At 39.5% G+C, this 288,358-nt stretch overlaps 2 protein-coding genes and 1 long non-coding RNA gene across 5 annotated transcripts; 2 read left to right on the top strand and 1 right to left on the bottom strand.

Annotated features, from left to right (window-relative positions):
* Positions 1 to 6,863: 6,863 nt before the first annotated feature.
* Positions 6,864 to 14,610, top strand: CALCB (calcitonin related polypeptide beta). Of its 3 annotated transcripts, XM_081938329.1 has the most exons (5): positions 6,874 to 6,931; positions 8,361 to 8,466; positions 9,184 to 9,315; positions 12,736 to 12,920; positions 14,113 to 14,610. In XM_081938329.1, exons 2-4 carry the CDS (start codon positions 8,381 to 8,383, stop codon positions 12,893 to 12,895), a joined length of 378 nt encoding a protein of 125 aa, XP_081794455.1. In that variant the 5' UTR covers positions 6,874 to 6,931; positions 8,361 to 8,380; the 3' UTR covers positions 12,896 to 12,920; positions 14,113 to 14,610. The 3 variants fall into 3 exon arrangements, with proteins under 3 accessions (XP_081794454.1, XP_081794455.1, XP_081794453.1); XM_081938328.1 differs by lacking the exon at positions 14,113 to 14,610 and having other exon boundaries at positions 6,864 to 6,931; positions 8,365 to 8,466; positions 10,508 to 12,878; XM_081938327.1 differs by lacking the exon at positions 14,113 to 14,610 and having other exon boundaries at positions 10,508 to 12,878.
* LOC309384617 lies at positions 7,809 to 8,730 on the bottom strand. Its single transcript, XR_014174084.1, has 3 exons — positions 8,490 to 8,730; positions 8,199 to 8,347; positions 7,809 to 8,051 (listed from the first exon to the last, which is right to left on the bottom strand). It is a non-coding gene; the product is annotated as an uncharacterized lncRNA (long non-coding RNA).
* Positions 14,611 to 41,060: 26,450 nt separating the features above from the next.
* INSC (INSC spindle orientation adaptor protein) lies at positions 41,061 to 174,796 on the top strand (the record flags this gene model as incomplete). Its single annotated transcript, XM_081938319.1, has 13 exons — positions 41,061 to 41,212; positions 80,282 to 80,352; positions 105,127 to 105,475; positions 107,150 to 107,202; positions 107,658 to 107,781; positions 110,191 to 110,304; positions 117,894 to 118,019; positions 151,977 to 152,148; positions 157,356 to 157,534; positions 167,048 to 167,114; positions 168,245 to 168,400; positions 169,226 to 169,302; positions 174,668 to 174,796. Exons 2-13 carry the CDS (start codon positions 80,324 to 80,326, stop codon positions 174,794 to 174,796), a joined length of 1,575 nt encoding a protein of 524 aa, XP_081794445.1. The 5' UTR covers positions 41,061 to 41,212; positions 80,282 to 80,323.
* Between the last annotated feature and the right edge of the window lie 113,562 nt (positions 174,797 to 288,358).

A 288,358-nucleotide genomic window follows, 5' to 3' on the forward strand; every position in this document is an offset into this window, starting at 1 on the left:
TGCATCTTGGTTTAATGCAGTGCTTCTCAATTATTTTCTGTCATGCCCCCCCTAGGAAGAAGAAAACATTTCGCGCCCCCCGCGCGACTGTAAATAGTATCATTTGTCTATAAAATTGTTATAAGTACACCTCTGCATAACACTGTATCCTTATTAACGTATAAGAGAATAAAAAAAGAAAGAAATGTGGATCAATTTACAACAAAGAATAGCTTTATTAACTGTAGCAGAAAAGATTTAAAGGAGCACAGGATTTAAAGGAACACAATATTAAAAAAAAACTTTAACCCGCAAAACAAAAATATATAAAATAATTTGAGCTGAGCCACCCTTTACGGAGCCTCACGCCCCCCCCCTGGGGGGCCCGCCCCACTATTTGAGAAGCACTGGTTTAATGAATGCTCCAGTTTCTTTCAGCATCAGGCTGACTAGTTATTATGAAATCTACCTGACTTTCTCTTCCCTTCCTGGCTCTCCTTTAATGATTTAATTATGAAGAGATGTAAACTCTTTCCAGGAGTCTAACCTTCCATGAAAGTTATCCCACTTTCTGGATTTACTGGAAATTCTTATTATCTATTCATTATTTATTTATATATTTATGCCCCACCTTCATTATTTTTTATAAATAACTCAAGGTGACAAACATACTTAATACTCCTTTCTCCTCCTATTTTCCCCACAACAATAACCCTGTGAGATGAATTGGGCTGAGAGAGAATGACTGGCTCAAAGTCACCGGGCCCGCTTTCATGCCTAAAGTGGGACTAGAACTCACAGTCTCCTGGTTTCTAGACTGGGGCCTTAACCATTAAATTGGTTCGCATATTAGATTATGAGTTACAGTCACTTCAATAGTGAGATGGGCAACATAAAAATTAAATAAATAAATATTATATTACAATACACAATATATAATAGTTTACCTATTAGATGATATCGATATAGGTATGGATATATAGATATATTAAATATATTGCATGTGCTGCTAGACACTTTCTGTAACACAAAGAAAACAAAATAGCATTGAGTCCTTTCCATTTGATGTCCTTTTAAATGAACAATCAACATTTGAAATTCTGTAGTATACCTGGACAGCTGCCATCTGACCAGATAAGCACTTCTATTCTGGACATTGATAAAATCATCGGGCAAGTGCTGTGACAATGTAAAAGATACTTCATTACTGATATATTACTATAGTGCTGGCAGGATCATTTCCTACACTGCGGTGAGTTTTGATCTAAGTTTCAGTGGCACTAGAACAGTTTAGGAGAGGAATATGACATATGGTTTTAAAAGTTCCTTAAATTCTACCATGACTATCCTGAGTTTCCATAAATTCACCTGCAAGAATATGCCACAAAAAATTAGCATCTCTCTATCTCTGTCTTTGTTTCTGCCTCTGCCTCTTCTCTCTCACACACAGTCTCTGTCTGTCTGTCTGTCTGTCCGTCCATCCATCCATCCACCCACCCACACCCACCCACCCACCCACCCATCTACCTACCTACCTATCATCCAGTTGTCATGCCATCCATCCATCCATCCATCCATCCATCCATCCATCCCTATCTATCTATCTATCTATCATCTATCTATCTATCTATCTATCTATCTATCTATCTATCTATCTATCTATCTATCTATCTATCTATCTATCTATCTATCTATCTATCATCTACCCACCCACCCACCCACCCACCTAGCTACCTACCTACCTACCTACCATCCACTTGTCGTATCATTCATCCATCCATCCATTCTCTTCGTCTGTCTATTCATCAAATGAATTCAGCTAAGGAATTCTCTTGCTCTCCTCCCACCCCCTGGTGGGCTTTTGCAACTTCAAGAAACACATTCGTCTGTGAAATATCTTAACTAGCTGCTTTCTTATTTGTGATTTTAAAAGCACAATCATGTTGCCTTTCTAGAAATTGCCCAGGTGAAAATACCTGGCTCTGCCTTACTGTTCCTCTCCGAACCTTTAGTATCGGTATTTGCTTGTTGAATGTATATTCCACGTTTCCTTCATCTACTCAGGGTAGCTTCCATTGGAGAAGCCCTTTGAGGGAAATTGGGCTGAGAGCAGCCCTACCTGGCCAACTACATCAGTGATTTAGTTGATTCCCAGTGATTTTCCCTGGATCTGTGACAACGGATTTTTGTAAATATGCGTCGTCTGATTTCATTTTAACCATTTAAAGCCTTAGCCGTACAGATGCACTCCGTCCTATGCATATTTATTCAAAGGTAACTTTGTTTAATCGGAACTGTTATTTATAATTCATTTAAATTTATTACAGGCGTCCAATTCCATTAGGCTCTTTGGGAGACTACGCCTCGGATTAGGCAGTGTGATTTTAGAAGCAACTTGTCTATGATCCAATGCAATTTACTTTCAAATATAGTGTATTGGCACTTGTCAAACGCAGTCGCAACTCGGCAAGTCAGAAGTTGCCAGAGAATTCCGGCTGCATCGAATGGGGTTTTTCCAGAGTAAATACGACTAAGGCATTGGAACCTAACGCGCAATGCCTGCTTGTTCCAAATTAAGTTCTATATGTTGAAGGAGGCAGGCTGCCAGGGCACTGGAGAACGGCAGAGCGCCTCGCCATTCCTCTCGCGGCGTGAAACCACTTAGCTAATTACTTCCCTTCCCTTGTTAGCTCAGCTGAGGCTCTGGCCGTTTCAGACGGGGCCAGATCCAGAAGCCCATCAAAGGAGTGCCTTCGAGCTGGCGGCATAAAACCCCTTCGCCTCTGCACTCAATTAAGGGGGAAAGAAAACAGGGCAGCGTTTTCCCTCCCCGAGGGAGCCTGCCCACCCAGTCCGCCTGTCGCTCGGGAAGCAGCCGTGGTGTGTGGGGTGTGTGTGTGTGTGGGGGACTATTAGAGGCATCTCTCCCATCTCCCATCTCCCGCCCTCTGGGCTGCTCACAGAAGATCCTCCAAAATCTTCCACCTTCCGGGGTTTCCCCACTTTGTAATGTGGCGGAGGGGGGGACCTGTATATGGTAGCATCTATGCGTTTTCCTTTTCCGACAAACCGAGCTGTGTGATAAAAGAAGTAGAAGTTAAGTTTTCGCTTAGGGCTCTAGACCCAAAGGTTTGTGTAGAAGCAAAGAACCTGCTGGGTTTATTTTCTTCCCGCCTGAGACCATTTTCTCTAAAGTCTACACCTCCTCGCCATCACCTGCCCGCTCCTCAGATTTCTCCTCTGTCCAGTGGAGCAGAGGAAGCCTGGCTGTAAGTCTTAGAAAGTGGCGGAGACTTTGACCCCGACTCTTGCCAGGGTAATTGTAAAAAACAAACAAACCATGACTCCAGCTAGCGAGCATCTTTTAATCTTGCACCAGCCACCCAATCTTCCTTCCAAGGGAACCGCCAATTTTCATGTTCTTGGCAAAGAAGAGAAGATGCCTCAACTCAGCTTCGTGTGTGTGTGTGTGTGTGTGTGTGTGTGTGTGTGTGTGAGAGAGAGAGAGAGAGAGAGAGAGAGAGAGAGAGAGAGAGAGAGAGAGAGAGAGAGAGAGAGAGAGAGAGAGAGAGAGAGAGAGAGAGAGAGAGAGAGAGAGAGAGAGAGAGAGAGAGAGAGAGAGAGAGAGAGAGAGAGAGAGAGAGAGAGAGAGAGAGAGAGAGAGAGAGAACAAGTCCTTGGGTTGGGCAGGCACAAACACCCGCTTACAGGCGAAACAGAGCGATTTCCGGAGTCAACACCTCTTATGGAAGCGCATACCTTCCCAAAGTTCTTCTACCTTTAATTAATATCCTTCAAAAAAAAATTTTTTTGTCCTGGCGGGAGCCCGAAGATACTCTTATGACCAGCGTGGATAGCAAATCCAAACATCCTGGATGGAGCAGGTGTCCGAGCGCCAGTCACGACTCGCAGCTGCTAGATAATGACTAAGAGCCCTTTAAAGAGTGATGGATTGGGCCCTTGTAGCTCTCCACGAGATGTTTTTCCACCTCCTCGGCGGATTTTCGCTCCGAATGCCAGGGACTTATCGAAGCAGCTGGAGACCTGCCGGATGGAACGCGACCACTTCAACTCAGGAACAGAAGAGAGGAAGGGAAGGGGAGGGCAGATCTGGGGGGCCGGCCGGAGGGCAGGGGAAGAACCTGCTCGGGACTCCTGTAGCAGAGACTCCAAGAGAGAGCGAGAGGAAGAGCGAGCGAGCAAACGCTGCTGCCTAGCCCAGCCTAGCCCAGCCCAGCCCCTGCCAATGCAATTCCCCATTAAGACAATCGATTCAGCCGTGGCGCTTGGCACCGAAAAGTGAATTACACTCAATCCCAGACATGCAGCCGTGACTGTCCAGGCTCTCCCAATTCCAGAGCTTTAGACGGGGACAGGACGGGGAAAGCCCCCAATCAATCTCCTGTGGGAGCACCAGGATTCTTATGTCACTTTCCCAGCTAGGATGAAGGCATACTTCGCTCTCCGTTTTGCACTCCATCATCATCAGACGACGGGTTGAGGCTACCCCGTTGAATCGGTTGAGAATGGGTCCCCCTCTCCTCCAGACAAGCCTTTCAAAAAAGAGAGCATGCTGAATAGCTTCCCTTCCCAAAGCAAGGATGGGTCCAAAAATCAAACTTGCTGGAAAAGAATCGGAATCCTGGCTTTGGGACGCTTTGAGAAGACTTGGCAAGAAACGTCGGGGCATTTCTTGATGGGTTACAGTAGCTTTTCCCCCAACCCGGCACGTTTCAGATATTTCATTTATTTTTGTATTAGGTGACTCTTGGCGGCTTACACACACACACACAAAAAAAAAAACCAATACATCATTGAAACAATTAATACTCATATTAATCACACTATTTTGGATTATCTCTGTAATTCCCCCTGGCCACAAGGATTGTAAACTTTAGGGATGAGTGGATGAGAGCAATCCGATATATCTTGAGGGCACCTAGTTGGGGAGATTGCTTCTGTCTGTCTGTCTGTCTGTCTGTCTGTCTGTCTGTCTGTCTGTCTGTCTGTCTGTCTGTCTGTCTGTCTGTCTGTCTCTGTCTCTGTCTCTCTCTCTCTCTATCTATCTATCACTCATGTACAAGATAACAGAAATATGAATAAGCATGAATAAGAAGATAGGAAATGGGTACAAATAAACGGGGACATTAGGACAGGGACCTTAGGCACGCTGGTGCACTTATGCACGCCCCTACTGACCTCTTAGGAATGGGGTGAGGTTAAAAATAAGCTTTTGCTTTTCACCTCCTTGTTCCCCTCCTATTGCCGTTTGGTTGTGGCCGGATCTCAAATAAATATTTACTGGCAGGAAAGAAGTCATCAATTGCACATTTATTTCTCCTGCGTTGCCTTCCCGGTGTGTCGGTCTCCCGATCTGACGGATGCTGTGCGGGGGGTGGGGGATGTCCGTGGAGGCTTGGAAGCACTTTGGGTGTTGGTGATTTCGAACCCAGGTTCTCCAAAGGGATCGACTGAACGGGGTTACGAAACCCATGGCCTCCGATTTTCCGCGTTTGGTGCTTGGACGCGTTTGCACACAACATCGAGCCCCTGGCATCCGCTTGAATAGGCTTGAGAAGACGCTGCTTTCTCTGCGGCAAGGGGTTAAATGAGGAGCGGACAATTCCGCTGAGCTGAATTAAGCCTCTCCCACTTATCCGCACGCTTTGCAAGGGACCGTCTCTAGGTCCAAGTGCGGAAGTTCTCGAGCCACCCAACCTTCTGCACTGCCTCCAAAATCCAGTGTTAGCAAATGAGGCCTCGCAACAAAATGTGTCCAAGCAGACCGAGCCTACGTCTCCTTAACTCGGTCAGTCCTCGCTGAAACCTTCCCTATTTCCGAAAGGAGTTGCTGTCGGGCTAGCTGCCTTTTTTGTTTTTTTTAAAGATAGTTAGATTCCGGAACTGGAGAAGGGATACCTGCCAGACAGAGCCCACTCTTTCAGCAACTCTCACCGCAAACCAGCTTTCCCCATCCCAGGGCTTTCACATATCATGCTGGTTCCCATCCTGGTTCATTTTGGCTGGAACTGTTGGGAGTCTGTGATCTGACACATCGGAAGGAGATGTGATTGGCCAGGCTCTTCTAAACAGACATCACCCCTTTTCCTCCATGCCACGATGGTAGTAGGAACCTTAAGCATCCTTACCTGGGCATTGAATTCCATTAGTCCCAATTCCGACTAATTAGGAGAAAGTTTAAGCTACCCAGCATAGTAAAGGTAGGAACCTATCAAGGCAGGTGAATTTAATATTAATCCCCACCCCCAAGACTCTGTGCGGAGAGGAAACAGTGCGTCTCTCTGACTCTGAAACCAATAATTAAGGCTCAAAAAGGGATTGTCGCCTTGCCCAGCTGGGGTCAATGCAAAGTTGAGAAAGCATGTATGCCAACCAAAGTTCTTTTTTTCTGCAATGCAGCACTTTTTGCAGTAGATGTCGCCTCTAATAAGTAAATATCCTGCCCTTTTGAGTTTATTCATCAAAAAAAGATTCGGGAAATCTTGGAGGGATAAAAGACAACGGGGGAGGTCTAAATATTATTAATGATTTGGGACGATCTCCCTTACATTTCATTAATCGTTTTCTATGTCTCTTCCTGCCCCCCCCCCGTCTCCCCACCCCACCCCCAGTCGTTCAGTGACCTAAATGCAAATAAACCTATCGGATGTGTCTAAATGACTGGCAATTTTTTTGTGAATGGAATACCCAGTGACTGGGAATGACGTAATTCGGGAGTTGGGAGTTTTGTGGTCAGTCGTGGATTGGTTTTATAGTGATAAAGGAGATGCTGATTGGCGAGTCAGTGTTCGTTGAACGCCTACACATTTCTGTCCTGGTGATATGTATAAAAAGGGGTCGTTGACCATTGAAGACCACCACGACTCTGAAAATCACTCCGAGGAAACCTCCACTACGTTTCACTCTTCCTTAAGGCGGCTCACATTTGAAGGTAAGCCCTTTTTACTACAGCAACCTCACAGCAATCATACAACTCTAGGAGCAGAAATCCTGCCCATGCTTTCTTTAATGTCTTACTGAATCTAGGATGATTTACTCCCAGACCTGTAGAGAGTGTCGCATCAGCTTGAAAGCTGTGGGTGTCCTGTATTCCTCAGTTTTACATTTCAAGGGTGCTAGCCTTCTTGTCTGGTTTTTGTAATAGACAGCGTAATTAATCCTTTCTGGATTTTTTAAAATAAGAATTAGCAGTTGAAGATGTTAGTGAATAAGAGGAAAAGGTTCATCCTGCAAATGTTAAACAAAATTTCTTTGCAAGCAAGAAAGCTTTTATTTTGCTGGAGAAAACTCCTAAAAGATGCATTTAATTTCAGTGTGTGACTTACTTCATTTTTTTTAAAAAAATGCAAGGGTTATCTTAAAGATTGCTCTAATCAAGGTAATATATATATATTAATTTAAAATACCTTTTAAAGCATCTTTCTGTCTCCATGCCCTCCTCCCCGCTCCCTGAGACAGTAGTATCTCATAGCATCCGAAACTTCCTTATGGATTTCTTTGCAAGAAAAAAGTCTAAATGAGGAAGAATTTAAGAACAACCCCTGGGAGTGTTATGTATGTCAGGCTTATACAGAGGCTTTGAGGTCAGGCATGCACTGTCAAAAAGTCTGGACATAGGAAAATTCAAGAGGGTCAGAAATACATATTTATGGAGATGCTATATATTCAACATTTTTAAAATGTTGACTAAATGAAAATGCTTGAACTGAAGGGGAGGACAAAGAAACCATATGTGGAAAAACAGCTTATAATTGTGTGCATGATTATTTCTGTATTTTAGAAAATAAATAAGGTATTTATTTCCCAGTACATAAATGAGTCAAACTCCGATTACAGCACTGCCTTACCACGTTTTCAGAGGTCCACTTGTTTTAGCTTTTTATTTTTGCTTCAAAACGAGGCATCTCTCATTTAATCTCGCCACTTTGACTCGTTTTCTTTAAGAAAGGTTCTATTTTTGGTTCTCCTCTTTTGGCACCGATGTTCTGAGTTGCTTCTGCCCAGTTGCGATAGTCCATATAGATAAAACGCTGCCGAAGCCCTCAGAATTCCTAAGTGGATATTAAGAGACCGCTAAATCCTCTGCAAATACTTCTTTACCCGCATAATTAACTAATTAATTTATTACCCTCAGAGAATCCCCACCTTAAGCCAGCCTGGTCATAACATTTTGCCCGGGAAGGACTTCTTGGACTTACCACAGCCAGCTATATGCTTTCTCCTTTAGAAGGGAATCCTATTCGCGTCAGTTGGGGTGCTGGTCGATGGGGTCGCATCCTAAATAGGCAGAGGGGAAACAGGCAGGGCCCGCAGAGGCTGCAAAGTGGCTCCTCGGTTGAAACTGAGCCTTTCTTGCAGAGAGAGAGAGAGAGAAGAGACCATGGCTGTGCTGAAGATCTCCTCGCTCCTCGCCGTTTACGCTTTGGTGGCCTGCCAGATGGAGAACGGCCAGGCCGTCCCGCTCAGGTAAGAAGCGGCAGCGGACTTACCTGCAGGCTCTCGGGAGGAGAGTCTCCAAGTTCCCTCCCGGCGGAGGCGCGGAGCGAAGCAAGTCCTCCGACGGGAAGGCGCTTGGTTAGGAGAGGGCAAAAGAAGAAGGGCTTAGGGCGCTCGGCAGGCGCAGATTTGGCTCCGTGTGGGGACCATTCGGCCGGATTACCAACCAGCTTTTAGAGCATTGGTGCTCCCCGGCTTCCTTTTTAATTGCAAAAGCATCAGCTCGATCGCGACTTGCCTGCAGGCTCTCGGGAGGAGAGTCTCCAAGTTCCCTCCCGGCGGAGGCGCGGAGCTCCGGGGCTGCGAGGCCGAAATTAGAAAGCGGAGTAGAAATTGCGCAAGCATGTAAGCAGAAAGCAAGCAAAAGCACAATCCGTTGGCCGCCTTGTGATTTTCTTCCATTAGCCAAACAAACCGAGGGCTCGCCCAGCCTTCCCCTTTCCGAAGCCCCTCCAGATACACCGGGCAGCAGTATTCGTAACCCCCCCTCCCCAGTCTTGGTTGGGAGAGAGGCACTCCACGCTAACCTCGGGGGAGGAGGAGGGATGGCTGACGGGCGCTGGCTGGAAAAGCCGCTCCCTCCCGCCCCTGATCCCACCCAGGCTACCTGGGGGGGGGGGGGGGGGAGAGGAGAAGCGCTGCTCCCGGGAAAGCTGCTGCTTTCAGGGCACACTTGTCTTCATGCAGAGGGGGCTTCGAGCCCGTCACCGACCGAGGCGCCCTGGGGGACTACGAAGCTCGGAGGTTACTCAATGCCCTGGTGAAGGAATACGTCCAGATGACAGCGGAAGACCCGGATCAGGGCAGCGAAGGCAGTAGGTAAGCAGCTTCCAAAGCACCGTTGCCTTCTTCCCACGTCTCCCTCTCGGACGCCAAGCTGGAGGTGGGGGTGTACCTCCGAGCGCCTCCGTGGTGGGCATCGAAGCAGGTGGGCGTCGTTTGCTCCTCGAGGATGCCCTTCCTCTATAACCGGGCGGGCGCCTTGCAACCACCTGGGGCGGGCTATCCGAGTAGTGGGCCTCGCTTCACCCGCTCATTTTGCTCGCCAACTTTACTGAAGTATATCCATTTATCCATTGGCTGACTATGGGTATGCAATACTTACGTATCTATTATGTATATATACACACACATACACGCGTATATGCAGACACATGCACAAGGAAGGCTTTGAAGTGCAAAGAGGCGGGATGTTGATAAAATGGGAGAGCAAGAAGGTAGGTCTTGGATGTCTTCCCTTTTGTCCCGTCATCCCACCTCCCCTATCCCGCTTCCTTAAGAACCGAGCCCGCCGGACTCAGACTTAGTGCCGGGGGGGGGGGGGGAGACAGACAGACAGACAGACAGAGAGAGAGAGAGAGAGAGACAGAGAGAGAGAGAGACAGACAAAGAGACACACACAGAGAGAAAGAGACAGACAGACAGACAGACAGACAGACAGACAGACACACACACACACACACACACACAAAGATAGACAGGCAGAGGCAGAGAGAGACAGAGACAGGCGGCAGAGAGCGTGAAGGCCCTTTGACTTGGAGAAGGAAAGCGATTCTTTGCACGTAGCGCCCCCTTCCCTAACCAGCCCAGGCTTCCAACTGCACCTGCGGTTTCCCACTGAACTCCCCTGGTGAAGCATGAGGAATGGTTGAGCCCCAGCGACGCATGCAATGCCCTCCCCACCCCGGAATTGCTAACAGTCGCAACGCCCCCCCCCCCATCCCTCCCCTAACTCGTTTGCTTGACCGGGCAATGGCTCACTTGCGCCTCCTACCCGCTGCTCCGATGGTTCTTCCGATTGACATTGCATGGGGCTTGCGCCTCAAGGCACGGCATCGAGATGGGCTTGTATTGAATAAAAGGCTCGGGAGGAGTTCTTTTTGGGGTGGTGGTGGAGTGGGACGTGGGGAAGGGGGAGGGGATAAGGCATGACGACGCACGTGTTTTCTTCTTGCTTTCCTTTTTCTCCCTCCCCCGGTTACTTTGTTCGGCATGTTTTTCCCCTTTGCAGCTTGGATAGACCCATTGCCAAACGTTGTGCCAACCTGAGCACTTGTGTGCTGGGCAAACTGTCTCAAGAATTGCACAAGTTGCAAACGTACCCTCGCACTGACGTCGGGGCTGGGACGCCTGGCAAGAAAAGGAATGTGTTGAGTGAGCTGGAAAATGAACGCTATGCAAACTACTGAGGAAGCCCTCGGAAGCAACTAGATGGGCTCAGATCCCTCTTTGGTTTTATTTTTTCCCCTCTTTTGTTTTCCTTCTTTTATTTCACTTGATGCATGATGTGGATCTAACCTTCACTGCTAACTTTGCTGTGTTCTTTTAGATCTGAAGTGCTTGGAGTAGTAGAGCAAAGTCCAAGTTAGGAAATTAAGGACAAAATGCCCCCCCCGCGCACGCGCGCGCGCACGCACACACGCACTGTTGTAGGGAGCTGGGGAAAAGCAGAAACCAAATTCAGAGTAGATCAGAATAAAACATTGCCTTGAATTTTCAACTGATTTTTTTAAGATTCTTATTTTATGAATAATAAGGAAGCATCATTTTTTTATTTGAGGCTACTCATTGTAAAAAAAATGAAATAAATAAATGTTTCTTTCATGCCCAATCATGCAACTGTTCAATAAACCTATTTTTCTATAAGGAATAGGTCTATGTCCTGATTACAAATTATTTATACCATTTTTAAAATGTGGGGTTTGTAACAAAATTTGAAGAGTTTTCATCAAGCTATAAGGAGGTCAGCATGGATGTTTGCATTTTTTTCTTAATTAAGAATATTTTGAAAGAGCTTCGCATCTGATTAGTATTGGATGAATCCCAAAGGTGATAACTTTCATACAGTGAAGTAAGTGAAAAGGTTCACACTGAGTTTGGTAGTATGAACTTTACAAATCTGTTCAGAAGTGTAGAAACACAACAACTGGTTTCCAAATGTGAACAATGTTCAGTTATAAAAAGTTTTATTCTGTTTGACTTCCTCCAGGTAAGAATTTTAATCTTATATTTCTATGTATGTATTTGTTCATGAAGAAGTTACTTATTTTGATTGACTTATCAGCCTGAAGATAATTTAAGGCAAGAGAATCCAAAACTGCCTGTAATTCAAACACTGACTTGTATTCGTTGTGGGAACAATGTAGGCTAATTTAAGCATTCAAATGGATGAGATTTTAAAAGCCTGATTTTTTTGTGTGTGTCAGAGATGAGCAACAGAGAAACAAAGTTGGATGACACACACGGTCAATCTGATATCAGATAAATATATCATATATCTTTTAGACCATCCTGGTAGCTTATATACCCAGACATGGCATTATATGAGGAAATGTAGACCCAGAAGATGAAGGCAACAGTTCACATATGCAGTGGCCTTGGTCAACCATGTTACTACAGGACTGTGATCCTTGGAAATCCAGGTGTCCTCCCCACAGGTTGGGGAAGAATGTGCAATGATTTGGTTTTTCTATACTCTGGGGTATGTTCAAAGAGTATACTGTATTTTTTTGGACTATAAGATGCACCGTTGTATAGCATGCACCAAGAGTTTGAAGACGTAAGTAAGGAAAAAAAGTTTTGTTCTCCCCGGCCCCCAGGAGCACTCTGCAGGCTTCAGCAGGGCTGGGGGAAGGCAAAAAGACCACAGTTTTTGTGAAAAATGGGGCGTTTTCTGCAAAAATGGAGGTATTTTTCCTTTCCTCAGCCCTACTGAAGCCTGCAGAGTGCTGCTGGGAGCTGGGGAAAGGCAAAAACGCCCCCATTTTTGCGAAAAACACCTCAGTTTTCACAAAAATGAGATATGGGGTGGGGGTTTCGGGAGGCCAAAATGGCTGTATTCAGTGTATAAGATGCACCAACATTTGCATGTTCTTTTAGGGGGGGGGGGGGAAGGTGCGTCTTATACTCCGAAAAATACAGCAAGTCTTTTCTACGATTAGCACTTGATGATGTTATCCAGTTTGCTAATGAATCGTCTGCAAAAAAAACAAGCAAGCATAGAGAGCACCAAGGACCCTTTAGAAGTATTTTCCATTCACCATCAAATAAAATTGCTCCTCCTCCTAAAGGTTGGCATTCTTGAGATTTTGCCAACAAGAGGTTGAGGGAAAACCAGGATTAAACAGCAGGCAGCATCATGCTTTCTTTGATAAAATAAGGTGAGGTTCAAATCAGAAGCTTGCATCCAAGACCTTAATTTTAATTTCTTTCTTTTTTTGAAAAAACAAAACAAAACAGCATCACAGCACAAAAGAGAGCGTGTAACACGTCAACTTGTGTGACCCATCGTTTGGCAGATTTCCTGAACAGATCAGGAGGTGTGGGAAAGAGCACATTTGTACCTACCAATGTCGGAGCCCATGCTTTTGGTAGGCGAAGAAGAAACGTACACATCTAATTTGCCGAATGAGTTCTGGGATATGGTAAGTGTTAAATGATGTTGGAATTCTATTTCCTCGGTGAATATGTTAAGTCTTAGAAGGATATTTAGTGTAGAGAGAAAAGAGTAATGAGATTTTTTCCCCCAAAAAAATATAACCTTTAGTTCAGACTTTCTAAACCTGATGTCCTCTCAGTGTACTGAACCTCAACTCCGTAATTTCATTTCTGAGCGCTGAAATCCAATTTTCGTGAGTTCTGGCATAGGGAAAGCTCTTTTAGTGGTATTACCAGAGTGGAATTACTCCTTTTAAATAATTGAAAATGAGGGTTATGAAAACCAGCTATTCATTGTTGGACTAGGCTTTCTTCCTTATAATTGGATTTGGGATTGGAATCCATTTTTTTTTTCACTTGGAAAAAAGAATGAATATTGTATTAGTAAATATGTCACTCCTAAACTAGCATTATTTTGATACAGAGATCTTCCGCTTGCATAGCTTAAACATGTATGCAGCCTTGTAACGCCGCCATTTTGTAATTTGATTTCTAGTCCCCGCATTAATTTTATTGCCATTTTAAAATTTAGCAAATGGCTTATGCAACTTCAGCAATGAGGATGTTTTGTTTATAGAGGCATTTCCTTTTTTTCTATGAGCTCTGGAGTGCAGAAATGATTTTTGAGAAGCTGTCACTTCATTCCCGTTTTAAGTCCAGGTGGAGCAGAGAGCATGGTGGACGTGACGGAAGCTGTAATGCAGTGGTGGGAACTGCAGAAGTGGGATGAAATGTCCTCTTTGCCAAATTTGGCAGAAGTGAGCCTACTTGCTTTTGTAGATATCTGCAGTTGGTCTGTTCTATGACCATTCAGACTGCAAGACTGAAACAGTCTCACTTAAATGTGGAAAATCTTTTGTAATTGTGCAATCCTATCTACTATAACTGCCAAATTATACTGTTTGGGAAGATGCCTTCTTAAGAGAAACTGCTTATAGGGAATAGAGCCAAACATTAATTTCTGACCCTTTTTAAAAACTTATTTAAAACATATTAACTTTGCAAAACCTATGCCATCCTTATCCCATAACAAGCTGATCCAGCTCCTTTTTATTCAGTGGATTGTCCTATTTTAACTCTGGAGCATAATTAAAGAAGAGCGCCATAAATCTAATGACCTGATAATTGCAAAGAAAAGAAAAATGCATCTTTAAGCGTGGATTTGTTTGTGTTTTTCAGATGCCATGAAACCGAGCAACAAAAACCTTTTAATTTGTCTTGAAAGCAACTTCTTTTCATCATTCAGTATGGCTGAATAAATTATTCATTTTCGCATCCTTCCACTATTGAAGAAATGTTTTGTTTTAAAGTTAAATTAACTTAGGTTATATAATATATCTATATCTATATCAAATAATTATTCAATTATTGTATATTCTTTTGATAAGCAATTCTATTTCAAATAAAATGTGATAGCATCTATTTATTTATTTATCTTGTAGCATATCTGTGAAATTGATCCATATTATTTATCTTGGCAATACTGTTTTGCCAAATCTCGGGGATTACACTAAATTGCTGCCTTTCAAGGTATATACAGTATGTGTAAGAGGCGGTGTGCTATGCCTTGATGTAAAACATTTAACTGACATGAGTGTATAATATGTTTAAAATACATTTACAATATTGTATTTATTTGTGAATTTATGCAAGATTAAAAAAAGTATTTTAGATACACATAGATTGAGAAATTGATCTTTTATTTAAACCTTTCTTTAAAGTGTATTCTGAAGCTTTAGTTGGACCTGAGTTCAAAAGAATTGAGATAAAGTCTAGTACGGAATTTGGGTTTTTCTATGAATTTGCTGGTGCTATAGAAAGGTAATAGACTAGCGTTTGACACACTTGAGTTTGACACACTCAAGGCCTGGGAGCCTGATCCCGCCCATGGGGTGCTTAGATCTGACCCGTGGGACCATCCTGGAAATAGCAAAGGACCGGCCTACAGTGCTTCTGCCAGCAAAAACGGAGCTCGGGAGGGCCACCCGCAGCTTTCCCGAGCTCTGTTTTCATTGGCAGAGTGTTGCAGGAGACCGTTGCAGCCGAAAATGGAGCTCGGGAGCCCATTATTGCTGTCAGAACGCTCGGCAGTGGTGAAATGCAATTTTTTTTTACTACCGGTTCTGTCGGTGTGGAAGGTTATTGCAAAATCTCCATTTCCACCTCACTCTGGGGTCAGTCAGAGGTTGTATTTGCCGGTTCTCCTAACTACTCAAAATTTCTGCTACCGGTTCTCCAGAACTTGTCAGAACCTGCTGAATTTCATTCCTGGTGCTCAGGCCTACAACACAAGTAACATCGAGCTGACCATGCCAACCTCAGACCCCCAAGGTCAAACACAATCCTGATGCGGACCTCAATGAAATCGAGTTTTACACCGCTGCAATAGACTATAACATTTGAATATACAGAATGAATGAATATACTTTTTAAAAGTTCCATACATGAAGCCAGATTTTGATTCCATGACTTCTCAGCCTAAGTCTCTTAAGTCTGCATAGACTGTATTTTTTGGATTATAAGAGGCACCGGAGTAGAAGGCGCACCATGATTTAAAAGAGGTAAATTTAAAAAAAAGGGTTTTGCACTCTGCAGGCCCCCCAAAGCGTCTGCACGCCTCGTTTTTTGCAAAACCAAAAAAAAAAAAAACCCCCAAAATCAAAAGGGCATGCAGTGCTTTGGGAGGATTGTAGAGTGCTCCTGGGTGCTGCCCCCCCAAAAATGAGCGAAAAACTGCCCTTCCCAGCCCTCAGGAGCACTTTGCAAGCCACCAAAACACTCTGCGGTGCGTCTTATACTCCGAAAAATATGGTAACTATTATGTGCCACCCTAAGACAAAGTATTCTACAGTGATATAATATAGAGAAACCCGTAGTGTTTATCTTCAGTATTGTGAGCATAGATTAACAAAGAGCAGCCTGTGAAATATTGAAGGAAAATGCAGGCTTCTGTGATAATCTCTTACCTAAAATTCTACTGTATATGCATTTATCTTAGGATCAAACTATGAAGTATTTTAATAATAAACTACATAGTAACTCCGGGACTTTACATTTGTATAAAAATGTGCAGGTTGGTTGGTGCAAACATTTTCCCTACTGGCCTCTTGATTTGCAATGTCCCACTTCTTCCATATTGGAATTAATGAAAGAAAAAGCTTCCTTCCCAAGTTAATTTTCATCATATTAATTTCAGTGAGAAATTTAATATAAACAAAGATTCCTTGCAGGTGAAGTCCCTGCAGCAGCTCTAGGATCAAGGGCTTTGCAAAATGGGTGGATTATCCACCACATCATAGTTTCTCAGTTTAGAATTGTTCTGTTAATAAAACACCTATTCCTTCTCTTCTTCCTATGTGCTCACAGCAATAATCTCTGAGGTTACTGCCTCATTAATGGTTTAAAGCTCCATTCATTCCTTTTCAGGTCAGGAAAACAGCAATAGCACTTAAGCTTATATACCTCTTCACAGTACTTTATAGCCCTCTCTAAGTGGTTTTACAGAGTCCGTCTATTGTCCCCAACAATCTGGGTCCTCATTTTACCCACCTCGGAAGGATGGAAGGCTGAGTCACCCTTGAGCCAGGAAGACTCCAACTGTTGAACTGCTGGCAGCTGGCAGTCAACAGAAGTGGCCTGCAGTACTGTATTCGAACCACTGTGCCATCACTGATAGTAAAATCCTTTTTATCATAAACGAGGTAGTCCCAATTATCTACTGTACCCTGATTTTGCAGTCTCTGTAAGAGCTTGGGGCTAATTTACACAGTCCTCATCAGTGATTGTGAAAATACATCCCTATCTCTTTTCCTCTCCTATGTTGCCTTTTTTCTTTGTCAATATCATCTGCGGGCAGGAAATTTGCACCAATCAGGGCACTGTCAGGAAGAGAAAATTCTTTTTTAATTCACCATTTCAGTTTTGAACCATTTCAGCTTTATGTAAATCACAAATCACTCCTTTTTTATTAGTAGTATTTCTTAATCCTGATTGGAAGCCAAAAAAGAAAAGAAAAACCGAACCAAGAATATTTTAAATTGCATTAAGACAAGTGACTGAAACTAAGAATTTTTGGATATATAGAAATGTTTAGTTTTTCTTTTCAGGTTGCCTTAATTCTATGGCTCATTGCTTCTCTAAAGTTTATCTCTCTTCTGGAGAATATTGTAATGGACTATTCCCCATTTGTGCACAGTAATTAATATTTTCTGGGAACAGGAAAAAGGTAGTTTGGTATTAGTGAAGGTGTCTATGAGAAGCTAAATATTGTAGTTGTTTGATAGATGGGTAGGTAAGAAAAGCTCATGAGATGCAATACTAACAGAGGGCAAACACTGGAAGAGAAATGATTGTTGTTCACACCAGTTCATGATCAGAAGAAAGCAGTATCTCCACACTCAGACTTGTGCTCCCAAATATCTGCAAAGAGGCATAGATATTAGACATTTTATCCTGCAGCAGAACTGCGATGAATTATAAAACAAATGAATAAAAGCAAATACAAATGAAAAAAGTATAAACAGAAAAAATGTGTTGAAAGAAAGGAAAAATGAAACAGAAAAAGTAACTTCTTGCTTCACCTCCCTCTGATTAATTTTAATAGCTTATCACCATCTCTAAATAGAATATAATCTATATTCCCCCATGGTTCATCCCTTAAGTGAAAAACACTAATCCATAGTGTTTTTCTCAAACATTTATTGTTAGCAAAAGTCCAGTAAGGGAAAGCAGATATACCTATTAGTCATAATCTGATGACAGAGACACTGTTTATATTCTGGGCTGGGAATTAGATTTAATTGATTGTGTGCTGTTAGAGAGAAATAGTGGATTGTCAGATCATACCAATACCAATTTAAGCAACAAATATAGAAAGGATGAAATAGGTAACATAGGAAAAGAAAAGAGGGTGAAAAAGAAGAGTAGCAAAAAATTAAAAAAAAATATGGAAGTCCCACTATTTTGGTAACAGAAAGAAAGTTTCTGGGGAATAAAACTAAGATCTGGCAAGCCATTGCAACAAAAATCCTTCCTTCCTTCCTTCCTTCCTTCCTTCCTTCCTTCCTTCCTTCCTTCCTTCCTTCCTTCCTTCCTTCCTTCCTTCCTTCCTTCCTTTCCTCCCTCCCTCCCTCCCTCCCTCCCTCCTTCCCTCCCCTTCCTGTGGCTCACAAGTATCTCTAAAGTTGTAAACTACATTAGATAAACTCCTGTCCTAGTTGTGTTGAAGAATCACATCCATTCTCTGAAGGGAAAGTCTTCCAAGTATCAACAAATCCTATTTCTAACAGTTCCACTGATTAAAAAAGAAATTTACACTAACCTGAGTATACTGTGCTCTGAGCAGGTGAAAACAGTCACAAACGACACCATTTTCCTTTCCTAATTAAAGAGATTGTTTTGTTATAAACAAAGTAGTTGAACAGAAGAACTAAAGAAAGTATCTGGTCCTGGAAAAGGATTTCCCTGCCATATTTAGGAGTATAGGTTCTTCTAGAAATTGGGTAGTTATCAACATTATCATTCATCCAGTGTTTCTCAAATTATGTAGAGACCCATGTATTATTTGGGCCTCATGAAATCTGGTCATTTTATATAACATAGATTTAACTTACTCTGCCAATTTACAGTCACCAAAGAGTGGAATCCTGAAAGACCCCAACATACCACAACTCCAAGACCTTGGTGGCTGAAGATGATGATGATGATGATGATGATGATGATGATGAATATTAGAAATCATTGAACATTTCTAAAATTATTTGTTATCCAGTCTGTTTATTGGGTGGCTTATAATAAAATATCTGGATCTAATTCAGATTATTAACATAACTTTTGATCTTCCCAAATATGAATTCTGATGAATTTTGGAAGAAAGTTAAAATAACTCTGTGATTCATTAATGAATTATGATCATGCATACAACTGAACATAATATAAACACCATGAAGCCTTGCTGATTTAGGAATGTATTCAGTGCTACAATTTTATGCATTTTTATTTAATATTGTAATTAATTTCACTGAGTTCAGTAGCACATTTCAAAATTAGCATCCACAGGCTGTAATACATTCTAAATAAAATCAGTTTGACATAATTCATCAGTGATTCATTCAAAGGCTCAGATTTATTCAAAGAGTTAAATGACAATCAAGTAGTTTAATAAATATACAGACATATGATAAACATTAATAAATAAGGTTAGAAGAAATTCTCCATCATTTCTGCATCTGGCGAATATTTATTTATTTATTTATAAAATGTATATGGTTGCCCAACTCACTTTTGGTGACTCTGGTGGCTTTTATTATAATAAATTGCTAAAAGGACATCTAATTGATTGAGTTTGTTTATTGATGAAAGCATTTTTATGTTTCTCTTTTACTGAAACAGTAACTGAATAGCCGAGTTAACAGTAACGGTTTATTCTGCTCAAGATACAATGTAACAAACTTAACGACTCTCCGTCTGACAGCCCTTTTATAGCTGAGCTGTCAGACAGTTAACCAATAGGCTTGTTTAATGTTCCCCTCGAGCCTGCACGGATGCAGGAGCCAATCACTGGACACAACACTCCTTCCCCCCGGACTGCACATGCATAGTCCTGCAAATATGCTGGTCTTCTCCGCCTTCTCCGAGATCGGCGTAAGCCAGCATCAGGAGCCCCAGGGCACGGAACATCGCCTCTCTCTGGCCCCTGTGCCGGTGGTGCTAACAATACAGATACTTGTCCATGCAACCCGGGTTCTTCTTCAACAGGTAACTCATCAACTGGTAACGGAACTTAACTGAATAGCCGAGTTAACAGTAATGGTTTATTCTGCTCAAGATACAATGTAACGAACTTAACGACTCTCTGTCTGACAGCCCTTTTATAGCTGAGCTGTCAGACAGTTAACCAATAGGCTTGTTTAACGTTCCCCTCGAGCCTGCACGGACGCAGGAGCCAATCACTAGACACAACAAGCATAATCCTTAAAGCTCTTATATTTAGCACGATAGGCTTGTTTACAACTGCCCAACCGTTGATAGAGACATCACTGTAGGAACAGAAAAGAGTAGACACTAGTGAATAATTTCAGTTATTGGATTTTCACTGCTGAAAATTGTATCAGAATTTCATACATAACAGGTTTTATAAGAATAAATCCCTCCAGCCATTATGCTTTACCTGTCTGCACACCTTCTTTATCAGTGGTGGGATTCAACATTTTTTACTACCGGTTCTGTGGGCGTGGATTGGTGGCCATGGCAGGTGAAGGATATTGTAAAATCTCCATTCCCTCCCCACTCCAGGAGAAGGTTACTGCAAAATCCCCATTCCCTTCCGATCAGCTGGGACTCGGGAGGCAGAGAATAGATGTGGGTGAGGCCAGTCAGAGGTGGTATTTACTGGTTCTCCAAACTACTCAAAATTTCCGCTACCGGTTCTCCAGAACTGGTTAGAACCTGCTGAATACCACCTCTGTTCTTTATGCTGTCAGGTTGATTGCATTTTCTCCTGTTTTTGTAATTCTTGTTAACAAAGAAAGAAAATGAAGATAGTTGAGAAGAAAAACACCACAAGAACAGAGAATTTGAATAATTAGAGAAGAGCATTTTGAAAGAATATACATTCATAGTTCCTTTCCTTGTGTGAATTCTGGCCAAAAGGCTAGAAAAGGTGAATTTAAGCTTGTTAAAACAGTCCTGATGAATCAGACTAAAGTTCAGCATGGGTTCAGCATACCAGATGCCTCTAAAGGAGGACAGAAGGACTAATATCATTTTTTTCTATTTGGCAACTGTTATTAAGAAGAAGCACATTACCTCTGCTTTTGTTCAAAGCCTACAACCAGTAGCCAGACTGAACCTTCAGGAAAGTTCTGAAAATTTACATTATACTTAATCAGTGTTGCAACTGGACAAAATTCTGAGCCGGCATGTATCCACAAATATATAAAGAACAACAATGAGGAAGCAATACAGAATACAGAATAACAGAGTTGGAAGGATTTTGGAGGTCATCTAGTCCAATCCCTTCCTCAAGCAGGAGACCCTGCACCGTTTCTGACAGATGGCAGTCCAGTGTCTTCTCGAAAGCTTTCAGTCTGGCCTTGCTTGCTACTGTCTCTCTTCATCCTTCATGTTCTTAGCAGAAAACCTGAAAGAAAACTACATTCATGTTGAATGTGAGTAAAATTATTTGGGTGATTTGAAAGCCAAACCATCAATATCCCATGCCAATCCAAGCTCACATTCAAGCTCAAATATTTCCTTTCAGACCTTGTGGAGAAAAGTGAGGATGAGGCTACATTCTTATCCTCTGCTCATTTTAAGTTTGCAGCACTTTTGATGACAGCTTAAACAGGACTTGTTTCTGAATCTGAAGCAGCATGTAGCACCTGTCTGGCTTTGGTTGGACTTGGGTGCTAGTTGAAGTGGAGACCATCAGAAAATCTCTGGGTTGTAGGCTAGACCGAAAAGTAAAACAAAACAAAACCAACAACAGAAAACAGCGAAGTACCACATTCCTGGAAGGAGACAGTGGCATAGCACTTTTCCACTGATGTCAAGGTTGGATGTAAGGTTGGGTTCCTGAAGTCAGCAGTAGGGAGTCTTTTCTTTTTTATGGCTTAGAAGATGAAAAAAAAGGCAATTTCCCAATTGCACAAATTCTACAGAACTTCCCCATCATTTCCAAGTCAATAATTGCAGACATACATACTGTATGTCACTAGGCCAGTGGTCGGCAAGCCGCGGCTCGCGAGCCACAAGCGGCTCTTTACACATTTTAATGCGGCTCTTCTGTGTGCCGGATTATTATCCTCCCTAATCATTGTGGATCGAAAAGAAAAAAGGGAAAGGGGCGCTTGTTTTGAAGCGCCCGCTCCCCTCCCTCCTCTCGGGCACTTCAAAACAAGCGCCTCTTTCCCTTTTTTCTTTTCGATCCACAATGATTAGGGAGGATCCTGAAGTCGGGCGGGGACGAGAAGCGAGGAGGCAGAAAAAGAAACGCAGGCTAAGGAGCTTCCCCCCGCCCCCTCCCAGCAAAAATCTAACCGGGGAGCCGGGCGGGCAGTAGCAAATTAGCCGATCATGCCGCGTGATCAGCTAATTTGCTACTGCCCGCCGGCTCCCTGATAAGATTTTTGCGGGGGGGGGGGAGAAGCTCCTTGCCTCCGTCTCTTTTTCTCCCTCCTCGCTTCCTGGGGCTCCACCAATGGGGGAGCAAGGCCCGCCCAGCGCCAGGCTTTGGGCTAACACAGAGGTCTGCAAAGTTGCTGTTTTGAGACTGGTGGACTTCAATTCTCAGAATTCTGGGAGTTGAAGTCCACCAGTCTTAAGAGCCAATTTTGCAGATCCCTGCCTGGGCTAATATGATTGATGCCCTTGGTGGACTTCAACTCTCAGAATTCTGGGAGTTGAAGTCCACCAGTCTTAAGAGCCAATTTTGCAGATCCCTGGGCTAATATGATTGATGCCCTTGGTGGACTTCAATTCTCAGAATTCTGGGAGTTGAAGTCCATAAGTCTTCAAGCTGTCAGGTTTGAAGACCCCTTGGGGTTTTTTTCCTAAGGGTTAGGGATGCAAGGATCTTGTAACTTGACAGCTTTAAGACTTGCGTGCTTCAAATGCCAGAGTTTATTGAAACTAAAAACAGTGTACCATCCTATGTATTTTCGGTTTTAAAAGTGTGGCTCTCAAAATAAATTTCAATCGTGGTTTTGGCGAGATTTGGCTCAGTTGAAAAAAAAGGTTGCCCACCACTGCACTAGGCCATACAAGAAGCAGAGAAAACATCCTACCTTCTATTTATGAATGGGTGACTCAGTGGTTTAGCAGAAGCGAGCATTATGCACTTGGTCCTGCAATTCTTATTATTACTCTCCTTTGTTTATCTCTTAATGGGGCAATGGAATCAAAGTTAACACTGTGAAAGCTTCCACATTTTTTCCTCCTGTCTCTCTGGACAGAAATGAACATGGGTGTTACGTAAATACGGACGTTGTTAAATTTACATGTTTTCACATGCTCACCGGCGATTGGTTGCCCAAACTCCGGAAAGTTAAAACAACTGTCATTGGCTGGCTGGGCTGCTGGAGCTCCTTAATTTACATGTTTTCACATGCTAATCGGGGATTGGTTGCCCCAACCCCGGGAAGTTTAAACTACTGTCATTGGCCAGCTGGTTTGCCAGAGCGCCTTAAAAGGCAAGCTCCAGCAGCCCAGCCGGCAGAGCGCAGTCACTTACTCTTGCAATAAAAAGTGCTGAAACTCACTCGTGCCTTTCGCTTGCTGCTTCTCGCGGATCTAACAATGGGGAGTACAGCTGCTTCTTTCACAGAACCTTGTCCAAACCAGAATCCAACAGGCACCAGTAATATTTAGGATTTATTACTTAGTTCAGAACTACCATGCACGATTAGCAGTTGAAATGGTTCCACAAAGAGTGCAATTTTGAAAACTGGTTACATAATGTAAGGCCATGCATACTTTTATTATTTCCTGGATGAAATCAGATAATTATATCACTGCCATAAGTTGAAAATTGCACCACACCGAAATAAATGAAAATGGGGCTATTGCCTTAATGGGGTCAGGATTTCACTCAGTACTCCTATCTCACAGCATGGTAGGTAAATTTTTGTTAAGGATGTATTTGCTGTCCTAGATTTCAGAAAGGCAGATCTCCAACAATACATAGTTGCTTCAGTCTGAGTACTTATGCAAACAGTAATTATCTCTCCATTTTAACATAAGAAGGCATTCACTGGATACGTGGGGAAGAGGGACTCTTGCATTACTTCATCTAGTTAACATGAAATTGCAAAGCTCCCATTTATACAATCCGTGCCTCTTCTTGATACTTTTATCTGTGGGTCCCTAATCAGTTCAGTGAGAATATATTTGAAAGCTACAGAATATATGCAATGAATGCTGCTATCAGGCTCATAGCCTTGTTCTGTAAATCAGGGGTCCCCAACAGGTGTGGTTTTCACTTTCCCTACTGCTTCATAAATGTGAACGTGTTCGCTTTCCTAGCATGCACCACCTCCGTGCATGTGCTCAGCCTTCCGCGCATGCACTTTTTGCTAAAAAGAGCCTAAATGGGATGCCATAGCAGGTGGGTGGAGCCACCCACAATTTCCGCTATCAGTTTGGGTGAACTGGTCGGAGCTGGTAGAATGCCACCTCTGGTCCCCAACACCTGGTCTGGTAACTGGTACTGGTCCATAGCCCATTGGGAACATGTGGCAGGTGAGCGTGTGAAGCTTCATTTGCACATGCGCATGAGGTAGATTGAGTGGTGAACACCCCCCGCCCCATGTCGCTTCCATTGCTGCTGCTTCCAGTTTGTAGTGCCAGAAAGGTTGAAGACCTCAGCTATAAAGCATAAATAATTACACTAGAAACTCAAAGAACTGGCTGATTAGTTCAACTCACTATTCTCCACTCTTTTCCTTAAGTATAATTTACTAATTCTGGTGATCTATTTTCTTAATGTGTTACCTAGTTTGTATGTTACTTTCGCTCACTTCCCTATCCTTTGACAGCTCTATTCTAGTCTTCAGCAACTGGAAGATGCCTGCAATTTGTCTCCCTCAGTAAAGTTGTGTGTGTGTGTGTGTGTGAGAGAGAGAGAGAGAGAGAGAAGGATGGATTAGCATAAATGTCTCAACCAACAAAACTAAACAATGAAATATGGAAGTAACTCATTCATCAGGCCACCCCAGAGACTATGCTTGCATTTGTAGATCTGCCTCTCCTTAAGAACATCTGCCTGCCCTACCACATGCCTTCCCTTAAATGTTGGTGTCTTATAGGAACAAAGAAACATGCCTTTTCTGTGGCAGTCCCTGCCCTGTGGAACATTCTTCCCCCTGAGATCTGGTAGGATCTCACCCTTTACATTTTCTGAAAAACACTTAAGACCTGACTCTTCCTTCAAGAGCTGGGATATAGAGTGAGATTGGCATGAGAAAAAATTGTGGTCTGCATAGTTTATGCAAGGACTTTTTTGTTGTTGCTTTTATATTTTTATTTCATTGTTGATAATGTATATGTTGTTGTTATTTTTGGATTACAAGATGCCAAGAGCTTATTTATTTATTTATTTATTTATTATTTATTATTTATTTATTTATTTATTTATTTATTTATTTATTTATTTATTTATTTATTTATTTATTTATATTTCACAGTTATGAACTCCCCATCTCCCTCAAAGAGGGACTCTGGGTGGTGTACAATACAACACCAAAAAACAAGCAGTATATAAAAATTAAAATGTTAGAGTTAAAAATTTAGAATTTTTTTTAAATGTAAATATTTTTAAGGAGGCAGGAATAATTAAAACCTGTTAAAAATAGATGACAGAGGCAAAGGGAGAGCTCTTACAGCACCAACTGGGAAACTGTGAGCATCCTAGATCAAGCCAAGTCTAAAATAGTACAGAATTCCTGGCGGCCAGGCATACTGACAAATCAGCCATCAACATGCACATAGACATAAACAACATCTACACACAAGTCAAAAGAGACAATCAAAAAGCCAAAAAGGGGACAACAAGACCAGAACACCTCCTCACCAGCAATTAACACCAGATGAGCAGATTAATATCAAGGTTAACATTAGACCAACAATCAAGAAATAACAATCCCCCAATCAAGGAATTATCAAACAAGCTAACAATAAACAGCCGAACCAAAGAACTAGCAAAACAACTCCCACCAGTATTGACAAGCCAGTATAAAATGAGAGTCAACCCCATTCTATACTAGCACTAATGATGTTACCTAGTTAGCGTAATGATGTGTCTGCAAGAAAACAGCCAAGTGAGAGAGCACCAAGGACCCATCATTTCAACCTGGGCTACATATATTCTCCTCTATTAATATTCTCTTGGTATAAATACTTCCTAGGGCAGGAATGTCCATCAGTTCAGTAGTGGAATTCAAATTTTTTTACTGCCGGTTCTGTGGGTGTGGCTTGGTGGGCATTGCATGGCTTGGTGGGCATGGCTTGGTGGGTGTGTCAGGGGAAGGATATTGTAAAATCTCCATTCCCTCTCCACTCCAGGGGAAGATTACTGCAAAATCCCCATTTCCTCCCGATCAGCTGGGACTCAGGAGACAGAGAATAGATAGGGGTGGGGCCAGTCAGACGTGGTATTTACCGGTTCTCTGAACTACTCAAAATTTCCACTACTGGTCTCCAGAACTGATCAGAACCTGCTGAATACCACCTCTGATCAGTTCCTAAGGCAACCTATTCCACTGTTGATCAGCCCTTCGAACTGGGATATTTTTTGTGATATCCAATTCAAATATATTTCTTTATCATTTAATTAATTGTTTCTTATCTTTTGAACAAAACTAAATGTGCCTGCTTGATCGTCTAAAGGAGAATCTTTCAGATACTTTGAAACAACTATCATCTCATCCTAGTGTCTTGTTTTTTCATCTGATTTTGATCTGATCTGAGTTCATCAGATCTGATCTCATCTCATCTCCAGAGTATCCAACCATTTCTCATATGATTTCCCTTCCAGGCCCTTTATCCTCTTCTGGATGCACTCCGGCCTGTTAGTGTCCCTTTTTAAAACGTAGTGGCTAAAATTTTGTGAAATATTCCTGGAGTTCCTATGGCCAAAGCTAAAAACAAAGAAACAGAAACAGTAACTTGTCTAGAATTTAGCTCAATACTCTTATCAATGGGACCTAGGATTGTTTTTTGTTAGAGCTACCTTGGTTTATTTCTAGCTTGAATCGATGCCATGGGCACCCAGATACTATTTGTAGATATTGTGCTGCTTCCCTAATATGTTTTCCCCAAATTATACTTTACCTTTGGCTTTGAATCTGAGTTTTCAATGTGAGATGACTTTGAATGCTTTGGGAAACATCTTGGGATCTTCTTAGTCTTGAAACACAACTGTGATGCATTTTTGTTAAGGTTCTCTCTAGCTTGGAAATGCTGGTTTTCATGTTGCTACCATCATACCTTCCTCCGCCCAACATTTTAAAAAATTCTTCATGATGTTCTTTGCCACTTCAGAGTATTTTTTTTTTCATTTTTCTATGTCTCTGGGTGTTTGTGAAAAGGAAGTGCTGAATTGCAATCACCTGTCATTTTATTTTTATGAGTGCCTCTGGGGAATAGAGGCATTTATGGCAATCCTCCTAATGTATGATGGTGTAAACGTTGAAGTCAGTGAAGTGGGAATCTCTGATGCTCATGCCAGACAAAGCCATTTCATAATGCAGTTCTTACAACCCTCTTGTCTTAGAGCACAAGACAGAAGTGCTCAATTTTCTTGAATTGAGGCATGGCCAGAGTAGGTAGGACCCTATTGAACAAAAAACCCTCATATAATTATTTAACTGTGTAAAGTTTAATACCCAGACAAACATTTCATATGAGCCCAGTTCCCTCACTTCTAGTCGATAGGCACATTCCTCCCCTATTCTTCTGTCTTTCGTCCACACGTATCTGATAGGCAGAGGAAGAGGCAGGATAAGGCAGGGAGAAGTAAAGACGGGCAAGAGATTGTTACTCTTAGGCCATCAAATTTGGGTGGATACCTGTCATCCTAATGAGCTGGTGTTCCCATGACAGTTACTGTAAGCAAACAATCTCTCATTTATGCTAGTAGGTTGTTTTCCCTCTTCTTATTCTTCTTATTCTTGTATGTCTGTCATATCTGGTCAATAGAGCGGCCTCTAGTTATCCATAGTGGATTAGGGGGACTTGTGGAGCTTCAGGATTCAGGAGAACTTAATCTATTAACAGGATTGAGGCTGTTGGCAGAAGGCCCCCATTGGATGTCATGTATAAAAAGCACCAGCAAGCCACCATAATTAAATGAACTCATTAAATGAATCAAAACACCAAAGACAATTGTGTCTGTCTACTTTACCTGATCCTCTTGTGCCACACAGCTCTTCTCTTAACTCTGTGTCAAAGCAGTCCATTCACAACCATGAAATCAGGGTGAGCTACGGCTTTCTTGGGACAATTTAGTGATGCAAAAGAAACACTAGCAACATTATGCTCCCAATCTGTTTTGTGAAAGTTGCTTCCAAACAATTCAAATAACATCTTGGAATGAATTTCTGTCTCCTAAAATATTAACTTTGCTATCCTTGGCGTGAGAGGGGGGCCGGGCTAAGAGACCCCATGTTTCTGCACCACAGAGGACATTTCCTCATTTCTACAAATTTCACATCCCAATTCAATCAAAATCCCATTCTCCATTTATTGGCTGGTTGTAGTTGCTAAACTTAAAAGAAAAAGAAAAGAAACATAAGCAGTTTCTACCAGGAGACACTTTCATGGAGCACTTGACAGCCGAACCTGGATGGGGAAGCCTTAGCTGAAGCTGGGTGTCAGACAAGGCAAGCTGCCAATCAAAAAATTGGCAGCCCAAAAGCAATGCAAGTGGAAAAATAATTTTGCGTACCTGAAATAAAGGTGCTCAGATCTTAAAAATGGACAACAGCATGAAAACACACAAGTGTGACAGTTTCTCGAGCAGCATAAAGATCATATCTCCAAGAATATAGACGCTTAATAGTTTTTCATGGGAAAAGAGATTTACAAAGTGTATGAATATGAAATATTGCTTAATGTATATGATGTGATGTCTGCTTTACTGGTATTTAATATACTTTACAGATTTAAGATACTATCCCCAAAATTACCTTCCCTAGCTTTGTGCCTTCCGTACGTGTTGGACTTCAACTTCTTTTATTGTTTGCTATCTCAATTGTTTGATAGGTTGCCCTAATAGAGTCACATCTTCTACTGACTAATCTAACTGCATTGATCAAGTTTCCATATTTCCTTTTATCTCAATGCTTTTTATTGTTTTCAAGCTGTTAAAAACATTGAAAGTGTGAGGCAGAGCCAATTAAAAATTCTAATTTGTTTTTTTTGACTAGGTCAATCTGTTATCATTAGTTGCCTTGATATTCTCTCTCTCTCTCTCTCTCTCTCTCTCTCTCTCTCTCTCTGTGTGTATGTGTGTGCGTGCGCGCGCATGTGTGTAAAGAACAGCAGAATAGATCATCTTCAGTCATGCAAGGTGCTGAAATATGACAGAGGATTTCTCTGAGAACTAAACAATTATATGGAAAAAGTATTAGACAACCTGATTGTTCTTCAAACTTTTTGAACCCAAGGAGGCATTAATCTGAAGGGATAATTCTATATTTCAGTTTAATTTTGTTACATCTATAAATTATGATCACCCCCCAAAATAGCATCTGCTATTTTAGAGTCTATTGCAGATATGTCCAGCTGGCCAGGATTAAAAAAGAACAGCGTGCATATGTGGTCATAGGTGACCCACGGACTAGGGATTGCCAGCACTCTCTTGATCCAAATCATGGCATCAGATTGGCTTTCCTCTTACTGAATGTATTATCCAGTTCTGTTTTATTACATGCACTCATTACGAAATTTAAAAAGCTCCAGATTTTACACATGCTAAGAATTGGGAAATGCAGGTTCTTAAAGCTAGAGGGCATAGGAGGCACAGAATGTTTGAGAGCTATTAAACAAATTGAGAACGCTCCTTATGAGTCTTTTCTGATTTTATTCAGCACATCGTGCAATAGATTATACTACAGCTAAGACATTCTATTTTCCAGAGAAAAATGCACTGAATCGTTTCCTGGAATTTTAAACTAGCTTATCCTACGCAGTAAAAAAAAGTCAACATCCTATGTTGCATTGAGTTTTTCTATGTAGTCCTATGTTCTGTGTAACCCTAAATTCTATGAAATCCTATGTAGTCCAAAAGTAAAAAACAGAAGCATGGTTGCTTGACTGTATTTGATCGGAAAAAATTCTGGACTACAATTACAGGCCAGGAACACTTTATAAAAAGGGTTAGAAAGAAAAAAAATGGAGGAAGGAGATATTAAATTTTCCCCAGGGTGAAACTCTTCTGCCATATAAATCTTGATTAATTGGAAAGCTCTGGGTACAGGGATCCGGAGACTGAAGATACTGCCAAGTCTTTCCCCCACCTTTTTGAATCAATAGAAATACAGAGATCTAAAGCTATTTCATACAAAGATTAACACATATCAATTTTTGAGTCATGTAAGAGTATTTCTGATTTAAGGAGTTTTTAGCACCACTATAATATACAGGGGGTAAAGAGGAACACATAATCATGGGGTTGGCTAGTCCCTTGAGAGCCCTCAGACTGCCGGTAATAATCCAATGTTAAATGGCCATCTTTAATTGTCTTTATTGCATAATTTTTTAAAAAAAATATTAACCCCAATTTAAATTTAATTTTTCTACGTTTTACTCATCAGTTCTCTTATTTGTACACACCCAGAGCACACGTCTAACCCTCTTTGAGGGAGATGGGTTGTTTAGAAATACGAAAGATAAATGAATAAATAGTATGCTACATATCTGACGGAATGTATGGTGTGTCAATACTATACATTTGTTATTTTGTGAGGAATTTTGATCTAGGTGTCACGAAGTTGACTCTGATGTATTTTTTCCTCCCCATATGAATCCTTTCACATGATAACACAGTAATATTGGTGTTTTGCAAACTTGGTAAACTTTAAGAGAAGTGGACTTCAGCTTGCAGAATTCTGATTGGGACCTTCCTGGAACACACATCTTAAAATTGCCAAATTTGAAAAGTACTTCTCTATCCCTAAGATTTTTTTTAAAAAATAATTCAAATCTGTATCATCTTTATACAATGCTAAACTCTTCAAGCACAGTTACATAGCACTAAGGGTATCAGACATCTGACAAATAGACCACTGTATAGTTACAGAATCTTTGACCATGCTTTCCTTTCTCTTTCTTTTATATCCCACAAAGTAGGACGGGGGAGGGTTGCCGGAGTCTTTTTCATGACTTCCCACCTCTCTGGAGAGGTTCCTTCTGCATCTGATGCTTCCCTAATTGTCTCTGGATTCCTTTTTCCAGTCATCTCCTGAGCTCCTTAGCTGATCTTGTGTGGTTTTGGAAGCTAAATGGGATTGGGCCTGGATAGGATGTCGATTGGAGACTACTGTAACAGTGCAGAGTAATCCAGGAAGCCAAAGGCAGCGGCAATCTACTTCTGAAATATTACCAATTATGGAACTTTCTAGGACATCACTAGAAACTGAGCTTGACAAAGAAGACTATACTAAGACAGAACTAGGAACTTTTTATTTCTTACCTACTCTCTCTCTCCCTCTCTCCCCTTCCTTCCTTCCTTCCTTCCTTCCTTCCTTCCTTCCTTCCTTCCCAATGGTTTTCTCTATAATCATTAATAAGTGATAGGCCTTATTAAATGCAAGCCTTCAAAAGCTTTATCTCCTGCTTTGTAAGAATCAGATATAGTTGAAGTTATCAGAGCAGGTTAAGGCTTTCATTTAGTCAGCTACTAGGTATACATAACATTTATTTAAGTATTCCTGCAATACATTCATTCTCTCTCTTTCTCTTTCTCATATATATATATATGTGTGTGTGTGTGTGTGTGTGTGTGTGTGTGTGTGTGTGTGTGTAAAGATTTGGTGTACGAACAATAGGAATGTATTCCTCAGAAAATGCTTAAACCGATTTTATTCACAAGCTCTGCAGATAATGGAAACTTTTCTCACTATGTTACATGCCTGATGCCTTCAGAGTTACTCCAAGAATAATCACAGGGTTTGAAAAGTAAATAATTCACGATAACGTAAAACAGATCTTTATATTCTGTGACACATCCATATTGAGACACATATATGAAAAGGCCTGGGAAGCATCACTAGTGCATCAGACCAGAAGCTACAAACACAAATACCTTCAGCAAAGATTGAAAGGAAACTCAATTATTATGGTATCGTTTCTATTTCTTGTTCCTCTCCAATTCTTACAGTATAACACTATGAAATAGACTCTGTAGTTTCAGAAGGCAGGCAGTGTAATAGTAGAATCTGTTTCTTTTTATATTTATTCTTTTATTGCTTTTAAAATAATGACAGAGAAATAAAAAAAAACCTCACAAAGACAAATACATGGATTATCATAGAAAAGAAATGGGTTTATTTTAATGAAAAAATACAAGAAAAGAAAAAAGGGTGAAATACAGTATATCAATTTAGCTGTAAATAGCTGCAATTCTATGCATAATTATATAATGCAATTATTACTCAAGTATGTTACTCATTACTTACTATCAAAGTATTACTTTTATGTTATATTACATTACTTATTACATATCTCTATTTCTCTATCTATCTATCTATCTATCTATCTATCTATCTATCTATCATCTATCATCTATCTATCTATCTATCTATCTATCTATCTATCTATCTATCTATCTATCTATCTATCTATCTATCATCTCTATATCTATTTTAACCTACTGTATTTTATATAAATGAATCCCATGTTTCAATATATTTGTCCATGCAAACTCTACATCTGTAGCCAATCCACTCACAAGTAATAAGTACAACAGGTCTTTGATCCATTGGTGAAAGGGGCCATACATTTGCACACTTTTCCTCAAAGAATAGATTTTAATGACTTCAATCTATTGATATTTGAATAAGCCTCTCTCTATTTTTAAAATTTACATTATATTTTATAATAGAAGCATTTAACTTATAAAATTAATACATGCCATAACCTCTTATGCAAGACTACAAAGATTTCAAGCAGTGGTGGGTTTCAGATCCTGCTGCAATCGGTATGGTTGCAATGGGGCCAGGTGTCCTCCACATGAATGCGTACAGCGCACGCATGCGTCTTACCCTCCAGCGATGCCTCAGTGAGCCTCCGTGCGCTCCAGGTGCTCAGCAGAGAGTTGCACAGGCACTGTACACTCCGTGTGCATGCACAGAAGCGCCAAATAGTTTAAAGACAGGTAAGGACGATGGGTGGGCGAGTGGGCCCTCCGGAGCACCGTACCGGAACAGTACCCTGTGCTCCGGGCAGGCTCCAGTACGCCCGTACTGGGGCGTGCTGCCTGCAACCCACCACTGATTTCAAGATAAGAGTGTTAAGGTTATTCCAGATTATAGGGTCCAAAGAAATGAAATGAAAATGGAAATTTAACTTCTCATGGAAAAATCTGTGTTAATGCATACAGTTAATTTAAACACTTCCTATCCAAAAGTTTATTTATTTAATTGACAGATTTTTGTTTTGCTCATCCTAAGCAGAGAACTAACACAGTGGCTAACAAAGTCATAAATGCAAAAGCAAAAATATAAAAAATGATAAATTTTTTTAAAAAAAATCAGGTAAAAATACTCAGTCAATGGAAGACAAACTGAACTCCACACACATACCATCTCTAAAGCAATTGAATTGAATTTGAATTTATTAGATTTGTTAGCCGCTCCCTCTCCACAAAGGGACTCGGGGCGGCGTACAATAAATAAAAACACATATTATACAATTAAAACATTTCACGGAGGAGGTATCAAAATCGCATAGTACAATACTTAAGAATAGTCATAATAAAATTAAAATTAAAATACCCCAATATAAAATTACAAATTTAAAAGATTGCCAGGAGGATAAAGATGGAACTATAATTGAGCCAGGCCGGCTAGTTGAAAAAGGTGGGTCTTGAGTTTTGAACGGAAGGAGCGGAGGTCGGTAGTAATCCTAATGTCGGGGGGGAGGTCATTCCAGAGGGCTGGGCCCATCACAGGGAAGGCCCTGCCCCTGGGCGCCGCCCTCTGGCACTGCTTAGTGCACGGCACCCAGAGAAGTCCCTCTCTGTGAGAGCGAATTGGTCGTAGGGATGTATGGGGCAGGATGCGATCCCGCAAGTAGCTAGGTCCTGTGCCATGGAGCGCTTTAAAGATGGTAATCAACACCTTGAAACGCACCCGATAGACCACAGGGAGCCAGTGCAGCTCGCGCAGGAGAGGTGTTATATGGGAGTATCTAGTACTCCCCATAATCACCTGCGCAGCCGCATTCTGGACCAACTGTAGTCTTCGGGTGCATCTCAAGGGGAGCCCCATGTAGAGAGCATTGCAGTAGTCTAGGCGGGACGTCACCAGCGCGTGAGTGACTGTGCGAAGGGCATCCCGGTCCAATAGGAGCTTGAGAGAACAGGCAAAATTTTAAGATGCAAATTTAAGATTGAGATTTCTTATATCAGTATGATCAGTATGATTAAAATATTGGACTAGGGTTAGGAAGACTCAGATTCGAGTTCCCATTTGACCATGGTGTTTTTCTTCTTGGCTTTTTCATTCCACTATCTTTCAGAAGGCTCTTCCTGCATGATTAAAATAACAGGAGGCCTCCATGTTGAGGCGGAGGATTGCAAGCTTAACTTATGCATATAAAGCAGGGATGAAATCAACTTGCCTTTGGTACCGATTCACAAATACCTTTCACGCATGCGCAGAGCATCAAAAATGGGATGTGATGATGACTGGGAGGGTGGGCGGAGCCTCCCACTGCCACCTGTTTGCCCGAACCGGATAGAACCAGCTGAATTGCACCACTGATATAAAGGGAACTTTTTGGGTAGACCTTGAGATACTCTGTTTGGAGCTCATGGGACTCCTCGCCATGTCTATGTTCTTGTCTATAAGGATCACTTCCATATTCCATGCCATTTGCAGAAGATACGTTATTCATTATATGACACTCCACTCAGTGTGATCCCAGTATTAGGGAAAGTGAGGCAGTTACTCCAAGGAGCAGATATTGATTGGCAGTTGTGAAATGAGTGCGAATGAAACTGAGTGTGAATTGGACATTCATTTTCTGACTCGAATACTGACTTTTGTGCAGTGATAAGATGGTTTCACTGTTATTGTGGAAATAAGATGGTCCTGTCTACTGTTACCATGAAAATGGTTATATACGAAGAAGTTTTAAAATACAGAGGAAAGTTGTGAAATGCATCCAGATTTTGTTTTGTTCTTGCATTCATGCCTTGTGCTTCTGACAAATAAAATGACTTTAGCCCAAGCCTATAATTTTACTAGGCTAACATCTTGTAGAGAGACAGTTTATTTTTCAAGGGACAATTACTAAGCTAAGAAAAGAAAATGCTGTTCGATGCATTTATATTGGCTTCTCTAATTATATACATAGTGCTTTTCTTTTTTTTTCTTTTTCTGGAAACTGGGCTTTTCACTTCTTAAAAAATACCATTGGGTGTGTCCCTGTCTGCCTTTATGCTGGAAACCTAGAATTTCCACATGTGGTATCATTTACTTGTTTCAAAAGTTACAAAAACAAATATGCTGTGGAATATGCTTGAAAAGAAATGTAGATAAAGCTGAAAGGGCCATACCTCTGCAGTACAGTATGTGAGTCTTGGCTTCTGAGTTGTTGCTTTCCATGGATGTTTGAGATACTTTCTACAGGGATTTCCTTTACCTTACTTTTAAGAGAAAGAAAAGAAGAAGGCTCAAGGAGTGAGAGGTGAAAAAGATATATGGCCCAGATGACCAAGAGCTTCTGATCCTTTGCCCATTCAGAGTGGCTTTCTGAAACCTAATGTCTTCAATCACCACTTTGGCCTTGGTGGGTATAGCTGATGTAAGTTCTGATAGCATTCCAGCGAAAGCCAGATTTATAATGGGGGCCTAAGGAAAGTTTTAGCAGTAATTGCTAAGCTATTAGGAAATATTCCAGCGGAATATGAAGGAACAAGGAAAGTAATTGCTTCAAAGGAAGCAGTTACAGAAGTTGCCGTGAAGTGTTTAGAGGCAGTGTAACCTAAATGTTGGTGGATAAGGGAAAAGAGGGTGTGTAAATCCATTCTCTGAGTTGAGGTAAGTGCTAGAGTTTTATTTAAAACAAAAATCATAGAGCAAAAAAGCCCATTCCATTGAGAGTTACCAAATATCTGAACAGGTAAAGACACTGGACACAATAAATATTTAGCTTTCTTGGCATCTACAACAAAAATTATGGTGAAAAAAAACCCTGCAAAAAATTACTCAGGCCTATATATATATATGAAAGTATTCTTTCCAGGATCACATGTATTGTTTTTTAAATCACAATATTTCTCCAACAAATTTTTATTTCCAAGAACCTATGCTAACAAAAGTATAGGATTGGTGATGATGTACTTTTCAAATGTCACCATACAAATGTATCTACAGATAGAATGACCAGAGATTTGAAGGGGCTGATTTGAAGCCGATTGCTGGAATCAGGAAATAAATTTGAATACTGTAACCTAAAAAAAATAGTTTGTCATGTCTGTTGATGGTCCAGGTAAAGAAAGAAGCAGACAATTTAGAAGGACACAATATACAAACTTGGAATGGCTATTGTAAAAACAGTCTAACCTGTTCCACCCCTCCCTTCCCCAACAAAACCCCTTCCACACCAACCAAACAAAAAGCCCTGAACACTACAAAAGCCAGACAATATTTGATTTGACGATTATGTCTGCTGGGTAGATAAATGGATCAAAAGGAGGACATGTTCAACAACAATAATACATGAGCAAACAATAGATACAAACTCAAGGTAAACTGCTCCAAACTCAATTGCAGAACATATGACTTCAGCAACAGTGTGGCCAATGCCTGGAATGCACTACCTGACCCTGTTGTTACATCCTCAAACCCCTATAATGTTAACCTTAGACTGTCTACTATTGACCTCACCCCATTCCTAAGAGGTCTGTAAGGGGTGTGCATAAGCGCACCAGCCTACTGTCCTACTGTCTCCATTTATTTGTACCCATTTACTGTGTTCATACTTATGTTTATACTTATAGCTGTTATCTTTTATATGTTTGACAAACTAAACAAACAACCAACAAACAAACATGTTTTCCTTTTGGCTGAGTAACTGGTAACCCTTATTTCACTAACTTTTCTATGTATTGTTTCTTCTGTCTAACAATTCTTTTTTCTCTTTCTTCCCCCACCTCCCTCCCTCCATTTGAAGAAATTGTTCATTGTATGAAGAGATTGAAAAACTTGAAATCACTCTTGGCACCATGCTTTGCTGATTAATTGTACTGAATCAAAGGAAAAATATTGATCCAGAACCTTATTTAAAGGGGTTGGGGCTCTAGGGTCTCTATCTAGAACCTGGGAGAGTTCCCCAAAAAGTCTTTATGAATTCTTTTTATTCCACTAAATGTTACCTTGGAATTAATTCAAACTCAGCCTAAAGTTTGGGGAAAGCAAGGATAGTATCTAAAGTCAATCTCTGTTCTTCTGATAGGAAGCAGAATACAGCCCAAATTAGACAGAGGTTTAAACTGCAAAACAGATAAGAAAAATTAGTACCTCTGAGGTTTCTCTCAAGGAGAGGAAAGGGAAAGATGGAAGTACTCTATTCTTCTCATAGGAAGCATAGATGGTCTGCTAAATACTGATTTATGTAAATGAGCTGGAGAATTACAACCAGGATTATCTCAGAACATTATCTCCTTCCTTCCTTCCTTCCTTCCTTCCTTCCTTCCTTCCTTCCTTCTTCCTTCCTTCCTTCCTCCCTCCCTCCCTCCCTCCCTCCCTCCCTCCCTCATGAGAAGTAGAACTCAGTGATGTGGATTTTCTATTATAGCATGTACAGTATATGGTATTCCTCAGTAAACTTTACTTGCCCTTTAAACATCTAGCTTCTAGATCCACTTAATAGCTGTGTTTCAGTTTATAGAAAAATATTCTGCTAAATATGGACTTCAGTGACAGGGTTGATGGATTCTAATCAGAGTTATCTCAACATTTTCTCTATACAAGTAAGAATGGGATTGAGGGTGAAAAATAAATTAGTCAAAATTATGAATCAAACGAGAATGAACTTTTAGCACTTGTGACACAAATCATGACCCAGGTGTCAACAGCAAATGCAAGGGATGGTGAAAACTTTTAATCTCCCCATTTGTTCAAAAGGCTGGGCCAACCAATAGTGTTTTAAAACAAACACAACTTTGCATTTAAGGCTAACCTGTAAATCATTTAATTGACTATATCTCTTTCCCCTCCTCCTCTTCTTTATTCTCCTCCTCCTTTCCTCCTCCTCCCCCCCAAAAGCATTTTTCTTAATGAAGCACCATTTATTCATTAATTAAAAATTCCCATCACATAACTGCTGTGGCATGGTTCTTTGGAAATGAATGGAGTGACATATCAGGACTTGGTTCTTCTTGGACATTTCTTAATTCAGAAAACTGTTTTAGAGGCTCTGCTTCATTTGCAGCAAGTAACAGTTTCTCTAATTTGCTCTTGGGCAGTAAACCAGAACATACACTTGGAGAAGGGGGAGAATATCTGCACTGATTTAGGACTTACCTTGAGCTGAAGCTATCTAAGCTCTAGTCAGAACTTGGATGAAGCTCTGGGTTCCCAATATGCAGAGTGACATTCAGCCTTCTTACTTCATTATGTGAAAAAGTTTGAATTGGAGTCATTGCTTATTTGGTCAAATGGGTTAGAAAGAGTGACCATAAGTCTTCTGAGACAAGGATTATGTTGTTAGCCAGCCAAATCCTATCACCAATAAAAATTGACTCATCTGACTCACCTGTTTGCTACATACATGAAGTAAACAGCCTTGTTTCAATTATATGCTATTGGTAAAGTGATTGCCATTAAAGCGGTGGTTATTCTACAGAAACAGCATGAAGGGCAAGTAATTAATTCTCTATTTTTCAGTTCTTGAGGTGTAAAACAGGATCTGTAATGAAGATAAGTAAAAGGCTGGCATTTCCTTTTCTTCAAACTGTAGATTACTGGACAGGGATTAAAAAAAGAAGTAATATTATTTTCCAAGTATATATTCCTAGGCACAAAGTTCTGGTGGAGACAGGATGGGGCCCAACAAGCAGGGCAATAATTCAGTTATGTTATTTCCTTGGATGTCAGACAGGAAATATAAGCATGGAAATAAGTGAAAAGTTGGGAAAAATGAATTGTGGGTCAAGCATGGTGTTGATGGAAAGTACTATCTTTTTTAAAAAAATAAACTGTGTTTATTTGCTCTGCCCTAGGTAGTCTTTTGTTGACTTGAAATCCAAGAAGACATCATTTTTTGCTGAAGCCATAGTAAGAAAAATGTAATTATCCTGCAAGAAATTCTCATTGCTGCCGGACATCTATATCAGAATCCATGGACAAGCATTTATAAGGCCTGTGCATATACCAATCCAGTCTGAGACTGAATTTTTATAAATATATAAACTCCCAAGAGTGGGAATGAGGACTAAAAAAAGAAAGAAAATTAACTTCTTTCCCCCAATGCAAAAGCACTCAGCAGAGTTGAAACAGAGACTAGAGAAGATTTGTTTTCAGGCTAGAAAAGAGGAAATATAAAAAATTCTGTTCTTATAAAAATAAGAACAGAAATAACTATGCTGAATTGAGTAAAAGTATCTTGTTTCCCACTGTTGGCAACTAAGATATGCATGGAAAAACCACACAGGACTTGAGGACAAGAACTTTCACAGGCTGTCGTTCCTTAGCAACTACATATTGCTTTTGATCCAAAATGCACTATATTATGGCCATAACTAGTAATTGTCGGTGGAGACAACTGCTGCTTAGAAAACAAAGGCTCTTTCAGTTACTGCTAGAACTTGACAAAGAGAGCTGCCTTGCTTTGGTTGTTTATCCTAGTTTGCTAAGGGATGAACCATGAATGATGAATACAATCTTATGATTGAGTTGCAGGTCATTTCAGAAAAATCAGTCAAAAGACACAATTGATGACCTATAATTTCCTTTAAAGTTAGGAGATAGATCTAGGAGTCACCTCATGAGGACAATCCATGTGTAACATACATAGTTCAGAATGAGTATCATACTGGTATTTGAAATATCTGTTTTCACTATGTTCTCTGCGAAGCTTCAGTCACCAGCACAAGCCAAGGCTGTTGTTATCAACAAGCAATGGACACATTTGCATCAAGCAGAACTGTAAGATGTATGGATCTTATCAAACAGTTAGAAGATCCACCCTGGATCTTGCAACATTATCCTGGGATACGTATATTTGCCTTCATTTGTAAGGGAACTTTAAAATTTATTTTAAGCAATGTCAAGTATCTTTGCAGACAAATTAATTTACCTCTGAGCGTCCTATAATAATAACTATTTATGGTAGAGGTAATGAATTAGTCCTATACTATTTGTTAGGACTCACTAAAAATGCAAAGTCCTTTTGTAGACAAAACATCATGAAAGAGTGGAAGGATCTAAGACAGATAATCAGAGCTTCCAAAATTCTGCCACTTGGCACTGGCCCAGATGTGTAGGTCATTTGGTGGACATTTGTTTTTTTGGGGGACCTTAATTGTCAAGTGATGTTCAACTGGAAAAATGTAGCTCGATTTACTTGATGAACATATTTTGGAGGACTAGAAAAGAATCAGGGAATTACAGTCCGATAAATTAAAGTGTCACTTTTTCTGTCATATAAGAATATAAAAGGTGATAATATCAACAGAAGAAGCATTCCTGCATATTTGCATTTTATTTTCCAAGTGCAGGAATTTAGTACACTGGACAAATGGTAATGGAGAAACTACTACTGATCAGATTCTATTTCATTCATTCCGAACGTCGTTTCCCAATGCCTTTTTCCCATGCAAAATATATTGCAAAGATAGAAAGATTTTAATGTTTTAAAGGCAGGTATTAAAAAAGGACAAAATAATATAAATGTTTATAAAGACTCACCTATAACATGATCTTTTACTCTGTGTATGTAAGTCTGCCAAGAATATAATTTTAAACAAATTGAAATTTAAGATTTATGTGACAGATTTATAAATCTTGGGATTATAGCTGCAATAACAGATTATACAAGTATCTCATAACAGACTTTTCTCCCCTTAGTAACGAAGTCCATATTTTCTATTGGCTATTGCAAAGAATCTGCATTTTTACTTATCTTGCTCTTTAAAAGTATGTTCTGTCCTTTTTTCCCTGGGTTGGTTTAACCTTACCAGATCTTTTAATTACATTTCTCCTCCTCTAACTGACCACCCTAAAAATCTAAGCCTTTGCAACAAATCTGTAAAAAATGTTTCCACTGCAATGGGAGACAAAAATAGAACGATTCCACGTCTTTTTGGATTCATGCCTCGGAGAAACTATGCAGTGTTTGATTGACAGGAGGATGTAGCCCTTACTGAAAGCCATTTCTTTTAAAATACCCTGCATTTAGTCTTCAAGAATCTTCAAGCAAGTGTCTGAAGAAGGGGTCTATCCTGCCTCGTAGCTGCTTTCATCTGTTGCTTCTGCTTGAGTTTTTCTGACTTATCATTCGATTGTTTTGGCTTTCCGGTACTCGTGGAACACACCAGCAGTTTCTTAGTTGGGTGAGCATTTTCTTATTTGGTTTTCTTTAAAAAAATGTAAAGCTGGAAAATTTACAAACATCCTTTAGTAATTTGGCTGCAAAATTGCAATTCTGGATTACTGCCTCTTTTCTAAAAGTGTATCTTTCTACTGTCCCCCAGCTTTGTCAATAGCATTCTCTTAAGCAGAGCCAAAGAGCAGAAATTAGTTTTAAGTCTTGCTATGAAAAGTTTTGAGTAAGGATTCTACTTTACAACTGCTCTGAACACTCTCAATATCTGCCTGGGCTCCAGTGGCATAAAAAGCCTCATAAAGCTAATTGAGTCATTAGGAAGGCAAAGAAAACACAGCTTTTCCAGATGAGCTGCAGAATAATTAAAGAATGGATTAAAAGAAAGGGAGAAGGATCAGCAGCAGCTGTGTTTTGCTGTTGTAAGAATTTAATGCAAACTTCTTGGTAAAAATTCACAAATGTAGTAACAAGTTCGCTTAATGCTAACCATCTTTTCAAAATGCTGATAATATTACAAACCACTGCTGCCCCTTTCTGCCCTTCTAAATACTCATCAGTATTAGACTAGATTGTCATATTACAAATTTGTAATTTGATTTTTTTCTGTATTTTGGGGTGGTAGTGTTTGTCTTTTTGATAAAGGCATTTAAATCTCCTTGCTTTTACATGTGTTTATTTCATTATAACTTTATTGACAACAAGAAAAAAATTGGTTTTGAAATACTGTATGTGGTAAATTCTTATGAAGGGGCCAAAGAATGAAACAGCAGTATGCTTTATTTTTTTTAAGTAAACAAATAACTCTCAAAGTCATCTTACTCACATGAACAGAACTGAGTTTATATTCTGACCAATTGAAGATAATGCAGAAATGTGAATGTGTGCACAGGATATGTGTTAAGTCGGAAATGCCACCATGTGTATGGTGACAGTTTTGAATGTGTATGTGTGAAAATAAGATAGGCATGTGCTGAAAGCAAAAGAAATATTCCATACAATTCACATCTATATATTTTATTCAGCCATGGATTTATCTCTTTGCTGTGCCTCATTTTTCTAAAGCAAAATTTAGTTGCACACCAGATGATCAGAAAACTAAGCAGGGTCATTTGAGTTTAACTATTGTTTGATAATAGTTTGACACTATTTCTCTAAGAAATCCTTAACTGAGAAGAAGCTGATTATAATCAAGCACCTGTTTTTTCCCAAATAAGTGTTTAAAATTCCATGCAGCTAATCCCTTAAAAAAGAGGAAATTAAAAATGCTGGGTGTGGGGGTTACATTTTCAGAACCTCAGAGAACACATCCAGTTCTTTTCTTTTCTAGTTCTATTCAGATAGTCATTCTGAATATGGGGGAGCAATATATTAGCAGAGGGCAGAGCAAACAGGTTCTCTGTGGCCAAGATTTCTTTGTATTCCAGAGCCTAATCCTTCAGTGAGATATCAGAAAGGTCAGCCCCAAGCACCAAACTACACTGACTTCATTTCTTGAGTCTAGCGAAGTGTTTTTAAAGAAGGAAAATGAGAAAATACTTCATACAAGTCCTGACCAAAATGCTGAATGTCCATTTTGTTTTAATTTTTTCTTTGTTCAGCCTTTCTGTTTTAAATCCTCCCCAGATAATTTACCCCTCTGTTGTTTGAGTGAAAGGGGGGGAAAAACCTCTTCCATTCTTCCCATCCAAGATAATTATTTCATTCAATCCTTCTTTTCTCTCCTTTATTCGCCTAGTGGTGCTATCTGCTCAAAAACACTTTGTAAAGATGGCAAGGGCTTGGTTTTGGTGAGGAATAGCAGAAAACCTGGTAGCAGATTTTCAGATGAGTGGGTAGCAGACAATCAATCTTGGCTAGAGTGCCCAGCTGATGGTAAGATCTCCATAGTCCTAATTTGGATACTTCTAGAGTATGGGGAAGAACTGTGCAGTAGCAAAGGGTACTGAAGAAGAAATATGCATGTGTCATCATGTCTTATCTTCCACTTGAAGCAAGGCTCAGTATCATTTGGGATTTCAACTAAGCTACCTGTAATACATGTAAGAAGGTATGAATCACAGTAAAAATGTTTCTTTTAAAAGTGTGGCAAAAACCAATTATGTAGAGCTTCAAAGATTGTCTTGAACGGTCAGGCTCAAGTGCAGAGAAGACACAGTGAGATCTAGCTGAGTCCAATCCTCTATTTGCTTGTGCCTAATGGACATAATCTTGCCAAACTAAAGCTCACACTTTCTAAACTGCTAGTTATATCTGCAAAGGTTCTAAGGTGTGGCTGCCGTGATCCTCTTCTCTCTCCTCTATTCAGCTTGGGGTTCCAAAGTTGCTTGAATGGGGCCTCTTTCTGGGAAAGCTCTGAGTTGGCAAAATCCTCTCCCTTGCTGCTGCAGGTGCACATTCCATCACATGAACTGTGCCTGGAAAATAACTGGCAGCTCTTTGTGATTTTTTTCAATATATTCCAGTGATCATGTGGTAAGCTAGCGGATCAACATCAGTTGAAACTTTATGAATTCTCTTGAAAGGTTATTTCAAATAAAGCACTTTGCACTAGTCTGATCATGCCATTAAGCTATAGACATGCAGTATGTTGTTAGGTTCGCCTTGCTTCTTAATGCTTGCAGCAACAGTTTTGGGAAGTTCAAAAGTAGCTGAACTTCAGAAGGCACTGCCCTTTTTTTCCACTAGAAGTGAAACCCTAATGTAGAATAAGGTAAAACTGGTCTGGCTTCTTACTGACCAACATTATTCCCACATGAGCTAGATGCAATGTAAGCTTGCATATGCTCATTATCAAACTTAATCTCTAACTGTGGTATGCAACTAGATGCAGTGGTGTAGCGTGGGGGGTGCAGGGGGGGCTGGCCGCACCGGGCGCAACACCTGGGGGGGCGCCCTGACTCACCCTACGCCGCCCTTTGCCGGACTGTGGCCGTCTCTTTCCACGCCCGGCTCGGCCCGCGAACTAAGCTCCCCGGCCCCGGCCCGCCCAGGCCCCTCCTGTGCACCGCCTACCTCCCAGCAGACCCGCCGCGCCGCCCCCGCGGGAGCCGAAGGAGAGCGGCGCTGCGCTCTGTCTGCCCGCCGCTGCAACGCCACCGTGTCCTCCCGCTCCGCCTGGAGCGCCCGGGAAGCCAGCGCCTTCCCGAAGCCCCCGGTGCGCCTCCCACCCCCGCGGCACCTGCTTCCCTTCAGTCGAGCCTTTTCCCGCTGCCCTTCGAGCTCCTCCTCGGGAGGAAGGCAGGAGGCCAGCATGGAGAGCCTCACTTGACTGATGCCGACCCAGGGGCAGCTGCAGTCGGGCCGCCCTCGCTTTAGGGGGCGCAAATTACTTGCCTTGCCCCGGGTGCTGACAACCCACGCTACGCCACTGACTAGATGGCAAAAACGGTATAGAACCAAATGTTATAAGCATACCAGTGACATCACACTCTAGATAATTTGCCCTAATGCTTCTTGAACATTATTGGTGGAAATTCTTTTTAGGCCAAATAGTGAAGCTTTTTAGGTTTCACTATTTCAAAAAATTAAAACCAAACTTGGGGTTTTCTCCCCATTTGGGAGGTGTGGAGTGTTTTAAAAAACCAAGTAAATTTAAAGTTAAAAAGCAAATTAAATAACATTGTTCTTTTCCTACAAAAAACATAGAAAATTAGCCCATAAAGGTAATGTCTTTTTTTACATGACCATTGCTAAATTTTGACAATATAATGTTGCACGCTCTGGGAACTGGAAAAGAGGAAGAGGGGGGTATGTGTGGATTGTAGTCCAGGATGATCAATGGCATTGGAAGTGACAATGAGATATTGGAGAATTAATAGGGCTACACCATTTCGTTTCTAAATACAGGTCACCTAACATCCAGTCTCAATTCTACATGCTGGCTGAAAGCCCAGTTGAAATGGATCCAGATAAGTGGTGTTTTCCAAATACACCCTCTTGTTCACTTCAACCCTGATCATTCATTCTGGAAATTGATTTGGTTTTATGACTTTTTTTTGCCAGTATTGCAATTGCTGCTAGGGGTATAATTTGCCCTCCCCCCCAAACTATAATCTATTAGAAGCTTAAAAGTACAACTAAATTATACTAAACAAATATGCTCTGGCATTAATCTTATCTATATTATTCTGCTTTTTACCAATACATTGAGAGTGAGTGGTATTAATCCATCAGCTTTATGATAAAATTCAAAATATCCCATTAAAATATCCCAGTCTTTTCTTCGGGCTGCTAGTATAAATTTTGTTTGCATCTGTCTTGATTGCGTAATTTGGTTTCTTACTAGACAGCGACATAATTTTACGAGGAACACTTGCTATATTGTTTGAGTTCTCGAGAGTAGGATGTACAACACTGGCAATGAATCACGCTATGAAATTTTCAAATTTGATGCAGATGAAAGACAGTTGAGCCTTTTAGATTTTGAAATGTGCAGATGTTGGTAACAAAAGTAGAATTGAGATTTCACTTATTTGAGATTGAGGAAAAACATTCCATTGTAGGTTTCCATAGCTACATACGGTAACCTGCACAATAACAGCCTATGTCCATGGATATAGGCTGTCCTCTGTTCAGAGAAATTCTTTTTTTTTTCATAATTACAACAGGAAGCATAGTGAAACACATAACAAATATAGAATGATTCTAATAGCTTGGCTTTACTTGATGGCTTAGCAGATAATAACTTGAGGATATCTATCTATAGTATGTGAGAACTCAGGTTGTTCATATATGACTTTTTGAATTTATCTGTAAGAAGAGCAGTAAATGGAGCTCATATCCATTGCTGGTGCAATGTAACACAAGTTACACAGACATTTTTTTCTGCCTCTGATTTGAAAGATTGACAGGTACTAGAAGTCCTGACACAGAAATTGGAGATGACATCATCACTGGTTGCAGATGACATACATGGCAACTGAGATGGGCAGGTTGCAACATGCTCTTTCCCGAGCATCAAGAACTAAGCATTCATAGCCCTTTCTGAAGTGCTTTCCAGTTGTGCAATTTAAGGAAAGACATGCAGCTAGAAAGAGATGCAGTAGCTATTGATGGCTTTCCTCTTTCCCTCTGGAAGTTGAAGGTCAGGAAAGAAATAGTTGAAACATTAATTATCCAATTATTTAACAGTGATTAATAATGACTGATTGATGAAAATGTCTTGCTATAATCGAGAGAATGTCCCCCCAAAATCAATGCTCTGCTTTTAAAGAATGCATTGTGCACTGTGATAAACAACACCAAACATCTCTAAAATGGAAAACACCCAATTCTTAAGTGTAATTAACATGAGATAGGAATATAATTAGTATTATTAAATAAGGTAGCAAAATAAAAAAGTGGGAATGGAAGGTTAGGGTAATGGACTCAAATGTGATGGAATGCAGTCAGAGAAATAGATAATCACACATCAGGTTGTGTCTTCACTGTCTCTCCCACTCTTCCACCAGCCTCATCTGTTTCAGAGAGTGTGAATCTCAGGACTGAGATCTGAATGTGGCCTTGAAAACAGAATAAGCTTGTTCACTTGGAGCCCTCTGGCTGTTTGAGTTGGTGACTCCCACAATCCTTGTGTCTCAGAGGCAGAAAAGGGCAGTGGTCTAAACATCTGGAAGATCCCAGGCTGCTGCCCTTGCCCTACAGCCTTTAACCAAGATTAAGATGTAAACAGCAGATTTTCTAACAAAAAGGGCATTTATTGCTAAAATAATCAATTTTATCAGAATATTGGGAAGAAGTTGACAAAATGCTTTAAAAAGAAGTGCATAAAATAATTGCAGGATTGTTTAGCCTATAATCTCTTTTCAAGTTTAGTTAGCAAAACCCAATATGTGAAATATTTTAAATGTGCATACTTTTTAAAAAATCATTAACTGCTTTCACTTCTGCTTTTTGTAGAAATATGACATGTAAATATAATAACTGTTAGGTCAAACCTTAGTATTAATGTGGCTTCCGCAAAAGCAGTTCTTATCAAGCTTTTAAAGGTTATTATTGAAATCCTTCCATAAACATCTCCAAAGCAAATAAGGTATTCCTATGTGTGTAGGTGTTTATTAACATGTTTATTTCTAAGCAGTAAGGTGTCTATCAATCTTCCAAAGGAGATCTGGGTATACATTATAGATATAGACTAGGGAAACTCTTGACAATATACCTTATGATGGCTTCAGAGCTAACACAGCTATTAAAGAAGTTACCAGGCTGTTTTACAGGAATAAATAGGAGACGACAGTCAATTCGGGGCTTTTACATAATATCAATAATTCACATAACCCCAAGCAGTTTCAAAAGGTTTCCAAACGGTGTGGATGAAAGGAGACAGAGAGGGAGAGAAAGAGATCTTCAGGATCCATTTCAACCCTAAAAAATAGTACATATTGGTTAAAACATTCTTCTAATTTATGTTGGTAGGAGGTTCAGAAAGGGTGAACCTGCAGCCAATTACCCAATGAAACTGTTATATTTTAAACAGATAAAATATTAGGAAAGAAAGAAATAAGAAACCCTCATATTTTATCTTGGCAAGTCTAGCAGACGTGGCTATTAAAACCCTTCTTTTCATCTCTTTCCTCTCTCATCATTTACTTCCCTAGTTTTTCTGACCCGCTCCTTTTGTGACTTGTTCATTGGAATCCTCTAGGGAGGATCACTATCAGGTATAATCAGCTTGCTGTTACTTTACACCAAGCAGAGAGCAAATGTTTCATCTTGTTAAACTGGCAAATAGAAAACATTTTTGCCTTATCCTCTTTATTCTTCTGATGAGAAGATGGCTTTCACTCACTTGTGACTGGACAGCAGATAAAATGGATTTGATGTCTTGGATTGGAATACCCTGAAATTACGACGTGTTCATGTAAGATTTTTCTCACTTCTTATTTAGTGGCCTATACTGCCATATGATTAGAGGAATACTCATGCATAGTCCGATTGCAATGCATGATGTAAGCCCTGATGCTTGTAAAGCTGCAAGGCTTTGTCTGTACCATGTAAGAAGATTGTTCTGGAAGAAAATATTAGATTAGCAGCTGTGCTAGACTTCCAGGGTGTTTGGTGGGGATGCAGTTTTCTCAGGGGTTTCTTCTTCATTGAGTGCTGGCAGACATAGGTCTATAATTTTGAAGTATCAGGGCCCCCTCCCCCACTTTGTTACATCCTCAAACCCTCACAGCTTCAGTCTTAAACTGTCTACTGTGGATCTTACCCCATTCCTAAGAGGTCTGTAAAGAGGGTGTGCATAAGCACACCAGCATGCCTAATGTCCCTATCCTACTGTACCTATCTATTTGTATTCATTTAGAATAGAATAGAATAACAGAGTTGGAAGGGACCTTGGAGGTCTTCTAGTCCAACCCCTTGCCTAGGCAGGGAACTCTATACCATTTTAGACAAATGGTTATCCAACATCTTCTTAAAAACTTCCAGTATTGGAGCATTCACAACTTCTGGAGGCAAGTTGTTCCACTGATTAATTGATCTAACTGTCAGGAAATTTCTCCTCAGTTCTAAGTTTCTTCTCTCCTTGATTAGTTTCCACCCATTGCTTCTTGTTCTTCCCTCAGGTGCTTTGGAGAATAGCTTGACTCCCTCTTCTTTGTAGCAACACCTGAGATATTGGAACACTGCTATCATATCTCCCCTAGTCCTTCATTAAACTAGACATACCCAGTTCCTGCAACCGTTCTTCATATGTTTTAGCCGCCAGTCCCCTAATCGTCTTTGTTGCTCTTCTCTGCACTCTTTCTAGAGTCTCCACATCTTTTTTACATCGTGGCGATTAAAACTGAATGCAGTATTCCAGGTGTGCCTTACCAAGGCATTATAAAGTGGTATTAACACTTCACATGATCTTGATTCTGTCCCTCTGTTTATGCATCCTAGAACTGCTTTGGCTTTTTTGGCACACTGCTGGCTCATATTTAAATGGTTTTTCACTAGGATTCCAAGAACCCTCTCATAGTTCCTTACATTTCTTTGGTTTATATCCATGTTTCTATTTATACCTGCTATCTTATACATGTTTGACAAACTAATAAATGCTAATACTTTATTTACACTTCCATTTCTTTCCTATGGCAATGGCATGTTTTCTTTTCACTTTAATCAAAAAAGCTACAGAATGTAGTAAGATTCTTTTTCATGTACTGATCAGAAGTACCATTTTAAGGCTTAATTAGAGTAAACATGATTCCTATGTGCATGCAAGGTTCCAAGGCCTGGTTTTATTCTTTTCCAGAAGAAACTGTGGTTGTATGTATTGATACAATCATGTGATGCCATTATTTTCTTTCTCCCCCTAACACAAGGCCCTGTTTTCACTGTTTTCTGAAGCCCCTCTCAGGTAGGGAACCTGTTGAAGGAAGATAAATTTTTCCCTTGTCCCATTGGGTGCTAATCGAGGAAGGGGATTGTATTTCCACATTGCAATGCTTCTAAACATCATTAGGGATCATGATAGAGCTCTTTTCTGTGATGTTTTAAAGGGAAGGAATAAATAGCATGGTAAAAATAATATTGTGATGAATTCCATGTAGCTCTCAAACATAAACCATTTAAAAATAGATTTTTAAAACAATAACAACAAGAAATAAGTGAAAAGTGGTTGGATGAATGAATGAATGAATGAATGAATGAATGAATGTATGTATGTATGTATGTATGTATGTATGTATGTATGTATGTATGTATGTATGAATAAGAGCATCCTTCCTGAAGTCCAGATAGCCCTACTCGTTTCAGAGGACCTGAAAGATCCAATTTTCCACAGCTGCTAGGCTGGATCAATAGAGAACCTGCTAAATGGTGTGTATTTGGATTTTTCTTGGTCTCCAACATGGTTCCATGGATTGTTGTAATACTTATTTTTCATATCCTTTCTTATAAACCTTCTGTAAGCCAGTCGGAATCACTTGGCAATTGGGTGGTCTTAAAAAGTCCTCTATACCATTCATGACAGAGAATTAAGGTGATTCCAGATTGAAAGGATGAACCAGTGACATCGCTGTTGCCTGAGAGAGTCATTGGGGGCTCCTTTCATGACCTCATCAAGGAGCTGGTGCAAGAGACAGGCGCTCACCTCACTACGCAGCAGCACTTGGGTCTCAAACACAGGCTTGCTAACCTCCAATCCAATGTCCTAACCATATTAACCACTGTGGCCTTTATTGGAGAGAAGTGATAGACTGCAAGAGGGCTAAGCATTCCTTCTCCCCTGTATGATCTTTTTACAATCTTTGTTTTTATAGCATTTGCAATGGTTTTGTTGATTTTACACTTTGGAAAGATGGATGGGTAAAATGTCTATGCTACTCTTGTCACAGGCTTTGAGGAAATTTGGTATGCATTCTTTACATTGTTGTATCTCATGAGCCACATTATTGTCCTAAAACAATTATTTTAAAGAAATTAACAATTTAAGTAAATTGAATTGATTAAATAAATAAAAATAATTAATTAACTTTCCATTAGTCAATTTTAAAATAATTTGTTAGCCTATGTACCTCTAAAATTAATATTTATCCAGCTAGTATAACAACATTGTTTTCATGCTTTTTAATCTTGTTTTTCTTTATCTAAAACTGTTTCCTTCCAATCTTTCTTCTAAGTGATACCAATAGTGATAATAGTTTTCTTATTGCAATAAGAAAATTGTTTGGTGCAATTACAGCTACTACTTAAAAGCCACAAAAATAATTGCAAATGGAATAACAGCAATGTAATTATTAGCCCGTACCATTAATTGATGTAATATTCAGCTGAATGTACTTGAAGATATAAACACTAGCTGTATTTAGTCTAATCTCATGGAAAGCGTTTAAGGCAATTATTTTATGAATAAAATTGTTTCCTCTAGGAATAATTTTGCATAGTGGATTTTAGTACCATTTATACAACTGTGTGCCAAAAAAGGCTCCATAACTCTTATACTTTGAAGACTCATTTTTTCCCATAATTCCATTTTCATATTTACTAAACGTTTTCAGAAATAAGTCAGAATAAATCATCCCACTTCTATTTTTGACAGCTAATATGGTTTTTGGAAAAATGAATATGATTTAGAAGTGCATTCAAGAAAAATTAATAATATAATGTAGTGTAACAAACATTTATATTCATATCATATCATGACCTTTATCATCATCATCATCATCATCATCATCATCATCATCATCATCATCATCATTTTAGTCATAACTACTGCAGGATGGCTTCTTCTGCATGTTTCTAACCAATGTGGTCCTTTTCTTTTGCCAATTGGGCCTACAATACTTGCTGAATAATCTTTATATGAATAGGATAATTGCAATTCTTTCACTATGATTAAAATATTTTTTTCACACAATCAAAAAGACTCTCTTGGAATAGCCCAAATAATGCTGTAAACGATGTCATTTGCATTTGCTCTATTATATACCAAGGCCAATATGCTTCTAAGGTCTATCTTGATCTTGAATTGCATGCTTAATACTTTGGATTTAACAATAATGCTACATATATTTGGAATTCTGGGTTGGACTCTCCTTATTGTAATTGTCTTGTATTTTGATGCTCTTGACTTGTATGACCATGCACTTTTGCTCAGAAGTCCTGAGATAAGACATGCTAGGGTGAGTCATGCTCTGCTTATGGGCTTTTGTCTGGTGGGACACAATGTCTGGTAGAACACCAGAATGGACTTTCTTACATTTTATTGTTTTGAAGATGTGGTTAAGAGGCAAGCGCTGCAGATGACATTACTCTGTCTGGACCCCTTTCTGTTAGATACAACTTCCACCTGGATCATTTGGAACATTTTTTCTTAATCCTTTTGTCAATCTCTATAAATAATAATTCTCCAAATGGAACTCAGATACTCACTAATTGGATGTTTAAATAACTAGCGAGCAAATAGCATTAAGCATGCAGTGAAATGAAAATGCCAGATGACCTGGGATCTGTAAAATACAATGAGACCATATGCTAACAGCTTTTTACAAGACCTCACTGGCTCTGTCAAATGGCTAAATCATGATTCATTTCTCGTGATGATACCAGGCAGAACTGTGGAACAGATGGTGTTGAGCACTGATGAAAGAATGCATTGCTTGGCAGAAGCAAGCATGGGTTTATCAAGAGTAAGATATACGCAATCAGTCTGATCAAGGGACCAGTTTAGTTGGACATTGGAATATGGTACTCATACTATGCTTTGATATCAGTAAAGCATTCAATAAAACCTTCCATTAGAACTAGTTTTCTCCACTTTCCCTGGTAACATGCAGGCTGGGCCATGCAACCACCAGATAGATGCACCACTGATTTAATCTAAAGCAATGGCCAGATATTATTTTAAGTGGGAAAATGCAAAGTCCTCCAGGTGAGGAGACAATGCTGCTTATGGAAAAACACAATATGAATCAGTTGTAGTAAAGGGGCTAATATTGCACGACCAAAGTCTGAGGCTACTCAAGCATACTGACAATATTTTATACAGTCTGGAGGCTCTCTTGCAACAAGGCATAACTGTTCACAGACCTAGGAGAAAGATGAACTCAGGGCACACTAAGGTTACTCTAAGAAGCCATCATGTAGAACTATTTTATACACTAAAAACCAAAGACATTCTGCATATCAAACCATTATTATAATCATTGAAATATCGATAATAAAAGCAGTAGCAGATCTTGACAAAAAGCTACAGAAATGTAAGGAGGGAAAATTTAAAACTAGCTGCCGTGTCTGCAAATATGTACATTTTGATGCTTCAACTTTATACAGTATATATACATTTAATGTAATTTTGCATACATATATTTTATGGATGCCTACCACAATTATACATCTACACATCTCCAGACCTGCCAGAGAGAGGAAGTGAGTGTGTGTCTTTATTTCTAGAAAGATCCTTGCCTAGAAAGTTGGGGGGAACATTGCAGCATGCAATTGTCTCAGTCAGGGGCCATAGAAGCTGGTAGTCTTGATATTTGCCAACATGCTGTCAAAGCATCCCAGTCTGGACAAAATGTTTGTAAAAGTCCAACTGGCATCAACAAGAGCGAGAAGCAACTCAATGGTATTAAGTCTCCAAATTGTCAGCAAGGAGCCTCAATTGTCTTCAACAGATGCAGAAAGTGTACTATTCCAACTGAACAACCAATGCTTTAAAAACTGTTTAAACATAAGCTTTCACTTTTCTGCTTGCTTTTCTAGGGTGCCAGGCTTGGCATGGCACTGAAAAAAAAGTCCATTCATTTGCTGCCATTGAAACTAGATTTTCTTGATGCCAGGAGGTTGGCAGGATTGGCACCTCTTGGGAAAGACCCATTCATTGTGGTAGAACTCAGCTGCCAGGGTTGTAGTGTGCTGGCAATCTTTGATGTTTGTTCCTTTGCTTAGTTAGCAGAAGCAATAGAAGCATGCTGGCCCAGTGGGTCAGAGACAGACAGGCCACAAGAAAAAAACACTAATCTGGGTTTGTCGAGACTGCAAAATCCAGATGGTCATTAGCTTGCAGCAACTATACATTATATACATTATAACTATAAAAATAAAAAAACACACACATATCCTTTACATTCTATATAATTGAGTTGAAAACCCATAATAATAGGCTTTCTTCAGAGTACTGAGCAACAGTGAATGGCATCAGTGGGCTGCAAAAATTCAGACAACCATCAATGTGCAGCAAAGAGGAAAGGAACATTATGTATGTTCACCACCTTGAGTTACCTACAAAGTAATACTGGCAGGATAAAAAAAAATTCAACCAACCAACCAAACAAATAATATTTGATTTCCTGGAGGAAGATGGCTTTTTGCTAAAATAAAGTTGCCTTTTTTGAAGATATTTTGGCTTTACGAACAAATCATCTTGGGTATGAGCAGAGGGCTGGACTAGAAGACCTCCAAGGTCCCTTCCAGCTCTATTCTGATTGATTGAAGTTTATATGAATGGGGCTTTATACACACACACACACACACACATACATACATATATACACACACATACATATATACACACACATGTATTGTACAGTAACAGTACATATATTCCACTTGATAATATAGATTTGTAGGATTCAGGGATGCTGTAGTATTTGTCTTCTCAGTGCAATCATGATACTATTGTATTGTTCACATTTTTGTTCTTTAAAATCAGCAGCTGAGCTTGTCACACAAAACTATTTAAATCCCTGAAAGTGCTAGGCAAAAACAGAAAAATGTTTAGACTGAAGTTGGATTTTTTAAAATATCAAGCATCAGATTGACCAATAACTTTCTTTCTTAATTTAGCAATGGATTTTTGTAAATACGTTTTAATTTGAAGTATTGATTAAGGAGATTTCTTCAGCCTTGGATAAATGACTTTTACTGCTGTTCTGGAATTTGAAATGATATTAGAGTTTGTGCAATTACAGTAAATATGTGGATCTATATTTTATTTAGTTTTCTTTGCTCTGTTTCAGAAAAAAAATATACTTCAATTTTAAATTGAACACTCTAGGCTATGCAACAAATTACAACATAGAAATCTGGAATGCAACTCATGGTTACTTAATAATTTTCACTCTCCTCTACCAAATTCTGGGTTCTAACTTCTAATTGTAATTTTTAACTCTTAGGGTTAACCCTGATTAAGTGGGTGTGATGAAATAACCCCATTTAATTCATTTAATTCATTTATTCATTTAATTTTTAATTGTATGTGTTCCAGTGATTGTGTGTAACATTTGTACCTGTGTTTCTTTCCTTCAACTAGGAATTTGGATTGTATCTTGGTCAAGAGAGTCACTGACCTTTTGCCTGATATAAGCAGATTTTCAATAGTAATTTAATTGTTTTAAACTGCTTTCATAGTATAGCTATTTTTAGTTTATATTCCCTGTTTATTGCCTGTATGTATGAGTAGCTCTTAAGTAACCTGTACTACTGATATATCAAGTTATACAAATTATATCTATACTTAAGTATTTCTGAGATCCTATCTAGTGTATTATATAATAAAGGACTTAGTGTTTTATTTATGCATGTTGAAATGGAAGAGAAATGTTGACTTACATGGGCTTATGACATTCGTATAAAACTGACCATCAAGTTTCTGGGATGTGAGATCCTGTGCTATTTCCAAAGGGCAATCCTACAGATTTAGTTGAAGAGGCAAGTTTAATATACCGAAGAGTAATCTGTTGCCTTCCAGACCTCTTCTAGACTGATATGAAATTAGCTAGAGATTTCTGAAAAGCAGCAGGGTAAATCTGTTCAAGGTGGTAATAAGTGAGTAAGTATTATCTGGATCTTAAGTGCTAATGGAGAACTCCTGGACATGCTACACAACTTCTTTTTACAACCATAACGCTCACAACACTTAAAAACTTGAGGTCTTTCAGAAATTCTAAAGTGCTTCACAAATGGTTATAGTTGCCTACAGTGATCAATATTTTAAAGAACAATAATGACACATTTTCTAATATCATGTCCTATTGTCACTATGGAAGCACTTCAACTAGGCCAGACTTCTAATAAATTATTCATTGCTGTTTATATTCTGTTTATGTCACTAAATGTGAAAGGTATAATTGGATCAGGAAGGAAGAATGGAAGGAAGAAATTGGGAGAGGTTTTATGGAATCAGAAGTACCATTTTGTGCATTAGTTACAAATAATTGCTGGACACCATAATTGGGCTGTGTTTAGGGCATCAGCTGATCTTTATCCTGAGTCCGGAATGCAATGGCTTAAGCGGTTAGGTGCACATTATGTAAATGCAACACCTATTCAAAGACCTGTATTGGTTATCACTTTGCTTCAAAGTGCAAATCAAGGAGCTGGTTGTCTTCTTTAGAGTCATGACTGCCTTTGGGATCTCCTCCTTCCAATTGTTTCTGCCTGTACAATGAGAGCAGGTGAAATGGCTCCCTTCCAGACACTTAGATTGTGACACCTCCAGGGATTTCAACTGTTCTCAACTGTTGTCTCCTTCTTTGAAGCTGCATTCCAAATCTATTGGGCTTTTGAAATGGAATTAACTCCTGGCTTTTCCAGCAGATCTCGAGAACATATTATGAACCGTTGCCTTTGGAACAGGGCATTCAGTTTTGACTTATTTCTTGGCTTGGCAAAACATTGGAATCTGTCAGGCTCCAAAGACCAAAAAGACATGTGGTGATTCTTCCAAGCAGGTTTCTTTATTGTTGAAGACTCCGCTGTCTGCATTGATCATATACTCTGAGAACTATTAGGGAGGGGCTGTCTTCATCCTCTTTCTCACACACAAACTATCTGTGCCATCTCTTACTCCTCTGGAATGCACCTCCTCTTTTCTGAGAATCCACACTACATTTCATTATAGAATCTCTGTTTCTAGTTTGTTTTTTCTGTATTTTTTAAATCTGGTTTTACAGAACAAGGTATCTAACTCTTAGAGTTAGTTATGATTGGAGGGGTACAGTATATGAACTTAATAAAAGACAAGAAAAGTGTCTGTCATTTTGCCATGCTACATTGCTTTTTAAGTTACATGATTAGAATAGAGTAGGTACATATCTTTCTTTCCCTTAAAAACTTTCCTTCAATATATCTGAGCTTCCTTGCACAACAGTATTCATCAAAGTTTATTTTTGTCCATATTTATTGCTCTTTTATACTTGGGAAATTCATTGTTTATGCTACTGGCTATGGAAGTTTCTTAAGCAGATACATTGTTCAAGTATTTATGTTGTTTCTATTTCTTTCCAAAAATGAAGAAAAGAAAGGGAATATAATTATAGCACACTTCACACATACTTACATACATACATACACTCATTTATATATACATGATCCACAACACATACACTTACTTTCCTCTTTTTTTAAAAAAGCAGACTGGACATGATGATTTCTTGAAGTCTGGAAAACCCATATCTCATGCATTCTGTCAACTAAACCTCTCATCCAGAAAATTTATATTAATGAAGACCTTTACTCATCCTGAATAAATTAGTCAACAGAATTACATCATCTGGTTATGATGTTTTCATTTTGACAGCTATGGTGATATACTTTTTTGGTGCTGAGGTATTGGGCCAAAAATGCTGACATGCAAATTTGCTCAGAAAATATTCTCTTAGCAGTTTGTTTTTTGTCCACTGGCTTTAGTTTCTATTAGAAGAGTCCACAATAATTTGGCATCATAGTTTGTCAGAATAAAAGGATGCGTACCATACATTAAGTCATTATGTAGTCTGATTTTAGCTCAGTTCCTATGATTGGTAAACCACTTATGACTTAATGTGGCAACCCAACCAATGTGATTTATTTGATAAACCATGTTTAAACAAATCAGGACAATATAATGTATAAATCCAACTGAGGTCCAATAAATAGTATAAGTATTTGATTAACAACCTTACTCCTCTGACTGTAATGCAGTACATTTCAGAAACTCTCTGTGTTTTCCCCAAAATAAGACAGGGTCTTATTTTCTATTGACCTGAAATAAGCGCTTGGCTTTATTTTCGGGGAGGTCTTATTATCTTTGAAGTGCAGGAGGCAACAAGTATGGTCATCTCATGGCTGCTGCTGTGTTGCAATATTTTCAGGGACGGCTTATTTTCGGGAGAGGGCTTATTTTAGCGCATGCACTCAAAAGCCCGATTGGGCTTATTATCCAGGGAGGTCTTATTTTCAGGGAAACAGGTAAGAGCGGAAGCTTGCTTAGAGTGCCTAGATCTAGGCTGTAAAACCCTGGGCAACCATCGGATGGCAACAACGAGATACAAAAAGCTCTGACTCATTTGGTACCCTTTGTAGAGGCAGTATGAGTAGATTTATTTATTTATTTAGTGTATGGCATATCCTACATGGGCGTTCAATATATATTAACATTACACCTCGATTAAAATAAAATAAAATAAAATACGAGGATTAAAGAAGATCTATATTCAGATACCACTGTTTAGGCCATCTAACTCATTTACTCATCTAATGAGTAGATGAGTTAGCCCAAAGGGCATGGATGCAACTTTTTCTTGATACATTCAGAGAATGTGTGATCATACTTTCTGGATGGAGCTTTATTCAGTGTATAATGATCTTGGAGCCCCACTCCCTAGAATTGGACACAGTTGGACAGGGGAAACTTTACCTTTATCTTTAATGGTCCTTTGTACCAAGCAACAGGGACATATTAGCTTAGGTTCATCCTTCTCATCTCCAATATTTGGAGGTCTAGCAATGGTAGAATTCTGTGATCACCTTCACTGGGGATTTTCATCACACGGCAAAATTCTTCAAGCAGGGTAATTGAGCATAGACATTTAACTATACAGTTTTGCTTTCAACAAGTTTTCTGTTATCCAGTTATCACCAGAATTTGTGCAGCTGAGACTGACAGCCTACACTTGCTAAATTTCTTCTTTGTACTGGGGGTGGGGTGGGGAATTATATAATAAGCTGGCAACCCTACTTATGCTTTAGGGTCCAAAAGATGAGATTTAAAAATAATATAAAAATGAACCATGTGAATATTGAAGTTTTGCTTCTAATCTGCTAGAATTTCCTTTCTATCTAATAACACCTTCCTAAGATTAGAATATAATGGGACAAATAAATGGAACTATTTAGTATAAGGAAGTGGTTTCCTTGGTAATGGTAACCATATGAAAGCTTTCATAACTTCCCTGCTTTGTAATATTATTTGGATAAGATTTGGATATCAAAAAGCACTATTTAAACTAATGGATGTGAACATAAGTCAAAGACAGATTGTATTTTCCAATTGGTGATTTGCAAGATGTTGGCTGAAATGTTTGATTGTAAGGAACCACATATCCTAATATTTAAAATGAAGTAGCCAATTTTGCTAAAATCCCCATCCCTGCAACTTCCTTGAACATGAGGGTTTAAATATTGACACTGGCACATAATGCAAAATTAGGCATTGCCCTGAGTGAATAAGCTTGGGGGTAAAAGATGGACTTCCCTGTTTCCAGCTGTCCTATGGTACAGGTTTTCTCTCTTCCATTCCCAATTGGACAACAGGCCATGGTTTGTCGTGCTATCCAAACCAGTGAACTCTTCTGTGCAGAGATTTGATACTGGAGGCAAAAATGCTGGCTTAGGTGCCATGTCAAGCTATGGGTTGTGCTAGAGCAGGAAATAACAAAACAGGCAAAGAATAGAAGGAAGAGGAAAGGGAGGGGTGAACGAGGGGTGTGGGTACAAGCCTGTGTTCATTCCATTGTTTGCCCAGTAATGAACCATGTCTCGCATAAATGTCCTTGTGCCCAGTCGTTCAGGCAAGGATCACAAAAGAAAAATAAAAAGCAAAACATAGGAGATTAAACTGAATAAATTTGATGTCTGCAAGTAATATGATTAGAATTCCCCTCCTCCTCATATTTTTTGGGTGCATGATTGCTTCATTGGCAGAAATTAACCTTATAAATCAGAGGTGGGGAACTATGGCCCTTTTATGACTTGCACTTCAACTCCCAGAATTCCTGAGCCAGCCATGAGTCATGCTGGCTGAGGAATTCTGGGAGTTGAGGTCCATAAGTCACAAAGGAGCCATAGTTCCCCACCTCTGTTATAAGTAATGATTATTGATAGTTTTCTTCCTTTGCTTAAAAAAAAAAGAAAAGAAACTGGCACAAAGCAGAAGCAGTACTCAAAATCCAACTTTCTGTCCTGACAATGGACGTACTTCTGAGTAGAAATGCCTACTGCTTGTTTCTACTTCTCATTTTCCCACTCTACCTTTACTTCAATAGTGCAAGATAAAACTTCTTTATTTATGTATCAAATTTAGAAACTGTCCATTGACTTTGGGCAGCTAACCAGCTTAACCAGGTGTCTCCTGTTATAATTATTCCAACACTTTTTCCACCACTTGCCATATCATGGGAGGACATGTATACAGGTAATCCACAATTTTCAATAGTTCGTTTAGTGACCTTTTGAAGTTACAATAGCACTGAAAAAAAGGGATATGACTATTTTTTACGCTTATGATCATTGCAGCATCCCCATGGTCACACGATTAAAATTTAGAGTCTTGGCAACTGGCTAACATTTACGATGGATGGTCCTGGGATCATGAGATCACCTTCTTGAGACCTTCTAGCAAGTAAAGTCAATGGGGAAGTCAGATTCACTTAACAACCGTGTTATTAGCTTAACAACTGCAGTGATTCTCTTAACAATTGTGGCAAGAAAGGTAGTAAAATGGGACAAAACTCACTTAGCAACAGAAATTTTGGACTCAATTGTGATCATGTTGACGGCTACCTGTATATGGTGCCCCAGCCATCAAAAATATTACTCAAGTTTTGTTTGATTGCCAATTATATGCCCTTCATAGACTCAGCTATTTATCAGCCCTATTGGAAACAACAGTCACTGGGATCACTGGGATCTGAACTGTAGATTACCTTATTTCCTCCTGAGCTCTAATATATGTATAATGTAAGCAGAACTGCTGAGTTTATAAACAAAGCAGTTAAGCTAAAGTCCCTATATTTTGAGGGACTCCCTATCTTCTGCAATATTAATAAAATATATCTAATAAATAATAGAAAAAATATACTCAGTTTTAGAAAGAGAAAAGGTTTGTTAGGAATATGTGATATGTACATTTCTTGTGTTAATGTTGAATATTGACCACTAATTATGATAGTCTTATTTCTGAGCTAAGAGAACAACTGGCATGTATGAAATAATATGGGACACTTTTGCATATACTCATGTAGTAAAATACTAGAGGAGATTAATTAAAAATTTGCACTGGTAAGTGCTTCTTTGAAATGAGTACGTCTTCTGCATAAGTTCCTGTAGGGTTTTTTTTGGTAGCATTATAGTCTACTCTTCTTTTTCTAGTTTTTTTTTTAAATCTACTTTGGGATTTCTAAATGATCAATTAATTTTTTAAAGCTTAGTCCAGGCCTGCTAAATTCTGCCACTTGCTCTGAATACATTTTTGGAGAGATATTGGTTGCTGGAACATTAGAAGAAGGTTTGTAGCTGAGCTGCATTTAAGCAGTGATGTCTATGTTACATCCTCTATTTCTTCTTGGTAATTATATCATTCCATTCATGTAGCAGCCTATTTTCTTTTGAGGATCACATTCTCTCAAAGTAATCTAGTGAAGGTCACATAGGATGGGTGCAACCAAAGCCCAGTGAAGTCTGGAGCTGATGGAGGGCAGGGAAAGAGTTCAGAAGTAAGTGGGACTACATTATCTCTTTGTCTGTCTCTCATTCTCATGCATTTCATACCCTCTCAGAAAGTAGACTGCTAGGGGTCTGAGTTTACTGTTTACAGGGAATTTTGAAATTAGGTAGCATGGGTACAAATTACTGGCTTACTTTAAAAAAATTGTAAGTGGCAGTATCTGCATTTAGTCATTTTATTTTGCTGCTGTCAATCTGTCACACTAAATCTGGCAGAGGCTTTATATGGTCATGATTGGTGTATGATACAAATGGGACACAGGGAAATTTTAGAGGCGACTTGATTAACGCAGATGATAATCATACTCAAGTCCTGTTTTATTGAATAGCCATTGAAATAAGCTAATTCTCACTTTCTGTAGATTCTGCATTTCATTTCCACTGTTTATAGTCTCCTCCATCAACCAGCTTTAGGGACCTATCTACTCTTACCTCAGGGTGACAGTTGAAGTATCTGATGAAATAGATTGAGTCCACAAAAGCTTCCCCCATAATACATTTGTTTTTCTCTAAACAGCCACTAGACTCTTCACTGCTGAATGTAGCAAATGAAATTAATGCAGAACTTCTAAGGGAAGAAGTTATAGTGGCTCTCTGAAGATAGTTGAGGACAGATTGCAGCCTTGCAAATGAATTGGATCAACACCCTTGTGGTGGTAGAACATATACGTTTATTTATTGATTTGTTTGTCTGTATTACAATTTTTATAGCTCATCCAACTCAAAATAGACTATCTTGTATGGAAAATATCAATTTGTGAAAAAGTATGACTTTACCGTAACTGCGGTTAATTTGATAGACTCATTCAGCCCTCTTTGGAAAAAAAAATCCAGAACAAAAGAACAAATAATATGCAAATAACTAAGCACTTTGCTTTGGAGGCCTTCTGGCTTGGTTCCCATAAAACCTTAGTGGCCAAAAGACCCTGGTTCTTCATCTCATGTTCCCATTTATTCGTTTTTACCATGACAAAAAGTCCTGGCCATTCCTCACTGTTTCTGACCTGAATGTTGAAACTCTTCGATTTGAACAAATGCTAGTCTGGGTAAATGTGTCCAGATTGCTTTACAGACCAAGACATTGTTGTTAGGTCCTTCCAAACAGGGGCTCCTATTGGCCCAGCTATTCTCTCTCAACCTTCTCTACTTTGTTGTTCTTGTTTTGAAAGACTTCCCCTGGAGGGCAGTGTTGAAGGATGCAAGTCACACAAGCAGACAAATAATAACACTACCCTGTTGCATGTATCAAGCGGATAGTTAATATTTTTCTATTTAATGCATTTATTTTTAAAAAGGAGGGGGGAAGCAGGAAATGGGAGTGTTACAGTGGTGGGATTCAGCTAGTTCGCACCTATTTGGGAGAACTGGTTGTTAACTTTCTAAGCAGTTTGGAGAACTGGTTGTTGGAAGAAATCTCACTTTGGTTTTTTTTCACTTTACAAGGCTAATCCTGTAAGGAAGGCAGGAAGGAAACATTTTGGTGCTGTTTCTAGCCTAATCTTTATTGCCCTTCTTACAGAAACTGCCTCTCCATTTAACCCTTATCACATTGTAACAGCTAAGGCCCATCGACCTGAGTAATGTTGAGTTGGCCACGCCTTTCCTAAGCCTTTTCCTGTGGCTGTTAAACAGCTGTGGTCTCTTCCACAGTTGTTCCACCCTTATTACATTATAACAGCTAAGGCAAAGTGCCCGTCGACCTGAGTGATGTTGAGTTGGCCACGCCCACACGGTCACATGACTACTGAGTGATGCCTACCTAGCTGGTCATTAGGATAGAGAACTGGTTGTTTAATTATTTGAATCCCACCACTGGAGTGTTACTATCAACCTCCAAGTTAAATCAGACATGGAACTTGACCAAATCAGTTAATTCTATTTTATTATAAGGCTGTGATAACAGAATCTTGCAAGTCTGAAAATACAGCCCTCCTGCAGTCACTTTTTACAGCCTTACCAATTAAGACAGGTCTTTCCTAAGCTTTTTCCTGTGGCTGTTAAACAACTGTGGTCTCTTCCACCGCTTTTCTGAACATTCCATGGGCAGCATCTCTTCACTTTGACTCTCAAAATCATTTTCATTATAGTTACAACTACTATGCTCCCCATAAAATCCTATGAACAAGTGTGAGTTCATGATAAAAACCTTTTTGGGTCATTTGTTGAACAGAGTAGAACAAGATGTTTCATCCAATGATTTCCTACCAAGATGATTCTCCTAGTACAGTGGTCGGCAAGCCGCAGCTCGCGAGCCACACGCGGCTCTTTACACATTTTAATGCGGCTCTTCTGTGTGCCGGGCGCCCGCTCCCCTCCCTCCTCTCGGGCACTTCAAAACAAGCGCCCCTTTCCCTTTTTTCGACTCACAATGATTAGGGAGGATCCTGAAGTCGGGAGGGGATGAGAAGCGAGGAGGCAGAAAAAGAAACGGAGGCTAAGGAGCTTCCCCCCGCCCCCTCCCAGCAAAAATCTAACCGGGGAGCCGGGCGGGCAGTATCGGTTAATTTGCTACTGCCCGCCCAGCTCCCCGGTTAGATTTTTGCTGGGAGGGGGCAGGGGGAAGCTCCTTAGCCTCCGTTTCTTTTTCTGCCTCCTCGCTTCTCGTCCCCGCCCGACTTCAGGATCCTCCCTAATCAGGAAATCAGGAAAACTAGTACTGACCTTGTCAGTATTGTTTGGAATGGAGCTGAGCACAAGAGAGTCTTTAGAATAGAACAGAGCTGGAAGGGACTTTGGAGGTTTTCTAATTCAGCCGCCTGCTCAAGGAGAACCTATACCAGCTCAATAAATTGTGTATACATTGATGGCATTTTTTTAAAAAAAGGCTTAGTCTGTAAAATGTTTCAAAAACTAAAGACAGCATGGCATAAATGAGTGGGATAAATAAATCAGCCCACTTTGTGAAATAAGTGGGAAACAGAATTAACACACAGCCTTGACCTTTTAATTGTTTGGATGCCTGGAGTTTCTTGCCTTTCTATCCTATTTTAAGAAGAAATTACAATTGGAGTATGGCTGGCTGGGGAATTCTGGGAATTGGAGTCCACACCCCTTAAAGTTGTCAAGGTTCAGAAACAGGCTCACCTTCAGCTTTATGATTTTTAATTTGTGTGTTTGTGTGTGTGCCATTCCAGTCAGTCTTGACTACTTTATGATTGGGTATATGTGGAAATGGGTGAGTTAATTTGGTGGCCATGGGATTTGGTAACAAAGTTGTGGGAAGGGAACCTTAATCCGGGTGCGCTCAAAAGGCTTTCAAGGAAGTTGCAATCACAAATTGGTTTAGCATTCTTGGACAGTTCAGCATTACAAACGTTAAGTCATTTGGGATCCTTCCATGTTGCTGGTTTTTGTTCACAACGTCCTTCCAAGCGTTGATACGTTTTGAGGTTAATTTGCTACTGCCCACCCGGCTCCCAGGTTAGATTTTTGCTGGGAGGGGGCGGGGGGGAAGCTCCTTGGCCTCCGTCTCTTTTTCTCCCTCCTCGCTTCTTGGGGCTCCACCAATGGGGGAGCAAGGCCCGCCCAGCGCCAGGCTTTGGGCTAACACAGAGGTCTGCAAAGTTGGCTGTTTTAAGACTGGTAGATTTCAATTCTCAGAATTTTGGGAGTTGAAGTCCACCAGTCTTAAGAGCCAATTTTGCAGATCCCTGGGCTAATATGATTGATGCCCTTGGTGGACTTCAATTCTCAGAATTCTGGGAGTTGAAGTCCACAAGTCTTCAAGCTGTCAGGTTTGAAGACCCTGGGTTTTTTTTTCTAAAGGGTTGGGGGTGCGAGAGTCTTGCAACTTGACAGCTTTAAGACTTGCATGCTTCAATGCCAGAGTTCCTGAGCCAACATGACTGGAGGAGGAATTCTGGGAATTGAAGTCCACAAGTCTTAAAGCTGTCAGGTTTGAAGACCCCTGTTTTTTTTTCTAAAGGGTTAGGGGTGCAAGGGTCTTGCAACTTGACAGCTTTAAGACTTGCATGCTTCAATGCCAGAGTTCCTGAGCCAACATGACTGGAGGAGGAATTCTGGGAGTTGGAGTCCACAAGTCTTAAAGCTGTCAGGTTTGAAGACCCCTTGGGGTTTTTTCCCTAAAGGGTTAGGGATGCAAGGATCTTGTAACTTGACAGCTTTAAAACTTGCGTGCTTCAAATGCCAGAGTTTATTGAAACTAAAAACAGTGTACCATCCTATGTATTTTCGGTTTTAAAAATGTGGCTCTCAAAATAAATTTCAATCGTGGTTTTGGCGAGATTTGGCTCAGTTGAAAAAAAAGGTTGCCCACCACTGTCCTAGTATTTTGTAGGCTCAGATGCAGATCTCATATTTAGCAGTGTTAGTCAGCTGTGGCAACTTTGATATATTGACTTCAACACCCAGTATTCTCCAGGTTGGCTGGTGAATGTTGGGTGTTGAAGTCCATACTTTTTAAAGGTTGAGAAAATATGAGAAACATTGAGAAACTCTGATGTACAGGACAGTCAATTTGCAAAGAATCATTTATCTAGCAAAAAATGTGACTTTCACCCGAAAGTAATTATTATTTGGTTCACCCGAATCAGTAGTGGAAATCGCGGGTGGCCCTGCCCATTTGCCCTGGCTGTATGGCATCTCATTTAGGCCCTTTTTTTGCCAAAAGCACATGCACAGAGATGGTGCGTGCACTCACATTTGTGAACCAGTAGGGAAGGTAAGTCAATACCACCCCTGATTCTAATGTTCCAGTTCTTTTCACATCTTGTCTTTTCTATTAATCTGATTTGGTCTGTTTTTATTGGTATTCAGACTGTAAGAACTAGTCAATTAGCAAATTAGACTGAGGACCTCACTGGAAAATGTCACTGTGATGGGCAGAGCAAAGGAGTGAACACTGATTAGGAAGCAATAGGAACCCTGCCATGTTTGCCCTTAATTTCACTAGTAAATAATAATTTGTTAAATAAAACAGAATTTTAAAGGATATTTATTAAAAGCATTCTGCATTGCATTAATTTTCTCCCATCTGAAAATGTTTCTTCAACTCTGTAAACTTAAACATAATAAATAAAATATAAAAAATAATAATGCCTGACAGTGCATCTGTAATTCATGATAAATATGAACACTAATATAAATAAATAGAAATGTTTTAAAAACATATCACTGTGGATCTATGGCTCAGATGTCCAGTTTTTATTTAAATTAATCCCACTAGGAATTATAACTTGCTAATATAAAACATAGGATTGCTAGTTACATTCAGTCATTTTGGTGAGATTGCCTCATCTGAAAATTAGATTCTTTGGGAGAACATTACTAGATATATTTAAAGCATCAATAAAGAGTAAGGGAAAATCTAAGAATCCCCTTAACAGCTTGAAATATATGTAGCCCCGTTTTGTGCATCTTGCAATTTTTGTTTCCACCAAAAATGTGGCTAGCAGCTTGATTCCTCAAAGTTGAAAAAAAAAGATTTCCAAAGATAAAAGTATAATGTATTGCTTTTACAAGTGCTCTACGGGCTTTCAAATAATGCTGTGGAAAGAAAATGTTTTGTGTTACCTAATTTTTGCGTACACAATGCAGTCTTACGTGCGTTCTGTCAGGGCCAAAAGATGTTCTCTTGATATCTGGCTGAATGCCAAATATTATTTACCTAATTGAACAGGGAAGCTAGAGGTAACCCTTCTCTTGCTGGCAAAATCAAAGCCAAATCTGTTGTATCTCAGGTGTCAATCAGTGCAGTAACAGAGCTCTCATTGGTCATGACACTCTGAGCTTGCTGGTGGAGGAATTACGAGTTCTAATTGGTTGCTGGTTTGACAGCTGCCTTATAAAAAGCTGTCAAACTGGAGTTGTTTGTTCTGTTCCTTCTGAGTTGTAATAAACACTTCTGCTTGACTTGCCTCTCGCCTCAGCCTGTGATTCCTTGTTCCGGAGTACACAAAACTGGCGACGAGGGTGGGATTCTAATTTCCCTCAGTTCCGCAGCTACCGATACAATTCCAGCTTCAGAATGGAGACTATGCCTACTTTTGCGCCATTTAGCGGAGATAGAGAATCGTGGGAGGCCTTCCTAGAATGGTTCGAATGCTTCCTAATGGCTAATGAACTGGCTGAAGTGAATAGTGATAGAAAGCAAGGATATTTCCTTAGTGCCTGTGGGCCGGAAATGTTTGGGACAGCGCGAGCCCTGTCAGCACCAATGTCAGTCAATACAGTGCCATGGGAGCTGCTCTTGACTAAATTAAAAAATCACTACGCTCCGGCCCCGTCAAAGATCACCAGAAGACATGCTTTCAGACAGTGTCTCCAACAAGAGGTAGAATCGATAAGCCAGTATATGGCCACACTTCATAGAGAAGTGATCATTTGTGAGTTTCCTGTGTTAGATGACGCGCTTCTGGAGCAATTTGTGTGTAGAGTTAGGGACTTGCAACTACAACGGAGGTTGTTGGCTCATTCTGAAATCACTCTCCAGATAGCGGTCGATGAGGCTAAAGCTGCCAAAATGGCCGAGAGATCGTCAGTCCAAATTCAGCGCTACTTGGTGACAGCCTCTTTGGGACTGAAATCGGCTGCAGTCAACCAACAGGAAAGCCTGAGGGAGAGGGAGATGAGGACTATGAGGGAATCGACCACCTCAAGACATGACCCGCCAAATGACCGCAGGAAGGTTGCCTCAGTTGCGGAGGCAACCACTACAGATCAAATTGCCGTTTTAAATCAGCCATTTGCAGACACTGCGGCAGGAAGGGCCATTTGGCCAGCATATGCCGCTCTACCATGCCTGCACCCAGCAGGCAGGGGTCAGCTACGGGGGAAAGAAGACTGCTAGGCAACCCGGGAGGCCCAAAATGTCCTGCTCCGCTATAGATGACGACCCACCACAAGAAGAATGGGATGTGCGATCTGCAGGAGAGAGTGCTTCTAAAGGGAATTTTTTTTCCTCACTGTGCTAATTGAGGGATCCCCATGCAAAATGGAGATCGATACTGGGTTGGCCAAATCGATCATCTCCTGGCAAACCCTGAAACACATAATGCCTAATCTTTCTAAAGACTCTCTTTCTCATTGCAGTTGCTGTCTCTGAGATTATCAGGGGAACTCTATTCCACTGCTGGGCAAAATGTCGGTGTTGGTTGAGTGCCTGGGCTTTAAAGGACATTTGCCACTCATTTTAGTTGCCAATCCACTGGCTACTCTGTTGGGTATTGATTAGTTTGAGCCCCTGGGCCTGACTGTTGCCGGCATTCACGCATCTACCATTTCTGATGACTTTGAAGACCTAGCTAAAGAATTCGTGGATGTCTTTGATGGGACAGTGGGTAATTATAAGGGCACCCCCCCTGTGAAGGCTGACGGGTCCATTAGGATCTGTGTGGATTATAAAAATACTTTGAATAAAGCCTTACAGTCCAATCTGTATCCTGTTCCAGTGGTGCAACACTTATTGCACACTTTGGGACAGGGACGGATCTTTGCTAAATTGGACATGGCGCAAGCTTATCAACAGCTGTCTGTTGGCGAAGCCCCGGCCAATGCCCAAACAATTGTGACACAAAAGGGGGCCTTCCGATGCCGCAGGCTCCAATTCGGAGTCTGCGTGGCTTCAGGTATTTTTAAATGTTTAATGGAACAGCTTCTCCAGGGGCTTGATGGAGTGGTCCCTATTTTGATGATATCTTACTGGCTGCAAAGCACTGGGCAGACCTCATACACAAATTACGGGCTGTTTTACAGTGGTTTAAGAATGCCGGGCTACGTTTAAAAAAGAGTAAATGCCAACTGGGAGTGCCCTCGGTAGACTTCTTAGGGTTCCTAATTGATGCTGAGGGGATCTACCCTACCAAGTCCAAGGTGGACGCCATCCACAATGCCCCTACCCCTAAATCAAAGAGTTAACTCCAAGCATTCTTAGGACTGCTTAATTTTTATGCGGTTTTCCTCCCGCATAAGGCGTCAGTGGTGGAGCCACTCCACTGACTACTTGATGGGTCGGCGGTGTGGCATTGGGGCGCTAGGGAAGCAAAGGCTTTTGCAGCAGTAAAGGCCCTTCTCACGTCATCAGCAGTCCTCATACAGTATAACGAGCGACTTCCCTTGACCCTCACTTGTGATGCATCACCTTAAGGCATTGGCGCTGTCCTAGCCCTAACGGACATGAGGCACCTATTGCCTACTTCTCGTGCACCTTATCGACAACTGAACGTAATTATGGTCAAGTCGATAAGGAGGCGCTGGTGGCCGTGGCTGGGGTAAAAAGACTCCACGATTACTTGTATGGCTGCCGGTTCCTATTAGTCACAGACCATAAGCCCCTACTGGGCATTCTGGCTGGCGACCGACAGACTCCGCAGATACTCTCACCGCATATGTTGCACTGGTCAGAGTTCCTAGCTTCTTATTCATACCGTCTGGAGCATCGGCCTGGGAAGAGCCTGGGGCATGCTGACACATTAAGTCGATGCCCGTTGCCAATCCCAGTGCAGGACCCCGCTCCTACATCCACTGTTCTAGCCATGGAGGACATTAACTTACCACTTATGGCTACTGATATTGCAGCATGCTCTCGCACTGAAAAAATACTGTCCCTAGTCCTTGACTATGTGCTCAGAGGATGGCCTACATATTCCATAACACAGGATTACCTACCCTATTATCGCAGGCGGATGGAATTGTTGGCTTTTAAAGGGTGCTTGCTATGGGGCAACCGAGGTGTGGTGCCAATAACCCTGCAGACCCAAATATTGAGGAGATTACATGTGGGTCACCCGGGCACAGCACATATGAAACCCTGGCCCGCAGTGCAGTCTGGTGGCCATGAATGGATGAGGCCATTCAAGCGTGGGTTGGCCAGTGTCCGACGTGTCAAATTTCCTGCACCGCACCACAAATAGCCAAGGTTAGGGAATGGGAGACCCCACCATGCCCATGGTCCAGGTTACATCTGGATTTTGCTGGCCCAATCAAGGGGGGTATGATTTTAGTAGCAGTAGATGCTTTTTCCAAATGGGTTGAGGTTGTGCCCATGGGCTCTACCATGGTGGACTCTATGATTAGGGTGCTATAGAAGTTGTTTGCATGCCATGGGTTGCCGGACATTGTGGTCACTGATAATGGATCACAATGGATGGCTGCCATATTCCAAACATTTTTAGCCTCCCTGGGTATTCGGCAGGCACTGATGGCCCCGTTCCATCCAGCTAGCAATGGCTGAGCGGAACGAGTGGTCCGCTCGGCCAAGGAAGCGGTGGGATGGATGGGGGTAGGTAATTTATAGGACAAAATATTGCACTATTTGTTACTGCAACATACAACCCCTTGTCCTTTGACTAACAAAATGCCAGCGGAGCTTGTGATGGGCAGGAGACTCCGCACAACTCTGGATTGCATACATCCCAATTATGTCACCAGTCAAGGACCTCTTAGAGAGTACAACATGCAGGGGTTTGCTATCGGGGATTGGGTGTTTGCCCAAAATGTTGCAGGAACTCCAAAATGGGTGCCAGGGGAAATCATGGAAATAATAGGACCCTGCTCTTACAGGGTCCTACTGAGAGATGGTCAGGTATGGTGGTGGCATATAGATCAACTGCACCATTGAGAGGCATCATGGGCTTGGCTGCCCCTGAACACCCAGACTCCATTGAATTGGCACCCGCAGGCCCTACCACCGCAGACTACCACGGAAGCAGCGAACCTCAGAACGCCGCCTACCGGCCAAGTTCCTCACCCCTGATCACTAGGCTGACCACAACCGCCAACACCGCGAAAGACAACTCACCTGCTAAACCCGTGTTTCCATCAGAATCTCCCAGAGGGCCGGGTGAGTGTCGCCGTTCAGCCCTGACTGCGAACCCAACTTCTCCTACTGCGGGGCCGACGCCAAGCCTCAGTCTATGATGTTCAGAAAGGATCCAGCGCCAGCTGGCCTACCTTTCAGACTACGCATGCGCGGTCCGGGGGGAAAGTGGTGTTGTATCTCAGGTGTCAATCAGTGCAGTAACAGAGCTCTCATTGGTCAAGACGCACTGAGCTTGCTGGTGGGGGAATTACGAGTTCTAATTGGTTGCCAGTTTGACAGCTGCCTTATATAAAGCTGTCAAACCAGAGTTGTTTGTTCTGTTCCTTCTGAGTTGCAATAAACACTTCTGGTTGACTTGCCTCTTGCCTCAGCCTGTGATTCCTTGTTCCGGAATACACAAAAAAATCCTTCCCTACTAATGTGTGTGGTGCAACATTAAAGGGAAAAAAGTACAGACTGAACTTCTTCCATAAGTGTCCTAGTTGTGAGAGAAAAATGTGATTCTCATAGCACTGGAAAGGAAGAAGAAAACTCTCCCATTCTTGTGCATGGCATTCTTCCCTATAGGAAGAGCCACCCATTCATCTCACCTCACCTTGTGACCCCCAGCTGCATAGGATTGCCTCCGGCCAAGTGGTGGGTTCCTACTGGTTCGGACCAGTTTGGCCGAACCGGTAATGGTTTGGTGGCCTGGGTTGCTGGAACCGGCAGTGACCCAGGTGTGCCACGCCCCCAAACCGATTTTGTGGCCAGTACTGTATGGGCGCCGCCATCTTGTTTTTTGCAATTTTTATTGCACTGCACGTGTGCACGTGCGCACAAAGTGCCCATGAGAGAACTGGAAGTATTGACTGCTGGAATCCACCCCTGCTCCATCCCCCCCCCCCCAAGGATTGACAAAGTCTCATTTTGGTCAGTGTTGCTTTGTTCCTAGTAACTGTGACTTGGACTGGAGAGTCGCTATAAAACACTTTCTTTGTTTGATGCTTGCTAATTGCTGCCTTCAAAATGTATTCAACAATATGAAAGCTGCCTCTGTTGGCACCGCACAAGACAATTTAATCTGACTGTGGAAGTATGACAACAGTCCTATAACAGTTAATGCAAGAATAAACTTGAGAAAATTTCAAATGAGGAAAAAATGGTAAAATTATTAATTTTTTATTTATTAAATTTATATGCCACCCAAGGAATGCAAGGAATGGAAACATTGAAATAAAAATTGATGGTGAAGGGATAGAATGAATGGGAAAATTCACTTTCTTAGGGCCGCAGATCACTCAAAGTGGTAAATGCAGCCTAGAAATAAAACGTGAGATTGCACTGGATTGCACAACAATGATGGATATAAGCCAAATATGGAAAAGCAAGGACATCAGCCTAACAAACAAATGTAGGTTAGTCTGCTCTATTATGTTCCCCATAGCTATTTATGGTTGTGAAAGCTGGACCTTAAATAAGCAAGACAGGAAGAAAACCAACTCATTTGAGCTGTGTGCTGGAGAAGGCTCCTGAATATTTATTGTGACCAACAAGCAAGTTAAGTACTGGAGTGCATAACACCAGACATGTCACTAGAAGAAGAAAAAAAAACCACAAAACTGCATCTCACTTATTTCGGCCATGTCACTGGAGAAAGCAATTATGTTGGGAACAGTTAGTGGTAGAAGGAAACCAGGCCACCAAAGAACACGATGGTTAGACACCATCAAAGCTGTCACCAGCCAGGGGGTTTGACTTTCAGGGATTTTGCTGGGCTAGTTTAAGTATGATTCTCTCTGGTTCCATGGCTGTGCATTAAATTCTGAAGTTTTCATTGGAAGCTGTTGAATAGTAGTCATCAAAAGAGGATGATTTTTGGTGCTTAAATCCTCTCTTTCTTCGATTTATATTCTTGCCAGCTCCCTAAAAACATACTGTGATTGACTGGTCATTTCAAAGTCATTTTAAATAACGCTTGTCCCAAACAAATTATACCAGATCTTTGCTTCGGAAAAAAAAACACAATTTGTTTTCTACTACATACTTTTGTATTTTATGTCACTTTCATTATGGCATTTTAAAATGTGTTTATAATTCTGTAATGGCCAGTGAATGGGATGGGGATCTGTTTATTTTGTTAGCCATAACAAGAGAAGGAAGTTATATAGCCTGTGGTTAGCATTAAATTGCAAATAAACTTCAGCGCCCCCCACCCTCTTTGCTATGGTAATTGGATGCTGACATCCACACGTGGGAGTATATTTATTTACTCTCGGGTTGTAGATTAAACAATTGATTCTGTAAGATTAAAATGCCCCACCTGCATACTTGCACACTTCTGTTTTTGCTACGTCAAACAATATAAAACGAACACAGCACTTCTCTCTCTAGCTAATTGAATAATTTACTGTAAATAGCTGTCATTTACTTTCAGAGGAATAGGGTATCATTAGCCAAATGGATGTGAGTAAGTCATGGCTTTAATGCGTTCAAGGGTCTAAAATGGAATAATCTTAATGGGACCATCAATACAGCAAGCTGAATAAAGCCCATAAGCACTTAAAGCTCAAAGTCCCCTTTCTTGTAAATTACATAATCAGTCTGTAAAAAAGAAAAGAAAATATCACCTAAATGTGGCATTTTCTTCCCCCTACCTGCTTTGTTTATAATGAATACAATAATGGTGTTTATAACTGTACCTGGGTTTTGGATCACCTTAATTTAATTATCTCCCTCCACCCTGATGTGTCTACAGCCAGAGTTTGTGCTGATCAATAAAGGCTAAATTTTCTGGATCAGAGAGAAGCAAGGTAGTTAAACAGCCTGGACATCTGGCCTTGTGAATTATCCATTTTAAGCCTTTATGTATAACTGCCTTGATCTTTCAACATTGTAAGTTCACGAGCAATGAAATTTCTTAAATGTTGGGTTTTCTTCTTCTTCTTCTTCTTCTTCTTCTTCTTCTTCTTCTTCTTCTTCTTCTTCTTCTTCTTCTTCTTCTTCTTCTTCTTCTTCTTCTTCTTCTTCTTCTTCTTCTTCTTCTTCTCCTCCTCCTCCTCCTCCTCCTCCCCTCCCCCTCCCCTCCCCCTCCCCCTCCTAAATTCATTAGATCCATTAGCAGTAGATAGAGAATCTTGAAAGAAATGCAGCTTAACATGCCTGCTAAAACCTTTCAAAAAGTTTTTGGGAAAGTATGGCTGGAAGGCGACATGGCAAAAATGCATCTGAACTTTTTTTTAATGAGATTGGATTGTTTTTGTCAATCATAGAGGTTTTTTTTTTTTGATCCTCCAACCATTGAAAGATTTACAGTCACCAGTCAGCCTGGCTATTGCTCAATTAGGAAGGATGAAAGAGTTGTACTCTACTTTCTCACCACATTTGTTAAGTGAATCCCTGCAGTTCTTACATTTGTAACACAATTGTTAAATGAATCTGAGCTCCCTATTGACTTTGCCCAGGAGAAGGTTACAAAAGGGGATGACATGATTCTAGGACACTGAATGTGAGTTGGGTTACCAACCATCTGAATATACATCATGTGACTATGGGGATGCTGCAACGGTCATATGTGTGAAAAATGGTCATAAGTCACTTTTTTCAGTGCTGTTGTCACTTCAAACAGTCTCTAAACAAGCTGTCATAAGTCAAGGACTACCTGTAGTTCTTTTATTTTCCAGTTATACATTTTAAATTTTAGTAAAGAACCATTACTTTTGCCCCCTGTTGGAACTCTCTTTCTCCTATTAACATGCAACCATGAATAGTCTTTTAATGATGTTGTTTCTTCCCTGTGTCCTTTTATTTTATTTTCTCCTTCCGTCTTTTACACTGAGGAAAAAAGCATGGGAAAATTAAAAGTAGTATTTTTGGAATAATATTTCTGGATAAAAAACATCCTGTTTATTCTCTCGAGAGACATAATCTCTAAGACTTTTCCATGTATCTGTCTTGTTGTGCTACGTATTTCCAGAGTACCAGTATTTTCCTATAAGGCCAATGCTGGCTTTGAAGTTCTGGGCAATGTCAAAAGCAGTAATCTGGTTTAATCAATTGAAAGATGAGGAATAGTTGTGACAGGTTGAAAATAATATGAAATGCCACCATTGTTTATCAGGTCATGCTCTCAGATCCCTCCGGTAATTGCAATCTGGGCTTGGAATTAAACCAGTATTTTTCATCTTTTTAAAACCCTAAATAAACTATCCCAACTATGAGATTTTTGAGGCTACAGATGATAAAATCCACAAAACCTTTGACAAATTTGCTAATCTTTAAGTTGATTCTTTGTTATTATTATTGTAGCTTTATTGATTAGCCTATAGGTCATATCAAAGCACATATTTCAAACACATATCGCAAATAAAATTCTATACAAACAATTTAAAATAAGAGTAGGGTAATATAACTTTATGTCTTTGTTGTTTATTCTTCCATCTCTTCAAATGTGTGTTATGTTTGTGTGCGCATTTCTCTCTCTCTCTCTGTATGTGTGTGAAAGAGAGAAAGAAGGAGGGAGGGAGGGAGGGAGGGAGGGAGAGCTTGGTCTAAAATTCCTTTTTTGGGTGAAGGGCACATTTGAAATCTTGAGAGCACATTGTGGGTACTATAGGATGGCTGCCAGGATAAGTGTTGCTGTTTACAACATAATCACTTCCAAGAAAGCAAACTGAGAGATTACTCTTCAGCGTCTCTTTTAATTTTCCCAGATGCCCTTTATCACTTCATTTGATCTGTTCTTTTTCCTGAAGATTTCAAGCTGAGCCTTGGGATACGATCAGAACTTCTAGCCAGAAGTCAGTCCTATGCTTTTGTATAACATCTAATGGTGGTGTACTGTATGGTTGATCAAGTAAAGCAGGATCTTGGATATAACAAAGACAGAAACCAAATGTTTCTTTCTACTTCACAAAACATTTTCATAACTCTGAGCAAAAGCATTACAGTGACAACTACTATGTAATTTAAACCTGCAACACCTATTCTTTAAGTTTCTTCAAACCTGTAATCTGATGAAGACAAAATTAACAATATGTTATTGCAGCTCTCTAGTAATTTATTATCAACTGACCGTTTGCCAATGTCCATTACAAATATAGACTTCTATTCCACCAGAAAGTTAAAAGTTAAAACTCATACAATAGTAAAATGTTTTCAATTTATTTTACTCAAATTACTCAAGGTGGTTAAGAACATTCTGACACCTCCTGTCAGAATATTCATGAACTGGAATAGCACATAGCAACAGGTCAGCCATTGGGGACTGACTGGAAAAGGACATGGTAACAAGGTCAGCCAATGTATAGGCATGGCAACTGGGTCAGCCAATGGGAACTATTTGTTGACTGAAAGCCATGTCAGATGGCTGAGAGCCTGGGCGTGGCTTACCTATGTAGTTATGAGTCTGTGCAAGAGAACTAATTTAATCTGTATTAAGCTTTGAACTCTGAACTGAAATCAATCTCTCCTCTGCTTGTGTTTTGCATGTAACTACTACCACATTGAAGAAACCACTATTGGTATTGTACATTTACTCATGTGTTATGTATATAAAGAAGTTAATGAATCCTGCTGAATCAGCTACCTGTGTGTGTTTTCTGGATGGGAGTTTTGCAACAAACTCTGGCACCTTCCTCCTATTTTCTCCACAAGAACAGCTATGTGAGGTGGGTTAGACTGAGAGAATGTAAATGGCCCAAAGTCCCAGCTGGCTTTCATGACCAAGCCAAGGCTTGAACTCATACTCTCTTGCTTTCAAGTCTGGTGCTTTAACCACTAGACAAAATTGGCTACTGGTTACTTAGAAAATGCTGCCTGTAATCCAAGGCATCATATTATTGAACACATTCATTTGAAACTTGAAAAGACAATAGGCAGTGTAGTGCATTGATTGATTATAATCTGCTAATGCATTCCATAACCCTAATTCTGATGGTTACACCAGAAAATTTGCAAGATTGGCATGTACCTCATTCTCCTGTGTTCATGGTACCCAAAACTCTATTTAATTTTATATAATCATGTAGTGGTTCAGTATTGTAGTGCAGAATTAAGAGAACATTTATTTTAGTTATTAAAGAGTTATCCAGTGGTTGTAACTTTCCCCTGCCTTGTCCTGTTTGCTAAGTGCTGTGAAGATATGATATGCATAATAAGATGCATAAGGATTCTTGTTCCTTTCTTAAATTTTATGTCAGATTTATTTTTTACATTTGATTTCAAAACTATTTCTAGATTGCAGTTCTAGATTATTACATCCAAAATGTGGGTTTCTCTCTACATAAACCTTTCAGATTTAAGGTAAAGATTACCCTCACAATGTATGCTAGTAGTTCCCGACTCTAGGGGGTGGTGCTCATCTCCGTTTCAAAGCCAAAGAGCCAGCGCTGTCCGAAGATGTCTCCTTGGTCATGTGACTGGCATGACTAAACACCAAAAGTGCACAGAACACTGTTACCTTCCCACCAAAGGTGGTCTCTATTTTTCTACTTGCATTTTTATGTGCTTTCAAACTGCTAAGTTGACAGTAGCTGGGACAAGTAACGGGAGCTCATTCCATTATGTGGCGCTAGGGATTCGAACCACTGAACTGCTGAATTTTTTGATCGAGAAGCTCAGCATCTTAGCCACTGAGCCACCCTCTCCCTTTTTCAGATTTAAAGGATCTCTTTAAATCAGAACAAACTTCTAGTAGTGCCAGAGGAGCAGGAGACAACACAGCTTAGATAGCATGTACAAGAAAAAGAGGATGAAGACTGGAAACTCTTAGGGCAGGGGTGTCCAAACTTGGGAACTTTAAGACTTGTGGACTTCAACTCCCAGAATTCCCCAGCCAGGCTGGGGAATTCTGGGAGTTGAAGTCCATAAGTCTTAAAGTTCCCAAGTTTGGACACCCCTGTCTTAGGGAATTCATAACCAATGACAAAACCAGGTCTTGAGAGACTTCCAGAACATTATCAGGATTCTTGTTCCTGCGTGGTCTCTTATCCAGCATATACTGTACAAGCCGGTTTTATATCTGTGCAGCATCTTCTTGTATATGTAAGAGTCTTTCCAGAATATTTTTGTTACATTTGATCATTTTAAAGAGGGTCTACATTTACAAATACAAAGTATATGAAAACAGTATTTTGAAAAACTAATTATTTGAAAAAAAACAATGATTTTTTTTGTATGTGATTTGTGATTGGTTTTAAAAACAAAATCCAAGTATTACGTTTTCTTCAGGAGAAAGGAAAGCTGTAGATGTGAAAAAATATGTTTTTGTTTTCCAATTCAAAGTATTACTTTATCAAAATGGTTTATCTGGAAAATCTTAATTACATTTTATAAAAATGTCCAGCTGCATTATGAAGTGGGACTGGCAAAGTGTTTACTAATGTGAATTTAAACCACAAGAGCCGCTTAGGTTCAGTTGGCACCATTACATTCAATTTCTAATATTCCTGTTGTCGCTGCTGCAGTTGTTGTTGTTAGAAATAAATATCTTAATAAAGAAGCCAAAAGTGTTGTCCAAACTACTTAGTCATTTCACTTATAATTCACAAAATAATATTTATTTGGAAATGCTCTTTCCTGGAAGTAATGGATTTATTTCCAGGAAAGCACATTTCCAAACAAATGTTATTTTGTGAGTTATAAGAGAAATGACTAAGTAGCTTGGACAACACTTTTAGCTTCTTACCTGTAGATTTTGGAACAAAGCAAGGAAAATGTTTGTAAGAACTCTCTCCCAAGATTTGTGTTAGGACATTTTTGTAGACGTTAATATATATTTGTTGTAACTAGGTTATAAGACGGAAAGCTATATAAATGTGTCAAATAAAAAAAATAAACAAATAAATACATTTCTAATTTTTTAGCACTTGCCAGTTGTTATTTTTCCAAATATAAAACTAGTATTTTCTATTTTAACCTCTACAGCAGCTCTATCTGTCCTTTCTCGGATCAAGTTTCAAAGTGGAGGTGATTTTCATGACATTGGAAGCATTTCAAGTCCAATTTTAAAAACGCAGCCAGACCCCATACCTACCACTATTGTAGGTATCTAGTCTATTGGAGTAAAAACAAGACAATCACTTGGTTTGTTAAGGCAACCTTTCCCAACTTGATCCCTTCCAGATTTATTAAGACACTTCCAGGTGACCAATCTTTCTGTCTTCCTATTCTTCTCATTCTAGTATAAAAGGTGCCTGAAATTAATCCAGGCTGTTACAACTGCTAGTAGATCTATTTCCCATCTCCCCATCCTGATCTGAATTCTGGAGCTGGTTTCTTTCAAATAAGATAAAAAGAAAAGCTCTGGCTGCAAATTTCCAAAATGCAAAGAAGCACCCACCTTCCTTCCTTCTTTCCTCCCCTCCCCTCTCCTCCCCTCCTCCTTCCTGCCTTCCTTCCTTCTTTCCTGCCTTCCTTCCTTTTCTCAATTTCAATGAGAGAAACAGCTTTGAAATAGACTTTAGCTACCTCCAGAAACAATGGAGGCATATTGCAAAGCTGGACATGATATCATTTATTCATTGCAAAGTTCATTTCCCACCAAAAACTAGAGCTATAAGTTTCTTCTATAAACAGACATTACTCACCTGTGATGAATGGCTGGACAATGATAGAAGTAACATCACCTGAAGGCTATCAGGTTAGAATATATTTTTCCTTATGAAAAATAAATCAAAGAATTTATGGAATACTTCCATCAAGTGTTTGTTGGTTCTAATCCACTTGTCAGTCAAATCTTGCCTCTCCAGATATTTTAATCCCTTCATTAAGAATAGGCTTATTGGGCAAAAGGCCAACAGATACAACTCAGTATGATTCATCTTTTTATTGCAGACAAGAATGATGCCATATACAGAAGACTGTCTACAGAAATCAAAGCCCTTATATAGGCTTGTGATGCAGGGTTTAAATTTTAGGGAATTTCTTCCTACCTAGTCAATGGGTACTTGGTGTTTCTTTGATGGGCTTTGAAGACACCTGGTCTATACTGTTCTATAATTCTCTGTCACCTAGGAACTCTGGTTCTTGCCTTGTCAAGTTCATTCCTTAAAAAACAAGCAAAATAAAACCATCCTCTAGTCAACATTTCAGAATTATAATTTTAATAGTTCCTTTGCTTTTCAGGCTTTGGACTGTGAGGATGCATGCAAAAAAGCTGAGATAATCATGGCTTTCCTTGCTTTGGCAGTTCAACGGTAAGTGTTACAGATAAATACCCCGCATTCCCCATTTCTGAGATGTATGTTTATTCATAATCTTAAAATGCACAACAGTGAACCTATACAAAGTGCAGGTGATGGAAGAAATATGGACAAAATATGCATTAAGGAAAATCTGTCTGCTCAAAATGGTTACTGTTACAAAACTGCAAATAGAAAGGCAATCAAGTAGGAGAAATCAACGTAAACATATGAATGGATTTTCATATAGAATGTTCTTTGCTGAATTAAAAACCCTGTTGTAGAAATTGGAAATCAAACTCCTGCTCAGTTAAAGGGGAAATTGACCAAAAGGAAAATTGAGCGGATAGTCCATCCATTCTGCCTACTTTAGGTTTTTATACCCTGATGAGTAACGTCTTCCTGGGATTCAGATAGAATCTTTCCTGAATTGCACCTACTTGGCATTCTATATAGGAAACATCCTCTCTGCTCCTGAAAAGATCCTCTTCCAAAGTTTGATGCATTTTCTTCAAATAAAGCACTAGAGACTAATTCTCAATTCTTGTGGGGCTTTATAGACTGCGGCTCATTCTTAATTCCTTATGTTTCTCATTCCAAGTATAATGATTCATTTATTGCATGTATAGTAATAAATCCCACTGCAATCTGTTCACTCTTGGCTCAAATAATTATTGTGTCTAATGCCTTTGTTGCCAAAACTACAAAATATAATTTGCATCTAACAAACAAACAAACAGATGAAACCAACCCCTTGTAATAAAATCTAATATACTGGACTTATACAGTGACAATATGAGCAGACAATAAATTGTTTGGAAATGAAAGTGTAGATGAATGCCTTTAAAAAAAAAAGAAAATACTGGACTAATTGCATATGATTTTATTCAGAATGAAAAAAATGTATTTTTCCAGAGGGGGAAAAAACCTCTGTGAAAGGTTATAGTTAGAAAGTAGAACAGAGCTGTTGGTGTCTATATTGATCACTCACAAGCATCACACACAACCCCTTTTGTGTAAGTAGTATAATTAGGAAAACAAAGGTATTATTTGCTACTTGGGTGAAGGAAAATGAACGAAATGTATGAGCAGCATCAAAATTGGGCTACACGGGAAAGAGATGCATTCTGTATATTAAAAAAATCTTGGTAACAGCCGTTTGAATAATAGGAATTCCATTATGTATGCTGAGCTTATGAACACATAATTTCATTACGCTTCCAATGTTTAGCCCTACAACCTGATTGCAAGGAACAATGAGATCACCAAGCTCTCTTGTAAAATCTCATTTACTCTTGAAATTCCTTGGTATGGACAAAGAAAAGAAAGAAAATGAAAAAGAAAAGTCTGATTATTCCACTATTATAGTGAAACCACTTAATATCAAATCAGTGGTTTGATGAAAAAACATTTCTATATAATAGGAGTTGAGCACAAGTGGAATGCCAAGATTTCCTTCTCTTGTAGACATTTTATCCCATGAAGTGGCTGTTTCTTATCTTTTGAACTTTCTGTTTAGGTCAGGCTACTGTCTTTAGACACCTCCCTGGGCTCCTTTTCTGAAGAGCAATATAAAAATTATTTCGAAATTATTCTGTTACTTGTTCAGCCATTTAGTCAGTTATTCAATCAGGCTTTTGATGGATGGGCTGGTTTGTTCAGTGGCCTTGTTTTGTTTCATAGATACATTTCATTGTTTTAATGCATTTTATAAAATGTTACTTTTATTTTTGAGTGCTTTTTGTGTCAGTCACCAGGGAAAAGATGAGCTGCCTATTAAATAAACAGATAATATATCTTAGCGATGAAGTGCAATTATTTCTTCCTCTGAATTTTAATTTTTTAAAAGTTAAACCATATTGGCTGGAAGTGAATTTTTAAAAAAGCAAATGTTTAATCTATGTGATGGTGCTTATTTTTATTTAGTTATTGAATAGATCTGTATGTATGTTTTATAAAAATGTGCATTTCTTTATGGAAAGCTGTAAGTGGATAACTCTTTCCCTAAGTGCTGTGATAAGATGAAGTTGGAATTGGAAGACAAAACTGTTGACAGACACAAGAAGTTGAATTGTGGTGCCAGTTTCTTTGTTTCCATTTTATCCTTGGCTTTTATTTTCTGTATGATGTCAGTTTTATATAATTGTAGGGATGTGTTGTGGTTTTAAGATGGGCTGTTATACAAGTCTTGTAAACAAACATAGATTGTGTATAGTGCTAGGAATTTGCTTTAAAAAGTCATAACGTTTGATGTTTAAAGAGAGGGTTAAGATTGCAGGCTGACCTTTTTGTACTATTTTTTGGCAATTCTTTTTTTTTTTTTTGTAAAATGAATTGGCACATAGTATTTCCTGAGGATCTGAAGAGGAATCGTGAATTCTCTCCTTATGCTATATAGAACACTCTGAATCTTTATGATTTAGAAAGCAATATTTGGACATTCAATAGATTATACATGCCACAGAGACAGGTCTAGGTAAGATTGAGTAAAAAAGAAAAAGAAGTCACTGCAGAAATTAAATGAGAAATTTGGGAAAAGTGAAATTCTTAAATTGACACCAGAATAACATAAAAGATGCAGTAAGAAGTGTACTATCACTGAAAACATCAGGAAGGAACCAAGAGAAGTGACTCATTATTTGATTTGTCTAATTTGAGCTGCGAGTGGTGTTACTCCAGTTCAAAATACGTGGCTCTTTGTGAACTGGAGGAAAATATAGGGCAAGTAAGAAATGCATTCAAATTTCCTCCTTCTCTATATAGCGCACTAAACTTACTATAATCTTTCCTCCCTTTGTCCTGCTGTTTTCCCTTCCTTTGTTAGTTTCAAAGCTTGGACAAAGCCCTGAAAAAGAACAATCTGCTTGAGGTCAGCTCATGCATATTTATAGCCTCAAATAGTTTTCCAGTTTGCTTGAAAGATAATTTATAAGAAAGCTGTTTAAATCTATTGTCCCATACATTAGTATATGTTTGACCTCTGGCACTAAGAACACTGTCTTAGAATGGCTTCCATTTTTTTTATTAATGCATCACTGTACTGAAGGATGTGTATATTTGTGTGACATCTGCAAACAGCGAAGAACTGGCCTACAATGCTTCTGCCATTGAAAATGGAGTTTGGAAGGGCTGCATGTGGCCCTCCTGAGCTCGGTTTTCACTCTGTTGGCAGAGGGTTGCAGGAGGCTGTCGCAGCCGAAATGGAGCTTGGGAGCCTGTTTTCACTGGCTGGGCACTCGGGCCACCACAGGTACCCCTGACACGAGTGATGTCAAGCTGGCCATGAGTGATGTCAAGCTGGCCACCCAGCTACACCCACCCTGGCCCCCAAGATCAAACACAACCCTGATGCGGCCTTCAATAAAATCAAGTTTGACAATTTTTAGCATAATTAAGAAAAATAGGTGTTAAGAAGACCTATGTTGCATTTAGAGGATTGCCAATGGGACCTACACAGGGGTGGGTTTCAACCGGTACAGCCGTATTGGATGGTGAAATTTAGCGTGCCTTCCTGTACTCGTTGGCCCCATATGGGAATGCCCCCTCCCCTCTTTTGCTCTTTCACTCGCCATGCCAATCCTCACCATGCTTCTTCTGTTCTCAGAAGAAGAACCAGAAGAAGAAAGAACTAGTGAGTGGCTGGGGTGGGTGGATGTTGGGGAAGAGGGAAGAGGCAGAGAGGCTGCTAGAAGAGTGTGTGCGTGTGCACAGGCTGTGGGTCTTAAAAACGTCTGAGTGAATTCAGGAAGAGGGAAGAGGCAGAGGGACTGGAAGTGTGTGTGTAAGGTGGTCAGTAATGTTGAAGACCGGCAAGGACAGCCATACTTCCCCTGTAAGTAGCTGTTTTATTATTTTGTGTACTTATTTTATTCTTATTTAAGTAGTAAGTGCACAAAATAATAAATTTCCTTTTTTAATATCTTCTTTTTGTAGGTCATTCTTTGGGACAAAGAATTCAGTGATATCGACTTGGCCACTCCCACTCAGTCACATGACTGCCAAGCTACTCCCACCTGTCACATGATAAACAAGCCACTCCCACACGGTCACATGGTCACCAAGCCACTCCCACAAAACAGGCCACACCTACAGAATAGGTTCTAAAAATTTTTGAAACCCATCACTGTACCTACATTATATCTCCATGAGATAGCAGTAATGAAATTATTTAATTTTTTAGCAGTAATGAAATTATTTAATTTTTAAAACCCTTATTTATAGTATTTTAAACTTTTCAGTTGGAACCTCAATTTCCAGAAGACTTTTCATTTTATGTAAAAAACAGAATCCAGAGATAGCAAAAGATCACTATGCTGTCATCTCAGGATCTTGACAACTGCTGTTATTTTTTTAAAATAATGCTATTGCAGAATTGTGAGGCTGAAGCTCAGTTTTGAGATACTGAAAATATTGCTCAAAATCCTACCAATAATCTCTTGGGAAACAATAGCAATAGCACTTAGCAATAGCATGGACTTATATACCGCTTTATGGTGCTTTACAGCTCTCTCTGAGTAGTTTACATAGTCAGCATATTGCCCTCAACAATTTGGGTCCTCATTTTACCCACCTTGAAAGGATGGAAGGCTGAGTCAACCTTGAGCCTGGTAAGATTTGAGCCTGGTGAGATTTGAACTGCCAAATTGCAGGCAGCCGGCAGTCAGCAGAAGTAGCCTACAATACTACACTCTAACCACTGCGCCACCGCGGCTCATATAGGTGATGAAGCAATAGTAAAAATGTCTTCCAGTTGAGCTGACCATGAAGGCATCAGAGATAGCATCGACAGTCCATACTATATGGTGACATGGGTATTTTGAGTCCAGGGGAGCTGATATACCAGCAACAGGACTCCTCCTTCTTATTCTTCTTCAGTTATTTATATTATTTTATTGCTTTTTACTTTAAAAATAGGTAATTCCTTCCACAATAAGCGCTATTAAAAATCTGCCAGGAATCTGCCAGGCAAGTGGGCAACATTAAAAATTGAAATTAAAAATAATGAGCTTGGCCATCAACAGGCATGCATAAATCTGTAAGCTAATTAATACAGGATCTAAACTGTCTACCTATGCTGGTGTCCAGTTCTGACTTGATGTTGAACAAACCTTCATAGGATAAAGCAATGGAAGAGCAACTTCTGCTTGCTACTCCATCTGTATAGTTGTAGGCATGGGCTCTGGAGGAAGGAGCAATTTAATATGTGGTTGTTTTTAATATAATGGGGGCAGTGAAGTCTTTCAATGCATGCTGTCCACCCATCCAATATGGAATTCACAAAGGCATCAACGTCCCTTAGAATATCCCTATAATATCATATTGTATTGTTGTTTTGATATTGAACCCACAATGTCTGAAGCAAGATACTGGCATGCCAATAATGAACAATGGCTGATTGAGAGATTTGGAGAGAAGTCATATTCATTGTGTTGTACATTATATCAACTTAATCATTTTATTAAGCTTAGTTTTTAATGGAACTTCTACAGAAGGAAGTGGGGAGAAACAAAAGCTTGCCTTCTCTTGAGAAATAAGAAAGTCATCTTGTGTCTATTGATTTTAATATTTATTTAGGTGCTTCTTGTATGTTGGGCAAATGTATATCTGGGGCAGGAGAAATGGTGTGACATTGCTGAAGGGAAACTTGCTCTGTTTCTGATCTGCCATAAATAGAATATAAAATAATTCATACCCCTCTCGGTTTGTGAAAGCACTTCCTTTAGCACAAATCCTTCCAGATGCTTTAGCTATCAACACCGACTACCTGTAGTCTGAGAAATTGCATTTGTATGTGATTTGTATGTCAGATTACAGAAATCCTATACCTCTGACCATCCAAATGGAAAGGAGAGGGAAAATGGGGCTGCATTGTGAAGCCATATATTTATCAGGTTACATTCTATGGTGGAATGAACTTTAAAATAATATTATATGAGAACATTATATGAATTAAGCGAAAGTGCCATAGCTTCTAGGTTTAAATTGGGATTTTCCCCCATTAAAAAAGGTGGGGGAGGTGGGGAGAGAGAAAATGGTTGTAGTTTCTAGCAGGCTTTCTGGCAGCCGCAACAGCACTGAAGAGCAGGCAACAAGCCCACGTACCAGACTGAAGGGGTGGTTCCACAATAGGCTGGTTGTGCTAATTTGTTGGTATAATTAACAGAGCCAACTTCTGATGATAACTCTAGGAATTTGTTACAGTCATAAATCTTGAACTGGATTAACAAACATATTGCCAGCTGCAATCTTTCATTTAGAGAATGAGCATATGAAAGCTTTTTCAAATACTTTAGAGAAAAATGATCCAAGAATGGTGAGATTTCAGGCTCAGCCAAGTACTCTATGAAATTCAAGCTGTTGATTATCACCTTTAAACCCCTGCATGACATGGGTCTAGGCTACCTGAAGAAACACAATAGGATTGACCCTCCCCTCTCATCCCAGGAGAAGGGACATCAGTCCCCATTGATCAAGGCAATTTGGCAGGGTGCAGGAGAAGAGCATTTGTCTCTCATCTTCTAGAGTCTAGTCTAGAATCTAGACTATCATGCCACACAAGGTGAGATCCACAAAAGGTGAGATCCTCTTGGCCTTCTGAAAGAGCTCCAAAACCTGGCTCTGTCATTTGCCCTGGTTTTTTTTTGGGGGGGGGGGGTCCATGCTGAAATAAGGGATGCAGTAGCTCAGTGGCTAAGACGCTGAGCTTGTCGATCAAAAGGTCTGCAGTTTGGCAGTTCAAATCCCTAGCGCCACGTAATGGAGTGAGCTCCCGTTACTTGTCCCAGCTTCTACCAACCTAGCAGTTTGAAAGTACATAAAAATACAAGTAGAAAAATAGGAACCACCTTTGGTGGGAAGGTAATAGAATTGTGCACCTTTGGCATTTAGTCATGCCAGCCACATGACCATGGAGACGTCTTCGGACAGCGCTGGCTCTTTGGCTTTGAAACAGAAATGAGCACCATCCCCTAGAGTCGGGAATGACTAGCACATATGTGCAAGGAGAACCTTTACCTTTCCATGCTGGAAGTAGTTAGTGAACTAGGAGGAAGATCCCACCTCCTCCCTATTATATTTTGGGTTTTTACTTATTTAACCTGCTAATTTTAATACTTAAATCTTTTAATCTTTTAACATTTTGTACTTGTTTTTACAATGTTGGAAACCATCAAGAATTGCTTGACAGTGAGATGGGTAGCATATAAATTTCATAAATCAATCAATCAATCAAAAGCAGCGTACTGATAGAGATGCAGGCAGCTAAGGGGGTAGAAAGAGCTAGTTAAACTATTATTACATTTATACGGTCCTGACATCCAAATGAGCTAATTTGCCAATTCATGCTTCTTTCATTCAAGTAGACTGATTGACTTTGTTTGCTCTTTCCTTTTTAACTTGTGAGATATTGCTGGGCTGATTCACGTATCAGCTGTCTTGCATTTCTTCCATGTGTTTTGTTCCGCTAATTTTTATGGTGCAGAATGAGACTAAATGGCCAAGCTCTTTAGCTTGTTGAAGATGGGGCAGTCTGACAACTCAGATTGATTTCCAGCACCGTTGTATCTCAATAAACTACCATATTTTTGGAGTACAAAATGCACCGGAGTATAAGGCGCACCAAGGTTTTAAAGAGGCAAATTAAAAAAAGTTTTTGCACTCTGCAAACCTCCCAAAAACGGCCTGTTTTTCGCAAAAATTGGCTCTTTTTTTCAAAAAAGGGTATGAATAGCCCTTAGGAGGCTTATAGAACACTCCGGGGGGGGGGGGGGAAACGAGCAAAAATGGCCCATTTTTCGCAAAAACAAGCCGTTTTTTTTGTCAAAAAAAAGGTCATTAGGAAACTTATAGAGTGCTCCTGGCGGCTGGGGGGGGGAGAGCAACGGGCTGTTTTTTGCTCATTTCAGAGGAGCTCTCTGAAAGCCTCCTACAAGCTATGCACGGCCATTTTGGTGAAGGGGGCGGGGTTTCAGGAGACAAAAAATGCTGTATTCAGTGTATAAGACGCACCCAGATTTCCAGCCTTTTTTTGAGGGAAAAAGGTGCATCTTATACTCCGAAAAATACAGTACTTCCCTGACCACATTGCCTCTTTGCATCATGGATTGTCCAGGTGAGAGTCTATGTTCTGTTTTCTCAGAAAAACACACACATTACTTTCATATTAGAGCAGGGGTGTCAAACTCGATTTCATTGAGGGCCGTATCAGGGGCCAGAGTGGGTGTGGCCAGTGTGGGAATGGCCAGCTCGATGTCACTCATGTCGGTGGTACCTGTGGTGGCCCAAGCAATCTGCCAGAGAAAATGGGCTCTCGAGCTCCATTTTTGGCTGTGACAGCCTCCTGCAACCTTCTGCCAGTGAAAACAGAGCCCCCTTGAACTCAATTTTCACTGGCAGAGGCACCACAGTCCTTTGCTGTTTCCAGGGTGGACCAGCAGGCCAGATCTAAACAACCCTTGGGCCAGATCCGGCTCCCAGGCCTTGAGTTTGATACCTCTGTATTAGACCATCTGAGAGGAACTGATAAGTAATCTTCTGGATAAGCCTACTAAGAGCTTGCAAGAACCATTAATACATATAAACTGTATTTCTTTTCTTTAAAGAAAACTGATCAGCACAGGAGCTGATGTCGCAATGACATGACGTGCGATCTCAGAGCTCCGAGATCGCAGTCGATACTTTTGCCGCTGGACAGTCCTTTTGGACCTAAACCGTCCCGAAGAGACGGTGACAGGGAAGAGTATGTCTTGCTGATCTCAGGGATACCACAAAGTCCCTGATTGAATCTCTTCTTGCCGGCAACAGAAGTGCAGCCAAAAGCTGCTGAAGTTGGGACAGCTCCAGAACGGGAGGAAAGCGGAAAGAGAAAGTGTGTCTTTTTCTTTATTTTTATAATACTGGTTTGGATGGGGTTTTTTTTCTATTTTGATTCACTTTAGAATTTTGTTTCTTTTAAGCCTGGAATATAAAGAAGATATAAAAGGAATACAAAGAGGTTGTTATCAGAGGAAAAGGAAGTAACACTGCCACTTGGAGGCTGGAGGCTGGAAACATTGCCCTTTCTTTTTTCGCTTTGATCATTTTGACTTTGCGCTTCAAGGTTCTTCAGCTTGTTTATAGAGAGTGATAAGGAGAAGAGCATGGGTTGTTTATACAGGTGCTCTTTGGAAGCTTCATTGGCAGCTGGAGAGAAGTGAAAACAAAGCCTTGTTTTGAAAGATTATAAATGAACTTGCTTCAAATCTAATAAAAAGTTTTGAATGCTAGAGTGGTAGTGTTTACCAGTTGGAAGAATGGCACAACATCAAAAAGAAACCTTAACATTGCAAAAGATTATGTTTGAAATTAAAAAATTATTAGAAGTAACAGAGGAAGCGGAGACTTAGGGGGTTTTTAGTGAAACGTTTTTTAAATTCTTTTAGGGGTTTAGGGGCTGGGGGGTGGGTGGGCCAGAGCAGGAGCGATGACGGAGCCAGGTCACTAGGCGGGGTCTTGAGCAGAAGGAGCAGAGAGGAGGAGGGGGGAGAGGATATCATTCCTATACAGGGCTTCTTGATCCCAACAGTCGTAGGGAGGGGCAGATACGAGGACAAATCAACAACCCGTAGTCGGTTGGGAGACCGTGGGTGCTGGTTACACCCGGTCGCTTGTACCAACCCCCGCGTTCTAGGTGGTCAGGATCTGCAGGCCCAGGGCCTGAGGCTGTTGTTATGCAATGCGAGGTCCGTTGTCAATAAGGCCCCCCTCATTCACGATCTGATTTTGGAGGGGGAGCCGGACCTCGCGGGAATAACGGAAACCTGGTTGGGCCACGAGGGAGGGTTACCCCTCGTGGAAATGTGCCCACCAGGTTACCAAGCATTTCACCAGCCCCGGGCCCGGGGAAGGGGCGGTGGGGTAGCAGTGATTATCCGGGAGGATTTAGAGCCGAGGGAGTCCACTGTGCTACAGACGTCCGGATGTGAATCCCTGGTTGTGAAATGGGGCCCTAGGAGGCAGATGGGTTTGCTGATAGTATACCTGGCTCCCCGCCATACATCAGCGACCCTGCCTGAGCTCCTCGAGCTGATCTCATCGGTGGCGGTTGAGACCCCCAAACTTTTAGTGATGGGGGATTTTAACCTGCCGTCGGTGGGAGAAGCATCAGAGGGGGCTCGGGAGTTCATGGCCTCCATGATAGCCATGGACCTGACTCAAATGATTCAGGGCCCGACACACGAGGGAGGTCACACCTTGGACCTTGTTTTTGTCTCTCGCCAGTGGTTGAGTGATCTGGGAGGAGTGAATTTAACCATCACTCCTCTGTCATGGTCAGATCACTCACTCCTCCGTCTTGACTTCCCTGGTGCTACTCCTCGCTGCGGGGAGGCGGAACCGGAGAACACTAGATGGTTCCGCCCCAGGCGCTTGATGGAACCAGACAGGTTCCAGACGGAGCTTGGGCCACCTCCTGCAGCCCTGACCCGCCCTCGGGTAGAGGACCTGGTGGCCGCGTGGAATAATGCGACTACCGGGGCCTTGAACCGGGTGGCGCCTTTGCGGCCTCTCCTGCGGCAACGATCCACCCTGGCCCCTTGGTTTACCGAGGAGCTAAGGGTGATGAAGCGCCGCAAGAGATGCCTAGAGAGTCGTTGGAGATCCTCCCGATCCGAACTTGACCGAGCACAGGTACGAGCCCATTTAAGGACGTACCTAGTGGCATTGAGAACGGCCAAACGTCAATATTGTGCCGCTCTCATTGCATCCGCAGAGAACCGCCCTGCCGCCCTGTTTCGGGTGTCCCGCTCTCTTCTGTTTCAGAGGCCACGGGAGGCCCCTTTACAGGGTAGGGCAGAGGAGTTTGGGAAATATCTGCAGGATAAAGTCGCTCAAATCCGGAAGGATTGGGTCCCCTTCAGTGGCCCAGTCGAGACGCCAGTGGCGAGTCTTGAGAAACCTTTTTGGGAGGAGTTTGACTTGGTTGTCATCGAGGATTTGGACAGATTGCGTGGGCGACTGCGACCTACCACATGTTTACTGGACCCGTGTCCCTCCTGGCTTGTACTGGCATCCTGGGAGGTTACACGCGACTGGCTCCTGGACCTAGTGAACGCTTCGTTGGGTGAGGGGTCTCTCCCGGCCGCCTTGAAAGAGGCGGTGGTGAGACCCTTGCTCAAGAAGCCTTCCCTGGACCCTATGGAGCTGGTCAATTATCGTCCTGTCTCCAACCTTCCCTTTTTGGCGAAGGTTGTGGAGAGTGTGGTGGTTTCTCAGTTTCCACGACATCTGGAGGAGAATGATTATCTAGACCCGCGCCAGTCCGGCTTTCGCCCTGGGCACAGCACAGAGACGGCCTTGGTCGCGTTGGTGGATGATCTCTGGAGGGCCAGAGATAGGGGTTGTTCCTCTATCCTGGTCCTATTAGACCTCTCGGCGGCTTTTGATACCATCGACCATGGTATCCTGTTGCACCGACTGGAGGGGTTGGGGATCCGGGGCACCGTCTTGCGGTGGTTCGGCTCCTACCTCTCCGGCAGGACGCAACGTGTGTTGGCAGGAGAGCAGAGGTCGACCCTAAGCCCCCTTATCTGTGGGGTGCCACAGGGGTCGGTCCTCTCGCCACTCCTGTTCAACACATACATGAAGCCGCTGGGCGAGATCATCCGTGGTTTTGGGGTGGGATACCATCTGTACGCTGATGATACTCAGCTGTACATTTCCACCCCGAACCACCCCAACGAGGCCGTCGAAGTGATGTCCCGGTGTGTGGAAGCCGTACGGGTCTGGATGGATGACAACCGACTCAGGCTCAACCCTTCCAAGACGGAGTGGCTGTGGGTTCCGGCTCCCCGGTTCAACCAGATAATTCCATCTCTGGCCATTGGGGGCATTCAACTCGCCCCCGTGGAGCGGGCGCGCAATTTGGGCGTCCTCCTGGATGCCAGGCTGTCCATGGATGAACATGTGACAGCCGTGGCCAGGGGGGCGTTCCATCAGGTTCGCCTGGTGCGCCAATTGCGCCCCCTATTGGACCGGGACGCCCTACGCACAGTCACCCATGCGCTGGTGACGTCTCGCCTGGACTACTGCAACGCTCTCTACATGGGGCTTCCCTTGAAATGCACTCGGAGACTACAGTTGGTCCAGAATGCGGCCGCGCGGGTGATTATGGGGAGCACCAGGTACTCCCATGTGACACCACACCTGCGCGAGCTGCACTGGCTTCCTGTGGTCTATCGAGTGCGTTTCAAGGTTTTGATCACGATCTTTAAAGCGCTCCATGGCTCAGGACCTAGTTACCTGCTGGACCGTATTCTGCCCCACACATCCCTACGACCTATTCGCTCGCACAGAGAGGGACTTCTCCAGGTGCCGTCCACTAGACAATGCCATGGGGCGGCGCCTAGGAGCAGAGCCTTCTCTGTGGCGGGCCCAGCCCTGTGGAATGACCTCCCCCCGGATATTAGGACCACTACAGACCTCCGCTCCTTCCGTGTTAAACTCAAGACCCACCTTTTCCAAATATCTGGCCTGGCTCAACCATAACTTCGTTACGCTCCTGAGGGGTTTTTAATTTAGCAATTTTATTTAAGGGGATTTTAAACTGTGTTTTAATTGTGTTTTTTAGCTGTGTTTATTGTCCTTCACTTACAAGTCTACCCTCCTTCATGCACAAATGTAATTGTCCTTGTTTTTTCGTATGTATGTGTGTCCTATGTGTATTTTATCCTTTTGATTGTACGCCGCCCCGAGTCCTTCGGGAGAGGGTTGCGGCTAATCAAATAAAATTTATTATTATTTATTATTATTATTAACAGAGAAAATTGAGAAGAGATTGGAAAACATAGATTGTAAAACAGTAAAATGTGATGGAAAAATTGAAGATGTTCATCAAATGGAAAAAGTGGAGGTTAGAGTCCTAAAAACTGAAGGGAAAAATGAACAAAGAAACAAGATAATTGTTGATACCAACAGTAAAGTGAGCATGGTTGGAAAAGAAAAGAGTGGAATATGGAAAGGGGAGATAGATGAGCTCTACAGGAGCTCTACCCCAGATTTCAAGGTATAGAAGCAGAAAAAGAGAAGAATTGATGGATCTAAGGAGAGAAATTTTGTCAGAAGTACTATTGATAACCAAAGATAATCTGATTAAAGAAGCAGATGGAGGGTTTCGAGATTATATAAGATATGCAACAAGCAACAAGTTGCAAAGAGAAGTCCATACAAATCTTATTAAGGAAACAACCAGAAGACTAATCCCACAAATGGCAAACGACATAAGACTGCACTATTACTGGAAAGACACAGGTTGAGATATGAAAGCTTATAATAAAAAATTAGTCAAATTTAGTTAAATTTAGAGCTGCTGTCCCTTTAAAGATTTTTTGAATTGCAAAATGCATGTATGGCACATGTTAAGCATACAGCAGGTATTTATAAATTTATGAAGTTTATAGTTTTGTACACTCTGGACACTTTTCTTCCTGGCTAAATAGGCAGGAAGAGGGACACACACAGCAAAGAAGTTGAACAATAAAATAAATTGTAGATAAATTTGCACAGGACAGATGATAATCAAATAGAGGAATTTGAGACACAGACAGGCCTGGTTGTGGGAATAAAAGGTAAGAGAGAGAAACACAGCAAACGGCTTTAAGAAGACAGTCCTAATTGACAAATGAGCATAGCAAAAAAACAGAAAAGAAGATAGACCAGTGTACCCAGGTTGTAATATAATGTTTCTACTGATGTTTAGTGAGTAGGCTAAAATTTCCCAGTCCCAGTGGAAGATAAATGCTTGCAGGAATAAACTCTTGCTTGTGTTTGTCTTTCCATTTAAAAAAATCTAATTTACTTTTGAAAATATATTGGACACTTGGGCCTCTTGGCTTTTCTTTTCACAGCAAAAGCATGCTACGTGCTTTTGTAAGGGCCGATCTCCCCCCCTCCGCTACACTTTCTGGAATGAAACACCACTCTGAGTTGGCAAATGTATGTTCACTTTTCAAGAAAAATAATAAAGAAGCTTCCAGGAACAGAAATCTGTTCCACAGAGCACATATTAAAATACACTGGATTTTTACTGATCTTCTCATTCCTACATAGCAGGGATAAATTGAGGTTGGCTACACCTGGTCTCATATCATGTTAAGCCAGAGTTCGAAAGAATGCTGGTTTGTTGTGAACAAGCTCAAGTTTTCCTTCTTGGTTTATCCTGTCAGGGTAATGTTGGGAGGAATCTAAATGAACTTTGGAAATAAATAAATTTCCCCATTTGCACACAATGCTAAACAAACCAGAGGAACCAAGTGAGACTGATGGAGCAGCAATGTTACTATATATGCTCTCCAGAATAAAGTTAGCCCACATACAGTATTTTGAAGCACTTTAGATAGAGGAATCTTTGCATTTTGGCAAATAACACATATTAGTAATTTATCCTTTGACTCATACCTGCAGTAGCTGGTTCACATAAAAACCAATTTATAAATATAAACATGCAAAAAAAATAGTCACATGCAAATGACTTTTTTTGGAAATTTGCTTACAGGAGTTGTGATTGAATTGATTCTACTGTATGGGCATCCTTGGGTGTTGGGTGAAACATTCAATGATTAGAAAAGGAAAAATGTTTATTCAATAAGCCAACTCTGCAGTATTGTTTGTTAATTTAATTTCATTTATTTGAATGTATTATAGCCACCCAACCCCAATGGACTTGATACTACTTAATATGGATAATGTAAATCAATTTAGATTAATTATGTGCCATCAAGTCAATGCTGACTCACAACCATGTAGCTAGGTTTTTCTCTCTGTGACAATCTGTTCCTAACCTGGTTCTACAGGACTTCCAATGGTACACTCAGAAAGAGTCTATCCATCTTGCGGTGGCGCAGTGGTTAGAATGCAGTACTGCAGGCTACTTCTGCTGACTGCTGGCTGCCTGCAATTTGGCAGTTCATTTCTCACCAAGCTCAAGGTTGACTCAGCCTTCCATCCTTTTAAGGTTGGTAAATGAGGATCCAGATTGTTAGGGGCAGTATGCTGACTCTGTAAATGGCTTAGAGAGGGCTGCAAAGCACTGTGAAGTGGTATATAAGTCTAAGTGCTATTGCTATTGCTGCTGGTCATTCTCTTCTCTCCTTTCTTAGCAATAGACTCTTCTCCAGAGAGCTACATGTTTACATAATATATTTGAAGTAGGATAATTTGAGCCTGGTTACTCTGGGTTGATTTGTTTGATGACCCATTTGTTTGTTTTCTTATCTGTCCATGGAATACTTAAGTGTCTTCTCCAATAACTCCAAATAAATAATGTGCATCCAGGGGCTTTGAGTATGGTGACACTGAAAGACAAATGGGATAGTGTATCCGAAAGATACATTAATGGCTGTGGAGAAGCTTCTTTTCTTGGTCTGAAATCACAATTGCAATAGTGCCAAAGTCATACTGGATATCTGGGAGAACTTTTGCAGTACTAGGTTAAAATTAAAGGACAATTTTACAATGATCAAACAAGGATAATGGCAATAATTTAAGATACCTGCCGGTTATGTTTTATTGCCTTCTTATATTGTAAGTGTAAAGATCTTTTGAGGTTGAACTCCACCATAATAATGTGGTGGAAATAACTTACTCAAGAAATGCCAGCAAATAGAGAAAATCCAACATAATTTTTCTATTTCCAAAGCTAGCAGGATATATTGAGTGTGTTTTATCTCTTGCAGGAGAAGGAAAAAAGGGGCATTAGCGAATATAACCACTTCCACTCATTCCAGACTCTAAAGCCATCTATTCTCTTCCTACCACACGGCCCTGAATAAATTAACCTTGAAGAAATGGAGCTCTCATTCAGCAAAGTCCACAGAAAGGGTAAAAATATGAAAAAAATGGTGGGCACATAACAAGCAGAATTATATGGGGATGCTATGCCTGTCTCTTGCAAATTTGGATACTCCCTGCCCATGAGGACTCTGGTCTCAATGCACAAATACATTGTCAACCATTAATCTGGTTTTTTTTTAAATATGAGAAATAGGCTGCAAGTAATTCATATTCACCTTTTAGTGTTGCAGATCTAGTAGGAAAGGCAAACCACTTCCTAAAAACCTTGCCTAGAAAACTGAGGGACTTGTCCAAAACTGACTAAAAGGCACTTGTGTATGTGCTTGCAGGCACACACACAAACACACAAGGAATGTTGTATGTGCTTATAACTAATAGAAAATCAGTACAATATTTTAATTCTGCTTAAAATTCACTGAGTATTTATCAGTAAACTTTGGATTCCTTTTTTGAAGGAAAATATATAAGGCCTCTAAATCCTAGGTTCCATTTTTAAGTAAATTGTAATATTTTTCTACTTTGATGAAAAATCTCTTATGCTACTCATTCTTTTGCCCCTGTTAATGTTTTAGACTAACATATACGTTAATCTGTTTTATATGATACTGTAGCTGTAGTTCTAAACACTAATTTCAGCCTCTTTAAACAAATGCTATTTGTTTACCATTTTAAAATTGCTTTCTCTCAAAGTTCAAAATTTGTAACCAATTTTTTAAAGTGAGGTCCTGGGGATGAAATGGCTTCAGGAGGTGTGGCTTTCACAAGAATTTCTCTTTTCCTGAACAAGTTAATCATAGGTGGTATTCAGCAATTTCTGATCAATTCTGGAGAATTGGTAGCGGAAATTTTGAGTAGTTTGGAGAGCTGGTAAATACCATCTCTGACTGGCCCCATCTATTCTCTGCTTCTGTTCTCTATTCTCTGATTCCCAGCTGATCAAATGGGGATTTTGCAGTAACCTTCCCCTGGAGTGAGGAGGGAATGGAGATTTTACAGTATCCTTCCCTTGCCACGCCCACCAATCCATGCCCACCAAGCTATGCCATGCCCACCAAACCATGTCCACAGAACCAGTAGTAAAAAAAATTGAATCCCACCACTGAAGTGCATCTTGTTCACTTCAATGTTTGCTTGTCTTCATGAAAAAACTTGGGAATAATTGTTCCCTCTTTTCTTCAGGGGAAGAATGGACCCCCACTCAGCATTCCTATAGAAAGAGTTTGAGTTCTGTGCTTGTTATCTCTGATCAGTAGTTGACCAGGAAATAATTTTACCTCTAGAAAGAGAGCCCATTAGCACTAAGTAATGAACCATCTTTGGTGTTGGGGGCGGGGGATAAATCTTAAGGAAGAGCAGCCAAGAATAAGAGACAGGATTTGCAGGGAGAGTCAGAAACAAAGGCAAACAAAACCCTAGCTAATTGCAGCAAAAATCCAGGCGTCTATCAACCAAAATATTCAAATTACCTGTAAACAAGCAACATGAACATAATCACATTAGGATCTCATCTGACTTGAGATAGTTGGCATCCAGAATAGATGACTGCAGCATTATTTTCTTCTGATTTAAAAAAAAATCAGGGTTAGGTGGCTAGGCATGTATAGTAATTACAGATAATTATATAATAACTTTTTAAAATTTCCTCCTAAAATGGTCATATCTCAAGTGAAAGACTGTATGTAGTCATTTAAAAACTCATCCTGTTGTCTCATGAGTAAATTTACTGCTAGTAGATCAGATGGAGAATATGTCATTAGCTGTATTTGAACTTTGATCCAGCTTTTCCACTCTTGATGTAAGGAAATTAATACTGTATGGGAATTACAGTAGATTAAGGGATAAATGTCTACAAGATTTTGGAGCAGTGTAAGTACTTTAACCAGATTACCCATGTTGTCTCTAGCTCAGATAAGAAAGAAGGATTCTGAAAAGCCATAGACTACCAAGTGATAAATGGTATACATTCCAAGTTATATTCCAGAAATGTCATGTGGGCTGATTTCAGGATAACAATTGGAGATTGTCTTTCTTTCCCTCCCAGTCAGCACCATTCATCAGAAGAGGTTGGATGGCCCTTTGTCTGAAATGGTATAGGGTAGGGGTATCAAACTCAATTTCATTAAGTGCCATATCAGAGTTGTGTTTGACTTTGGGGGGATGGGGTGGGGTGGGTGTGGCCAGGGTGGGCATGGCCAGCTCAATGTCACTCCTTTCGGGGGTGCCTGTGGTGGCTTAAGTGCTCTGCCAGTGAAAACAGGCTCCAGAGCTCCGTTTTCAGCTTCCATGGCCTCCTGAAACCCTCTACAAGTGAAAAGGGAGTTCTCCCGAGCTTCCTTTCCACTCGCAGAGGGTTGCAGGGGGCCATGGAAGCTGAAAATGGAGTTCTGGATCCTGTTTTTGCTGGAAGAAGCACAACAGGCAGTTCCTTCTCTGTTTCCAGGGCAGCCCGCAGGCCAGATCTAAGTACCCCACAGGCTAGGTCCAGCCTACAGGCCTTGAATTTGACATCCCAGTATAGGGTTGTCTGCTTTAGCAGGAGGTTGGACTAGAAGATCTCCAAGGTCCCTTCCAACTCTGCTATTCTGTGTTCAGTGGGAAAAACGGCTATCTGTTCTCTCCTGAAGGTGAAGTAGGCAAGATTGGATTAATTAACTCTTTATTGGTTTATTGATTTATTTACTTATTTCCCTTTAAATCCTATATAATCTCAAGAATCTATGTGACTGTACTGAAAACTAATTTATCAAGTGAGGATTTTCCTGATTTCCTATTGAACTTGGTCTTCTCAGTTTGAAATGCTGGAGGCATCTCCAACAAAAGCATGTTCTAGTGGATCAATATGGGTCAAATGCTTTGTAGAATTACATGGATATGAAGAATATTATGGCTGTCAAAGCACAAAGTATTGCATAAATCATAGTTAACAAATGTAAGGTAATTTTGTTAATGGTTTAAACTGGCCATATTAAGTAGTGGATTTGGATTGAAATACTTGAGTTCAGATTTACATGCAACCATGAGCTCTCTTGGTGACCTTGAAACAGCCACAATTTTTCAACATATCTTATCACATGGAGTTATTACGAAGAAAGAATTAGAGCTGGATATGACATTGAATTCCTCGAAGGGAAGATGATCATTCTCTCTTTCTATCACTCGCACACCGTAATGGAAATGCTTTTTTACTTTTTCTATTTCTTAAGATGCACACAGAGTAAATCGAATATATGAAAAATGGCACATGTATAGTTGGCATGTTTTGTAAATGAGCGTAGTTTCAAGCTTTTAATATTTACTGCAGCTTTGAAAAATCTTTTTCATTGGCTTCACTTGTGCGCCGTACGCATTGCAAGAAGGTTCCGTGAAAGCATGAGACTTTGTCACTTAAATATTTGTGAGTTTAAAACTGTCAAGCATATCAAAACATAAATGAAAAAGCTGAATAAATGAATAACTAGGAAGTGATGTTCTAGCATCTTGGATTTGTGCAAATAAAAGCTCACAGCACAAATTGTATGACTACAGGGGGGAAAAAAACCTCTGACCATTTAATTGGCAGGATCTGTTAGTGATCCATTAAAAATAATGGGAATAAGAGTTAGAGGAAGCAATAGCATTATACCAGGGAGAAAAGATATTATTACTGCCTCATATATCTGCCTATTTCTCTGGCTCTGCACTTTTTATATGTTTAATCAGTAAATTCCATTGAATTCTGCTCCCAGAAAAGTCAATGTAGCACTGCAGTCTATGTGATTTAAAGCATAAACTAAACACCAGTTAAAACTGAGCCATTACTCATAACCCAATTTCGTACTGCTGTCTTTAATGAAAAGTTCAGGTTTAATTAATAAGATAATAGATTATGATGTTTTCAGCAGTCCAACTATTATATACATACATATCAGTCATGCATTCCTACTGGTTCGGACAGGTTCAGCTGAACCGGTAGTGGTTTGGTGGCCTGGGTCACTGGCACTGGCAGTGACCCAGGCCCGCCATACCTCTGAACTAGTTCCCCAGTTGGCACCGTTGGCGCCGCCATCTTGTTTTTCAGTTCTGCACATACGCAGAACAATTTTAATTGCACTGCGCATGCCTGCGGCCAAAGGGCACAGATGAGCGAACCAGCTGTAGTGCCGACTGGAACCCACCCCTTGTATATATATCATACTTTCATGTGATATAACTGGATTAAAGGTGGAAACCTAAAATTGGGCTTAAGACCTAACCATTTTATCTTTACTTTAAAACTACAGCTATTTTTAAAATAAATAAATAAATAAATTGCATTATATTCTTAAAATGAACAACTAGAAAATTAGTCTAGTAGCCTCCTCATATTTAAATAAAATAAGTCTTTAGATAATTTATTTCAATCCATTTCTTTAACTTAATTTGAATTTCATGCTATGTATTTTAAAAGATATTTATATTTTTTATGTTCAGAGTGGTAATCTAAATAATTATGGAAGGACAATACGTAGGAACTCTTTACAGCCTAAAGCAATAATACTTTAATTCAACTAGAAATCTGACTCCCTTTGTTTAGACATATAATTTACTTGGTTAACTAAAATGTTTTGGAATGAATTGCTTGGCACACAATAGAAATGTTAAAATTTTGAAGACTGTTCAACAGCATAATACATATGGATCTGAAGATTGGCTAGGAAAGTTATATTTTAATGTATCTCGGCATCTGTCAATGGAAACTGAACATATTCTTGCTTATATGCACTTTGGAATTACATCCAAATCAAGCTTACCTCAAAATATCAGCTTTGTTATAAATCATGGGTGTCCAAACTTGGGAACTTTAAGACTTGTGGACTTCAACTCCCAGAATTCCACAGCCAGCATGGCTGGCTGGGGAATTCAGGAAGTTGAAGTCCACAAGTCTTAAAGTTCCCAAGTTTGGACACCCCTGTTATAAATGAAAGGGAAGATTGAATATTATTATTTTATTGTTGTTGCTGCTGCTGTTGTTATTACATTGTTTTATTATTAAAATGTACCCTTCCTATATCTAAAGATCTGAGATTAACCAAGTTAAAGTTGGTTTATCAAAAGTTGTATTTAGGGTGTATTCGACTCTCCAAAGAATGCATTTGAAATAATGGACATCAGCTTTTCTATATTGAAGAGGTAAAAAATGTGACGATTCGCTGCCTCATATGTTGTGGTCATGTAAAATGACAAGAAATCATAATCAATTTTTAAAATTTAAGGTGTAAATCCATCAATAACGTACCAGCAATATTTTGTAAGAAGATTGAATCTCTCTCCCTTTCTCTCTCTCTTTCTCTCTCTCTTTCTCTCTCTCTTTCTCTCCTTCCTTCTCTCCCCTCCCTCCCTCCCTCTCTCTCTTTCTTCCCATTCTGTTTTTAAATACTTTCAGCTTTGCTTAATGAAACCTAATTAGGTTCTCAGTCCAGAGCACACTGAGGGGAACAATAATGTTAGTGCTCTTTTTACTGCTGTCAGATTGGGCTCAGAATGATTGCCAGCATAACACTTCTAACAATCATAGCTATTCTACCGTTGTAAGCTTTCTGACTGCTAGTTCACATATTGATTTTAATTTTAAGGAAGTAATATAAAATATACTTAAGCCTTAAGCTATGAACTTGTAGCTTTTTTTTTAAAAAAAAGACTTTTTTTAATGGCGTGTGCTCTGAATAGCATAATTCTAAAAGTGCTTAAGATTCCAACTGGCAGTATGAATTACATCTAGGGAAACTGTATTATACATGGGTAATATAAGTTTACTTTTGAATTTCAGCCTTTATTTTGGGCATCTGCGTTCTTCCTCCCTCTCTTACACAAACCTACACCCAAAATTCAAGCTAGATGTGGGTGAAACACTAACCTGTTAGAGGAGCTGGGAAGGCATTATTCACCAACTCCTTTTCCTTGTAGGCCCGTGTTCATTCCTCAAATCTGCTCTGGGGATTTGAGAAAACAAATTATTGGGATTGTAGGATTTAAGAAATATGACCGTCTATCAGCTTCTCCCAGCTAGAGCTCTATTGGATCTTCTTCCATCACCAGATCTGGATTCAAATATATGATGTGCATGTGTTAAGAAGTATTTGAATGCACCTTAAACCATGTATCAGTATTTGTGTACAACTCATCTTATTTAGATTCTAAGTATCTAGAATACTTAGAAACATAATCCACTAAATTGATAGTGATGCATTCCTAGGTCAACCCATTTGGAGGCCAAACAAGAGCATTTTATAAAAGTAAAACAAACCCACCAATATTTTGACAGAGCAAGAATAGAGGTAAACCTTTTCAAGCGTGTTGTAAAAGCTATACAGTAAGTAGGAAAATTGCATGTACAACGCTATGGTTGCTGTGTAGTCGGTGCAGGGCAAGAAAGGATTTTAAAAAAAAGATTAGTTAAACTGAAGGATGAAGAAAATGGGGTCTATGGAGATGACAAGCAAATAAAGAAACAGAATTTGAGGAGAGAGAGTGTGGAATCTTTACCTAGACCTGTTGCCTTCTGGTTATAGTTTAACTGGTCCCTAAAGATAGTGGGGGACTGAACTGAGCAAAACAAAGGTAGCCCAGGAAGGATACAGGGTACTAGGTCATAAGGCTCCAAATATGGGTGTGGCAAGGGAGAGAGGAAAAGAAGAAAGAGGTTTGGATGCAGGATCCGTTGGCAGAAAGAATACTCCTGAGGAAAAGGTAAAGAAAGAAGGCACAAAACTTTCTGCAAAGGATTCTGGACCATTGGTAGTCTGTTCAGCTCAGGGAGAGGTTGGAAATTTCATTTCTGAGAGAATAGGCCAGAGGATTTGGCTGGGAAGGGCCAAGAGGAAGAGAAGCTGAGAGAAACTGACTAGAGACCTACCTAAAAGGAAGGAGCCTGGAAGAGAGGGAGGGAATAACAGAGTTGGAAGGGATCTTGGAGGTCTTCTAGTCCAACCCTCTGCTCAGGCAGGAAACAGTATACAATTTCAGAGAAATGGTTATCCAATCTCTTCTTAAAAAACTCAAGTGTTGGTTGGACTGCTATATTAATCTTTTTGTCAAGGCAAATTACAGTGAGGGTATTTGACAAGGGATAAGGGAGAGTGGGATGGTTTAAACAAGATACTGAGGGAATCATTCCCCTTGAGATCAATAGCTTCACACGTCTGTTGATATCATTCTACCTTTGTTATATTATCCATACTATATCTGTATATCATTTCCTAATGATATAAGTTAAAGCTGTAAAAAGATTACAATTGGGGAGGTATTTTCCCCCCCTTATTTGATATCCCTGGAGAAAGGAAAGGAAAGGATATCGCTCCATAGAGTTCCCCCTGCTGGTGAAAGATTTGATATTTGTTTGATGAGAATAAATTCAGGAAGAGATTCTGCTTTGAAAATTCCTGGGAGAGGGGAACCAATTCCCCTATTCAAGAGTAGCACTTGTGCTTTAGCAGGGGCTACTTAGAATGTGCTGGGGGGGATTAGGAATTTTGTGGATGCTTTTGATCACATTGTCTCATTTGATTCAGACAAATGTCAAATTATATCCATAGAATGTATTGCATGCTATAGTCATCTGCCATAACCACTATGTGGTTATAGTTCAGCAAAAGTCTAATTCTTTTTTTAGCAGATAGTTTCATCATCTCCAAACTGGAAAAAGTCCTAATTTCCATTTATAATCATTTCATTCCTTGCATTTCATAGCAGCATACAAGAAATATTTCAATAGCTTCCCTTTTTTAAAAAAAACAGGGGAAGAAATGGTCTTGCAAAATTATTACCTCCCTCCCTCCTTCCCAGTAACATGACTAATGTCTTCAGTCAGCTTACAGAATCACAGCATTAAATGACCTTTAATCATGTTAGCTAATAATAAACTGGACTATGGCTGAATTCAATTTTCTGTGCTGCTCTAAGTAAATCAGTAGATTGGCTGGGCAGAAATACAACTTTTTGTTATTTGTTTATCTTAAGCTTTATGTTGAAAGGTAAGAGAATAGTTTTTTTCTCCTTAAAATGGGTTATCAGGATTTCAAAATCCAGTGGCTCCATTCCTATTACTCTGGGGATAGTGACAGATGAGGGTGAATGCTACGATGAAGCAGAAATGAAGAATTATATTATAAATATAATTTTACTGAAAGTTTAAGAGTAAAAATGAATACAAACAAAAATAGAATAAAAAAAATCTACATGTTAACTCATTGTAATATATACTCACTTCTGTTCAGCAAATTGAATAGAACAGTCCTCAAACATTCGGGGACTAAATGATCTGGAATGAAACTGTGAGATTCACTCACTACTATATTTATGTCCTACTAGCTGATAATCCGATGCTGCCCAGGTATTTATTTATCCCAACCCTCCTTCCATGAACTTCGCTGCAATTTCTAATGTTGGATTTCCCCCCTTTATCAGAGGGAGCTCCCTTGTGGAATACTGTGAAGCTGCTACCAGAGCACTCCATTGCGCTGCACAGTAGAAGCCATTTTACGGCAGTACAGTAGAAACCATTTTAAGACACAACCGGCTGTATCTTAACAGAACACACACTCTGAGGGGTTTTAGAGGTGTTTTACCCCCCACAGTATTTGTTTCCAGAAGGTAAGTTATCTTGTACCAAGTTTGGTTGAAATTCCAGAGTTATGTGCTCAAAAGAGAGTTGCCCTGGAACTTTCTGGAACTTTGTATCCATGCATATGAAAATCAACTCAAGGCTTTCTGCACATGCTTTCATAATTATTGCTGGAATAGATTGTACCAAATATCGACCCAATTGATTTCAATCGGTAGGTAACCAGATGTCGTATCTGAAACACAAATACAGTAGATTTAGTATGAAGAACCATACCATGCTGCTCTTTCCCTCAAATACAATATAACAGAAATATAATTGGTCAAATAGTATTTGCTAAATATTATTTTGCTAAAAGTTTTTCTTTTCTTTTTTCCCCCTTTTAGTATGCATTTAATTCAGATGGACTCAGTCCAACGCTGGATGGAAGACTTGAAGCTCATGACTGATAGTGAATGCATGTGTATTCTTCAGTCTAAGCCAATCAGTCTAGAAGAAGATGCGCACGGTGAATTTCCTATTTCATCAGCACAACATAGTGCCTGTGACAACTTGCAGTTGTTGCTGAAAAGAGCTTGGATTATAAGTACTGAGCTGACCAAGATTGTTCAAAAGCTGGAGAAGAATAGATGGCAGAGGGTGCACAGCATGACAGTACGAGTCAATTGTCATGTCCGATCAATGATCAATGAATATAATATACTCACAAGGAATTCTTGGGAAGAAATGCACCAGGTAAAGGCAATGTAGGAAGTAGTAGTATTAGGAAACTATTACTTAACAGTGCAGATAAACATAAAAAACCTACTTTTAAAAACAAGGAAGTCTAGAACTCCATGGAACTGGAAATAATGTATTGGTGTTTATTGGATGCATAATGTACAATATATAATAATGTCAGAACCATTATTTTGATAGGAAGCTTCTGAAGCAGCTTTCTACCAGGTCAGATTCTATGAACATAAGAACTATTGCAGTTTGTATCTGGCATGGTGCTTTTATTGCTAGAGAATTTTGAGTTCTTTCCTTATACTGATGACCTTAATCTTCTTGTAAATCACTCAGAGTAAGTTGGTGAGGGTGAGGTCTTAGAAATGAAATCAAATTAGATTTTTTTAAAAAAGCTAGCTCAGTTTGCATGCTTTGATGCTTTGTCATCTACTCATCAGGAACTCGGTTCAAAGGACTTTACCATAATCTGTTGTTTGAACCATTCAGCTGGAGATGCCAAGAAATAAACCTGGAATTTTCTATATGTAAATCATAGTCTTTTATATTGGGTCTACAGCCTTCCTCTTTATGCTACAATTCCTTTTTGCTTTAACTCTGGATGCAAAGTTTGCAAAGTATAAAATGTGTTATTCTGCCATAACACATCCTACTTTTTTTACATGGTTGCTAATCCTTTATGTTCTAAAGTAAGATTGCCAAATATAAGAACAGGAAACCCCAATTCAGCCTTTGCTATTTTTCCACTTACCTGCTCATTTCAATAAGATTACTCAGTAGAATTTCAGAATGAAAAAGTGCAGGGCATTGAGTGTGTGATTTTTTAAAAAGAAATATGATTAGCTGGGATCCCAATCCAGATCAAGCTCCTATGTTTATAGGAGTATGGATATCAGGAATACTAGAATACTAGAAAAAATAGCATCTTGTATTTACATAACAGTGTGATTCTAATATTGAAAAAGGAGTTGTGTGTGCTGTGATCCAGAACATCAGGTTGGAGATCCTAAACTATTCTGGATTTCAAATGAGTATCTTAAATCTTGTTTTTAATGAATTTTGGTTTTGTTTATTTTAATTAGCTGCTTTGAGTACTTTTCAGAAGAATGGGTATTTCATGAATTTAGCAATCAGGTAATTCCTCTCTAACTACCTGCAAAAAAAAAAAAGAAAGAAAGAAAAGAAAGAAAGAAAAAGAAAAAATTCTCCGCTCAGTTCTCTATAGGCGTAATTTCCAGGTGCAATTAATGCTTCTGAATATCGGAACTTTGATTTTAGAGACCACAAACAAGTTAAACCCCCCTCCCATCCTCACCTCAATCAATATTCTAAAACAGAATTAGATGTGGGAGAATGAAAGACAGCCCACACAATTCATTCCTCATCGTTATTTGATATCAAAAGGGAAGGGAAAAATAAAACCTCACATAGAATGAACCTGGAGGGCATTTATGTTTCTTCAGAGCCTTTGATATCTCCGTCCCCCCTCCCAGAATAAAACATCTATCCTCCATTCTGAGCCCATCCTGCCATTGGCTGTATTTCTTAAGATTTATATTTTGCTTATCCATGTTATTCCCATGAACTGGGGTTGAGTTAATCATGTGTATCTGAAAATAAAGCTCATACTTTGATTCTTTTTCAAATAAGTTAATGCAGTTCTATTCCTATCTTTTTCAGTATGAAAAAATGCTAGTGGAAAAATGCTCAGAACTTACAACAGTTACTGAAAGGTAATATTAAACATTATTAATTGTTGTACTTTCGTCTTAGCAAACCTATATTAAAATTATGGACATCCTTAAAGGGTCGAAGAGCAATAATATTATGATAGATTTGAAACCAGTAGGCCTCTTCCACTTGCAGAGAAAACCTGACTTCTACCAGGTCTAATTAACATAAGTCTCCTCTTTGGATTAATACCTAATGTTGTGGTAGGGATTCAATATCTATTTTGCAGAAAAGTATGTATTTAATAGAAAAGACTGGGGAATCCCTAGGCTACAGATTGATACATCGGTAATTCATAAACTGAAGCAATAAAATTAATTATGAATTTTAATTTGCATTTATATTGATGCTATAGAGCTGTTCTTTGATGTGGAATCTTGAATAGATCTTGGATTACAAAATTACAGGGGCCACTGGACTGATACTTTGGCATCTTGTTTTACACATTTCCTTCCAGGTGCATACAGATTGAAGATGAACAAATATTAAAATCAATGAAATCTTGTATTAATGATGCGCTAACCACAGTGGCACAGTATTTTGCCCAATTGATAGAACTAGCTCTAACACATGAAATAAAGGTTAGTAATTTTTTCTTTTTCGTAGTAAAAACATATTTTGGCAGTACTTCTCTTTATATCTCTTTATATCTCTTAAGATATCCTGAAGTATTTTGTTGTCTCTAGAGACGTAGCTAATGTCTTTCATACTCGGAGAACACTAAGACTGGGAATATAAACATTCTGGTGCATTAATCTCAATCATGCCATGCTTGTCTTCCTAACAGAAGCCTACTCTACAGTGTCAATAGAAAACTGTTCTGTAAGTCAAATGTTAGAGTAAATACAGGAGCACAGAAAATGTTTTAGTTAAACTGTCACATAAAAGTAAAATCTCCTTTTCATCCAGGTTAACTCCTAGTGACAATATGAATACAGCCATGCTATTTTCTTGGCAACAATTCTGAATAATAATAATAGCACTTAGCAATAGCACTTATATATCACTTCATAGTGCTTTGCAGCACTCTTTAAGTGAAGTGTCAGGATATTGCCCCCAACAATCTAGCTCCTCATTTTACCAACCTTGAAAGAATGGAAGGTTGAGTCAACCTTGAGCTGGTTAGGATCGAACTCCTGGCTGCGGGCAGAGTCAACCTGTAATACTGCATCCTAACCACTACACCACCATAGCTCTTAGAGGAGAATATTTGTAACTCAGGGTTTAAATGAGGGGTTCTTGGTGCTCTTTGAGCTTGATTATTCTCTTGCAGATATTTTATTATACAATCTTTTAACATGGAGGGGTCCTTGGTGCTCTCTTAGCTTGGTTGGGATTCCCCCCCCCAAAAATGTTTCATTATCCAAAGTAAGTAACACATAATCAGTGCTAGTAAGGAGTGAGGTTTGCTCACTCCTCACATGCTGAACAATTCCAAAATGATTTTCTCCCCCCTTCTTTTTGTTCTGACTTTGTTGGAGTCTGGTTGGGGCCACAAAAGTCTCTTCTTCAGGTCTTACACAGTCTTCAGGTAGATAGAAAAAAGAAGGGACCTGACACTTGTAACTCAAAAGGCATAATAGTCATGGCTGTCTAGAAATCAGCTGGCCCGGCACTTTCTTAGTTTTACCTCCAGGGGATTTATTTTAATTGGGTTTGGGTTTTTAATCGGGGATGTTTTTAGGGTTTTAGAATATATTTATTTCTTGTACAGCCTATCTCCTCCATCCAAATGTATTTAATTGTTTTATGATTGTATTTTTATCTGCATTGACTGTACACCGCCCCGAGTCCCTTTTTGGGAGAGGGGGCGGTCTAGAAATCCAAGAAATAAATAAATAAATAAATAAAAAGTGAGGGTTGTGAGAGAGGAAGGAAAAGTCTGTTAGAAGAAGGCAAGAAAGAAACAAAAGGAGCAAGAACCGCAAAGTTATAAGATGGCGAGGCAACAAGTAGTTTTATCCCAGACTGTCCTTTGAAATATCCCAGTCATTGAATTGTCTTGGGAACCAGTACAGAGAGCATTGATGGGGAACCATAGAGGATGAGGAAGCTCAGCAATATTTTAAGAGAAAGAAGGACTAGGGGAGACATGATAGCAGTGTTCCAATATCTCAGGGGTTTCCACAAAGAAGAGGGAATCCAACTATTCTCATAGCACCTGAGGGTAGAACAAGAAGCAATGGGTGGAAACTAATCAAGGAGAGAAGCAACTTAGAACTGAGGAGAAATTTCCTGAAAGTTAGAACAATTAATCAGTGGAACATCTTGCCTCCAGAAGTTGTGAATGCCCCAACACTGGAAGTCTTTAAGAAGATGTTGGATAGCCATCTGTCTGAAACGGTATAGGGTTTCCTGCCTAGGCAGGGGGTTGGACTAGAAGGCCTCCAAGGTCCCTTCCAACTCTACTATTGTATTATTGTATTTTCTAATAAGGGGTCCCTCTTAGAGAAGAAGAAAAAGAGAACACAGAAAAAGAAGAATATTTTCTTCTGTTTTCCCACCCAAAGGAGCTAGCACTTTTCCAGTTTCACAGTCTGGGGCTAGAGCAGAAAAAAACCCAGCTTTGATTAAGGGAGAAAAGTGCTAGTTACCTTTGTCCTGAGAAGCTAACCTAATGATTACTAAGAACACCAATGATGAGTAGCCTTGGAATATTGGGGGAGAAGGAAGGATGAGAGAAGAAAAAGAACAGTAAAGATTCACTTCAATAGAGCTATGTAATGGGTCTGGCACATTTACAGAGCTAAGGAATATTTAATGATAAATACCTTTGACATTATCCAAATTATTTTGAATTCTGGAATATACTCCATGCCTTTTCAGATATTTGTGTCCTAATAAAGTTGCTTTTCTATGAAAGGCCGTACTCTGAATATAGTACCTGAGGAACAGCAGTATTTTTCTTTCCAGTCGGAATGGCAGCTCTCCAAATACCCTAAGAGCATTGTTTTACAATTATTTCTTTCTGTTCTTGGTTTGTTACACAGAATTTGGTGAAAGAAATACATTCATCAGATAACCTCTATTATGTAGAATCAGCCGTAAGCAACTTATTCAGCCTTACTCAAGAAGGATCCCATTTGTGTCGCATCATTGCAAAGGCAAGTTACCCTTGGGATGATTCTAGAACAATTATTTGTGTTGAGCTCCAGATGTGGGTGGCCTCCTATTGTAATGTTTTGTCTCTCCCTTCCGAACATTAAAATGTAGATGTTTCTTTCCAGAGAAAATAAGCAACATCATAGACTATTGTTCTTAAAAATTTAAGAATTACCATATTTTTCGGAGTATAAGATGCACCAGAGTATAAGACGCAGCAAGGTTTTGAAGAGGAAAATAAAAAAAAGTTTTTGTGCTCTGAAAACATCCCCAAAATGCCCATTTTTTTGCGAAATAGCCCTTAGGAGGCTTGTAGAGTGCTCCGGGGGGGGGGGGGGGATGAGCAAAAACCATCCCGTTTTTCGTGAAAACGGCCCCATTTTTTGTCAGAAAAAGGGCATGGATAGCCTTTAGGAAGTTTATAGAGTGATGCTGGGGGCTGGGGGTTGGCCAAAAAAAAGGCCGTTTTTCGCTCATTTCTGCCCTCTCCAGGCCTAGGAGCTCCTTGAAAGCCTTCTAAAGGCCATCCACGGCCATTTTGGTGAAGGGGGCGGAGTTTTGGCAAAAAAATGCTGTATTCAGTGTATAAGGCGCATCCAAATTTTCAGCTTCTTTTTTGAGGGAAAAAGGTGCATCTTATACTCCAAAAAATACGGTACTACCGCATTGGGTGTCATTTTATCTCAAAATGTACATTCCCCATCTCTCCATATTTTCATTCTCCAGCAGTGATTATGAGACTGTGGGACAAAATACACCTCCCCTCATATTTATAGGGCAGGAGTGGGTTCCTACCAGCTGAACAACTGGTTCACTTCATGAGCACTTTGCACTTTAGCAAAAATTGAACTTCCGCACTGCAAACAAGGTAAGGAGCAAGGATACCAACTGAGGAGTGGCAATTCAATCTGCTGCCACTGTTCATCTGGGCTTCGGAAGCAGAAATAACAGTCAGTTTAACCCGGGGGCAGAGAACAGAGAACCGGTTCGCTCTTGGCTTGCAGTCGGAGCGAACGGTTCAGCCAAACCAGTAGGAACCCACCACTGTTGTAGGGAACATGTGGACTAGAGAAAAGGAAAAATATTGTACCCAAACATAGCTCTAATTTTACTACATGTTCCCTTCCTGGTAGGACAAATTGTTAATGGTGAATAGATTTGTGTGTACTGACAATCATAATGCAAGAAGCATCATCTACATAACGATGCTTAGCATTTCAGGTTTTAGCACTATTTCTCCACAATTCCCACTACTTTTGTATGTATATGTGTGCCTTTAAGTCAGTTTTGAATCCTAGTGACCATGGGGACTTGTCCGTGCAGTTTGCTTAGCAAGATCTAGAATGCCATTTACATCTTGGGGCCGAGAAAGACTTGACTGGCTCATAGACACCTATTTAATTTCATGTCTAAGACAGGACTAAAATTCATAGTCTCCTGGTTTTTAGCCCGGTTCCTTTCACTACTACACCAAATTGACGCTCAACATAATTTAGGCTAATGCCATTACTCCTTTTTGTAGACTTGTGGAAAATATTGAACAAATAATTCTGCCTGAGTGGAAGTATCAAAGCTCATTCAGGGTACAGAAGTTGTAATATTATTAATGCGACTTTGCATTGCATATCTAAGATTTCTCTCTTATTTTATATGAATCAGGCATGATAGAAGCATGTGTTCAATAAAAACAGTCTAAAATGAAAGAACTTCTAGTGGAAAAGCTGAACTGAAAAAAGAAGTTAGCTCCCCAAAGAAAGAAGAGAATTTAAAGTTGTTGACTCAAAGACCTGCTAAAAGTCACTGCTGTTTTTTCCTTAGCACTTGTACTGCATTATAGCAGTATCATTCTTTACCAATTCTTTACACATTAGTTCATTTTAAAGAACCAATATAATATAACAAAATGGGCAAAAACTTTGAGATCACAAATGATAAAAGTTAAGAATGGATTCTTATCTTCTAAATTCTTTGTTAAATTTATTTAGCTTTTATTTCAGGTAAGATCAAAGTACTCTTTAATACTCACAATGGTTTTTGGGGATATGATTTATTTCAACAACTATTCTTTTCCCAAAATCATTAATTTTTTTTAAAGTGAAAACTGGCCTTATGAATACCTATATATCTAGACATTTTCCTCACCAAACATGGCTGCTCAAATATAGATTTTAAATAAATGAAATTAACTTCTTTTATTTCACAGAGAGTCACAAATAAATTTATTTGTCTATTATTACAGGTAATAGTGTGAAAATCAATGGCGTTTAATAAAAGAAATTGAATAGGTCACCATCAAAATCCTTCTCAGTCTGCTAGTTAGAAATCCTCTTTATTATGCCTGCTTTTCCAGCAGAACCATTTAAAATCTGAGAACAAGAAGTCTTTAAAATGTTAAGCAATTTATTTTTCCCAATAAATTTTGTCTTAGGTTTATGAGAAGGTTCAGCTTCTTCTCATCTTTAAACTGTATGTCCACATAACCTACTGCCCTTAAATCTGTCATTTGATTTGTACAGCATTGGAAATGTGAGATTCAGAAGAGCATGACAGTTTGTAAACTCAGATTAAATTTGATATTTTTAATTTTGTAAATTAAGATAATAATAATTTAAAATACTACAATGTGCCTGGGCTGCCAGAGAAGAAGTCCGAAGTGTCTTCTCTGGCAACATTGTACTGCTAACTAGGGCATACAAAACCTTTGCCAGACCAATTCTCGAGTACAGCTCATCTGCCTGGAATCCACACTGTATATCAAACATTAATATGATCAAAGAGGCCCAGAGGTATTTCACGAGAAGAATACTCCACCTCCTCTGCTCACAATATGCCACCAGGGTCAAAATTTTGGGCTTGGACAACCTGGAACTATGCCACCTGTGGTTGGACCTAAGCATAGTACACAAAATTGTCTGCTATAATGTCTTACCTGTCAACGATTACTTCAGCTTCAACCACAATAATACACGGTCAAACAATTGATGCAAATTCAAGGTAAACCGCTCCAAACTCGATTGCAGAAAATACGACTTCAGCAACAGACTGGTCACACCTGGAATGCTCTACCTGACTCTGCTATTACATCCTCAAACCCCCATTCCTTCAACCTCACCCCATTCCTAAGAGGTCTGTAAAGGGGGCATGCATAAGCGCACCAGCGTGCCTACCGTCCCTGTCCTACTGTCCCCATTTACTTGTATTCATTTCCTTTGTTTATGTCCATGTTCAGACTTATACCTGCTATCCTGTATATGTTTGACAAACTAATAATAAATAAATAAAATATAAATGAAAATAAAGGTTGCAATCTGGGTTGGTCACCGGGAGCAGAGGTTTTGTGTTTCGAGCTTTCGGACTTGTGCTGGAGCTCATCTTCAGGGAAATTCTCCTTAGCAGAGTGTGTGCTTCTCTTCAGCATGAGTCCGAAAGCTCAGAAGAAAAAACCTTTGCTTCCAGTGATTCACCCAGATTGGATTCTGCAACATTATCCTGGGACACGTATATTTGCCTTCTCTCAAGAAAATTAAGGTGGGAAGGAAATGGGAAGGGAAAAAAGAAGAGTAGAATGAAGGGGAAAGGGAAAACAAAAGCATTGACTTCCAACTTGTTTCAGCACAGTAAAATACAAAAATTGCAATCTCAACTTTTTACTTTACATACTTAGTACATACTAGCCAATTTCTGTAACAAAAATCTAATCTACCATAATCAGCAAATACCAAGGCCAGGATTTCAGACTGAATTTAACTTGAGCTACTTTGAAATTGAAAGAGATTATCTGGGGGAAAATATATATCCTTAGGCTATAATAGAGAAGTATTAAAACACCAGCAATAGTTTCATTTTTTATTTTTATTTTGCAAAAAGAAGTCAAAACAGTAGGGATGACAATCCTTTAGTGGTTTATGCCAGCTTTCCAACATTATGATGATTGTAAGAGGATTATGCACTTAAGTTATTTTCTACATGTAAAAAACAGTGAGGATGAAGATGGAAAGGGATAAAGCAATTATGTTTATCCTTACTTCCTACCCATGAATGAAGAGTTTATCTCTCTTAAGCATGATTGAACAAAATTAAAATTATGAACTTGGCTCTATGTAGTAAATCTGAAAGGGCTTCCGGAATAGTTAACATTATCACAAATATAGTTATTCAAGCCTCTTTATTTGCCAAACAAATGTTTGTTTGAAATCTTCAGACTTGTTCTTGGTGGAGGCAGATCAGAAGTAAGTAAGTAAATAAGTAAGTAAGTAAGTAAGTAAGTAAGTAAGTAAGTAAGTAAGTAAGTAAATGCAGTTCTACTATGGCCTAGAGCATGGTTTGCAGTGCCAATGCAGTATGGTGCCCTCTCACTTTCCAGAGATGATGAGCTGGTTACTCAGATATTTACTTTCTCCCAGAATAGAAAGTTATTAAAAATAATATCTCTCCTGGCAAATGGAGTCTTCAATGCTCATTGTTTTAAAGCTCCTTTGGGAAGATTTTTATTCTAAAAGGGCAAGTTATAAATTATCCTAATAAATAATAGAGAGGCAGTTTGGTTAAAGGCCCCAGGCCAGAAACCAAAAGACTTCAGTTTGTAGGCCCAAAGCCAGCTGGAGGCCAGAGACTCTCCCTCAGACCTAGGAAGAAGGCAATGGCACTTCTGAAAAATCTCCAAATCATTTGTCTACATAGTCATCAGGAATAGCGGTTGACGGAAGGCTCTGAATAAATAATCTATTGTTTCCATTTTTCAAGATTAAAAGTGGCATAAAAAGAACCATCAAGCTATTTTTATACGCGACAATGTTCATAGCAATCAATGTTCTTTTGCTGTTGCATATAGCGCCCAACTGCAGTGACTTCAAGAGGGAGTGATTTGAAAATAAAGTCTTTGCTTGTGGTATTAATTCCAGAAATCAATAGAATTTCATTCACATTTTTGGTTGTATCTGTGCCAATAAAGCTTTCTGAATTCCTTTGTAGCCATACGCTACAAATGAAAAAGGATTATTTTCCAAAACTGAAAACCATTTAGGTCAAAATCCTAATTACATTTATCTGCAAATAATTCCCATCTAGTCGGTAATAAACTTTCTGTAGGGCTAAGCAGATTTAAGATTATTTCTACACTAGCCAGTTCTTGCATTGAACCTTCAGAATTATATATTGCCAGAGATTGGCTTGGAGCTTAGAATGGATTGGATCTAATTAGTTTTTGAATGAGAGACTATCTGGAAACATCAGTGTTATAAACTAGATTGTAAAATAATAATAAAACAAAGGATCAGATCAGCAGAGAAGCAAAAGCTCAGCTTCTAATTAGAAAGGTGATTTTGGAAAACTGCAAGAAAATGAAGACCAGCCTGAATGTAGTTTGCATTGATTATAAGAATCCAGTCTACTCCCTTTTACATGATTACATAATCAAGTGCCTATAAATAACAGGAATCAATAGAAACATCAGAAGTTTTGCTTGAATGGAAACCATAGGTGTTGATCAATGATGATAAACATTAATATCAGTTAATATCAAGAGAGGAATCTTTCAAGGAGACCCACTCTTACCACCGGTGTCTGTCACTGCATTGATTCCTCTATCAGCAATACTGACCAAGTTAGGCCATGACTAAAAGATGAGGGTAAAGGTTCCCCTCGCACATATGTGCTAGTTGTTCCTGACTCTAGGGGGCAGTGCTCTGTTTCAAAGCCAAAGAGCCAGCGCTGTCCAAAGGCATCTCCGTGGTCATGTGGCTGGCATGACTAAATGCCGAAAGCACATGGAATGCTGTTACCTTCCCACCAAAGATGGTTCCTATTTTTCTACTTGCATTTTTACATGCTTTTGAACTGCTAGGTTGGCAGAAGCTGGGACAAGCAATAGGAGTTTACTCAGTTACATCATGGCACTAGGGATTTGAACTGCTGACCTTTTTGATCGACAAGCTCAGCATCTTAGCCACCGACTACCTAACATCAAACCATCGGCAAGAAAAAAACACTTCCTTTATATGAATGACCTGAAGCTATATGGAAAAACACTTAAAATGGAATCACTGCTCAGTGCAGTATGCACAGCCAAACTATTGCAATTGAATTTGCAATGGATAAATGTGCCACCATTTGGCAAGGAGGCACATAGATTTCATTGGTGGAATAAAGGAATGAAGACAACCAATTGGTTTAATGGTTAAAACACCAGATTAGAAACCTGGAGGCAGTAAATTCTAGTCCTGCCTCAGGCACAAACCCAGCTGGGAGACCCCTCCCCCCACTCCCTCTCTCCTCTCTCTCTCTGTTGTTTCCTTTTCTTGAGAACTAATAAAACAATGTCCTCTAGAGAGCATTCAGTTTTAGCATCAATTTAGAAACATTCAAGCTACTACAAACTGTTTAATTTTATTTTGCGATAAAGCCGAGATAAGCAGTTATGTTTCCACTGCACCAGGATGCAAACTTTAAGGAGCACATGTTTTTTAACAGATGAAAACCTAATTGCTGAACAAATTGTGAATTGGGTCTACGCAGGCAGTCACTATATAAAGAATTAGCCTGGGCAATGTTAAGCAGTTTGCCTGCATGGCTAGCTTTCATCATGGTTTACTTCCTGTGATTGTGATAAGTGTTTACCAAGAACTACTAAAAGGACGATAATAAAACGATAGAGTTGGAAGGAACTAGTAGTGGGTTCCAGGCAGTACAGACCAGTACAGCTATACTGGTAGTAGCTGGGAACAGCAGTCACCGTACTGGTACCGTGGCTCATTTGGCCCACCTGCATTCCATAGCTGTTTATAATGCGACAGGCCAATCGCGCACATGCGCACTGCGTGTGGCGCCCATACAACCTCTGCTGAGCAGCTGGGTGTCACAGGGCAGTGGTGTGTGCATGAGTGTGCAGGGCAGTGGAGTGTGTACGCATGCGCTGCATGAGTGCCCAATTAGGACATCCGGCCACATGCACAGCGTACCGGTTGTGACAGGATCCGGATCCACCACTGGAAGGAAACATTTAAAACACTGCATCACCCACTTACCCTCTTAAAACATTTGTGATAAATGGTTGTCTGGTTTCTCCTTCAGCAACCTTTTCTTTTTGATTAATCCATACATTTGGAATTTGGAGACCATTTTATGGCTACTGTAATAGACGCAACCAATCACAAGATACTTATTTAGCAGAAGGCAAAACAGTGCAGTTATTCTCCATCACTTCATATAATCTCTTAGTTGCTTTCTATTACTATTTCCCCCCCCCCCCCCTGAACTTGAGGCACACTGCCAAACAAGTACTGAGTCAGAGCCAACCACCATTTTATTTTCTAAAAATGCCTCTGGGGTTTACCTGGAGTCCAGCAACATTCCTGGAAATAAAAATTAAGCATGAGGATGTTTCTTTGTTTCGCAGAATACTGTGTCCTTTATTTTTAATTAGAATGCTTTTTAAGAAAGGCAATTAGAAAGCCTGTTGGGGCATTTTGATACAGATGCTGGAGCACACAGGGACTGTACTGGGATCTGATTCTAGAACATGGCTTCTTCTAAGTATTTTTCTTCTTCTTGTAGTCTTATTGCAACTTATTTACTGATCTTTTTTTTCTTGTAGGAAGGAGGTATTGTTGCCTTGCTTAAAATCTGCCGTCAAGATTGCTTTAGATGCCTATATCCGCAAATACTCCGGACGCTGGCCTCAGTATGTTGTGTGGAAGAAGGAATCCAACAGCTGGAAAAGGTATCACCTCCATCTCTTGGGTCTGTAAAAACGTGATGTCCTTAGCAGATTGCTAATACATGCGTTGTGCAACCTAAAAGTTCACCAATGGCAAATATTGATTGCAGGATCCAGTCTGGGCTGGTCACTGGGACCAGAGGTTTTGACTTAAGAGCTTTTGGACTCATGCTGGAGCCCATCTTCAGGGAACTTCTCCCTAGCAGAGTGTGTGCTGTTCTGAGTGTGGTATTTATAGGGTCTTCTGTATGTGGCTTTTTAGATGTTGTTTGAGGTGTGTTAATGGCTGGTATTGATTATCCAATGGAGTTTTTCACAAATATGTTAGTGCTGATGATAGATTTTAAAACAATTCTGTTAGATCGGGCAATGGAAAGACACACAAGGCTAAAGGCAACAACAGCTCTTTATTAAAGTACAACAAGTAAGAACAATCCAGCGAAGGTTGAGTCTGACAGCAGCCCTTTTATAGGGAGCTGTCAGACCTTTCGACCAATAGGATTAAATCTCTGTTCCCGCTGAACAGAGGACCTTGGTGGAAAACACTGTAGTTAAAGCAGTGCTTCTCAATTATTTTCTGTCATGCCCCCCCTAGGAAGAAGAAAACATTTCGCGCCCCCCCCCCCGCGCGACTGTAAAAAAAATATCTTATTTTTAAATAAGGGTCGGGCCAGGCAGAAGCCAAACTGGGCACAGAGGCTGAGCAGGCAGGAGTCACGCTGCCTCTACCTCTTCTTGCAGGCTATCGAGATCTGTCTGGGTCCAGCTCACCGCCACCACCTGGGCCCCCGCTTGGCTCAGCCGTACTGCCGCAGCCCTGCCGATCCCTGCAAAGGAGAGCACAACGTTGCACCGGCACTAATTCGGCGGGGCTCGTCCCCGAAGCGCCAGGGTTGCTCCAGCGGCGCGGTCATTTTAAGCGCTCCGAAGGCATCAGGGAAGCCTCGGACGGTCCCTGAAGCCTTCGGAACGCTTAAAACCACCCTCCGAGCAAACCGGAGAAGGCGGAGCGGCAGCTCCTCCCTCAGCCAGGAGCCAGCGGGGGCTGGTCGGACAGGCAACCTTGGCGGGAAACTCCAGTCCGCCGCCGCCGCCTTCACCGCCGCCGTTGCCGCCGTTGCCGCCTTCACCGCCGCCGTTGCACCCAGATGGAAAGGGAGCCTTCGCGCCCCCCTTTATGGAGCCTCGCGCCCCCCCTGGGGGGCGCGCCCCACTATTTGAGAACCACTGAGTTAAAGCAAGTATCTAACACCCCTCCCTTCTTGGATGGGATAATCCTACTCATTACGTAGTCGTGCAGGTAGGTGGGCTTTTGGGTAGATCTGCCAAACCTGCGCAGTTCAGTCAGAGGGTGTTCTTTGGACAGGTCTGACGGACCTGTTTGCTCTGCAGCTCCGCTTGATGGAAGCTCCTGGAACCTTTCACAGGCCGCGGCTGGAGTTTCTAGAGCCGGTTCGCTCAGAGCTCGCTGCGGGCCTGCAACATAACCAGATAAGTCTCCCGGTACCCTTGGACTTGAGCTGGCTGTGGAAGGAGTGAGTGATTGCTCCATTTGGGTAGGGCTTTGGCTAAATCATGTAGGAGTTACCTCTGGTTGTCTAAGAGTGAAGTTGGAGAGGCGGCCACAGAGTTGGTCAATGTGCCTTCTCCAATTCCGACCGTCCTTGAGCTCTACAAGGTAAGAGCGAGGCCGGTGATGCCTATCACTGTGACAGGAATCCACAGAGTTCTCCCGGTGTAGTTGTGGGTGTAAACTGAATCCCCTATGCTAAAGTTCCGAATCTTGCTTGTGGAGTCAGAGGCCATGCGGCAGAATAGTTTGGGTGTAGCCGGTCTAAGTGGGACCTTAGCCGGCGACACATGAGAAGCTCGGAGGGACTTCTCCCTCTAGTGGCACTGGGTGTGATATGCTGAATTCGCAAATAGTGGTCAACCCATGTTTGCCAATCTCCCGGACCCATCTTAGAGAGGGCCTCTTTTGCAAAGCTCACCATTCTCTTTGCCGGACTATTGGAGGCCGGATGGAATGGTGCGACCAGGGCATGTCTGATTCCCTGAGCTGCTAGGAAGGTCTCAAATTGCATGGCTGTGAATTGGGGCCTGTTGTCAGAGACCAAGATGTCAGGCAGGCCGTGTGTGGAGAAAAGTCTCTGTAGTAGTACCTTAATTACTGCTTCTGCCATTGTGGAGATCATTAGGACTATCTCTAGCCATTTCGAGTAGGCGTCCACAACTACGAGGAATGTCTGGCCATGAACTGGGCCAGCAATGTCAATGTGCACCCTAGACCATGGTGCTTGAGGACACTCCCACTCCTTAGCGGGCACCTCTGGGGGAGCTGGTCTGGACTCCTGGCACGGTGTGCAGGTAGCCACCCATTCTTCGATCTCCCTGTCCATGTTAGGCCACCACACGTAACTCCTAGCCAAAGACGATTCCAGGATGCCCTACAGTAAACCCTCTAATACTGCAATGTGCAGTTTGGTTGAAAAAACTACCCGGTGCCCCCACAGTAAACAGCCATTTACAACAGATAACTCATCCTGTTTGCTAAAATACATTTTGAAATCAGCCCCAATAGGCCTCTTGGGCCACCCCATCTATACCCAGTTCAAAATCTGTTTGATGATGGAGTCCTTTGCCTTCACTGGATGAGACAGGACCAGTCTCAAGGCAGGTCCTCCTCAATGAGGAGGACTGGCATCTCAGGGGTAGGGTCAGCAATAAGTTCAGGCAGTGGGCAGCGGCTCAAAGCATCGACATGCCCCAAAGTGGCGCCTGGTCAGTGGATGAGATGGTAGGAGTAGGCAGCTAGGAAGATGGTCCATCTGGTCATCCGCGGTGATAATGACACTGGGGTAGGTCAGTCCCCAGCCAGCAAACCCAGTAGCGGCTTGTGGTCCGTAATTAGTTTGAAATCACGACCATATAGGTACTCATGGAACCTCTTTATTCCGGCACGGCAGCCAAAGCCTCATGGTCCAGCTGGCTGTAGTTCCGCTCAGCAGCGGACAAGGTTCTAGAGTAAAATGCTATGGGAGCCTTGGTTCCGTTGGGCATGCGGTGGCTGAGGACGGTGCTAATGCCAAATGGAAAAGCATTGCAGGTCAGCACCAACAGCAGGGTCTGGCTGTATTGTACTAGAAAAGTGTCCGCCGACAGGAGTCTTTTTACCGTGGCAAATGCGGCAGCTTCAGCTCTGCCCCAGGACCACTTCACGTTCTTTCCAGGAGATGGTGTAAGGGCTCAGCAATGGTGGCTTTCTGTTTGAGAAAGACGCTGTAGAAATTAAGGAGACCGAGGAACGCCTGCAGCTCAGTTTGATTGCGAGGTGTAGGGGCATCCTGGATTGCTTGAATTTTTTGGATGGTCAGTTGAATCTCAGAGCCATCGATTAGGTACCCTAAGAATTCAACCCTTGGCACGTTAATTTGGCATTTTCTTTTTTGAGACGGAGGCCTTTGTCTCTAATTCTAGTCAAAACTGTTCGCAAACATTTGAAAAGTTGCGCCTCATTTGCAGCCAATACCAAGATGTCGTCGAAATATGGGATGACTCCTGGAATCCCCTGCAAAAGCCATTCCATGACACTTTGGTACAGTCCTGGGGCGATACTAACACCGAATTGCAGGCAGTGACATTTGAATGCACCCCTGTGCGTCACAATGGTTTGGGCCTCTGCCGTAACGCCATCTACAGGCAATTGTTGGTATGCCTGCCATATGTCCAATTTTGCGAATATTTTTCTGGGGCCTAGAGAATGTAGTAAATGCTGTACAATGGGTACAGGCTAAGCACTTTGTTGTAATGCTTTATTGATTGTGCATTTGTAGTCCGCGCAGATGTGGACAGACCCGTCAGATTTGACAGGTGTCACAATAGGGGTCTCCTATTGTGACACAGTGCGTGATCAACCAGCTCTAGGATTCCCTGGCCTACGAGCTTGTCAATTTTCCTATCAATTTTGGGGCGGAGAGCAAAAGGTACTCTCCTGGGTTTTAGCCTTATGGGGCTATATTGGGGTCCAAATTAAAGGAGATTGGCGCCCCAACATACTTACTCAGACCGGTGCCAAAGACGTCCTCAATCTCCTTAAAAATGGCTTCGGCGCCGTCGTCTTTCAAGGCATTGATACCGGTCACTTCTAGGCCCAGGGCTTCAAACCAGTCAAGCTCCAGGAGGCTCTGCAGGTTGCCGTGATCACTGTCACTGGGAGTTGGCTGCTGAAAAGCTTGTAAGTTAATGTTCCGCATGCTGCAAATTATGCGGTCAAGAATGAGTTTGTCTAGGTCTCGGAACTCGCAGTATGTTGCAGCTTCTCGTAGCACCGCAACGTACTCGTTGATCAATTCACCCTTCTGGTTTCTGATGTTTAACTCATACCAGCGAATGTGCTTGGACGGCTTGGGGGCATAGTGGGTCCTCAGCGTCTGCTGGATCATGGACCAAGCGACCGATTGTAGCAGCGTTGGGTCAGAGAGTTATTTTGCCGTTTCGAACATTTCTCGGCCACAGTGTCCGAGGAACATTTCTTCTTGCTGCCTTCAAACAGGCCCAAGAGGTCATTGGCCTTGAGGAAACAGTCAAACCGTAGCATATACGAGTCCCAGTGCTCGGTGACTGGGTAATACGGAGTCAGTAGTACGTGCATGGCCATTTTGTGTTCTGAGGGCGTTTTGAGTTTGCCGCTCAAAAATGGCTGCTCGAAGCCGCGCTGAGCTCTGGGCTAGATGTACTTGCTGGATTGCTATGCTCTTTTGGTTTGCCTAGTTGCCTTCCAATCCCATCCTCGTCGCCAGTGTTAGATCGGGTAATGGAAAGGCACACAAGGCTGAAGGCAACAACAGCTCTTTATTAAAGTACAACAAGTAAGAACTATCCAGTGAAGGTTGAGTCTGAGAGCAGTCCTTTTATAGGGAGCTGTCAGACCCTTCAACCAACAGGATTAAATCTCTGTTCCCGCCGAACAGAGGACCTTGGTGGAAACCATTGTAGTTAAAGCAAGTATCTAACAAAGTCTTTGGTTTATTTTTCAGCAGATGGGATGGGTTAATGTTGCAAATATTACTCCAAGGAAATCAATATGAAACTTGCCATTTAGTTTAATAGCTGGGAATAGCCTATTCATTGGGATGCAAGTTTGTACCTGCAGATTCTAAAGACCACATATAATCCTGCTGTTTAGGATGATTCCTTTATAAAGTTTCCCTTCATTTTGGTCATAACAGAATATGATGCTATGCATAAGATCTAAGAGAGAGGATGTAGCAACAAAATTTTGCCTATATTGTCTGTGGTATTAGATTAATTGCTCCTGTCATAGTTTATATATGGTCATAAGTATTCCTGAGATTATTTCCACCTTATTTCTGGCCCAGCTTTCCTCCCAGAAATACAAGGTTGCATGAACATCTCGATTCCACTCCATAGTTAAATCCCTCCAGTTAGTCCAGTTGGTTAACTTTCCTTTTCTCCTTTATTTCCTGAACAAATGGGTGCATACTCAAACATGAACTGCAACCAACCTACATGTTTATTTTCTAGAAAAAGCTATGGAGTATACTGTGGATACTTTAGTTTGAAAATAAATATGATATTAAAGATATATACCATATTTTTCAGAGTATAAGACACTCCGAAGGAGGAAAACAAGGCAAAAATATCTGCCTTTGCCTCCTTGCAACAAACAGCATAGACAATATACACTGTTTGTAGTGTTATATTTCAGACTATACTTGTACAGATGTTGTTAAAATTGATGTGCTTTCTGGAAGTATAGTTATTCTCTGCTATTTAAAAGAATAGCACTTTTTAAAAACAATAGCACTGGGCCTCTTCAGATCAAGCATTTAGTTTAAAAAGCTTCTTCATTTTGTTAAATTGTCTAGAATAATAAAGCAGTCTTTAAAAAATAAGTCTAATAATTTGAACATTCTATAGGCATTTATAGTTGTTGACTTATCTCCTTGCAGCAAACAGCCTTATTAGCACAAGAAAAATAAATCTGCCTCTGCTTCCCAGAAATTTGCCTCATGGAGCAAACAGCAAGTTTCACTTCAATTTCTCCCGATCATCAGCTGTTTCAGGCTGCAGGGATTGCTATAGCCTATTGAAGTCTTGCAAGCCTCTGTTTGCTGCAAAGAGGTAAATTGCTGGGAGGTAGAGTCCAAAGGGTTGGGGCTGGTGGGTGGGTGGGGCTACATTCAGTGTGTAAGATGCACCCAAATTTTCATCCTCTTTTAGGGGGGGGGGAAAGGTGCGTCTTATACTCTGAAAAATACGGTGGTTTAGCAGCATTTCAATATCAAATTATTTTTAAGCAAAAGTAACTAAAAAGACGGATATGGTGGCTCAGGGACTAAGATGCTGAGCTTGTCAATCAGAAGGTCGCCAGTTCAGTGGTTTGAATCGCTAGTACTGTGTAATGGAGTGAGCTCCCATTACTTGTCCCAGCTTCTGCCAACCTAGCAGTTCAAAAGCATGTAAAAAATGCAAGTAGAAAAATAGGGATCACTTTGATGGGAAGGTAACAGTGCTCTGTGCGCCTTCGGTGTTTAGTCATGCCAGCCACATGACCATGGAGACGTTTTCAGACAGCGCTGGCTCTTTGGCTTAGAAATGGAGATGAGCACCGCTCCTAGAGCCAGAAATGACTAGCATGCACATGTGGGGGAACCTTTACCTTTAACTAAAAAGACAAGAGCCTAGTAAGCATTTCATGTATATGTAAGTATTCATTGAACTTATCTGCATTCCCTTGCCTTTTGCACAAGTACATACATTTGCTTAAGAGGTGTCCATTGCCAATGGCATATGAATTGTAATAAGCAATTCTGAAGACTTTAAACATGAAGCATCTGGAAGCTTTCCCTGTCTACTGATGGAACTTGGCATTGAGGTAACAACAGTTCAAATACTTTCAACTATCTGGGTTACCTTCAAAATTGAAATTATGAATTACCAGTTTTTGGTCTCCCATGTTTAGTTTAAGTGAAGAAAATAAATTCCATTTTATTTACCCAACACTTTCATAATTTATAACTTCCTGTTAGAATGGTATCCTTGAGTTGCCAGTAATAGTACTATTGTTAACCATGCATTGCCATAAAGTAAATGTAGAGGATCTGAAAAGAAGAGTATGGAATTACAATATATGAATTTGTTAGATTATTTTGTGTAGAAATTTATGCGTTCAGAAAAAAAAAATCACTGAAATGTTGAGTGTTTTATATGGATTCAGGTCCTTTTCTGGTCATCTTTGAAATGTCACCTTGTATGGTAATGAGATGGCACATCACCTCATCACCATACAATTTGCCATATATGTAGATTTATACTCATTGTGAGACAAATATAACAACTGAGTATCAGAAAAAGGTGTTTTAATTTTTTTTTTTACAAAAGCTAATTTTAACTCTGAGTGGTTCATACTTGACAAACTCTGAAGCATGCCGTTATCACCATTTTTCATTTGAGTTGTTGATAGGGTTCAATTCTTCAGAAATACATTGTTGAACAAACAAAGGCTACCAATTACTTACTAAATAATGGTACTCTTCACATATTGTATTTGAATAATGTGTCTTTTCTACAAAACAATATTACTTTATACTTTACAATGATATGCTTTGTAATAAAATGGTTAGGATGGAAGAAAAGACCAGGGACAGAACATCTTTAACCAAAGGACCAGCCAATTTTCAAAGGAAATTCTTTCGCTCTCCCACATTTATACACATTAGAAACATACTGGATTAGATTTCTCAGTTTTTTTCTTCTTGTCTATATTTTTAACTTATAAAAGATTTATAAAGATGAGTTGGTAATATTTTAAGAATCTGAGCTGCAGCAGGAGTAACTAATAGAATGGAAAGTAAATAAATAAATGTGTGAATTATGTAAATCAGTGTTTCTCAACCTTGGTCACCTGAAGATGCGTGGACTTCAACTCCCAGAATTCCCCAGCCAGCTGGCTGGGGAATTCTGGGAGTTGAAGTTCACGCATCTTCAGGTGGCCAAGGTTGAGAAACACTTATGTAAATGATTATACTAGACAGGTAGTCCTTGACTTACGAATACAATTGAGCCCAAAATTTCTGGTGTTAAGTGAGATGTTTGTTAAGTGAGTTTTGCTCCATTTTACGACCTTTCTTGCCATGATTGTTAAGTGAATCACTGCAGTTGATAAGTTAGTAACCTGGTTGTTAAGTGAATCTGGCTTCCCCATTGACTTTGCTTGTCAGAAGGTCACAAAAGGGATCACATGACCTCAGGACACTGCAACTGTCATAAATACATGTTAGTTGCCAAACATCTGAATTTTGATCACATCATCATGGGGATGCTACAAAGGTTGTAACTGTGAAAAACGTTCATAAGGCATTTTTTTTGTAGTGCCGTTGTAACGTCGAATGGTCACTAAATGAACTCTTGTAAGTCGAGGAGTACCTGTCGTTCTTGCACTTCTTTGGTAATCATTTGTAATGAAAACTTGATTTGGGCACTCTCTGGTTTCCAATTGCACCCCTTCCTGCTCCATCCTCATTGTTGTTTCTGAGGGAAAAGATACCAGAGAGAAACAATCATTTACATTTGTGTTCCTAATAATCCCACTGGTGATCTGACAGCACCCCCCCCCCCCCCGCTTTATTAGCCTTGTGGAAGGCCCTCAAGATCTGGGAAGAGTGACCGGAGTTTGCAGATATCTATGGAGATTCTCAGTCATCCAAGTCATGATTGTCCCAAAGGTGCTTTTTCAAGAGGCAACTGGACTTTCTGTTTTTTCTTTGAAGATGTTTCGCTTCTCATCATCAGCTCTGGAGAAACACCTTTGGGAGTTTACAGATAGTTGTTTACAGATAGTTGTTGAGGTACCCTAGGAGAGGATTCAGATGCTATTTTTGTCCCCCCTTGGTTTTAGTTTTTGTTTCTATGGCTTGTAGTTTAATTTAACATAAATTCTCCTTTATGGTTATTTACAAATGTACACAGAGGGTGAAAACAAGACAGAGGACTTATTTTGGCGAAATGTTCTTCTAAGTAAAGATAATCTGACAGTGGCCTACAGTAATTGATAGTCACTGGGGTTTATTTTTAGATGCTTAGCTTTAGTGTTTTCAAATGCAATCATTTACTCCTAGTAGTGCGGTTTTAGTTTTTCTATTTGACTGTTGCTTTGTTTTTTGTGTTTGATATTAATTGTTGCTCTGCTGGCATGGTTGTTCTATATATTTAGTATATTTTAAATTATCATTACAATGCTCATAAATGTTTTTCTGAGGCATATAAAATAAATCAAGCACGTTGGCAGTGAAGAGAAAATATATTGGTTATGCTACATTAACAAACACCACTGGGTGTTTCAGTAGAATATATATTTTGTGCGCTGATAGATCCAGTTTCAATCCTTGGTTCATCTAGACCAGTGATGATTAACCTTTTTGGTGCTGAGTGCCCAAAGTGCACCCACATGTTCCTCAATCCCCAAAATGCAATGCGAGAGCCCCCTACGCATGTGACCCGCCCCCACGCATATGCATGCATTACCTGTGCATGGACCGCCCGTGCATGCACTTCGCTCCTCATTTTGGCTCCCAGGTTGGTGCAGGAGGCTTTTCAGGCCCAAAATGGGATGCGGGGAGGGCTTATGATCTCTGCAGTTTCTCCCCAGCGCACCAGGCTTTCTCCTTCATTCCTGCCATGGAGAGGCACCTGCGTAGGGTGGAATCTGTGGAGATTGGGAAAGGCACATGCGGCAGGAATGTAGGAGAAAGCTAGGGCGCACTGGGGGGAGAAATCTAGGGCATGCTGGGGGGAAACCTGAAGACCAGCTGGTGAACGGCAGGTGGTGGTGGAGATGGGTGGGGCAACGGCTGGCGTGCCCGCAGAGAGGGCTTTGTGTGCCACCATCATGGATCTAGACACTAAGTGTCCAGGGAAGAAAAGTATTTTTTCATCACAATTTTACTCATTTTTGTAACATTTTTGAGGGGTGGATTGGGGGAGAGGGTGACTTTGAGTCAGTGCTGACTCATGGCAATATTTTCAGAAGTCATTTCCCATTGCCTCTTTCCTGAAGCTGAGAGTGAGAGGCTGGTCCAAAGTCTACAGCTGGCTTTGGGCGTAAGACAGGACTAGAATTCACAGTCTCCTGGTTTCCAGCCTGGTACCTTAATCACTACACTACACCAGCTCTTGCTTCTGTAACTGTGGTTTGCTAAATTAAAATAATTCTCTATATCAGATGTATAGATGTACAGAACCCCACCTTAGCCCTACAGACAGATTGCCAGGTTAAAATATGGTTGACCACAAACAAGACAATCAAATGTTAACTTGTCAATCCATAGCCTTTAGATAAGATAAGTTATGCAGAGGAAAAATGTTTGTTCTTATCTCTCCTGTTTTACATGGAAAAACAAAACTAGCTCTAAGCAAGGGGATGATATTGTCCCCAAAACACTCTTCAAACATCATGGCTAATTCCTCTTTACCTAGTAAGCAAGGACCTGAAGAGGGTTGCAACCATGTTCAACTGAAGGCAATCAAATCCCTGAGAACTCTGATTTTGCAATAATTCTTACAACATGGAGATTTGTAGATAGGTTCACACAAATAGGCCAAAAGCTTATCTATATACATAAAAACGGCTGTGTGTGTGTATGTTCCAGCATACCTCTGGAACGCCTCGAGCAATTTCAACCAAACTTGATACACAGATGACTTACTCTCTGGAGACAAATACTGGGGGTGGTGGTGTCGTAAGACACCCCTAACACCCCTCGGGGTGTGTGTTCTGTTAAGATACAGCCTGTTGTGCTGTACTGCCATACTGGCTTCTACTGTACAGCGCAGTGGAGTTGCCATGGTAACGTACTTCACAAGGGGGCTCCGTCTTGAAAATCCAACATTAGAAATTAGATTTGGTCTGGACATTCCTCCCTATAAATAAATTCCCAGGCAACGCTGGGTTATCAGCTAGTTTTATATGAAATGGGCAAAAGTTAAAAAAAAAAAAGTCACCCTATTGACAGGAATATTGGGAATGGATCTTGTATGAAGGGGCCTGCAGCATATTTTAGTCCTCAGTTGAGCAGAAGTTTCTACACAGACATTCCTCAGTGTTGAGTATGAGGAACCAACTGAAGTCCGCATTTATTTATTACAGGTAATCCTTGACTTACAACAGTGATGGTTCAAAGTTACAGCAACACTGAAAAAAGTCATTATGACCTTTTTTCACACTTAAGACCACTGCAACCTTGGCAACTGATTCATATTTATGATGGTTGCAGAATTCCAGGATCATGTGATTATCTTTTGTGACTTTCTGACAAACAAAGTCAATGGGGAAGCCAGACTCACTTAACAGCCATGTTACTAACTTAACCTTTATGTGTTATTTAGGCTTGCTCATTCTTTAGTCTATTGCAATCACATCATGTGATACCGAATGCAGGTAGTCCCTGAGTTACAACTGTTTCATTTAGTGGCCATTCAACGTTACAACGAAACTTTAAAAAGTCACGTGACCATTTTTTCACACTTACGACCGTTGCATCATCCCCCATGGTCACAGGATCAAAATTCAGATGCTTGGCAGTTGACATTTATGACGGTTGCCACGGAGTCATGGGATCCCTTTGGTAACTTTCTGAATAGCAAAGTCAATGGGGAAGCCAGTTTCACTTAACAGCCATTTGACTCATTTAACAACTGCAGTGATTCGCTTAACAAATGTGGCAAGAAAAGTTATAAAATGGGACAAAACTCACTTAACAAATTTCTCACATAGCAACAATAATTCTAGGCTCAATTGCGGTCTTAAGTTGAGGACTACCTGCAGTACATTAGATATTTTATTTTTTTAAAAAAACTATTGTTTTAAAGGGCAGATAACATCATGAAAAGCTGTTGTTTGGTGGCAAAGTAATGCAATTATCAGCCCATCAAAATGATTTTGTTATCAATTGGTTGTCTAAGTTAAGAATACTTAAACCAACATCCTTTCATTGGATAAGGCAGCCAACATCCCCTAATGGGATATTTAATGCTGCATTGTGGTAATTGGGACTTACCCTCACCAAAAGATTATGGCACTTTGTTGCAGAAGATAATAGCAACATATTGCACACGTTTCTCACATGATAAAAGAAAGTCTTTCTGAGTCAATAACAGCGTTGAAATAATGAAAAACTCTTGCTTCGTTATTTCTCATCGTAATTGCAGTGCTGTCAAACTACTTAGAAGAAATGAAAGGGATCAGTGGAAATCTAGCATGTGTGGCTGTACCTTTGAGAAATGAAGCCGGTTTTTTCAAATCTCTACTTGTCAAGTAACTTCAATTAAAGGCACAGCTGAATGTCCAGCAAGATCAACAGATTCTACGGTTGCGAGATATAGATATTATCAAATCATATTCTGGTGATGGGGGGGGGGGAATTCAAAAATCACCTTTCTAGTAGAATTCTAAGAACATAGGTAACCCTCAACTTGCAACAGTTCGTTGAGTGACCGTTCAAAGTTACAATGGCACTGAAAAGTAACTTACGACCATTTTTCACACTTACGACCATGGCAGCACCCCCATGATCACATGATCAAAATTCAGATGCTTGGCAATTGACTCAAATTTATGACGATTGCAGTGTCCCAGGGTCATGTGATCTCCCTTTTGCGACCTTCTGACAAGCAAAATCAATAGGGAAACTTTTCAGCCGTGTTACTAATTTAAGAACTGCAGTGATTCAGTTAACAAATGTGGTGAGAAAAGTCGTAAAATGAGGCAAAACTCACTTGACAAATTTCTCACTTAGCAACAGAAATTTTGGGCTCAATTGTGGGTTGTAAGCTGAGGATTACCTATATTTCTATGTGGAAGTTATGGGGATATGGTTAAAGTTTCAAAAATTTCAGGTGCAAGCTGCCTATTTCTTATTTAATACCTCAGAATACTTTGGAGAATAGTAGAAAATTTTTTTCTTCATGTTTGATGCAGAGATGGTATTCAGCAGGTTGTGACCAGTTCTGGAGAACTGGTAGTGTAAATTTTGAGTAGTTTGGAGAACTGGTAAATACCACCTCTGACTAGCCCTGCCCCCATCTATTCTCTGCCTCCCGAGTCCCAGCTGATCGGGAGGGAATGGAGATTTTACAGTAACCTTCTCCTGCCACGCCCACCAAGTCATGTCCACCAAGCCACGCCCACAGAACCGGTAGTAAAATGTTATGAATCCCATCACTGGTTTGATGTATAGGTGTTAATATTATAATAATCACAATATTTCCTCGTGATTTGTCTCCTTAAATCAAAGAACTCTCCAGAAAAAGCTGACCTGAACCAATTTACCTTACAAGATAGTTGTGAGACTAAAATTGGGATGGCTTTGCCATGTATACTTACCTTGAATTCTGGAGGAAGGGGAAGTACAAGAAACAGATAATTGTGTACTGTCCATGTAAGTCTAGTATCTGTTACCTTGGTCTGATTGTGATTAATGCAAGTCACTGTCTAGCTTAGCAGTAAAATGCTGGACCTAGGAATATCAGGTTCACAATAGTTAAAACACTCCCCCTCCCCAATCTTTCGTGTTTGGTGCATTTTAACATTACCCTTGCCCATTTAATGTTCTGACCTCCGCACTTTGTGGTTAGGGGCTTCAGCTGTAAGACACAGGCTTAAGAAAAGGCCTTAAGATTCACAGCTTTCAATATGTATGAAAGGCCTTTGCAATGGTAAGATTGGAATACAAAAGAAGTAGAAGAGAAAGAGCTAAAGTAGCTTGCATCCCTAACCCCTTTCATATTCTGAGAAAGCAGCTATAATGGAAGTTAGCAAAATTGGTCTGAAGGATGTGGTACTCTGACTATAATGCTTTCAGACAGATGGGATGCAGACAAGCAGATTGCTCTGTTATTAAAATGAGGGCAACTGTCCAGAGCATTAGAGAGCCACAGCAAATGCTGGATGTTGCCAGAAGGGTTCAACTGAAAATTTCTTACTCAGGGATAATGTTTAATTAGAGTGAGAGGAATGCAGCACCATGCCAGCACTGAATATCAGTTGCAGCAATATAAATTAACACCTATGCTTTGCGTCATAGCAGACAATGCATTAAATAAAACTACTTCTCTGGAACTTATAAGAGCAAGGAAGAGGCAGTATTTTACCATTGTGAACATTTTTGCAAATAACTCTCCCAATATTAAGATTGGGCAAGGTCTATTTGCTTAAAATATAATGAAGAATATGGATTAGGCTCCCAGGAAATTCAGCTCAAATAAAACCAGATAAAGCTATGTACCACATCTTTATAGCAACGTGAACTAGACCTTTATATGACCACAACTGAGACTGGGGAAAGGACAAATTAAGCATTGTAAGGATCGCTTGGGTGGGAGATATTTGCAATGTAATTCAGATTGCAAGAGCTCAAGTGAGCAGTCAGACAAGGAGACCCAAACTCATTAGTAGCCTCACATTGCAATGAACAAGGACACACATTCAATTTTTCAGCTATTAAGATTGTTGGACGAGCAGGCACAAAAACAGCCAGGGAAGTGATTGAAGCCTGGAAAAAAGGCCGTCAGTCAACAGGAGTGCTGATTTAACTAGCAGCCTATTTGAAAGTTCATAAGCCCTCCTGTACTTTCGGTTTTTAGATCTAGTTTACATGAAACAGGATCCAGTCTGGGTCGGTCACCAGGATCCGAAGTTTTGTCTTTCGAGCTTTTGGACACATGCTGGAGCCCATCTTCAGGGAAGGTCTCTCTAGCTTGGGACACATATATTCGCCGTCCTTCATGTGGTTTACATGTAGTTTTTTGCTGCCAATAAAGCTCTTAATAGTCTAAAATCAATATGTTTAAAAGATTGCCTTTGGACAACGATATCCATTTGATCCTTGAGATGCTGTTATTTCTTACGATCCTTAGCTGAAACAAACCCAGTTGCTCTGAAAGACAGAACTTTCTCAGTGGTGGCCCCTTGACTCTGAAAGAGTCTCCTGAGCATTTTTCATTGTCTTCAAGGCCGGGACTTTTTATTCAAAAAGGCCAACAAACTTGGATATTTGTTCTGAGAAAAATCTCTTAAAGACTGAGCTATAGTTGGCTTTATTTTCCAATTAATTAAAAAGGAAAGCTTTTTAGCAACATCGTATTGCTATTTTTAAATATTATATTGTTGCATTTAAGTCAAGCTGCCCGCAGAACACATGTTGATGAGCAAGCATATACTTTTGCTAAGCCCATTTTAAAAATAAAGCAATGTCATATCCTGAGTTTGACAAATTGCTTCTGTTGACCTTGCATCATCACATATCACTTTATGAGGAATGGCTGAGGATCACTTCTGCTCTCTTTTGAAGCTGAGAATATTACAAAGGATGGTTGGGGCTGACATAATAGCCAGATATATTACCGTACAATGAAGTCTTTCTTTCATTTTGCCATGATCATTTTCATGAAGCCTGGAACATCCCAGACCGATAACCATCCATTCTGATAACTATCTACATCTGGTTAATGAATCACACCGTTTCTTTTATTCAATAATAGATTATAATTGCAAATGAAGAGACTGACAGATTTAAAATGATCACATTTCACGAAGAGAATGGAACAACTCTATTTAAGAACTGAATGAGTATGTGTGGTATAAAGAGATGATGTGAACATCCCATGATGTGTCATGGCTTTACCTACTGCTGCTTTCCCCAAAGCTGTTCAATGAATTAGCACTGACAGATAGTGGGGTAATTTATTTAACTTTAAATAGTCTGGAAGTTCATTTTTGCATTTTCACAACTGGTTGGCACTAGACATTGGTTCTATGGATTTTAGATTTTATTCTTCTAACTTGGAATAAAGTTGAAAGAATTTGGTGAATTCGTCTTAAAATATTTTAACAGATCTTTTTGTTACAGAAATATGATACAATGAAAAATACATTTATTACATGCACAGATGTTGGTAACTGGAAAAACAGGCACTGCGCAAAGAGCTTGGACAACTTTATGAAATGAAATGTTTGGAATTACAGTATAACCAAATTGAGAGTATTTTATATTTCATGACTGGTGAATTTCAGTTAAAAATGTACCATCTGAAGAACGAATGCCTGAAGCAGTTCATTGCTATAATGTAATATTTGTTATAATTAGTTAAAAAAAGACCACAGGTGGTTCCATTATCCAGTTTCATATATCTACGGTTGATAATTATAAACCAGAAGTCATCTTCGATAGACAGCTTTGCATATCTGTGGTTTTTGGCATGCAGTTCTGATCTATTTACCATGTTTTTGCTTGTGCGGGAGTAAGTATCCAGCCTCCACTCCCTCAATTTCCAAGCATGCAAAGTTATGCATTGCATTCTGACTTGATATTGTCATCTCCTTCATGCTGTACTTCATCCATGGAGAAACTGAGCAAGTACACAAAGGAGAAATCTTGTGAGGGAAATGGCAAATGCTCATTCAGAGTATTGCCCTTGACCGAAAAGTTAAATGTCTCTGAGATCCTGCTACTTGAACATTTGAACTTGGCTTCCTCATGGAACACAGCATCATGTTTAATAGGCAGACAGATTCATCTTTGGGCCCCTTAAAAAGGCATCCACCAGGCTCTGCAAAGCAAAACCAACAACTCTGCAAAGTGGGTATAGAGATACCCACTATAATTGTTAGTATCAGTGTGATACAGTGTGACAATCATTAGACACATTGACCCTTTACTTGGAGGAAGAAGGAAAAAGAGGAATACTTCACTGCTTCCTTATTTTTATTCTGTATTATTTAGAAAGTTTGTACTTAAGGTCACTCTGGTGATTTTTTTCACTTCTGATGATATCAGAACCCTTCTTATAACTTCAAAATTTTAATGCATGTGGTTTTCTAATTTGCTCTTGTGAAGTTTGTAGAAAAGCTTCTGAACTTCTCAACAATAGTTTTACCATGAATGAACAATATACCCTAAGATTTTATGCTCCCTCCTAAGAGTGATTCCTAGTTTTCATAGTAGTCAGGGATAAAAATGGGACGCAGTGGCTAAGATGCTGTGCTTGTCAATCAGAAAGGTTGGAAGTTCAGTGGTTCAAATCCCCAGCGCCGCGTAACGGAGTGAGCTCCTGTTACTTGTCCCAGCTTCTGCCAATCTAGCAGTTTGAAAGCACATAAAAAATGCAAGTAGAAAAATAGGAACCACCTTTGGTGGGAAGGTAACAGCGTTTCATGTGCCTTCGGCGTTTAGTCATGCCGGCCTCATGACCATGGAGATGTCTTTGGACAGCGCTGGCTCTTTGGCTTTGAAATGGAGATGAGCATCGCCCCCTAGAGTCGGGAACAACTAGCACATATGTGTGAGGGCAACATTTACCTTTACAGGGATAAGAACTGAAGGCTGTGAGTTCTAGTCTGCCTTAGGCACAAAGACAACTGGATGATTTTGGGCCACTCTCTTAAACCTAGAAAAAAGATGCAGGCAAACTGCTTCCAAAAACTTTCTTAAGAAAACTTGTCAGTTGCCCAGTATCAAAACTCTTTTGAAGGCACAAAATATGCATTTCATAATTACTTTGTAGCTGTGGGCCACTTAAACATCTTTTTTTTAAATTCAAACTGTTTAAATTCTTGAGCAATCTTAATCAGACAATTTAGTATAGTTTATTCTTGATTGACCTATAGCCATTCAAAAATTATTTCTAATCTGAATTAGATGTTTATTGGAAAATTAATCAGTTGATCTTTGAAGAAAAGGGAAATTAATTAGCTGATGTGAGGGAAGAACTAAACCCATAGAATAGATACAATCAGTTAAACGTTAGTTAAAGTTAGCAGTTAAAGTTAAAGTCTTGGAAGACTTGGAAAGGGTGCAGAGAAGAGCAACAAGAATGATTAGGGGGTTGGAAGCTAAAATATAGTAAGAACCATTACAGGAATTGGGTATATCTAATCTAATGAAGAGAACAACTAAGGGAAACATGATTGCAGTGTTCCAATATTTGACGGGCTCCTACAAAGATAAGGGGGGTGGGGTTCAAACTATTTTCCAAAGGACCAAAAGGCAAGACAAGAAACAATGGGTGGAAACTTACCAAAAAGAGAAGCAACCTAGAACTAAGGAGAAATGCCTAATGGTTAGAGCAATCAACCAATGAAATAACTTGCCTTCAGAAGCTGTGGTTGCTCCATCACTGGAGGCTTTCAAAAAGAGTCTGGACAACCATTGTCTGAAATGGTATAGGGTTTCTTGCCTGAGCAGTTGGTTGGACTAGAAGACCTCCAAGGTCCCTTCCAACTCTATTATTTTAGTTCTTTAGTTCTATTGTATTATTGTATTCTACTTATCTAAAGATGGAATATACACTCTGAAACCCCATGGTAGCCATGACACTGATTGTGGGAGCCAGTTTGACTTTTTATATTCCACTTTCTGAAAATTTTGGTATAGCTTCTAGAACTGCTCCACTGCATTGCAATATTTAATGTAGGTGAAAGAGAAAAATCAATATATTGGAAGTGCTTATTTCAATATATATATACCTGGCATTAAAGGTATGGTCAGAAGTTCACTACTATGGAATGACACATCTCATTGTGAATGAGAGCAGGCTTACCAACAGGGGTGGGATTCAAAAGGTTTAGCAACCAGTTCTCTGCCCGGCTGCTTGGTTGGCATGGCCATGGTGGACCTAGCCTACTCAACCTCCTGCACCATGGCGGTGGGGGGCGTTTTTGCTCTCCCCAGGCTCCAGAGGCTTTCCTCGGGCCTCCAGGAGGGCGAAAACACCCTCCCCTTGGCTCCCGAGGCCCTCCGGAGGCTGGAAACAAGCCCGTTTCTCAACTTCTGAAACTTCCAGGAGGCCCGTTTTCACCCTCCCAGAGCCTCCATGCGGACCCTGCACTTACCTGGCATGCAAAACAGTCCACATGGGGACTCCTGGGAGGGGAGGGGCAGGGTGGGCGAGGCCAGCCACTCCTTGCAACTACCGGTTTGGCAAACCAGATGTAAAATTAGCATTCGGTTTAGCACGCGAACACCTGCTGAATCCCATCCCTGCTTATCATCCCTTGACAATGCTTTGGGTTTTATTTAAGGATTTATAATATTGGACAAAGGGAAGGGCAGGAACCCATTTGACAAATGATTCAAAATCAGTACATGAGAAATCATCTCTAGTGAGACTAATGATAATGTTGTTTTATTGCAGCTCTAGATAATGCACCTGAGAAGCAAATAGATGTTTTTCTGAAGAGAAAAGAAAAGCTTGCTCAGCTTTCAAAGTTAGGGCAGTGTTTAATGAAAATCAATACAAAGATAGTTACATCTATATCACTCCTTTAGTAACTAGAAGAGAAAACTGAAAGAGATAAGGACAATTAGGAGAATAGTTCGCTTTGCATCAATGCTTTCATTTTCTTACCCGTAGATTTTCTTACCCAAAAGTGCAACAGGATTTTGGGGTTGCTTATTTGTGTGTTGAAAGTTTCTAAACTGCTTGAGGTCCACTTATCCATGAATTGAAATGTTTATGAAATCAAAATAATATTTTTTTTAAAAAAGCAAACGTATATAACCAGATATAACCAGCCCATGTCAATTCATCTATTTATATAGAAAATTGCCTTAACATAATTTCCTTGGTATTTGGCTCCAATGAGCTTAGTTTGTGCCTTAAATGTTCCACTAAAGATGTATCCCTAAAAAGTTAAACCCGAACAGACATTGTCTGTCACCCTTTAAATTTCCTATGTGTGGTGGGCTGTATCACGATACACACTGCTCCTTGTGCATTGCATGCCACACACACCTATATAACCCAGTTCTCCAGCTGCACAAGGTATTCCGGTTTTGTAAAGAAATTTCTGTTGATAGCTAAAGGTTTACATATTGCAAATATGAGATGGAACACAGGTATTGTGGCAGGAAAGACCTCGCTCCTGCCATATGCATGCTGGTTCAATGTATGACCGATCTCAGTAATGTGTGGACTAAGCTGCAGCAAATGTACATTTGAAGCTATTCTAATAGTTTAAACTGCAGGGGTGCATACATACCCACAGATTTATAATTGTTTCACAGGGTAGACTTGTATAGCTCTCCCTGAGCTCGCATATCACAGATCTTTACAGGCATTGGCCAGCAGCAGCCAATATGTTTCAGGGCTGATTGAAATGGTTCATAAAGAAAAAAGCAGGGTAATTGGCACAAAATCTCTTTGTAGAAGTGTATTCTGTATGGGAGCCAAACACACTACTATAATGAAGTAGACTTGCTGACACGCTGGCTTTGTCTCCTGTTACAAACCTTGCTGCTGACTTAGTGATTTATCAATTCTTTTTTTAAAAAAATGGGATGCAGAAGGAAAGTGCAAGCCTTGAAGTTACTCAAATATATCTGTAGATCTGGAAAAGATCCCCAATTCAAGTTACTGCAATCAATAGTGGTTGTGAACTGCTAGTACCAAAGCATCTACCAGCAGCTAAAGGCATCTGGCTGTTGGTTTCTTCTTACCCAAAACTTCCAAGTATGTGATGCTACAAAAAGAATGACAACTTGTTAATGGTACACTAAACAATGACTCTGGCCACATGAATTCCCACATTTCCAGAGTGAGGTACACGGCATATAAATTTAATAAATAAAAATATCAAATTAGTTTGGCATATTCTTTCAAGATATTTATTACTTCTTAGGTTAATCTATAGTTCTGAAAATTCTAGTGTTTTATGTTCAAGTGTCAAGCTATATATTTTTTAAGTGAGTCAAGGTCAGCTAGGTTCTAGTTGTATATATCATATTATGGCTGGTGAGGCTGGTGACATCATCAGGAAGGCAGGGAATGGGACCACGCCAGCAGCTGTGGCGACATCATCAAGACGAAGTCCAGCGGAGGCAGAAATGTTGTCGGTGCTCCCGGACTTCATCTTGATGACGAAGCCACGAAAGTGACTGGGGAGCAACGAGAACCTTCCTGCCTCTGCTTGACTTCATGCGCTCCTCGTGACTGCAATAGACGTCCAGAAGTGGCAGGGGCTGTTGGGCTGGAAGCCCAAACCCCATTAGCCACAAAAGCCACTTCTGGACGTATATTGCAGTCGCGAGGAGTGCGCAAAGTACAGCGGAGGCAGGAAGGTTATTGGTGCTTCCGAGAACCCTCCTGCCTCTGCCGGTTGCCCAGCTGGCACCTCCCCACGTGCACACCTCTTCCTCCTCCCTCCTCTTCACTCCCCAAAGGCTCTTCTCCTTATCGGAGCTTAGCGGGAGCCGTGTAAAAGGGATGGGAGGAAATATATATTATTATTATATATTATTATTTCATGATGAGAGGTGAGGCTCTGCCTCCCCTGCCTCCCCTGACCGCACGTCCCTGCATATTAACAAACAACCTCAAGTTAACATTCTCCTCCTGATTTTTTTAAAAATTGTAAGTTTGTCCCAAGATCTTTGAAAGATTGCCTGCAGGTGTAAGTGGCAGCATTATTTTAATGTCAACAGTGAACACTCCCCTTGTTTGTTTTTGGAGTCAGATGGCAATAGCACTGATACTTACTGTATATAATACTATGCCATAACACATTCTGGGCATTTACAACTAAGCATATTGCTCCCAACAGTCTTGTCTTCATTTTACTGACTACAGAAGGATAGAAAGCTGAGTCAACCTTGAGCCCCATCAGGATCGAACTACTGTCTGTGGGCAGAGTTAGCCTGCAATACTGCATTCCAAATGCTGCGCCACCAGTGCCCTTAATAGGCTGTTATTTCTATTTATTGCTATACTACTTTTCTTTCCAAAGAAAGTTAGTGTGATTTACAAAGAATAATAAAGACGAGAATGAAAAGCTGATGAATAAATGGGGATTAAGCAGTATGAAAGAAATTATTCTATTCTATTCTATTCTAGTGATAGAAGTTATGAAGTGGTAGAGTGAATTATGTTTCTCTGAACTAGATTTAACAGCTGTCATTTTCTCTTGCTTCCTGCTTCTACATTCTTTTGCTTCCTACTACTTATTCTTTTTCTGTGTTTTGAATAACTTTGCTTACCGCGAAAGGTAATAATATGATGGTTATATGCATGTCATAAAAATTAACAATAAACTAGCACTGGTGGATTTGAATGAGTCTTTCCACTGCTTGTCCAACATCTTAATCACAATATCACACTGTTTTTCTGTTTTATTTTTATAATTATGGTAGTTTTAATGTTTTAAAACATATCAATTTATTTTCTTTTTATACTACTGCAGTTAAATCACTGTGTCTGATGAGTAATTCATGTCTGTGATGAATTATAGACAATAAAACATGCAATTAATAGCACATGACAACTGCAATTAATCACCTTTGTATTAGTTTGAAATTATTACATAGTTGTCTTTATCTTTAACATGGTTTTAAAATTATTAGTATGGGTATCCTGTGTAGAACAATAAAAACTTTTTTTCAGACTAAAGAATAACCAAAAAGAGTATTTTCTTAAGGACATTCTGTACTAAATCCTTTATTTTTCCCCTAGTGTGGTCAAAACATTTAAATATATTTATTTGACCTAAATCAGCAGGAAAGCTTATTATAGCGCACTGCTCCAAATAAAATAAGGGGCTACCTTATATTTATCAGTGTTTTCCATTACCTCCTACATTATGCAAAATGTAATTCTTATTATAATATGATCTATGGCAATTACGAATAGGAGGAAAACTTTATATCCATCTTGATATAAACATGAAGGAAGAGTTGAAGTGTACAAATAATACAACGTATAGCATCATTGAAGTCTTCATGAAAAATCTTTTCAGTTCATTAATTCTACTTAATATACTCTCAGAGCAGTGATTAAGGCTTCAGAAAGAACAATCCCAAAACTCAGTAAAATGCATCCAAAATTATAGGGCTGTGTAATAGTGACACCCAGTGGTTATGAGAGCTGCAACAATTGCTCTTAATATACAGCTAGTTAATAGAGATTTGTGCTAATAATATTATCAGGATACTGTAAAAACAGTCTAGGATTGTCTGTTCCAACAATGAATAGGATGTACAGCAAGGAACTAACCAAGGTCTACCAAGAAGAAAGCCACACCCCCATCTCCACCAAAACTGCCAGGTTAAGTTTCTGCATATAAAACTCAGACTGAGTCACACTGATGATGTTATCTAGTTGGGTAATGAAACATCTGCAAGTAAACAACAAGGCTCATGGAACATCAAGAACATCACTCTCACTTGCATGCTTTGGGGGGGGAGGGTGTGGTCCTAGGACAAAGAGAAAGCAAAGATTTATCCCCCCCCCCAAAAAAGCGACAGGAAATTACTTTTTTTCCAAGGTAGAATTAAATGGAGAACCAAGCAATGACAGTGACAATTGAAAACAAGACACACAGGAATATTGCTACTAACTTGTTCTGCACTGATCATTGCATTTCCCCCCTTTTTCTCTTCTGAATTTTTTAGACATTATTTAATTTGAAATATACTTAAGAATACAACCAGAGGAGAGGAAAAAACCCAGAGATTTACAAACTATTAAAGATTAGATGAGAATTTTCAAAATGTTAAGAAAAAATAAAAAATGTTCCCTATTATTCTATCAGTAACATTGAATTAAGTATATAAGTATAAGAATATATCAGTTTGGCACTTTAAAAGCTATTATTATAATTAAGTCAGATATAACAGTAACAACAAACCTCCAAAATAAAAACAACCAATCAAAACAATACAATTTAGGAAATGTGAAATATTCCATCTTTAAGTTACTTTAAATTTGGAGTTTTAAGATTCAACTCAATCTTTGTTTATGGAAGAGGCTTATGTGCAGAGTTATAATCCCTAAATAATTTCCAAGTTAAATTAAAGTTAGTATTGATCCTGCAGCTTGTTTTCTTCCACATCACGAAATGCCACCTTTTCTAAAAGAGTCCTTTAGATGCGCAGATAGATAAATCTCTTGATGTGACACACACTTTTTTTCTGTTTGCATAAAACAAGATTTATCACTGAATGTTCATAAGTAAAACCTTATAATTAGGTAGTGGAATTTTTTTTCTAACTTCTAAGTATCGGGTATTAAACAATGATCAACAGTTTTATCTAAAACTGAAATATTAAAAGACAAGTTTATAGTGAACATCTAATTTTAAGGACCATAAGTTACCTATGTGTGCATGAGTACACATACATACATATTCCAACTATTAATTCTGAGAGTCAGTAAAAATGAGAGTTATGTGAATAGGATTAATAATTGGCTTGTGTTCATTTTGGGCTTAACACCCATTATTACTAGTTGCTTTACAAAGGTAATTTTTCAAAAGGCAACTGGACTTTCTTTGTTTTTCTTTGAAGATATTTTGCTTCTCATCCAATAAGCTTTTTCAGTTCTGAAGGAAAAACATTTTCATGGGAAAACAAAGAAAGTCTAGTTGCCTTTTGAAAAAAAGCACCTTTGGGACAACCGTGATCCGGATGACTGAGAATCTCCATAGATGTTTAATTGCCTGACAGTTTCTGTCCTTAAATTCTCATCTGCCAATGGATGCAGAGACCTGGTAACTTAAGCCATCTTCTCATTAGGGGAATCTGTTGAGGACATATGCAATGACCTTAAAGAACAGGAAGAAGACCCACTAGCAAGGCCGTGGTTGGATAAGTGGAACTCAAGTCCAATGCGTGAGATTAAATTGAGAAAACATCTCAGCAAGCCCTTTCCTAGTATACACACCGGTAAAATGAGGAAGGGGGAAGCAGATCCAGACTTGTAAGATTCTCTTAGTAGAGCTGTTCTAATGAAAATAGTTTTAGACATTGCGGTATTGGTTTCTTAGTCTGGTCTATCTTGTAAGTCTGACAGTATCTGAACTGCCAAGGAATGTGTGCACAGTCAGGAAGCCTTACCGATACTTATTAAAATTAGGGAAGCAGGTTACTGTATTTGAAAAAAAGATTGTTTTGCCATTAAGTAACACCAGGATTCATTTTGCTTCTTCTCCATCTAAATACTGATCAAGGCCAATGTTGTATAGCTGTCCTAAGTGTAAAATAAAACTTAAGAAGGGAGGTAAAGGAAAATATATTGGATGCCACTGACAAATATGTTCTTGTGGCATTTCCATGGCTTCCTAAGAAGGGAGGGAAGAATAGCCTGGGGGCATGACATGTATCAACTTGCCTCTCTCATCTGAGAATTTTAAATAAGGATTGGGTGCATTTATTGAACACTTGTATGTTGTACTAATGCATGTTGGACAAAAGGCACTTCAGCAATGACACTATATAAGCTAGTTAGAAGTTGAAAATAAGTCACTAGTGGTTCTTACCAGTGACGTGCGGTCAGTAGAGGCAAGGGAGGCAGGGCCTCACCTCTCTTCATGGAATAATAGTATATAATATTATATACTATATATATATAATATTATATACATCCGTCCGGCCGTGCCCGGAGCTGCGGAGGCAGAAATGTTGTCGGCGCCTCCGGATGACGAACCAGTCGCTTGCTTTCATCATCGGGAGGCCGATAACATTTCTGCCTCCGCAGCTCCCGGGCGCGGATGGACGAAGGTAGCCAGAATGGCGCCGAAGCAGTCCGGCGGGCGAACGAGCGAGTGAGCGAGTGAGGCAGCGAGATCTTCGGTCACTCATCCACCGGACTGCCTCGAGTCGGCGCCATTCTGGCTACCTTCGTCCGGCCGCGCCCGGGAGCTGCGGAGGCAGAAATGTTATCGGCCTCCCGATGACGAAAGCAGGCGACTGGTTCGTCATCTGGAGGCGCCGACAACATTTCTGCCTCCGCAGCTCCCGGGCGCGGCCGGACGAAGGTAGCCAGAATGGCGCCGAAGCAGTCCGGCGAGCGAGCGAGCGACGCAGCCTGATCTTCGGTCGCTTCCAGAGCCGGAGCGGGATGGAGCAGCCACCGCCTTGGAAGTGAGTCGCGCGGACGGAGCTTTGGGCCTGAGGAGAGAGGCAGGGACGGAGGGAGTGGGGGGAGAGGAGCCGCCCCCCTCACCCCCCAGGCAATGGGGAAAGCTTTCCCGAAAAGGGGGGGGGTGTCGCGGGAAATAAAAAGGGCGCGCGCTGGGGAGGGGACGAAGGAGGCTTTGGCGTGCCTTAGAGGCGGGCGGGCAAGCAACGAAAGGAGCAGCGAGGGCGGGCGGTGGCTGCAGGCGGCAAGGCTTGAGCGGGGTGAAAGGGACTGGTGCCGGTGGAGGAAGCAATGCTACGCCGCGGTCCCCTTAATGTTCACTCAGGAAGGCGGAGAATGAGACCACGTGTGCTGCACACATGGTCCCATTCCCCGCCTTCCTGATGACGTCACCAGCCTCCCCAGCCATAACCCTCACCGCACGTCACTGGTTCTTACCAACCCCCCCCCCTCATCTGAGATGGGACAGGTATCCTTGATTCACCCTGTCATTGACTATAGTCAGCTTTGTGATTCAAACTCTTCCATGGAATTTTGCCTTCAAATAAAGGCTTGAACCTCAATCCGTATGCCCCTAAATAGGAGTGAATGGGTGAATGAAATGATATCTTTTAGCATTTATATAATACTATGGTGAAATGGGGAGACAGAGTGGTATTGGTATGTACTCATATTCAAAAGACCATTGAGAGTTTTTGCCCCTTCCTCAGCCTTTGGCAAAAGTGTAGGAGATGAATCTGAATAAGGAGGTATGATTGTTGGATAGATGATGTTAGCTAGATAAATTATAGATAGGGAGGGAGAGGGGGAGGGGGAGAAGGAGAGGGAGAGATGACAGATGGTAGATAAAATCATAGATAACATCATCATACCTCCTTATTCAGGTTCTCTTAAGGACATTCTTTCCTGTAGATGTCCAATTCATTCATTTGTGATCATTCTTCAGTTGGCGCATTTATCTAACTTTCTACTGCTCTCCATTTCTTTCCCCCTCTCTTTCCCCCCTTCTTCATAATATGTTATTATTAAACAACGTATTACAGTATAATTCTTTATTTTGTTTCAAGGTAGTAACTTTCAATTACTCTTGTGTTTAGACTGCCTGTCTCCTTCATTTACCCTTCATGCACATCATACATTAGATTATCTTTTTTCTTATCTTGTACAATTGTAAATAATGCAATATTGTGTGTGTACGTGATGGGTTCTGGTCCTACTGATAGGGCTTTATCTGTGTTTGCATGAGCATATTAGGCTGTATTATGGGAAAGCTGACAACAAGGAGAGCAGGGTAAAATTTATTGAAGTTGTGAAGCACTATGGAAATTTTAGGATATTATTAATGGGGCAAAAATCTGGTAGGCTCTGACTATTTCATTCCCATAGATGCTCAGTCAGCTATGCTCTCTACGCTATCTCTAAAAGCAGTCTTGACTTTATTTTATTTTTATAATACTATTATACAATCAAATCACAAGGACCTGAGTGCATGGATAATTCAGACCAGGCCCTTTCTTTCAAGTTAGGGCTACATGCCTACCAGTCCAAGTTGGGGGAAAAGTCCTCCTGACTTTGGCATTAACCTATGCATCTCCAGTTAGCACAAAGCTTGAAAGATCTCCCACAGCCACCTCCATCCCCAGATGCCTGCATCTAAAAGATGGGAGATGGCTTCAAGAAGACCAGGGCCTTAATATTAATGTGTCCCGCAATGTAATAAAGGCAGCCCCACGTCTCTCCAACGGTTGATATAAAATTATAATCATTAGTTGACCAAAGGAAAATTTATAAATAATCAAAGAGTAAACTTCTTCAATAAAATGAAAAGTTAATCCCTCTCTAGGACTGGCGATTCTTTGTCCTGCCTATTGACTTCTTGTAATGCAAGTCCACCATGCAGTTCAAAGATCAACAGCAGCACTCAATATGAATATGTTTTTGCATCCCTAATCTAGATTTCTGTTGTTTAACATAACAATAAGAAGGGACCTTGGAAGTCTTTTAGTCCAATCGTCTGCTCAGGCAGGAAATCCTATACCAGTTCAGGCAAATAGTTGTCCAATCTCTTCTTACAAACCTTCAGCCTTCAGCCCCTGAGATATTAGAACACTGCTATCATGTCACCCCTGGTCCTTCTTTTCATTAAACTAGACATACCCACTTCCAGCAACTGTTCTTTATATGTTTGAGCCTCCAGTCCCCCACTCATCTTAGTTGCTCTTCTCTGCACTCTTTTCCAGAGTGTCAACATCTTTTTTACATCATGGTGAACAAAACTAGATGCAGTATTCCAAGTGTGGCCTTACCAAGGCATTAGTAACTGCTGATGTTATTTTGGAGGTGTACCCATTTGCTGAAAAAAAAATCTATAAAATTAAACTGGGCATCGTAGAGAAATCCTAGAACAAGGTTTCCTAACCTGGTAGCCTTCATGATATGTGGACTTCAGAATTCTCAAAACAATTGTGCTCACTGGAGAATTGTGGGAGTTGAAGTTTACATAGGTTGGGAAATAGATAGAAGAATGACATGGAATTTTCAACAGTTTTCTTCTTCTGGATAGGAGTTTTGCAATTCAATGCACTTATCACGAGAAATGTGACATAGTCTCAAAACTCCAAATTTCAAATCTGCCAGTCCAATGGGCAAAAGCCTCTCCCTATTAAATTTGAAACAATTAAGTCAAATGAGCCTTTTGTATGTGGCATTGTGCGTATATGAAATATAATGTCTGGCAAGTACTTTTTTTTCAGATAAAGGGACTAAGACTGCAAGAGACTGCTTAGAAAAGTGAATTGCATTGATGCCTAAGAAGATTGTCCTCCAACTGGCTATACCTTACAAATTTTATCAAGCATTTCACTTAACTGGAAAGTCTTAAACTTTACAGTTATGATTTCACCACTCAAATATTCCTCAAATGCAAAATCTCTCTTGTATTATGCTGTATTCATAGAATTCTTTTGTTTGTATTATCTAGCTGACCCATTCTCTTGTATTGCCAAGATATTGAGCATGTTTGACATTTTAGCTGATTACTTCTCCAGAATTAAGCAGAAAGCAGGGCAACATTCCAAAGTTCCTTTCAGTGTGAAAGCTAATTATATAAATGCTTGGAACAGCAATTTCTTTTGGGATGTTAAAGTGCTTTTATTAGATTGTTCCCCTGTCCTTTTAAAATTTATTATGGGACACTTATAAATGGTGTAACCTGGTATGTTTTATTTCCCCTCCCACATACTTGCACATACTTCCACAACAGGCCCAAACAGTGTAAAATACACCTGGGTTTATTGCACCTCAGTGATAAGGGAGAGGGAAAATTGTTTGTGAGAGGAGTAGGGGGTCTTGCCTCAGTGTAGTATAGCAATAACACTTAGACTTATATACCACTTCACAGTGTTTTTACAGGCCTCTCTAATCAGTTTACAGAGTCAGCATGGCTGACTCATGGCTGAGTCCTCATTTTACCAACCTCGGAAGGATGGAAGGCTGAGTCAACATTGAGCTGGTGGGATTTGAACTGCCAAACTCCTGGCAATCAGCAGTCAGCAGAAGTAGCCTGGTGTACTGAACTCTAACTACTGTGCCATTTCCAAAACTTGCAGTGTTTTGTTTCTGGACAAACTATGTAAATTCATGTAGTTTCATTCTCAAAATTCAATCTTATCCTCCAAATCCAAGATATCAGCAAAACTTTTGCCTTCATTTCATTCTTCTATTTCTAATAACTTACTCATAATCAAGGGCGGCAATTCACTGTAAAAAAGATCTGAGAGTAAACAATATTCCAGTTTTATATTGTGAAGCAGTAAGACATAGATGAAGATGATCAGAGGAGATATGGCTAATTTTTGGCCCAAAGGTGCTTTTTTCAAAAAGCAACTGGACTGTCTTAGTTTTTTCTTTGAAAACATTTCACTTCTCATCCAAGAAGCTTCTTATGTTCTAACTGTTCAGTTCAGTTCCAACTTCTTCGGTTAGAACTGAAGAAACTTCTTGGATAAAAAGTGAAATGTTTTCACAGGAAAAAAAAAAGAAAGTTGCGTTTTGAAAAAAACACGTTTGGGACAACCATGACCTGGATGATTGACAATCTTCATAGACATGACTTATCTTTGCGTGAGAAGAGTTAAACCCAGTAGGCTGTTTTGTTGTGAATCACAACATGATCTGCATCATAGCAGGAGCTTGTTGATCACAAGGTCAGTTGCTGCTGCAGGATGCAGTGAGCTCCCACCACATGCTCTAGCTTCCGGCAACCCAGCAGTTTGAGAGCAGGTGACCGTGAGTAGATAAATGGGTACCACTTCAGTGGGCCATTTAATGGGGTCATGAAACGAGCCTCCTACTGGGTGCCCCCTGAGTGACAGTAATATCACCATTTAATCCTTTCAACCCAGATGTGCTTTGGCACCACATGACTGTAGTAGTAATAATTATAAGTCCCTGAAGACAGATCCTAAGCTTTGGCTCTAAATTGGCTTGTTTTTGTTGTTAATTGCAAAGTCATGTCTGACCCATCGCGGCCCCATGGACAATGTTCCTCCAGGCCTTCCTGTCCTCTACCATCTTCTGGAGTCCATTTAAACTCACGGCTACTGCTTCAGTGACTCCATCCAGCCACCTCATTCTCTGTTGTCCCCTTCTTCTTTTACCCTCAATCTTTCCCAGCATTAGGCTCTTCTCCAGTGAGTCCTTCCTTTGCATTAGGTGACCAAAGTATTTGAGTTTCCTCTTCAGGATCTGACCTTCTAAAGAGCAGTCAGGGTTGATCTCCTCTAGGACTGACCGGTTTGATCGTCTTTCAGTCCAAGGGAGCCGCAGGAGTCTTCTCCAGCACCATAGTTCAAAGGTTCAAAATACATTGAATTGTATTCAAGTTCAAATACATTGAATTGGCTACTTCAGTGCAAAACTGTGTCTTTTCTATCGGTCTACTTCTGTTTCCTCAACTAGTTTCAAGAGCTTTTTGAATCTGAGAGAGTTCTGGCTAAGAACTCAGGCCTTTCCCACTTCATAAACATGGACACTCTATTCTATGTTTCCCCCCAATCCTTTATCTCGCAATACTAAGTCTTGCCCAACTTAACAGTGACAATCCATTATGTATCATTTGGCATCCATTTCTCCTTTTTCCTTAACTAAGAATATGAAAATGCTTCACAGCAAAGCTGCAGTCATAAACAGAACACAATATTTGCTGATTTGGGTTTGTGTGCTGAATTCGGGACTTCTCTCTTGCTATTGAGTTTTGATTCATTGCTAATACTTTATGAATACATGCAATCTGCAATTTGGACAACTGGTTCAATGCAAAAAAAAAAAAAAAATCCCAGAATCGCTGTTCTAGAATTTAAGAGGGACCCTATTACAGGTAGTCCTTGACTTAGAACCATTTATTTAGTGGCTATTTGAAATTACAATGACAATGAAAAAAGTTACTTATGACCATTTTTCACACTTTTGACCATTTCAACATCCTATGGTCACATGATCAAAATTCAGACACCTGCCAACTGGCTCATATTTATGATGGCTGCAGTGTCCCTGGGTCATGTGATCACCCTTTGCAACCTTCTGACAAGCAAAGTAAGTTCAGTCAAAACTGGGCAAAACCACAGTGTATGTATGAAGATGTCAACCTGTTCAAGCTAAACATTCAAACTAAATGCAGTTTTCAAGCTACTAGAGAAATTCTGTCTTAGCAAGTTCTGATATCAACCATGTTGATCAAACTAATATGAAGTTTGAACTTTGTATTTGCGGCCTTGTTCACTCCATAAGTATTTCTACAGTGTTTAGCTTCAAAAAAGACGTTAAAGTATTTTAAAATCTGATATTTTGATAGTGAATGGTTTTTTCCCCAGAAAATAAAAATTGAAATACTGCTTTAAATATAAACATTTATATTGACTTGTAATCATATTGCTCAAGCAGAAATATATTCCCTGTACTAAAGTGAGTTATGCAAATGATTACTGTCATGTGCCAAGGAAATCAGGAGATTCCAGCAGTTCAAATGAGTATAAAGATTTATTGCAGCTTAAACTCTCTACAACAGGGGTGTTAAACTCAAGGTCCAGGGGCCAGATCTGGCCTGCAGAGTGCTTAGATCTGGCCCAGAGGGCCACCCTGGAAACAGCAAAGGACTGCCCTGCAGTGCCTCTGCCAGCAAAAATGGAGCTTGGGAGGGCCATGGGTGGCCCTTCCGAGCTCCTTTTTCACTGGCAGAGGTTTGCAGACACAGTTGCAGCAAAAAATGGAGCTTGGGAGCCCATTTTCACTGGCAGAGCACTTGGGTCACCACAGGTGTCCCCACCACGAGTGATGTCAGCCTGGCCATGCCCACTCCAGCCCCCCCCCCCCCAGGTCAGACACAATTCTGATGCAGCCCTCAATGAAATTGACTTTGACACTCTTGCTCCACAAGTATCTGAGCTACTAATGGTCAAAGCAAATTGACAGTAGATAAGAGCCAATGGAATTGAAGATGGGCTTAGAACTCTTGAGGGTGCACAGAAGCTCATGACTTATGAAGTGTTTGACCCTTTCCTCGGGCTCAGCCTACAGATACTTTTCTTATGATTAGAGAAATATAGATTGGTGATGACATCTTGTCCAAAAAAATGGAGATTGGGAACATAACTTTCATTTCCGAATAGTACACGCCAAACATTGTGTTCTATAAAATAAATAGTCCTGTGTTATATTTATCTTTGCTATAATCATAATTATTTCTAAGATAATAGCATTTATTTTTGTAAATGATAGCACTTTTCATAAAATGCTGTTATGGATAATAGAAAATCAAATATATTAATTTATATCCAGATAGGGATAGGTAAGTAATTTGGCATGGCTTATTAATGAATAATAAAAGTGAGAGCCAGAAAAGCTTTAAATAGATCACTTAAGGCATCAGCATTAAGTATTAACAAGAAGTGAAGACATTTGAACACTTGAACTGAATACTCTATGATGAACAACCCAATACATTTGATAACAAAAATGTGCTAATAAAAAATTGTGATAATAGATATTAGGTAGTAGGTAGTACTTTTTTGCTACCCCCAGAAGGAAAACAGCTCTCTGTAATTTAGTATTACGGAGAATACTGACTTCTTGGATATTTTATCTATTTAGCAAATTTATACAGTGTCTCATCTCACGAAATGTGATTTTTGCCCCTTATAAACTATGTAACAGTTCAGGACACATCAAGCAAAAATTAAAGCAGAAATAAAAAATAAAGATATGGGAGGCATGAAAATCTCCATGTTTTTCCCATAGAAGAAGAAGAATAGTCCCTTAACTTCATACAAATGATCCTTGCAGGCTCAAGGTTGATAGAAAAGCCACATTTTCAGGGTTTTCTGTAGGTGTGGCAGGTATGGGGCTAATCCCCACCTCAGTGGGGAATGATGTCCCAGAGGCTATGGGGCATAGAAGAAAAAGTTCATGTCCTGGATCCCATCAGATAGTACTGCTTAAGAGGCAGGACTTAAAGAATAACCCTTCTACTTGACCTGATGGGATGGGGAGATGAAATTGAGAAAAGGCAATCCCTTAAATAATCTAGTCCCAAACCACGTAAGATTTTAAACTTAAAACCAGTGCCTTGAATTGCACCCAGAATCGAACTGTCAGCCAATGCAGTTTGAGTAATGTGTGCTATTCTAGGAAACACATAATTCTCTGTACAGTTGCATTCTCACTACTGAAGCTTCTGGGTGCTCTTTAGGAGTAGCCACCTATGGAGTGCACTACGGTAAATCCAATCTGGAGATGACCAGGGCATGAATGACAGTGAGTAGATCCTCATGGTCCAAGAAGGATGCAGTGGGCACACAAAATGAAGCACTTCAAAGGCCCTCCTAGCCACTACTTGCTGCTCCTCAAGTAGGAATGACTAGCTTTGAAATAGGACTGCTACCTTCAACTCATAGATTATTCTTTATAACATTTGCTATCTCAAGGTTGCTTTGTCAACATATGCTCCATCATTTTCCCCCCACCACCTTCTCTCCTTAGGTTGATGGAATATTATGTTTGGCTGACATTCTTACAGATGGAATACATTCCCAAGCTACTCATGCTGAAGCAGCTGCAGTGATAGCTCAGATCACATCCTCTCAGCTCACTTTCACTCAGCATCTCAACAGCTTTCTGGAGAACATGGAAGAAATTGTCACCGCGCTTCTCAGTATGTATATCCATGAAAAGTTCATGTTTGAATGTTGTTAAGGTGCAGAAGGCTTTGGGAATATTTAGACTAATTACCACATGCTGTGCGCGATATGTTAATTGTGCCATCTTTCTTTCAACTCGTGTCATTTTTCTCGCCTTTTCATTTTTTCACTTTCCTATTCTGGGTCATCTGTAATTGAGTTTAAACATGCTTGAGATGTCTATCGTCTCATAGAAATAAAAAAAATAATAAATTAAAAAGAAAGCAGCAACAAGAAAAAAAACTTCAAAGGGTCTTTTGTTAGTTTTCTATGTTTTTGTTTTAGAGAGCCTGTCTCAATTGACATGCAGACTCTTAGCAAGAATATTTCTACTGATTAGGAGAATTTTCAAATATCCTAATCTCAGATTGCTTAGGAAAGGGGTGTTGTGGCTCGCCAGTGGCCAGCAGAGCTGGCAGCAGATTGAGACAATGAGGAGGTTGGGGAGGAACATGGGCCAGTCCTGGAGTCTGGGAAAGGCTCTGATGAGGGGTTTTTGTTGGAGGCAGAGAGGGAGCCAGAGCCATAGGCCAGCTGTCAGGCTGCCTTCAGAGTCAGACATCAGTGAGGCAGACGAACAGCTGGAGCCTGTTCCCAGTGTGCGCATGCGTAGAGTTGCCAGATGAAGGGAACAACTAAAGAGCGGGGATCAACTTGGGATTAAGGCCAGACAACGAATGGCCCCTCCCAGAGGAAATAAAAGAGGAGGAGTTTGCAGGAGACAATTTGTTTGCTAATTGGTTAGTGACTTTCCGAGACTCCTTGCCAGGTTCTGCAGATATCGGCCTGACAGCTCTCCAAGCCAGATAAGATGTGTGACTGTAAATCCTCCTTTGAAAGACTTTGCCACATGTGAATGGGCAGAATTCACTGTAAATTAATAAAAGGTACAAGGAATTTGTTTCATGCTCTTGGAAAGCCTCGGTCAGAACAAGGGATGAAGAACTGTTTTTAATCAAAGGCCTTATTTCACTGTTCCTTAACTTCTACTTTAACAGAATAACAGAGTTGTCTTGGAGGTCTTCTGGTCCAACTCCCTGCTCAAGCAGGAGACCTTATACCATTCCAGACAAGTGGCTGTCCAGTGAAGGCAAGCCCCTCCACTGGTTAATTGTTCTCACTATTAGGAAATTTCTCTTAAGTTCAAGGTTGTTTCTCTCCTTGACTTGATTCCGTCTATTGTTTCTTAGTTTGCCTTCTGGTGCTTTGGAAAATAGATTGACCCCCTCTTCTTTGTGGCAGCCCCTGCTATTATGTTGCTCCTAATCCTTCTTTTCACTAGACTATAAATACATAGTGTATCTTTTGCTGTGATACCTCTTTCTTAGAGATATCGGATTCAAAACGAAAGTGATATAATGCCCCCCTCCCTCCCTCCCTCCCTCCCTCCCTCCCTCCCTTCCTGTTCCACATACCCCCATATGTATTCCATATATAATAATATGGATAATATCTCCACCCATCCATATTTTTGGTTATCATATTTCTTGTATTCCTTTTTCATTGTTTATTTTATTGTACTATTACTTTACTTTTGTTTTCACTCCTTCCATTGTCTTCCCTTTTATTATTGTGAGCCATCTAGAGTAAAGCTACAGCTATAGATCAGTGATGGCTAAACTTTTTGGTGCCATGCTGAAACTATGCACACACACACACACACACACACACACACACACGCACACACACTGCAATGGGTGCATGTGAATTCTGTGTGCCCCCTACCCCCTGCATGCATGGGTAACACTCCCACATATGAGCCACCCCCTGCACATGTGCAAGCCACCCCATGCGTGCATGCGACCCCACACATGTGCCCCTCCCCCACGCATGTGCAGCAGAGACCTGAAAATCAATCGGCTGGTGGGAGGCATTCACGCTTGTGTGGCAGAACTGAGCTGGAGCGATGACTTGTGGGCCAACAGAGAGGGCTCTGTGTGCCACCTGTGGCACACATGCCATAAGTTCGCGGCTATAGACTATCATCTATATTTATTAAGAATGCTATGCTAAAAAGATCTGATCGATAGAAGCATTAGGGATAACCAAAGATAAGCTGATGGAAAGAACAGATGTTAGGTTTCAAGCTTTTACGAGATACGAAAGGAATAACATATTGCCAAGAGAAGTTTATACAAGATTTATTAAGAAAGTAATTAGAACATTAATGCTACAAATGGCAAGAGATATAAGTACTATTGCTGGAGGGATACAGGTTGATGCAATGAAAATGTATAATAAAAAATTAAGCTAAATGTAGTTTACTAGTAGCAGGGACGTGCGGTCAGGTGAGGCAGGGGAGGCAGAGCCTCACCGCTCTCATCATGAAAAGAAAAAAAAGGGAAAAGGCGCTGAGAAGCCTCAGGGAATGGGACCACGTGTGCAGGAGGGAGGTGCATGAGGCTCCTCTAGCCTCAGCCTCCCTCCTGCACACGTGGTCCCATTCCCCGCCTTCTGTCGGGTTCTGACGCCAGAGCTCATGGTTCCAGGGCGAATGCTCATGCGCGAGCGTCTCCCTTCCTCGCACTGAGCAACGGCAGGTTTATGGGAAGTTGCTCGCGAAAGCGGAAAGTGTGATGGACTTTTTGGACCGGCGGCTACCGTTTCCCTGCCAGCTCGCTCGCAAAAGGACCCTGGAAACTGAGTCATGGCCGGCGCCTTGTTAAGAATTGCGCTGCTGAAAGAGACAGAGAGAAAAAGCAGATGTATTTTTTTTAATAATTGTTATTTTGTGATATGATATTGAACGTAGTGCTTGGAAGGCCATGGCTGATTCCAAGAAAACTAAGCAGGGTCAGATTTGATTAATCTTTGGTAAGGATGGGGACCCAGGAAATCCCAGGCGGGGAATGGGACCACGTGTGCAGGAGGGGGACTGAGGCAGCCTCAGCCTCCTGCACAGGTGGTCCCATTCCCCGCCTTCCTGATGACGTCACCAGCCTCACCAACCATAAACCTCACCGCACGTCACTGACTAGTAGTATGTATAAAATGAAGTGACAATAGCTATAGTTAAATAATGATTAATAATGATAACAATACATATAGATATATTAGTTTGATAATATGAAATTTTATATAAACAGCACATGGAGATTATGAGAGGAGGTTTAAAAGCTTTATCTAGAATATGTTATAAAGATGTATTGCGATTGGATGATCTTAGGATGATTTAACCGAATGTTATTATATAGTCCTAGATTTTGAATATTATATATAAAAGGATGTAAAAACAATTATAGTCAATAATTGTGATATGCATGAATATAGGTGAATTTAAAATATGCGATTTGATATGAAATGCAGGTGGTGACTATGGAAGAGATGCCTAGAAATACTGTAACCAACTGACACACTTTCTACAATTTGTAATGGAAGATGGTTTATTTTTCTTTTTCTTTTTATGTTTGTTTGTCCTTGTTCAAAAACAAAAATGGTTTTTTTTAAAAAAAAGATCTGATCGATGTGGCAATCTAGGGCTTATCAATCAAGCTGAATCACCATTTATTTATGATAATAAAAACAGTTAATAAGTAATCCCAAAGGCTTTTACCTGAAATGTTTTACCTAAGGGGGGGGGAAACTCTTCAAAAATATAGAAATAATCAGGGAAGAAAATAATGTTGAAGTTGCTTAAGAGGTTCCACAATGCATCCCAACTGTTCATCTGTCTTTATATTTCATACTTGGAAACGAATCATGGTTTAAGCACCTGACTTACTATCATGTTGGAATATGAGGTTCTGCTATTAGAATTTTGATTAAGAAGTAGAGAGTTGTCTATTGTTAGCATTAAAGCATCTACTTTTGACATTCAGGTCCAGCTATACCTATGGATATTTAGACAGAAAAGACTGTAATAGGGTATCTTTCCTCTAATAAATCTCTGATTTCTCTATAATGTTTATAGTTAAGTAATTGAATTACTGTTCTTATTTATTTAATCCCAGAATCACAGACAAATCAAATTACTGGGTGAGTCAGATCTTAGTTAAAATAAATGTGTACATAAATTAAAAGACACTTAGATGGTTATAATAACAGCCCTGTCTGCAGCATTTTAAGAGGTCTTCATCAGGAAGGGAAAAGTTGTATAGCACAACTTTTCTTGTGAAAGAAGGACTAGGGGAGACATGATAGCAGTGTTCCAATATCTCAGGGGTTGCCACAAAGAAGAGGGAGTCAAACTATTCTCCAAGGCACCTGAGGGTAGAACAAGAAGCAATGGGTGGAAACTAATCAAGGAGAGAAGCAACTTAGAACTGAGGAGAAATTTCCTGACAGTTAGAACAATTAATCAGTGGAACAGCTTGCCTCCAGAAGTTGTGAATGCCCCAACACTGGAAGTCTTTAAGAAGATGTTGGATAGCCATTTGTCTGAAACGGTATAGGGTTTCCTGCCTAGGCAGGGGGTTGGACTAGAAGACCTCCAAGGTCCCTTCCAACTCTACTATTGTATTGTATTGTATTGTATTGTACAACTTTAGATTAAATATATAGCTGTAATGATAGCAAGATACTCTGTAAAATTACATACTCAATTAGTTTTATTTATCTATGCATACTGTTAACATTTTATCTAGCAACCAAATCTATATCTACAACCAGACTCTATGTTACAACCTCATTTGTATCATGCATTTTTATTTGAAATAAACAGATGTTCAAGGATCTTTCCTCCCATCTATAAAATGTTCTAAAACATGCAAACAAACAAAGTATGTAAGGAAATTAATCAAGGAGAGAACCAACTTAGACTAAGGAGAAATGTCCTGACAGAACAATTAATCAATGGAATGACTGGCCTCCAGAAATTGTGGGTCATTGGAGGCTTTTGGGAAGAGAATGGACAACCATTTTTCTGAAATGGTACAGGGTTTCCTGCTTGAGTGGGGTTTGGACAAGAAGACCTCCAAGCAGAGGTGGGTTGCCAATTTTCCTACTACCAGTTTAGGCACGTGCTTGCAGGCGCATGTGCGGGCGCTGCTTCTGCACATGTGCAGAAGCATCTGGGCGGGTGGGCCGAGATTCCCGCTGCCACTATTACCGGTTCACCCGGTCTGGGGTGACCCGGGAGCAACCCACCTCTGCCTCCAAGATTCCTTTTAACTTGGACTGTTATTCTGTTAAATAAATGGACTGGTTTTAATTTAATATTTTAATTGGGTTTTCTAATGTCTAGAACTGTGCCAAGAGGCTGCCTCTGGGGAAGTTTTCCTATTGGCTTCAGCTGCACTTGCCAATATTACATTTTTGGACTCAAAGGCCTGTGAGACGTTGCTTCAACTGGATGCGATGAAGATTCTTATTGCAGCTTGTTCTGACAAACAGAAAGTAGATAGTCCCTATTCTCGAGATCAGGTAAGCATATTTAATGTATGTCCAGAGAACTTAACACAAATGGCTGTTATAGTGGAAGAAAAAATGGATGTAAGAAAGAGTCCAGATTACCCCTGATCTTGGTGTAGCAAACTTTGGAGTTAATGGACAAAATCTTCTGAACAGGATATGGCCCCAAAATGTGAAATAACAGCTTCATTTTGCTGCCCTGTTCATTAACTAACCATTAAGATCAGTTTAGTGCTGATATCCTCAGAGTTTTGGAATTCTTTTTCATGTCTTTTTCTTCTTATTGTAGCATTTATTAATGTGGGGTAACATAACTTTGCTTATGATGATGTAATAGCTTTAGTAGCCATTCTGGAAATCTATTTAGAAGTAAGCACCTTTAAATAATGCCATGATGCTATTAGTTTGAAAGGTTATGGCCTAGGAAAGAAAATAAATCAACTTAAGAATAATTAAAATATCAGTTTTCATTCTCGTCATTTAATCGTCAAATATGGGTAGGAACTCATGTAAACTCTGTCCACAGTGGTACGACATAGAATAAAATATATGTATCCTTCTGTTCTGTGAGAAAGTGGAGGGTATATAGGATTTCTGATAGCTTTTATTGCGAACAATATTTTTAAATGGAAAGTGTTCTCTTTGATTGACCAAATCACCCCATTCAGAAAAATGGATGGACTGGCTATGCCAAACTCCAAATATACTGTAAATTAGGAATGATTAAAAAAGCAAGTAGATAGAAATGACATTTTTATCCAATGAGTCATCATACCAAAAATGGAAGAGGCAATAATTTAATTGAGATCAGAAGTTATTCAGTATTTCTTAAAAATAGTGCTGCTCCTCCAAAGATGATAAATTTAAATAAATTCATTTTTCTAAAAGAAAATATACTATTTTGGTTTTGCTCCTTTTGTTGCATCATCACTGGCTGTGTTAAAATATCCAAAAAATCATATTCATTTCAGGCAGCACTTTATAATGGTTAAATCAGATGGGTGGTTTAAATTCTCATTTTAGCAAAAAATGTTTGGATTTAAATTAATTTCACTTATATTTCTTTGCTTTTTCTTTCTAAACTGCTGTCCCTCTCATTTACCCATTTATGGTAGTGATTAAAACTTAAAGTATTAAAAACTCAAGCACTCTGTATCAGAACCTTGTTTTCTGTCACAATTCTATAAAGGATAATTCCAAATGCCAGCCAGAAGGAAAACCTACTAGATTTCTGAAAAACTGCTAATGTTTGATCTGTTAAAGAAAAGTAAAAAATCCATTATAACAGAAAGTTCCCTGGAAGTGCTATTTCATATGCCTGTCTTTTTATTGATCAGATTTACTTAGTAAACTGGCACAGGACCTAGTTACTTGCGGGATCGCATCCTCCCACATACATCCCTGCGGCCAATTCGCTCTCACAGGGAGGGGCTTCTCCAGGTGCTGTCCACTAGGCAATGCCAGCGGGCGGCGCCAAGGAGTAGGGCCTTCTCTGTGATGGGCCCAACCCTCTGGAATGACCTCCCCCCCGATATTAGAACCAACACGGACCTCTGCTCCTTCCGACAAAAATTGAAGACTCACCTGTCCTGATTAGCTGGCCTGGCATAATTATAACTGTTATAACTGTTACCTCCTGGAAATATATTTTTAACTGGTATTTCAAGGGTATTGTTTTAAATTTAATAGATTTTAGGGGTTTTAAAGCCATATTTATATTCTTGCTGTACAGTTCTTTTAATTCTTTTAACCTCCTCCATATTTATTTATTTATTCATCTGTTTATCTATTTAATGAATTTTACTGTGGATGATGTATTTGCTGTGTGGACTGTACACCGCCCCGAGTCCCTTTTGGGAGAGGGGGCGGTCTAGAAGTGCAAATAAATAAATAAATAAATAAATAATATAGGCAGAGGTTTGTCCTCCAAGCTTGCTGCTTGGCACCCAGATGTTTCATTGCAAAACTAGATGACATCTTCAGCAGGAGGGTTTGGGGGTGAAGTGATTTGTTCCTTTATATGGGTCCTGGGTGGCCAGTTGGTTTCATGACTGGTTGAATCACAGGGCTGATTGGATCACAAGACTGACTGAATCACAAAGCTGGTTAATTCACAAGACTGGTTGTGGTCTTGTGAGTTCTGACTGGTTGCTGTGAGGTGTGAAATTCAGCTAGTGTGGCCTGGAGTGCTCATCAATTGGGCGTTCCAATGGTCTGTTTCTTTATCAGTTCATACACTGGTTCTAAGTCATATAATCAACCAGCCTTGTGAATCAGTCATGTGATTCAATAGACCAGTCCAACCAATCACCCAGGACCTATATAAACAAACAAGACACTTCACCCCCCAAAACCCCACTGAAGATATTTTCTAGTTTGGCACAATGAAACATCCGGGAACCAAGCAGCAAGCTCGGGGGACAAACCTACAACTTGAGCTACAAACTTTCTATTTCTGATTCTGGTCCTATAAAAGAATCATTACATACCCTTTAATGTAATTTTTCATCCAAGTACTGATTAGGACAAGGATGGAGGTCCTTTGATATCAGTCAACTTGATAGTGGTGAGTTATTGTTCAAAGACATCTGAAGTTTGCAGGTTCCCCAACCTTGGATGAAGTCAAGTCAACTTATTTCTATGGGTCCTTCTTATACAGACCTGAAATTAGGACAATGCTTTGAATGAAGCCATTCTTTCAAGCTGCTTCTCAAGCAAGGTGTACCTCCTATTCCTAGTAAAATAAATAACAACACTCCTTTCCTGGCACCATTTTTTCCACCTCTTATAACCAATCCATTACCCAAGAGAACTAGATCAGGAAACCCTTTCTTTTTATTGAAACTGTCAGCTGAGGCTTTAATATAACCTGAAGTGCTGGGTCACAATCATGTTGCTTCTTCATATTACTTCTACTTAGTAACATGGATAGTATCACTTCTGCTCAGTCAGTTGAATTGCAGTAGGGTTGGAAACAAATACATTCTATTTCATATGCTAAATCATGTTGTGAATTCCTGGATAATGGTGTGTGTGTGAGAGAGGGGGGGAGAGGGGGAGGGAGGGAGAGAGTGGAAGAGAGAGGGAGGGAGGGAGAGATTGAAGGAGAGAATATGGTTCTGGGCTTTCCCTGTGTTGGGATGCCTTAGAGGTACAACCTCCATAAACATCTTTATTCATATAAGAGTCAGCATCTTTATTAACAATCCCTTACTTATCTCAGCTCTTAATCAATATATGGCATTTGGAGACTTAAGAACTTGAATTGTATCCAGAAATAATACTCTTTTTTTGTTTTGTTTAGTTTTGCAAATGTCACTGCATGGCTGAAGTTCTTTTTTTTCTTTTCTCTTGAATGCTTTGCATAATAATATATCCTGGCATGTGTGACAGTCATTTACAAAGTGACTGGCCTTACATTTAAAGAACAAATTCAGGAGCAGAGTAAGAAATGAGGTAATCAGTTTGTCTCTGTTAACAAAACTGAAGATGATGAATTGTGTAATTAAATTTCTCAAAAATACTTAAGAAATTAAAAAGTGGCACACTAGTTCATAATGGATATAAAAATAAATGCAGGAAAGAGTTTGGAAGCTTGGCTTTTACAAACCCTAGCAATGTAGAATCAACCTTTTTATCCTAATTAGTGTGGTATATCAATTGGTCCCTTGTTTGTATCTTTAGATACAATCAACTGTTTTGTTTACAAACACATAAGACACTTCCAAACATAAGAATGGGTTCTTCCTTCGTTCACATTTTCATCTACATGAATGCATATATGCAGTTTCCCAGAGGACTCTTCAAGGAATAATTAAGTAGAGTCTGATTGTTTTACCCTTAGGTATCTTTAGCGATCTTGGAGAAGACTATTGACAGCCCCTTGGACTGCAAGGAGATAAAATATCAGTCAATCATAAAGGAGATCAACCCAGGGGTGGGCTTCAAAAATTTCAACAATGGATTCTTTGCTGGGTTGCTGGGTGGGCGTGGCCATGGTGGGTGTGGCCTAGTCAGCTTCCTGCACCATGGGGTGTGTGTGTGGTGGGGCGTTTTCGCCTTCCCCAAGCTCCAGAGGCTTTCCTTGAGCCTCTGGGAGGGTGAAAACTGCTTCTCCCAGGTTTTGGAGATCCTCCGGAAGCCGGAAATGGGCCCACTTCCAGCCTTCCGGAACTTCCAGGAGGCTCATTTTTCCCTCTCCCTGAGCCTCCACGTGGGCCTTGCATTTTACGCACATCTAAAATGGATTGCGTGTAGACTCCTGGAAGGGGTGGGGCGGGGCAGGCGGGGATAGCCAGGGGTGGGATTTGAAGATTCTCCAAACCAGCCATAATGTTAGCTATGGGTTCTCCCAAACCCGGACGAACTCATAACAGCCCACTCTTGGATCAACCATGACTGTTCTTTGGAAGGACAGATGCTGAAGCTGAAACTCAAATGAGAAACCACCAAATGAGAAAAGAAAAGATTGGAAAAGACCCTGATGTTGAGAAAGATGGAGGCAAAAGTAAAAGGGGCTGGCAAAGGATGAGGTGGTTAGATAGGGTCATTGAAGCAGTGAGCATGAGTTTGGGCAGACTCAGAGACAGGGGAGGACAGGGGAGTCTAATGTACTATGGTCCATGGGGTTGCAAAGAGTTGGACATGATTTCACAACAACAATCTTTAGTGAAGTCATGTTTTCCCTATCTTTATTTGATGTGGGGAAAGATCATTAAGCAAATAAATGATTTTTTTTCCTCCTTAAAAAGAAAGCTTTGTCTTTCTCAGATAAATCTAATGCCAGGACAGGTTTTGCCTTTGTCGTGTACGAATTTCCCTTCTCTTAATTTCTACCACTCACACAGCATTTGCAAAGTTCAAGAGGAGCAGTAGAGGAAGGGGGAATTCCCCTCTCCCTGCTTTGTTGACAGAATCCATTGCATCGATAAAAGCAGTTAATTGAATGCCTCCCTCTCTAATGGAACTATGGCAGCAAAGTTCAGCTATTTCTAGATGCAAATAATGATCTCTCATAGTCTTTGGTAACCAAGCCACGACAATGCAAAACTCTACCATCAAATGGAATAAAAGACACCGCAGCAAAAAAAAAAAGAATGTGTTTCATAGCATATCTAGATCATCATAAACAAATATTGACACTTTCATGTTTATGTACTTTGCCATCTAATGAAATGATGCTATAAACTGATTTTTTTCTACTCGTGTCAGCAATCATAATAAAAGTGCACAAAAACTATTTTCTTACAAATATTAATTAATTAATATAATACTTTGCAGTGTATATTGCTGACAACCAGAAAACTAGGATAGTTCTTTAAAAATGAGATTGTAATGATAAAAGAAAATTCCATTACTTTTTCAATTTTCAAATGCTTTTCTCAATTGTTTTCTGCTTTTCTCATTTATCTGTCACAAAGAGACCCTAAATATCATCATTTTCAATTCTGCTCAGTTGTTATTTCCCACACTTAAGTCTTTTTCTTCAGTTTTCTGCAGGTGTACTTCTTTGGGGAAAAAAAAAACACATTTTTTTCTCATTTTCAAATGCTTTTCTGATATCTCTTCCCTCTCTTGTACTTCTTATATCCCTCCTCTATTTCTGCTCTTTTTCTTAACTTTCTCCCATAGATGCCGAGGTCCTCTGTTCCGGCGGGAACAGAGGTTTAACCCTATTGGTCGAAGGGTCTGACAGCCCCCTATAAAGGGCTGCTGTTAGACTCAACCTTCGCTGGATTGTTCTCTCTTGTTGTACTCAATAAAGAGCTGTTGTTACTGTTAAGCCTGTGTGTGCCTATCCATTACCCAATCTAACAAAATCACTGCAAGCCTCTGTCTTCTTGCTGCTAAGGACGTGTTTTTCTTTTATTCTGGGCATTAAAACTTATAATATGGTTGCTCAGAGACCTGGTTACTAAAAGCTTAGACTTCTGCTTATCGTTCACTAAAATTATTCTTGTAGACCTATTGTATTGTCTTTGCTCAATTGTTTCTCAGAAAAGCCCAACCCCAAATGAAACAGAACATTTCCAGAGTGCAAAGAGTAGATTAATCAAAAGCTTTTGAATGTACTGTGACTGACGAACCCCCCCTCCCCATGATCCTTAAGCACAATGAATGTTGCTTAAACATGCCAACAAAATGATAAAAACAAATTCTAAGGAATTAATTGAGGGTAAAGTGGGTTCCTAGATTGAGGTATTTTGAAATTGGAACAATAGGCAAGTCTAGGGTTGCCGAGTAATTTATTATGGGAATAGTTGGACACTGGAGACTATCATATCTCATGTTGGTAGTTTCAATTAAAGAAAGACTTAGACCAAGGGTGTCAAACTCAAGGTCCGCAGACTGGATCCAGAAACTATGAAGGATTGGCTAGTGGTGCCTCTGTCAGCCAAAGCAAAGCTTGAGAGGGCCACTGATTACCTGGACTCCATTTTCTGAGCTCCATTTTCACTGGCAGAGTGCTGCAGGAGACCATCACAGACAAAAACGGAGCCTAAAAATAATTTTCGTGAATGATAACACAGTTCGAGTAATCAGTAGGCATTAAAAACTGACCCCAAAGATTTACACACAGACTGAAGAAGGAAAATTTGGGACAAGTAGCATAGTCATGTTAAAGTAGGACCAGGGCCACATATACCGTAGTTTTTGGAGTATAAGACACACCGGAGTATAAGATGCACCAAGGTTTTGAAGAGGCAAATAAAAAAATAAAGTTTTTGCACTCTGCAAACCTCCCCAAAACAGCCCATTTTTCACAAAAATGGGCCTCTTTCCCCCCCTAAAAGGCAGGAATAGCCTTTAGGGGGCTTGCAAAGTGCTTGGGGGGGGGGGAAACAAGCCAAAAAATGGGACATGGATAGCCTTTAGGAAGCTTATAGAGTGCTCCTGGGGGCTGGGGTGGGGAGGTAAAAGTGAGCAAAAAACGGGCCTGTTTTTGCTCATTTCTGCCCTCCCCAGTCCCCAGGAGCTCTCTGAAAGCCTCCATAAGGCTATGCATGGTCATTTTGGTGAATATATATGTATGTATGTATGTATGTATGTATGTATGTGTATGTGTTTGTGTGTGTGTGTGTGTGTGTTACAACCCCTTGTATGCCTAAATATGGGAGGAAGGTCACTACTCCCTCTTTCTGTCCTTCGGCTCATCACAGAAGACCATGCAGGCAGAAAACCATATTTTTATTTTTAATGTTGCCTTTTTATATTTGTGTTGTATTTGTACTGATAAATAAATAAAGGGAGACTAGTATAGATCTATTTCAAGCTAATTAGCTCTCATCAGCTAGCCATACCCTTACTGGGATTTGAACCTGGCTGTATTATATCTTAGGCAGGAGTCTTAGCCACTAAGCCACAGGCTCGTCTCCTTATCAGTTGAGCCAGGGAAATAGGTATGTATTTGTGTTACAACCCCTGGTATGCCTAAATATGTGTGTGTGTGTGTGTGTGTGTGTGTGTAAATTATATTTAGGAAAAGGGATGGGTAAATGTAGATGAAATAAACCACAATTTAAGTTATTTACAGTACTGAGACATTTTCCCTAAGTACAATAACAACTTTTCTGGAAAAAAAGAACAATTCACTAATAAAACATATTGGGATTATCTAGGGGCCTGACTTTAGATACATCATGTATATATTTCTCTCAGCCCTAAGAAGGAGGCAATGGGAAAAAGAAGTCAAAGGGAAGACAACTTGTCTTTGGTGTATTGTAGTTATTATTTAGGTTGGTTTGGTTGAACTGAAAAAATGGAGTCTGACTTTCCATCTTGTGAACATCCCAAAGGCACTTTTTCAAGAGGCAATTGGACTTTCTTGTTTTTCTTTGAAGACATTTTGCTTCTCATCCAAGAAGCTTCTTCAGCTCTGACTGAATGTAATATAAATATAAATCCTACCATTCCCCGCTATCCAGTCAGAGCTGAAAGAGATTCTTGGATGAGAAGCAGAACATCCTCAAAGAAAAACAAGGAAGTCCAGTTGCCTCTTGAAAAAGCAATTTTGGAACAACCATGACCTGGATGAGTATAAGACTCTCCATAGACATCTTGTGAATAGTTTTTCTACAGCAGCATATCTGTATTTGTCTCCATTTGATTATGTATAAGGTCTTACCATTTTGAATGTATAAATCATGCCTTTGTAACACTATTCCTCATTCATTTAATGTGTCAATGCAATGGGCATTGAAATAGAATCCAGAACTCCACATCCTCTGGTTCTTGGGTTAGCATTCTTCTATTCCTGGAAAGTTTTTCAAGTAAGGTCTCCTTATGAGACTCCTAAACAGGCAGCTAGTTTAGGGGGAAGTGGAAGAAGTTGAAGAGAAATCAGCAAAAGACGATATCTTCTCATCTATTCATAAAGGTTTCTGATAAGAATGCCTTCTATCTTAGGCAACAGGATGTCTTGTCCAACTACTAAAACAAAACAAATTAAAATACAATAATTTCTTCACTTGGGTAGACACCCCCCCCCCATTTATATGTTGCTCATGCTAAAAGGATTATATGAACCAGGGGCACCTGCATGGGATAAGCAATATTAAATGAAGATTGCATAATTGCAACTGGCATGTTGACATATCCCGACCTCCTCTGCAGAAATCTCTGGGGTGTGTATTACAAAAATTTAAGGTGAGGAAAACAAAACAAAATTCAACTTCCAAAATAGGATTGGAATATTTTTGGGAGCCAAAGCTGTTTATGTTTGTTTTATGTTTATTTGGATTTATATGCCGCCCTTCTCCAAAAGGACTCAGGGCGGCGTACAACATTAAAAAACACACATCCCAAAAGTTAAAAAAAAGATGAAATCCATATAAAAAAAAAAACAAACCGAATTTAAAAGGCAATACATTTAAAATGAGTTAAAATTAACAGGCCAGGCCGGCTTGCTGGAAAAGCCAACTTTTTAGGGTGTGTCGGAAGGACCGGAGGTCAGGGATTATGCAAAGCTCTGGGGGCAGCCACTATGTTTACAATTGTTCTGCTGTTATTAATATTTTCAGTCTTTGAGAGCTGCAGAAAGTATAGCAATGATACAGTTACAGTATATAACACAGATTTTGTCATCCTTTTAACTTGTCTTTACACAAAATTGGCCCATCACATTTCCCAGCTCGAGATTTTGTTAAGATTCAACCATATTTTTTTTGCCTGCAAATTTCTCAGTGAAATGCTGGGGAAAACATGGGCTGAAGAGAAAACTACTGCACAGGATTCTGGTTGCCTATCTCTGCCTACAGTCTTTAAAATAAAATATTATGTAGCTTCATGAAATGTTTTCGCACAGTGATTTCCTGAATATGTGTCCAACAGAGGCCCATCATACATGCACAATTACAGGTCATGGGAAAATCACAATAAGAATAGGAGCTTTCATGTGATGGCAATAAGAACAATGGGTCTAAGTGGAGGAGTCATTTCCCAAGTAGCCGATCAATGATTTATAAAGTCATTATAATAACAGTTGTATAATGTCAATTTTCAAACCGTTGCTTCTTTTGAATTTAGGTTGTAACAGTATTAGCAAACCTGTCTGTGCTGGACCAGTGTGCTTCAGAAATAATCCAACACAATGGTATGTATGTTTTGACAATAACGGAAAGGATGTTATGCATGTTAAAACAAAAATGAAATAGCATCCTTCAGCTAAACAGCATTTAATGCAATGCTATGCACCAGGTTTACTACAGATCTAAACGTATCTGTTTTTGAGACAAAATTGTGCACTTTCACCTCTTCAAATCTTGGAATACTGACCAAAAATTTTTAAGCATTCAAGTTTATGTCATTTTCTTTCTGAAATACCTGCAGGTTATTTCAAAATCATGCTTTTTTTTCTATTTCAGATATGGAATGATGATATTGTTATATCTCCCTATTTTGGGAAATGTGCCAGGGAAGAAATAGAGAGGGAGCCATTTCTCTCTATTGCTTCACTGTAGAATTCCTCATATGCATCATTCGAGCTGCTTTTGAGTATAGACTTGGCATTCTTCTGGAGGTTTCAGTGCTCTCTTACACCCAAAAGTTGCTCTGACAAGTGACCATCTCTTTATAAATGATGCAAAATATAATTACTTTGTTTTAACATGCATAAATGATGAAATGGCAGAGAGAAGCAGCTTGCTGTTGTTGGACTGTCAGCAAGTTGGACTTATCCAGGTTTCCAAACCAGAGGTCAACTCCAGGAAAGAACTGTATCTCCCCTTTGCTTGTTTTTTCTTCTAGTCTAGAAGAGATGATCTTGTGGCTAGGAGATGTGACAGGTGAAGGAAGGGATGACTTCTGACAATTGCACTGAAGTTCTAGCCATTGTCAGAATTGTCATCCATGCTATTGATGGATGTTTTTCGCTTGTGGCATTAGTGGTGGAAGTCATCCTTTCCTAAATGGGACATAAGGATGCCATTCCCATCCTATAGCAGAGGATTGGCAATAGAAGCAGCTAAATATCTGCTGCTTAAGTAAGTTACTTTCTTAAAATTACCACTTCTCCTTTCTATATTTGAAATAACGATGGGAGATTATACCTTTAGGCAGAATTTGAAAGAGCAGTATTGAGGATATTTGGGGTTTAACTTTGTCCCCTACAATTATGCTGTCTTGGTTTATATGTTGCTTCATCTTCAACTATAACTTTTGAACCAACAATTCTTTTTAATGTGTTCTTGGATAATTGACAACAATATTTTTACACTTTTGTAGGTATTCAAATTTTAATGGAAATGCTGTCTGAAAAATCACCATTTGGAAATTCACCCGAAATGGCTGCTTGTGAACAAGTTCAACAAAAAGCTGCAGTGACACTTGCCCGGCTTAGCCGTGATCCTGAAGTAGCTAATTCAGCCATAAAACTCAACTGTACGTATTTAAGTGATTTGATACATCAAAGAGACATTATTTACCCCTTGTTGGCTGAATGCTGCTTTTCTCCATTGCATGTCAACTAAGAACCAGCCCATTTTCCTGTACTGATCATTCATTTTTAAAAAGATTTCTGTTTTACGAATCAACCGATGATTGCCCCAACTGGCAGTTTAATAAATCCTTGATTTATAACTGTAATGGAGCTTGCCCATTATGGCTGTAAGTTGTAAGAGTAATAAAGTGGTCCTGTGGCCAACCCAATTTTACAACCTTTTTTTTTGTGGTGGTCATTAAGTGAACAAATTGTTTGCTATGAACTGATTTTGTAGAAAATAAATCCAATTTGTTTAAAAAAAACAGTTAGGGTTGCGGGGAGCCATTGTAAGCAGTCCTGGGGAGATCCTTGTAATTTTGAGGACTACTTATATGGACCTTTTTGGTTGCTCATGTGCATGTCAACTCAGATGCCCAACAAAATGATACAATGTTGTTCCCAGAAAACTCAGTACTATCTTTCAAAGGTGTGAATGGGATCTTCTAAATAAAGGTAAAATGAATCTCTTAAAATGGCACTCATCATTGTATAAACTAAGTCTGATATGCCTGGATAAAGATCTACTGGCTTTGCAAAGAGAACCATGAATTCTCTTAGTGTTTATAATTTGTGCTATGTAAAAATAAATGTTTTTTTTTCCTTTCCTACTTTTTTTAAGCAACACTTTTTATGGCATTACAACATTTTGACTGAAATGGATAAATCTAGAAAATATGCCACACATAATAAATTGTTGATCAATATTCCTTTCAAATCATTTTTAGGTATTCCACGTCTCATACAACTTTGCAGGTCTCCAGGTGAAAGAAATAACAGTGATTCTGTTCTTGTTGCTTGTCTGGTAAGTGCATCTATTTGTTTCCTCTTTTCTTTCATTTTATTCTACTGGTGAGACGTCCACGATCAAAAATCCCTTTTGACGGGAAGGGTAGGAGAGCTAATGTTGCCAGATTTCAGGCTTCTGATTGACATCCCTTACTATTAAGAAGATTCCTTCAGCCATCCAGGTCAGATCTTCAACAGACAGAATTCCATATTGTCAGCTGCTGCAAGAGTATTTGCCAGTAAAAGATATTCCTCTGTGTATTGATCCCCTTCTCTTCAGTTATGTTCCACAGGGGCATATATATTAAAAAAAAGAGAGAAATATATTTTATTGTGTTTACCAATAAAGCAAACATATATTGTATTTTTCAGAGTATAAAATGCACTGCAGTATAAGATGCACCAAGGTTTTAAGAGGCAAATTTAAAAAAAAGTTTTTGCACTCTCAAACCTCCCAAAAACGGCCTGTTTTTTGCAAAAGCGGGCCTGTTTTTTTTCAAAAAAGGGCATGAATAGCCTTTAGGAGGCTTGTAGAGTGTTCCTGGAAGAGTGGGATGGGGCAAAAATGAGCAAAAAACGGCCCATTTTTCGCAAAAACAGGCTCATTTTTTGTCAAAAAACAAAGGGCATTAGGAAGCGTATAGAGTGCTCCTGGGGGCTGGGTGGGGGGGCAAATTTGAGCAAAAAACGGCCCATGTTTTGCTCATTTCTGCCCTCCCCAGCCCCCAGGAGCTCTCTGAAAGTCTCCTACAAGCTATGCACAGCCATTTTGGTGAAGGGACGGGTTTTCAGGAGGCAAAAAAATGTTGTATTCAGTGTATGAGACGCACCCAGATTTTCAGCCTCTTTTTTGAAGGAAAAAGGTGTGTCTTATTCTCCGAAAAATATGGTAATTCATAATATCAGATACTAATCTTTTGAGCACATTTGACATCCTATGTAATAATAAGTTGCATCTACAAGTTTTAGTATGATCTGGTTTTTCTTTTCTGTCCTTAAAGCCGATCCACTTTAGACAAATACGTCTTCAGGAGATTATCAGCAATGGAGGTTTTCAAAGTTAAAATCTTAAAGTTTAGTAGTCTGAGATTATTTTCTTTTCAATGAAAATATATTTTATCAGATTGCTGCAAGAGATGTCTAGCCTTCTGCAACTTCCCATCTCATAATATGGTAAAATAATTTCTGTAACAGCTGCCTTAGTTTAATGAAGATAAGTAAGCAATATTTGTTTCTGCAAAAGAGATTTGCATTCAATTTTTTTGTCTCCACATGGCTGGAAATCAGATGATTTATTATTTGTAATGTCATAAACTTGCAGACATCCATCAAAATAGAAGCAGTTATATGTTAATAATTGTATACAAATATTTCTTATCTTAATTTTAGGCTTGCCTAAAGTCGCATTATAAATTTATGATTCACCTTCAGAATCCTTCATTGGCACAAAGTCTCTAGAAACAAAACTGCCTTCTACTAGAAAATGCATTGGGGGTTTGGGACATGGAACACCTTTATATAAAATGGTTTAAATTTTGAAATTATATTTCTTTCTTAAAATGATTCAGTTTGTTTGCTTGTTTGTTTACTGAGAACAAGCCATTTTCCATTCCATCATTTGGCCAAGTAGTTTGAAGTATAGAATTGTTGCTGTAGATAATGCTGGGACATAATCAATGCAACACAAATGAGGCATAGGCTGAAGTTACTTAATGGGGTTCTTAATATATTGGCTGTAAAAAGAATGGAGGTGCAATGATGACTTTAGTTCAGAAGGGAAAGCAAGCAGATTCTGAGCATTATGTTGGCCTGTTCCAATATAAATCTATCCATCATTAACTTCCTTGTAGGAAGTAGCATAAAAAGGGAAAGAGATTATGAAATAGGAATCATGAAATAGCATGTCCGTCTGTCAGATCTGGCTCTTCTATTGGACAGTTGCCTCAAATTAATATGTAGGAAATGCTGGAAGATCAACCTTAATGTACCATTTAGCAATAATAAAATATTTATTTCTTAGCCGCACCCTCTCCCGAAGGACTCGGGGCGGCGTACAATGAAACATATGAAATAAATATGTGGACAAAACAAACATATAACAGAGACATATACCGAGACACACACAAGGAGGAGGTCGGCTGATAAATAAAACAATTAAAATACAGTATTTAAAAACCCCTAGATAATTAAATATAATTAAAATACCCAGTAAAAACCCGTCAGGAGCGATATGGTTAGATCAAAGTTGAGCCAGGCCAGCTGCTTGGAATAGGTGGGTCTTAAGCTTAATACGAAAGGAGTGGAGGTCAGAGGTATTCCTAATATCCGGAGGGAGGTCATTCCACAGGGCTGGGCCCGCCACAGAGAAGGCTCTACTCCTAGGCGCCGCCCCCGACACTGTCTAGTGGACGGCACCTGGAGGAGGCCCTCTCTGTGCGAGCGGATTGGTCGCAGGGATGTATGGGGCAGAATACGATCCCGCAAGTAACTAGGTCCTGAGCCATGGAGCGCTTTAAAGATTGTTATCAAAACCTTGAAACGCACCCGATAGACCACAGGAAGCCAGTGCAGCTCGCGCAGGAACGGTGTCACATGGGAGTACCTAGTACTCCCCATAATTACCCGCGCGGCTGCGTTCTGGACCAACTGTAGCCTCCGGGTGCATTTCAAGGGAAGCCCCATGTAGAGAGCGTTACAGTAGTCCAAGCGAGACGTCACCAGCGCATGAGTGACTGTGCGTAAGGCGTCCCGGTCCAGTAGGGGGCGCAATTGGTGGAACCTGGTGGAACGCCCCCCTTGCCACGGCTGTCACATGGTCATCCATGGACAGCCGGGCATCCAGGAGGATGCCCAAATTGCGTGCCCGCTCCACGGGGGCAAGTTGAATGCCCCCAATGGCCAATGATGGAATTAATTGGCTGAACCGGGGAGCTGGTACCCACAGCCACTCCGTCTTGGAGGGGTTGAGCTTGAGTCGGTTGTCATCCATCCAGATCCGTACAGCTTCCACACACCGGGACATCACTTCGATGGCCTCGTTGGGGTGGTTCGGGGTGGAAAAGTACAGCTGAGTATCATCAGCGTACAGATGGTATCCCACCCCGAAACCACGGATGATCTCACCCAGCGGCTTCATATATGTGTTGAACAGGAGTGGCAAGAGGACCGACCCCTGTGGCACCCCACAAGTAAGGGGGCGTAGGGTCGACCTCTCTTCTCCTGCCAACACACGCTGCATCCGGTCAGAAAGGTAGGAGCCGAACCATTGCAAAACGGTGCCCCGGACCCCCAACCCCTCCAGCCGGCGCAGCAGGATACCATGGTCGATGGTATCAAAAGCCGCCGAGAGGTCTAATAGGACCAGGATAGAGGAACAACCTCTATCTCTGGCCCTCCAGAGATCATCCACCAACGCGACCAAGGCCGTCTCCGTGCTGTGACCGGGGCGGAAGCCGGACTGGCGCGGGTCTAGATAATCATTTTCCTCCAGATGTCGTGGAAACTGGTAGGCCACCACACTCTCTACAACCTTCGCCAAAAAAGGAAGGTTGGAGACAGGACGATAATTGGCCAGCTCCAAAGGGTCCAGGGAAGGCTTCTTGAGCAAGGGTCTCACCACCGCCTCTTTCAAGGCGGCCGGGAGAGACCCCTCGCTCAGCGAAGCATTCACTAGGCCCAGGAGCCAGTCTCGTGTAACCTCCCAGGATGCCAGTACAAGCCAGGAGGGGCACGGGTCCAATAAACATGTGGTGGGTCACAGTCGTCCACGCAATCTGTCCAAATCCTCGATGGCAACCAAGTCAAACTCCTCCCAGATCGATTCCTCAAGACTCGCCATGGACGTCTCCATTGGATCACTGACAGGAACCCAATCTCTCCGGATTTGAGAGATTTTATCCTGCAGATATTTACCAAATTCCTCTGCCCTGCCCTGTAGGGTGGCCTCCCGTGGCCTCTGAAACAAGAGGGAGCGGGACACCTGAAACAGGGCGGCAGGGCGGTTCTCCGCGGATGCAATGAGAGTGGCACAATATTGGCGTTTGGCCACTCTCAATGCCACAAGGTATGTCCTTAAATGGGCTACAATAGCAATAGTAATAGTACTTAGACTTTAATACCACTCTATAGTGCTTTACAGCACTCCCTGAGTAGTTTACAACATCAGCAAATTGCCCCCAACAATCTGGGTTCCCATTTTAACGACCTCGGAAGGATGGAAGGCTGAATCAACCTTAAGCCCATCAGGATCAAACTCCAAGCTGTGGGCAGAGTAAGCCTGCAATACTGCATTCTAACCACTGGGTTACTAATGCTCTTGACTGTGCCACCATTTGACTTTCCCACCTGAATTAAGGTGCTTGATAGCCTCAGTTACTGGAAAATGCTGGAAAATTAGTAATTTGGAAGTAAGATGTACCTGGAAGTTTGGTAATTGCTATGGTAATTGTGGATCTTTTCCTTGCTTAAGGCACCAAAAGACATCCTGATCAATCCTACTTCCCACTCTATGAAGAGAGGGTCTCAACCCTGACCCTCAACCTATATGATCTATATCAGGGGTGAAATCCAACAGGTTTTGGAGAACCCGTAGTGGAAATTTTGAGTAGTTCAGAGAACCGGCAAATGCCACCTCTGGCTGGCCCCAGAGTGGGAATGGAGATTTTGCAGTATCATTGCCCTGCCACGCCCACAGAACCGGTAGTAAAAAAAAAATGAATTTCATCACTGATCTATATACATGAGTCTAGTGGGTATAAATAACGGTATAAATTTATGACCCACATGGCCCAAATGATTTGAAAAGTTCTCTTTTGTGAAAAAAATAATCCTTTTAATTTATTTAATTAAAATAGCAATAGCAATAGCCCTTAGCTTATATACCACTTCACAGTGTTTTACAACTCTCTCTAAGAGGTTTTACAGAGTCAGCATATTGCCCTCAAGAATCTGGGTCATTTTACCCAACTTGGAAGGATGGAAGGCTGAGTCAACCTTGAGCCAGTGAGACCCCAAAATAACATTTGTATTAGCAATTACGCATGGACATTTAAAACAAACAAACAAATGCTGTTAGGGAAGGGCAGCATTCAGTGTGGGGCAGAGTTGAGGAACTCAGAGATAAGCCCTTTCCTCCCCTGCCTTCTGGATTCTCATAAACAATTGCTGCCCATTTCTAATTCATTCAAGTGAACCAACTGACTGAGCTACCTATATGCATAGCACCAAGTTTAGCCTTCACTGGGAGGTAAACAGCACAAGGAACTTTCACTGAACTTCAGAACAAGAGTCAGTTCTCAATTAGATTAATGTAGTATTGTCTAAAGCAGGGTTCAGTCTAATTAACATTAACATTTTTAAAGTGTCATCACATTTTCTCGTAGGCTGCTTTACGGCGGTTAGCTGTGATGAGCCCTGATGGTCTTCAAGAATCAGATTTCCAGCAGTTGGTGAAGCCCAGGCTCGTGGATTCCTTCCTGCTTTGTACCAATATGGAAGAAAGCTTTGTTTAAACCCGTGCAACTTTATTATTAATGTTATTCATGATTGGGTAACTGATTGACTGCTTATGATTAATTTATTATAAGAGCTAACATGGGGAAAAAATGCCACTTCACACATTTCTGATCCCTATGAAAAATTGTCTCTATTTCTTCTAGGTTTGCACATTATAAATATAATAATTTAAATGAAATAAATAAATAAATAATACAGAATGGGGGATAGGTCCACTTCCACAGTCATTCCCCACTCATGATTTGATATCAGCCATCAGTGACTTACTTTCGGGGTGGAAACAGCAGTGTGATTAAGAGATGGAAGGCAAGCAAAGGGCAGGGATTGGTAACCCATAGCTGTGTGGGGCTATAGACAGATTTCATGCTTCTTCTTTTTATATATATATATATATCTTTTGGGACCTTGACAACTGTGGAAAATTGTTGGAAGACTTTTTAGGGAAAATAGAAAACTAATATATAAACAAGGGTTAGTTTCCCACAGCATGGTGCAAAGTGGCATTTTATACCATGAATTCAGTTGAATTTCCGCAAGTAGAATATTTTTTTAGAATTAATGGCTAATGTGACTGCAGGGGACACATTAGGATATGCAAAAGCTCATCAAAGTGCCCTTTCAGGTTGCTGCATAAACCTGAGTAGCCTCAGGTATATACCAAAGCCTTATCATGCCCAAGCCATACCGAAGCAATGCCTCCAGAACTTTCCATGGTTTTTCCATGGTCTTATATTACCATTCCTGATAAAGCAAAGAGTAGTTATCCATTTTGATAGGAGCTTGTGGAGACACTTGCTTTTTCAAGTTGAAGCACTGTTCCTTCAATCAGATTTAAGGTAATCCCACAATATTTGCCGATGGAGAATTTCATTCATCCAGGTCATGGTTGTCCCAAAGGTGCTTTTTCAAGAGGCAACTGGACTTGTTTTTCTTTGAAGATGTTTTGCTTCTCATTCAAGAGGCCTCTTCAGCTCTGACTGGATGGTGAATTAATTTCCCACAGTCAGAGCTAAAGAAGCTTCTTGGATGAGAAGCAATACGTCTTCAAAGAAAAACAAAGTCGAGTTGCCTCTTGAAAAAGCATTTTTGGGACACAGCACACAGTAATTCTATCTTACACAGGCCTGATAGAGAGGTAAACAACATTTGGAAGTGGGGAGGGGAATGAATAACAAAGCTTCTGTTATGAACTCCCAACTCAAACCACACAAGCTACATGCTTGCAGCAAATGGAGGATGCAAGTATGAATGTAAGGGATTTTCTATGTACATATTTTATTTTTCAACATTTTAACTAGCTGACGAGGTAGATGCTTTTGGATCTCAAGGTGCAATTCCCAGTTTTTTGCCATTAGCCATTCCTGTTGGGACTGATAAGTGTTTAAATCCAAACCATCTGGACAATATCAGGTTGCTTACCTCTTCTACTCCTCCGATATACATGTGCACCAAAATCTATATTTTTTAGAATTTTGTAATTTGGCTTATAGCTCTGTTGACTTCATGAACACTCTGCACCCAACAATAATATATTAGATAATAATTACATTGTAATAAAGAAAAATGTACAATCAGGAAAAGTACAGAATTGCATATGGAACCATTATTACTTTTTTGTTGAATTAGCTAAGTCATGCACCAAATCAACTAGTAGATGAAGATATGAAAAAAAAAATTGAAATTATTTGGATAGATTTGCTAAAATCTATCACTTTATACAGTAGTAGAGAAACTGCCATATAGGACAAAACAACTCTAAAATATTCAGTCCAGCATACTATCTCCTAGAATGGCCAAATGCTTTTGTGGCAGTAATGGGGGCAAAAAAAATGGAGAATGATATTCTTTTGAACTACCGTATTTTTTGGACTATAAGACACACTGGAGTATAAGAAGCACCATGATTTCGAAGAATTAAATGGAAAAAAAAGTTTTTGTACTCTGCATGCCTCCCAAACCCTCTGTACGCCTCTTTTAAAAAAAAAAGTGTACGCAGAACTTTGGAAAGCTTGTAGAGTGATCCTAGGGGCTGGGTGGGTGGGGGCACAAAAACAAGCAAAAAACGGCATTTTTCGCAAAAATTGGCCTTTTTTGCAAAAACAAAAGGCATACAGAGCTTTGGGAGGCTTGTAGAGTGCTCCTGGGGGGAGGGTGGAACCAAAACCGAGCAAAAAATGGCCTGCATTTTTACAAAGACAGGCCTTTTTTTTTTTTTTTTTTTGCAAAAAAAGGGGGTAATGCAGAGGCTTTGGGAGACTTTGTAGTGCTCCTGGGAGCTGGGGGAGGGGGGGAAGCAAGCGAAACCGGACTGGTTTTTTTGCTCATTTTTGCTCTCCCCAGCTCCCAGGAGCACTTTTGGGTTTGGTAGGCCATAAATACTGTATTCAGTGTATAAGACACACCCAGATTTTCACCCTCTTTTTGGGGAGAAAAAGGTGCATCTTATACTCCAAAAAATAATGGTACTTCATAGATGCTTTTCCTTTAATGAAATTTGATACGTGTGCATATAGTCCTGAAAGTATCAAATGTATTGAAAAAAAGAAATTTGGAGTAGACAACATTTTAGAAGAAAATGTATCTATATACATACACATATATGTTATTCCTTGGCACAGAGTTCAGCATTATAAGCTATAGGTAAAGGTCTAGCATATATGTGCTAGTCATTCCTGACTCTAGGGAGTGGTGCTTATCTGCGTTTCAAAGCCGAAGAGCCAGCACTATACAAAGATGTCTTTGTGGTCCTGTGACTGGCATGACTAAATACCGAAGGCGCATAGAGTGCTGTTACCTTCCCACCAAGTTGGTACCTATTTTTCTATTTGCATTTTTACATGGTTTCTAACTGCTAGGTTGGCAGAAGCTGGGACAAGTAACGGAAGCTCACTCTGTTACACAGCGCTAGGGATTCAAACCGCTGAACTGCTGACCTTTCTGATTGACAAGCTCAGCATCTTGGCCACTGAGCCGCAGCATTATAAGATTCCTTTAATTTTTTTTTAAAAAAAATGAATTTATATAAATGGCTTTTTATTTGTAGCTTGATTTCAAACAATCACATTGCAGCATATTTGGTATTTATACATGATTTGATATTTGAACTAAAGCAAATTAATACATTTAAGAAAAACATAAATATAGAATGTTTTATGCTTTTGAAAAGAACAGCTTAATATAATTGTATTGCAAGTTGGCTTATCCAAATATTTTAATCTCCAAGAGAAACCAAAATTGTATGGGCAAAATTCAGCATTTACTTAAGCCAGTGGCAACCTTTAATGGTTAACATTGGACTGTTTTTAATATTCAGAGTTTAATTTTATAGTTGCAAATGCAAAGGTTGATCTAAAAAAGAAGAGTCAAGCTATGCATGTGTAGTAGCGATAGTTTTCCAGAGGATAATGGAGCACATGAATGAAAGTCAACGTTTCTTCCAAGATCTCCTCTGGACTTGTTGACTTTGGTAGAATTGCCAGGCAACTTTAATGAAAGGCCCCATAGCCAACCCACAGCTCATATAATCAGCACCACTGAGGATGAGTGGAACTGAAGCATGAAAAGGAGTGTCATTTCAAGGTCAGTGATTCAACGGATTGTGACAAATTGCCAGGCAACTCCTAGTTGACTTCTTGTTTTCTGAGGCACATCTTTGCCAGAAATAGTCTTGCATCTCTGATTTCCTGTCAGGTTATCAGAATCATGTTAGATATATATTTAATCATGGAACAAGCCTGGAAGCATTTTAAACACCACATTGCAAGGTTGAAAACTAAACCTTTTTTTTGGTCTTAGCATTTATGTGTATTATTTATACTTGGCCGTTGTCTCCAGTATTATTAATTGCATTGAATCAATTTGCATTAATTGCATTGCATTGAAAATCCATGGTTTAATATTGATTTAACTGATCTGCATCATGGAAAAGGACTTCTCCCAATCTCCAGTTTTGACTTTTATATCCAAATATAAGACTTTAGGGATTGGTGTTCTAGGACTGGAAATACAGGTTTAGCTCCTAAGGCAGCCAGAAGAACGCCGCAAAGCCATTAATTCTTCGAGATGAATTCATAATATGTCCTGCAATTACAGTGAAGATCTGTAGTTAAGACTATATTTGGAACTAGACAAGTTCACAAAGAACATGCCTTTTAGACACGTAATAATCTAGTTATAATTATGCTTCTACTAATCCACCCGGCTTGTTCTGGCAAAAGGGACCTACTGCAGACCCCATCAGCCAAGGAATTTCAATTGTGTGATTTAGAAGAAAACACATACAAATCTTATGCCAGGACCATTTTTCAATTTTGTTAAGGTGCCATGAGATGTTTCATTATTATTTTTAATATAATTTTAGCTCAGTGTGCAATAACATAATGTACTATGTAACATTCAATGGCCAGTATAACAAAAATGGCCATTGTATGCTATTCCTTTTATGCTTAAAAATTCTGTCCACAATGGAACATGAATAATCTATATCAAGAGGGGAGAACTACACTGTGTCCCTATTTCAACAATAAACACATCCCGGTAACAAATTCACTTTCTCCTTATGTCACCTTTCCTGTCTTTGCCATATTCATTACCTCAAAACACAAACATGCTGCTGATATTCTTAACAGACATAACGAGAAGCAGGAATTACTGTATACAGGCATAAACTATCTGCAGTGCAAATTATATAGTCAAATTGATACTGGAGTATCATTCAAATGGATCCAAATTTAAGATCTTAATACCACATATTCAGTATAGCATTTATCCTCCTCGTTTAATCAGACGTTTTCTTGGAAGAACTTTGAGGTATGTGGCTGTTAGGTCTATTTATTAACTAATGTATCTACGAGAAGGCTTCCATCAAAGCATGAAGCAGGTCTCCTGCTTGGAAACTAGTGTCAGCAGATCATACCTCAGATAAGCTGCTGCTGGGATCAGTCCAAATTTTAATTTGCCTTGAAAGATGATGAGAGACAATGAACATTATCATAATTCCCCCCCCCTGCCCCCAGGCAATGGTATGCTACTGGAATTGTAAATGAAAACTGAGTAAAGTTCTCTTTAAAAATGTTGATTCACATTAAAGCACTTTTCAACTGTTGAAAGCCATTTGTTTTGAGGGAATTTAGTATGATGTCAAAAAGAGGTATCTATGCATATACCTTAAGTCCATAAATCAGAGTCTGAAACTATAATTTATTGCTGGCTTTCTGACTGTAAATATGGTATTACTAACATGGAATAAAAAAGGAATTTTTTGTCTCTTGCATTCAAAATTTGTTTTATCAAAGTTTGCCAAATTAAGGCTTCACTTTTGTTTATGAATAGCCTGAAACAGGATTATGTACCAGGAAAAAACTAATAGTGGTGAAAAAAATGAGAGGTCTAATTATCACTAACGTGACTACAGAGAGAAAAGGCAACAGACATAATGGATATGACAGGGTTGTCTCTAACTCTCATGAAACATTTTGAAAAAGTTTCAAGTCAATGTCTCCCTTATAGGAAACTTACAAACTTTTATGATTTCTAATTTTTTAAAAATGAAAAAGGGATTTTATCATTATCCCTTGCTATTTGTAAACTACTGGTCTAAGATTCCCAGTGTAGTTTTCTTATATTGGCTAACATTATAGTATAAGCTGATGTGAGATTGATAAATTGATTATATGCTATCAACTCTTAGTGAGCATATAGACAAGTGTTTTTCAACCATAGCAACTTTAAGCAACTTTAATGGACTTCAACTCCCAGAATTCCCCAGTCAGCCATATTGAAATCCACACATCTTAAAGTTGCCAAGGTTGAGAAACTTTGTTATAGATATATTCTCTTCATGAGATGGGAGAATGACAATGTCTTATTTACCTTTGTCTGTCCACTACAACCTCAAAACCAAAAGGCCCTCATTTTCTAAGATTTATGACAGTTATCATCACATATCACTTGCAACATTTTTTTTAAAAAAAAGATAAATACATTTATGAAATAATCTTCAACTTTTTAATGGATTGTACAGTTCTTGCCAGAAGAGCTGATGTGATTGTTAAGACATCAGTTGTCCTCTGGGTATTCTTTTGTATTCTCTTCTTTATGAGAAACTGCACTGAATCCTAGATATACTCAAATAACCACATAAGTCACTCAATAACTTGATTGTCCCACTCCAAAAAGACAGTAGATAAACTACGTTGTTTGTCATTTCCTTGAAGCCCCTATTTATCACTTTCTGATGTCTGCAAGAAACCTCTGGATTTTACTTCCATTTGCATTTCATTTCAGCGTCAATTAATTCTATTCAAATTTGTGATTCAGTTCTGAGTCAAGGAGCTAATTCACTTCATCAACTTCATTTGTCAAATCAAGCAGATTTTCTTTGAGTATATATTCAAGTTGATAAAAATGTCTTTGTATATATAGTACATACCAAAAGCACACCAAAGTTTCCACTCATTATGAAGGCCCTTGATTCAACTCAATATGTCAAATCATTTTGGCATTTCAGTTGAAAATTTTGTTTGGAATTTTCTAAGTCAGGTTGTTTTTTCTTATATAAGCATCATACATTCCTATATTATCAAGAAGTAATTCCATCATTTTTTCTTGAAATTTATATAACTTTGATATATAAGGCCAAATGTTGCATGTAGAACAAATGTAATACTGTTTCCACCAGTGCATGAGTTACATAAGATAGCTACCCCCTTATATATATAAGATAATTTAAAACCATCCAAATGATAGGATCATTTTGGTAACTTTATTAGATTCTGTTGTTACTTCTGCATTAACCTGTCAAAATGAGTATAGCCCAGGGTTCTAGAATTCTGAAGAACTCCTACTCACAACAGAATACCCCATGCCACAGGCTTGAAATTTTGGCCTTGAAGAACCTAGAACTACACCACTTATGATCTGACCTAAGTGTAGTACACAAAATTATCTGCTACAACATCCTACCTGTCAATCACTACTTCAGCTTCAACCACAATAATACATGAGCGCACACAAAAGATACAAACTCAAGGTAAACCGCTCCAAACTCGATTGCAAAAATACAAATTCAGCAACAGAGTGGTCAATGCCTGGAATGCTCTACCTGACTCTGTTGTTACATCCTCAAACCCCCTTAACTTTAACCTAAGGCTATCTATTGCTGACCTCATCCCATTCCTAAGAGGTCTGTAAGGGGCATGCATAGGCGCACCAGCATGCCTACTTTCCCTGTCCTACTGTCTCCATTTATTCATACCCTTTTATTGTATTCATATTTATGCTTATACTTATACCTGTTTATATGTTTGACAAACAAAATAAAATAAATAAATAAAATGTTAAACCAGGTCACAAAGTCTACAAAAAGCAAGCTACAGGAGAAAAAGCTAATATTTACATTTATGAAAGGTGTAAGATATCTACAACAAAGGTTAAAATCCTCAGAACAATCCAGTGACCAGTTCTTCTAAGGAGTGATCAGAATTCCCAATGTACAGAACATAACTAATCAATTCTTGTTTTATGTGTTTCACTTGAAATATATAACAATATTTGATTTGTTTGGTCATTTTTCTCCTTTTATACCCAATTTTCCTACAAAAGTTTCATTTGTCTGATTTTCCTCTATGTTAGAGGCTGCACATATTGCTAGTCCCTGCATTTTTTTGTGTGAATTAATCCCTCCCTCTCTCCTCTCTCCCCGCATGAATGATCTGTTTATTTTAAATATTTGTCTACTACCCTTTACTGATTCTTTGAGAAAACACACAAGTATATGAAAAAGAAAATTAAGCTTCCTTTGCTTTGTATTAATGTCAATATTAGCCCAGGTAAATTTCTTTGAAGACAATAATGTACATAGAAGCTACTATTGAGGGGAAATTTTCTTTGTTTGCTCCCTACCTATCCCTGTATATTTTGTTATAATGAATTGGTGCACCAGACCATCTTTTAAAGTCTGAGATTTTTGAAGAATGTTTTCACAATTAGAGGTAAAATTGTGCTGCTTGTTGCATTGAGTTATCTCTTCCAGAGTACACCGAGTCTTCCTAACTCTGGATTTGACTTAGAGTATCAAAATACTTCTTCAAATTCTACTATAATTTAATTGTCATGCTGCAAATATTTGAGAGAAAAACATTTGGTTGTATTGATGAGAAACTATTAGAACAAAAACTGACTGCGTGTAAAAAAATGAAATAATAAAATGAATGAACAAATGGTGAGTTTGTTCTGAAATATAAGATATTTATAAGTAATTAACTTGGATTCAGCCAAACTAACTGCCATGGGTCTGGCCACTAGCAACAAATGATCACAATTAAACCGATACTGAAATGCTATTTTCAAGATTGAAAATTATGGATATTTAAATAGAATTGTATTCTGGGATGTCATTGAAACATATATACACAAAACATGTCATTAAAGAACAATAACATAAGTTGTCCATATTTATCTTAATATTTGAAAAAAGCATGGGAACAGATTTCAATAAATTATCCTTAGTAACACAAAGGAGTGTTGCAAATTTGCTTTGTCAAGGTGTGTTATGGAACTGAATCAAATCCTTTATTTTCACATAGTTTGTCAATTTTCTCAGGCACAAATATCCGTTACAAAAAAGAATGAAGGTAAATAATGTATTAACAAATTAAAAGGTTTAGAGCATTAGCCTAACACCTACATTGAAAGGTGGGGAAAGTTTACGATATCACTGTCACTCCAGTGGTACAACCAGTAAGAAGGCTCTTTTCTGCTACATGGTGATGGTCCTGATTTTCTGACATTAGCAAGCAAAAAGCCCGGAAACAGCCAGTAGGGATTGTTACTTAGATTTTTATTTTCTGCCTCAGCTCCTCTTTTTTTCAGTGCAATGTTCAAACTACTGTTCTGAAGTGGCTTGCAGATATCATATCAGGCCATGCACATCCACTTAGAATGAACTTGCTCTGCACCCAAAAGAATTATGAAGTGAAATTTGACAAGGTTTCATACCGAGAAAGCTCCATTTTCTTGCAGTTAGTATACTTTGTCTCCTTTTTTTCTAGTCAATATTTATACGTCTGAAATTCCAATAATTTTTCTTCTGAATGACCACAAGCTGTACATTTATTTGTTTCTAGTCCTTGTTGCTTGCTGGGAAGAACAAATATCTCTTATAGGAAAAAATGTTAATGTAGTTTTCAGCATTTCTTCTTTTGTTTTAAGTATTATTTGTGACTTGAACTGTATCAAGTCTCCAAAACCTTTCCTTGATGTGCCCTTTTTATTAACTCTGCACAACATATACAATCCAGACCAATCTTTAAATTGCAATTCTAATTATTAGCTTTTTCTGGATGCTTTAATAGTTATTTTAATTTTTTTTAAAAAAACTCAATCAGAGATAAATTTTCAAGACAAAACTTACCAAATTCAAAGCTTACCATATCTCAAAGCTGTTGTTTGCAAAACACAGCCCTACTTTTCTGTACTTAAAGTATCAGAATTAAAGTCTTCCAGATGCCAAAGATCTCAAGGAGTGAATATAAATCCCAGAGCAAACAATATCAACTAATGAAAAGTGAATTATTTTGGTAGGCAATTTTTTTTCATATGAACTCTTGGACAGTCTTCGCTAAGGTGTCCTGTAGACCTCTGAACTTTCTCCTTGAACTTGAGAAGGATTGTTTTTTCTCGGTCCACTTCAAGGCAACTGCGAGCCATAGCTTTCTGGAGAGCTTTGACCTTCTCAACATACCGCTGCTCCTCACCACGGTTTACTGTCCTAGCCCATTTGAGAGCCATTGTGTCCTCAACCTTTGTAAGAGTCATCTTCTTTGCTTTCAGTTTATTCATGATGGACGGTTCTTGGTTGTTGTTGTTTTTTAAGTATAGCAATCAATCCAGGAAAAAATAACTTCTACTAGACATAAACTCCCATTTGCTTCGTCTTCCTTCTGCTGTTGGGTTTCATTAAAAAAACAATATTGCATGCATATTTCTGGAAGCTCTGAGGTTAATAATTAGCTCATTTTCTCTACATTGCTTGCATTGTTTTCTTGCAGTACCATCCTTCTTCTTTAATAAACTGCTTGGAGAGATCAAGAGGAAGAAAACTTTTCATTTTGTACCTGGCTTTGAAAATAATTCTTAATTCAAAGGCTCTGAAAATTCACTCTGGGAAAAGTCATTGTTGTTTCACAAGAACTAACCAAGAGGAGTTTTCTTCAGGATTGGGGAGGAGTTAATTCAGGGCATTTCTTCTTTCTCCCTACTTTTTATTGTATGAAGGAACAAACCTGCATCAATGAGTGGTATATAATAAAAATCAATACTATAAACAGGCTACATATATTCAAGAAAGAACCAATCATAGAAATAAGCTTAATTAGTTTAAGAAAATTAAATTTATTAATAAATATATTAAGTTCAATTGGTTCACTAGCTGCACATTTAGTTAGTATATAGCAGAATATAGTTGCTGTTAGAGTAATAGACTATTAGTTGATAAATATCTGAAAGTAAAAAGTGTAAGGAAAATTAGTCAGAATGATCAGGAAATTTGCTAAAGCCTGCAGTTATTGACTCTGATCATGCACCAGCATAAAAACAGGGAACATAATAAAACATTTTTGATAACTTCTTTGTCCTATGGGAAAAACTGTAGTCCAGATGAGAAAGTTTTGTATTGTATATCTCTGCTAGGACAGAAATAAGAAGGACACCAAACAAGCTAATGAAAATGGTCTCCTATATTTAGTGATTTTAATTTGATTGAAGTATATAGCGAGTTTAAAGAAAGTGAATGAGCTGGTCCTTGAGAAGTGATGCCAGGTATAATTAGATGCCAACATCTTTAATCTGTTGTCTCAATATTACAACATTACTATTGCAGGCTTCCGTAGAATGTGTAAAGTTGGGTTAATGAAAATCCAAAGAGCCCCATTTCCTTGCCTAGTGCTTTTGGCCAGGATAACACCAAGTTATCCATAAGGATCCAAGATTTTTGGCGTTTATTAAGACAAAATGTATTTTGGCCAATATATGAAAATGTATAAGCTGGTAGAACTGCCTGCCAAATTTGCTTATATTAGAAGAAATAAAAATGACAAATATAAAGGCTCTTTTGAAATGGAAACTAATTGTGGAAAAGGTTGACGTGTCAGATTTAGATTTGCTTACTTCTACTTGGCATAATTAACAATTTCAATGAACTTTCCAGAAGTCTGTCTCATAACTATCTTCAAGTTTCAAAGATGAATCTAGGAAAACTTATCTGTGCTTCAACAACTTCAGAGAAGAGCAATTATACTCACTCACAGTACTCTATACTCAATTCACAGTTCTCTATTTTATCAGGATTCAGTCTCAGTTTAATGGCCCTCACCTTGCCTATTTCCATGGTGCTTTCAGTTAGAGATCATATGTGTATCAAAGACACATGTTTTTCTTTTCCTGACCTTTTAAAAATATATATTAAAAACTCCTTACAATATAATTTGGAAGGACTGTTTTCCTTCTTTCTTTCCTTTAAATTATCTAGACCTACTTACCAGTAGAGATGTGGTGACATCTGCTGGATATTTAAAATATTTCACTTTACATGTACAAGTCAATTTGCTAGAAATCTTTTTGGATTACATCTAGATTGAATCTGATGGCCAAATAGGTACTTGCTAGAAATGGCTTCCTATGCCTTGTTCTGTGTATCATTTTGCCCCCATTGCATATGCTAATTGCATCAATATCAGTTTAGAGACAACTAGTTCAAAATAAGGAGAAATAGATACATTACTATATAGAATCCAGGTAAACTGTGTGCCTTCAGTGCCTTCAGTTTCCTATTTTGTTTCTACCCACCAACCAATATAACTTACTTTCTTAGCTAACACAGATTGTTCATGTCACAAAAAAGTTCAACAATATCTGCATGTTTTGATACAAATTGATGTCTGATTTCCTGCTGACCCTGCAGAGAATTTCTACCTTCATAGACCTTGCTTTGAACTCAATTGTATCTTTTCAGGTGGAACTTTATAGATATATTTTATAAAAGTAATGTCAGGGTTCCAACTAACACACCTAATGAAAGAAGACTCCGAGGCATGAAGTTCCTCGAGATTCCATTTTATTATTAAAATAAATTGTATTTATTTTATTATTGTCATATTGACACATCTGAGAAAACCCGAATCTGAAAGCTTCCAGGTTTTCCCCACCCAAATGAAAGTCCAAGTCCCTGCCCAGCACCCACATGTCCATCATATGGCCCAATCAGGCACCATTGAAACTGGAGATGCCTCCCAGTCACACCACTCCAGGTGCAGGGCAAGGTGTCCTTGACTCTCTGAGAAAGGAAGGTTATTATGACTATATATCTCCCATACTCCATATAATTTCCCACAGCATTGAATGTGGCAGGCCAGAAGGCCCAATGAAAAAGAGGACTTCCAGGCATGACACGCTGCTCCTCTGGGTATAGGCAATTTGTTCTGCAAACAGTGGAAATGAAAATGCTATAACTAGCTTATCAACTAAGCATATGAGAGCTTTTGCTAAGACCAAAGAAGTAAGAAGCTTTGTAGATTAGTACCTACATATATTCTCCCAAACATCTGGATAGGAGATGTGTAGATCATCAGAATGGAGATCTATTGGGATCAGTGGAAATTTCACAATCAAGCCTAGTGGCAGTAGTGTTTTAAAAATGTTCACTCATAGACGGTTTTAAATAGGTTGTGTACATAGACCTATTGTTTTTCTCCGGATTCTGAAGGAAATTAATACTTGCATACTCACACACCACTATAATTCTCACCCAGAATCACACTCAAGCAAACAGTTTCAGCTTTGCTCACTGAATATGTGAAGAAGGAGAATGGAAAAGGGGTGGAGCAATTCTCTACATAATTTGAAGCTTCCTAGTGTTTGGGTGAATGTTTAAACGGGCTCTAATAAGAACCATTTCAAGATCACTCCGATTGGAATCTCCCAGTTCAGTGGCTGCATTTCATTTAGGAGAGGATACATGAGTGAATAGATCATTATTGTGTTTAAAGCCCAAAAGTCCATTAAAATGCAAAGGACCAAGTTCCGCCTTTTGGGGAAACCCGTATTTATGGGTTTTCAGTGTTCATGAAGGAAAAAGGAAAGACGAATCCCTGAAACAGTTTGATGAAATTAATTTCTTAGATTCAATTCAGTCTGCTTTAAGTCGAATTTTGGATTGGATGCTCTTTTGGACAAAGACTACTTCTGTAATAAGAAAGAACAAGAGAGCAAAACGTTGTTTTTATTGGACTTTCTGTAAAATCAGCCATGGTCCCCCCCCCCCCCCCCAACTGGCAGTATTTTGGGGAAATGGGGTAGTTTTGCTGCACTTTCATTCCTATTTGGCTGTTCATTTCCAAAAGGAAGAGCTGGAGAATTATGATTCTAAAAAGACAAAGACTCCTTTGAACTGAACTTAATTCCTGCTAACAATATGTGCCAATTTTACTATGGGTTGTTCAAAGTTCACTTTTATCCCCCATTCAGTTTAACTATCTTTAATTTTGGATCTGCCAAACTGTCTATTATTCTACTATGCATTTTCTATTGTGGGAAAATGGGAGGGGGGGATCGTATGGAGTTAGATGCTGTATAGCCATAAGAAAATTCTTTCTAGAAAGCCAAATCATCCTTTGCCTTTGCACCTCTGCACCTGACTGGAACTGGATGGGTGGAACTGCCAGCATGGCAGTGGAAGATTGGACCATGGGATGGACTTGTGGGTTTGGGGCAAAATCTTGAACTTTCAGCTGGGTGGGGAAAACTGGGAAGCTTTCCGATTTGGGTTTTCTCAGATGTGCCAACATGATTTTGCCTTGGTCTCTGATTTACTTTTGGATGCTATTTGGAACCCTGACATATGCATGTGAAATCACTGGGAGACGCTATCCTTCGTATGCAAATGACACTCAATATCACCTCTTTTTCCTTAGCTTTATTTATGAAAGGTTGCCCAGAGGCAAGGCCATTGTTTAGTTGGTTTCCACTTTGGTAGCAAGGGAAGGTATTCATTTTTTTTCTATATATGTTAGACATTTAAACATGTCATAACTTACTCTTAAATGTATGTGTTACAACATACATTTATTACATACATCACCATTCATGCATGTTACATAACACACATGGATGGTGATGTTTATATATTAATACATTATACTTATTAAATTATAATATAATAATAATTATAGAGAGCCAGTTTGGTCTAGTGGTTAAGGTTAGAATCTGGGAGACTGAATGCTCATCTTCAACATGAAGGCTGGCCTAGTTGACTTTGGACAAGTCACTCTGTATCAGTCCAACTCTCCTCACAAGGTGGTTGTTGGGGAGAAAATAAGAGGAGGAAGGACTATTAGTTTTGTGTATCACCTTGAGTTATTAATAAAGGTAAAAATTAAAACCAGGATAAAAACAACCCTAAATCTGAAATCTAATAATTATATTTAAAATGGCTATTCATCTCACAAATGCAACTCTGGCTGTCTGATAAAAATTAAATATACAGTGTAAATACAATATAAAAGTACATTTCACAACCAACTAAAAGACAAAGTGGCTCCCAAAGTTACTTTTTACCACAGTATGGGCTCAGATTCTCTCCTGGCCCCAGATTTTATGTGCCACACATTACAAAGACAATTAAAAAAACAAATTATGGATCAATTGCCAAAGTTTTCATATGAGAATTGGGTAGTGTTAGTTTAAAAAAGAGAAAAGAAAACGCTGAGTATATTAGAGGAACTTAAAAGAAAAGAGGAAGATTTACAGGAAGCACCATCAGACTGTTCTTTTACCTCAAAATTTTGCATGAACAATGATCTAAGTTAGCTTTGAGAGAAATCAAAATATATGGGACAGAAAAATTCTGAATTTGCAAATAAACCAGGAAAATGTTTGGTGTGTAAACTGAGAAAAAGAAAAGAAAATGATCGTAAATATTTTAGGAATGTGACACTATTTTAACAGATAATGTTAAACTGATTGGATCCAGAAATACTTCCACCGAAATGTAAACAAGAGACAGGAGGTTCCTCTGGAAAAAATAATGAACAGTTGAAAAAAAAAAGATTATAAATGTCTTGTATAGAGTAGATGATTGTGAGAAATAAGAGATTATTGGAGTTGGAAGAACATGATTTGAGATTTGGGTGGCATAGCTACTTATGACATGACAAAGTTAAGATTAATATAGATTTTCAAAATATTTTGTTAGGTATGCTATATTGAAGATCTGGAACAATTATAAAGCAAGAATGACTGCCCAAATTACTCTTTGGTTATCACCTCAAGAAGCATTTTGAGAAGAGAAATGATAGTTGCACACACTTGACTGATCTATGCTGACTTACTGACTTATTTTGGAGGTCATCCTAAATTTAAAACAAGATAAGAATTGGAGAACAGTCATACTTGTCAATGGTTTGCATTTATTTACTTATTTACTTACTTATTTATTTACTTACTTACTTATTATGAAATAACTTGGAATGTTATTGCTAAGATGTATAAACTTACACAATAATTATGGAAGGTGTTCAAGATTGCATGATTAAATGGAAAAATTGGATATAATACAATGCTTGACCAATGGGAATATGTGAAGGAAATTGAAATTCATAATGAATTACAATTTGAAAGAGATGTTTTTATAAGATGAAATATAATTGATATTTAACATATGATAAATTGCCAAATATGTATAAGGGTATGCTAAGGTATTTATCATCTCTGGTGGAAATCTAAGAAAGCTAAAAAAATATTGGAATCAGATATGTATTTTAATTCAGATAATTCTTAAAACAAAGGTACAGTTGAAACTAGAGGCTTTTCTTTTAGGTTTGATGGCTCAACATATTGAAAAAAATCATATTCTGTTTCTATATATGACAGGATGGGGAAACTAATGGAGTTAGCTGATATGGTGAAATTGACTAACCTAATTAAAGAAAAAAAACTCTGTCTAGCTTTGTTTGTATGTGGAAACCACTTTTGGACTTTTAGTTGGAAACCAAAAGAAATGAAACTTTAATTTTTGGATTTGACGATTAGGACTGTACTATAGTTTTCTGTATTGTATTGAACTGTATTTTTAGATTGTAGAAATATTGTAAACTGTTGTGAATTTTAGAGCAAGAGGTTAATATATTTTATGTTGTTAACTGTTTTGCTCTTCTTCCTCATTGATTCGTCCCTTCCTAATTCTTTTTCTTTTAGATTTTATTCTTTATTTATTTGTTGTAAAAACTCAGTAAAATTAGGAAAATATTCTCCAGGATCCCATCCATGTCTGGGAAGACAGCAACATCTTTGATACTTTCTGCAAAGTCTGGGCCAACCCAATCTTACATAGCACGATATTCCAGTGGGATTTTCATTTGTCGTAATTGTTTACCTTTTAATGTATTCTATGAAAGTCAACATTTTTGTTACATACCTGTCTCCCTGATACATTTCATTGGCCCTGCTGGAGCTGCTGGATGTGTTAGCTGGATTGGCGGTTGATTTCCCTAGGCTTATGATCCTGGGGGATTTCAATCTGCCTTCCATTGGCGAGACATCTGAGTCAGCTCGGGAGTTCATGGCTTCCATAACTCAGTTAATTCAAGACCCCACCCATAATAGGGGACACACGCTCAACTGATTTTTGTCTCTGGGCAGTGGATGAATGATCTAGATTTAGGAGATATTTCTATTTAACCCTTGTCATGGTCTGATCATTTCCTCATCAGGCTTGACTTCCATACTGCTACCCCTCACCGCAGGGAGGCGGAACTAATAGATGGTTCCGCCCCAGGCCCTGAAAGGTCCTGATGGAGCTTGGAACTTTTTCTGAATCCCTTGCTCACAACTCAACTGAAGCCCTAGTGGAAGCCTGGGATAGGGCGGCCACTGGGGCCTTGGATCGCGTTGTGCCTTTGCGGCCTCTGACCCGGTATCGATCCCGGGTGGCTCCCTGGTTTACCAAGGAGCTCCGGGAGATGAAACGCCAGAAAAGACGCCTAGAGAGTGGTTGGAGGGCCAGCCGGTCCGAATCTGATCGAACACTAGTAAGAATTCATATTAAATCCTACTCAGTGGTGATAAAAGCGGCAAACTGGCAACATTTTCCCGTTATTATCGCATCCACAGATAACTGCCCAGCCGCCCTGTTTTGGGTGACCCATTCCTTACTTAACCAAGGAAAGACCCCTTGCAGGGTAGGGCTGAAGAATTTGTTCAGTATCTGCAGGATAAAATTGCTCAGATCCGGACAGGCTTGGACTTTGACTGGGTAGATTCGGGTGAATCGAGGGGGATGAATCTTGTGGAGACAATCTGGGATGAGTTTGACCCTGTGACCCCTGAGGGCATGGACAGGATTATGGGGAGACTCAGTGCTGCCACTTGTGTGCTGGACCTCTGTCCCTCTTGGTTAGTTTCGGTTTCCCTGGAGGTGACAAGAGGCTGGCTCCAGGCGATTACCAATGCTTCATTGAGGGAGGGGTTCTTTCCCACCGTCTTGAAGGAGGTGGTGGTGAGGCTTCTTTAGCCAACTATCGTCCGGTCTCCAACCTTCACTTTGTAGCAAATGTTGTCAAGAGGGTGGTAGCATGTCAGCTTCCCCAGTACCTGGATGAAGCTGTCTACCTGGATCCATTTCAGTCGGGTTTCAGGCCCGGGTACAGCACGGAGATGGCATTGGTCGCATTGGTCGATGATCTCTGGTGGGCCTGGGACAGGGGCTGCTCCTCTGTACTGGTCCTATTAGGCTTTCGATACCATCGACCATGGTATCCTACTGTGACGACCTGGGGGGTTGGGAGTGGGGGACACCGTTTTACGGTGGTTCTCCTCCTACCTGTCAGATTGGTCACAGTTCATGTTGACTGGAGGGCAGGGATCGACCCCGAGGCGCGTCACTTGTGGGGTGCCCCAGGGGTTGGTTCTCTCACCCCTCCTGTTCAACATATATATGAAACTGCTGGGAGAGATCATCTGTGGTTTTGAGGTACGGTATCATCAATATGCTGATGATACCAAACTTTTCATCTCTACCCCAAACCACCCAAACAATGCCCTCAACGTGATGTCCCAATGCCTGGAGACTGTGCAGATCTGGATGGGGAGGAACAGGCTCAAGCTCAATCCCTCCAAGACTGAGTGGCTGTGGTTTCCGTCATCCTGATTTGTGCATCTTGTTCCATCTTTGATGATAGGGGAGAAATTTTAGCCCCCTCAGAGAGGACCCGCAATCTGGGAGTCCTCCTGGACACATGGCTTAGTTTAGAAGAACACCTGACAGCCGTGACCAGGGGGGGCTTTTACCAGGTTTGCCTGGTACATCAGTTGTGCCCCTTCCTGGATCGGGATGCTCTATGCACAATCACTCATGCCCTCATCCTTTCTCGCCTGGACTACTGCAACGCTCTCTACATGGGGCTGCCCTTGAAGAGCACCCAGAGGCTTCAGCTGGTCCAGAATGCGGCCGTGCGGGTTATCATGGGGGTACCTAGGTGCTCCCATGTTACACCCCTTTTAGGTGTCCTGCACTGGTTGCCGGTTGTTTTCCGGGTGCGATTCAAGGTACTAATTATGACCTTTAAAGCACTCCATGGCTTAGGCCCAGGGTAGCTGCGAGACCACCTACTGCCACCAGTAGCCTCCCACCATCCAGTGCAATCCCACAGAGTTGGCCACCTCAGGGTGCCGTCGGCCAGACAGTGTTGGCTAGTGACCCCCAGGGGGAGAGCCTTCTCTGTGGGAGCGCCTTCCCTCTTGAATGAGCTGCCCCTGGAGCTTCGCATAATCCCCGACCTCCGGTCCTTCCAAGGCACCCTAAAAAGTTGGCTTTTCCAGCAAGCCGGTCCGGCCTGTTAATTTTATCTAATTTTTTAAATGTTAGTGCTATATTAATTGGGTTTGTTTTTTGGATTGTTTCTAATTTCCTTTTAACTTTTGTGATATGTGTTTTTTAATGCTGTACGCAGCCCTGAGTCCTTTGGGAAAGGAATGGCATATAAATCCAATAAAACAAACAAACAAACAAGTGCTCATTGCTTTACTATATAACTTTTCTTAATCTTTTACAATATTATTTTCTTTGTAGCTTTATAATCTAGACAAAGAACTGTTACTCTGGGGTTATTAAAAATGCAATTAACTAATAAGAATCTACACATACTATCATACACACTTCCTTTGAGGCAAACATCAATATGAAAATATTGAAATGCTATATTAAAATAGTTCAAACGTATCCTTTTTCTTAAAAATCCAGAAATATGGGAAGGGAAAGACTCATTTACAACAAGCACATTCTCCCATAGTACCATGAAATGGATCATGCAATTCTCAAAGTTGTTAAATTTTTATTATTTTAGGTTTTTTTTTGTGTGTATGGCACATGTTAGCCAGGGATCACCAAAGCGGTTGGCTGCCTATGTGAAAGGATTTTTTTTTTGGGGGGTGAATGCTGGTAAGCAATTGGGGGAGGCTCCTTTCCTGTCCCTGATTTATTTGCTCACAGGAATCAAGCCGCCGAGCTGTCAACCTCAGCAGAGTGCAAGCTCAGCGTCTTAACACATGAGCCACCGTGGTCCCTATTTTAGAATATCATAGCTATATACAAAAAGATAATGTTCAAAATTTCATGCTGCATGACAATGGTCATGACTACATAGCTGGACACTCAGCTATTTTCAAGACCATCTTTTGCAAATTGAATCTACTCACTTTATATGCTCAACAGAGGAGAAGAAGCTCTGAGTATCTTTCTCTCCAAGAGATCCGGGACTTAGAAGCAGACCTTTTCATTTATTATGGTGTCGAACCTTTGAAAAAGCCTCCGGGTCTATGATAATTCACCGCAGTCAGGTCACCATGGCTAACCTGCCAGAGCCAACTCACCATGGCCATCTTGCCACAGGACAACTCACTGTGGGACAAGAGTTACACAAAGAAATGGTGAAATAGAATCATTAAAGAAAAATAGAACTCAAACCAGAAACATTCTTATTAGGACCACTGGATCAAAAAATGGACAAACAATCTCAATATATGATCATACACATACTCACTGCAGACAGGATTGCCTTCGCACAAAACTGGGAAAAAATCAATACACCCTCAGATGAAACTGCAATCAGGAAAATACTCGAATGCGCAGAAATGGATAAAATGACAAGAGAACTAAAAGAAAGAGAAGAATCGGACTTCTATAAAGTATGGAATAAAATGTACAAGTGGCTAGAAAACAGAAGCCAAGACAGAAAATAGAGAATACAAATATATGGATATAAATAATGAATGCTATTATAAGTGTTAATACTATGTTTGTTAAATCATAGGACAAGGTTATAGTGAGAGGAAGGCAATGCAGAAGGGAGAATTATAAAAGCTAAGAAGGAAAGCCGATAGAGAAAGCTGTAAAATTATTGTATATTGTTATGTATGTTCTGTGCTTTGTTTGTCTTATTGTGTTTTTTTTCTTTGCTGTGTCTTCCCTATTGTTTTTAAAGATCAAAACATTTAATAAAAATTATTTATTAAAAAAGAAAAAGAAAAAAAAGAATCACTAAAGAAATGATGCAAAAGGAGGGACAGAATGAAATGTGAATGGCAGAAATTAAAACAATGTTTATTTATTTTAAATAATTAAACAGAATTGTTAAATTGTTCCTCGACAAGTTTTCTTGCAGCAATGGTGGCGAGTTCTTCCATTGCAAGTTGGCTGTGGGTGAGTTGGCTGTGGGCGAGTTGGTGTGGGCGAGTTGGCTGTGGGCGAGTTGGCTGTGGGCGAGTTGGCTGTGGGCGAGTTTGCTGTGGGCGAGTTTGCTGTGGGTGAGTTGGCCGCAGTGAGTTTGCCACAGCAAGTTGGTTATGTCAAGTTGTCCCATTCCCAAAGCCTCCTCCCACAGATCTAAATCAACAGACTTGCTGTTGTCAGAAACACAGAAAATTCTTGCTTAGCAATTGCACTTATCAGGCTAATAAACAGTAATAAAGATTCATGTGTTGCAGAGAAAAGTAGCTCAGGAAGAGTTAGCATGATTAAATAATCTCTGTGCTTGTGAGGAGGCAAAAAATGGAGGCAGAATGGGTCCAGTACAGAGGGAAATTTATTACAATGGCAGCAATCAATGATTTTTGCAGCATCTCTCTCTCTCTCTCTTTCTCTAATGTGGTTTGCTTAGCGACCAGGACGCTTAGGGAATCAATTGTAGTCATTAAATACTTTTTCACAGGGGTTTTGACTGAGATACTATCAATTGGTGGGGATGTCATTTAGGTTATTTATTTATTTCTATGATAGTTTTCTCGGGAAAGTATTTAGTGATTTTATTGTTGCTATGTTTTTATGCAAACTATCTCAAGCCATTTCTTATAACAACTATTTAAAATATAAGAAGCAAAAAAACAAAAATTGTATGAAGTGAATTAAATTAAGAAGGAGGTGGGATGTCCTCCGCAGACACAGAGTTCACTTTTTTGCAGGTGGGCTGTTGAAGGGACCTGACAGTCACTTTCTGTTAGGTACTTAGAGAAATCTGGGCTTTCAGCAAAAAATGAAATCTGTCTGCTTTTCTAATCATTTAGACAGCTCACTTTAATAACATTTACAAAATGAAATGTGAAATAAGGAGGCAACAAATTCTATTAGGCCCATGGTAATTTCCTAGAAATAGCAAATACAATCAGCAAACTGACTTCTTTTACTATATAATTGTGTTTTCAGGGAGTCACTCAGTCGGTCTGGCAAAGCTTATGTCAGTTCTAAAATATGTGTGTATAATGGGCATTATGCCTCTGTTAATCTAAATTTCATGGCCAACATTAATGGCCAAGTAAATTCATCGATTAACACTTTATGCATTGAAAGTGATGTTTCATAGATGTGAGCAAAGTTGATGTGTTTATTTTAAAGAAAGTAGTCTGGAAGGTGTAAGCTATGGAACTCCTGACAGTTTGATGCCTGCCACTTCAATACAGGTGGATCTCAATTTACAACCACAACTGAGTCCAAAATTTCGGTTGCTAAGCAACACAGGTGTTAAGTAAGTTTTGCCCATTTTACAACCTTCCTTGCCACAGCTGTTAAGTGAATCACTGCAGTTGCTAAGTTAGTAGCATGGTTGTTAAGTGACTCTGGCTTTTGCCCATTGACTTTGCTTCTCAGAAGTTCACAAAAGGTCATCACATGACCCTGGAACATTGCAACTGACATGCCAGTAGTCAAGAATCCAAATTTTGATCATGTGACCATGAGGATGCTGCAATGGTCGCAGGTGCGAAAAACAGTTATAAGTCCCTTTTTTTTTCAATGCCCTTGTAACTTCGAGCAGTCACTAAAGGAATGATTGTAAGTCAAGGACTATCTGTACTGAATTCTGGATAGAAAGCTGTTGGATTTTAATTTTAAGACATGGGACTGAATACTGCATTTGTGTGTGAGTGTGTACTTCATGTACACCAAAGTGCACCAAATCTCTAGGGGCTCTAAGTAGCAACTTTAATGCTCTTCTATGATTTCAATCTCCTTGGCAACTGAAGTTCTTCCAGAGTCATGCACAGAGTTTTGACTGATCAAGACCGCTTGTATCATAGCAAATCATTCGGAAACACTAGAATCAGGGCAATACAGAAGTAAAGAATTAAGGATTGGTTGATTTTCTCTAGCTTAAAGTCTGAGCATTTGTGGCAGCTTGATATTAATTGACAGCCAGGCATTATCTGACTAAAGATGTAAGGTTATTATTATTCTCAAGTTACAAATAGCTTCCTGTCCCCGGTCGAATTTGGGGGTTGTTCTTTCTTGAAGGACTTGAAATTTTGAATTAGAACAGAGTTAATTAGAACAGAGACTGCAATAAATAATAATTTTATTTATTTATTTATTTATTTATTTATTTATTTATTTATTTATTCGTTTGTTTGTTTATTTATTTATTTATTTATTTATTTATTTATTAACAAATAGTATAGTTAATATTTCAATAATCCCATTAAATATTAAAAACAGGGACAGTGGCTTTGGATGCAAGGAACCTCAAGATCCAAGTTTTTGTCACCCTTAGTTCTGGATGGGGTTGCACTACTCTGTCCAGATCCAGTTTGCAACTTGAGAGTTTTCCTAGACTCATGACTTCTGCTCAAAGAGCAAGTGGTGGGCCTATGCACAGCTTCAGTTTGTGCACCAACTGTGAATTTCCTTGATTTGGACTCGGTGCTCAGTCACTCAAGCCCTAGTCATCTTACTTCTAAACTACTACAATGCTCTCTACATGGGGCTATCCCTGAAAGCCATTTGGAAGCCTCAGCTGGTATAAAGTGTGGCAGTGCAGGAAGTCTTTGGGGACCCTAAAATGCCCCCCATATTAAAACCTCTGGCTGCTGGTCTGCTTTTGAATGCTGTTCAAGGTGTTGGTTATGATCTTTAAAGTCCTTAATGGTATGGCTCCAGCTTAGCTAATGAATCTTCTTGTCCCTAGATCAGGCCTGCCCTCCTTGTGATAGCAAAGAAGGCTTTGGATCCCATCAGTCAGAGAACTCCAGGTATTAGGATCCAGAAGAAGAGCCTTCTCTGCTGTAGCACCTACCCTCTCGAATATCCTATCCCCAGGGTGAGATCTGCCTGGGTTGAGGGAAGATTCCATGTCACTCTCCCTGCATCTCTGCTTCCCCTACCCATCTTTTAATCTCATATATTTTCATTGTTTATGTTATTGTTTCCTAATTTTGCTACTTCATGTTTACACTTCTTTTCATTCCTCTGTTTTTACTGTCATAAACCATCTAGAATAGTCCCACAGTGAGATAGGTGGCAAATAAATAATAAATAAATAATTTATTTATTTAGAAATTCCAGAAATAAAACAGGTTTGCTGTTGTTGTTAGCTGCAAAGTCGCGTCTGACCCATCACGACCCCATGGACAGCATTCCTCCAGGCCTTCCTATGCTCTACCATCTTCTGGAGTCTATTTAAGCTCACACCTACTGCTTCAGTGACTCCATCCAGCCACCTCACTCTTTGTCATCCCATTCTTCTTTTGCCCTCAATCCTTCCCAGCATTAGGCTCTTTTCCATTGATTCCTTCCTTCTCAGCTACATTAGTGGTATTTAATAAATGGTACTATCAGGTGGAATTCCTACCCTTATATCAGGCTCTAGAGACTACAAAGAACCCAAGTTTGTTTTGTTAGTTGGTCAGTTGGCTGATACATCAGGAGTTCAGAAAAATCATCTTCCCTTCCTCATGCCCAAATGTGGCAAATTTGACACTCTACCCTAGTATCATTCTTACAAGGCAAATCTTGAGTGAAATTCTAAAAGTATTGTTGAAAGTGAAAGATGCCAATTAGATTAAGATTTCACCAAGATGGAAAGACTTTGGAGAGGTTTCCTGTGGTTTTAAAAGATAGAAGTTCCCTTTGCAATTTTTAAATTATAAATCCAGCTCTAGTTGTATGTTTGTTTATGCATCAGTTTTTAGAAATCCCTAATCTATTTATTTTATTTATTTATTTATTTCTTAGATTTTTAGACCGCCCCCTCTCCCAAAAAGGGACTCGGGGCGGTGTACAGTCAATGCAAATAAAATACAGTCATAACAATAAAATACATTTAAAATACATTTAGAGGGGGAGATAGACTGTACAAGAAATAAATACCTAAAAACATCCCAATTAAAACCCCAAACCCAATTAAAATAAATCCCCGGGAGGTAAAACTAAGAAAGTGCCAGGCTAGCTGATTGAAATAGGTGAGTCTTTAACTTTTGACGGAAGGAACGGAGGTCGGTGGTAGTTCGAATGTCAGGGGGGAGGTCGTTCCAGAGGGTTGGGCCCATCACAGAGAAGGACCTACTCCTAGGTGTCGCCCGCTGGCATTGCCTAGCGGACGGCACCAGGAGGAGCCCCTCCCTGTGTGAGCGGATAGGTCGCAGGGACGAGTGTGGTAGGATGCGATCCTGCAGATAACTAGGTCCTGTGCCATGGAGCGCTTTAAAGATGGTGATCCAGGAAACTACAGACCTATCAGCCTAACCTCAATACCAGGAAAGATTCTGGAAAAAATAATCAAGCAACGAATTTGCGAACACCTAGAAGCAAACAAAGTAATAGCCAAAAGCCAACATGGATTTGTCAAAAACAGATCATGCCAGACTAATCTTATTGCATTCTTTGATAATGTGACAAAATTAGTGGACCAGAGGAATGCCGTTGATATAGTTTACTTGGACTTCAGTAAGGCTTTTGATAAGGTAGACCATAACCTACTACTAGATAAAGTAGAAGAATGTGGGTTAGACAGCATCACCACCAGATGGATTGGTAACTGGCTGACCAACCGCACTCAACGTGTAGTTCTCAATGGAACTGCATCTACATGGAGGGAAGTATGCAGTGGAGTACCCCAAGGCTCTGTTTTAGGCCCAGTACTCTTCAACATCTTCATCAATGATTTGGATGAGGGAATAAATGGGGAACTCATCAAATTTGCAGATGATACCAAGCTGGCAGGAATAGCCAACACTCCAGAAGATAGGCTTAAGATACAGAAGGATCTTGACAAACTTGAACATTGGGCACTATCTAATAAAATGAAATTCAATGGTGAAAAGAGTAAGGTTCTACATTTAGGCAACAAAAACGGAATGCACAGGTACAGTATAGGTGATACCTTACTCAGTAGTAGTAACTGTGAAAGGGATCTTGGAGTCCTAGTGGACAACCATTTAAATATGAGCCAGCAGTGTGCAGCAGCTGCCAAAAAAGCCAACACAGTTCTAGGCTGCATCAACAGAGGGATAGAATCAAGATCACGTGAAGTGTTAATACCACTTTATAATGCCTTGGTAAGGCCACACTTGGAATACTGCATTCAGTTCTGGTCGCCACGATGTAAAAAAGATGTGGAGACTCTAGAAAGAGTGCAGAGAAGAGCAACAAAGATGATTAGGGGACTGGAGACTAAAACATATGAAGAACGGTTGCAGGAACTGGGTATGTTTAGCTTAAGAGAAAGAAGGACTAGGGGAGACATGATAGCATTATTCCAATATCTCAGAGGTTGCCACAAAGAAGAGGGAGTCAAACTATTCTCCAAAGCACCTGAGGGTAGAACAAGAAGCAATGGGTGGAAACTAATCAAGGAGAGAAGCAACTTAGAACTGAGGAGAAATTTCCTGACAGTGAGAACAATTAATCAGTGGAACAGCTTGCCTCCAGAAGTTGTGAATGCCCCAACACTGGAAGTCTTTAAGAAGATGTTGGATAGCTATTTGTCTGAAACGGTATAGGGTTTCCTGCCTAGGCAGGGGGTTGGACTAGAAGACCTCCAAGGTCCCTTCCAACTCTACTATTGTATTGTATTGTATTGTATTGTATTAATACCTTGAAACGCACCTGAAAGGCCACAGGTAGCCAGTGCAGCTCGCGCAGGAGAGGTGTTACGTGGGAGTAACGTGTACTCCCCATAATAACCCGCGCGGCTGCGTTCTGAACTAGCTGCAGTCTCCGGATGCGTCCCAAGGGAAGCCCCATGTAGAGAGCATTGCAGTAGTCCAGGCGAGACGTCACCAGCGCATGAGTGACCGTGCGCAGGGCACTCCGGTCCAGTAGGGGGCGCAATTGGTGCACCAGGCGAACCTGGTGGAACGCCCCCCTTGCCACGGCTGCCACATGGTCCTCCATTGACAGCCGGGCATCAAGGAGGATGCCCAAATTGCGCGCCCGCTCCACAGGGGACAGTTGTTCGCCCCCTATGGCCAGCGATGGGGTCAGCTGGCTGAACCGAGGTGCCGGTACCCACAGCCACTCTGTCTTGGAGGGGTTGAGTTTGAGTCTGTTGTCCCCCATCCAGACCCCGATGGCTTCCAAACACCGGGACATCACTTCGACAGCCTCGTTGGGGTGGTTTGGGGTTGAAATGTACAGCTGAGTATCATCAGCGTACAGATGGTACTCAACCCCAAAACCACGGATGATCTCACCCAGCGGCTTCACATATGTGTTGAACAGGAGGGGCGAGAGGACCGACCCCTGTGGCACCCCACAAGTGAGTGGCCTCAGGGACGACCTCTGCCCCCCTGTCAACACACATTGCTTCCGGTCGGAGAGGTAGGAGCCGAACCACCGCAAAACGGTGCCTCCGACTCCCATCCCCTCCAACCGGCGCAATAGGATACCATGGTCGATGGTATCAAAAGCCGCCGAGAGGTCTAATAGGACCAGGATAGAGGAACAACCCCTATCTCTGGCCCTCCAGAGATCATCAACCAACGCGACCAAGGCTGTCTCAGTGCTGTGCCCGGGTCGGAAGCCGGACTGGCATGGGTCTAGATAGTCGGATTCATCCAGGTGTCATGGAAATTGCTGCGCCACCACATTCTCAACAACCTTCGCCAAGAAGGGGAGGTTGGAGACTGGACGATAATTAGCTAGCTCCATTGGGTCGAGCGAAGGCCTCTTGAGCAAGGGTCTCACCACCGCCTCTTTCAAGGTGGTTGGTAAGTATCCCTCACCCAGTGAGGCGTTCACCAGGCCCAGGAGCCAGCCTCGTGTCACCTCCCAGGCTGCCAGCACCAGCCAGGAGGGGCACGGGTCCATTAAACATGTGGAGGGTCGCAGCCGTCCACGCAACCTGTCCAAATCCTCGGGGGCAACAGAGTCAAACTCCTCCCAGAATGGTCTCTCAAGACTCGCTGTTGGCGGCTCGTCTGGTCCACTGACGGAGGTCCACCCGCTCTGGATCTGATCGATTTTGTCCTGAAGATATTCCCCAAACTCCTCTGCTCTACCCTGTAAGGGTGACTCCCGCGCCCCCTGTGATAAAAGGGAGCGGGTCACCCGAAACAGGGCGGCAGGGCGGTTATCCGCGGACGCAATAAGGGCAGCACAATATCTACGTTTGGCCGCTCTTATTGCCACAAGGTAAGTCCGCAAATAGGCTCTTACCTGTGTTCGGTCAGATTCGGAGCGTGAGGACCTCCACCTGCTCTCTAGACGTCTCCTGTGGCGCTTCATCACCCTAAGCTCCTCAGTGAACCAAGGAGCCCGGGTGGGTCGATGCCGCAGGAGAGGTCGCAAAGGCGCAACCCGGTCCAAGGCCCCAGTCGTCGCCCTATTCCAGGCAGTCACTAGGTCCTCGGAGCGGGAGCGGGACAAGGCTACAGGTATTGGCCCAAGCTCCGTCTGGAATCTATCCGATTCCATCAGGTGCCTGGGGAGGTACCAGTTTATAGAGTCTGGTTCCGCCTCCTCGCGGTGGGGGATAGCGCCAGGGAAGTCCAGCCGGAGGGATGAGTGGTCTGACCATGACAGGGGCGTGATGACTAAATCCCCTATTCCCAGATCACTCGTCCACTGCTCAGATACAAAAATGAGGTCCAGTGTGTGGCCCCCTTCGTGAGTGGGGCCCTGCACTAATTGGGTCAGGTCCATGGCCGTCATGGAAGCCATGAACTCCTGAGCCACCTCAGAAGCCGCTCCCGTTGACAGCAAGTTGAAGTCCCCCATGACCAGAAGTCTGGGAGTCTCAATTGCCGTCGTTGAGATTAGCTCGAGGAGCTCGGGCAGGGCTGCTGATGCATAGCGAGGAGCCAAGTATACAATCAGCAAGCCCCACTGCCTCCCTGGGCCCCAGTTCACACCAAGGGACTCACACCCGGGTATCTGAGGTACAGTGAACTCCCTCGGCTCTAAACATTCCCGAATAACCACCGCCACCCCACCACCCTTACCCAGGGCCTGGGGCTGATGGAATGCCCGGAAACCTGGTGGGCACATTTCCACGAGGGGTAAACCACCCTCGTGGCCCAACCAGGTCTCCGTTATCCCCGCAAGGTCTAGCTCCCCCTCTGAGATCAACTCATTAATGAGGGGGGCCTTGTTGGTAACAGACCTTGCGTTGCAAAGCATCAGCCACAGGCCCTGGCTCTGTAGCACCTGTCCACCTAGACTGCAGGGGTTGGTACAAGCGACCGGGCGTAACCAGCAGCCACGGTCTCCCAACCGACCTTGAGATCTTATCCTGTCCTCGCATCCCTTCCTCCCCACGACCGTTGTAATAGGACAACCTTCTGCTCGAATGATCTTTACTTTTCCCCCCACCACCGCATCCCCGTCCTTCCTAGAAGGACGGGGATGTGGTCTAGTAGATCTAGTAGGGACTGTTAGAGTTATAATGGAGGAAGGGACAGAGACAGAGTCAAAATGATTAAAATAGTAACACACTTCTGCTCTACTCTTTTTATATCAATATGTTTTTTTTTCAAACAAAATTTTATTGGTTTTACAAAAAATAATCAGGAAAGGGATGGTGGATAAGATTACAAATTTTGACAGCTACATTATGCAGAAAATGCCCCCCCCCATTCTCATAACTTTCATTTATTAATACATTAAATTGTTACTACTTAATAATATTTTGTCAGCATATTTTAGCCTTTTATCTTCAAGTGATTTTAATCATTTTATATCAAACAGATTTTCTAGTTCATTTTTGTGATCTAAGTTTTCTCGGTGTTGCCTCTTCTCCCCCCACCAGCAAGGCTCCAGCACCTCCCGTGTCCTGTGTGTCCCGTGTAGTGTCATCAGATTTATCCAGGAGGACTTTGTTTTTTTCCATGAAAGCCTCAGCCTCCATAGTTGTGTTAATTCTAACTTTAGTGTCCTCACAGAATATCAGCATACCTTCTGGCATGAGCCATCTAAACCACACCCCTTTCTGGTATAATTTCTTCGCTAGAAGCGAATATTTTTTTTCTTTTATCTCTAACTTTCTTTGGGATTTGTTTCAAGATGGCTATTTCTCTATCCTTGTATTTTAATACTTGCCCCCTTTGTGCACTCAGAATCTCATCTCTTGTAGTCTTTCTGAGAAATTTAATGTGGACCTCCCTTGGAACATTGTGTGTTCTGGCGTATGCTGAGTTTACTCTATAGACCAGGTCAATATCCCACCCCATCTGTTGTCTGTCTTTTTTGATTTTTATATCAATATGTTGATGTATAGAATAGAGTGGAGCTCCCTGAATTTCTTTCTAATAGGATTTCTATAATGCAGTGAAGAAGACGACCTTTTCATTGATTATGAGAAAGCTTGAAGTTAGTTGCTTACTCAAAAGTCTTTTGAATTTTTACAAGTCTGGAAACTAATTCTAACATAAATGGCTCCACATCAGCTTGCAAAGAAATATGTAGTGGTGTGTCACATAACTGTTTCATGTGTTGTTCAATGTTTTATTATTTATTATTATTTTGCATTAATGACGTGGGGGAAGGAGATGAGGAGATGCTTATCAAGCCTGCAGATGACAGAAATCCTTTTTTCCTGCTTGATGAGCAGGTGGCAACCATGGCTAGGAGGGTCTTTCACAGCTTCATCTTATAGAGTTACCTGAGGCAAGATGGGTAGTCAATAAATGCTATCAATCAATCAATAAGTCACACAATCAATCGGTCAATCAATCTTATGTGCCAGTTGTGGCTATTGCTGGATCAGTAGGCCTGCCTCACAGCTAGTCATGTCCTAGTCACTTGGACTGTTGCAATGCGCTGTATGTGAGGCTGCCCTTGAAGAGTTTCAGAAGCTTCAGCTGGTATAGAATGCAGCATGTGTGCTCCTAGAACAGCACATGTTTGCTTCCCAGTCTAATTCAAGATGCTGGTTTTGAGCTACAAAGACCTTACTGGCATGACTGGGTGAACTCTCCCCAGTTACTTAAGCCTGCTCCATTAGATCTGCCAGAAAAGGCATGCTGTGGGTACCATCAGCTAGGGATCTATATGTAGTAGGTCCCAGGCAGGGGTGGGTTCCTGCCGGCATTACTACTGGTTCGGCGCCCGAAAAATTTTGTGTGTGTGCACATGCTTTGGTCACATGCACGCCAGATGCGTGCTCCACGCGTGTGCGCATATACACTTAAAAAGGTCTGGAGATTGTAAAATGGAGATTGTTCTGCGTATGTGCAGAACAGAAAATAAAGATGGCGGCACCCAGGATAGAACCGGTACAGTCACATGTCCACCCGACTTACTACCTATTCAGCCGAACCAGACCGAACTGGTAAGAACCCACCTCTGGTCCTAGGAGACATACTTTCCCCTGAAATTAATTTAGTGCCATCCTTTTTGATATTACGGAAGGCTCTTAAGACCTGGTTATCCCACACACATCCCTGCGGCCAATTCGCTCTCACAGGGAGGGGCTTCTCCTGGTGCCGTCCACTAGGCAATGCCAACGGGCGACACCAAGGAGTAGGGCCTTCTCTGTGATGGGCCCAACCCTCTGGAATGACCTCCCCCCCGACATTAGAACCACCATTGACTTCCGCTCCTTCTGACAGAAATTGAAGACACACCTGTTCCGACTGGCTGGCCTGGCATAATTATAACATCTACCTCCTGGCATACATATTTCTTACTGGTTTTTTAGAGGGATTGTTCTTTTAAATTTAATTTTATAGGATATTGGAGTTTTAAATTTTGTACATTTTAAATTATTTACTTAGCAGTACAGTTCTGTATATCTTTTTATCCTCCTCTTATTTATGTATCTATCTACTGAATAATTTTAATTGTCTAATTTTATAGTTATTTTTGATGTATTTCTGATATGGACTGTACACCGCCCCGAGTCCCTTTTGGGAGAGGGGGCGGTCTATAAGCGCTAAGAAATAAATAAATAAATAATAGTTATCAGGCTAGGGGCTTCCAGGGAACATACTTAGAGAGTTCTGTCACTGAGCCAACTATTTTTATTCCCTCTTTGCCTAGGTTCCATTTCTCTGATTTTATAACACTTACTATTAAGTTATTTTTTAAAAAAATTCTGTATTTTTATGTATGTTTTATCCATTTATTGTGCATTTACTGGGTTGCCTATATAAAATTGATTAAGTAAATAAATAAATATATGCATCAAATACATGATATATTTAATAGGCTTTATCTCTTTAGTACAGATGAGCCCTAAATATATTTGTATATGCTGCTTTTTTCTGCCATTAATCATATAAGAAACAGCATTGTTAAAAATGTCAATTTCATGTTTTAAAATAATTTGTTCCATCAAATCTCAAAAGTTGCAATTACTTCACATGTTGACCTTAAAAATAAAAAGCATGCAATTTTCTTCCACTTCCTATCATATTACCCTTACAGCAATGCCTTTCTACCCTTTGAGGCCCAGAAAATACATATTCCTTGCTCTTCCTCTTTAACAATTTTAGATAAATATTCCTGGGTGTAGAAATGGTTCATTTTTTATAAACTTCTTTTAACTTTTCATGTCTGTATCCACTTTCTCTTCCGGCAAATGAGAACAGTGCATCTTCAACAGAGGTGGTATTCAGCAGGTTCTGACCAGTTCTGGAGAACCGGTAGCGGAAATTTTGAGTAGTGCAGAGAACCAGAAAATACCACCTCTGACTGGCCCCGCCCCATCTATTCTCTGCCTCCTGAGTCCCAGCTGATCGGGAGGGAATGGAGATTTTACAGTATCCTTCCCCTGGAGTTGGGAGGGAATGGAGATTTTACGATATCCTTCCCCTGCCATGCCCATAAACATACGCCCACCAAGCCATGCCATGTCCACCAAGCCACACTTACAGAACCGGTAGTAAAATATTTTGAATCCCACCACTTGATCTTCAAGTTTATTTGTAGCATGATATTAGTTTTGGCTTTCAAAACCCAGCATCAAAATGGACATGACATTGCACATTTCCTTTATTTTTTACAAATGAAACAATTAACTATGTGGATTGCATTATGCTATGATAATGGAGATATCAGATAAGGAAAAAAAACAGGCATTACAGTACACCAGTCACACAGATCAGAAAATTATATTGATTACATGCAAATATGGATTGTTTTGTAGCCAGTTTCCCATTACATTTCTTACCACACACACTGGCAAATGATATTTTCTGAAGAACACTCCACAAAATGATCTTGAAGAGTAGGAAGACAAAGATTAAAAAGCTGCTATCATAACTTTCTGCAATGTTGCTGATAAAAGAAGTTCCCACTAGAGTTATTTGTCTCAGAACAAATCAATGATTTATTTTACACTGAGCCAATGAATAAATAGCCTTGTTGGTAATATGACTACAAACTGTGGCAGTTGTCTTCTGTAATTACTTGATTTTATAAATATCTGTTACGAGAGACAGATGCTGAATAGTAGGTAGGAACATCCCATTGTTCTTGAGTTTGTTTTCTCCTTTGTAACAAGCTAAGACATCCTGTCTGAAAATGGAATTTTCTGCCTTAGAATAAAAAAAAAAGGAATTGTTTACTACAGGAAGAAAAAAAAAAAGACACAGTATATTAAAGCTCATCGTTCTACAGAGCTAGTTCATTAAACTGTAATGTCAGAAGATGTCAAAGTGGAATGGAACACTCACTTTTATGAGTTTATCTTATGTCATATTGTTGGAGAAAAATGCACACCCATGTAAATATTCATTGTATGACTTAATTGGCTTGATAGACTGCTGCATGTGTTATGTCAGGGGCTTGTTATGTAGGTCTGCATGTTTTTTCAAAGTCTTTATTATAATGACAGCAAAGTCTTGTTCATTAAAGTTTCACAATCCATTTTCATTAGGAGGAAACTGATGCTGTAAATGAACAGTTGCTCTGAAAAAAATCAAACCCTTGGAGCTATCGCGGGGGAGATACAAAGTCTGTATTAATTATCAGGAATATGGTGTCGATCGAAGATGTTAATTGCCCTGATGGTTAGTTATTTGGGGAATTGCCATGTATTTCATGCAGGGATAATAAAAATGAATTTTTAAACAAAGAGATCTTAAAATAATATCTAATCTATGGAGAATACCAACATCAAAGACTTCTCTCAAAGCTTTGAATTTTATCTTTGTGGTCCAAAATGTTAAAGATGAACCAAGCGATATTTCAGTTGGTTCAAGTTTTTGTGACAAAAACAAAACAAGAGTTAATTAACTGTTATTACTAACCTTTTCAACTTTAATTTGACTTTCAAATATTAGCATTTATCTCTGAACTATGCTTCTGGGTTTGACAAATTAACTTTCACAGAACAGGTCTAATTAAGCTTCATTGTGCTTTTATGTCACTTTGCACAGCTCCAAACAATGAATGTATTAATTTATTAAAAGTCATATGCTTAAAAGATTTTTTTGCATAGTAAAAAGGTTGATCTTATGGGGAAAAAAAGTGTTTGGGTTTTTTTGTTTTTTTTTGCTGACCAGATGTGGAACAATTTATTTAGTTTAAAATCACAGTGTGTGTTCTTCATAAAGAACAGCTGGCACCAATGTAGAAAAGTTATTGTTGGATTCCCATGAGACATTCCACTGACATGATCCTCTGTAAAGTATGGGATATAAGTTTACTACCTAACTTTAATTTAAGAAAAACAAGAAACTGAAGGAACAGCTACTGGTGCTCACCACCTGGATAAGTGATTTATAACTAGAAAATATGTTTTCCTTCTGTAATAATATTATGGTTTTGCTATCTATCTGTATTTCTTCATCAGTGTGTCACAATTCTAGTAGTATTTTTTGACTATGATCCTAGAGGTATGCTATCTCTCCTAAGTTACAAAATGCCATGGGATTTAGTTTTCAATAAACATGCATAGCATTGTGTTGTCCTATTTTCATACAGACAATCATTTATTCCTTTACTTGCCTGAGGAGAACTTCCAATTCTCTTCTAATAAGGGTAAAAAAAAGAAGCATAGATCTAGCCCTAAAATGTTCAGGCTCCAAAGGCTGCCAAACAACTAAAAATTAATGACTGCCTTGCAGTTAAAACTTCATCTGAACATCTGAAGTATCTTAACATCAAAGATATTGCAAACAGATCTGTAGCTTGAACTTATCAATCAGAAGGCATTGCCAAGGCAGACGATGGTTTCCAGGACAGGAGGAAACAACAGGAACAGTATAAAATGATTAGAAGACAATCACTGCTCTTGCACTTTACATGTTAGAACAACTGAGTTACAACATGCTATGGCATTCAACCCTCAGTAAACCTGCATAGGGTACTGTTGTCTTATTTTCATATAGAAATATAGAAAATCATTTTCATTTAGGGAGCCTAGTTGGTTTCAACCTGGAAATAAAATGTCAATTGGACCCTTTTTAGTTTTAAGGCCAAGCTGTTGCTGTTCTCCAACAAATGGATCTTGAAGAATGGCATACTGCAAGTGTTTGAGATCACTGTCCTTTTCCACCAAACGTGCAGCTCTGGAAGAAATGTGCATAGAAAGGGGTATCCCATCTAGACAAGTCAGAACAGTCAATCAGCCGGCTTCCGGTTCCGGCTGCTGATCACGACGGGCAGGCTCTGCTCGCCCCGCGCTCTTCTGGTGGGCCCCCCACCGCTTGGAGGGCACAGGACGCCCCGTAGAGGCTCCTGCTGAAGGGGCAGCGTAACGGGGGATCCCTTGAGTCGGCGGCAGCTGGGGGGCCCCCCACATTGCCCTAGGCACCGGGAGGCATGATGGGGAGGCGCTGCGGCGTCTTCGTGAGGAGGCAGCTGGAAGAACGTGCTATTTGAAGGATGCGGTTGCTGTGTTGTGAGGTGGAAACTTCCCCCCGTTCCCTTGTGTGTTGGAAAGGAAAGAAAAAAAACCTGCCAGCTGCTTTTAAAATCGCTTTCAACTCAGCTAGTGAAGCGTGACTGGAGGGAGGGGGATTTCCCCCCCCTCGGACAGGCGGCTATAAACTTTTTTGCTCTCGGCCCTAGAAGAGGAGGAAGGGAGAGAGCCAACCAATGATTTCATGCTCTTAATGAAGGCGGATTTTGGACTTTAACTTTATAAATGAGGTGATGATCTGAAAACTTTGGAAACTTTCTAAACTTTCTGTTATGCCTCTTAGTCCCGAAGCTGGCAGGGCAAGATGGCACACTTCCGAGGTCTTTATAAACACTGAAAATTGACTCCACCTATAGAGGCTCAGGCTTCCTGTCTTTGTCTCCATGACACTCAGACAAATCTCTTGTTGAATTGGATTCCCTTGGAACGAAGGACTCTATTACTCTATTCCCAGAAGCAACTAGAACAATTTCCCCTCTGCTTGGACTCCTAGTCTCCTGATCTCTCTCGGCGGTTTCCCTCCTTAACTTCCTCTCTGCATTGACTTTGAACTTTTACTGCTCAACATAATGCCACCTAAAAGACCACCCCTGGGGAAGCCCGGCTTCGCTGTCTCCGCCCCGACATCTACAGTATCCAGTCCGAGTGGACAGCAGACTTTAACATCTTTGATGCAGCCCAAACCTGCTGAGACGGATTTCCAACAGATGTTCCAACAAATCTTAAAGGGACAGGAGGACATAAAAAGTGAACTAAAAGAGATGAGAGAGCAGCTTAAACAGAACCAAGACCAGACGAGTAAAAACACACAGAGACTGGATCTTTTGAAGGGAGGGACGGCTGAGATGAGGGGGGAGATGAAAGGGGTGCAGAAGGGGAACCAAGAGATTGAGATCCACCAAATGAAAACAGAATTTGAAAGAATGTCCTTCTTCCTTAGGTTCCAAAATGTAGTTGAAGCAGATGATGAAGATTTAAGGGACATCATGACAAACATCTTGGCTGAATACATTCAAAAAGAAAAACAACAGATGGGGTGGGAATTGGATCTGGTTTATAGAGTAAACTCAGCATATGCTAGAACACATAACGTACCAAGGGAGGTACATATTAAATTTCTCAGAAAGACCACAAGAGATGAGATTCTGAGTGCACAAAGGGGACAAGTGTTGAAATATCAAGATAGAGAAATAACCATTCTGAAACAGATCCCCAAGAAAGTGAGAGAGAAAAGAAAAAAACTATTCGCAATTAGCGAAGAAGTTATACCAGAAGGTGGTGTGGTTCAGATGGCTGATGCCTGAAGGTATGTTAATATTCTGGGAGGACACAAGAGTTAGAATTAATACAACCATAGAGGCTCAGGCCTTTATGGAAAAAAATAAAGCACTCCTAGATAAACCTGATGATCCTACACCAGACATACAAGACACGGGAGGGGCCGGAGCCCTGCTGCCGGGGGGAGAAGGGGCAACACCAAGAAAACTCAGATCACAAAAATGAATAAGGAAATCAGTTTGATATAAATTGATTGAAATTATTATCTGAATTTACATGCTGACAAATTATCATTATTTAGTATTGAATTATTTGTTTAAATGAATACTATGAGTACGGGGGGTGGGGACACCTTCTACATATTGTAACTGCCAAAATTTGTAACCCATTCCAATACCCCTTTCCCTTTTATTTTCTAAAAAACCAATAAAATTTTGTTTTAATAAAAAAAAAAGAACAGTCAATCAGCCGTAGCAATCAAGGGATGAGAAAAGTTTCATTCAGTAGCATGTCTAAATTGAATACTCATCAAGGAGTTGGCCTTAAGGAGTAGAAACCACAAGCTGGAATGGTTTGCTTAGCATGCTTTCCTTATTTATTGTGAAATAATACTGTATATTGGGTGTGAAGTAAGGGGTCTATGTGCATGTTTTTTTTAATGTTCCCCTTCACCCTATAATCTAGTAGTCTGTAGCCCTCTTGGCTTTGCAGCCTTCAAATGAATCCCAAAGGAAATCTGCATATAGGAATTCATCTTGTTTTTCTGGGAAAAGCATCCAAGGAGATTTCAATGGATGGAGAAATATAGCCCTTAACCTTAATAGTAGCATCTTTAATTTCATCCTCCAAGGCAAGCTTAAAAACATTCACAAGAACAGTTAAAAAGACATACCCTCAAATCTCTGAGGATAAGATTATCCTCCCAACACCATTTACAGGGGAATTTTTTGTCATAGCAGTATTAAAATTGATCCCACTTTTCTGGAGGAGTTTCAGATATCACCCTCTATTAAGGTGGGTTGAAGAAGCTCCACAGGCAACCAGATGGAGCTACAACAGCCACTAGATGGAAGTAAAGTTCCTTTTTTCTCCTGTCTAGAGATCAAGTGCCTAGTTCTGTTAGCCCTACCCTCCATAGGAACAAACTAAAAGCTTAGTACATACTGATATTCTTGCTGATTTCTTACAATATGCAGTCTGCCCTTTTAATTTGGTTTATTTCTCCTCATTATTGCCCTCATCCCTTACTTAAGGGCTTCTTAAGGATAACATAAGGGAGTATGCAGCTTTCTTGATCTGACGTAGCAGGTACTTTGTCTATGTTTAATGGTCTACTTGATGTAGCAGAAGATCTATTTTTGCCAAGTTTCAACATCTACTGAAATGAACTCTGTGATGAATCTTTTGTACAATTGGCTATGTGTAGAAGGGATGGAGTCGCTGTTGCCCAAAGTTGTTTTTTGACAGCAGATCAGGATTTCCAAAGTTATAATTGCATTAGGTGATCCCTTTTGTAATTTAGGAAGAAAGTGAAGATGGAGCTTTTTGTAAAGTTTTTCATTCATAGAGCTAAACTGTGAATGGATGATGGGAAATTAATTTACTGTTCTACATACAAGGTTGTACTGTTTTAACAAGAGCAAGTTGTAAGGAGTTTTGATGGAAGCAAAAAAAATGCGGATGTGTTGGAATTTCAAAGAAATCTGGAATATACTGTATAGTCAATTTTTAGCACAATTGTTCAAAAATCAAGAGTGACAAATTAGTACATTGTACATTCAGAAGACACAGATCTCCACCTAGAATATATATATATATATATATATATATATATATATATATATATATATATATATATATATATATATATATATATATATATATATATATATATATATATATTTGAAAACACTGAATAAACATTATATATATATATATATATATATATATATATATATATATATATATATATATATATATATATATATATATATATATATATATATATATATATATATATATATATATATATATATATATATATATATATTTATGCTGATAAAAGGAGGAGAGCCTGTGGCTTAGTGACTAAGACTCCTGCCTAATATGTAATACAGCCCAGGTTCGAATCCCAGTAAGGGTATGGCTAGCTGTTGAGAGCTAAATAGCTTGAAATGGATCTATACTAGTCTCCCTTTATTTATTTATCAGCACAAATACAACACACACACACACACACACACACACATAGTCACAATATCTTCTTTCAAGTATGAAACATCAGTTGAATTTTGGATTGCAAAATCTTATTTTGGATAATCCTCTGGTTTGAGAAAGATACCTTGCTTTCTCATGCTAGGAATGTGGAGTGGGAGGGAAGGGGAAAAGCAGAGTTGGTGTTCAGCAGGTTCTGACCAGTTCTGGAGAACTGGTAGTAGAAATTTTGAGTAGTTCAGAGAACCGGTAAATACCACCTCTGACTGGCCCTGCTCCTATCTATTCTCTGCCTCCCGAGTCCCAGCTGATCAGGAGGGAATGGGGATTTTGCAATAACCTTCCCCTGCAGTGGGGAGGAAATGAAGATTTTACAGTATCCTTCCCCTGCCATGCGCACCAAGCCCCGCCCACAGAACAGGTAGTAAAAAAAATTTGAATCCCACCACTGGGGAAAAGGGCTCATAAATGGCTGGATGTCCAAGAGCCATATCTTCAAGATGAAATAGACTTTTATCATTCTCATAGTTGGAATAAATGACTCCATACTCTCATCATTTAAAAGCGGAAAGGGGAAACTGGCAACCTTTTTTTTTGTTCAGATTAGATCAAGGGACAGATATTATTTCCTCACAAAAGTTGTACCAGCATAAACTCAATAGTTTTGAATATTCCAAATATTTTTTTTATTTACTTATTAATCCTTCCATTCCCCATCATCCAGTCAGAGCTGAAGAACCTTTTTGAATGAGAAGCAAAATGTCTTCAAAGAAAAACCAAAAAGTCCAGTTGCCTCTTGAAAAAGCACCTTTGGGAAATGCAGGACCTGGATGACTGAGAATCTCTATAGAAATTTACTTATTAAGAATATGGAAAAGTAGGTTGGATTGTCCTGACAAATAATCAAATTTCATCTGCTTTTAAAATTCTTGATGTAAATGACTATGATATTTTTAAAGTAAATAACAGTAAACATTTAAATCACCACTTTCACTATTTAGAAAGAAATCCATGGACCTAATACAATGGAAACTGTTTTGATATGAACTGAATGGAAAGTTGGGAAAACTGTCTATCATTCATAAAACACTCCTATTAATTATACATTAAGATTACAGTTAACTTTGTCAGTTGATTAGAACAATACAAATACATCTTGGCTGTCCTGCTTGCTTATCCCTCCTGCACCCCTGATCCTTTGACTGAATAATAAGGTATTGCTGCACTCGATTATGATATCCTTCCAAACCCAGAAACTGCTCTGTGGAAACTAAAAAAGAACAGAATGTTCTAATGAAGTGGATTCAGGAGGCAGCTGCATACTGTGGAGTCTAAATATAATAGCCACATTCATCTACAATACCAGTATAGTTACAGTGGAAGCAATTCTCTTTGATTTTCTGCATAGCAGCACTAAATATTTTCCACAAAGAAAAGCCAGAAAAGAAGAGGAAACTCTAGTTAAACCAGCATTGGGGACAGAAAATTGAAAAATGATAGTTAGGAAAGGAACCACAAAGAAACAAAGTGAAAGCCCCAAACAGAATGCCAAACAAATTAAGGTTTACATATGAAATACTTGGTAAGAAAGACTATGATGTAATCATGGGTGTTTCCTTTGGAATACTGATATTTTCAAGCAGTCATTGTGAATGTGAGAAGTATTATGACAACCATAAAAGCAGCCATTCTCAATCAGATGCTCATCTTCAAACAGGCTTTGCTGACTGAGAAGGAATAAGTCAGAGTCTAAAGCTTCTGGAGAGCACCAACCCATGCTGCTGTCTTGAGTAACCTACCCAACCTACTTGTCAGATTATGAGATTTTTCGGGAAACAAATGAAAGCTACCTTCAATTTGGAATCTGCACAGAGGTTGCCCAGAATGGATGAGGGGTTTGGTCCAGTTAGGATTTCCCATCAGTAGAGAGTGAAAGAAAATAAACTTTGTATATTTCTCCTGCTTCTAAAGCAGGGGTGTCAAACTCAAGGCCTGGGGCCCAGATTTGGCCCATGGGGTGCTTAGACCTGGCCTGTGGGGCTGCCCTAGAAACAGCAAAGGACCTGCCCGACATGCCTCTGCCAGTAAAAATGGAGTTTAGGAGGGCCGCAGGCAACCTTCCCAAGCTCCGTTTTCACTGGCAGAGGGTTGCAGGAGGCAATTGCAGCTGAAAATCGAGTTTGGGAGCTCGTTTTCACTGGCTGAGCACTTGAACCACCAGAGGCATCCCTGACACAAGTGATGTTGAGCTGGCCATGCCCACTTTGGCCAGGCCCACCCCAGCTCCCCAAGGTCAAACACAAACACCTGATGCATCCCTCAATGAAATTGAGTTTGATACCGCTGTTCTAAGGTTTTCTATAATTGTTAAATAGGGGTTGGGACACTACAGAAAAGGGAAATCAGTGAAAAAGTTGTTTATGTTTTCCACCATTCCGCCATTATGCAACCTTCTAACAAGGCCTTTGTTTAGGATCTTCCATCTGATAACAATGGGCTGAAATTCTGGAGCTGATACAGTATGATCAGATGGCAGAAAGGTCCGTATTCCAGAACATCCCAGAAGAGCAGTTTTCAGCAGTTGTCATTGGTTTTGTGAAAGTGACACTTCTTGCAATATCCTTCCTGCACAAATTTTGAAGGCACAGAAATTCTGATTACTTTGGCATGTGTCTAAAAACAGGTGACATATCTGTCCTGTCACAGTTAGCTTTATTGCAGCAGATTTGGAAGACTACCTCTCTAATTGTCAAAACTCAAGAGTGGCAAACTTAGCAAGAGCAATAAAACATTGAGAACTCTCTCATGAAGAATACAAAACACCCCTGCTGTACATCCACACAGAACTCCCAACAGTCCAGCCCCAATGTCAGGGAAAATAACCAGGTTTTCACAGTCTTCTGAAAGGCTTATACAGTTGGGGTTGTCCCTGTCTCTGTCCCTGTTCAATAGGAAAGGTGTCCTTAAAACTCTGAGATATTCAGTCTTGTCATGTTTGAGTTGAAACCAGTTCCTTCTCATCCAGACTGGTACAGCTTCCACAAACTGAGAAAGCACTTTGACAGCATCACTTGGATGTCCAGAGATGTACAAATGAACCATCAGCATACTGATAAACTTCACTGCTTAACCTCACCCAGTGCATTCATATGGATGTTAAATAGGAGCGGGGAGAATATTATGTCCTGTAGCATTCCAGAGGCTTAGGGTTTGATGTCTCATAATGGAAGCTCTGGAGTTGCTTTTTATTGGGGAAGTCACATGAAAAAACCCAACTAGCATCTCCATAGTGGAATATCCCTTTCATATTTCATTTCAGTTTATTCATTTCCATACTTTCTTTCATCTAGCACTTCATCTCCATCAAAAAATGGAGGAAGAATTTGAAGCAAGTTACGTATTTTTACGTATTCATGGTGTATATCTTTCAAAGATTCTAGCCATTCACAAGATGTATTTTTTCCTAATTTGTAGAATGTAGTATAGCGATAAAAATTCTGTCTTATTGCCATTTGAAAAAGACACTGATTACTACCTAAAATGTAATGATTTCATTCCATGATATCTTCCAAAGTATATAGTATTCCATATGGTATTTGCAGGATCATTGGGTTGTATGGAACTGAGAATGTTGAGCATAATGACTTGGTTTGAGTCAGGATCAACAAGCTATGAACATCTACACCACAACATAATGGCCAACGTCTATGCATCATAACACAATAGTTAAAAACTTGAGATTAATTGCCAGAAAATACGAAACAACACCACCGAGCAAAAAAATATAAACGATTCGTTAGACATTTTGATGTCATTCATAAACATGAACAAGAATCTTTTAGAATGGAGAATGGAAATTACTATAAAATCAGATTACAGTTTCAGAATGAAACATCTATATTTTGATGGCACAAAATATGAACACCACATTATCAGGATTTGATGGCTTTTTGCTTTAGTTATAACTTCAACTATGACATCAGACATCAAGTATTTCCAAGAGAACAGTGGGCCAAAGATTCTACCAGTGTTCTCCTCCCTCTAGGAGTTTATTTATCTATTGTTTAACAAATTTCTATGCTACCCATCTCAACTAAGTAACTTTAGTGATAGAATGATTGAAATTTAGGCTTTTAGCATCTTAGAGTAAGTTTCACATGGCAAACATATTCTGTGCATTGCCTGTGATCCATTATGGAAGACAGCAAACACTCCGTGATAAAAGTTTGAAAATTTACTCGACAAGCCTTCCCCTGTTCCACTCTGATGCCACACTTGAACATTACATTAAAAGGAATATATTACAGAAACTTCTCTTCAATTAATTAAAATATCACACAATATACAGTAATTGTTACTTTCTAAGCTTGAAAGAAGGTAGCAGAAGTCATAAGTAAGGCACACGACCCTGGATCTAACCTGGACACATTATTGTATTTTGATTAAAGGTTTTTTAAAATACTATTTGGATCCAACTTTGATATGCCTAGATTTATATTTTCCCACGAGAGCAATATCTTTATCTAACAGGGATTTTTCTTTCTTTGCCAGTTCTCTGGGTTCATTTTACTAAACTTTCTGTATTATTATTATTATTATTATTATTATTATTATTATTATTATTATTATTATTATTATTATTATTATTTGCTTTTTTCACATAGTCAGTTGTTCATCAATTAACACATATGTTGTTTTCCATTCCATAACTTATATTCCAAATAATTTATTTTTATTTTTCTAGTTTGTCTAACCCTGTAAAGATGATGATGATGATGATGATGATGATAAATATAGATGATGATAATGATGATAGACAGATAGATATAGACATCATGCCAGATGACTGATTTGATTATCAGTCAAATTATTCAATTTTGCTTGAATAACATTGCTTTTAATAGTTGTTAGGATTTTTAATGTTATTTTGCAATGTAACCCTAGAAAATTTGTTCTTGGCGTTTGACATATTCCATATAATTATGCATAGGATTACAGCACAAGTAATTATGAATTGTTTTTTCTTTTAATGTGACATGATATGTCTTAAGATGGAAAGTCAAGACATTGGTTATTTTAATCAGTAAAACAGATATGTTTGGATGTTAGCAGTATTTACATTGTGCTATTCTTTTGGATGGATTCTGTCATTAAATTTCTGTCTATGGCCTATAGGGGCTAATATTGTGCTGTGTAATATTCAATCCTAGTTAAAAAAAAACAGGATCAGATGTTTCTTTGTGTAGAGGAGAGGCATATCTAAAAATGGAACCCACAGTGGTCTGCTCCCAAATGTAGCCAAGAGTCCATAAAGTGAAAACCACACATTCCTCCTGCAACTTTGATCATTAAACCATTTTCTCAGAAACAGTTCTTTTCATGCCATTGATCTTCAAAATAGTGATGTTTTAGTCTTTATTTTGGGCTGAATTTATTTCCCCTATCAGTCTAGATCTTTAAGACTAGCTTGACTTCTCACAAATGGGAAATCCAAATCCTTAGCAATTTTCAGGAGAATGAATTTCTATAATAGTAGCATGCTATTAATGGCACGAGTGTTACCAATGTACCATTATTAGTTCTTTTATTTATTTATTTATTTTAGATGTGTATTCTGTTTAGGATTTAAAAGTCTTCCCAAAGATTTTTTTAAAGAATTAAACTGCTACAAAATAAAACCAAAGAAGAACCTAAAAGAAGAGACTAGTTTTTATTTTGCTTTGAGAAGAAGCTAAAAATTTTGCATGACTGTTTATTAAATTCTAGTAATGGCAAGGCATAAAAAGGAATTTAGCTTTCATATCTGCTGTAGTCCATATCTAGACAGATGCACCTCTCTTGCTATCCCTGCTAATGGCAATTATCCTAATAAATCTATAAACAGATTATTCTGTAGAATGTATTGATGATTATATTCTATTGATCATTCTATAAATAAACAAAACGAGGTCATGCCATCCAAATCTTGTTGCATACATGACCCCATAAAAACAAGAGCAATGTTGCAGAAGTCATCTTGACTTTTTTGCTCCCCCTGAAGATATTTTATTCTCAACTGCATTGATTTAAGGAATATCTTCAATTAATTGCTACTACTGCTGAGAAGAAGTTATTTACATGCTATTACTGTAATTCTATCCTAATGAAACCGGATTAATACAGACTGCCAATAGGTGTGTCTACAATGAGAAGCAGGTAGAGGGAGATGGATTTATAATGTGTAAGAATACGTCTCCCCCAAAGTAACAATTCCTATAACAGTCTGTTGGCCCCAGGTGCTGAGAACAATAAATCAGTCTTGTTTATCTAAAATGCAATTCACATGTCAAATTTTAACTCTCTTTGGCAATTCATATCTTCATGCTATCTTCCATAATCAGCTCGAATCTCCCACATATTTTTAGAAGCCTCAGGCTAAGTGGAATTGAATGCCGTGAGCATTATGTTCCTGATTATTTCTTATATCCATTTTCACATCCAGGATGTCTGACCATCGCCTCTGGGCAATGGCACTATAGGTGGAGGCTGAGTTGATATTGCTGTCTGTAGCCATATTTGATTAGCTGTTGAGCACTTCTGCACTTAAAAAATGCCTGATGACAGTTAAGAAGCATAATAATCAACTCAAATGCAACACTTCATTGTTTGTGGGACAATAAGTGATCCTAAACAAGAGAGGCTCATAAGACACCCCACATTTCCACATCCTGTTCAAGCTTTCTGTAAAAGGAAAACCAAATATAATTCCCAATTAAGGCCATTTTTTTTAAAAAAGTAATTAGTACGTTCCAATGAAGCAATTCCTACTGGAATTGCCATCCTTTTAAAATCTTAACATTATTTATAATAGGTGTTTGGTTTTTTTTAGAAAAGTAATTAGACTTCATTACATGATATATATAATTAGTTCAGTATCAGTGAAATAAACTTTTTGTACACTACTTACATAGAGAATACTATTAGCAATTCCTAATGCACAGAAGAAAATATACAGAATGATAAAATAGTTATTTCCCAGCATATGCACATCTGTATTTACATACAAAGCATCTCTTTTGCCATGATTCTTGAGAGCAGGGCACTTCAAAATATATCCAGTAAATCTGGAGAGGACATTTTCCTAGATTTTCTCTTTTCTAATTTCTCTTATTTTATGGACTTATTTCCTTTCCTTTTATTTTATTCCCAGAAAGTATGTATGGATATATTTAGAGTTCTGAAGGGAAAATATTCTTCTCTCATACCTAAAAGGAGAAGATTCCTTTATTCCTATAATGTTTATTGTCAAATCCTTTATTTCCTATAGAGATAATTTGAGAACATGCTTCTCCACCCACTTATGATGAAGGATCTGTGTTTTTTGTTCTCCTTATCATCTATTCCTTTACTTTTTTGCCTCATTTCTTCTTGTAATCACCACATTTCTCCACATTTCTTTTTCTATCTTCTCTCTTTTGCTGCAGCCATTTCTGTTTCCGGATTTCTCTACCTATTATATATTCTCTCCACAGCACACTCTTGTTTTCACTTTTCAGGCTGCTAAGACTAGAACTAAGGAACATTTAATTGCTACAGTCAACCATAGCTTTAGCGGTTTAGGGATTCAGAGAACAGAAATCTACTGTTGGTACTATAGTCAAAGAGGCAAAACTAACAAGATGTCAGGTTTGAATGGCAGGTATGAGACCCATAAGACAATTTGTCCTTTATTGCCTTTATTATTCAAAGGCAATCGGCTTATAATAAGGAACAAAATAACTTTAGTGCACAGCTGGTTATTTAATCACTGTTAAACTAGCAGAATTCATCTTAAGTTTGGAGATAGCAAATCCATTATGGAGGGAGAGGCGTTCCTGCAATAATGTGTCTCCCTCCATTACGGGTCTTCTTCAACAGAAAAGACCTGTTTTGTATCATGCTTATCTGATGGTGTCACTCTGGCACCAAAAACTATGGACAGCAAACATGAAAAATCTGTGCCTCCATAGATAAAGAGTTGAAACTAAAGCTGAGCTTCTAGAAGTCTTTGTCTGATATTTATGAAGCCCTAGTCATTTATTTACTTTATTTATTCATTAAAAAAAAAATCTTTCTAACTAAAAGAATTTCAAAGAATGAATAGTTGTATGCTGCCTCCGTATTGGTAAATCAGAAAACAGAAAGTCACTTGGAAGCATTTGTATTTTATTTATTAAATTATCCCATAGCAAAGAGAGCACCCCTCCTCCACCTTATTTACTTACTGCTGGTACTTAATATTGTACCTTAGTGCTACAAATTGCATTGGAATTGCCTAACATAAAAATATTAGGACAACTACTAGAAAAGAAAACACATTATACTGAAAAAAGCAGGTTAAAAGTACTACAAACATTAAATATGCAACACATTTCTCCCCTCTCCTTAGTTTTCTCTAAAATAAGCTATAGATGGAAACTAAATGAAAATTTCATATGAATTGAACAACTAATTTAGGCCTCATATTTTGAATTCTATATTGTTTCATTAAAAAAATAAATATTTTTTTTTGTGAAATCCAAATCCAAGCAGATTTTAACCAGTTCATTCAAAGACAAAGATTGTGGATTTTTGTGTTGCTAGTTGCTGCCATATTATTACTTTTTCTTCAGAGTATCCAAAATGGTATAGGAGCCTTCCAAAAAGAAAGAAAAAAGATGGATACCAATAGGGATAATATCATTTTGTTCCAGGGTGCCCTGCAACAGTGGTGGGTTGCAGGCAGTATGCCCCGGTATGCACGTACCGGAGCCAGCCTGGAACACTGGATACCATTCTGGTACAGTGCTCTGGAGGGTCCACCCGTCCGCCTGAGCTCCTTACTGGAGTTTAAAGGCTTTTGTGTTTCCACGCAGGCTCATGGCGCGTACAGCACCTGCCCGATGCTCCGCAGAGTAGCTGGAGGGTCACGGAGCGTCGCGGAAGTGCTTGAACGCATGCCCGCATGCTGTGCGTGTCTCCATGAGGACGCTGCTGACCCCGTTCCAACAGTACTGGTTGGAACGGGATTTGCAACCCACCACTGCCCTGCAAGTACACAAAAATGAAACACTTGGGATAAATAAGATCTTAGAAACAAGGAATAACTACCATCAGATGTGACAAGGTATTGTAATAAGGGTATTAAATAAGGAAGGGACACAATTATGTGATTAAACAAGTTGAACAATAAATAAGGAAATAAATAGGATTTAATTAAAGTTCTAATAATAATAAATAAAGTAGCGAAATGAAAAATGGTATTTGTGCACATTCCTATTCAATTGCATTGGGAATACTGACAACATTCTACATAGAACATGAAATTAAAACGTTCTTTTCGTGGAAATATTTAAAAACCTTTAAGGAGAGATCTTAAGCATTTTCTCAATATCATTTAGTTTCCTCACTTACTGTATGAAAAAATCATTTACTGATATTATAGCTGTTTCCATTTCAAGTAATTTCACTGAGTGTTAGAACCATTATAAATTATCTCCAATAATCTTAATCTATATGACTAACATTGTGGCTTGAAAGAGATGAAAGCATAAGGTAAATTACAGGGCAATTCTAAACAAATGCCCTCCTAATACAAATTTTGTTTTCCTTCCACAAACTGGAACTACAGTAGAATTAATTAGGAATTAATCAATTAATTACACAAACTGGGATTGATTAATCAGAGGAACAACTTGTCTCAAGGCGTTGTGTGGGCTCTGGAGGTTTTAAAGAAAAGATTGGACAACTATTTATCTGAAATGGTATAGGGTTTCCAGCTTGAGCAGGGGGTTGGACTAAAAGACCTCAAAGGTCCCTTTCAACTCTATTATTCTGGACCAGGTTATCTGAGATTGTGGATGCAGAAATTGACCAAAACTAGAAGGCATCAAGTTTAGGGAAGGCAGAGCTAAAGAGCATCACAGTCAGAAAATGTGAGTTGGGATCCTTTTCCTATGATATTCTCACTTCTTTCTTCTCCCTATAGACTCTCAGATATTCCTCCAGATTGTTCTGGAAGGTTGGGACATTCAAGAGCAGAATTCAACATAGGGTGAGAAGATGCAGCTGGAAAACAGAATTGGCATCTTTTCTCTCTGCCGTGTATACATGGAAATGTTTTCGACTTGCGAATGGGGCTGTTTGGATCTGAGCCATGAAATACATACAGATATACAGTAGACCAACAATAAAGTTGCTGTTATTAGCAGTAAAAAATAGGCTCAACGAGATATTGTCAAAGCTTTGTTTTCATGCAGCTGTCTACTGAACTATGATCATTTTTGAACGCTGTGAAAGTTGTAACAAAACACACTGAATTTATTAACAGTTTGTTACCATAAAACTTGTTGGGGGAAGGGGAAATATAGTGAAAACATCTGATACCCTTTGTTCTTTTTATGCTGGTGACATCTTTGGAGTTGCTTTTCAGTGAGAGTGCTGTAATCTAATTTTAATCATACTTATGGGGACGGATATATACACACATACACATACACACAAACACACACACTCATTCCAAGGGGAAAAATTCAACACAAAGAATGTGAAACTCATTTTATGCAATATGTATTAATTCATATTTTTTTCTGTTAACAAAGAAAAGCCTTTTTTTACTTCATATTCCCAGAGGAAAGGGCATCATAGCAGAGTATCTGAGTTCTGCTTTCCAACACTATAATTAGCTACAATCTGAGAATTTGCATACAGAATATATAGTGTATTAATTTCTTGCTCATTGCATACTTTAATGTATGCACTTTGTATTTGTTTGTCCTCTAGCTCATGCAAGAGAAACCAGATCCATGCTTAGGGATCCTGAGGGTATTATAATTAAAGCTAATTTTTTTGCTTGCAACATCAGCATGTAACATGATAAGAGTTGATTGCATCTGAGAACAAACTAATAGGGTTTCATTAAAATAGAAGTGGGATTCTCCTCTTCATGGTTATCATAGTGTTCTTTTGGATGTCTCTAAATATATATCCAGAATTACCCTGATCACTCTATGAGTCTAGTATAAGCATGCATTTTATAAGAAGAAATGGATGCCAGGTTTAGGTCAATAGCCAAATAGCATAGCATAGCATTTAGACTTATATACCACTTCACAGTGCTTTACAGACCTCCCTAATCAGTTTACAAAGTCAACATATTTCCCCCAACAATCTGGGTCCTCATTTTACCCACCTCAGAAGGATGGAAGGCTGAGTTAACCTTGAGCCTTGTGAGATTCAAACTGCCAAACTGCAGGCAGCCAACAGTTAACAGAAGTAGCCTGCAGTACTGCGCTCTAACCACTATGCCACCGCAGTGCAGTAAATGGAATCAAGGTCATTCAAGTTGAGAGGACCCTCCGAAGTAGGATGGTGACTCACTGATATGTTTTGTATATAAGACCCCAGAATCTTTTATTTGGGAATGATGGGTATGATGACCATGATGACAATAACATTTCAGGACTATCCAACAAATAAAGTTTGTGTAGTGTGAAGCATATACTTTCTAATCTTCCTTGTGTAAAGTTAGATACATTGTATTATAAATGATATCAGAAGATCTAAGCAAGTAGAGGAAAAGGTGGCATAGTGAAGTTGGTAGCTGTCTTTTCCCAATTTTTCCCTGGAATTGTCAATTCACTTTTGATTTCTATCTTGAGCTTTGGTGGCTCCTCTCTTGTTATAATTGCCAGGTATTATAATTTGGGCATCATCTTGCACCACCTTGCTTGCAGCCATGAATGTCTAATCTACTTGATTCAAGGTGGATTACAATAAGCTTTCTAAACAGTCCTTCCTCCACAATTGGTTCCTTTGCCTTAGCCATGACAAACAGAATAGCAAATACCCATTGTCCACCCATTAAACAACAAAACATTTCTCTGGGGGAAATGACAAACATGTTCCACCACAGTAAGTCTGATGGATGTGAAGAAACATTTTGTCAGTTTCCATAAAGGTTTAAGATGCTCACTCTATTCAAAGGTTATGGGTTGGAGCACATTACCAGATTTTCCCGTGATTTAATTGCCATGGATAGATACAGCTCCAAATATTGTCCTTCATCCTGAACATTTCATGATGACAATTAAACATTACTTTCCAACAGTTTGTGACCTAAATCCAGGGGAGAAGCATATGAAGAAAACATCTGTATTGATCACAGTTGCTCCCAGACATCCCTGACATAGGCATGAATTAGGATGAAACTTCCCAGAAAATTAGATAAACATAGCTAGGGACTAAATCTTGACTGCTTTTGAATTGTAGTGTTGGAGAAGACTCTTAAGAGTCCCTTGGACTGCAAGGAAATGAAATCACTCAAACCTAAAGGAAATCAACCATGACTGTTCTTTGGCAGGACAGATACTGAAACTGAAGCGTAAGTATTTTGGCCACCAAATGAGAAGAGAGAATTCATTGCAAAAGGCTCTGATTTTGGGAAAAGATTGAAGCAAAAGGAGAAGGGGGCAGCAGAGGGTGAAATGTGTCATCAGCACAGTGGGCATGAGTTTCACCCAGTCAGAAAGACATTGGAGGACGGTGGGTGTCCATTGGATCACAAAGAGCTAGATACAATTTAGCAATTGAACCACAAATCTTGATTGGAATTCTGAAACAGCAACTGAAACAGGCTGTGGACAGAGTGGCTCGTAGAGATGGAATAGAATTTATTCCCAGTCCTACTTCAGATCCCGCATGCTCTTTTTTTTCTGGACTCTCCCACTATGCACTATGCCTTCTTCCTACTCCCACAAGCGGTGACATTTGAAGGCAATTGCATGCTTACATTTTTTTCATTCTTGTTTTTCTGTCAAAATAAAAAGAGCCTTGACGATCCCATCTCCCTACCATTCTGCAAGGTGCCTAAATAATGCTTTATTCTAATAATAAGTGTTTAGCCTTCTTCAAAATGCATATCCCTCATTCAATGTCAAATCACCCTTGATGGAACCAAAAATTACAGAGAGCGTACGACTGGTGTCAAAAGAGCAGCCTTTATGTGCCCTTCTTTTCTTTTCCCATGGCTATGTATCTGTTGCATCACTTATTCTACATTCTATGTTCAGGATTAACTCCCTTCCCCCTCTACCTAACAACCAATGAATCAGAGCAGGCAAGGAGAAATCTGGAGTAGGCAAATTCACATTATACTGTTTCCATTGCCAGATATAGTGAGGAGGAGAAGATAACTGCAAAGCTATTTCTGATTCCAAAGATATATGTCATTGCTAACATCTACCCAAGTCAAATGTGTGAAGCCAAATATCTTTTTCAAAAGCATTATCTTTGTTCTGGTCTATCGAAGGTGATAAATCTGTGATAGCTGATTCACAAATGCAAATTGCCATTTGCTACCATACTCAGTGGACTGGTTCATCTATCACATTAAACCTAATATGGTTTGCTTGACTTTAGCTTTGGCCCAGCACAATATATGAAGCCAATTACATACTATATTTATTTATCTTCAAATGTGCATGGTAGCCATTCCACCAAAACGATCCTATAAGATGTATATGTAGCAACATAAAATAATCTAATGTCTCAAATAAAACCTCTAATAAGGATGGGACCTGTCTCAATTCCATTAATGCTAAACAACTTGGAACAAAGTAATCTGACATATTCTCTTTACCATTACAGACCTCATCCATTTGTCTGGGTGCATGAGCTGAGATGGCAAAAACCATCTTGCAAATTATTCACAAGAGGTCTCTTTTTGGGATGGCCCCCAGCATACTGCAAAATCTCCCCTCGGAAATCGAGAGTAGCTATTATCAGACGGTTTCATGCTTGTTGACAACTTGTCTCTTCCTTAAGGCTGAGTGAATAATTTTTAATCATTTTTTAAAAAACAAAGAATTAATTGTCTATATTTGTTGATTTCATTATTACATTTTTATTAGGGGTTGTTGCAAACCTCTTTGAGATTTATAAGAAGTAATATAAACTCCCATGGTAGTTTTTTCACCATTAAGGCTCTATCTTGCAAAAGCGGAAATTGCTGTCAATATTAGTAATGGGAAAGCCTAAGAATGTAGGATGCAGGAACAGGAGGTTCAGAAGGGACTGAATTCAACAGAAGGGATTTAATTTTAATTTCTTCTCCCACATCTAGATCTATAGAATCAGGAGTTTATACTGAGGTGTTTGTAATATGCAACCTTGAGTTTGCTGGTATGGAAAAGTGCAAGTTGGTATACGTCAGTGGTGGGATTCAATTTCTTTTACTATTGATTCTGTGGGCGTGGCTTGGTGGACATGGCTTGGTAGGCGTGGCAGGGGAAGGCAGGGAATGGAGATAAAATCTCCATTCCCTCCCCACTCCAGGGGAAGATTACTGCAAAATCCACATTCCCTCCCAATCAGCTGGGATTTGGGAGGCAGAGAATAGATGGGGGCGGAGCCAGGCAGAGGTGGTATTTACAGGTTCTCCAAACTACTCAAAATTTCTGCTACCGGTTCTCCAGAACTGGTCAGAACCTGCTGAATCCCACCTCTGGTATATGTGCATTAGTTTCGACCTGCTCCAAATCCACATATGATCCCTGTATGAACTCATTAGCATCATATGGATATCCAATCACATGGGAAGTATCGTGGCATTTTACAAGACCTTTCAGTTCCATTCCCATTGGAAGTGTAAAGCCCAATTTCTTGTACAACTTAAGATTGATCTAAGCCATTATACTGTAGTTTACTTTAAAAATGGGTTAATGCTGAATTTGGCTTCCTGTGTTGTATGAACAAAGCCAAGTAATGTCTATGGAAATTCTCAGGTCATCCTGGTCATGAAAAAGGTGCTTTTTCAAGAGGCAACTGGGCTTTCTTTCTTTTTCCTTGGAGATGTTTTTCCTTCAGAACTGAAGAGTTCTTGGATGAGAAGCAAAACATCTTCAAGGAAAAACAAAGAAAGTCCAGTTACCACTTGAAAAAGCACCTTTGGGACAAAGCCAAGAAATTTAAAAAAGGGGTGAACAAGAATTTGAACTATTTTACTTTTAATTCCAGTTTTTTCTACAAGAATTAGTTTACATGTATTGTAAAAAATGAAAGGAGACAATGTATTCTTTGTCTAATTTAACTGAGGTTTTTTGCCTTTATTTTAGGTTTCGCCTGACCTACATTATAAGCCCAAACAAAGAATAGAAATAATAACAATAAATAAATATCCAGGGTAAAAAAATAATAATATATTAATAATAAAAATATTAACAAGAGCAGAATTTGTAAAAAACTGTTGCAACAATAAACATACTAACCTGTAATTGCATACTTGTTGTCATTAGTTCCCTTCCCGGTGCTTTCTCTGCAGACATCCACAATTAATGAATATTAAACTTTTTTTTAAAAAAATAAATAAATTTCAGTCTACAAGGGAAAACTGTTCTCTTGTTTTTAAAATAATGAAATGGAAAAATGAAAGTTGAAATATATTGGCTTGGGATTCTCAGCACAGTTTAAAAAACTAATTAAATGGAATTGCAGGGTAGAAAATGTTAAAATGTGCAGTGATTTTTAAAATAAGTATAAAGTATCAGTATAAAAGATTATTTTAATTAACCAGTTCTTCTGAAAAAAAAAGATACAGGGTTAATAAAAAGATTTTCAGAAGACATTTGGAGATATGCAGAATTAAAATATTTTTCCAGTGATTGGAAATGGAAATGGAATACTTGAATGAGAAATTATTTGAATTAATAGAGCTATTATTTTAAATCATCATCCACTTATAGCAATGGCCTTCACTGCCTGGGTGAGGTCCTGCCATTAATTCATCCATCCATCTCTTGAAATTTGTCTGTCTCTCCATTTTTAAAATAATAGTTCATAATAATAGCTTAATTTTTCTCTTTAGTAATAATATTACAAGTTAATAGTAGTGTTAAGAACAGCATTAAGTATTTTCATAGTGCATATTCATGCTAAAAAAACCACAAATAAATGATATTTTGCAATCTAAGAGCCTAACACTGAAGGAAAAGACAATGGAAAGACAAGCTCAAATAATTAATGTGGTAATTAATAATTTATATGAAAGAAATAAAATGACAGTCAGCAAACAAATACTTTAGCAGATAGTGTGTGCTTGTTTGGGACTGAGAAAAATGAATTTTCATTTTTTTTAAAAAAAAGAAAGAAAAGTAGAGGGCTATTTAGAATAAAAAGAATAAAGTGTTGAAAATAAAATATCCCCTCTTTGTTAAAGAACATCTAGAAAAATCAGGCTAACCAATCTGAGCTTCTTTCAAATGGTGATGGCAGGAATAAAAACCATATGGGAATCCTTTTGGTCTCTGGGAGGAAAGAGTAGACCATTTATAATGGAGCATTCTAACAATGGGACAGGAATGGGACAGGAGAAAGTTGATTTTGCAAGATTCTCTCCCTCCCTTCCTCATTTCATTCCTTGATGTCATTGGATAATACTAAACATCGGACAAGGCAGGAGTTAAATTATACAGCCTCACTCATTCTGGATAGCTCATAACAGGCAGGATATGAGTAATTGTGGACATGGCTGCACCTCCTAGTACTTCCACCTAAAGTTCACAGAGGAGAAATCTTCTTTGTGAAGAAATATGGTGCAAAACAGTTATCTCCTCATTGTTAGGTCTTTTTGTGACCCCAACCAATGTCCTCGACTTTCCACGCTCTGATATTTAAATTTCTCCATCTGCTTAAATACTGCCTGCCCCTGTTACGTCTAATAACAAATTTGAGCACGGTACTTTGTGCTCAGCATTATGTTTTTAAGCATACGTTCACCTATATTTCTCTGCAATTATCTCTTTGACCTCCAGCCATTAGAAAAAGCTCACGAGTGTTTGGTTGTCGTTTATGGGGGGAAAAAAGCAACTATGGCAAATGTTGGTGTTTTAATTTAGATTAACCCTGACACCTTCCTGAAACTCTGTAAAAAGTGAGCTAAAATAAAACTATTTGGTTCGACAGAAATGAAATCAGCAATTGGTTGAAATATTCAGGATAATTATCTATAATTCTGGTAAAAACAGTGTTTTTTCGGGGGGGGGGGGGGGGAGATACAGCAATTTCTGCCTGCATTTCTGATTGTTACCATTGGGTGGTGCCAGACAATCAGAGAATTTAGCATAAGACAATGGCTTCATTTTATGTACTGGGAATGAAATAAGACTGAAAAGCATTAGGAAAAAATTGCAGCGCAATAGAGTGAGACACTAGTTCAAACAGTTGTCTGCTTTAAAAAAATATGTTTTAATGATTATGATAAAGAACACCTCTGTCTCATTTTGCCATAAGCTTTTTTTTTATGATTAGCTAGCCTGACCCAAAATGTTTTCATTCCCCTACGATACGGCTGTCTATTTTATTTTTATTGAGTTGTGCCACAGTAGTGTAATTAGTTAGGCCATTTAATATCATGCTAATATTACAGGGACTTTTGTTGAGTAAGTTTTTTAATAAGCATGTGTTAAAAGTCAAAGCCTACTGGAAATCAAGTACGTTCAACTTTGAATAAAAATATAGTTAGAAGACAGTTAACTGAACTAGATTTAAAACAAAAAAGATAACGTGTCCTTTTAAATTCAGTTTCCTTGTCAAATGTGTACACGCAGACCACATTTTAAAATAAAAATTGAATTATATTCAGACCCCCCCCCCAGTAGTATGTTATAGTAATAGAACAGATCCTCTAAAATAATCCAACAGTGTGGTAAACTTGATTGATGAAAGGTACTTGCTGAGATTTGTGGAATATTTAGACTGAAATTCGATCTGCTTTTGGAGAGAGTTTAATTTCCACTGTACTCACTACAGTTTAATTCCAATTCAGTATGTACAAGACTGTGTTTTCAGATAGAAAGAAAGGAAGGAAGGAAGGAAGGAAGGAAGGAAGGAAGGAAGGAAGGAAGGAAGGAAGAAAGAAAGAAAGAAAGAAAGAAAGAAAGAAAGAAAGAAAGAAAGAAAGAAAGAAAGAAAGAAGGGTATATGCACTTTTTTTGTTATGTTTCCAAATCATCTTCTGTGCACAATTCTATTACTGGGGAATTAAAATGTATCATAACAACTCTGATTACATATTGACTGAATTGAAATAATTTTAGAAACTTTCATTTTAATTGTGGAAGAAAGTGAATTATTTTATAAAAAGCACAGTGACCAAAACAGACATTGATTTTGATTCTTCTTAAAAATAATTAACCTTTTTTTTCTAAATACCAATAGTTATTAATTGCAGTGTAATTCCATGCTCATTGAAATAATGGAAACGGTGTTTATGTAAATGTATACAGATATGTTAATGAGATACATTATAAAGTAAATGTTATGCTTAAGCCGTCTGCCGTTTCTGCCCTATTTCCACAAACCTGTTTAATTGTCAAATATTGCTAGTTTTTCAATCTTCCTCAGCTGTAGATAAACTAAACTTGAACTACATTGACCAGTTTTTGAAAACACACAAGCCTCCTTATAGGCTTTATCAGGTTGGCAACTTAGTATGTGTGGTCCAAATCAATCAATCAATTCAAAATGGAATTGAACAGAAAAAAAAAACAAATAACCAAGGACCACATCAGTGTGAATTCCACCAAGTTAGGTCAGGCCAATTATGTAGTTAAAATGACCTATTATTACTGAGAATTACATTTTACAAATTTTTAACACTTACATAAGCAGCAATAGTGATGTAATCTTTTTTTTTTGGCCTCATTTATGATTTTGACTATATTTTTATAAGGTAAAAATCACTCAGATATATATGAGTGTCTACAAGGTAAACTTTCTAAAAAAAATTGTAGAATATCAGTGAGGATATAAATTTAAAGTTCGAAATAAAAGTATTCTGAATTAGTCATCCCTAATATTGAATTATTTGCTCTCGCTTGCTGGTTTCTCTCTTTCTCTCACTGCTTTATCTAAATAATTTGTATAATTAATAATTTGAAACCTGATATAAAATATTGATCTTTACTTTTCTTCAGAGTAATAATTAATTATTGATTAAGTTAAATCAAGACAGCTGGATTTCTATGCTGCACAGTCAGACGGAAAAAAAGTTTATTGTATGTGCACAGATGGAAAGAAAACCCTTCCGCAAATTGTATAGATACAAAAATGTTAATCAAGAAAGCCCAGGAAACTCAGATTATGAGCAACTAAACATGAGTGGGAAAATTCTCTTCCTGGTAGACTTTCAAAGCAGATGGCAAAACGTAGTTTGATCTTTTGTTATCCCAATCTCTGCTCAGACTGGGTATTGCTAAATAAGCACAGGGTCCTGATCCAAAAGAATCAGAAAGAAATAGCAATGAAAATAAGGAATTGGGTGTGAATAAATGCTCAGATCCATTATTAAAATTTATATTATGGATTGATCTAGGGTTTTTTGTATCTTCTGTTGTATTACATTCCACCAGTCTTTGTGTGTGTGTGTGTGTGTGTGTGTGTGTGTGTATGTGCGCCTGTAAAATTAGTTGTGAGTTAAAGCCTTCAGGATTCATTGTATTTCTACTTTCTATATTCTCATTGTCTTACGTCATTGTCTTAATAATGTTAGTCTACATAATAAACCATTTTTGTCTTCTCTGAAATCTCATCCTAAGTGGCAATTTAGTGTATCACCCACTTTAGACATTCTACTATCTACCCAAAAAGGCAAACGAGGTGAAGGAGAATGCTTGTCCAGTATTTTACTCCCGAATCAAGCTAAAAGGATCCCTTTTCTTTGTAAAAGACTTGATTTTGACAGCAACTTGGGAATCTCTAAGGACTGTAAGGACTGTGCAGGAAAGTTTAGGGATCACGTTCAGTGCAGCCACAGGAAACAATCTATCATAGCCCTCTGCACATAGAAGCACAACTTGCATCAAAATGGTGTTTTAATATGAAAGAAAACCAAACAATTACAGATTTTTTAAAGATTAAGGTTTCAATATATTAAAAAAAGACCGATCTAGCATTTTTTCTTGCCTTCCTCCTTTATCACTAATTCCAAGGAATCATACCATTAGAAATATCTAGCATTTTTTCTTGCCTTCCTCCTTTATCACTAATTCCAAGGAATCATACCATTAGAAATATAAATGAACTCTTTTATTGAATAGAAAAATCACTGCAGAGAATTCTTTGGGAATTCATAATCTTGGATTAGGTACCAGAAATACTAATTTTATAAGCAAAAACTCATCAAACCATGAAATAGATTTTTACACACTAGATACTAAACTCTGATGCTATTCATTAAAAAGTAAATATGCTAAATTGATTACTGATTTTATTATTTAAGTATGAAAATGTCAATCCCATTAAATAGGACCAGTAACATTTCTAATTATTAATGTATCTAATCTTAGAATCTCCTTTCTACAAGTAAGACGCTAAGAAAGAATCTTAGTGAAACAAGATTTAATTCAGAATAGTTTAACATTTTAAAAACTTTGTTACTGATTACTATATAATTAAATATGGCTCTATCCAAAACTCTATCCTTCCTGTTGTAGATAATTATGACTTTATATTATCCGGTGTTGATTGAATAAATCTTCTAAAATTATGTAAATATTATTCCATAATCTGATACACTGATAAATATTGGAGAAGCAAACATTAATATTGTATTAAAATAAAAGTAATACTTTGGAAAACATTTATTTTCCTATGTGTGTGTAATGTGTGATTCTCACATTACTTTAATCCAGATTACTTAATGAAGGTCTTCAGAATTTCAATCTTAATCAAATTAAATATACAGTTCCAGGTCTATTAGTTAAAAATATTGTCCCCTCAATCCTGGGGTTGAAGTCCACACATTTTAAAGTTGCCAAGTTTGGAAAAAAAAGGTTTAGATTGTGAAAAATAATTCCAGTTTATTACTTAGGATCTTCCAGATAGAAGTGCAAAGGTAGATTTTTTAAAAAAATCTCAACATCTAGTTAGGTGGAGGAGAAAACACAGAAAAGGCACTTTTAATGCAACTTTTAATAAAATAAATATTCGTCTGATATTATAAAATATCCTGAAGCATTTGGTGGAAATACTCTATTCTATGAATACTCTATTCATCATTGAGTTTAATGCAGACAGTTGTGATTAATCTTTAATTATTTCATAACAAAACTATTAGAGGGGGAAAATTACTATAGTATGGTTTTTGCTTTTCGATCATTAGTTAGCAATAAAGATTCTGTCAATATGTCTGTTTTCGTAAGCAGCTTCCTTCTGACTTGAATGCAACACAGCCTCATACATCTTTTTATGCAACCTCACTCACTTACCCTCTGCTTTACCCTTTTCATTTACTAGGAAAAAAATCTAGAGCTTAGAGACACAAATCTTGCAAACAGCACATTGCAACTATGCAGTTGTCACGTTTGAAGAAAACTAATTGCATGGTAATTTCTCTCCCTTTATAGCTCAAAATAAGATCTGCCTTCAGTTTAGCATCTCAATCCTGATTTTTAAAAAAGCAAAACCTAGAAATGCTGGAGCGCATGACACAATTGTCTACATCAAGTGCTAAGACGGTTTTCTCAGATGGTTGGGATTTTTGAGGAAACTTACTCCTCATTTTGAAAAGTTTACCTCAGGACCTGTTCCCTTTACCTGGTGCCATTTCAATTTAAGAGTGACATCCTTTTCTAGCACTCCAAAGGGTTTGTGTTATGTGTGTGTGTGTGTTTTACACTCTGCAGTATTCCCTCCCTCTTTCTCCCTTAGCCCCAGATGCCTTTGTAAAGCAGTCTGGTGAAGCCGTGAACAAAACCTTGTGGGATAAGTCTGACACTGGAAGTTAATGATTATCATTTGAAACAAAACACTTGTTTACATGTTGTAGTCATTAGAGGATCTAGGCAGTCATACCTCAACTGGGATTCCTGCCAAATGTTTTGAGGGTTCTTTCACAAGCTGTGCAGTTTTGTAAATACAAAAGCACTCTTATTAAGCCTTTTTAGTATTAGACTGAGCAATTAAGATGATGGTTAATTAAATTCCTTTATTTGGAATAGGATGTGTCCGAGACAACACACTCCTACAACTTTCTTACTTCCAGGAAACCAACAGATTCTTCATTGGATGAGGTTCCACTGCAGAGGAAAACACTAAAGGGCAAGTTTCACAGATCAGAGGGATTAAAAAGATATATCCCTAAACTGGCACGCTTGACTATTTCTTCTCGTCTTTCTCCTTTTCTTCAGCAGTAATTTAAAAGTTTCCTTTCCTATTAATAGGCATGCATTTTCTTGGAAATGTCTTGGCATTTTCTCTGTTTCTCTCTCTCTGGTATTACAATTAGAATTAAAGCAGTGAATTGACTTTGAAGGAGTTTGGGAAATTAGCTAGGGCACTTTTAAGGTAATCTGCTAGCCATACCATAACTGCCAATATCTTTATTGGCACATGAAGTTTCCTTGCCGAATTTAGGTATGCCTAAAGATTGCTCAGAGGAATAATCTTAATCTTATAATTTTGAAAGCATACAACCGAGACAGAAATAACTCTGAGATGGCTTCATTTTGTAAAAGTCTTTAACTAGGCTTCGATTACATTTTGATATACATACAAGAGCTATTTTTTGCCCGGGCCTCTGTCATGACAGAACCTTCTGTCACAATAGTAAATTATTCCAGATTTGGGAAGGGATATTTTGAAACTGTGATATTGGGAGACAACTTAATTGTCCATACATATTTTATCTCTAGGGTTCTTCTTTTTTTCAATTTGCCAAAGAAGACATTAGTTTGAGCAGCTCCTATGGAGGACTGCTCGCTTTGACATTTCCCAGTTGTCTGTAGTGCTAGGCAATAATTAAATATCAGGTGCATAAGCTGCTCTTTAATTTGACATGTGTGCTCCAGGCAATAAACACATGGAGTGCAATGTGGGAGTGTAATTGCTAAGGAATAAAATCTTGTACCAAGTGAGATCATTGTATCAGGTACTATGTGACAGCTCATTTGATCATTATGCCCAGGCTAAAGAGGTTGCCTAATTAGTTTCCATTAAAACTCACTCTTTAATCAGGAATTATTCTTGCATAAAGAATGTCACTTGGTCCAGATGAATGAACAATTGTTCCCCCTTGAGATGCAGCTATCTGTTACACTTGGGATGCCATATGTCTTTTCAAACCATTTGGTGACAACAGAACTCTATAAAGGTGATTCTTACATCATGAAACAGTCCATATGTTTTCTTCTGACACACCTCAAAAGCAGTCATTTCAGGAAAACATCACACCCTGGACTTTGAAAGCACATACAGCAGCTTGAGGAATGTGCTTTTCACCAAGAAAACCAAGTTAAGTCTGTAATCATAAGTGGTAGATGCAGCTGCTGTTAGCTTTAAAAATCAGAAGATGATAGAATTCTAAAACATGCTTTATATACAGTTATTCTTACCATAATGTGCAATAATGGTGGCATCACGAAGACCCAGCATGCCTCCTTATGTTTATTATTATCACAAAACATAGTCACATTATGTTGTAGATTGTAGAAAGAAATTAGAGGTGGCCCAATCCTTGCTTTTGTTTTCTTCTATTGCTTTCCTGAAATAAAGTTCTGCTAGATAAGACCAACTTCCCTTCTTATCAAAGAATTTCTTCAATTTGGGACCAGAAAAATGCTTTTCATGAAACTGTAGCATAGCACTATCCAACAAAAAGCATTCAGGAGACTACTGTCTCTGCTTCTAAAAATTCCACTTAGCTTACCTGATTAATTAAAAACCTGTTCTGCGTCAATGTGTATGGCACCATTTTAAAGCCCTCTGAGTAGCTTGTGTCCATCAATTTGTGGGAAGTGACTTCTATACATTAAAATATCAACTGTCCCTTCATTCTGAGTTTATCTCTCCTTAAGATAAAGAAAAGTACTAGAAGGAAAAAAAAGGAGCAGAGAAAGTTAAAATGAGACAACTTTTGAAAAGTTTGAAGCAATGTGAAATAATTTGCACTGTGCATCATTCCTATTCTAAGGATAATATAAAAATAGCTTTGGATATTCTAAAGAACAATTCATTGGATTTTGTATGAAAATGTAATTAACTGGTTAATATGCAATATGGTCAACAGACAAAGAAAACTTTGTCTGTTGGCCATATTGCAACATCCATATTGCAATATTGGATGATGGTTTCAAAACTTGGGTAAAAGTTGAAATTTCTGTTTCCCTGTATAAATTGGCTGCAATATATTGCTTTCCTGTCACTAGATGATGCTCTAATGCTATTTGTAGTAGCTTATAGAATATACAGTCCCTTCTTCTTTCACTTATTTGTATGTTAGACATTTTTGAGTAGAAAAAAAATGGCCAGGTAATGCTGTACAAATACATTCATAAGGATTCATGTCTTCAAATTTAAGTCAGCTTTTTCACAGTAGCCTTTCTATAACCTGAAACAAAAGGTTTTTTTAATGTTGAAAGCCTAATAACTGAAAAAAACTCAAATGGATTCAATTTTGTAAAAGTTTCCTGATCTGGTGCATCAAATGCCATTCTTATCATAAATAAAAGAAAGTTGATGTTTCTAGATAAACACAGCCTTGGTGGTGCAGTTATTAGAATGCAGGATTGCAGGCTGACTCTGCCCACTGCCAAGAGTTCAATCCTGACTGGCTCAAAGTTGTCTCAGCCTTCATCCTTCTGAGGTCAGTAAAATGAGGACCCAGAGTGTTGAAGGCAATATGCCGACTCTTTAAACCTCTTAGAGAGTGCTGTAAAACACTATGAAACAGTATAGAAGTCTAAGTGCTATTGCTGCATGTAAGGAAGTACCTCAGTAGACCGAGGTACTGAAGTATTTTCAGCCCCTTGTGCTTTACTTTAAAGGCAATTTATCTGACGGAAGAGAAAAACTAGTACTTGTAGAATGGTTCAACAGTATGAAAATGGCTGCTCTGACCAAGTGATTGAAACCTTGCTCCTTTTTACATCACACCTGCATGTGAGAAGTAATGGGATGTCACATCCTCCCCTTCTGCAGATGTAGTGGAGGGCAGTGAGGTATCACACAGATCCCTCCCTCTGCAGATGTTTCTACATGGGATTAAAAATAAACTGCAATCCTATTGCTTGGAATCTACACACACAAGATTAAAATCCGAAGAGTAGGGAGCTCTAATTAGAATGGAGAAATCTTCTGCTTTCTGTTTCTCACTTCTTCTGCTTTATGTATGAATAGTCCAGTGCCTTGGTTGATCTGTTGGCCACTACGTGGCAGCCAGTTAAGTTTTTAGGGAGTGGTATCTTTTGGCTTCCATCTGGTTGTATTTGTGCAACTACTGGGTAAGTACTGTTGAACATCAGGAGTATGAAAAAGGATTTTAACTGTTAGGATTGTGTGGGAACTGTGAATTATTCTGAGAACAATCTACAAGGAGAGTAAGTGAGTGAGTGGTAAGAGCTGCTAGAAGCAGCAGTTTAAGTTCACCAAGAAGAACTTTCCCTTCCAGGCAGCCCTTAGAATGACAAGAGATGTGTCCTTTCAATTACATTTCTAATTACTTGCCCTAAGCCATGGACACTCTAACCAATCTCAGGGTTCTACACTCGTAATTTGGTCACATGCTTTATTTATAACTTTTATTAAAATAATATAAGTAAAAGACAAATCTGAAAGAGAGGAGAAGAAAAAAAGAAAGAAAAAACACAAAAGAGAATAATGCAAGGAAAAAAAGAAGCAAAATTTGGCTAGGCATTTTAGAATAAGAAACCCATTATAGCCCTCGCTTCCTGACCACTTGTTCAGCAACATTCAAAGGTACAACAGCATTGAAAAATGAGACTTACAACTGGTCCTCAAGTTGCGGCATTCATAGTGTCCCTACAGTCACCTGACTGTGATTTGGGCATTTGGCAGTTGGTGCATATTTATGATATTCACCATGTCCTGTGGTTACTTGGTTGCCATTTGCAACCAAATTAGCTTCTGACAAGCAAAGTAAGTCAGTGGGGAAGCCGGCAGGAAATCATGAGTTGTGGTTAGGTGATGTCGTGCTGAACAACTCACAGTGATCTGCGTAACACCTACAGCAGGAACTGACATTGTAAGTCATCATGGTCACTCGATGATGTGTTACAAAATTAAATGAGTACAAAAGCCAGGTTCCATTGCCTCATTGTCAAATCACGGTTGAAAACTAGGGACTAGATGGAGGGATGCAGTCCTATCAGCCAAATCAACTGCAGTCCCAAATTACTGGCAGGGACATTTCATTTTACACCTTTCCTAGGCTCATCAATGTGTGCTATGTTATCCTTTAGCATATCTGGACATGAGAGAAAAGGACAAATGAATCTTGCCCTGTCTCAGTAGCTGGTTGGCAATGAGAGACAGGCACTAGCGCTTAGATATATTCTCTAGACAGGATTATAATACAATAATACAATAATACAATAATACAATAATACAATAGTAGAGTTGGAAGGGACCTTGGAGGTCTTCTAGTCCAACCCCCTGCCTAGGCAGGAAACCCTATACCGTTCCAGACAAATGGCTATCCAACATCTTCTTAAAGACTTCCAGTGTTGGGGCATTCACAACTTCTGGAGGCAAGCTGTTCCACTGATTAATTGTTCTAACTGTCAGGAAGTTTCTCCTCAGTTCTAAGTTGCTTCTCTCCTTGATTAGTTTCCACCCATTGCTTCTTGTTCTGTCCACAGGTGCCTTGGAGAATAGCTTGACTCCCTCTTCTTTGTGGCAACCCCTGAGATATTGGAACACTGCTATCATGTCTCCCCTAGTCCTTCTTTCTCTTAAGCTAGACATACCTAGTTCCTGCAACCGTTCTTCATATGTTTTAGTCTCCAGTCCCCTAATCATCTTTGTTGCTCTTCTCTGCACTCTTTCTAGAGTCTCCACATCTTTTTTACATCGTGGCGACCAGAACGGAATGCAGTATTCCAAGTGTGGCCTTACCAAGGCATTATAAAGTGGTATTAACACTTCACGTGATCTTGATTCTATCCCTCTGTTGATGCAGCCTAGAACTGTGTTGGCTTTTTTGGCCGCTGCTGTACACTGCTGGCTCATATTTAAATGGTTGTCCACTAGAACTCCAAGATCCCTCTCACAGTTACTACTATTGAGCACGGTACCACCTATACTGTACCTGTGCATTCAGTTTTTGTTGCCTAAATGTAGAACCTTACTCTTTTCACCATTGAATTTCATTTTACTAGATAGTGCCCAATGTTCAAGTTTGTCAAGATCCTTCTATATCTTAAGCCTATCTTCTGGAGTGTTGGCTATTCCTGCCATATTGGTGTCATCTGCAAATTTGATGAGTTCCCCATTTATTCCCTCATCCAAATCATTGATGAAGATGTTGAAGAGTACTGGGCCTAAAACAGAGCCTTGGGGTACTCCACTGCATACTTCCCTCCATGTAGATGCAGTTCCATTGAGGACTACACGTTGAGTGCGGTTGGTCAGCCAGTTACGAATCCATCTGGTGGTGATGCTGTCTAACCCACATTCTTCTACTTTATCTAGTAGTAGGTTATGGTCTACCTTATCAAAAGCCTTACTGAAGTCCAAGTAAACTATATCAACGGCATTCTTCTGGTCCACTAATTTTGTCACATTATCAAAGAATGCAATAAGATTAGTCTGGCATGATCTGTTTTTGACAAATCCATGTTGACTTTTGGCTATTACTTTGTTTGCTTCTAGGTGTTCACAAATTCGTTGCTTGATTATTTTTTCCAGAATCTTTCCTGGTATTGAGGTCAGGCTGATAGGTCTGTAGTTTCCTGGATCTATTTTTTTCCCTTTTTTGAAGATGGGAACCACATCAGCTCTTTTCCAGTCCTCTGGTAGTTCCCCGGTGTTCCAAGATCTCTGAAAGATATAATTCAGTGGTTCTGAGATGTCGTCTGCTAGTTCCTTCAGAACCCTGGGGTGTAATCCATCCGGTCCTGGTGATTTGAACTCATCTAGGGTAGACAGGTGCTCACTTACCATTTTCTTCCCTATTTCAATTTGTGTTCCTAATCTGATTTTTGTGGTGCTGCTTTTGACAGGTTGGACTGTTTTATCCCTTTGTGTAAAGACAGATGCAAAACATGAGTTAAATAGTTCTGCTTTCTCCCTGTTGCTTGTCACCTTCTTGCCACTTTCTCCTAGCAATGGACCAATTGTTTCCTTAACTTTTTTCTTGTTTTTAACATGTTGGAAGAAGCTTTTTTTGTTAATTTTTACTTTTGTGGCAAGCCTTTCTTCATTGTGAGCCTTAGCTTTCCTCACTTCATCTTTACATGCTTGGGCTGTTTGCTGATATTCTGCCTTAGTTATGTCCCCCTCCTTCCACTTTTTATACTTACCTTTTTTGTCTTTCAGTTTGTCAGATAGTTCTTTATGCAGCCATGCTGGTTTCTTTTGGGAGCTGTTATTTTTCTTCTTCATTGGTATTGTGCTAGACTGGGCTTTTGCAATCTCATTTTTCAAAATTTCCCAAGCTTCTTGAGTTGTTTTCCCCTTGAGGATTCTCATCCATGGAATTTTTCCCAAGCTCTCTCTAAGTTTATTGAAATTAGCTTTCTTAAAGTCCAAGACTCTAGTTTGGCTTTGTTCTACTACTTGTGTTTGGATAATGTTGAATTCCAATATTGCATGGTCACTTGCCCCAAGGGTTCCTATGGCTTCAACACCTTCTATCATTTCCTCTCTGTTAGTGAGGATTAAGTCCAATATGGCTGATCCCCTTGTTCCCTTCTCTACTTTTTGGAAAACAAAGTTGTCTGCTAGGTTTCTTAAGAACCTGTTGGATCTTCCACTTGGTGCAGAGTTTGTTTCCCAGTTGATGTCAGGGTAGTTAAAATCTCCCATTACTATTGTGGTGTGCTTCCTACATACCTTAGTTAGCTGACTAGCAGATTAGTGGGCTGTCTTTTTGCAGGGGAAAAAGGTTGAATGAACTTGACTCCAAAATACTTTTTTTTCTTTTTGGTGCTCTTCTCATTTCACACATATTCTACACACATTCTCATTCTATAACCATGTTGCTTGTATATTTCAATTTATATTGTTTTTATTTGTTTCCCAGTACGATTTGATCGCTTATTAGTAACCTTGACTATAACTAAGTGTTGTATCTTTTTATTCCTGATAAATGTATTTTATTCTCCTTATGTACACTGAGAGCATATGGACCAATGACAAATTCCTTGTGTGTCCAATCACGCTTGGCCAATAAAGAATTCTATTCTATTCTAGTCTATTCTATTCTATTCTATTCTATTCTATTCTATTCTATTCTATTCTAGTCTAGTCTAGTCTAGTCTAGTCTAGTCTACACTGATAAGAATTATGACAATGCAGGAGTTCCAGGTTGCATCCGGAACTGCCCTTGGAAAATGAAGGCACCGATCATTCTAAACAGAAGTCTTTGAGAGATGTCGCATTTGCAAGTTTTATTCTGAACAAATCTTCTGGGTTATTATGTGATCTGAATCACAGCTATCCAATGGAGTTCGCATTTCTCCAAATATGTAGCATGTCGAATAACTTCAAATAATATATTCTAAAATAAAGCTTATTTTAGAAATGGCTCTATCTATCTATCTATCTATCTATCTATCTATCTATCTATCTATCTATCTATCTATCATCATCTATCTATCTATCTATCTATCTATCTATCATCTATCTATCTATCTATTATCTATCTATCATCTATCTATCTATCTATCTATCTATCTATCTATCTATCTATCTATCTATCTATCATCTATCATCTATCTATCTATCTAAATTGACTAACTGATTATGTGCCACCAAGTAGTTTTCAACTCCTAACAACCATATAGATTAATTTCAAATGTACAATTTCAGCATGCAAAATATTATGTCTTTACAGTTGACTTCATTTACAAGGCTAGATTGTTGGATGCACAATCTTCATGAGGCCTCACAATAACATGTTCACAGAGACAAAGTAAGAAACATCTCATTCCATTTTATCTGGTCTCAACTCCTAAAAAGTCTGTTTGCATCAGTGTGAATTGAACTTTGTTCTCTATACTCTCCCCCCCCCCTCTGTGTGTGTGTGTGCGTGCGCACAGACGCACCTTTGATTCAGTCTTGGGAAATGTCTGGATGAGTCCCTGCAATTTTTTGGCATTTCAGAAGTGGTGGGCCATTGTCTTCTTCCTAGGTATGAGAGAGAATGACTGGCTCAAGGTCATTCAGTTGGCCTCATGCCTAAGGCAGGACTCCTGATTTCTAGCTTGATGCCTTATTTATGGTGCCAAATGGATTCTTTTTTCTTTATGTTCTATCAGACAAAATTATGAGATCCCGGGTGGCTCAGTGGTTAGAATGCAGCATGCAGGAAGACTCAGTCCTGATGGGGCTCATGGTTAACTCAGCCTTCCATCCTTCTGAGGTCATTAATATGAGGATCCAGATTGTTGAGGGAAATATGCTGACATTGTAAACCATTAAGAGAGCACTGTAAAGCACTATGGAGCAGTAGGTACATTTAAGTGCTCTTGCTATTAAAGACACTATTATATTATTTATTCATTATAAAAGAAAATAATTTTCAAATGAATTGGTTTATCACATACCATTATTTCTCCAGTTATTTCAGATGATAGACAGAATGATAGATAGATAGATAGATAGATAGATAGATAGATAGATAGATGGATGGATGGATGGATGGATGGATGGATAGATATATAGATAGATTAGATGGATGGATGGATGGATGGATGGATGGATGGATGGCTAGATAGATAGATAGATAGATAGACAGACAGACAGACAGACAGACAGACAGATAGATGATGGATGGATGGATGGATGGATGGATGGATAGATAGATGATAGATAGATAGATAGATAGATAAATAGATAACTAGATAGATAGATGGATGGATGGATGGATGGATGGATGGATGGAGATAGACAGATAGCTAGACAGACAAGACAAGACAAGACAGACTTGCAGGATAGAAGAATTAGCAAAAATCAAGTGTATCATTCAAAGTAAAGCTTTTGGTAGATTTCATGTGAAATATTTCTTTTATAAAATGGCAATAAAAGAGATTTTGAAAACTGAATTAACTTGGTAACTGATAAATATTACAAAAAACATGTGAGTTGTTCCTAGTATTTCTATGGGTGCATTCACAGCAGGTTCCAGTTAGATAAATTGACCTTTATCAAATGTTCCTTTTGCAATGTCCTTCTGCACAATCCCTTCTGCTAATGACATCCCCTCTGACCGAAGAAAGAGGCTTCTAGTTTATAACTAGACATCTGAACAAGAATGTGATTTACTAGATCAAGTTTTTGCTAGTAGTGGTGATATCAATGATGAAGCTCATAATTAAGGGACTCATAATGACAAATTAAAGCTGTTTGTAGTGGATGGATTGTAAAATTGAATTTTCAAGCTTTTCATAAAGTCCTTGATCAAGTCCAGATGACGTTCAAATCCAATTATAAGTATAGAAAGTAAGGAAAATAAGCTTGGCAGAGATAGGAAGAACTGTTGCCAAAGTGACAAGGGATAAAACATCATGTAAGTCCTCCACAGACAGATGACATTAGGAAGCAGCTCAGATAAAAACCTCCTTAATTCATTCACCTATTAAAAAGGAGAGGAGATACAAAACAATTAGACTTGTAGGATTCTGTTATAGCCAATCTCAAAATCTCAATAAAGATAACTTTACTTACTGCAGGACTAATTTCTTGTCTGGCCTACCTAAAGGGACTGATGTAAGTGAGTTAAATGGACACTCTGTTGCAACTCCTGTCAGGCCTCGAGGCCATCTTTTGCCTCTTTCAGGCCTGCTTCAATTATTGCTGTGGGAAACTGGGAGGGGGGGGATTATATGGAATGGGGTAGATATAGTCAAAATAACATTCCTTTCTCAGAGAGTCAAGGACGTCTTGCCCTGCACCTGGAGTGATGTGACTGGGCGGCATCTCCATTTGGGACGGTGCTTGATTGGATCATGTGATGGACAGGGAATTGGACTTTCATTTGGGTGGGGAAAACCTGGAAGCTTTCAGATTCAGGTTTTCCCAGATGAGCCAATATGACATCTCTTATAAAATGGAACTTTAAGAAAATTCAAGCCTCGGAGTCTTTTTTCGTTGGGGGTGTTACTTGGAACTCTGACAACTACCATGTTAACTTTTTTTTTGACTCTTCACCCATTATCTATGGATGCTGCTATTCAAATTTGACAGCCAGAATCTGAGAGACTTGCTAGTAATCTCTGAACACTTGCAATGGTAGAGCTAAGCAAATGTTATCATTTGAAAAAGGCCTTACTTATTTTGGAGTAATTCATTTATTTCTTTTACATGCTTTCAATGCTTCTTATTATTCTTTTAATGCTGAATATGGATGCTTTAATGGTTGCATTTTAAAATGTTCAGGGCCATGTGGGACAGCAGCAGAGTATAAAAATAAACAAATAGATTTGTAGTGGCTATATGTAAGTAACATGTGATAGTTCATAATTGCTTGATGTTTATATTGAGTCTTTCATGGTTGATCTCAATATGAGCCCTGGGGCCAATATTCACTATTCTGGATGTTTCACTCTTACAATACAATAGTAGATTTTGAAGGGACCTTGGAGGTCTTCTAGTCCAACCCCCTGCCTAGGCAGGAAACCCTATACCGTTTCAGACAGATGGCTATCCAACATCTTCTTAAAGACTTCCAGTGTTGGGGCTTTCACAACTTCTGGAGGCAAGCTGTTCCACTGATTAATTGATCTAACTGTCAGGAAGTTTCTCCTCAGTTCTAAGTTGCTTCTCTCCTTGATTAGTTTCCACCCATTTCTTCTTGTTCTACCCTCTGGTGCTTTGGAGAACAGTTTGACTCCCTCTTCTTTGTGGCAACCCCTGAGATATTGGAACACTGCTATCATGTCTCCCCTGGTCCTTCTTTCTCTTAAGCTAAACATACCCAGTTCCTGCAACCGTTCTTCTTATTATACCTTGATGTGCTTTATTTCTTTTCTTAGCCTTCTTTCCATTTTTCTCTTTTCTTCCTCTTAATGTGCACTCAGATAACCAAGTGAGGCACCACAAAACCTTTTCCTAAGCCTGGTCTAGTCTACTCTACTCTAGTGTAGTATAAAGACAGAAGCAAAATTAAAAATAATTTTAATTTTCCAACCTTTATTTCAGAAATGAGCTAAAACAATTAGAGAAACAAATGCAAAATTCTTAATTGAGGGGAAATAGGATAGGCAGCACCTAGTTTAGGAATTGAACATGTGAAAAAAGATATAAATCAGGGATGTCAAACTTAATTTCATTGAGGGCCAGATCAGGGTTGTGTCTGACCTCGGGGAGCTGGGGTGGGTGTGGCTGGAGTGGCAAGGCCACTCGATGTCACTCATATTGGGGGCACATGTGGTGACCAAGTGCTATGGCATGACTTCCCTTAGATCCTCCCTCCCTCTCATTATAATCCCTCCCTTCTCCCCTCCCTTCCTTCTTTCCTTCCCTCCCTCTTCCCTTTTCATTCTCATTCCTTCCATCCAGTGATGGGTTCTGGATTGTACGGTATGGTTGGAACGGCCCCGGTGTCACCCACCTGGATGCCCGCGGTGTGCATGCACATGTGCGCAATGTGCACATGCATCATACTTGCCTGCGACGTGCCAAAGGCTTAAAGGACAAGTAAGGAGCTTGGGCGGGCGAGTGAGCCCTCTGGAGCACCATACCGGAACGGTACGCTGTGCTCCGGGCAGGCTCCGGTATGCCTGTACAGGGGTGTACCGCCTGCAACCCACCACTGCTTCCCTTCCTCCTCCCCTCTTTCCTCTTCATTTGCCTTCCCATCTTTCCTTCTTTTCCTTTGTCCCTCCTCTTTCCCCTTCTCCTTTCCTGTCTCTTCTTGGATGCTCAAATGAACATTTCTCCTTTTCTTTTGTTTTTAGTTTGCTTTGCTAATCCTCTGCCAGTAAAAATGGAGCCTGGGGGGCATGTGTGCCCTCAACCCAATGCCCCATTTTTGGCCACAACAGCCTCCCGCAACCCTCTGCCAGCAAAAACAGAGTTCCGTTTTTGCTGGCAGAAGCACCGTGGACCAGTCCTTCCCTGTTCCCAGGGTTACCATGCAGGCCAGATTTAAGCACTCTGCAAGCCAGATTCGGCCCTGGGCCTTGAGTTTGACACCCCTGATATAGATGATCATCATGTTTTAAAGCAGTACTGTTTATCGGAGTCCCTCAATCCTAGCTACAATTGTTCTTGAAATATTTATTTCAGTAGGTACGTACTACTATTAGAAGTGGTACTAGGAAATCAAAAAGGGAAAAATAATGAACGTGTGGGATCAATGCATGTTTCTTTTGTGCAAGAACATCCAATATGATTTCCTTAGCTAAAATGCCAACTTTTAAAAAGACAAACGAAAGCAAAAGAATCTTTGGAATGGTACATAACTAGAATGGTGTCAAACTGACTTTTGTAGCCAGCTATGGAATACAGTGATTAAGGTTTTTGATTTTGGAGGTGGTGGTGGTGGTAAATGACTTCTGGATTAGATTAGGTAGGGGTGTAAAAAAGTGTAAAAAAAAACTATGATTAATTTAGACAGCTTTTTGCTACATGCACAAATATATTAGGCTGACTGCTGGAGGGTGAATAGGGAGCAGGAATGTTTTATGAGAGCATCTCTTTCTATCTTGAGATGAAATGATTATTTAGAATGACGGGCAGATGTAGAAAATAATAATAAATGGCGACTCTTCAATTAAGGGTGGAAACTAAGTGATTTTAGTATGTGAATGCAGCCTTTAAGTTTTGCCACCTTCTGTAACAATTTTGGATAGTTTCTTTCAGAAGTTCTGTCTGTGCAAATTCTGTTCTCTTCCAGTCTGTCCTACAACATTTTACATGCTTTTCCTTTTCCTAGCAGTATCTTCATTAGGAAAAAAAAAACAAACCCCAGTTTTGCATGGAGAACACCATTAATAATGAAATGCAGTCTGTGTGCTTTTAAAAAGTCTATTTCTTCCTTATAAATAAATGGTAATTTGTTTTAAAGCGTCATTGCACATAGTATTCTGCCAGATCTCACGCTTTCGATTATTTTAAATAAATGTACCATAAATGGAACAAGTTCTTTCTAATTTGCAAATGATATGCAACATTTTTCAAAAAATGGGGGGGGGGGGGAGAAGAAGGGAAAAAAAAATCTGTGAAATTTCTCCTTAACTACTTCTCACTAATGGGAAACTGTTCAATGACCTGTAAAGATGAAAGAATTAGTGAATTGGTAAAATTATCAGAATGAAAAATCTGTATAATTTTGATTTCATTTAAAAATCTGCTAAACAGTCTAGAGGCTTTAGAAAAGGATATTACTTTTTAATTTCCCACTCACATGTGCCCTCGTATCAGCATTACAAATGGGCTGAAATAAAGGCAACAAATAGTATGCTTAAATGTACAACATTAGAAGAGTCGATTTAAACTCAGATTTCCTACCATGCCCCTCCCCTCTATTTCATTAAAACAACTGAAGGCATTTAATTAAGTGACCACTCTGCTAAGTGGAGCAAAAATTAATATACATAAATGAATTTATGTATGGGTGATGATGCATAATTAAAAATATGCTTCAGATGAGAGGCTGAGGATAAAAAGAAAACATTTTTACAAGACTTTATCAAGGCTACTGAGCTCTGCATTTTAAAAGATGTCTGATATTTATATACACAGCGATACAGGCGGTCCTATATACGAGACACATAGATGCAATATAAATTAATTGGCTGTAATTTCTCAAACAAACTATTCCACAGTTGCCATAAAGTCTAACATATGAACTGAGTTGTAAGCTCCATTTAGTTCAATGAGATTTACTACTATGTATGTAAAAAAAAAGGGACTGAAACCTTAAACCTGGGTCATAATTGTATTGAGGTACAAAGAATCAACCTTAAGCGAAGCTTAACTTTTCCATAAATATTACTTGTTATTCCAACACATTTGCTAGGCCATGCTACCAATATGGTGAAAATGATACTTGAAATGTATTTTATAAACATGTATGACGAGCATCAGAAGCCAAGTGAAAGGCAAACATTTGATACATTCCACGTTTCCTTGTGAAAAACCAATATGGGCTTAAGAAATATACCTTTGATATTTTTATGCAGATGTGATTTTGATGGCCAAATAAACAAATGAGCCAAGTTGGCAGCACATACATTCAGCCCACATCAAACAAAAGAAGGAAGAATGCAAATGATGAAGAAGATGGCCAATATTGTGTAGGAAAGTAAATTTAAGGTACTTGAGATGTTGTACTTGGGAGATTTTGGAATTTATTTTAATTTATGTAATTCTTCCTTTTGGGTCATTTCTTTTAATATGCATCCTTTACTGAATTGTTTTTTCAGGTTTTTTTAAATTCTATCCTTTGTACTTATCATCTGGGTCAAAAGATTTTTTAAAAACTTGTTAAACTGCTAGGAGAATTGGAGGGAGGGAGGGAGGGAGGGAGGGAGGGAGGGAGGGAGAGAGAGAGAGAGAGAGAGAGAGAGAGAGAGAGAGAGAGAGAGAGAGAGAGAGAGAGAGAGAGAGAGAGAGAATCTACACCAAATAGCACCAATTGGAAATCTACACGGAAGTTCTAAAAAGGGAAATGATTTTTGTTAAGTATAGTTTGCTATTTCAAATGTAATGAAGTAAATTCTATTGTGATTTAATTGAATGCTTTTAATACTTTTTAAGAATGGTAATATGCTTTGCAATTTTTTGTCATTTAGAACTTGCTTTTAGATGCTGTTTGGTAGTTTTCAGCAGCAAGCTGCTTTTAAAACAAATACATATACTTGATAAAGTATTTGAAACAATAAATTGGACTAGAAGACCTCCAGGGTCCCTTCCAACTCTGCTATTGTATTATATTAAATAAGTATTTGATTATATTTCATGATTTTTTTCTCACTCTCATTCTTTTTATATTCAGATACTACTTCGTGCAAACTGTACATGATTTATTCAACTTCCAAGATGCTTTTTTTGTAAACTAAGACTTCTCAACATTCTATCATATTTAGAGTTTAAACTGTTAACATTTACACTATCATGTTGTCTTCTTCATTATGTTGCATTTGGATGGCAACTCCCACAGTTTTAGAGCAATAGGAACTTCTGATGCTATAGTCCCAAGGTATGCATCCAAAAGACATTAGGTTGCAAAGAGTAGGCACCGAATTTGAGAAGTTTTGATTGTTTTGGCTGTATAGAAACTGATGAGGAAATGAATTCAGAAAGCACAATTGCATCAGGTCCAATAAAAAAGATGGAACCATAGGAGAAGAAGCCTATGTTGAGATTACTAGGGACAACCCAATAGTTGAGACAATGAAATCTTGAGCACTTCCCATCCCAATCCTCAGGACCTGGAGATTGAAGTCAGCCAGACTGAAAGGTGTGGGGACTTCAACTCAGTGTAATATCTTAGATTGAGACCCTGATGGTTAGCATGTTACCCAGGACTGAAATTCAGCAGGTTCTGACAGAACCAGTAGCAGAACCTTTGAGCAAATACCACCCCTAGCTGGCCCCAGAGTGGGGAGGGAATGGAGATTTTGCAGTATCCCTCCCCTGCCATGCCCACCAAGCCACTCCCACAGAGCCAGTAGTAAAAAAAAAAAAAGAATTTCACCACTGATGTTACTCAATATATTAGCTGTATCCTATTTTTTCCCCTATTACCAGTGGGGAAATTCAAATTTTTTTAATACTGGTTCTGTGGGAGTGGTTTAGTGGGCATGGCAGGCGAAGGATACTGCAAAATCTCCATTCTCACCTCACTTCGGGGGAAGGATACTGCAAAATCTCCATTCCCACCCCACTCTGGGGCCAGCCAGAGGTGGTATTTGCTGGTTCTCTAAACTACTCAACATTTCCACTACCAGTTCTCCAGAATCTGTCAGAACCTGCTGAACTTCACCCCTGCCTATAACCCAAATATCTTTTTACCTTTCATTCCAAACCTTGGCATCTAGAATATTGAAAGACAAAATCCAGAAGGGCAGAACTGCACAAAGACCACATCCTGACCCTTGCCTAACCAGGTCTTAGTAATACAATCAGGTCTTAATTCCATATCATGAGTAAATAAGATTGTATTTCATATCAACCTGGTAGGTACCACTAACAGTTTGAACTAAGGTCATCAGCAATTCAATCATTAAGATTTAGTTGTAAGGCGGTTGAGATAGAAATGGAGACTGATGTCAAATTTTCAAACTTCCCTTCCTTGTTAACGCAACTGATACTTTGGATAATATTTCCCCCAACTCAATCTCAATCAAGATACATCTAACCACTCACTTCTCTTGAACTGAACTTACCTAGCACAGCATACATTTGAGGCTGCTTCCTTGCAACCTGTAATGGTATGTGGGAGTGACATTGGGAGACAGGAGAAAGAGTTGCAGACAGGGCAGTGGATAGATTAGAGATACCTGAGCCTGAGGAAGGAATGGGGACATAACAAATATCTCAGTAGGGACTCTCCCTTTTTCTTGCACTGTGAAGGAAAGGGGATGGGGAAGAGACTTTTCAGACTCGCAAGGTTCTGTTACTGTAAACTTACAATAAAGATATAGCTAGTACTCCCGGATATGCTTCTTCTCTGGACTACCTTGCAAGGTTGACACAACCTCACTAATTGCCCTGGTGCTAACAATTTGACCAAGCCATCCATACTTGCATATCAGTACATCTCCCTTCACAACAGATCTTACCATCTATTAAGCAAAGGGAGAAACCATAGATTCAGATATCTTCTCAAAAATGCACTAATGAAAGCCCCCAACTATACTTTCACTACAAATGAGGGTCAACCTCAGGTTCTCTTCCCCTACATAGATGAACCAGTGGGTACTGGTTGAGGGAATTCTGGAAATTGAAGTCCAAATCTTAAAATTAATTAAGTTGAGAAAAAAAACTGGTGAATAGAATAAGGAAAATGAAGATATGCAAGCTAGGATGGGAAAACATGTCTTAACTCCATAACAGAGTTAAGACACCTGTTAACTCTCTCTCCATAACAGAGAGAAAATATGCAAAAGAAACTCAGACAAATACTTTCCTAATTCACAGTATAATAAGAAGAAGGAGATACAGTACAGTTCAATCAGATTTGCAAGGTTTTCTTATTATAGTGCTCTCAATAAAATTAGCCTTCTTGTAGACCTGATGTCCTAGTCTGGTCTATCTTGTGGTGTTGACACTCTATTAAATGACCATATTTTCTAGGCAACTTTACTGATTAATCCCATGTAATTTCCCATGTCACCAGATCCCGGCTACATTTCTAGGTCTTCAGAAGGCAGATCCATTAAGGTACTCCATTAAGCTTGGCACCCAAGCTCAACAATATGGTTCTCTGTTCAGCATATTGACAACATTCCATCCAAAGATATTTGGGGACCAGGAAAAGCCAAGGGACTCCAATCCTAGCTCTGTCCCCCCCTTCCAATGGAGATCCAAGCTCATATATCAGCAGTGTGGCCATTCACCTGACCTTTAAAACCAGGTCTAGGAGGAGCAAACTTAGTTTCAACCTTCTCAACCACAAACACTAAAATGTCATAAAAACCTACACAAGTTATCCCTTCACTTCTTCAGCTGGCTGTTCTTTATTCTTTTAATAATGGTAGCCACCATATTGCTCAGATTCTTCTGTGCTGTGGTTATTGTGCTAACTGGTGTTTCCTGATTTTATCCTATTGCACAGATGGGGAAAAATGGATGAAGTAGAAGAGCAAGCTGGATCATGTAGCAGACCACCCCAGTGGTGGGATTCAATTTTTTTAGTACTGGTTCTGTGGGTGTGGCTTTGTGGGCGTGGCAGGGGAAGGTTACTGCACAATCCCGATTCCCTCCCCACCCCACTAACCTGCTTTCCAGCTCTGTTCTCCTGTTCAGGGCAACAAAAGATCAGCTGGGAGGCAGCGGACGTGGGGCCAGCCTATTTGCCGGTTCTCCAAACTACTCAAAATTTCCACTACTGGTTCTCCAGAACCTGTCAGAACTGACTGAATACTATCTCTGGTCCACCCTCTTAAGTCCTCAGCCAATATTCTACATAACTGCCTCATTCTCTGTAATTCAGTCTTTCAAATCACACTCCCAGTTCTGATCTATAAACCAGTCCATATCCACCTGAACCAATAAAGTTTTTGATTGGTTCCAAACTGAATCCACAACATTTACTGTTCAAAGCAGACAATTCCAGATTCATCTTTTAATGCTAACATCCTAAACCCATGTTCTAAAAATAGCCCCTTGAAAAAAAAAACACGACGACAAATGAGGATGCCCAGAAGACTGCAAATTAAGTCCTGTGAAGAGAGACTGATGGAATTTGTGTTTGTGTGAGAAAGTGCTATGAAAGCACACTTCAGGTACCTGAAAGGAAGTCATGAAGAAGCAGTTAAAATCAGATTGCAATTAAATGTTAGGGGGGAAATCCTACCAGAAAAAGCAGTTCAACAGTGGAACCAATTAACCCAGAGAGGTAGTGGGTTCCCCTTCACTGGATGTGGAGGCTAGACAACCATCTGTCAGGAATACTTTTAATTCCTTTTCCTGCACTCTGCAGAGAGTTGAAATCAATGGTCTAAACTGAGCCTTCCAAATCTGGTTTCATAAATGCATGAGTCTTGATTCTGAGATGATGGAATGCTTGCACCAAGCAGCCTATATCACCGATGCCGTTGAGTGAGTCATGCGTCATATAAATGAGAAGGTTTGCAAGGTTGTTTTTTAAAAAAATATATAGATTAAATAGATAAATAAAATGTACAAAATGAATTAATGGCCTCCATTACACAAAGCAGCTAAACCCGCTTCACCAAGCGTTGCCCTTTGCAGACTTTCATAGTCAGTTGACATGGTTATTATAGAAATATCCACATATTATGTACCTGGACAAGGGTAAACACTCATAGCAAAGAGACACCAGGCTGCAAGTAATATGCTTAGTGGTTGCTTTTATTGCTTTCGTGCAGATTTAAAAAAAATATTTGCAAAACAAATTAACTCCTATAAATAAAGTCCTTGGTCAATTTTTCTATACACAGAGTGATATGCAATGGCTGAAATATCTGAAGGCTTCTTCTGTTGGAACAATGAAAATAACGCATAGGATTCCGGCTCTCAAATGGCTTTTCTTAGCAGTGTTAGTCAATGCAACATTTGAAGTGATATAACAGGTTAATATTCAGGGGTGGGATCCTACTGGTTTAACAACCAGTTCGCTGAGCATGTGTGTGCTCAGTATACAGAAAACTCACCTTCTGCATTACTGCTGGTGAGGGAAAATAGCCGAGGTGCAGCAATCCACTCTGCCGCTCTGATCAGCTGGGCTTCGGGAAAGGAAATATACCTATACTGCAGGGGCAGGCAGGCCCCTTTAATTCCTAAATAAAGTCCTTGGTCAATTTTTCTATACACAGAGTGATATGCAATGGCTGAAATATCTGAAGGCTTCTTCTGTTCACTTCAAAGTCAGAGTGAACCCGTTTGCTCCCAGTGATAGTCAGAGATACCAGTTCACCTGAACCAGTCCGAACCGGTAGAATCCCACTTCTGTTAATATTACTTTTTACTATGAGTAGCATAAGATACATCCCTTCCAGTTGAGATCATATTTTTGCCACAAAAATTTCAGCATTAATGTTCTGTAGAATATTGTCTCTGAAATTATAATCATCTCTCACAGGCCATTGCCATTAACAAAGCTGTCTTTTGTTAATTGGCCTAATGTTCTTTTAAGGTCATCTCAGATAATACTTTTTAATTCTACGGTTCTAAATCCTCAGTAAATGCATGGAATATCTTATCTAAATGTATATTCAAGGATCTGTAGTCATACACGTTCCAGAAGTGGGGTTTCTTGTTCCTGCGATTTGCATTGTCGAGATAGTTTCCATGAACTTTAATGATCATATTTAGGTGATCATCAGTAAAGGGTGAGAGATATATGACTGGTGACCAGAGACAATCTTTTTACTTAAACAGATTGACTATAATACAGGCACCCTTATTTAGCGACTTCTTAGGGCAGCAATGATTTGGAGTTATGACAATGATGAAAAAGTAACTTTTCAACCAATATCCACATTTTCAACTTTCACAGCATCTCTCGCTCCATCATGTGTTTACAGTATTACAGTCAAATGGTACTCCTTGTCCTATTTTTTTCCTGCCTGATTCTGCAGAATAGAGACTTCCTAAAAAGGATACTTCTTCTTGACTTGCTTTTCTTCACAGCATAGCATGTCTTCAAAAGTGTTAACCTCAAGTTAACAAGCTGAGTTCTGGGACCTTAATTAGTTGCTTAGAACCCTCTCCCAAGCTGGCAACTGCTGCCTGAAACTGACAAGACCTTAATCAGTTTCACACCTTCAATTTTCTTTCCCCTCCTAAGTGGCTTCTGGCTTATACCCAAGAAGTACTTAGACAAACAACTGGCATGAGTGTATTCTCCATTATGTGTGCCTGTTTTTAACTCTCTTTAATCCCTTCTTTTCCAATGAATCTAAATACAAACACCCATTCTCTTCTTACTAATTATCCCTGGGTCATATTCTAAGAGAAGAAGGAATGGGGGGAAAGGACTATAACAGCGATGGCACTTTTGGCTTGCGTGCCGTAATGGGGGAGAGCGCAGGGGGGGCCTTGCGATGATGTGCTGCACCCATAATAAAATGCACGACCCCCCCTAGTGTGCATGCATGCATGAGAGGCGCTCCCCCATTGTTTGCATGCTTTTTTCACCCTCCACGGGCTTCAGAGGCTTTATAGGAAAACAGCCTCCCCTGCCACCCACCGGAGGCCCTCCGGAGGCTTCAGGAAGCCTCCGGAGGACTAAAAAGGACCCTACGAGCAAACCAGAAGTCACTTCCAGTTTGCTTGTAGGGTCGGTTTAATCCCTCCAGACGCTTCAGGGACCTTCAGGAAGCTTCCCTGAAGCCTCCGGAGGGCCTGGGGGGGGGGAAGGCTCTTTTCATCCTCCCCAGGCTTCTATAAAGCCTCTGGAGCCTAGGGAAGGCGAAAAATGGCTTTTAAAAAGGCTGAACTCAGCTGGCCAGCATGCACATGCGCGCTGGCCAGCTGACAGGGCAACGTCTCACGTGCCCTGACAAATGGCTCCGCGTGCCACCTGAAGGCTTTCAAGAAGACATTGGATTGCCATTTTTCAGAAATGGTGTAGGGTCTCTAACCTCGACCTATGACCGGTCTGCCCTGCCTGACAGCTAGCAACAGCCAAGTCGTGCCTGATTGGCTAGGATGCGGCTTGGCTGAGCGCGGGCTGTTCAGGCTGTTTCCATTTGCTGCCCTGCTTGACAGCTCCGTACAAATAGCTGTCAAGCAGGGAATGTGCTGAACTTCGCCTGTTGCTTGTTGTTTGCTTCTGTTTAAAATAAACGCTATTAAAGTTCCCTCAGAGTGAGTCCTGCCTCATCCTTCAACTATTTTACAGTCTCCTGCTTGAGCAATGGTTGGGCTAGATGACCTACAACTCTGTTAGTCTAATCTAATAAATCTGAGTTAAAGACCTGACTGTCTGCAGTCATAATTTCTGACATTGTAAATCAGAGGAAAGATAAAATAAAATTGTCAGCAAAGTCACTTGATTTTTCACTTAGTGATCACTTTGCTTAATGACCAAGTCACTAGACCAAGTCATAATTCCCCCTCCTATTTTCCCACAGTAGAAAGTGTGGCAGGCCTGAAATCCAAAAAGTAAAAGATGACTTCCAGGTCTGACACCAATTGCAGTCACAAAATGAGGACTATCTGTATTGTCAGAGACTCCCAATATATGATGAAGGAATGGAAAAGCATTTTTGGTTTGCCTGGATAAACAAAACCTATCCCAAATTAAAAACCAACCAACCAACCAACTAACCAACTCTTGTGACCCAAAAGACTGCCCCTCAAATTTCCAAAATGCTTCCCCCCAAAAAGTCACCAACTTCCAATTGCTCTCATAGCTTACTCCATGATAGACCATGTTTGCCTGATTCAGTGTTGTAGATTAGTCCAGCAGTTTGCCTTGATACTGTCAATTAATGCCTCCCCATTCCCCCATCCAGTATAGTCGCATCCTTCATAATGGTGGAGTAAAACTCACACTTTAATTTATAAACAGTTTCCCTGCAAGACACTGCAATTTATTTTCCTTGATAACATTGCTGCTGAGGGAAACGTGACCACATAACCCTGTCATGCTTCCTTCCCAGAACTGATTAGGGCACCTTTGCCATTTCCATGTCCTTCCACCTCAGGGTTCTCCTACAGTCTTCCACTTGCTCTGCCCCCTGTTAGCCGCCACTCATCTAAATTTCCCCAATGAGTCTAGTGTGCAAGGAACAATAGGCAGTTTGAACATGAAATGCACATAAAAGCAGAGGAGCTTTGAATGAAAGATCTGTATGGTTGTGGGAAGAGAGGGAGACTGGGAGGGAGATCTATCAACAGATACACAGGCTTGCCTATAGCCAGAGAAATCTGCAAAGCCTTTGAAATATTTCAGTTTCATGTCTGTGATAATTAAAGAGCAATGACCTTCTCATTAGTGCTAAGAGGCCTGGTGATTATTGTTACCTGTTTTCTTAATGGATGCAGGCTACATGCATGAACTTAGAATATCAAAGCAATTCTCCAAGATATTTATTAGAGTCAAAATTACAAAAACACATAGCAAACCTTTAGTTTGAATTGCAAGTGTTAATATATGCAGAACCAAATGAATAGCTCATCTTTCTTCCCTTCTTGTATCTTAAATTTTTCATTACAAATTTCCAGGGCTTCAAAGTAGCATCTCACAGTCAGCCTCCTTTTTTCTTTCTTGCATGACAAAGAGCTGTCAAAAATTGTTCCTATGTTTGTTAATGTTTTTTTTTCTTCCCTCTTTTTTCTCTCATCTAAATGTCAAACAATTTAGCTTTAATAAAGCCCAGCATTCTTCATCTGGTGCTTCTCAGAAGGAAAACAACGCCAAAGAAGGCATCTAAAAAGGCCCTAATTAATGTTTCTCATTGATTTTTGTTTTAGTGTGATGTATTTTATGAAAATATATGAATCCAGAAGGCACTCTCATTAAAATCATTAGCAGCTCAATGTTAGCTGAAAACAGCTCATTCTTTGCATGGCAGTGTTTAAAAGCACACTCTCACACAGCTCCTTATTTACATCGCAAGCTTGTGCGAGCTGAAAACTAGCATTATGTTTGTCAGGTACTATTCAGCTGTGATGAGCACAATGTTAAAAAAAGGCTCTATCAAGGTGAATAATAAGAGTCTATCGTAGCGGTATTCTGCTTAGCTTTTCAGGGCCTCCTTTCATGCAAGCAAGCATAAAAATGTAACATCTCAAAGCATGCTTTTCTGCATTTCTTCTCTAAATTATAGTCATGACTGAGAGGTGGGGGGGGAAGCAACATGTTTACCTTGTGGGCTCTGCTGTGTTGGCACAAACAGGCCTACATAGAATATTGAAAGAGGAAAATGATATTGGATTAAGCAACGGTTTCTACTTTGACAAAATGTACAGGCTTTATTCAACTCTTGAGAATTGCCTGTCTGGAGAGCAATAACTAAACATTTCTGCTAGCTTTGGAGTTAAGGCTAAGATGCTGATGCTGAGACATAATGAATTCAAAGTTGTTTTAGTTGTGTTCTTCTTTGTTAGCTACTTGACTGGATGAGTCTTTGATACTAGGAAGATGTCATAGATGTACAGTATCATTGTTTCATGAAGGATTGATTTCCCCAGAAGCTGAAGACTTGCAACCCGAGAGTGATTTGAATGCCTGGGAGCTTTAAGGGCAAGCACAAGTTTGACATAATAGCTTTCTGCAGACTGATAGGAGTTGCTATTGCTGGCTTAGCTGAGCAGGGGTAGGGTGGGTGTTTGAAGCCCATTGAGGTAAATTGCTTCTAGGAAAAGTGGCTTTGTTAGGACTACCAGATCTGGCTTCCAAAAATCCAGATGAGATGACAGCAAAGAGTGCTTTCTGTATTCTCCGGAGTTGGGGAGCCCAGAGCAAGTAGCTCTGCTCAATTCTTTTGTGGTTGGACAACAAAACATACCTCAAGGCTTTTGATGGACTTGAAGAATCTTAGTTCTAGACTCAACTTTGTCTTTACAGGTAATCCTTCACTTACTACAGTTTGTTTAGTGACAGTTCGAAGTTACAACGGCACTGAAAAATGTGACATGACCATTTTTCACACTTATGATCGGTGTAGCATCCCCATAGTCATGTGATCTACAGTCAGATGCTTGACAACTGACTCACATTCATGATGGTTGCGGTGTCCCAGAGTCCTGTCATCCCCTTTTGCAAACTTCTGACAAACAAAGTCAATGGAGAAATGAGATTCGCTGAACAACTGGGTTACTAATTTAACAGCTGCTCAAATGAGTCACTTAACACGTGGGGCAAAAAAAGTTGTAAAATGGGGCAAAACTCACTTAACACATTTCTCACTTAACGACAAAGATTTTGGACTCAATTGTAGTCTTACGTTGAGGACTACCTGTATTTATGCTTTGGAGATCTAGAGCTTGCATTATTTCACTTGCCTGAAGTACCTGTTTGCTCTTGGACCCCATTTCTGTTCAATGCTCTGTCTGCTTATTGTAGTTTATAAGGACTATTTTGTTATCTCCTATCCCTGGCTGCCTCCCTGCTGACTACTTAGGAGGGAGAGAGTAAAGTGATGAAATGAGCCTGGGCAGTTTGACCTAAACCATTTCTTCTCAAAGGAAAAGAGATCTTAAAAAATTATCCCTTGCGCTTGCAGTAGGGGAAGTTTTAGATGGGGATTTGTCTGATGTAAAGATTGGATTCTCCGACCACTCTTTCGTAAATGCAACTGTGGTTGTTGGTAGCTTTGTTGTTGTTAGTTGCAAAGTCGTGTCTGACCCATTGCGACCCCATGCACAACATTCCTCCAGGCCTTCCTATCCTCTACCATCCTCTGGAAATTTTGCAGTGAATTTAATTTATGCATGCTTACTGCTTCAGTGACTTCATTCAGCCACCTCATTCTCTGTCATCTCCATCTTATTCTGCCCTCAATCTTTCCCAGCCTTAGGCTCTTCTCCAGTGAGTCCTTCCTTCTCATTAGGTGGTCAAAGTATTTGAGTTTCCTCTTCAGGATCTGGCCTTCTAAAGAGCAGTCAGGGCTGATCTCCTCTAGGACTGACCGGTTTGATCGCCTTGCAGTCCAAGGGACTCACAGGAGTCTTCTCCAGCACCATAGTTCTAAGGCCTCAATTCTTGGGCCCTCAGCCTTTCTTATGGTCCAACTTTCACAACCATACATTGCAACTGGGAAAACCAGTTGGTAGGTTAGTTAGTTTGTTTTTTCTTCTGTTTTGATGAATGGGAGGCAAAATTAGTGACAATACCATATCCTTTATAATATCTCCTTGGAATTGCTTGTACTGAAAAGAAAAGTTATGGCAGGAAAAACAAATCACAGGCAAGAATGCAACAAACCCAATCCACACATCTTGTTTCCATTCCATTTTTCAAAATATGCATCCAAAGAAATGTCTATATAGATTAATATTAACATAGGAATCATCACACTTACTTACATAATGAAGACAATTAATAAATACTTACTAAAATCATAGTCTGAATATGTTTAAACCGCAAATCTTATGCGGCCTAGATATGAAACAGCATAACAAAGATGCAAGTTAAATTATTTTTTTGCTCCTTGTGCAGTTGTATAATTTGGTCAAGATCAATAGATAACTTAGACCTGCAAATTTATGACTATTTTTTCCTGTTACAAGAAAAAAGAAAAAGGAACCTTTACACAAATCTTACATCAGTATTTTAATTTAAGTACAGGGCTACTTAGAAAAGCATATAAGCAGTCTGGTTTTAATATTTCTATTTAATAATAGAAAGCACCTTTGGGAATACAGAAAATTATTGTGCAGTGCTTTCGTAGAATGGTATGCATTACTATATTTCCTGGTTCCTGGAAATATTAAATTCACTGCAAAATTTCTTGTTGCAAACCTGACAGTGATTAATTTATATTTACAAATAGCATGAGGGACTGCAAAAATCATACTCTTAGTATTACATTTCATTGACTTTTTTTTTTGGCCTGATATCTGCTAATGGGGTTGTCAACCAAATTATCATAGAAAAATAATTACATTGCAAGTAACAAAATTTAGATCCAGATATGAACGGTAAATCAACCTTAATTTAAGGGCTCAAAATATGTTAATGTTTTGTCATATTTTTTCTTTATAGGGAACACAATAGTGAGGTCATCTGTAATAAACTTGTTAATACTAAACCTTGGTAGTTTTACCTCTCAGATCGGTAAGACATTTATAGCTGAAATATGGGAGGGAGGTCCTTAAAATGTTGTTTTATGGCCACCTCTCTGCAGGACCATAAAACACTCCTATGACTGATGAATATAAACCAGATATGATCTATGTTTTACTAAAGGGCTCAGTGGTTATCCTTGTAGTAATATGATTTTTTTCAACATTTAACTTACTTCCTTTCATTTACATTCCTACTTACATCTGCTCAGTTCGTTCAGTGTTGGAATAGGGAATGCAATGTTGATTTTTTTTTGGAAAAGATGGTTATTAACTTGGAAATTAAAGACTTTTAAATCTTTAGGACAGGTAGCCTTCAACTGATGACTACAACTGAGCCTGACATTTCTGTTGCTAAGTGGAGACAGTTGTTACCGTAATTCAATTTTGCCCCATTTTACAACCATACTTGCCACAGTTGTTAAGTGAACCTCTGATGGTGTTAGGTTAGTCACATGGTTATTGAGTGAATCTGACTTCTAAATCTGCTTATCAGAAGATCGCGAAATGTTGCAAAAAGTGATCACATAACCCCGGACCCTGTCATAAATATGGGTCAGATGCCAAGCTTCTGAATTTTGATCGTGTGACTATGGGGATGCAGTCGTAAGTGTGAAAAACATCATAAGTCACTTTTTTCAGCATCACCATACCTTCGAACAGTCACTAAATGGATTGTTATAAGTGGAGGACTACTTGTTTGCAGAGAAAACTATTCTAAAGATTGTATTTGAGTCAACCCACCATTCTTGTATGCTGCCTTGCTTGCTAAACAGCCCAGTGAGTCTCTGTTACGATGGCCATAAAAAAAAAAATCACTTCCATTATTGTGGGATAAAGTTATGAAGATCAGCTAATGGAAACTGTATTTTTTCCCCATATGATTCAAAACACATGAGTTCACATATGGAGAACATTCGTGGCAAAAATAGTCTGTGAAATGGAAGTAAGCACCATGTGGTAAACTCATGTACATTGCCATTTAACTATCATGGAATGAAATAGTGTCTTAATTTATAGCAGTAAAAGAAGCCGAGAGACTCCGATTAATCTGATTCGGAAGTATCTTAAATCAAAGCTAATTGGACTGCTCCTATTGTTCTCCATAAATTGTTGCTTGTGCTGTACAGGCTTATGCTCATATATTTTTATTCAGACTTCTAATTGTAGGGGACTAATTTCTGGAACAGTTCTATTTACCTCAAGATAATTGCTTTAGGTTTGATTGGTTGTTTTGAGTGGGGGATTTCAGACTAGGTTTTAAGTTTTCTGGTTGGTTGCATTGGTTAGAATTGTTCTTCATCGGGCTAAAATAAGCTCATCTATGTTATCTTGTCTCAATGCCCACCAGTGGTGGGTTCTGGATTCCGTTCCAACTGGTATGGTTGGAACGGCCCTGGCGTTACCCACAGGCACGTGCGCAGCGTGTGCACACATGCGCGGTGCACCCACATGCACGGGACATGTGCATGTGTTGTAGCTTCAAATGACGCTTCCGCAAGTCTCCGTGATGCTCCAGCTGCTCAGCAGAGCATCGCACAGGCACTGTATGCACTATGCACATGCGCAGAAGCGCCGACAGCTTTAAAACACAGTAAGGAGCTCGGGCGGGCAAGTGGGCCCTCCGGAGGACCGTACCGGAACGTTACCCAGTGCTCCGGGCAGGCTCCGGTACGCCCGTACCGGGGCGTACCGCCTGCAATCCACCATTAGTGCCCACCCTTTGGAACAGAATCCAGTTGGAAGTCTATGCAGTTCCCACTTTCAAAGGGAAGATTTCCTTCACACCTGTCTCCATTGTTGGAGCCTGGCTTATTAGGATGTCTGTGAAGCATTTGTAAAGTCTGTTTTTTAACGTCGGCAAACATTGCTTTAGTTGTGTGTGTTTTTTTAACTTATTATATTGGATTTGTTGAAAGCCATCCAGACAGTGCTTTTTTAAAAAAAGTTAGGTGGCCTCAACAAATCTAATGAATAAACAAGAAAATAAATAAATATCATGAATCAAACCATTTGCACTAACCAGGAAGTTACTAGAAGAAAATTGGGATATCTAATCAAAGATCACCGCAGATGGGTACTGCAGTCAAGAAATTAAAAGACGCTTGCTCCTGGGGTGCAGTGGTGGGTTCTTACCGGTTCGGACCTGGCCTGGGTCACTGGAACCAGCAGTGAGCCAAGCCTGCCACATCCCTGAACCGGTTCTCCGGTTGTTTTTTGCTTCTGCGCATGCACAAAACATTTTTATTGCACTGTGCATATGTGCGTGCAGTACACCCATGAGCAAACCAGCAGTAATGCCTACTGGAACCCACCCCTGCTGGGGAGGAAAGCTATGGCAAATCTAGACAGTGAGCTGTGGCGAGCGGTAAGGGAAGCGAGCCCCGGGCCAGCATCCCTGCTTCCTTCCTCCGAGAGCCGTGGCAGCAGGGAAAGTGAGGCTTCTTTGCCAGCCTCCCAGCTGGCAAAACAGAAATTTTTGCAGTTCTATAGATGTAGTTAGGTGGGAGGGAGATGTGACCGAGTGGGCGTGGGCATGAGTGATATAAATTTGGCCATGCCCACTCAGACACATGCCCCCCACCTAGCCACACCCACAGAATTTTTTTTTGAAAACCACCCCTCCCCTGTACGTTATGTAATGTAGAACATATTTTTTGACATGCAACAGTTAACAGACTAAAATCACAAACACAGCACTACAGAGAATGTGCAGGGGATAGAAGCTTAAAAAACAAAACTGAACAAAATTGAAAAAGTCACATTATCAAGCCAGGTGTAAAATGTAAGAGATCTTTGCTTACAATATTTTCAGCAGATAATAAAACACAATTTACCATCAAAATAAATAAGGGCCGGGGGAAATAATAATCTAATATTCTTAATTTGAGGCTGAAGCAACTGTGCTTCTAATAGAGATGGCTCTCCAGGGTAACTATTTTGTAGAGAAGGGGCCATTATCAAGGCCTTTCTAGTCAGCTAATATAGAAATATTAAAATGAACATCAGTTAAGGGCTAAAAATATCCAATAAAACAAGCACCATTAAATCAGTCAGAGAAAAATCTTACCAAAGAAACTCATGGAATTCTTATCCTCTCAGGACTTCAACACTGCTTCAAGAGGAAAGTTTTGTCCTGGTGTTGGAACACTGAAGAGCAAAGAGACTAATATTTTTTTTGCCAAGGACACAGTTCCAATAGATTTGGTCCCATCGAAATGGAGGCCCTACTCCAGCTGCTCTTCAACCCCTGATGCAAAGGAATCAGGAGCGTAACCAGGAGTAAGATTCAGCTGGTTCGTACCAGTTAGGGTGAACCAGTTGTTATGATTTTGAGCAGTTCAGAGAACCGGTAAAATCAACCACTGACTAATTCCACCCACCCCACCCCACTTTGTCCTGTCCCATATATTATCTTCCCTTCGCCATGTGATCCAGTTAGTCTCTGTGCCTTACCTCCACACCTTGCGTGCTCTGCTTACTAAAAGTAAGCATGCTGCCCACTCACCCTTCACCTTGGGTCAGGGCCAGGGACATGGCATTTGCTGACTCCAGCCTTGCCCCGGAGCCACCCCGCCCCCACTCATTGCCTGCCTCGGCCACATGCCGCCTCACCCCTCTGGCCTCCAACTATGTTCGGGTTCTTCTTACCACAGCGGAGATCTTGCAACCATCCCTTGCTGAGGTTCGGTCACTCACAGAGATGCTCCATGTGGTAGAGACAAGCAGCATTCAAGATGGCTGCTGCTTCTCTGTGCTGTGCATTTTCCAAATGGGACTTAGAGGAAATTAACGGCTCATAGCTAAATTGCACAACAGACGCTCTCCTTCCCATCATGAGCAGCAGCAGAGAGAAGCAGCCACTGCCCCGGAGAGCAGAGCTGGAGCGGAGTAGGCCCTGAAAGGCTGCTTGGTTGACCCTTGCTGCATGGCAGAAGCCGTGTATGCATGGAAGCCGTGCGCGCGCACATGCGTGCACATTCACATTTTCGGCGACCCACTTGTTAAGTGGGTTGAATCCCATCACTGAGAATGACACTTGGAAAACAAAAATCTTAATATACAGGCAAGTTGACTGCTATTTCGACTGAAAACCTAATGGTGAGCTCTTTTACTGTCCATCATTTTCATCCATTCCAGAAAGGCAGTGACCAGGGACTAGGGGGCAGCGGGCATCACTCCAGCATCCTAAAAGAATCCATAAGTGTCCCAACTCCTTACCAAAATGGGGGAGTTCATCAATGGATGTAGAAGAAAGAAGATCCACACCATCAATTTTAGCCTGGATCATAATTTATCAAATTTCTGTCAATTTTAATATGTAACATTTTAATGTTTTGTATTTTTTTGTTTTAATGATGTTGTAAGCTGCCCAGAATCACTTGACAGTGATATGGGCGGCATATAAATTTAAATAAATAAATAAATAAATAAATAAATAAATAAATAAATAAATAAATAAATAAATAAATAAATAAATAAATAAATAAATAAATAAATAAATAAATAAATAAATAAATAAATAAATAAATAAATAAATAAATAAATAAATAAATAAATGATCATGCCAGTTCATAACCATGGCAAGCAATTATTTCAGAAGAAGTGGGAAAATATTATTTTCAAACTGGAACAGCTTATAATGATGCTAAACTGCTTCCAATGTGAGATGGAAGGAAGTAGAAGAAAAGGTTCATAACACATCTGACTCCATGCAGATGCCTCTCTATAGTTTATGAATAAATAGATGATTTTGTAAATAGATGATTTAAAATATCTTTCAATGTTCTTAGCTAAACTTTTTCCGAAAATAAAAATGCCCCAAAGTAGTATTCTACTCTTTGTAGATGAAAGATCAGTTCAGTATCGCACAACTGCAATGCTTATGCTTATTGCTTGTGTAGTGGCAATAGATGAGAGAAATGCACTGAGGAAGTGAAGCTTCAGAACTCTGTTTTTAATTAACAAGAGGCAGGATTTAGCAAGTCACAGCTTTTCTTTAAATACTTTTGACATAACTCTGCTGTTAGCAGCAAAATTAAAACTTAAGTCCACATTAACAGAAACAGATGGCTTTTGCAATCTCTCTCTCTCTCTCTCTCTCTCTCTCTCTCTCTCTCTCTCTCTCTCTCTCTCTCTCTCTCTCTCTCTCTCTCTCTCTCTCTCTCTCTCTCTCTCTCTCTCTCTCCTTAATGTTTCTTAAGATGGGAAAGCAGAATTAGATGATTTTGGAAAATAGCTGCCAGATGCAGGTCAAGCTGTGAGCTTCTGTGTACAGCATCTGTACAATTGTATTTTCACTCTCTGTTATGTAAGAAAACTATGAACTGAACTACCTTCAAAGCTTCCTTTTCTTTCTAGCTGAGATTTGACATTATGAATCTACATTCTAAAATTACACACAGTTGCTAATTGTTATATGTCCAGGTGAATCTATAGTGCATTTTTAATGGCATGTCTTATGCCCTTGTTACCTCTTGTTTGCATTACTTCAATGCTCTCTTTGTCAGGGTTCCAGATAGCCTTGGTGGGAAGCAAGATCTTGAATGGGGAAAACTGGGAAGCTTTCAGATTTGAGTTAATGTCAGGGTTCCAAATAGCATCCAAAAGTAAATCGGAGTCCAAGGCAAATTATTGCTCAAAGTTCCAATTTATTAAGAGAGCCATGTTGACACATCTGGGAATACCTGAATCTGAAAGCTTCCTGATTTTCCCCACCCAGTTGAAAGTTCATGATCTTGCCCCACACCCACAAGTCCATCACAAGGTCCAATCTTCCACTACCATGCTGGCAGTTCCACCCATCCAGTTCTGGTCAGGTGCAGAGGTGCAAAGACAAAGGATGACCTTGGCTTTCTAGAAAGAATTTTGTTATGGCTACATAGCATCTAACTCCGTACAATTTCCTTCCCATTTTCCCACAATAGAAAATGCATAGTAGAATAATAGAAAGTGTGGCAGGCCAAAGATCGAAAAGAAAGGATGGCTACAGACACTCTTCATGAGGCTGCCCTTGAAAAGTACTTGGAAGCTTCAACTGGTGCAAAATGTAGTTGCATGGGTAGTAAATGGTGTGGGATATTTGATACATGTAACACTATTACTGCATAGGTTGCCAGTGTGTTTCTGAGTGCAAATCAAGCTGCTGGTTGTAACCTTTAAATCTCTCCATGACTTGGAACTGGATTACCTGACAGACCATCTTCTCCCAGCTGTTTCAGCCCATCCCATTGAGTCTGACAAGTTGAGCATGTTATGGGTCCCAACAGCCAAGGAATATCAATTGACAGGGACTAGGAAACATGCCTTCTTTGCTGTAGACCCGTTTTTTTGTAACATGCTCCCTTCAGATCTCAGGGTGACCCTGTCTCTGCTGACCTTTGGTAAGGTCATGAAGGTCTGGCTATGTGCTCATACCTGGGTCATGAAGACATGACTGACATGCCATTAAAAATTGAACTAAAGATTCATCTGGACATATAACAATTAACAAGTGTAATTTTAGAATATAGATTAGTGTAGGCCCATTTCCTGGCTATATTAACATCCATGGCAACAGTTTTACTTGGTGACCACATATATTTATTTTGTACTTTTTTAATGTTTTGATGATGTATGCTACCAGAAGCACTGCTTGTGATGGGCAGTTATAAAAATAAGTAACTAAGTAAATCAAAATAATAAGCATAGTTGTGATCACATAATTCTTCACTTCACTGCTTCACTTGAAGTCCATGTTTCTGCTCCCAATTGTGGTCGCTAAATGAGGAGTACCTGTACCCAAGAAAATCAAGGAGTCTCTTTAAGTTTTTTTTTTTTTTGTAATGCTTTCTTTCTTCCCTGGGCTTAATTCATGTTTTGCAAACTGTTTCATCCCTTTTCCATTTCTATGGTGGGAAAGATTTACATACTTGCTTATCATATCACTGACATCAACAATAGATAGATATATTATCTCAGGGTTGCTTATTTGGGTGGGTTGCTTGTTTATCTGAATTTATCTGCTGTATTTGAATAAAAAACTTTCCTTTGCAAGTTCCTTGGAACTTGTATATAGATTTCCCTCTCTATTACCCACAACCTTTTGGGATAGAGTGATCCAAAGTTCACCAGCATATTCTATGGTCAGGTATGAGCTTGAACCTAGACCTCTGGTTTCTAATTGATCATCCTAATTGCTTTGGTTCCCTGGTTCCCATAGTGTTGATTCTTATAAATTCGTGAATTGTTATGAGTGGAGCCAGATGTGGATTTCTGGAGATGATATTTTTGAAAAGTGACACGTGTACAAGATTTTCTGTAGAAAGCATGGGAATTTTCTGTTCAGTCTCGCTGCTTACATGATTGTGGGATGTTGCCATTTGCTGTGTCTCTGTTACTTGTCAGCAACAATTTTCATTTCCTTCATTCCTTTAGGCTGTTGGGCTATAAAAAGCATGCTTAAGTCTCAAATCAATCTAGACATAGCTGCTCTGGCATTTACCACATTTGATGTTCTGAATAAAAGCTTCAAAGGTAGCTGGCCTATTCAAAAGATTAGTTTAAAATCTATTACTTCCATGTCAGAAAGCTGAGCATAGCTTGTCTAAATGATCCTATAGAGTATGGGCCAAATCCAGATGGAGATCTGAGGGAGGATTACTGGAAGCCCAACAGCAAACCTGACATAGATATAAACATGGTTCTAGAATCAATTAAGAAGCCTAATAATGTGACACCCAACTGACAGAAAGAACTAGAGCCTATACCAGGAATTGTTGAAATTGAAGTTAGGGTAGCTATCTAACAGTTACTTAAAAGGAATGAGGATCTATAGATAAGGTTTTCAAGGTGTGGAGGGAATCAGGCCATATTAATGAAGGAAAAATAAATACAGGTTGAGAAATACGAAGATAAAACTGGAAGCGAAGAAGCATATTGCAAGATTAAAACCAGGAAAAAAAAACCTATTGACTATTAATCTTAGAGATTAAAAATAGTGAAGCTTTGATGGGGCTTTTGTGTTCTTCTATTGGAGTTCTTCTACTCCATTAGCAGGAGTAACACTCAGAAAAGGCAAGGCAACAGACATTACAAAGGCCTGTAATGGTGTGAATCCCTATTGATCCTCATTCAGCCTTTGTGTATGCATGTATGTATACCATATCCTGGGCAGTTCTTTATCTTTTGAGACAATCTAGGAATCAATTAACCAATAATAATATATGACTCTCAGCAAGTGATATCTTTTCCTCAGTATAACTAAAGGCAAGTTCAATCAGAAACCAGCAATTTCTTACTAACAGCAGCACAGACTACTCACTGAAGAAAATTTCTTTAATGTAGTAATATATTTAAAATAATTTTACTCAATATAGTAAATACATTGTTCAGGATTTCTGGTTTACCTTTTGGGTTTGCTATGTGCCACACCTAACGAATCTCAGTAATGGGCAGAGCAAAGGAAGAATTCTTTTGGGTTTTTTTTTTTTGGAGTACAGATAAGGTTTTTTAAATAAAAAAAACTAATATGCAACTAATGCCCTCCAGATGCTTGGAGACTACAATCCCCTGCCCAAATGGCTAATCTCCAGAGATTATGGGAGCTTTGTTCAAAACATCTGGAGGGCACCAGGTTGCCTACCCTGATGCAATACTTAACCAGCAATTAAAAACAAAACCAAGGGGGCTTTTTCATTCTGATAGATTTTCATCTTGCTGACATTTCTCCTTCCGGGAAGAACCTTGAGTAATCCAATGGTGTACAATAAAGTGCAGCAGAGGATAAACAGCAAGCATTTTCTTAAATAGCAGCATCACTGCCAGAGGAAAAGATGATAAATTTGTCACTTTTTCCTCTTGGCTATTTTCCTACTCCTGTTTAGTGTTCCTCCTCCATTGCCCCGTCCAAAGAATCTTCAAAAGGAGAAAGAAAACTATTGGGCTACCATCTGCACATATGAGTGTAATGGGTATTTTGGACTCTAAAATACCCCGAAGCAGTAAAAGAGTTAAGAAAAACTTTTCTCTCAGGTGTGCCATTTCAGACCTCAGTAAGTGGAACACTTATTGATGCCTTATATATTCAATCTGTTGCATATTTCTTTGGAGGCAAATTCAGCTGGGTTTTCTCCATGAATGAGCTAAGGCTACTTATATTATTAGATATCTTTAGCCCTTAAATCTCCCCTATAAAAAAAAGAAATCATAGTGCATATGAAGAGCCATGGTGGCTCAATGGTTGGAATGCAGCATTGCACGCTAACCCTGCCAACTTTCAGGAGTTCAACCCTGACTGGCTGAAGGTTAACTCAGCCTTCCCTCCTTCTGAGGTGAGTAAAATGAGGACCCAGATTGTTGGGGACAACATGCTGACTCTGTAAACTGCTTGGAGAGGGACTGTAAAGCACAATGAAGTGGTATATAAGTCTAAGTGCTATTGTTATTCCTATTGCTATATTAAACAAGAGATTTTGGGTGTAGCATGGCTTTAAATAAGAATCCAAATATGGTTAGAGAACTATTTGCATGTAATGTTGAAACTAAGGAGAAGGACTATTACTAAAATTCTTTTCTTGGAAATAATTTCTTTAGCAACTTGATCCCAGTAGAAGTCTCTACCCTCCGTGCTTAGTGGGTAGACAAACTATTGGTTTCACAATTCTAAAGACAATTCTCTAGTTCGATAGGCAAACCATTGACCATTTACTTCGATAGGCAAACCATTGACTGTACTAACTAGGAATTCTGGCTACTAAAAATCCAGAAGTTGTGCAAAGCAAATATTTGCAAAATATTGTGCTCAGCAAAGCTATCTATGTTTGGGTGGGTGAAGAAACAGTAGAGCAATTCTGCTTGGAGAACTTCATGGCTAGGTGATTCAATCCCTCCCGCTTCAAGGTAATAACACATGGGGAAAACAGGGGCAAACAATAATACAGGGGCAAACAATAGATACAAATTCAAGGTAAACGGCTCCGAATTCAACTGCAGAAAATAGGACTTCAGCAACAGTGTGGTCAATGCCTGGAATGCACTACCTGACTCTGTTGTTGCATCCACAAACCCCCATAACCATAACCTTAAACTGTCTAACATGGACCTAATCCCATTCCTAAAATGTCTGTAAGGGGGTGTGCATAAGCCCATCAGCGTGCCTACAATCCCGTCCTACTGTCCCCATTTATTTGTCCCCATTTCCTGTATTCATTTCCATGTTTATACTTACACCTGCTATTTCGTACATGTTTGAATAATAAATAAACAAACAAATAAATAAATAAATGTGGGAGACTTCTCTCTCTTTTGTCCCGTCCTGTCCCCCATCATTTGTTTGGGAGAAGGCAGCAAGTAACCAAAGAGCAGAAAGTTCAGAAGAAGTTCACAATTCTTTTCACCCCAAACATTGTGCTTAGATTTTTTTTTTAAAAAAAATAGAACTCACAAACATGCATTTATTTTTGAACATCACAATAAAGCTATGGAGTTCCAGGAGATTTTGTGATTTATTTATTTTGGGGGGGGGAGTGGGGGAGGTGTCTACTAATGTAATGGGTGCTTATTTTCTGCCATCTCCACGTTACTTGGAAAAAGCATCAGGGTTTCATTGTAAATCCATTATGTCTTCCTGGGTCAGAAATTATAAATGACAACTAGTCCCAAGGTAAAGAAAAGAAAGTATTATTTTGTAGAATAAAAAGGGGTTAAATCACTTTTTATCATGACTGTCCTCCTGGTTATGACACATTCAATGTATTATTTAGCTTAAGTGCATGATTAAGAAAGAACTGGGATACTTGTAGGGAGCATTTTCACATACACTATACTTATAGGATCTCAATCTGCAGTAGAGAAGAAAGAAAAATGACATGTCCCTTTGTGAACCTTTCCATTTAAAATTAGGCTATAGATGATATGGTGATATGGGCGCCTGAAAGAAATTCTGGGTCAGAAGTATTTGCACTTCTACTCTTTATTCAGGGGAAAAGAAAAGTCCACAGTTATACGCAACATTATTAAAAATATATTTTTCCTATCCTTATTTTTATATTTAATGAGATCAGGATTCCCATAGTGCTGTATAAATGTGATAATGCAAAACTTAAAGAAAATAGAAGGAAAAAAGCCTTTTTGTGAGAAAAAAGTACTTATTCTTTCTTTGTTCTAGGAGTTTATCTTCAGTTAAAAATTTAAAAAGGATCCTCTCTGATCTACAAATGAAATGCCTGCTAATGAGGTTTATTCTCTGTCCCAGCATTCAGAAGCTGAAACCGTACTCCATTCTTCAGAGTATTAATAGTGCCCTTTGGCTGCAATCAAATTTGCCTTCAGTTAAAAATATTACAGTTTATTCAATTCTATTATGATTCATTGTTCTCAAACCACAGGAGCACAAATCAGGAATGTTGGAAGAATGGAGAAGACAGGAAAGATACGTGATGAAGCCACAAGCCCCACCGAACCAAAGCATACAATAGTTGGTCAATTAACATAGTCATGCAGTGGCTGCAAACACATTTTCATATTCAAGAAATATTTGAAAAATTCAAAGAAGCTGGAATTGGCAATGGGTTCAACATACTGTATGAAAAATGGGCTCTGCTAGAAAACAATTATTCCAGCCTATGTTTAACACAGCACTTATGAACTCTATCACAATGAATTCAAAGGAAAAGGGACAATTTGTCTGTTTTCTTGTTTATTTATTAAACAGATGTATATGGCTGCCTATCTCAAATATATGGCGACTCTGAGTGGCTAAAAATATTTAAATGGTAAAAACATATAAAGGTAAAGGTCCCCCTCACACATATGTGCTAGTTGTCCCAGACTCTAGGGGGCGGTGCTCATCTCTGTTTCAAAGCCGAAGAGCCAGCACTGTCCGAAGATGTCTCCGTGGTCACCTCAGAAGGATGGAAGGCTGAGTCATCCTTGAGCCTGGTGAGATTTAAACTGCCAAATTGCAGTCAGCCGGCAGTCAGCAGAAGTAGCCTACAGTACTGCATGCTAACCACTGTGCCACTGTGGTTTTGCCATAAAAGAACCCATGTCATAGCTTGTTTGAGTGATTGTAAACTGCTAGTTTGGTGTTATATTTGTTGTTTTTAATTGTTTTTATTCTGTTTTAATTGTGAGCCACCCAGAGTCAAAAATATGAAATAGGTGGTGTATACATTAACACAGTGACGTGCTGTGAGGTTTATGGCTGGTGAGGCTGGTGACGTCATCAGCGCGAGCTGCGGTCCCCTTCATGTTGACTCAGGAAGGCAGGGAATGGGACCACATGTGCAGGAGGCTGAAGCTGCCTCAGCCTCCTGCACATGTAGTCCCATTCCCCTCCTTCCTGACTCCTGAGTCAACATGAAGGGGACCACAGAGTATGATCCATGGGACCGCAGCTCACGCTCCGTGGTCCCCTTCATGTTGACTCAGGAAGGTGGGGAATGGGACCACGTGTGCAGGAGGGAGGCTGAGGCTAGAGGAGCCTCCTGCACACGTGGTCCCATTCCTGGACCACATATGCAGAAGGCTCTTCAGCACCTTTTCCCTTTTCCCTTTTTTTTATTTTCATGATGAGAGCGGTGAGACTCTGCCTCCCCTGCCTCCCCTGACCGCACGTCCCTGCATTAACAAACTAAACTAAACTAAACTAAACTAAACTAAACCTACATTTTAAATAGCAATAGGAGATATATTGCAGCCTGTCCCATTTTTAAGATTTTATTCTTTTTGATAGTTAAGGGTTGTTTCCAGTGAAGAAAAAAACAATAATGTCCTCACTGAAGTTAAGTGATGTGCCAGACATTGTCACAAAAGGTTTTGGAAATGTGTCTGATGCAATGATAGATGGTCCAGCCATCAATTCCCACAGATTATTTTTTAATGAATGCTACTTTAAAAGCATATGCAAAATTAAGATCAGCTACAAAAATGCATTTGGATATGGTATTTAAATAATGATATAAATAATGTATCAGTAGTAAAATTTATAACACAGAGATGGGAAAGAATTTTACTTCCATGGTCTTTCCATTTATATGAGCTTTGGTAGTGGAAATGTTACTTTGTGGAAGTAAAACTGCACTTTGATCTTTCCCTCTTTGAATCGGGGCTGCAAAATGGAGCAATAGTTTATCAGTCCTAATCATGTGTTAAAAACAGCATGTGATCATAATGAAATGTCTTTGAAATGGAAAGTAGCACCTTGCACTTAAAAAGTTGTATCATTCACTGTTTGCTCTATACCCTGATTTTTTCCCCAACCATTTTCCTCATTACAAAACAAAGGTTATTTTCTGGGACAGAATGGATATGAAAGATACATATCATTAGGATGTGTGTTAAAGAGAACTTCCTATGTCTTGTAACATATTGCTGGAGGGCCATACAATTCACTTCCTGAGACCCTTATCACTTAAACTTTAGTCTAAGTACTAAAGAGCATGACTTACCAAGCGAATGAATTCAATCTATTATTTAGTAGCTGAATGATACATTGGGGTAAATGGTTGCATTTTCCTAGTGGGACTCTCAATTGTAATTTTATCTTGTTTTGCCAATCTTAAAAATGATAAGTAATAACTTTACAGGATTTTATTCGTGAAGATCAATGTGGGTTTTTATCTGAAAGAAAATTTTGAAATATTGTTAGAAATGTATTATATATTCTTGGAGCAACATAATGAGCAATAAGCTGTCTTGAACTTCTTAGGTGCTGAGAAGGCCTTTGATAATTTGAACTGGATTTTCTGAAACATATGAACCTTGGAGATAGTTTTATTTAATGGGTAAGATTGATTCGTATTAGATATAAACCTAGGCTGTGCCTGAAAACACCTCTATGGATGTGAGCATAAGAAACATTTTATAGAAGAGAAGCAGCAGGCAAATGGCTAATGTACCAAGAATTACTAGGGGATTACCAAGAGAAATATAAAATTAAATTACGACAATAATTAATGGTAGAAGAATGTACATATGGCAATGCTTTTCCCATTTTCGGTTATCAGAAGGAATTTAAATAGATAAAAAACTAAGTTGGGATAAAGTAAGACAGAATTTGAAGTGCAGAGTGTACCAGTAATGAACATATACTTGCTAAAAAGGATAATTTTTTGCTGACATTTGAAATGAAAGAACAGGTTAAAGAATGTATGATAAAGTGGGCTAAGAATTTTGGTTATATTATGCAGATGGTTCAGTAGGCAAACACATGGTTAACCCAGTTGAATTTTATATTGTATATTTATATATTTTTACATATATATTTTAATAAAAATCTATAAAATGTTTATTTATGGTCATATTTCAGAAGGGATATTGTAAAAAAATCTGTCTTGAGTCAGTTTCAACTCCTGAACGAATATAACCATGGTCATAATTCTCAGACTAAAACTCTTTTGATTAACTCTTCTGATTAGACATCTTGGTAAACAAATTACTGTAGGAAGCTTTTGAGCTTTGGTGGAAGGCTACAGCAGTAGCATAGAACATCTTTCTTTTTCCTGGGACATCATTCCTCCCTGATCAGGTTGACATTTCAGGTTGTTCAAAGTTCATATCATTTAGGGTTAATAAATAAGCCAAGGTAAGTCAAACTTACTTGAGCACTGTTGATAGTGTACCATTTCTAAAACATGTTTTTAGTTCCTCTTTCACACAAGAAGCAAAAGTATTTAAAGATTTATTTTAAAAATATGATTGACAAGATCCAGAGCCATATTTCAGCTCTTGAATTGATTTGGCTTTTCACTTCTCTTGAAGGTATATTTTTTCCACCCATAAGTGGATTTCCCACTTTACCTGAAATGGTACCGTGTTTTCCTGAAAATAAGACAGGGTCTTATTTTCTTTTAACCCCTGAAATAAGCGCTTGGCCTTATTTTCAGGGAGGTCTTATTATTTTTGAGGTACAGGAGGCAGCAAGCGTGGTCACTTCTTGGCTATTGCTGTGTTGCAACATTTTCGGGGAGGGCTTATTTTAGCACATGCGCTCGAAAGCCCGATTAGGCTTATTATCCATGGAGGTCTTATTTTTTTTGGAAAACAAGGTACATAGAATAAATAGCTGGGCTTTTGAAAAGCTATTCTTCTCCAGTGCTGGAGAATCTTGCTCAAATCCTTTATACATGTGGCTTCTGATCCAGGCTTATTTGCTTGTCTGTGTCATCAGACATTGAACTCCCTTACCCAAAACATAGAATAATCGCAGCCAGAGTAGCCATTCCTGTAGAAGTTTTGAAAGCTCTACAACAATGACAGCCAGCAAAGAAATTCTGTTTTGAGTGGCCTCTATTTTTAATGGAAGTCTGGTCTTTCAGTGAGAGAGCAAATGTTTTGTGCACAAATGATCTTTGGTCAGTCCATGACTGTAGTGGATCTCTGAGCAGGACCAGGAAAAGCCCTGATGAGAAATTTCAAAAATCAACAACTAGAGTAGTTCATCCCGTGTTAGGTGGAATCACTCTGTGACTTGTTATGTAGAGGTTCCTATAGTCTAAAAATTGAGAGACAGAATTTCTGAATGACGGTTTCTCTAGCACACTACGGAATAGCAGAAGAAAGTTGATTGTTATTGCTATTGTATTCTCATTATTTAAGATCTTATATCTTAAATTATTTTATATTCTACCTTTCTATTTATTCTTTATATTCTATATTCTATATTCTATTTTATATTCTACCTTTATGCATTAAGTGCCAATGCAGTCAATTGGATGTAATATAAAATATAACTATAGGATCAATACCAATCCAGTGACGTAAAAGGAATATGTTGCCCCCTCTCCCATAAGCTTTCTGGATCTATGCACTCCATATGTACCTGTTATGCACTCTGCCTCTAACTTGATGTAACCCAATGATGGATACTGCTGCTACTTCCAAGCTTCCAAAGAAATGCCTTTATTTGGCAACCTGCCTCCTAATTCTGGTATATGAGACAGATAGGGCCACTTCAGCCGGTGCCTTTTATGAGGGAATACAAAGAAGAGGAACCAGGGAGAAGATATGATAAAAATTAAATAAATTATGTAGTGCCATATCCTGGCCCTTTAAGCATGTGACTATAGGTAGTCCGCAACTCCCAACAGTTCATTTAGTGACTATTTAAAGTTACAACAGCGCTGAAAAAAGTGACTTATGACCATTTTTAACACTTATGACCATTGCAGCATCACCATGGTCATGTGATCAAAATTCAGAGGCTTGGTAGCTGACTCATATTTCTGACGGTTACAGTGTCCTGAGGTCATGTGATCATCTTTTGCAACCTTCTGACAAGCAAAGTCAATGGGAAAGCCAAATTCACTCAACAATCATGTCATTGGCTTAAGAATTGCAGTGATTCACTTAACAACTGTGGCAAGAAAGGTTGTAAAATCACGTAAAATTTACTTAACAAATATTTCACTTAGCAACTGAAATGTTGGCCTCAGTTATGGTCATAAGTCAAGGACTACCTGTACTATATCTTGCTTTTGAAGACTGATCAATCTCACAAGATATAAATAAAATCAAACTTTATTTTTTTTATAAAGGAAGAGAGGAAAATGTAAAAGGTCCGTTTTCAGCTTTAAGAACTTATATGTACAGTTAAATATTTAAGGGCGAAGGAGATAAAATCAATTGCATCTTGTATTTTCTCAGAGCCTTATATTTCCTTATATCACTATTTCTACAGGAGATCTTTTTACTTTATCTGTAACTCAAAACAGATAACGTAAAAAGATTTTCTATAGGAATTACTATATAAGGAAACATAAGGCTCTGAGAAATACAAGATGCAATGTAATTGATTTGGGCACAATTTAGAGAAAATCTTTTGCCCAAAGTTTTCCAAATGCATAAAAGTACAAATGTTCCTGAGCATGTACAAATATAAGGAACAAGAAAAGAAGAAGAAATTTGACTTAATTCAGTCACTCCCCACCTTTTAGATCTTTTAGAGATCAGTTTAGCTTTGGAAAATATGTTATTTCTGTGCTAATTTGTTATTTAAAATTATTTTTTTCTGTGGACATATAATAAATAGATGCCAGGGAGCTTACAAAACTTAGCTGCAAGAAACATTCCCATGGCTGATATAAAAGGAATAAGTCGCACATGCATTTGTAAATCATCTAGCACAGGTAAACGTATTTTAAAAATCATTTGAGAGTAACTTAGATATTATAGATACTGATGAAAATAGCTGAACTATTGATGCCCTTAGCTGAAAGGAAAGACATGGAAAAGCATAAACTGATTGGAGTACACATTCCTCATTCTAATTTACTTTTGCTTGATCTGGATTCTTTTGTTTGACTAATTCATAATAAAAGGATATTGTCACATGAATGAAACTCAGTAGAACATTTCTGCTCTAGAAAACACTGGACTGATTTGAATAGGCAGGGGTGGGATCCTACCGGTTTAACAACCAGTTCACTAAGCAAGCACTTTGCATGCTTGCACTCTCTTCGATTGTGCATGCGCCTGACGTGCGCTGCACACGAGTGCACAGTTTAGAGAAGATTTACCTCCTGGATTACTGCTTGGGAAGGAAAACAGCTTAGGTGCAGCAATCCACACTACCATGCGACTCGGCTGAGAAGATAAAGGTAAGTAAAGTGCAGGGGTGACAGGGCAGACCCACTTGCAAGTGGGAGTGAACTAGTTCATTCCCAGCTGATCTTCGGAGCTACCAGTTCACGAGAACCAGTCCGAACCAGTAGAATCCCACCCCTGTCATAGGAAGCTTTTAGACTTCTGTCCAGTGAAGGTGTTTCTTGGTGTCCATTTTCAACCTCCTGAATTGTACTGCAATGGCATTTTAGCACATATGGATATCACATGTAAGTTAACAATGAACATGAAGAAGATTCCCTAGAAAAGAAAGAACTCTTCTAACTCTGAAGCTATTGTTAAATTAAAGTCCATGTCACCAAATGTTCCTAAGGTGTTTCTGCCACTCTGAAAGAAAGATTGCATTATTTAAATAATGATTTATTCCTGCTTTTATTAGAACAATTATTGGTTATTTCAGACTTGAAATGGGCAGATTAAGCTCTATAAACCTCACAGCTGAAACCTTACAACACTGGCAATTTTCAGTGATTAAAGTAATTTACTTTATAAAGTGTAAAGATATTCCATAATAACCATACTGCAAGTATAAGGAGGTGTAGTTTTCTTGGAGATAATCAGACCTCTGGGGATAAAGGGTCCTGGTTACACCTCATGCATTGCAAAATCCAAAGGACTTTATTATCTGATGATTTCGTGTCTTCTTGCTTAATTAATCACCGAAACATTATTGCCCAACTTCAGAAAACAAAAATAACGAGAGATGCTTGAAAAGATTTGGAGTGAGGAGAAAAACAAGAAATCCCTAAGGAAAGAGCTCATAGTATAATGGAGGTTTACAAATAGATAACTAAAAAAATGAAGTTACATTTCATGAAGTGTCTCCTTTAGTATAAATAATACTTTTTGTGTAAGTTTTTATGGCATGTATTTGGTTTCCCTATACATACATAGGATCAAAATAAAGTTTGTAAAGCTTTCTACTTTAGAGATATGAAACACATGTAATTATTAATTCTGCCCTTATTCTTTCACATATCAATTAATATTCTCTTGAAGAAGAAAATAACGGATAGAGTGCACATTGCCATTTATTTTATTGTCACAATTTCTGGTTGTGTGCCTTCATTACCCAGAATTCCTTAACCCACATTGTTGGAAATTGTGACCCTTGAAGTCCATACACTGAAAATTTCCAAGGTCATGAAACCCTGATAAGGGTGATTTTATTTATAACTCTTTTTTTCAAAATAATAATGGCAAAGTTGAATAAAAATTGAGCCCTCTAAGTGTGTGCAAACCCAGGAAGCACCTTTCAGAAAAACAACAATATTCAGGCATGGTCACATGGGAGAAGGTGATATTCAAGCGCTTGAAAAGCAAGCCGAGAATGGCTTGAGAGGTACCCATATTTATGACTCAATATGTAAACATTTCATAAACAAGATCATACCCTATGGCATATATATGATCCCTGTTCCTTTTGCCAGAACAAGGCTTCTGTGACTCTGTACTGATCTATGTAACAATGTACTGCGTTGAATGACTTGGGGAGGGTTGCATCATTGCAAATTCTTTTTTGATAAACTTTACCTCCCCATGAATCATGCTTACCAAAATGGATGAGATTTGATTCCAAATAGATACAGCATAATTGGCCTAGTTTTTGAAGTTCAGAGGAAAGATATATCTGAAAAAAATGAACCTGATGAAAATCCTGAAAAAGAGCATAATCTATGTCTTGGGAACAAATGAAGAGTGTGAAAGAAATGATTTACAATATACATGCATGTTGAAGAATATTTTACACAGTTTGAGTTATATTACATGCAGTGGTGGGTTCCAAATCCCATTCCAACAGGTATGGTTGGAACTGGCCCGGCGTTGTCCACATAGATGCGCGCAGTGTGGGCATGCATCTTACTCCCTCCGTGAGCCTCCGTGACGCTCCAGCTACTCAGCGGAGCATTGTGCAGGTGCTATATGCACGTGCGTGGAAGCGTGGAAGACTTAAAAGACCAGTAAGGAGCTCGGGCAGGCGGGCAGGCCCTCCGGAGCACCGTACCAGAACGGTATCCGGTACTCCGGGTAGGCTCCGGTACACGTACCGCCTGCAACCCACCACTGATTACATGGCTACACGTGAATGTTGTCCAAATTCAAGAAAACTCGTCTTCCTCACTGACAATGATCTTGGTTAAAATCTTTGGTGCCCTAAGGATAGAATGAACATAAACAGAAATGTTGCTGTTGTTGTTGATGATGATGATGACGACGACAATAATAATGCATAGAATGTATAAGAACCAGTAGATTTAATGGGATTCAGCATCCTGAACTCTGTGTAGGAAAATAAGCTCTTAATTTCCATTTCTTTAAAGACATAAAGGCCAAAGCTGGGCAGTTTGCAGTCATTCAGATCATCAGAGTTTCAGCTTTAGTTTACAAAGGAAAAGGCATGAAAGGTATGCAAATTTCCCATAATTATACTTTTAGATTGTTATTTAAATAACTGTCTTTTTTGCACTGCGGGCACAAAGTCAGTGACTAAAGGGATATATATACACTTCAGATATGCTAATAAAAATAAAAGTCTATGGTTTCTGGCTATAGATATAGACCTCCAATACTTTGCTCCATGTGAACATCTATCTCTCAGGCTTAGTCACATGGCCTACTGAGACAAGCTTGGTTAAAATTGCGACAGTGTAAAGATTGAGGCCATTCGGCATTTTCTTTGATTTTCGTTTTAATGTTCTGTGCATTTAAATTACTATATTACTAATTTTATCTGCTATTGGTATTTATGTCTACGCTATTTACATACAGTAGTGTATAAAAACCAGCCTAAATAAAATATTGAACAGGCTAATTTGTATTTTTTGAAACCAAATTAAAAATACAACTTGATTACTGTAATAAGGATTACAGTTAAAAAATACTGAATACTCAGGCTGACCTACTTTGTCTCAAATAGTTAGTAAAGTTACTCTTATAGTGATTCCAATTAAAGTTGATTGTTGCCTCTCTCAACAGTTACTGATTACTACAGAGTGTAAGGAATAATGATTCAGCACAAGGATGCACAACCTAAAACAACAGCAATTTGTAACCTAAGGGAAACAAATCCTTGATTAAATTACAGATGTGACCCAGCTGTTCAAGGTTTTTGGCACTGCCATGTGGCCAAGGAATAAATGTTGATATGTTTACATGGAATCCACCTAAAACCTTTGTCAAATAACACATCAATATACATTTGCACAAAATGAGCCACAACAATCACAGGCACAGTGAGTTTTGTTGACACCAAACAAGATCTCATTAAATAAGCATGCTTTATGATAATCACTGGGTTTTTCTTCGTCTTTTATGAATCTCTAGGGGGGATGCACATAGATATTAGGCTGATCGGTATAACATTACAAAGAATGGCTACATCTAAGAAAATAATATCTTTCGAGCTGCCATTAAAGTGTTAAAATGAAAAAAAAAGGAATATATAAAAATGCTTCGCCACATTTGGTCAAATAAAGAATTTGTAAAAGAATAAATCATACTGAGCTAGATAGTGCAAGGACAATCAGGTGGGTTGGGGGATTTCTCAAGAAAAGGCCAGAAAGCATCCATGTGATCAGAGTTCTGCTGCTTTTTAATTTGTGTTACAATACATGTCATTTATCCTATGATCTTTTAAATTGTTGATCCCTCTGATGGAAGCTTGGGCACACTGATGAATATAAGAGCGCTAGTGACACAGTAGTTAGAATTCTGCACTGCAGGCTAACTCTGCCCACAGCCAAGAGTTCAATCCTGACGGGGCTCAATGTTGATTCAGCCTTACATCCTTCCGAGATCGGTAAAATGAGGATCCAGATTGTTGAGGGCAAAATGCTGACTTTGTAAACTGCTCAGACAGTGCTGTAAAGCATTATGGGTGGTATATACAGTAAGTCGAAGTGCTATTGATATTGTTGTTGCTATAATACATCTACTCTGCCTCTAAGTTTCCAAAAATGAGACGGTTCTATGAGAGGGAATAGTTTCTATAGTGCTTGGGTATCTAAAACTGCTACTGTAGTGCGAACTGCCTATGCTTTCAGATCTTTCCCCAAGTCTAAAGTTATGGAATTTGATTCTTTTCTTTAAATTTAGTTTTTTCCCTGGCTATGAGTCTGATGACATGCTGATATAGTTCCTGTCTTAAGCTGGATCTCTCAAATAAGAGAAAAAAATGGAAAAACTATTTTTAAAAAACAAATCAGGAACTTGCTCAGAAATTCTTATTGTAGGGTTTATAGTGTAAAGCTTTGATAGATGGTTTATGGAAGTGCTTGTAGGATTCACTTCTATCAGACACACCTCTGTATTTTATCTTCTCTATAATTTTACCTTTCATACATTGGATTAATCAAGACACTCATTTATTGTATTCATCTGTATGTGTGTGTTAGGATCAGGATGGTGAAATCATCCATCAGGTTAAGTGTATGTACTGACCTGACCCTCTTCAGTATAATTATCTGATCACAAAACTTCCAGATTTCTTAGGGTTGCCTCGTTTGTAGCCATTCAACCTCTGGTTATAATACAGGATAATTCACATAGCTATCAAGCCTATCATTATACTTTTCAAGTAGTTTCAAACCTCCCCCCCTGAAATGATTTAACTCCTTTGAAGCTAGCATCCATGAATTTGACAGAAAGATTAATGCTCTTCAAAAGCCACAGAGCATATGAAGATAAAGTATATAAGCAATGAGATACTGGAAAATTCAGAGATAAGGAATATTCAAGGATTTCATCTCTCTCTCCCCTTTCTCTCCCTCCCTCCCTCCCCCCCTCTCTTTCTGATAGGTAATTTCTTCCCTTCTTGACTTTATGATACAGCCTACGGATCTCACTCAGAACCAGAAATTAGGTCAGGTCAACTGTACTGTATGCATGTTTGTATATATTTACTTATGATTAGAATTAATGTTTTTTGTTAGGATCAAGAAGAAATCAATGTCAGAAGATTGTGAGTTGGACTTAATAAGCACTGTGTAATAAATTTGTTCATAAAATTTATATGCTACTAATCTTACATTTTTTTGGCAACTTACATTTTAAAAAAAATTAATCAATTGCAGAAATATGGCTTTCCACCCTTTTAGACTTTGGGATAAGAGATATGCATTCCATACAACCTTTGGTAAATAAGCAGGTAGAAGAAGATCCACACCATTATAGTTTGTTATTACTTATGGTATTATTTTTTATTGTATTGTTCCATGTATTATTTTTAAAGCATTATTTCAAAACTTCCTAAACAGACCAAAAGACCCAACAACCCCAGAAGAAAAAAACATGAGTCATTTACAATATACAATGTATGGACTGCAACAACCACTATATAGGCTAAACAGGCAGAAGACTAGTAAAACGCATCCATGAACACCAAAAGGATTTACATCATGTCAGAAGACATGATGCAAATCCTTTAATTTCACAACACATAGACAGGTTTAACTATAGTTTCAATTTTGAAAATGTGATCATCCTAGACGAAGCCAAGTCCAAAAATGCCAGGGCATTTCTAGAAGCCTGGCACTCTGACAAATCAGCCATTAATAGACACAACACCTATAGACTATGCAAAAGAGACTATCACCCAGCCCAGAAAGAAACAAAAAGATCCAAGCACCTCTCCACCAGCAATCAGCATCAAGATCAGCATAGATTAACTCCAGACCAACAATCAAGTAAACAATACTCCAATCAAGGAACTGCCAAAGAGCCATGAGTAAACAGCTCAACCAAAGAATCTCTAAGACCAACACTGACAGACAAGCCTCTAGAACAAGGGTGTCAAAATCGATTTCACTGAGTGCCACATCAGAATATTGTTTGACCTTGGGGGGTGGGGTGGCTAGGGTGGACATGGCCAACATGATATCACTTCATCACTTGTATGAAGAGGCACCTGTGGTGGCTCGAGTGCTCTGCCAGCGAAAATGGGCTCCTGAGCTCTGTTTTAGGCTGCAAAGGTCTCCTGCAATCTTCTGCCAGCGAAAACAGAGTTCGGGGAGCCTGTGCACAGCCTTCACAAGCTCTGTTTCAGCTGGGATATCCTCCTACAACCCCCTGCCAATGAAAATTGAACTTGGGCGGTGTAGAGTCCTGGCAGTGACGTCAGGAGTTTCCCCGGAGTCTGCCAGCAACAGGCAAGCCGCGTCTGATTGGTCAAGACGCGGCTCAGCTGAACGCGGGCTATTCCTGCATCCTGATTGGCCTCCCTGCTTGACAGCTCCATATAAATAGCTGTCAGGCAGGGACAGCTCCCGCTTCTCTTCTGTACTTCGTACTTTGCTGTCTGTGAATAAAGTTAGCTTTGAATTTGCCTCAAGGCGTCTGTCTGAGTTCCTGCCTACTTAACAGGCGGGGGGCTGTGGGTGGCCCTCACGAGCTCCATTTTTGCTGGTAGACGCACTGCGGGCTGGTCCTTTGCTGTTTCCAGGGCAGCCCTGCGGGCCAGATCTAAGCATCCCACCAGCTGGATCTGGCCCATGGGTCTTGGGTTTGACATCCCTGCACTAGAATATAAACTGACAGCAAACTGCACTTCTTACTACAGTAGTGCTGATGGTGTTATGTAGTTTGGGTAATGAAATGTCTGTAAGAAAACAAGCAAGCTCAGAGAGCAACCCTAGTGATGGTTTCTGTAAGATGAAAGTGATGAATATTTGGCTATTAACACTATATAAAATTTAACATGTCAACATAATTTAAGATATTTTCATTGAGTTTATAGCGCTGGGTTAATTATGATACCTATAACAAAGAGCATCTTTGTCTTACTGTATACATATATGTGTGAGGTGTATGGAGGAGGGGAAAACAAACCAATGCAGAACATCATCAATACCTTTCAAGATTGTGCCTATGACACCACAATTTCATGACTAATACAGGATCCATAATCAGGTCATAATTTTTTGATTTAATAGAAGTCAGACAGAAAATTCAACACAAAGAGATAGAGATGGAAACTTAACGGAGAGCCTCACATGTTTATCTAGAAATGACATGATGGGCAATGAGGTTAAGAATAGATGGTAAGTGGTACATAATCATGTCACACTATTCCACACTTTTTTTTTTTGCCCCATATACAAATAGCTGGTCAATACACAAGACTCGGAACATATTTGATAACTACTGGGTTGAAGCAGTACACTAAAATTTCAATGTATGCAACGAATATTTTTCAATGGTCTTAGAAATTAAGAATACTTTTAGTTTATTAAGTATATTATTAATTATTAATTAATGGCACGGGACCTAGTTACCTGCGGGATCGCATCTCACCTCATACATCCCTGCGACCAAACCGCTCTCACAGGGAGGGACTCCTCCGGGTGCCTTCCACTAAGCAGTGTCAATGGGCGGCGCCCAGGAGTAGAGCCTTCTCTGTGATGGGCCCAACCCTCTGGAATGACCTCCCCCCCGATATTAGAACTAATACCGACCTCCGCTCCTTCCGACAGAAGCTTAAGACCCACCTGTTCCAAATAGCTGGCTTAACTGATTTATAGTCCCATTTTAACCTCCTGGCAAACATCTTATTGGGTAGTTTTTAAGGGTAATTTTAATGTTTATTTGTATTTTAATTTAAATATTGTACACTCCATATCCTACCTCCTCCGTTTACCTATTTGTATATTTAAGTATTTCTATATTTTGTATTTATACTGTTTTAATATGACTGTACACCGCCCCGAGTCCTGTTTAGGAAAGGGTGCGGTTTTTAAATTAAAGTTTATTATTATTATTATTATTATTATTATTATTATTATTATTATTATTTAAAATGATTAATATGCTGACACACTTTAAGATCTGGTGTGCTAATTCTACCTATTGCTGTACCTTGCTATCATAAATTAGCTTATCAAAGTTTATAATGTATAATGTAGAAAGTTTTATTGAAAGTGAGAGGAAACTATAACCATTAAAGATACTACATTAAGAAACCTATAGACAGACGTGATCTCAAATTATTTCTGGCGATGTAGAGGTTTGGACTTTTTTCCCCGTGAATTGTCATATGGGGTAATTGAGACAAAGATATATGATTACTGCAGGCAAAAGGTAGCATGAAAGTGTTTCCACCTGAAGCAGAATCTTCTATCTAGAGGTATACCTCTGCCCTGCCTGAGGCTTTCTGAGCTTATTGTAGTGCCTCAGGCGCACCATTATATAGAAACATCCCATTTTGAAACATGTTTGTCCATTGCTGCTCTAAAAACACTAGTGTAAACATACACAAAGTCTAATAAACCAATTACCTGCACCATGTTTCTTCCTGAACTGGTTGTATTTGGTAGCTTCTGAGTTAAATTGGCAGCTGCTGGATCCTAGCAGATATATAAACCTTCCTAATCAAAACATGGCTTCTAGATAAGCAAGTCATTGCATTAAATGAGCATTGCTCACTTAAGACAGCACACCTTTATAACTCGCAGAAAACACAAGGAG

Source organism: Natrix helvetica (genome assembly GCF_964273705.1).
Source record: "Natrix helvetica genome assembly, chromosome: 1".
Lineage (NCBI taxonomy): Eukaryota > Metazoa > Chordata > Lepidosauria > Squamata > Natricidae > Natrix > Natrix helvetica.

Excerpts from the sequence above, each read along its gene's own strand:
- CALCB (XM_081938328.1), top strand. The coding sequence starts at position 8,381 with ATGGCTGTGCTGAAGATCTCCTCGCTCCTCGCCGTTTACGCTTTGGTG. Across the intron at positions 8,467-9,183 it reads GGCCAGGCCGTCCCGCTCAG|AGGGGGCTTCGAGCCCGTCA; the intron begins GTAAGAAGCGGC and ends GTCTTCATGCAG. Across the intron at positions 9,316-10,507 it reads CAGGGCAGCGAAGGCAGTAG|CTTGGATAGACCCATTGCCA; the intron begins GTAAGCAGCTTC and ends TCCCCTTTGCAG.